Here is a 230,706-nt window from a genome sequence, read left to right on the forward strand (position 1 = left end):
CTGCTAATCACTAACACACAACCTGCTTGTTCCACAAAAGTTCTTATAAGGACTGGTAACTTGGTATAGGGTGCTACGGTACATAGGCTTGAGTGCGGTACAGTCTGCTGTTCTGTAAGGACCGCTATCGGTCCACAATAGATAGGGTTGACGTGCACCACTGCTGACCGCTGCCCTATACTGCAGCAGTCCTTCAGCGGTATAGGGACTGACGTACAGTCTGCTAAACACTAATACACAACCTGCTTGGTCCACAAAAGTTCTTATAAGGACTGGTAACTTGGTATAGGGTGCTACGGTACATAGGCTTGAGTGCGGTACAGTCTGCTGTTCTGTAAGGACCGCTATCGGTCCACAATAGATAGGGTTGACGTGCACCACTGCTGACCGCTGCCCTATACTGCAGCAGTCCTTCAGCGGTATAGGGACTGACGTACAGTCTGCTAAACACTAATACACAACCTGCTTGGTCCACAAAAGTTCTTATAAGGACTGGTAACTTGGTATAGGGTGCTACGGTACATAGGCTTGAGTGCGGTACAGTCTGCTGTTCTGTAAGGACCGCTATCGGTCCACAATAGATAGGGTTGACGTGCACCACTGCTGACCGCTGCCCTATACTGCAGCAGTCCTTCAGCGGTATAGGGACTGACGTACAGTCTGCTAAACACTAATACACAACCTGCTTGGTCCACAAAAGTTCTTATAAGGACTGGTAACTTGGTATAGGGTGCTACGGTACATAGGCTTGAGTGCGGTACAGTCTGCTGTTCTGTAAGGACCGCTATCGGTCCACAATAGATAGGGTTGACGTGCACCACTGCTGACCGCTCACCTATACTGCAGCAGTCCTTCAGCGGTATAGGGACTGACGTACAGTCTGCTAATCACTAACACACAACCTGCTTGTTCCACAAAAGTTCTTATAAGGACTGGTAACTTGGTATAGGGTGCTACGGTACATAGGCTTGAGTGCGGTACAGTCTGCTGTTCTGTAAGGACCGCTATCGGTCCACAATAGATAGGGTTGACGTGCACCACTGCTGACCGCTGCCCTATACTGCAGCAGTCCTTCAGCGGTATAGGGACTGACGTACAGTCTGCTAAACACTAATACACAACCTGCTTGGTCCACAAAAGTTCTTATAAGGACTGGTAACTTGGTATAGGGTGCTACGGTACATAGGCTTGAGTGCGGTACAGTCTGCTGTTCTGTAAGGACCGCTATCGGTCCACAATAGATAGGGTTGACGTGCACCACTGCTGACCGCTGCCCTATACTGCAGCAGTCCTTCAGCGGTATAGGGACTGACGTACAGTCTGCTAAACACTAATACACAACCTGCTTGGTCCACAAAAGTTCTTATAAGGACTGGTAACTTGGTATAGGGTGCTACGGTACATAGGCTTGAGTGCGGTACAGTCTGCTGTTCTGTAAGGACCGCTATAGGTCCACAATAGATAGGGTTGACGTGCACCACTGCTGACCGCTCACCTATACTGCAGCAGTCCTTCAGCGGTATAGGGACTAAGAGTTTTGTCACAGGGTCATTTAAAAAATGACATGCAGAGGAAGAGGCAGGCCCTTCCGCAGGGGTGGTAGGGGTAGGGCAGGAGCAACAGGCTTGAGCCAAAGTGGGAAGTTGCAGAAGGTGCGTTCAATTACTTTAAAGGATGCACCAGACTTGGTTGAGTGGCTCGCTCAGCCTTACTCTTCTGCACCCTCCTCATCCTCTCGATCTGCACCCTCTTCTTCACTCTCTGCTATGTGCACCCCCAAAGACACTACCACCAACAACACGACCACCACCACCACCACCACATACCTTCCGCTTGAGTCACTGGAATTATTTTCCGATCCATATCAAGAGGACATTTCTGATGCGCAGCCACTCTTGGTATTGGATCAGGAAGAGGAGGTAGCAACAAGCGCTACTCAGCAGTCTGACGCCAGTACCCAGATCAGCCCAAGGAGGAGGTTGGTCCCCGGTGTTGCTGCCTACTCTACTTATAGCGGTGGGGAAGGTGACGTTGATGATGACGTGTCTAGTGATGTCACGTGGGTGCCCACAAGAGAGGAAGAGGAGGGGAGTTCAGAGGGAGATATGGACCAGCAGATAGGGAGGAGAAGCAGCAATGACTTACATTGCACAGCAGGGACAAAGCAGACTGCAAATGTATCAGGAGCGAGTCATCGACCATGTACGGTCACATCTGGCGCTCCCAGGACACCGGCACATGGCTCCGCAGTGTGGGCTTTTTTTAACGTGTCCGCTGCTGACAATAGCGTTGCCATCTGCAATCTTTGCAGTCAACGCGTTAGTCGCGGTAAGCCCAATACTCACCTAGGGACGACCGCCTTAAGAAGGCACATGAGCAGCCATCACCGAGCCCAGTGGGAGCAACGGAACACACAAAGCCACACTGCAGGCTCTCACCGTCCAGCCTCGTCTTCTACTTCTCCTTCTCCTCTCTCCTCACAATTGTCCTCCACTCCACCTTCCATCACGCCAAGCTCACATTTTTCTGCAAAAAGGCAGGCTTCCGTGGGCCTAATGTTTGAGCGTAAAAAAATGATGACGCCGGATAACCCTCTTGCCCAACGGTTGGCGGCTGGCTTGTCAGAACTCATAGCCCGCCAACTACTGCCATATAAACTGGTGGACTCGGAGGCCTTTCGCAAATTTGTGGCCATTGGAACACCACAATGGAAGGTCCCAGGAAGGAAGTATTTCTCAGAGAAGGGCATCCCAGAGCTATATGGCCATGTTCAGCGGCAAGTGAATGTATCTCTGGCACACAGTGTCGGTGCCAAGATACATCTGACCACAGACACGTGGTCTAGCAAACACGGGCAGGGAAGGTATATCAGTTTTACTGCCCACTGGGTGAACCTTCTGACGGCCGTCAAGCATGTAACCCGTGGCACCCGTGTAGATTTGGTTTTACCGCCACGGATTGCATGCAGGCCTGACTCTTCTTCTCCTCCTCCTACTCCATCCTCCTCCCTCTCCTCCTCAGCTGCCTCCTCCTTTTCCGCTGCTAGCGTCTCTTCCACTGCACCGCCCAAGCTCCCCAGAACCTATTCCACATGCCAGGTGAGACGTTGCCATGCCGTGCTGCGTCTGTTGTGCCTGGAAGCAAAGAGCCACACTGGCCCGGCACTCCTTTCAGCTTTGCGTTCACAGGCAGATGAGTGGCTAACACCGCTCAATTTGACAGTTGGTAAAGTGGTGTGTGACAACGGTGCCAATCTGCTTAGCGCATTGAAACAGGGCAAAATCACGCACGTGCCGTGCATGGCACACGTCTTAAACTTGGTCGTGCAGCGATTCCTTGTCAAATACCCTGGGGTCCAGGACATCTTGCGGCAGGCAAGGAAAATCTCGGCCCATTTCAGAAGATCTTACACGGCCATGGCTCGCCTTGCTGACATTCAGCGGCGACACCATCTGCCGGTCAGACGTCTTATTTGCGATTGCCCGACGCGATGGAACTCAACCTTCTATATGCTTGATAGGCTGCTCCAGCAGAAACGTGCAGTTAACGTCTACCTGTATGAACTCTGCGAAAGAAACGGTTCTGGGGAGCTGGGTTTTTTTTCACCGCGCCAGTGGCTGCTCATGCGCGACACATGCAGACTTCTGCGGCCATTTGAGGAGATCACCAAACTGGTCAGTCGCAGCCATGGCGCCATCAGTGACATGGTACCTTATGCCTTCTTTCTGGAGCGTGCATTGCGTCGTGTCATTGATCAGGCTGTGGAGGAGCAGGAGCGGGAAGATGAGGAAGTCGCAATGCTGGATGAATTCCCAGGGGGGGCTACTCTATCTGAGACAAGTCAACAACAGGAGTCTGATGAGGAGTCAGAGGAGGATGGTGCCGGGGCGGATGAGCAGGAGCAAGAAGAGCATGCTTTAAACCTTTCTGGGATCCCTGTTGTGCGAGGATGGGGAGAGGAGAATGAAGAGGACGACATTATCCTGGATGATGAGCAGGAGCCAGGCCACCACACCGCTTCCACTTTAGTGCAAATGGGGGCCTTCATGCTCCAGTGTTTTAATAGGGACCCCCGTATAAAAAGCATGAGGGTCAAGGACCAGTACTGGGTGGCAACGTACTTAGACCCCCGGTACAAACACAAAATGGCGGAAATGTTACCGCCGTCGCAGAGGGCTGTCAGAATGCAGCACTTCCAGGCCTTGCTTCGAGAAATGCTGCATTCTGCTTTTGCGTGCGCTGGCAGAGGAGCAATTCCCACTCCCAGAGAAGGATTTGCGGGTACCAATCCAACAGCGCCTGCAAGAAGAGGCCGGTTTGAAGATGTGTTGGTGACTTCGGATATGAGGTCATTCTTTCAGCCGACCCATCGACAGGTGTCATCCGGATCCAGCATCAGGGAACGCCTAGACCGTCAGGTGTCCGACTACATTGGGTTAACGGCCGATGTGGACGCTCTGAGGAGTGATGAACCCCTAGACTACTGGGTGGGCAGGCTTGACCTCTGGCCAGAGCTTGCCCAATTTGCAATCGAACTGTTGGCTTGCCCCTCATCCAGTGTCCTGTCCGAAAGGACGTTCAGCGCAGCAGGGGGGATTGTGACCGATAAGCGTACTCGCCTAGCTCACCACAGTGTTAACTACCTCACATTTCTAAAAATGAATGAGGCATGGATCTCGGAGGAATTCAACACATGTGATCAGTAGACCATGTATATGTCTATAAACAATTTTTGGAATCAAGCACACAGACCTTCTTAATTCATTTGGCTCACTTCCCTGACCCAAAAAAGCACACCGTACTATATGCCCCTACCCTCCTCTTTGAAGAGGTTGAGCGGTGTCATATTTCTACTGGGGCTGCTTATTATGAGGGGTTCCCACCATCCCTGTGCTGTGCTGACTTCCTCCTGGGTGTTCTTATTATGAGGGGCTCCCACCATCCCTGTGCTGTGCTGACTTCCTCCTGGGGGTTCTTATTATGAGGGGATCACACCATCCCTGTGCTGTGCTGACTTCCTCCTGGGGCTGCTTACGGTGCTGCTGTCAGCGCTGTATGTCACGGAGCTGCTGTCAGCGCTGTATGTCACGGAGCTGCTGTCAGCGCTGTATGTCACGGAGCTGCTGTCAGCGCTGTATGTCACGGAGCTGCTGTCAGCGCTGTATGTCACGGAGCTGCTGTCAGCGCTGTATGTCACGGAGCTGCTGTCAGCGCTGTATGTCACGGAGCTGCTGTCAGCGCTGTATGTCACGGAGCTGCTGTCAGCGCTGTATGTCACGGAGCTGCTGTCAGCGCTGTATGTCACGGAGCTGCTGTCAGCGCTGTATGTCACGGTGCTGCTGTCAGCGCTGTATGTCACGGAGCTGCTGTCAGCGCTGTATGTCACGGAGCTGCTGTCAGTGCTGTATGTCACGGAGCTGCTGTCAGCGCTGTATGTCACGGAGCTGCTGTCAGCGCTGTATGTCACGGAGCTGCTGTCAGCGCTGTATGTCACGGTGCTGCTGTCAGCGCTGTATGTCACGGAGCTGCTGTCAGCGCTGTATGTCACGGAGCTGCTGTCAGCGCTGTATGTCACGGAGCTGCTGTCAGCGCTGTATGTCACGGAGCTGCTGTCAGCGCTGTATGTCACGGAGCTGCTGTCAGCGCTGTATGTCACGGTGCTGATGTCAGTGCTCTGTATTACGGTGCTGCTGTCAGTGCTCTGTATCTCCTGCACCCTCTTGTTTGCCTACCCTGGTCCCTGACCTTCCCTCTCCTCCATTGCCTTCATTAGCTCCATAGTCCTGAATTGTCAGAACAATTTCCCAAATAAAAAAAAAATGCTTGTAGTTATCGATCCCAAATTCACCTCATACATGTATTATGCTATTGTCCAGGTGGTGGGACTACGTGCTACCCCCTAATAATTACCCCGTGGCCGCAAATTCGACCTAAAGGTTTGCGAAATTCGCCTCCCATTGAAGTCAATGGAGCCCGCGGCGAACGGTCGTTTTCGCGAACGTTTGTGTCCGTTCGCGTTTCGCGTTCGCGAAACGTCCCGTCGGAAGTTCGTCCATCACTAGTCCGCGCCACCAGAAGGAAGACGGGCGAAGATGGATGTGACCTCCAGGCTTTGTTTGCAGGTAAGTGCCACATAATGTGCTAGTATGCGATGCATACTAGCACATTATGCCTTTTACTTTGCAGGGAAGGAAAAGGGGGGGGGGGGAGGAGATAAAGGAAGAGTTTACTTCCTCTTTAAGATAATAAAAAAAAAACCCCACCCGCACGAAGCTCGCCCCCGTTAAATACCCGATCTCGGTCCAGCAATTTTAATGTGAGCAGTGGCTCTCTGTCCTATTTGGGCAGATATGCAGCAGCGGGAACCATTGGCTCCCGCTGCTGTCCATCAAAACTAGTGAAGAGAGAGAGAGTGGGGGCAGGGCTGGGCTATGTGTCACTGGAGCGAGCAGCTTCCTGTGGGGGTACACAGCGGGGGAGGGGTCAGTAGCACCAGTGAGGGACTCCAGAATAGGAGGATGGGGGCTGCTCTGTGCAAAACCATTACACAGAGCAGGTAAGTATAACCATGTTTAAAAAATTGCATTTAGAATCACTTTAAAATGCATGAAATGTTTTGGAACCAGACGGCATCTTTCTGGTCAACCTGTTATGAGGATCGATTTAAACTGAGGTGTCGTGTATCCTTGTGGAGAATAGGGGAGGGCAGCTGTTCCCATCTCCACAAGGATACCTCCATTTACCATCTGGTTAAAGTGGTTGTAAGCCCTTCCATATACCCAGGGATGAAACAAATCCTCAGTTGTACCTGTTTATCTGCAGTCTTCTCTTTACAGCCCTTTTAAGTACAGAATTTAGACCGCATTTCTGAACTTGGGAAGGTGAGGATATAAAGTCGCACACTACAAAGTATAGAGCAGGGATCTGAGTGTAAACTTGGTCCTAACCTACTTACTGTACTGAGGTTACCACCCAGGCGCCCTTCCTAGATACAATACGTTGAGGGAGTATTGTCATCTTAGGACAGGAAATGTTACTGGCAGGATCACCAGGTGAAAATAAAACAAAAAACACTAAAAATGTTTTAAAAATCACAAAAAAAAAATGCAGCCACCACATTTAATGTGGTTGTAAACCTCAGACATGAAATGTGAACAAAGCAAATCCCCCTACAGCAGTGATGGTGAACCTTGGCACCCCAGATGTTTTGGCTCTACATTTCCCATGATGCTCATGCACTCTGAAGTGTAGTTGAGCATCATGGGAAATGCAGTTCCAAAACATCCAGGGTGCCAAGGTTCATCATCACTGCTCTATAGTGTGTACTGGTCTCAATTCAAAGCACTAAGTGTTATTTCTGTCTGTTGCCTCCTTCCTCTGCTATCTGCATGAGTCACGTCCGATAAGTTTTCCTGACACCAAGAGAAAAAGGGTGACAAGACGGACCTCCAGCTGACAGCCTCAGCTCTGTTCCTGTGAGAAAATGGGAGGGGGGACTCTTCCCTCCAATCAACTCTCCTCACTGATGTAAAATTCAGCTCCCCGCCCCCTGCTTTTCGTAGCTGGGCAATTCTGTGTAAATTTTGCACTTTGAAGGGATGTAGGGGAAAGATGACTTTGGATAAACAGGTACAACTTAGGAAGGATCATTTTGTGTACTCTCTATCACTTGAGACCAGTCACTTCACTGGGTATATGTGAGGGTTTACAACCACCTTAAGGTCTGGTAAGGTGCAATTTATGAAATTTTTGGGGTGTTTTAGATCTGAGTAACCAGATTAGGCAGCACCCAGTTCCTTTCTATGGATTGGTGGGAGTGTCCTCTCTTTCATGCATGCTGTATCAGCAGCAGGAGTCATACTTTATAGGCAAAATGTCACGTGATTGGGGACCGTGAGATATCTCTCGGTGATGCATTGCCGTCAATCACATAGTGAAAAACAAAACGGTTTCCAGAGTCTGCAGATGGTGTATTTCAGAATTTCTCACCTCAGTGCAAGAACCGGTGACAACAAAAGTCAGCCAAGTTGGCAGATGTGCCAAATCCCCAGACTAAGTAGTGAGGGTACATGAGCAGGTTGGTAGGGTGACCCGGTGTGCCGCTCAAACCTTCAGTTTTAATCCAAAAATGCAGCTCATTGTGTAATGTTAAGGCAGATGAGTGAGAAGGGCTCAGGCCAATCACAGCTCTCCTGTGACGGGTGATCAGGTAAGGGCCGGACTTCACTAAACTGGCAGCGGTTACATTTCTTCACTTTCCTGAAAGATCTCTTTATTCTTTTAATACCATACCACTATTATTAGTGTGACTGTGGACTGAATGGAGTACGATTTCTTTGCCGCCAAGTTGTATCACCCCCCGAAAATTCAACATTTGGGTTCTCTGTGCCCTTTGCTAATGTATATTGGTTGTTTGTTATATAGCTGGGAAATATGATCATTACAGGGCTACCATGTCAATATTATGTATAGAAAATAAATCTAAATTAATTCCAGATTCATGTTGTTGAGACCTGAATTGATTGAAAAGGTATTTTTTTTTCTAAATAACAAACATTCTTCTTACTTGCTTTGTGCATAGAGCGACCCCAAACCTCTATTTCAGGTGTCCCTCTGCTACACTCTTGGCTCCTCCTCCTCCCCCTTCTTTGAGTGGCCCCATAGCAAGCGTCTTGCTATGGGGGCACTCGTGCAAGCTGGATCTTTATCTGGGCTGTGTGCTTCTATAGCTGTCTGACAGCAGCAGGAGTCAATGGCTCCTCTTGGGCAACAGCGCTGGATCAAGATCGGGCTCAGGTAAGTGTTTAAGGATGGGCTGAAGAGGATCAACAGAGGTGGAAATACTCTGCTCCTGACCTCTCTATCATTCCACCAAGTGTCGCACCCCTCCATCAGATGGAAAATACTCTGCTCCTGACCTTCTACCTTTGTGAATACACTCCCCCCTGGAATATCACACCTCCAACATGACCCTCCAAAAGGTAGAAAATACTCTGCTCCTGACCTCTCTACCTTTCTGATTACTCTGCACCAGTACATCACACCTTCTAACATGACCTTCCATAAGATGGAACTACTCTGCTTCTCCCCACCTCTCCTTTTTCCACCAGCAAGATATCACACCACTCCAACATGACCCTCCATCAGGTAGAAAATACTCTGCTCCTGACCTCTCTACCTTTCTGATTACATTCACCACTGGGAGAAAACACTCTCCAACTTGACCCTCTATGAGGTGGACATTCCTCTTCTCCTGACCCTCTCTCTGCTAATTTTACTCACCAACAGGATATCACACCTCCAACATGACCCTCAATAACATAGATAATACTCTTCTCCAGACCTTCTCTCTACCTCTCCCATTCCATCAACAGGATGTCACCTTCAACATGACCCGCCATAAGGTGGAAAATTCTCTGCTCCTGACTTCTAACCTGATTATACTCATCACTGGGACTAAACTCCCTCCAAGTTGACCCTCAGTAAGGTCAAAATGCTTCCCCTGACCTTCTTCTCTCTATCTCTCTGACTACATGCACCACCAGGATATCACGCCCACCATAAGGCCGAAATACTCTTCTTCTGACCACCTCTCTACTTCCCTTATTCGACCAATAGGATGTCATCAGATGGAAAATAATCTGCTTCTGGCCACCTCTATACCTTTCTGAATACACACTCCAGCTGGATCTCACACCCTCCAGCAAGTGAAAAATATTCTTCTGACTTCTCAAACTTTCTGATTACACTCACCATCGGGACAAAACACCAACTCGATCAATAAGATCCAAAATATTTCTGACCTCCCCTGATTACACTCGTCACCAGGCTACCATACCTCCAATAGGCAGAGAATGCTCTGCTCCTGACCTCTCCCATTTTAGATTTCTTGTTCTGCCTTTCTGCTCCCACCATGATATCCCCACCCCCTTCAAGTTGCAGGATAAGGGGAGTATACAGAACATGGGGGTTCGTTCAATGGAAAGGCCTGGTTTATGGGGGGTTGGGAGGCTTTGATTGAAGTTGAAATGTAGGCAAACAAGTCCATTTACAGTTGAATTACATGATTGTGAACTGTTTAGCCTGCCAAAAATGTTGTAATTCCGTTCAGCCATTTTTCCAGTTCAGACATCCGTGTCAGACGGCTTGGCCAAGTTGTGACCTCACCTTACTCTACTGCGGTTAAAGCAATACAGCTTGCTCAGGGACCGCCCCAGGCTGTGAATGGATGGTGAAGGAGGAGCGGTGCACTGATGAGGTCATCGTGTGCTCACTGAACCCTTTAACTCTGTACAATGTACGAAGACCTGATTGGCTTACAGTGCTGCCCCTTCCTCACCCTGTCTGATTCCTGTTCTATAGGAAACAACCTTGTCAAAGCTGACAACTTCTCCGCCATTCCTTCCACATCCACCACCTTTAATCTTTGACTGGACGCTGATTATGTATCCCCTGCAAAGTGAGTAAGCTAAGCAGCTGAATCACTGGCAGGAGCAAAGTCACTGCTGGGAGGGTTAGCAGAGTGATCTGAGCTGCTGATTCACTGTTGGAAGAGGAAGCAAAGTTATCTGAGCTGCAGAGCCACATTTTTTGGGAAGGAAAAGGGAGTAATCTAAGCAGCTCACTCACTGTTGGGAGGGGGAGCAGGGTGATCTGAGCTGCAGAGTCTCTGCTGGGAGGGGAGGCAGGGTGATCTGAGCTGCTAAATCTCTGCTGAGGGGGAAGGGGGGACGGCAGGGTGATCTCACCTGCTGAGTCTACTGGGAGGGGAAGCGGGTTATCTGAGCTGCTGATTCACTGCTGGGAGGGGAAACGGGTTATCTGACCTGCTGATTCACTGCTGGGAGGGGAAGCATGGTGCAGGATGATCTGAGCTGCTGATTCACTGCTGGGAGGGTACATAGGATGATCTGAGCTGCTGATTCACTGCTGTGAGGGGAAGTAGGGTCATCTGAGCTGCTGGGAGGGGAAGCAGGGTCATCTGAGCTGCTGAGTCTCTGCTGGGAGGAGGGGGCGCAGGGTGATCTGAGCTGCTGGGAGGGGGGACACAGGGTGATCTGAGCTGCAAAGTCTCTGCTGGGAGCGGACCAGGGTGATCTGAGCTGCTATGCTATGCCTCTGCTAGGAGGGGAAGCAGGGTGATCTGAGCTGCTCTCTCTGCTGGGAGGGGAAACAGGATGATCTAAGCTGCTAAGTCTCTGCTGAGGGGGAAGGGTGGGCAGCAGGGTGATCTGAGCTGCTGAGTCTACTGGGAGGGGAAATGGGGTTATCTGAGCTGCTGATTCACTGCTGGGAGGAGAAACATGGTGCAGGGTGATCTGAGCTGCTGGGAGGGTACATAGGATGATCTGAGTTGCTGATTCACTGCTGGGAAGGGAAAGCAGGGTGATCTGAGCTACTGAGTCACTGCTGGGAGTGGAAGCAAGGTGATCTGAGCTGCTGAGGGGGAAGCAGGGTGATCTGAGCTGCTAAGCCTCTGCTAGGAGGGGTGGTGCAGGATGATCTAAGCTGCTGGGAGGGGAAGCAGGGTGATCTGAGCTGCTGGGAGGGGGGGGGGGGGGGCACAGGATGATCTGAGCTGCAAAGTCTCTGCTGGGAGCAGAAGCAGGGTGATCTGAGCTGCTGAGTCTCTGCTGCAAGGGAAAGCAGTTTGATCTGAGCTGGTAAGTCTCTGCTGGGAGGGGAAGCATGGTACAGGGTTATCTGAGCTGCTGAGTCTCTGCTAGGAGGGGAAGCAGGGTGATCTGAGCTGCTGGGAGGGGACACAGGGTGATCTGAGCTGCTAAGTCCCTGCTGGGAGGGGAAGCATGGTGTTCTGATCTGCTGATTCACTGCTGGGAGGGGAAGCAGGGTCATCTGAGCTGCTGAGTCTCTGCTGGAAGGGAAGGCAGGGTGATCTGAGCTGCTAAGTCTCTGCTGGGAGGGGAAGCAGGGTGATCTGTGCTGCTAAGGCTGCTGGGAGGAGGGGAGCGCAGGGTGATCTCGGTTTGCTGGGTGCAGGGTTATCTGAGCTGCTGATTCACTGCTGGGAGAGGGAGCAGGGTTATCTGAGCTGCTGAGTCTCTGCTGGGAGGGGAATCAGGTTGCAGGGTGATCTGAGCTGCTGAGTCGTGTCTTGTAAGGAAGAACCGAATAAGCTAAGCACCTGAGTCACTTGGAGTAGGTTGATATGAGCTGCAACATCACTCCTGGGAGCTTGCATCAGTGTTTTTTTTAACTACTGATACACTGCTGGGAGAGGGAGCAGAGTGATTTAAGCTGCTGAGTTTGCTGGGTGTTTGGATCAAGATGACCTAAGCTTCTTAGTGTTTGATGCAAGGTGATCTAAGCTTCTAAATCACTGCTGGGAGGGGAAGTAAGGTTATATGAGTTGCTGCTGGGAAGGTGAAGATGAAGAGTGATCCTGCTGGGTGGGGGAGCAGGGTGATTGAGCTGCTGGGAAGAGGGTACTGAAAGATTAAAGTGTTACTAAACTTAGGACACTGCATTCCCTATATCTGGTCTCCCACAGTAAACAAAACATGGAAATGTAATTATTTTAGTAAATATAAACTGCTAAATACCTTTTCGCATCAGCAGTATAGAGCAGTCTTGTGACTTCTATCAGTGTCTGATAAAGCTCATAGAAGGAGTTTTTTTTCTCCTTTGCTCTATGAGGTTGCAGGCCCCTGACCCTATGTTGTACAGTTCTGACTGGCCCTGTGCTGATCACATGCACCCTCCCAAAAAAATAAATTCTCTAGCAATACACCCCAAACGGAGCATGTGTGCCTTCTAGCGCTCTGTACTATTATGAGATGAATTGGGACAGCGGAAGAAGGGGAGGATCAGAGAAGACAGGATCAAACACCCTTTTCTATATTGTACATCACAGGACACAGAGCAGCATAGTAATTACGGTGATGGACACTGGCACACCCGAGACAGGAAGTTCACTTTCTATATAACCCCTACCATACTGGGAGTTCCTCAGTTTTTTCACCAGTGTCTAAGGTGTTGGTCATGGTTAAGGAAGTGCTGAGTAGAGCTCCGCTGGAAGGATCCATGCTGGATCAAACAGATTTTTGAAAACCGGATCCATTCAAAGTGCCACTGAGGCCAAAGTAGATGGTACCCGGGCCTCATGAAGGAAGAACGATGTTTTGCCTGTAACGCCTCTCTTGCAGGGCTGGATCCCAGTGCTTTGGTCATGCATCTAAATAGACAAGTTTTTTTCTGGCAGGGTGCTATACAGGTCCAAGGAAGTGGAACCCCAATAAAAAGGGACCTATTCCTTGAAGGTTATTTAAAAGGAGCTGCTGTGATGGGTGAAGATTGGGTCTGTCTGGTTACCAGCAGAATCCTGCGGCAGGGAGGGTAAGTGAAGAATCCTAAGGAACTCCATGTTCACTTTCATGGATTTCTTCTTTGAGTAAATGTTGTCATGCCTAGATTTCACCACTAGAGGGTGTTAAAGCACATACCTTGCTCAGTGTCAGCAGGAGACAGCCAGGATTCCTCCAGGAGTCAGTCTCAACCACTAGTAATATTAGAGGGGGGAATCCCTTGGTGTCCCATGAAGAGGCTTAGCTTCCCCTCTCGGGGCATTACGGCTTCCTTCTCCCTCCAGGAGGTAGGGGGATAGAGGCTTCAGTGGACAGCCGTGTCCCTCCCCCTCTCTTGAGAGGTTGCGGTGGCCTCCTCTCCAGCCCCCCTCACTTAGGATCCACTCTGTATGACAGATCCGAACGACGCCCTCGGGAATTAGCCTTTAAATTAGGGGGAGTGTCTGGGGGAGGGGCGTGGCTTAGCAGCAGCGTGTGCGTGGATCAGCATACACACTTTTTCATATGGCGCGGGGCTGCAGAGTCCATAAAAGCCGCTTGTGTAATACAGCTGACGAACGGAAGGGACACAGGAGCAGACTGGTGCATGTAAGCTGTTGTATGCAGGCATTCCCAGGACACAGTTACTCAGCATCAGGCTGAGCATTAATAGCAGCATTTATTTGCTGGACTATAGCTCAGCAGTGGGTGCATTGTTTTTATTAGTACCTCTGCTTTTGTGTTTAGGACTATGCCTTCCAAAAAAAGGGGGGTACAAACACCTCAAAAAGGAACCAGGGCATCACTTTCGGGCTCTGAGGACCCTAATCATGCCTCAACAATGCCATCCTCCACGGAAAGAACACATGGCTGGCCAGGGTGAGCCATTGGGTCTGTCAGGTGTTTCCAACATTTCAGCCCCTGTCTATGTTACTGAAGATGTTTTGTTCTCTGCACTGGTGGGGTTAGAAGAGAGGTTAGATGATTTAATCGCATCTTAGTCCAAGTATGGGAGAAAACGCGATAGGTCCCCCTCCCACGCCCTGGGCCCTTTAACAGGGGAACAGTGGGCAGAGGAGGATGAGTCAACCTCAAGGGATTGGGATGAAGGACAGACTAATGATTCCTCATCTGAGGAATCAACTGTAGAAGAACCATTTTCAGCATGTGAAAAATTGCTGGTGCGATACCTTACAGAAATGGTCCGGTCTCCAGTTAAACTGCCTCTTAACTAAGTCATCCAAAAGGCCGATTTCTTCTTTGGGTTCTCTTAAACCCCCTCAGGCTCTGCATGCCTTTCCTGTCCATCCATTGCTGGAGCAATTTATATATGCTGAGTGGGATCACCCAGATAGGCATCATCACCGTTCTAAAAAGTTTTCAGTACTTTATCCCATGGAGGAAAAATTCACCGAGAAGTGTAGCATACCTTCACTTGATGCTGCTATATCCTGTGTGAATAAAAGCCTAACTTATCCGGTGGACAATGCTCAAATGATTTGGGATCCAACTGATAAAAGGTTGAAATTCTCGTTGAAAACCTCATTTTCTTTGGCAGGTGCCTGTAGTTGCAGCAATAGGCATTTGTCAATCCATAAAAGACCAATTGAAACAGACTCAAGTTTGTTCCTGTTCAGCAAGGCCAAGACTTAGCCGAGCTGCCAAGGGCATTATGTTTTGCAATTGACGTAATTAAGGATTCTATTCATCAAGCATCACGCCTTACGTTTTTGCTGGTGCATATGCCTAGGATCCTGTGGTTGAAAAATTGGTCAGACTAAGCACCATGCAAAAAGCTTTTGGCTAGTTTTCCGTTGCACAGCAAACGGCTGTTCAGGGATGATCTGGACAAATACATCCAAAAGATTTAAAGTGGGAAAAGAACCCTATTACCAGTTAAGAGGAGTAAACATCCCTCCATTAAACAGGCTTCTTCTCCAGCGGGCAACAGCCTCTAGGCAGTCGCAACTGCCTCCGCCATCCGGTTCAAATTGTAAACCTCAAGGTCAAGCCCAGGGACAGAAGTCCTGGGGGCTGGAAGCCTACAAAACATAATTCCAAAGCCTCTTTATGGAGGGGCGCATCCGCTTGGGTGGGGGGGGGGAGACTTCTGCATTTCTCAAGAGCTTGGCAGGAAGAGATCCAAGACAGAAGGGTCCTCTCCACCATATCTCTAGGTTGCAAACTAGAATTTCAAAAGTTTCTATTGCCTCGTTTTCTGAGGTGGAACATTCCCAAAGATCCAGGGAAAAGGACATCTCTGTTCCTAGCACTAGACTGGTTGATCACCCCTTGAGACATCAATCATGGAAATCCCCAAGGAGGAACAGGGGTTGAGGTTTTATTCAAACCTCTTCACTGTACCAAAACCAAATGGAGATATCAGACCCATTCTAGATCTCAAAGATCGAAATCAGTTCCTAAATATCTGCGCCTTTCGCATGAAGTCAATCCGGTCAGTAGTTTCCATCCTACAGGGAGGGGAACTTCTAGCGTCAATCAACATCAAAGATGCATACCTGCGTGTTCCTATATTTCCCGCTAACCAGAAATTTCTGAGATTCGAGGTAGAGCGGTGCCATTTTCAGTTTGTAGCCTTGCCCTTCGGTCTAGCTAATGCACCCCAGGTAATTAAGAAGATTCTGGCCCCACCGCTGGCCAGATTAAGGGCTTCAGGGTATAACAGTTTTGGCATACCTGGACGACCTGTTGCTGGTAGACCGGTCGGTAGCCCGCTTGGACCAAAGAGTGGTCAGCACAGTCAACTACCTGGGATGCCCAGGTTGGATTCTCAACCTAGAGAAAAAGATCAGCACCATAAGCGATCTGATCCAGGTGGTAAAGACTAAGAATCCCTCCATTTGCCTTTGCATGGGGTTGTTAGGGAATATGGTGGCTTCATTCAAATCTGTCCCCTATGCCCAGTTTCATTCGAGACTGTTGTAAAACAGTGTCCTATCTGCTTGGCAAAAAAAAAGTCCAAGCCCTAGATTTTCTAATGGATTTTACCCCAAAGGTGCATCAGAGCCTCAGGTGGTGGTGGATATCCAAAAGACTGCAGAAGGGGGAATCCTTCATACTGGTTACCTGGAAGGTGGTAACAACAGATGCCAGCCTTTTGGGTAGACCTGTAAGAGGCCACTCTCCAAGGAAAATGGTCCAGAACCGAAAAGGCCTTGCGCATCAACATCCTAGAGATTTGGGCGCAACGCTTAGCTCTGAGGGCCTGGACGTTCAGGTTACGGGATCGTCCTGTCAGGATTTAATCTGACAATATCACAGCGGTGGCCTATATTAATCACCAAGGAGGCACCAGGAGTCACGCAGCCCAGAGGGAGGTGAACCATATCCTAGCTTGGGCAGAGAAGAATGTACCTTGCCTATCGGCAGTCTTCATTCCAGGAATAGAGAATTGGCAGGCAGACTTTTTGAGTTGCCAGCAGTTCACAAGAGAATGGTCTCTTCACGACATCTTCCTGGCTATATGCGAAAGATAGGGGATCCTGGACGTAGATCTATTGGTGTCCAAGTTCAACAAGAAATTGGACAACTTTGTGTCAAGGACAAGGGATCCACTTGCATGCAGGATAGATGCGTTGGTGACCCCGTGGGATCAGTTTTCACTGATTTATGCATTCCCCCCTATTCAGCTGCTACAACGGCTTCTTCGCAGAATCAAGCAGGAATGGTTCTTGTTGCCCCAGCATGGCCCCGAAGATCTTGGTATGCAGAGATCGTAAAAATTTCAGTAGGGGTCTCATGGACCCTTCCACCATGTCTAGACCTGCTCTCGCAGAGACCAATATTCCATCCTACCTTACAAACTCTAAATTTAACGGTTTGGCTATTGAAACCCACATTCCAAAGAATCGCAGGCTTTCTGGGTCTGTGTTATCTACCGTGATTATTGCAAGGAAACCGGCCTCCAGAGTCATATATTATAGAGTCTGGAGAGCATATGTTTCCTGGTGTGAATCCAAGGGTTGGCATCCTCGGAAGTATGTCATAGGTAGAATTCTTGCCTATCTGCAATTAAGGGTAGAGATGAAGTTGGCCTTGAGTACTATCAAGGGTCAGGTCTCGGCCTTATCAGTATTATTTCAAAGACCGCTTGCTTTGCATCCCTTGGTCTGGGTTTTTATGCAGGGGGGTAATGTGGCTTAATCCGCCAATTAGGTCACCCTTGGGACTAGAATTTAGTCCTGTCAGTAATAACAAAAACAGCCGCTTGAGTCGATACGGCATATATATTCCCTTGATCCCTTTGACAAGGAAGTTCATTTTTCTGGTTGCTATATCCTCTGCAAGAAGGGTATCGGAGACGCCCACTCTTTCTTGTAAAGAGCCATATTTAGTTATTCACAAGGACAAGGTGGTGTTGCATCCTCATCCAAGCTTTCTGCCTAAAGTGGTGTCAGGTTTTCATTTGAACCAAAATATTGTTCTACCTTTTTTTTCCAGAACCCTGTTCTACGGAAGAGAAGTCACTACATTTCCTTGATGTAGTGAGAGCAGTCAGTATATTTAAAGGCAACTGCTCAGTTTCGGAAAACCGGAATTCTATTTGTACTGCTAGAAGGTCCTATTAAAGGACAGGCAGCGTCAAAATCTACTATTTCTAAATAGATTCAGAAAGTTATTATTCAGGCTTATGTTTTAAAGAGGAGAATTCCACCTTTTCAAATAAAAGCACAATCTCCCAGGGCTGTTAGTGCATCCTGGGCAGTGCATCATTAAGCCTCCATGGCTCAAATGTGCAAGGCCGCAACTTGGTCTTCAGTCCATACATTCACTAGATTCTATCAGGTGGATGTGAAAAGGCATGAGGATATCACCTTTAGGTGCAGTGTGCTGCAGGCAGCAGTATAGGTCCTCAAGTCTGATGGTGCCCTTCTTGTTTGTGTCTCCCTCCCCTCAGATAGCATTTCTATGCGACATCCTACATAGTAATTACTATGCTGTGTCCCATGATGTACGATAAAAAAAAATAGGATTTTTCTAACAGCTTACCTGTAAAATCATTTTCTTGGAGTACATCACGGTGTGGTAAAAAATTCCTCGACCTATGCAGAACCTCGACCACGTCACTTCTGGTGCAGCTATGTCACAACACAGCAGATCATGGGGCTCCATTGCGCATGCGTGACTATACCACGCATGCACACTCTGTCGAGCAAAATTTTAGACTTGAGCGGGCGGGCGGAGGCAGTGCGAGTTTCTTAATTACATTATCATCAGCACCGCCTCCAGCCCTGCCCTTAATATGCCCCTAGCCTGCTCTGAAGGGGGGCGAGGCCAATGCATAGCACAGTCTATATCAATGGGACATAGTCGAGGAAAAATATAGAGTTGCACCACCTTCAGCCCCGCCCCTAGCCTGCTCTGCTGAAGGGGGGGGGGGCACGTGTGTATATCAGTGGCAGGTTCAAAAAAATAGAGCTGTGCCTGTGGGAGGGGCCAAGCCTTTGCATAGAAGACATTCCTCATTAATATGATCATCCACACTGCATGATGTACATAATGTGAAGGGCTGTGCAATCTGTTCAGGAACGAAAACAGCAGCCTGACACACGGAGACTCGGCTCACACAAATCTGTCTGTGCCCAGCCCTGCAAAATACATATACAGGAGGTCTAGGAAAATTATACGGCAGAGTCTGTGACAGTGGCGGTTGGTGCAAACAAACTGAAAAATACTGAAACCACACCCCCCCCCCCCCCCCAATCACAGCGTCACTGTGCCTGTCAAATGCAGCCATTTGTGTCCATCATATGCAGCCACTTTTGCCCGTTGTGCGCAGCCATTTGTGTTCATCATACGCAGCCATTGGTGCCTGTCATTTGCAGCCACTGTGCCCGTCAAATACAGCCACTGTGCCCACCATATGCAGCCATTTGTTCCCGTCGTACACAGCCACTTGTGCCCATCAAATGCAGCCACTGTGCCCATCAAATGCAGCCACTGCACCCATCATATGCAGCCAGGCGCGCCCCTGGCTCGGCTCACACATGCGCTCTGCCCTCGGGGGTCCTGGTACCCACTGCCCTGGGATGCCTGCCATGATGATGGTGCACAAGTCTCCAGTGTGAGGACTACAGGTAAACTCACACGCAGCTTCTTTGGCCCCTGATTGGAGGAAAAGCAGCGATCCAGCCCCCAGCAATTGACAGAGATCAAAGACCAGTGGCGGCCTGTGCATTATGGGTGCCGTCCTCCCGATTCATGTGCCTGGTGCCTTTCAGGACACCGCACACATGAATTACTATGGTGGGGATAGGCAGGGGGGTGTATTTTGAAGCACGTGATTAGAGCCAGAGGTTCTAATAGGCTTCAAAATAGGGTGGGCTCGGGGGCGCAGAGCACTGTGTCCTGATCCCACCCTGTTAGTGTGAAAATAGCGAAAATGAATTTGCTCTGCCACACAATGTTCCTCCCTGCCAATCAGCAGGCAGGTCAGTGAGACCTGTCTCCCGATTGGCCAAAGCATTAGGCGATCCTATTGGATGCCTAATGCTTTGGCGGAAGAGGAGACACGGCAGAAGAAGCCTGAGAAGCCGAGCAGATACAGGAGCCACAGCCGCCGCTACAGAAGAGGAGGAGGAAGCAGCCCCGTCACTTGGTAAGTGCCGCCAGACCAGCTACAGGGGGGGTAGTGAGGTGACAGCCATTTGATTGGCACAAGTTGCTGCATTTGATTGGTGCAAGTGGCTGTATACGACGGGCACAAGTAGCTGCATATGATGGATACAGTGGCTGCATATGACAGGCACAAATGGCTGCATATGATGGGCACAAATGGCTGCATTTGACGGGCACAGTGGCTGCATATGATGGACACAAATGAAATGGCTGCATTTGACAGGCACAGCGAGGCACAATTTTTGAGCACCAGCTGCCACTGTCAGACTGTATAGTTTTCCTTGACCTCCTGTATATGTAATTTGTAGGGCTGGGCACAGACAGATTTGTGTAAGTGGAGTCTCCATGTGTCAGGCTGCTGTTTTCGTTCCTGGACAGATTGCACAGCCCTTAACATTATGTACATCATGCAGTGTGGATGATCATATTGATGAGGAATGTCTTCTATGCAAAGGCTTGGCCCCTCCCACAGGCACGGCTCTATATATTTTTTTTCTTGACCTGCCATTGATATATGCACGGGGGCCCGCCCTCCTTCAGCAGAGCAGGCTAGGGACAGGGGCGGGGCTGAAGGCGGTGCAGCTCTATATTTTTCCTCAACTTTGTCCCTTTGATATAGACTGTTCTATCCAAGGGGCCCGCCTCCCTTCTCCATAGCAGGCTAGGGGCATATTAGGGGTGGAGCTGGAGGCGGTGCTGACAATGTAATTAAGGAGGTCGCACCGCCTCCGCCCGCCTGCTCAAGTCTAAAATTTTGCTTGACTGAAAGGAGAGCCTGCGCATGCGCAGTATAGCCGCGGTGAAGTCATGCATGCGCGCAGTGGAGCCCAGCGATCAGCTGTGACGTAGCTGCACCGGAAGTGACGTGGACGAGGTTCAGCATAGGTCAAGGAATTTTTTACCACAATGGGACACAGAGGTCCCTCCCCTCTTTTGGGATTTATGTATATTGCTTTTCTACAAAAATTGGGGTACTCCCGGTATGGGAGGGGTTATATAGGGAGTGAATTTCCTGTCTTGGGTGTGCCAGTGTCCATCACCTGAAGGTAGCCTATAACCCACATAGTAATTACTATGGCTGCTTTGTGTCCCGTGATGTACTCCAAGAAAAGGATTTTACAATCCTATTTTTACATGCAGAGAATTAACCCCTTAGGTTCCACCGTGAGTATAACAAGCATACTTTACTGTATATACAGACTGAATTATCTGTTGTTTAGTAACACTTTTAGGTGTCCGTTTAGTATATTTTGATATTTTACATCTCTGGAGTTCTCTGCTCTTCTCAGAGATATTTGTTCTCACCCATGTGGCAGTTTAGTATATCATGTAGATCACTTCTCCCACTGAGAATAGAAGTGATCTACAAACGCTCTGAGAACCCTGAACGGCTTCTGTTTCTGTAATCTCACAATAGCTCAGGAGATTTCAGTATCAGAATCCCAAAGTGAAATACGAAGCACTCCACATACACTGCACATATTAAGTTAATAATAAAGATATAATCCCCCTACCCAATAAACAGACACCCCATAACTGTAAAACATTCTAATTAATACATAACATATGTGCATATTTATGCGAATGGTGTATTCTGAAATGATAGTACCCTATTTGTCATGCAGATATGCACCATTCATATAAAAACAATAAATATATATATTAAATAGTTCAAAGTAATTTTAAAAAAGCATAACAATAAAAATATGAATTAATTAATATTATATAATTAATTTATATTAATATTAGTTAATATTAAAAATATTAAATTAACAATTAAAATAATAATAAATAAATACATAATAATAATAAATATAAAAAATAAATAATACCGGCGTATTAACATATACACTTATGCAAACGCAGTGTGTACTGGACTCATCTGATGCTCTGAATTTTTTTGCGTTATCAGCGATGCATCATCTGCGCAGCTGTCAAAATTACAGCATCAGTTGTACTTCTGTAGCCACAACACTGCCTTTATATATATGCCTATATATATGTGTATATCTGTGTGAGTGTATGTGTGTGTGTGTATGTATATATATATATATATATATTAGGGGTGCAACAGATCGTCACTGATCTGTGATTCGAATTGGTCACCCTGTTCGGATCGGCACACGCAGCGATGCGCGGTCTCGGCCTTAGGAAAGGTCGTGGCTTCGGCCTAGCTCTGGAGCGGCAGCTATCTTGGTGCACCCATCAGCCGTTTACGATTCGATCACTCTGTCAAATGATGGAGCGATCACTTGTAAACAAACGTCGGTTCCTCTCTCCCTTCTGTAAAGTGGAGGGGAGAGATCGGATAGAAGCAGCACTGTGGGCTGGATCTGTAGTGTCCACAGCGCTGCTCTGTAACAATTGCAGTCACAGTCATCCCTCCATACTCTGCCAATACTCTGCAATTCCCTGCCAATACCGTGCCAATAGTCTGCCATACCCTGTCAATACTCTGCCATACCCTGCCAATAGTGCTATACCGTGCCAATACCCTGCCAATACTCTGCAATGCCCTGCCATGCCCTGCCAATAACGTGCCAATACTATGCCAATACCGTGCCAATACTCTGCCAATACTCTGCCAATACCGTGCCAATACTCTGCCAATACCGTGCCAATACTACGCCAATACCGTGCCAATACTCTGCCATACCCTGCCAATACTGCCATACCCTGCCAATACCCTCCCAATAACGTGCCAATACTCTGCCAATACCGTGCCAATACTCCGCCAATACCGTGCCAATACTCTGCCAATCCTCTGCCATACCCTGCCAATACTGCCATACCGTGCCAATACCCTGCCATACCCTGCCAATACTCTGCAATACTCTGCCAATACTCTGCCATACCCAGCCAATACTTGCCAATACCCAGCCATACTCGGTAATACCCAGACATACTCAGCGATACCCAGTCATGCTCAGCCAATTATTATTTGCTGATCCGAAAAATGATCCAATCCGTGACTCTGGTCCCAGGAACGATCCGTTCCGTGAGTTTTTTGAAAATATATATACACACACAAATATAAATATATACACACACAGATATATATATATATATATATATACACATATAAATGTGTGTGTGTGTGTGTGTGTGTGTGTGTATATATATATATACATATATATATATAATCTCTGTGTGTAATTGTATAGTTATTGTATTTGTAACCTGCTGTTGGTGTATTTTTCACTGCAGTTAAGAAAGTTTTTACTTTCATTTTTGGCCACGGGAGAAGGAAGAAGCTATTCTCTGGCAGAGATCTCCTGCTATCTCCACCTCTGGGCTGGAGAAGCCAGAAAGGAGAACTTGAAAGAGAAGTACAGAGATAAAGTGGCATCTCTGTATACTAAACATGCCGTTTCTGTTGCAGTCAATGCAGCCGTTGTGTGTTCTGAGATGAGAAGAGAAAAAAATAGTTCTCCAGCACTCATCTCGGTATATTAAACCTGCAATGCTCTGAGATAAGCAGAGATCATCCTGATCTCAGCTTATCAAAGTTTACTAAACGGACACCTTAAGTTGGAGGACTTCTCTTCGTCTGCTCTGAACTTTGAGGATAATTTGCTCCACAGCGTTTGCAGCTGCAGGGGTCAGAGTCTTTTACATCTGCTGTGGTCCCTGTTATTCCAGTCTCCCGTTTTATTATGCATTTGTAATGGTTTATGGGGCCTGTAGAAATGTAGGTTTTGTCATTTTAGTAATTACAGCAATTATTATACCATCTAATAAATCACATGCTAATTGCACAAACGTGGCCTAACAAAGCACATAATCTCAAAAGCACGCGGGGGGGGGATGGGGGACTCTAAGTGGAAGATTTACCAGCAGAGCACAGAGATTCATTTACACCAGGTATTATGGCCTCTGTGTAGAGTTAGGTCACTTTCACATGGGCATGACCACCATTCAGGTCCACCTGTCAGTTTTTTAAACGGATGGATGCTCCATACAGGTCTATGGAGTGACGGACATGTCCGCTGACATCCAACCCGATCCGATCTGTGACGGATGGAAACCCTATTTTTCCATCCGTCTATTGGATCGGATGTAAACAGACTCTACGGTCCGTCTTCATCCGATCCCCCATAGAGGAGAGCGGCGCTCTGCCAGGTCGGTCCCTGCACAGTGTGCAGAGAATGACCTGTCACCTGCCTGCTCAGCGCGGATGGACGGAGCGATCCCTTTGCTAAGCAAAGCGGAGCCCGTACACAGACACGTCCGCGTGAAAGGCTTAATATACCGTATTTTTCGGACTATAAGGCGCACGTAAAAGCCTAAATTTTCTCCCAAAAACGACCGTGCGCCTTATAGTCCGGTGCGCCTTATATATGACCTGTTGACATCGCTGGAGTTCTTTGTTAACAGTATCTGTCATCTTGACGTAAACCTTCGGACTATAAGGCGCACGTAAAAGCCTAAATTTTCTCACAAAATCGACCGTGCGCCTTATAGTCCGATGCGCTTTATATATATGGAAATATCCATTTTATCAGCCGGTCGTTGCTAGTGCGCCTTATAATCCGGTGCGCCTTATAGTCCGAAAAATACGGTACACGGGACATTTTTACAACCTCTCCTGAACGATTTAACTTGACAGATAGTAACCCACGTTTGCCGTGTTTACACGCCACGTTTAGTTACGTTTGTGTTTAGAAGTGTTTGAAAAAAAAATATTTTTTTTTCAAAATAGGCATAAATGAAAAAACGCCTTTAAACAAAATGCGAGTTACCGCGGTTTGCATCTGAAACGTCAGAAACTTTGGCGTCTGAATTCATTTTTTTTTTTGCCTTCAAAGAAAAGCCTATAAATGCAACTGCCTAAAAAGTACATTGACCACTTGACCCCTTAATAACCAGACCAATTTTCAGCTTTCGGTGCTCTAACATTTTGAATGACAATTACTCAGTCATGCAACCCCCATATGAAATTGTTGTAATTTTTTTCACACAAATAGAGCTTTCTTTTGGTGGTATTTAATCACCGCTGGGTTTTTTATTTTTTGTGCTATAAAAGAAAAAAGACCGAAAATTCTGTAAAAAAATTCTGTTATAAAATTTAGCAGATTAATAATTTTTCTTCATAAATTTTGGCCAAAATGTATATCACTACATATCTTTGGTAAAAATAAGTACAACTTGGTGGATATTATTTGGTCTTTGTGAAAGTTATAGAGTCCACAAGCTGTGGTGCCAATATCTGAAAATTGATCATATCTGAAGTACTGACGGCCTATTTCAATTCTTGAGACCCTAACATGCCAGGAAAGTACAAATACCCCCCAAATGACCCCTTTTTGGAAAGAAGACATTCCAAGGTATTTAGAAAGAGGCATGATGAGTTTTTTGAAGTTGTCATTTTTTCCCACAATTCTTTGCAATATCAAGATTTTTTTTTCTTCCTTTTTTTTTTTTTCACAAAATTGTCATATTGTCAGGTTATTTTTCACACACAACATGTGCATACCACAAATTACACCCCAAAACACATTCTGCCATAACTCCTGAGTATGGCGATATCACACGTGTGAGACTTTTACACAGCGTGGCCACATACAGAGGCCCAACATGCAGGGAGCGCCATCAGGCGTTCTGGAGCACCCAGGACAATTCTGACATTTCTCTCCTACATGTAAAAATCATAATTTATTTGCTAGAAAATTACATAGAACCCCAAAACATTATATATGTTTTTTTTTAGCAAAGACCCTGGAGAATACAATGGTGGTCGTTGGAACTTTTTACCTCGCACAGTATTTGCGCAGCAATTTTTCGAACGCGAAAACAGTTTTGTGCTTTAAAAAAAGCAAAACGGTAAAGTTAGCCTAATGTTTTTGCATAATGTTAAAGATGAAGTTATGCCGCGTAAATAGATACCTAACATGTCACCCTTCAAAATTGCACATGCTCGTGGAATAGCGCCAAACATCGCTACTTAAACATCCCCATAGGCGACGTTTTAACTTTTTTTTTACTGGTTACATGTTTTGAGTTACAGAGGAGGTCTAGGGCCAGAATTATTGCTCTCGCTCTAACGTTTGCAGCGATACCTCACATGTGTGGTTTGAACACCGTCTTCATATGTGGGCGGGACTTGCGTATGTGTTCGCTTCTGCATGCGAGCTCACGGGGACAGGGGCACTTTAAAAAAAAACTTTTTTTTTTTTTATTCATTTTACTTTATTTTAGTTTGACACTTTTTTCCCCCAAAAATAAATGTTTTGATCCATTTTATTCCTATTACAAGGATCCTTGTAATAGGAATATGGCATGACAGGTCCTCTTTACAGTGAGATATGGGGTCAATAAGTTCCCACATCTCACCTCTAGGCTGGGATGCCTGAAATAAAAAAATAAAAAAACAATTCTGGCTTTGATCCTATTGGCGAGTCAGTAGAAGCACTGGAGGGTGGTGGGAGGGGGGTGTCCCCTCTCCCCTCCTGTAAGAACGATCAAGCAGCGGAACCGCTGCTATGATCATTCTTATGGTGTAGGGAATCGCCGGTTGAAAAAGCTGATATCTGAATGATGCCTGTAGCTACAGGCATCGTTCAGATATCCCCGCACAAAGTCAAGGACGTCATATGACGGCCGGCGGGCAGGAAGTGGTTAAAATGCATTTTTTTTTTTTTTTTTTTTAGCATGTACATACCAAAAGTTAGAACCCAAAATAGATTCTCCTACTCCTCCTGAGTACAGAGATAACACATGTGTGAGACTTCCACAGCCTGGCAGCATACAGAGGCCGAGTACAGCCAAGCATGGCCGAGCATGGCTGGGTATCACCGAATATTGCAGGTTATCACCGGGTATGGCTGGGTATTGAAGGGTATCACCAAGTATGGCTGGGTATTTCAGGGCATCACAGAGTATGGCTGGGTTTGGCAATTTATGGCAGAGTGTTGGCAGGGTATTGCAGGCTATTGCAGAGTATTGCTGGGTATTGCAGATTATTGCTGGGTATTGCAGAGTAGTGATGGACGAACTTCCGACGGGACGTTTCGCGAACGCGAAACGCGAACGGACACAAACGTTCGCGAAAACGACCGTTCGCCGCGGGCTCCATTGACTTCAATGGGAGGCGAATTTCGCAAACCTTTAGGTCGAATTTGCGGCCACGGGGTAATTATTAGGGGGTAGCACGTAGTCCCACCACCTGGACAATAGCATAATACATGTATGAGGTGAATTTGGGATCGATAACTACAAGCATTTTTTTTTTATTTGGGAAATTGTTCTGACAATTCAGGACTATGGAGCTAATGAAGGCAATGGAGGAGAGGGAAGGTCAGGGACCAGGGTAGGCAAACAAGAGGGTGCAGGAGATACAGAGCACTGACAGCAGCACCGTAATACAGAGCACTGACATCAGCACCGTGACATACAGCGCTGACAGCAGCTCCGTGACATACAGCGCTGACAGCAGCTCCGTGACATACAGCGCTGACAGCAGCTCCGTGACATACAGCGCTGACAGCAGCTCCGTGACATACAGCGCTGACAGCAGCTCCGTGACATACAGCGCTGACAGCAGCACCGTGACATACAGCGCTGACAGCAGCTCCGTGACATACAGCGCTGACAGCAGCTCCGTGACATACAGCGCTGACAGCAGCTCCGTGACATACAGCACTGACAGCAGCTCCGTGACATACAGCGCTGACAGCAGCTCCGTGACATACAGCGCTGACAGCAGCACCGTGACATACAGCGCTGACAGCAGCTCCGTGACATACAGCGCTGACAGCAGCTCCGTGACATACAGCGCTGACAGCAGCTCCGTGACATACAGCGCTGACAGCAGCTCCGTGACATACAGCGCTGACAGCAGCTCCGTGACATACAGCGCTGACAGCAGCTCCGTGACATACAGCGCTGACAGCAGCTCCGTGACATACAGCGCTGACAGCAGCTCCGTGACATACAGCGCTGACAGCAGCTCCGTGACATACAGCGCTGACAGCAGCTCCGTGACATACAGCGCTGACAGCAGCACCGTAAGCAGCCCCAGGAGGAAGTCAGCACAGCACAGGGATGGTGTGATCCCCTCATAATAAGAACCCCCAGGAGGAAGTCAGCACAGCACAGGGATGGTGGGAGCCCCTCATAATAAGAACACCCAGGAGGAAGTCAGCACAGCACAGGGATGGTGGGAACCCCTCATAATAAGCAGCCCCAGTAGAAATATGACACCGCTCAACCTCTTCAAAGAGGAGGGTAGGGGCATATAGTACGGTGTGCTTTTTTGGGTCAGGGAAGTGAGCCAAATGAATTAAGAAGGTCTGTGTGCTTGATTCCAAAAATTGTTTATAGACATATACATGGTCTACTGATCACATGTGTTGAATTCCTCCGAGATCCATGCCTCATTCATTTTTAGAAATGTGAGGTAGTTAACACTGTGGTGAGCTAGGCGAGTACGCTTATCGGTCACAATCCCCCCTGCTGCGCTGAACGTCCTTTCGGACAGGACACTGGATGAGGGGCAAGCCAACAGTTCGATTGCAAATTGGGCAAGCTCTGGCCAGAGGTCAAGCCTGCCCACCCAGTAGTCTAGGGGTTCATCACTCCTCAGAGCGTCCACATCGGCCGTTAACCCAATGTAGTCGGACACCTGACGGTCTAGGCGTTCCCTGATGCTGGATCCGGATGACACCTGTCGATGGGTCGGCTGAAAGAATGACCTCATATCCGAAGTCACCAACACATCTTCAAACCGGCCTCTTCTTGCAGGCGCTGTTGGATTGGTACCCGCAAATCCTTCTCTGGGAGTGGGAATTGCTCCTCTGCCAGCGCACGCAAAAGCAGAATGCAGCATTTCTCGAAGCAAGGCCTGGAAGTGCTGCATTCTGACAGCCCTCTGCGACGGCGGTAACATTTCCGCCATTTTGTGTTTGTACCGGGGGTCTAAGTACGTTGCCACCCAGTACTGGTCCTTGACCCTCATGCTTTTTATACGGGGGTCCCTATTAAAACACTGGAGCATGAAGGCCCCCATTTGCACTAAAGTGGAAGCGGTGTGGTGGCCTGGCTCCTGCTCATCATCCAGGATAATGTCGTCCTCTTCATTCTCCTCTCCCCATCCTCGCACAACAGGGATCCCAGAAAGGTTTAAAGCATGCTCTTCTTGCTCCTGCTCATCCGCCCCGGCACCATCCTCCTCTGACTCCTCATCAGACTCCTGTTGTTGACTTGTCTCAGATAGAGTAGCCCCCCCTGGGAATTCATCCAGCATTGCGACTTCCTCATCTTCCCGCTCCTGCTCCTCCACAGCCTGATCAATGACACGACGCAATGCACGCTCCAGAAAGAAGGCATAAGGTACCATGTCACTGATGGCGCCATGGCTGCGACTGACCAGTTTGGTGATCTCCTCAAATGGCCGCAGAAGTCTGCATGTGTCGCGCATGAGCAGCCACTGGCGCGGTGAAAAAAAACCCAGCTCCCCAGAACCGTTTCTTTCGCAGAGTTCATACAGGTAGACGTTAACTGCACGTTTCTGCTGGAGCAGCCTATCAAGCATATAGAAGGTTGAGTTCCATCGCGTCGGGCAATCGCAAATAAGACGTCTGACCGGCAGATGGTGTCGCCGCTGAATGTCAGCAAGGCGAGCCATGGCCGTGTAAGATCTTCTGAAATGGGCCGAGATTTTCCTTGCCTGCCGCAAGATGTCCTGGACCCCAGGGTATTTGACAAGGAATCGCTGCACGACCAAGTTTAAGACGTGTGCCATGCACGGCACGTGCGTGATTTTGCCCTGTTTCAATGCGCTAAGCAGATTGGCACCGTTGTCACACACCACTTTACCAACTGTCAAATTGAGCGGTGTTAGCCACTCATCTGCCTGTGAACGCAAAGCTGAAAGGAGTGCCGGGCCAGTGTGGCTCTTTGCTTCCAGGCACAACAGACGCAGCACGGCATGGCAACGTCTCACCTGGCATGTGGAATAGGTTCTGGGGAGCTTGGGCGGTGCAGTGGAAGAGACGCTAGCAGCGGAAAAGGAGGAGGCAGCTGAGGAGGAGAGGGAGGAGGATGGAGTAGGAGGAGGAGAAGAAGAGTCAGGCCTGCATGCAATCCGTGGCGGTAAAACCAAATCTACACGGGTGCCACGGGTTACATGCTTGACGGCCGTCAGAAGGTTCACCCAGTGGGCAGTAAAACTGATATACCTTCCCTGCCCGTGTTTGCTAGACCACGTGTCTGTGGTCAGATGTATCTTGGCACCGACACTGTGTGCCAGAGATACATTCACTTGCCGCTGAACATGGCCATATAGCTCTGGGATGCCCTTCTCTGAGAAATACTTCCTTCCTGGGACCTTCCATTGTGGTGTTCCAATGGCCACAAATTTGCGAAAGGCCTCCGAGTCCACCAGTTTATATGGCAGTAGTTGGCGGGCTATGAGTTCTGACAAGCCAGCCGCCAACCGTTGGGCAAGAGGGTTATCCGGCGTCATCATTTTTTTACGCTCAAACATTAGGCCCACGGAAGCCTGCCTTTTTGCAGAAAAATGTGAGCTTGGCGTGATGGAAGGTGGAGTGGAGGACAATTGTGAGGAGAGAGGAGAAGGAGAAGTAGAAGACGAGGCTGGACGGTGAGAGCCTGCAGTGTGGCTTTGTGTGTTCCGTTGCTCCCACTGGGCTCGGTGATGGCTGCTCATGTGCCTTCTTAAGGCGGTCGTCCCTAGGTGAGTATTGGGCTTACCGCGACTAACGCGTTGACTGCAAAGATTGCAGATGGCAACGCTATTGTCAGCAGCGGACACGTTAAAAAAAGCCCACACTGCGGAGCCATGTGCCGGTGTCCTGGGAGCGCCAGATGTGACCGTACATGGTCGATGACTCGCTCCTGATACATTTGCAGTCTGCTTTGTCCCTGCTGTGCAATGTAAGTCATTGCTGCTTCTCCTCCCTATCTGCTGGTCCATATCTCCCTCTGAACTCCCCTCCTCTTCCTCTCTTGTGGGCACCCACGTGACATCACTAGACACGTCATCATCAACGTCACCTTCCCCACCGCTATAAGTAGAGTAGGCAGCAACACCGGGGACCAACCTCCTCCTTGGGCTGATCTGGGTACTGGCGTCAGACTGCTGAGTAGCGCTTGTTGCTACCTCCTCTTCCTGATCCAATACCAAGAGTGGCTGCGCATCAGAAATGTCCTCTTGATATGGATCGGAAAATAATTCCAGTGACTCAAGCGGAAGGTATGTGGTGGTGGTGGTGGTGGTCGTGTTGTTGGTGGTAGTGTCTTTGGGGGTGCACATAGCAGAGAGTGAAGAAGAGGGTGCAGATCGAGAGGATGAGGAGGGTGCAGAAGAGTAAGGCTGAGCGAGCCACTCAACCAAGTCTGGTGCATCCTTTAAAGTAATTGAACGCACCTTCTGCAACTTCCCACTTTGGCTCAAGCCTGTTGCTCCTGCCCTACCCCTACCACCCCTGCGGAAGGGCCTGCCTCTTCCTCTGCATGTCATTTTTTAAATGACCCTGTGACAAAACTCTTAGTCCCTATACCGCTGAAGGACTGCTGCAGTATAGGTGAGCGGTCAGCAGTGGTGCACGTCAACCCTATCTATTGTGGACCTATAGCGGTCCTTACAGAACAGCAGACTGTACCGCACTCAAGCCTATGTACCGTAGCACCCTATACCAAGTTACCAGTCCTTATAAGAACTTTTGTGGACCAAGCAGGTTGTGTATTAGTGTTTAGCAGACTGTACGTCAGTCCCTATACCGCTGAAGGACTGCTGCAGTATAGGGCAGCGGTCAGCAGTGGTGCACGTCAACCCTATCTATTGTGGACCGATAGCGGTCCTTACAGAACAGCAGACTGTACCGCACTCAAGCCTATGTACCGTAGCACCCTATACCAAGTTACCAGTCCTTATAAGAACTTTTGTGGACCAAGCAGGTTGTGTATTAGTGTTTAGCAGACTGTACGTCAGTCCCTATACCGCTGAAGGACTGCTGCAGTATAGGGCAGCGGTCAGCAGTGGTGCACGTCAACCCTATCTATTGTGGACCGATAGCGGTCCTTACAGAACAGCAGACTGTACCGCACTCAAGCCTATGTACCGTAGCACCCTATACCAAGTTACCAGTCCTTATAAGAACTTTTGTGGAACAAGCAGGTTGTGTGTTAGTGATTAGCAGACTGTACGTCAGTCCCTATACCGCTGAAGGACTGCTGCAGTATAGGTGAGCGGTCAGCAGTGGTGCACGTCAACCCTATCTATTGTGGACCGATAGCGGTCCTTACAGAACAGCAGACTGTACCGCACTCAAGCCTATGTACCGTAGCACCCTATACCAAGTTACCAGTCCTTATAAGAACTTTTGTGGACCAAGCAGGTTGTGTATTAGTGTTTAGCAGACTGTACGTCAGTCCCTATACCGCTGAAGGACTGCTGCAGTATAGGGCAGCGGTCAGCAGTGGTGCACGTCAACCCTATCTATTGTGGACCGATAGCGGTCCTTACAGAACAGCAGACTGTACCGCACTCAAGCCTATGTACCGTAGCACCCTATACCAAGTTACCAGTCCTTATAAGAACTTTTGTGGACCAAGCAGGTTGTGTATTAGTGTTTAGCAGACTGTACGTCAGTCCCTATACCGCTGAAGGACTGCTGCAGTATAGGGCAGCGGTCAGCAGTGGTGCACGTCAACCCTATCTATTGTGGACCGATAGCGGTCCTTACAGAACAGCAGACTGTACCGCACTCAAGCCTATGTACCGTAGCACCCTATACCAAGTTACCAGTCCTTATAAGAACTTTTGTGGACCAAGCAGGTTGTGTATTAGTGTTTAGCAGACTGTACGTCAGTCCCTATACCGCTGAAGGACTGCTGCAGTATAGGGCAGCGGTCAGCAGTGGTGCACGTCAACCCTATCTATTGTGGACCGATAGCGGTCCTTACAGAACAGCAGACTGTACCGCACTCAAGCCTATGTACCGTAGCACCCTATACCAAGTTACCAGTCCTTATAAGAACTTTTGTGGAACAAGCAGGTTGTGTGTTAGTGATTAGCAGACTGTACGTCAGTCCCTATACCGCTGAAGGACTGCTGCAGTATAGGTGAGCGGTCAGCAGTGGTGCACGTCAACCCTATCTATTGTGGACCGATAGCGGTCCTTACAGAACAGCAGACTGTACCGCACTCAAGCCTATGTACCGTAGCACCCTATACCAAGTTACCAGTCCTTATAAGAACTTTTGTGGACCAAGCAGGTTGTGTATTAGTGTTTAGCAGACTGTACGTCAGTCCCTATACCGCTGAAGGACTGCTGCAGTATAGGGCAGCGGTCAGCAGTGGTGCACGTCAACCCTATCTATTGTGGACCGATAGCGGTCCTTACAGAACAGCAGACTGTACCGCACTCAAGCCTATGTACCGTAGCACCCTATACCAAGTTACCAGTCCTTATAAGAACTTTTGTGGACCAAGCAGGTTGTGTATTAGTGTTTAGCAGACTGTACGTCAGTCCCTATACCGCTGAAGGACTGCTGCAGTATAGGGCAGCGGTCAGCAGTGGTGCACGTCAACCCTATCTATTGTGGACCGATAGCGGTCCTTACAGAACAGCAGACTGTACCGCACTCAAGCCTATGTACCGTAGCACCCTATACCAAGTTACCAGTCCTTATAAGAACTTTTGTGGACCAAGCAGGTTGTGTATTAGTGTTTAGCAGACTGTACGTCAGTCCCTATACCGCTGAAGGACTGCTGCAGTATAGGGCAGCGGTCAGCAGTGGTGCACGTCAACCCTATCTATTGTGGACCGATAGCGGTCCTTACAGAACAGCAGACTGTACCGCACTCAAGCCTATGTACCGTAGCACCCTATACCAAGTTACCAGTCCTTATAAGAACTTTTGTGGAACAAGCAGGTTGTGTGTTAGTGATTAGCAGACTGTACGTCAGTCCCTATACCGCTGAAGGACTGCTGCAGTATAGGTGAGCGGTCAGCAGTGGTGCACGTCAACCCTATCTATTGTGGACCGATAGCGGTCCTTACAGAACAGCAGACTGTACCGCACTCAAGCCTATGTACCGTAGCACCCTATACCAAGTTACCAGTCCTTATAAGAACTTTTGTGGACCAAGCAGGTTGTGTATTAGTGTTTAGCAGACTGTACGTCAGTCCCTATACCGCTGAAGGACTGCTGCAGTATAGGGCAGCGGTCAGCAGTGGTGCACGTCAACCCTATCTATTGTGGACCGATAGCGGTCCTTACAGAACAGCAGACTGTACCGCACTCAAGCCTATGTACCGTAGCACCCTATACCAAGTTACCAGTCCTTATAAGAACTTTTGTGGACCAAGCAGGTTGTGTATTAGTGTTTAGCAGACTGTACGTCAGTCCCTATACCGCTGAAGGACTGCTGCAGTATAGGGCAGCGGTCAGCAGTGGTGCACGTCAACCCTATCTATTGTGGACCGATAGCGGTCCTTACAGAACAGCAGACTGTACCGCACTCAAGCCTATGTACCGTAGCACCCTATACCAAGTTACCAGTCCTTATAAGAACTTTTGTGGACCAAGCAGGTTGTGTATTAGTGTTTAGCAGACTGTACGTCAGTCCCTATACCGCTGAAGGACTGCTGCAGTATAGGGCAGCGGTCAGCAGTGGTGCACGTCAACCCTATCTATTGTGGACCGATAGCGGTCCTTACAGAACAGCAGACTGTACCGCACTCAAGCCTATGTACCGTAGCACCCTATACCAAGTTACCAGTCCTTATAAGAACTTTTGTGGAACAAGCAGGTTGTGTGTTAGTGATTAGCAGACTGTACGTCAGTCCCTATACCGCTGAAGGACTGCTGCAGTATAGGTGAGCGGTCAGCAGTGGTGCACGTCAACCCTATCTATTGTGGACCGATAGCGGTCCTTACAGAACAGCAGACTGTACCGCACTCAAGCCTATGTACCGTAGCACCCTATACCAAGTTACCAGTCCTTATAAGAACTTTTGTGGACCAAGCAGGTTGTGTATTAGTGTTTAGCAGACTGTACGTCAGTCCCTATACCGCTGAAGGACTGCTGCAGTATAGGGCAGCGGTCAGCAGTGGTGCACGTCAACCCTATCTATTGTGGACCGATAGCGGTCCTTACAGAACAGCAGACTGTACCGCACTCAAGCCTATGTACCGTAGCACCCTATACCAAGTTACCAGTCCTTATAAGAACTTTTGTGGACCAAGCAGGTTGTGTATTAGTGTTTAGCAGACTGTACGTCAGTCCCTATACCGCTGAAGGACTGCTGCAGTATAGGGCAGCGGTCAGCAGTGGTGCACGTCAACCCTATCTATTGTGGACCGATAGCGGTCCTTACAGAACAGCAGACTGTACCGCACTCAAGCCTATGTACCGTAGCACCCTATACCAAGTTACCAGTCCTTATAAGAACTTTTGTGGACCAAGCAGGTTGTGTATTAGTGTTTAGCAGACTGTACGTCAGTCCCTATACCGCTGAAGGACTGCTGCAGTATAGGGCAGCGGTCAGCAGTGGTGCACGTCAACCCTATCTATTGTGGACCGATAGCGGTCCTTACAGAACAGCAGACTGTACCGCACTCAAGCCTATGTACCGTAGCACCCTATACCAAGTTACCAGTCCTTATAAGAACTTTTGTGGAACAAGCAGGTTGTGTGTTAGTGATTAGCAGACTGTACGTCAGTCCCTATACCAATGAAGGACTGCTGCAGTATAGGGCAGCGGTCAGCAGTAGTGCACGGCAACCCTATGTATTGTGGACCGATAGCGGTCCTTACAGAACAGCAGACTGTAACGCACTCAGGCCTATGTACCGTAGCACCCTATACCAAGTTACCAGTCCTTATAAGAACTTTTGTGGACCAAGCAGGTTGTGTGTTAGTGATTAGCAGACTGTACGTCAGTCCCTATACCAATGAAGGACTGCTGCAGTATAGGGCAGCGGTCAGCAGTAGTGCACGGCAACCCTATGTATTGTGGACCGATAGCGGTCCTTACAGAACAGCAGACTGTAACGCACTCAGGCCTATGTACCGTAGCACCCTATACCAAGTTACCAGTCCTTATAAGAACTTTTGTGGACCAAGCAGGTTGTGTGTTAGTGATTAGCAGACTGTACGTCAGTCCCTATACCAATGAAGGACTGCTGCAGTATAGGGCAGCGGTCAGCAGTAGTGCACGGCAACCCTATGTATTGTGGACCGATAGCGGTCCTTACAGAACAGCAGACTGTACTGCACTCAGGCCTATGTACCGTAGCACCCTATACCAAGTTACCAGTCCTTATAAAAACTTTTGTGGACCAAGCAGGTTGTGTGTTAGTGTTTAGCAGACTGTGCGTCAGTCCCTATACCGCTGAAGGACTGCTGCAGTATAGGGCAGCGGTCAGCAGTAGTGCACGGCAACCCTATGTATTGTGGACCGATAGCGGTCCTTACAGAACAGCAGACTGTAACGCACTCAGGCCTATGTACCGTAGCACCCTATACCAAGTTACCAGTCCTTATAAGAACTTTTGTGGACCAAGCAGGTTGTGTGTTAGTGATTAGCAGACTGTACGTCAGTCCCTATACCAATGAAGGACTGCTGCAGTATAGGGCAGCGGTCAGCAGTAGTGCACGGCAACCCTATGTATTGTGGACCGATAGCGGTCCTTACAGAACAGCAGACTGTAACGCACTCAGGCCTATGTACCGTAGCACCCTATACCAAGTTACCAGTCCTTATAAAAACTTTTGTGGACCAAGCAGGTTGTGTGTTAGTGTTTAGCAGACTGTGCGTCAGTCCCTATACCGCTGAAGGACTGCTGCAGTATAGGGCAGCGGTCAGCAGTAGTGCACGGCAACCCTATGTATTGTGGACCGATAGCGGTCCTTACAGAACAGCAGACTGTAACGCACTCAGGCCTATGTACCGTAGCACCCTATACCAAGTTACCAGTCCTTATAAGAACTTTTGTGGACCAAGCAGGTTGTGTGTTAGTGATTAGCAGACTGTACGTCAGTCCCTATACCAATGAAGGACTGCTGCAGTATAGGGCAGCGGTCAGCAGTAGTGCACGGCAACCCTATGTATTGTGGACCGATAGCGGTCCTTACAGAACAGCAGACTGTAACGCACTCAGGCCTATGTACCGTAGCACCCTATACCAAGTTACCAGTCCTTATAAGAACTTTTGTGGACCAAGCAGGTTGTGTGTTAGTGATTAGCAGACTGTACGTCAGTCCCTATACCAATGAAGGACTGCTGCAGTATAGGGCAGCGGTCAGCAGTAGTGCACGGCAACCCTATGTATTGTGGACCGATAGCGGTCCTTACAGAACAGCAGACTGTAACGCACTCAGGCCTATGTACCGTAGCACCCTATACCAAGTTACCAGTCCTTATAAGAACTTTTGTGGACCAAGCAGGTTGTGTGTTAGTGATTAGCAGACTGTACGTCAGTCCCTATACCAATGAAGGACTGCTGCAGTATAGGGCAGCGGTCAGCAGTAGTGCACGGCAACCCTATGTATTGTGGACCGATAGCGGTCCTTACAGAACAGCAGACTGTACTGCACTCAGGCCTATGTACCGTAGCACCCTATACCAAGTTACCAGTCCTTATAAAAACTTTTGTGGACCAAGCAGGTTGTGTGTTAGTGTTTAGCAGACTGTGCGTCAGTCCCTATACCGCTGAAGGACTGCTGCAGTATAGGGCAGCGGTCAGCAGTAGTGCACGGCAACCCTATGTATTGTGGACCGATAGCGGTCCTTACAGAACAGCAGACTGTAACGCACTCAGGCCTATGTACCGTAGCACCCTATACCAAGTTACCAGTCCTTATAAGAACTTTTGTGGACCAAGCAGGTTGTGTGTTAGTGATTAGCAGACTGTACGTCAGTCCCTATACCAATGAAGGACTGCTGCAGTATAGGGCAGCGGTCAGCAGTAGTGCACGGCAACCCTATGTATTGTGGACCGATAGCGGTCCTTACAGAACAGCAGACTGTACTGCACTCAGGCCTATGTACCGTAGCACCCTATACCAAGTTACCAGTCCTTATAAGAACTTTTGTGGACCAAGCAGGTTGTGTGTTAGTGATTAGCAGACTGTACGTCAGTCCCTATACCAATGAAGGACTGCTGCAGTATAGGGCAGCGGTCAGCAGTAGTGCACGGCAACCCTATGTATTGTGGACCGATAGCGGTCCTTACAGAACAGCAGACTGTACTGCACTCAGGCCTATGTACCGTAGCACCCTATACCAAGTTACCAGTCCTTATAAGAACTTTTGTGGACCAAGCAGGTTGTGTATTAGTGTTTAGCAGACTGTGCGTCAGTCCCTATACCGCTGAAGGACTGCTGCAGTATAGGGCAGCGGTCAGCAGTAGTGCACGGCAACCCTATGTATTGTGGACCGATAGCGGTCCTTACAGAACAGCAGACTGTACCGCACCCAAGCCTATGTACCGTAGCACCCTAGACAGACCAAGTTACCAGTCCTGATAAAGAGCTTTGTGGAACAAGTGAGTTGTGAATGATTAGCAGACTGCAGCAGAAGGGCAGCAGTCAAGTATAATATTCTTTCTATATTTGGAAGAAAGAATATTATACGTGTACAAGCCTATTACCGTACCACTGATACCAGTCCTGAAAAGAACCTTTGTGGAACTAATAGTAACAGCAAGTCTTTAAAATTATCCTCACTGCCTGACACACTGCTTCCTGCCTGTCCCTATACAAATTGGCAAAAAAGAGTAGGCTGGAACGATTAGCTGGAACAGCTCTTTTGTGGACCTGATAGTAACAGCTAATGATGATGATGATGATGATGATGAAGAAAGACTAATCTGGCTGAGCTGTCCCTAAAATAGCAGCATACAGCGCTCTGTCCCTTTATCTAAACTGACAAAAGAAACTCAGGCTGCTGACCTAACACCTATACCAGTCCTGAAAAGAACTTTTGTGTACCAAATAGCTAGCGTTTTCTCTGTCCCTACTCCACACAGGATCCTTTCCCTACAGTGACAGAAGAAAGAATGTAAAATGGCCACCGGATCGGGTGTATTTATAGGTTAGGGGGAATGTCCAAGTGTCCATGAGCTGTCATGTCTCAATTGGTTGTCCTGTAACACATGATAAACGTGTCACGAAAGGTTAAAGTTCTTGTATACATTAAACACGTAAGTCCGCCGGGGCGAACGACGGAAAAAGGCGTTCGAACCCGCGGACGGCGAAAGTCGGAAATTCGCCGCGAAACGACCGCCGGGCGAACCGTTCGGCCATCACTATTGCAGAGTATTGACAGGGCATTGCTTGGCATTGCAGAGTATTGGCAGGGCATTGCTGGCTATTGCAGTGTATTGGCAGGGAATTGCGGGGTTAATTGTCGGCGAACAGTGCTGTGGGCACTGCAGATCCAGCCCACAGTGCTGCTGACACTGATCTCTCCCCTCTCACTGTACTGATCGGTACCGAGAGGGGAGGGAGGAACCGGCGTCATAACATGATGCTGGTTTGTTTACAAGTGATTGCTCCGTCATTTGACGGAGCGATCACGTGGCAAGCGGCCACGGATGCTCTTGAGTGCGTGCCCCAGGGGGCGCACGAGAGCGGAATTCTGGGAGGACGTTATAGTATGTCCTCCCAGAGTTAAGCAACCGCCCTGTAGCCGTCATTCGGCCATGGAACAATTGTTAAGTGGTTAAATGAACCTGTGTATATGTACACATAAGATAACATTGGATGATTTCAGGGGCAGCAGAAAAAAGAACACAGTGACATACAACACGTACGACGGGACTAGAAATACACATGATCGGAATTTCTGATAGAAAGTTTTTCTGTCTGAAAAATTGAGAACATGCTCTCAAATTTTTGCTGGCGGGAATTCGGCCAGCTAAATTCCGATCTTACACAAGGTCGCATTTTCCGATGAAAAGCTCTCATCTGTCTTTTGCTGGTCGAAATTCTGATCGCGTGTATGCGGCATTAGAAAATAAATAGTCAATGCACATTTTGTTTCTGCACATATATGTGCATTTATTATATTTTTGCTAATGAGCCTGCAAAGCATTACAACTGCCATCAGTGGATGACTGGTGCAATGCCCAGACTCCTGCAAACTCTTTCTGCAGCTCTGTCTATACTTGAGGCACAGGCTTTCCATTAGAGCAGGGATCTTCATACTTTCTAAACAAAGGACCAGTTTACTGACTGTCCTTCAAATTTTAGGGGGGCTGGACTGTGGGAGTAAACAATGCCCCATGATTGGTATTACGGGGACGAATAGTGCCCCACTATTGGTGCCAGTGGGAGGAATAGTGTCCCATGGTTTGGTTTCAGTAGGAGGAATAGTGCTCTGTTGTGGGTATCAACGGGTAAAATGGTGCCCCATCGTTAGTATCAACGAGAGGAATAGTGCCCCATCATTGGTGTCAGTTGGAGGAATAGTACTCCATTGTTGGTGTCAATGGGCGGAATAGTGCTCCACTGTTGGTGTCAGTGGGAGGAATAGATAGTGGCCCATCGTGGGTGTCAGTGGGAGGAATAGTGCTCTATCATTGGTATAAATGGGAGGAATGGTGTGCCATAGTTGGTGTCGGTGACAGAACTAGTGCTCCATGGTTGGTGTCAGTGGGATGGATAGTGTCCCATCATTGGGTGCCAGTGGGAGGAATAGTGTCCCATCATTGCGTGTCAGTGGGAACAATAGTGCCCCATCGTTGGGTGTCAGTGGGAGGACTAGTGCACCATTGTGGTTATCAATGGGCGAAATAGTGCCCCATCGTTGTTATTAATGAGAGGAATAGTGCCCTATTGTTGGTGTCAGTGGTGGGAGGAATAGTGCTCCACTGTTGGTGTCAGTGGGAGAAATAGATAGTGCCCCATCCTGGGTGTCAGTGGGAGGAATAGTGCTCTATCATTGGTATAAATGGGAGGAATGGTGTGCCATAGTTGGTGTCAGTGACAGGAACTAGTGCAGCATGGTTGGTGTCAGTGGGATGGATAGTGTCCCATCGTTGGGTGCCAGTGGGAGGAATAGTGTCCCATCATTGCGTGTCAGTGGGAACAATAGTGTCCCATCATTGGGTGTCAGTGGGAGGAATAGTGCACCATTGTGGTTATCAATGGGCGAAATAGTGCCCCATCGTTAGTATCAATGAGAGGAATAGTGCCCTATTGTGGGTGTCAGTGGTGGGAGGAATCGTGCTGCATAATTGGTATAAATGGGAGGAATGATGTGCCATAGTTAGTGTCAGTGACAGAGATAGTGCCCCATCTTTGATGTCAGTGAGGGAAATGGTGCCCCATTGTTGGTATCAATGGAAGGGATAGTGTGTTGGTTTCAGTGAATGGCATTGAAAGCCAAGACACCAGCTGAAATCTTTCAGTAATTAGAAAGCAATCCTGCCCCTTGTTTGTACAAATTAATGTCAGCTGGTTCAGTCTCAAAAGCCTATAAAAAGGTGTCTCATTACCAAGGTGTAACAAAAGAAGCATCTAATGATGGCTAAAAGCAAAGAGCTCTCTTGAGACCTTTGAAACCCTATTGTTGCAAAGCATACTGACGGCATTGGTTCCAGAAGGATTTCTAAACTTCTGAATGTTCCAGTGAGCACTGTTGGGGCCATAATCCGGAAGTGGAAAGAACATAATTTCACCATAAACCACCAGTGATATGCTCCTCGCAAGATTTCTGTCAGAGGACAAAAAATAATTCTCAGAAGAGTTGTCCAAGAGCCAAGGACTTCTTGTGGAGAGCTTCAAAAAGACCTGAAATTATCAGGTACAATTGTCCCGCCCATGGCCTGTATGAACGCTCACCACACAAGACTCTATTGCTTTAGAAAAAACATGGTGAAGCTCATTTAAAGTTTGCGGCACAACATTTAGACAAGCCTGTGAAATACGGGGAGAATACAGTGTGGTCAGATGAGACCAAAACAGAACTCTTTGGATGCCATAATACACACCATGTTTGGAGGTCAAATGGCACATCACCCCAAAAACACCCCCCATACCAACAGTGACGTTTGGAGGTGGGAACATGGTGTGGGCGGGGCTGTTTTTCCACATACGCTACCGGCAAACTTCATATTATTGAAAGAAGGATGAATGGAAAAATGTACCAAGACATTCTTTATAAAAATCTGGTGCCATCTATCTGGATGATGAAGATGAAACGAGGGAGGACATTTCAGCAAGACAATCATCCCAAACACAAAGCCAATGGAACTCTCCATTGGTTTCAAGGAAAGAAAATAAAAGCTGCTAGAATGGCTCAGCCAATCACCTGACTTGAATCCAATAGAAAATCTATGGAAAGAACTAGAGATCAGAGTTCATAGAAGACGCCCACACAGCTTTCAAGATTTGAAAAAAAAAAGGGAAGAATACGGCGCTCTTAACAGAAAAGATGACTGAATGAATGAGAACTAACTCTAAAGAAGCAACTAATATATGGGATACACATATAACAGAAACAAAAAAGGAAGTTAGTTGTGCTAACAGTGAAACAACTGCCTTTCAACCAGTGTGAGCATAGACGTGAATATTGCAACAAAGTAAATAAACATTACCAACAAAGTGAAAAAAACTGTGATGATCATACATATACTATTAAGACAGTAATGAAACAAATAACTTAAAACATGTGAGACAAAGTGGATGGCCTAATAAATAAAGTCCACAAATGAACTCGCCAAAGAGTGGGTGACTAAGATATCTGATGCGAGTGTAATCTTCCACCACCAAGTGCTGAACACCATAAAAATTATCCCTTACCAAAGGGCAGGCAATGAGAGCCTGCGGCTATAAACCCAGCATGGGTCTTTATCCAGGAGGATCCAGAGTCTCAGACAAGGGAACAACCTGCAGCCGGTAAATCGGTGTAGGGATAATCCACGGACTCACAGTGGTAAAATAGTTATCACTCAGAAACTCGGAGTAACGCGATGACGTCAGCGCGTCCTGTCCACCCGACGCGCGTTTAGTCATTAAATTGTGGCTTTGGTGAAATATCGGGGGCCTAAACAGACTAATATCTCACTCTCCTGATATCTCACTTTTGAGACCAAGAAAGGGATTGAGGACACAGGTTCCCCAGAATTTTTCTCTGCAGCCAGGCAGCAGGGGGAATCTGCCCAGCACAGGGTTATTAGGGTGGGCTCAGGCACACCTGGCACCCCCTGTGCGCACGCCTATGGGGGTTCTTCTGGGGTAAAAAGGAAAGGCTGCCCTATTTTATTTTCCTATTTATCGGCATATAACACGCACATTCATTTCAAGAGGGAAGTTTCAAGAAAAAAACTTTTAAATAAGGAACTTTGAAGCAAAATAAGGGTCAGTGCCCATCTGCAGCCTCACCATTGCCTTCAATGCAGCAGCCTCACCATTGCCATCAGTGCAGCCTGATCGATGCCCATGTGCAGTCTAGAGGGGACAGGGAGGGGGGCGGGACGAGCGCCGACAGATTACATACAGTGAGAATCGCCTATGATAGACAGAACAGTTGTCCAATGGTGGCCCAGGAGACGGGACTTCCTATTACAGAGGCCGCCAAGTAAACAGGAGATTATAACTGTATGCAATCTGACAGCGCTCGTCCTGCCCCCTCCCTGTCCCCTCCGAGGCAGCTAAAATTGAAGTATTGGCATATAACACGCACATGCTATTTGCACCCAATTTTCACGGTGAAAAAGTGAGCGTTATACACCAATAAATACAGTATATACCAAAAGTCTGTTAGAAAATGTCATATCTAAGACGTTTCTCTTAACCACCATTCTGACATAAACATTCTATGGACGTTAGAATGTAAATGGTGGAATATTAGTCACATACAGTATATCAATATATTAAGTTGAAGCGTTTGTTACCCCAACACTTCATATTTTGGATATGTGCCTCCTGTACCATGTGCTCTTTGTTACATAGTTACATAGTTAGTAAGGTTGAATAAAGACACCAGTCCATCCAGTTCAACCTGAGTGAGTGTCTACAATTGTCCCTATCCCTGTACACTGCACACTCACATCAGTCCCTACCCTCAAGGAGCCCACAATCCAAGGTCCCCATTCATATACTAGGGCCAATGACTTCCTTTGTGTGAAATCCCTGCGTGTTCCTGCTAGTCCCTCTGCTTTCCTATTATAAACTGACCCCACTAAGCAGGAGAGCACAATGTCGTCAGTTCTCAAGCTATGCTGGAAACTCCGCCTACTCTCCTCCAGCGATCAGATGTGTCCTGACACGCCCCCCGCTGCACAGCCATCCACTGGTGTGCTGTTGCTTTTCCTCCCCTCCCCACCTCTTATGCATCTCCTAGATTGTAAGCTCTAACGAGCAGGGCCCTCTGATTCCCCTTGTCTTGAATTGTATTGTTTTGTACTGTCTACCCCAATGTTGTAAAGCGCTGCGTAAACTGTCGGCGCTATATAAATCCTGTATAATAATAATAATAATCTGAGAAGAGAAGGAATGTGGTAAAAAACTGTATAAATACCTTTTTTTCTATAGCTATACAAAAATGTTTTAGCTTTCGTTTCTATTTAAACTGAATGGGTTGTTTTACAGGGTGATTGTTTACAATCACTTTGACCACTTTACAGGCGCTACGGCGCTAAAAATAGCACCTGTAAAGAGCCGTTCCTGTCTCTCCAGTGTGAAAGCCCAAGTGCACCCACCACCCCAGTGTCTGTCAAAGGGGCCTTAAAAAGGAAGTAAAAGTCCTTTACTGACTTTTACCTATAGGTAGGGTAAATTTCTCCTAAACGTGCGCCGTTTAGGAGATTCACATTACATGCAGCCAGTGAAATCACTGGTGCCTGCACTCTGAAGGAATGGCCACCCGTGCGTGCCATTCCTTCAAAACCTTGTGCCGTAAATGGCGGCTCCCATGCACAAATGCGTCATTGCAGCTCCATCCATCCAGTCACAGAGCCGGAGCCCGCGAACCCGGAAGCAAGACGGGTGAAGATGGGAGCCCCTGCAGCAATGATATTGCGGCGCTGGAACAGCTTTGTTTTAAGGCAAGTTTCACGTAATGTGCTAGTATACGATGCATACTAGCACATTATGACTTTACCTTGCAAGGGGACAAAAAAAATGTCCAGTGGTATACAACCGCTTTAATGAAGGGAAAATAAAGTAAATTTATTTTGTCATATTAGTTATGTTACAATTATTTGTTTTCGGAATTTGGTATATTCGGGATTGTTTGGTATATTTGTTGTTCCGAATCGATCTGTATTTTCAGGAGTGGCTTTATTAATTTTAACATGTTAACTTGTTATTTCGTGAGATTACTTATGTACTCTGAGTCATCCCTACTAGTCCAACCCACAAAGACAAATGGAATGAGCTGATTGGACAATATCACAAGTTGTGTCCATCCAAATGTAACAAATAGAATGAAAGTAATTCCGGATTCTTTCGTTGTATTATGATTTGGATCCACCTCCATCCAATGCAAACACAATAGGTAGGAACTGCTGTATGGTCTTGGCCACCATGCTGCAGCTCAGTTTCAGGGTCTTGGCAATCTTCTTATAGCCTAGGCCAACGATGGTGAACCTTGGCACTCCGGATGTTTTGGAACTACATTTCCCATGATGCTCATGCACTCTGCAGTGTAGGTGAAGCATCATGGGAAATGTAGTTCCAAAACATCTGGGGTGCCAAGGTTCGCCATCACTGGCCTAGGTCATCTATATGTAGAACAACAATTCTTTTTTTTCAGATCCTCAGAGAGTTCTTTGCCATGAGGTGCCATGTTGAACTTCCAGTGACCAGTATGAGAGAGTGAGAGCGATAACACCAAATTTAACACACCGGCTCCCCATTCACACCTGATACCTTGTAACACGAACGAGTCACATGACACCAGGGAGGGAAAATGGCTAATTTGGACATTTTCACTTAGACCCCTTTCACACTGGGGTGCTTTGCAGGCGATACAGCGCTAAAAATAGCGGCTGCAAAGCACCCTGAGTGAGCCATTGTCGTGTCCCCAGGCTTTCACACTGGAGCGGTGCGCTGGCAGGACAGTAAAAAAAAAGTCCTGCTAGCAGCATCTTTGGAGTGGTGTATACACCGCTCCTGTCCATTGAAATCAGTGGGGCAGTGCGGCTATACCGCCGGCATAGCACTGCTGCAGCAGCGCTTTGCAGTGGTTTTAACCTTTTCTCGGCCGCTAGCGGGGGGTAAAAGCGCTCCGCTAGCGGCCGAATAGCAGCAACATTTTACCGCTGACGCCACCCGAGTGTGAAAGGGGTCTTAGGGGTGTACTCACTTTTGTTGCCAGCGGTTTAGACATTAATGGCTGTGTGTTGAGTTATCTTGTGGGGACAGCAAATTTACACTGTTATACAAGCTGTACACTCACTACTTTACATTGTAGCAAAGTGTCATTTCTTCAGTGTTGTCACATGAAAAGATAGAAGAAAATATTTACAAAAATGTGAGGGGTGTACTAACTTTTGTGAGATACTGTATGCGGTCAATGTGACATGGGATGGGGTCAGCAGGTCAGAGTATAAGGCCGCACTTATGAAGGTGCACTGATAGGTGGCGCTGATTTGCAGCACTGATTGCCACTCATGGGCACTGTTGGGACTGCACTCATCATCAGGACACTGATGATCAGTGGACATGTCCCCTTTTACACTTGCTGGTTACTGACTCTCTCCTCATGCTGCAACAAGATGAGAAAAGATAGCCAACAAGTGTGTTTAGATGGTGATCAGCTGTGATTGGACACAGCTGATCACATGGTAAATAACCGCTGTCCTTTGATCCAAAGGGCACAGTGATCACAGATCACACCGGGTGCGCACCGCCGCAGGTGTGCGGAGGGTGCAGTTCTGGGAGGGCGACAATAGACACCCTCCCAGAACTAGATGGCCACGCAATAGCCGGCATTCAGCTATGCCGTGATCGCCTTGTTTGCCTTGCAACAGATATGCCCCTCGTCCATGTTATTGGGTTGAATTATTTTCCCCATTCCCAACTGACTTTGGGCGGCACACATACACATTAAACTAATGGTCTCTCAAGTAGACATGTGCAATTAGTTTAGTTCTGAGTTCGTTTTTTTAATGAATTTTGACAAATTTTTTCATTCCAAAATTTCTGCATTTTTCAATTTCGGAAATTTGAAAATCCGAAAATAAGAATGAAAATCTAAAAATACCAAAGAATGATAATCCAAAAAAACCAAAAATCTGAAATAACTAATAACTATTAAATTATAGATATTAGAATTTCCTTTCAAATTTGTCTGTTAGTGAACGTAACGAGTACAAATTTATCTGAAGTTACGAATTATCTGAAATAATGAATGTCACAAACCTTTTTATTATTTATTATTAACCACTTCAATACCGGGCACTTAAACACCTTCCTGCCCAGACCAATTTTGAGCTTTCAGCACTGTCGCACTTTGAATGACAATTGCGCGGTCATGCTACACTGTACCCAAATGAAATTTTTATCATTTTTTTCCCACAAATAGAGCTTTCTTTTGGTGGTATTTGATCACCTCTGCGGTTTTTATTTTTTGCGCTACAAATAAAAAAATACCGAAAATTTTGAAAAAAAAATTTTTTTTTTTTGTTTCAAAACTTTGTAAATAAGTACGTTTTCTCCTTCACTGATGGGCACTGATGGGGCTACACTCATGGGCACTGATAAGGCGGCACTGATGGGCACCAATGTGGCACCAATGAAGTGGCACTGATAGGCGGCACTGATGGGCGACACGGATGGGCGACACGGACGGACACTGATAGGTGGCACAATTTGGCACTGATAGCTGGCACGGATGGGCGGCACAGATGGGCGGCACGGATGGGCACGGATAGGCGGCACAGGTGGGCATGGATAGGCGGCACAGGTGGGCATAGATAGGCGGCACAGGTGGGCATGGATAGGTGGCACAGGTGGGCATGGATAGACAGGACAGGTGGGCACGGATAGGTAGCACAGGTAGGCACTCAGGCGGCACAGGTGGGCACTCATAGGCGGCACAGGTGGGCACTCATAGGCGGCATCGGTGTTATACTATAGTAATGGATGCCAATCAATGCCAAACAATAATGCATGCCAATCAGTGATGCCCATTGTGGGCACTGATTGGCATCCATTATGGGCACTGATTGGCACCCATTGTGCTGACTGGCATCCCTGGTGGTCTAGGGAGGATTATGACCTTTATTACCTTTTCCCTGGTGGTCTGGTGGCGTCCCTGGTGGTCCAGTGTGGGCATCCTCGGGGGGGCTGTGCTGATAATCGATCAGCACAGACCCCCCCTGTCAGAGGAGCAGCCGATCGGCTCTCCTCTACTCGCATCTGACAGACGCGAGTGAGGGAAAGCCGATCACCGGCTCTTCCCATTTACACTGTGATCAGCCGTGATTGGGCACGGCTGATCACATGGTAAAGAGTCTCCGTCGGAGACTCTTTACCGAGATCGTAGTTGCCGGGTGTCAGACTGACACCCCGCAACAACGATCGCCGCGATGCGCGCCCCCGGGGGCGCGCAGCGGCTCATAATCCTGATCACGTCATATGACGTCCGGTCAGGATTATGAAACCACTTTGCCGCCGTCAATTGCCTATAGGGCGGGCGGCAAGTGGTTAATTTGTTCCATCCCAATTTTTTGGATGCGGCATTCGTTATTTTGGATAATTCGTAACTTCAGATAAAAATTTGTATTAGTTACGTTCACAAACAGCCAAATTTGAAAGGAGATTCCAATACCTATAATTTAATAGTTGTTATTAGTTATTTCGAATTATACTGATTTTCTTTTTTTCAGATTTTCGAATTTCTGAATTTTCAAATTCCAGAAATTCGGAATCCGAATTCCTGAATTTTCGGATAATTCGAAAATTGAAAATGTAAAAATCCGAATTTTCGGATTTCCCAAAAAAACTAAATGAAAACGAACACATTTTTTGTCGGTGCACATGTCTACTCTCAAGTTCAACCCCAATAGAAAAGGCCCAAAAAAAACAAAAAACACTAGTAGTGTGTTGCATGCTTTACACACAGCTTTTTCCTTCAGTTTGACTGCAACACCTTATACATCGATCAGCCATAACATTACACCACTAATAGGTAAAGTGAATAACATTGATTATCTCGTTACAATGGCATCTGAGAATGGGTGGAATATATTAGGTAGCAAGTGAACATGTCCCTGAAGTTGCTACATTCAAAGCAGAAAAAAATGGGCAAGTGTAAGAATTTGAGTGACTTTGACAAGGGCCAAATTGTAATGTGTAGATGTCTGGGTCAGAGCAACTCCAAACTCTTGTGGGATGTTCCCATTCTACAGTGGTCAGGACCGACCAAAAGTGGTCCAAGGAAGGAAAAACTGGCGACAGGGTCATTGGCAGCCATAGCTCATTGATGGAGGTGGGGAAGGAAGACTCGTTGGTGGAGCTGGGGAGGGAAGACTCGTTGGTGGAGCTGGGGAGGGAAGACTCGTTGGTGGAGCTGGGGAGGGAAGACTCGTTGGTGGAGCTGGGGAGGGAAGACTCGTTGGTGGAGCTGGGGAGGGAAGACTCGTTGAAGGAGGTGGGGAGGGAAGACTCGTTGGTGGAGCTGGGGAGGGAAGACTCGTTGGTGGAGCTGGGGAGGGAAGACTCGTTGGTGGAGCTGGGGAGGGAAGACTCGTTGGTGGAGCTGGGGAGGGAAGACTCGTTGGTGGAGCTGGGGAGGGAAGACTCGTTGGTGGAGCTGGGGAGGGAAGACTCGTTGAAGGAGGTGGGGAGTGAAGGCTGGCCCTTGTAGTCTGATCCAGTAGAAGAACTAATGGAGCACAAATTGCTGAAAAAAGTTCATGCCTATTCTGATAGAAAGGTGTCGGAACACATAGAGCATTGCAGTTTGTTGTGTATGGAGCTGTGTAGCTGCAGAGACTGGTCAGGGTGCCCATGTTGACCCGTGTCCACAGCCAAAAGTGCCTACAATGGGCACATGAGCATCAGAACTGGACCACGGAGCAAAGGAAGAAGGTTGCCTGCTCTGATGAATTCAACAATGGTTTGAGGAGCACAATGAGTTTGAGGTGTTGACTTGGCCTCTAAATTCTGCAGCTCTCAATCCAAACGAGCATCTGTGGGATGTACTGGGGGAAAAAAATTGGATCCATAGAGGACTAACCTCGCAATTTACAGGACTTAAAGGATCTGCTACTAACAGCTTGGTGCCAGATACCACAGCTTACCTTCAGAGGTCTAGTGGAGTACTTGTCTTCATGGTTTATGGTGGGTGGTCATAAAATGATGGCTGATGTATTCCTCAATAGTCACAAGATACAAATACTGAATACGGAGTAGGGCTCCTGGAGGAGACTGTTGCAGCCAGGGCCGGTGCTTCTCCTCCGAGCCGGACAGGATGCGGGTCCTGGAACCCGTTTGGCTAGGCATCCTAAGACTCCCTGGCCAATCGGGTCTCAGGATCCGCTTCCCAAATGGCCAGGAGGAAAACATGTCACACAAGTGGGTGGGCTTGGGGCACATCGCTCTGCCCCCCGAGACCACCCTTTTTTTTACACCAATTAGAGCCTCCAGCTCTAATCACATGCTTCAAAAATAAAATAAAATAAAAAAACCCACACTGAAATCCGTGCTGGAGTTGGTGACTTTTCACTTACATTACTAGCCAGGGTCAACCCCCATCAACAGCAACTGTCAGCCCAGCAACAATATTGATATATCAAGTAGCAGCCACAGACTCTGATTTTAAATTATAAAATTATATCTCCAGCAGTATATCTGGGCTGGTGTGCACAAGGGACGTGGAAGGAAGAGCTTACTGCTTAGGGAGAGGGGGAACTTTGTGGGGTGGGGGTTCAGGTAAAGCTACTAAAAACCAATGCTGGGGGTCATTATCTGGTCCTGGGAGGTCATTATTATTAAGTCCGGGGGGGTCATTATCAAGTGCTGGGGGGGTAATTATCATTATTATCTAGTGTTTGGGGGGGGTCATTTGTATCTAGTGCTGTGAGTGGGGGTTAATATTATCTAGTGCTGCGGGGGGGGGGGGGGGGTCATTATTATCTAGTGTTATTTTCTGGTGCTGGGGGTTGTTATTATCTGGTGTTGGTAGTCATCATTATCTGGTGTTTGGGGGGGGGGTGGGGGTTGTAATTATTTGTGCTGAAAGTTATAGTCTGGTGCTGAGGGTTGTTATTATCTGGTGTTGGTGGTCATTATTATCTGATGTTAGGGCTTGTTATTTATCTGGTGCTGGGGTTTATTATTATTTGGTAGTGGGGATTGTTGTTATCTGGTGCGTGGGGGGTCATTATTTTCTGGTGCTGGGTTTGTTATCTGGTGTTGGGGTTTATTATCGTTTGGTAGTGGGGATTGTTATTATCTGGTGCTGGGGCTTATTATTATTTGGTAGTGGGAATTGTTATTATGTGGTGCGTGGGGGGTCATTATTTTCTGGTGCTGGGTTTGTTATCTGGTGTTGGGGGTTGTTATTATTTGGTGCTGAGAGTTATAGTCTGGTGCCGGGGATTGTTATCATCTGGTGTTAGGGGTTGTTATCGTGTGCTGGGTTGTTATTATTTGGTGCTGGGGGTTATTATCTGGTGTTGGGAATTGTTATTATCTGGTGCTTGGGGGGTCATTATAATCTGGTGCTGGAAAATTATCGTAGGGTGCTGGGGCCATAATTATCTAGTGCTGGGAGGGGGTCATTATTTAGTGCTGGGGGGGCGGTCATTATTATCTAGTGCTGGGGGGGGGGGGGCATTATTTTCTGGTGCTGAGGTTATTATCTGGTGTTGGTGGTCATTGTTATCTAGTGCTGAGAGTTTTTAATCTTGTTCTGGGGTTTATTATGATCTGGTGCTTGGGGGGGGGGGCATTATAATCTGGTGCTGGAAGGTTATCGTATGGTGCTGGGGATCGTTTTTATCTGGTGTTGGGGATCATTATTTTCTGATGCTGGGAATTATTGTCTGGTGTCTTGGGGTTATTTTTATCGTCTGGTGCTGGTAGGGTTATTATCTGGTGCTGTGGGTTATTGCTGGGGGTTACTGGGAACTCCTCCACCTCTTGCCCACTTCCAAAGGTTCAGCTTGTCCCTTGGCTCATTTGTGCTTCTCCCTCTCCAAATCTGAGCTCTACTGTACAGGCACTACAAGAGGCTCATACCAAGTATTATCCAGGTACTTACCCTTTGCATTTTACTGGTGCAGTTATTTGTCTTTTATCATTTTATAACTGCTTGGAGTTGAACTTAAAAAAAATAAATAAAAATCTTTAAAATGGGTGCATGTTCTCTTCTTCATGTTCGGTCTTCCCTCTCCCCGTACACTTCTGGTGCTGCTGCAGCCACAGGAGATGGGTAACTTGCAGTTAATGGGTTAAGTCGTTGAGCTCCCCCCCTTCTCCGCTTGGCAGTCACCCCAAGATTGTTGTGAGGAGTCTGGCCAGTGGGTGAACTGGCTAATCACAACCATCTGTGAGGCCCCTATTTTGCATTGTTTAGCATACTCTGAAAATGCTCATATTTTGCATTCCTCTTGCAGTTGGTCTGATGCAGAGTTCCAGTGAGAGGCTAAGCTGAACCAGGTGCCTCCTCAGCCTCCAGTCCAGTGTGCTCAGCCCCAGTGGAAGCTTCTCCTCCCTTCTGACACCAGCTTTTCCTATACAAGACTGATCCTCAGCTGCCTCTCCTCCTCCTCCAGCCTGGGAGCCCGGAGCACAAAATGCTGAAATTCAGGTACCATTTATGCTTCTCCTTTATATGTCCTCCATGGCCAACACTCAGGGATTGTTTTTTTTTCCCTTTGCAGAGACGATAAACTAGCTGTTGCCTCAATGCAGTTTTCTCATTCTAGAACAGTGGAGAATTTGTAACTTTTTTTTTTTTTTTTGCCATTTTTAGTTCCTCCTTAACTTTGCGATTCGTAGAATTTTTATAGCAGGACTTGATCGCCACTGCCTCGATATTATTATTATTATACAGGATTTATATAGCGCCGACAGTTTACGCAGTGCTTTACAACATTAGGGCATCTTCAACATCTTCGCTTTATTATCCTTTTTATTTCACAAAAATAAAAATATTGCACTTAAGCAGTGGGAGGGGCAGTTGGATAGTATCAAAGCACTTCAAAAGTTGCTAAACTTTTTTTAAATTTTTTTTTGCATTATCTATATATAGTGATTGGTATTTGGTGAAACCACATTCACTGCACCTACGTCCAGTGAATGTGGCTTCAACAAATACCAATCATTGACTTTTTAAGCACATGCATGTCGTACACTTTTGGTTTTCTTATCTGCAGCCTTGAATCTGTCCACTTTTTCCCCTTAGTTATAAAGCTGTAAACATTATTTGCATGTCGGTTATAAGGACTCCCTTGTTCTGGGTGGTGAGGTGCTTTTTACTGCATGGGGCAATGAAGGAAGGAAAGACACTGACCTGCCCACTGACATTCGGGTAAGGTGAACCCCTTAAGGCCCTTGACCTCTGGGCTGTCCAGCTGCAGCGCGTCCTTCCCAGCGCTTTAGTGCACCAGGGAGAGACAGGTGCAGCGTCCAGCGGCGTTTGGTGGCCCCTGTATATTTAGGGACCCTCATCCCTCAACACATAGGGCTCCAAAGCCATTAATACTCCAGTAGAATGTTCAGCCTTGTCTATCTGCAGCCTGCCGTAGACTTTAACAAACTTCTTTTGGCAGGGCTGGATGCTGCACCTGTCCCTGGCCAGGCGCACTAAAATGCTGAGAGGGATGCACTGCAACCGGGCGGGAATAGGCTTCTTCAAATTTTTAATTTTTATTTATTGAATTATTTTTTTTTATTTAATTTTAAGAGGTTTGCTTAGTAAAACTACAGATAATGTACAATGCTAAATTTCTGGCAGGGAAGGCCGGGGGGGGGGGGGGGCACTTTTTAAATAGCATTTCTGGTCTGGCTGGTTTGTACTGGCTCTTGAAGTCTCTGGGGGTTATTTACTAAAGGATTTTGCACTGCAAGTGCACTTGGAAGTAAAGGGGGACATGCAAGGAAAATGTGCACGCTTGCAGATGATTGGATGATAAAATCAGCAGAGCTTCCACTCATTTCAGGTCTACCCCTTAGATGTAGATCGACTGCACTTCCAAGTGCACTTAAAGTGCAAAGTCGATTTGCGTAACCCCCTCTGTGTTGCACGGGAGGAATTAAATGGATTTATCACACCGCCACTGGGGGGGAACTATGATCACATGGAATTTTGTGTCTATATGAGCTTTTCATAGACAGCTGGCGATAAGTGTAGACCAGTGGTTCTCAACTCCTGTCCTCAGGACCCCGCTATCAGGCCAGGTTTTACGTATTTATTACCTTGGGGAGATGCAGACTGGAATACTGCATTTACTGAGGAGCAAATGATATCACCTGTGACGTATTTCAGTTATCTTGCAAACCTGGCCTGTTAAGCCGCGTACACACGACCGGACTTTTCGACGAACTGGGTCCGATGGAATGAATCCGTCGGATATTACGATCTTGTATGAGCTCCTTTTTCCCCGAAAAGTCCAACGGACCTAGAAATAAAACATGTTTCCAATCTTTCCACAGACTCGAGTGCTAGGGCAGCTATTGGCTACTGGCTATGAACTTCCTTATTCTAGTCCGGTCGTACGTCATCGCATTCGAATCCATTGGACTTTGGTGTGCTTGTGGGTGGCCAAGTCTGTTCCTTTGGACCTAGTCCGTCAAAGTACGGTCGTGTGTACGTGGCATTAGGCTTAATGTACATGGGACATTTGTACAACCTCTCCTGAATGTTTTAACTTGACAGATAGTAACCCATGTTTAAAACATTTTTTTTTCAAACTAGCCAAAAATGAAAGACGCCTGTAAACGAAACATGGCTAAATGTGAGTTGTCACGTTTAGAAGCGCTTGGCGCTTGAAATGCCTCTAAACTCAGCGTCTGAACTAATTTTTTTGCTTTCCAAAAAAAGCCTCTAAACTCAACTGCCTAAAAAAATGACATTAAACAAACCTGTATACATATACACATAAGATAACATTGGATGAGTTCAGGGGCAGCTGAAAAAAAACAGCCAACTGCCTCTGAACGTCCGTTTACCAGGAGCCGTGTACATGAGGCCTTAGTGGGTCCTGAGTACAGGCGTTGAGAACCACTGGTGTAGACAGACCTCTGCTGTGCAGTGGTATCAGTAGAGGGATCAACAGGTTGGACAGGCAGAATAAGACGAGTAAAAAACAAGGAAGCCCACATTCGCTCATGTCAGGCACCAATCAATCGCTCATGTTATGCTGCGGCCATTCGCTCATGTCATGCAGCGGCCATTCGCTCATGTCAGGCGCCGGCCATTCGCTCATGTCAGGCGCCGGCCATTCGCTCATATCAGGCGCCGGCCATTCGCTCATGTCAGGCGCCGGCCATTCGCTCATGTCAGGCGCCGGCCATTCGCTCATGTCAGGCGCCGGCCATTCGCTCATGTCAAGCGCCGGCCATTCGCTCATGTCATGCTGCTGCGGCCATTCGCTCATGTCATGCTGCTGCGGCCATTCGCTCATGTCATGCTGCTGCGGCCATTCGCTCATGTCATGCTGCTGCGGCCATTCGCTCATGTCATGCTGCTGGGGCCATTCGCTCATGTCAGGCGCCAGCCATTCACTCATGTCAGGCACCAATCATTCGCTCATGTCATGCTGCGGCCATTCGCTCATGTCAGGCGCCGGCCATTCGCTCATGTCATGCTGCTGCGGCCATTCGCTCATGTCATGCTGCTGCGGCCATTCGCTCATGTCATGCTGCTGCGGCCATTCGCTCATGTCATGATGCTGCGGCCATTCGCTCATGTCATGATGCTGCGGCCATTCGCTCATGTCATGCTGCTGCGGCCATTCGCTCATGTCATGCTGCTGCGGCCATTCGCTCATGTCAGGCGCCGGCAATTCGCTCATGTCAGGCGCCGGCCATTCGCTCATTTCAGGCGCCGGCCATTCGCTCATTTCAGGCGCCGGCCATTCGCTCATGTCAGGCAGTGATTAATGTATTGCACTTACAGACGTCATCATCCAGTTCAGAAACTACAATGCCCGCAGTGCTGTTTGGACTATGGTGGAGTCAGTTGTGTTGGCCACATCAGGCTCAGTCCAAGATTCAGGCTCCCAGTGATGACAGAACAAGCGGGCACAGACAACAAATGACTCAGGGGGGTGGAGATTGTGTGCCCGCACATCTGAACACTGAACAAACATTGTCTAATTGAGATATTAACATCAAAGAGAAATGTATCTGACCATCTACTTCTCCATCATAAAATCATTTATCTATCTCTAATCCTTATCATATCGATGCTAATTTTATCTGTTTATACATCTTTTCTTATCTACCTAGATTGTGTGTTTGCTTTTATTTTATATCTATTTATTTTTTATTCAAATCACTTTCCATAAATGTATCTATTTTTAATGGATGTTAAAAAAAAATCTCTTTATCAGTTTTTTGTTGTGCATGCAATTGCTGTGTTGTTATATCCAAACTATAATCAAATTTGTTGTTGCCAAAAATTTTTTTTAATAAAATAAAATTCAACTGATTTTTTTCCGCATGCTCTAAAAATTTTGAATTGAAAGCAAATAAGTTGATCTCCCCTTATTGAATGAAATACCATGCAGTGTACATCAATCAGACAGAAGGGGAAACATGTAAACCCCCCCATTAGGGTTAAAAGCACATGAATTACACAGGTTCTGTGGCTGATTAAGGTGGTAATTAAACTCTGTGCCTCATCTGCATTAAATTAGCTTTAGAACCTGTGAAATCCATATGTGTTCGGGTTTAAAAGGATGAGCTGGCAACCCTATCCCCAGTTCAGTGCACTTCTTGCTGGGTTCTCCTCTGTAAAAATCTAAAATTATTTATTCAGCTCAGCAGGAAATAATACTATGCTAATTGCAGACTTTCTTTTTGCAGCCAATTACAAATCCTCTCTGCGGTTATTTGAAATGTCATTGGCTGCCCTGAGTTACAGATCTTCCCCATCATCCTTGCTGTGTGCTCTGCCTCCAATGAGAATATCCTCCCCCTTGTGGTGGATTAGGGTACAGCTAGGAGTACCATTTGCCATTGCGTAATCCGCTCGTGGAAAACAAAAATGTTGTTTTGTGTCAAACGGCTTCCTCTGTGACTTGTAACCCAAGAGAATGTTATACTTCGTAATACAAACATCCCCTGCAGATACTCCAAACCACACAAACCTCACAACCTCTCAGAGACTAAATCATTCTTGATTTATTCCATGATCAGTTTTACCTTCCAAGATTAACGATCGTTCTACAGCTGGGAGGTTTTATTTGTGGCTGCAGATTATGTAGAGAATGCGGCTGTGTGTGATTGTTAAAGGGGGATTCCTCTGCAAATGTAGCGGAGAGCTCCACAAAACCATCACAGCCATCACAGGGGGGTGGGTGGGCTCTCAGACCCGCCACTGGATTTTGTATTTTATTACATGTGGCCTCCTTCGGTCTAATGAGAACCTCCAGAGCCAGGGATAGCCGACATCCTGTATGTAATGGTTTGCAAGGCATAGTGGGTGCAAAGAAGGTGAAACTCATTGGGCGCCAGACACTTTTTGAATACAAAAGAAAGTTTACTTCCTTTTTGACCATTTATTTTCAGGTAGTTGCAAGATCAATTGGCAGACTCTGAGACTTCGACAGGACAGCCATACAGGGAAAGGCCTCCAGCAAGATGCCACATCTGCATGTGCGGGAATGCTGTCTCCTATGGCAACAGTCTTTAACAGTTGTTAACTTGAAGTTCAACAGTTCCTTTATCTTCCACTACAATCCCTTCTTGTAGTCCTTCAGCACACTGAGCTCACTCATTCACCATCACTGATTACCTTGAGCTCCTTCAATCTTCACAGTGGTATCTTCCTCAAGCGTCACCCCCGCCTCTCTGCTGGGTCCCTAGCTTGGCACTCTAGATGCCTCTCAAGCTTCAGCCCCCGCTGGCCCGCTCGGTCCCTGGCTTGACACACAAGGCTGCTCTGCAAGCGTCGCCTCCACTGGCTGGGTCCCTGGCTTGATACCCACTGAAGTGTTCGATTCTTCACCGTCCCCTGTTAGTGAGAATACTGCTCCAGTACTGGCTTCAGTTACTCACTGTGGTCCCTGGTAATAAGGTGGATTGTCCCTTAGTGGTGACAGCTTCCCCTCTACCTCCGACCACGACAAGTTCTCTGACTGGCAGAATCTTTGCTTCTGGTTGGATTGCAAGCCGCAATCTCAACCCTACGCTGATCTCTTGCTTCTGGGTAGACCCTCAGACAGCCTAGCAGCCAGATGTGCCCGGGATAGGTCCCAATCTCCGGCCTAGCAGCCCGGGCAATACAACACACGTCCACCCAAACAGCCCTCCCGGTGGCACAGACTATAGATCACCTGACTCCACCCAAATATATAGGTTCTCTCAGCAGGTCAAGGGATCCAAGAAAACCCTGTATACCCACCTTGGGTTGCCCTTCTTGCATCTTGAAACACCAAGTACCAGACCACTTAGTGGTAGAAGAGAAAAGTGCAACAAGGTCAAATTTAGAGAGAAATCAATAGATCTCTAATAATCAACCAGGATAATTATTCCTGGCAAGTAAATTTGTGAGGAGCAACCCTGCCTTAACTCCAGGGGGCTACATGCACATAACCAAATTTAAAATAAAAGGAGTTGTTGTAACTTTCAGGGATCCACCCATAAGTGAAATACATTTTGGGCATCCAAATCCTTAAAAACCCCCAAAAACTTTCCAAATATTTCAAGTTTTTGGTTATGTGCATGTAGCACCCTCTTTATTTTTCACATATTTTTTATTTTTTATTCTCCTCACCCTTTCACAGCCGATTTTTATCGAGGTGAATTGTATGTCCATAAAAGCCCTTAAAGGATATGTAAATGTTCTATCTTAAAAAAACAAACGTCATACTTACCACCTCTGTGCAGTTGGTTTTGCATAGAGTGGCCCCGATCATCCTCTTCTGGGGTCCTTCAGCAGTGCTCCTGGCTCCTCCTCTTCTCAAGTGCCCCATCGGAAAAACGCTCTTCCCTCAGGGGGGACACCTGTGCGGGCGCACTGCCGTGTCCTGCTGCCGCGTCATTTGACATAGACAGCAGGAATCGGCTTCGCCCCTCGGCTCCCAAATCATTGGATTTGATTGACAGCAGCGGGAGCCAATGGCTGCACTGCTATCAATCTATCCAATCAGGACATGAGACACCTGCTGGAGCGGGTCTGCTTGTCCCCAGCGCAGGTACTATCGGGCTCAGGTAAGTAGAAGGGGGACTGGCGCACCACTAGAGGTCAACTCAATGCATACATTTTTTCCTATTCAATGGGGAAAAAAGCACTTCTGGGCTTCTCAACAAGGAAGGAATGACATTTTTTGCAGATGCAGGAGATGGTCAGAGACTGCAGACCTGCTGCAGGAGATGGTCAGAGACTGAGATGGTCAGAGACTGCAGACCTGCTGCAGGAGATGGTCAGAGACTGAGATGGTCAGAGACTGCAGACCTGCTGCAGGAGATGGTCAGAGACTGCAGACCTGCTGCAGGAGATGGTCAGAGACTGCAGACCTGCTGCAGGAGATGGTCAGAGACTGCAGACCTGCTGCAGGAGATGGTCAGAGACTGCAGACCTGCTGCAGGAGATGGTCATAGACTGCAGACCTGCTGCAGGAGATGGTCAGAGACTGCAGACCTGCTGCAGGAGATGGTCAGAGACTGCAGACCTGCTGCAGGCGATGGTCAGAGACTGCAGACCTGCTGCAGGAGATGGTCAGAGACTGCAGACCTGCTGCAGGCGATGGTCAGAGACTGCAGACCTGCTGCAGGCGATGGTCAGAGACTGCAGACCTGCTGCAGGCGATGGTCAGAGACTGCAGACCTGCTGCAGGCGATGGTCAGAGACTGCAGACCTGCTGCAGGCGATGGTCAGAGACTGCAGACCTGCTGCAGGCGATGGTCAGAGACTGCAGACCTGCTGCAGGCGATGGTCAGAGACTGCAGACCTGCTGCAGGCGATGGTCAGAGACTGCAGACCTGCTGCAGGCGATGGTCAGAGACTGCAGACCTGCTGCAGGCGATGGTCAGAGACTGCAGACCTGCTGCAGGCGATGGTCAGAGACTGCAGACCTGCTGCAGGCGATGGTCAGAGACTGCAGACCTGCTGCAGGCGATGGTCAGAGACTGCAGACCTGCTGCAGGCGATGGTCAGAGACTGCAGACCTGCTGCAGGCGATGGTCAGAGACTGCAGACCTACTGCAGGCGATGGTCAGAGACTGCAGACACGCTGCAGGAGATGGTCAGAGACTGCAGACACAAAAGATTCACCCTTATGGGACTTTAAATGAGGAGGGCCCCATTTGTCCAAAAAGCATCATACCAGTAATTGAAGTATAAGGTATATGCATTTATTCAGGTAAAAGTCGTGCATACATTGGTATCATCAGCAATGACCAGTTGTAAAATAGACAATGGTACATAAATGGATGATAGGGTATGCCAATGCCCAAGTTTTACATGCTTAAGAGTAGAAAACATGTGATACACAAGCATCTAGTGTACCAACGTGTTTCGTGAGACCCAGCTCACTCTTCAGGGGTTGATGCGTGTACAGACACGCTACAGGAGATGGTCAGAGACTGCAGACACACTGCAGGAGATGCTCAGAAACTGCAGACAAGCTACAGGAGATGGTCATAGACTGCAGACATACTACAGGAGTTCTTAGAGACTTGGGTATAGACTGGAGATGCATTACATGAGACTTCTAGAGATGACTGATGTATCATTTTTACAAATCGATGCGTCCACATTTTTGCTCTATACAAATCCCTAAAAAATATTGTGCCACATTTGATGTTTCTTAGCATGGTCCCTTATAAAAGAGCACAGCCAGAGACAGGAGTGTATGCAGTATGTTCTGTGTGAGATATTTGGGAGATTTGGGGACACGGTGGGAAGTGAGTATCTAAAAGGAAAGCATCTCTCCTGCTTAGATACTTGTTTTTGCCTTCCAGAGCCGGAGGTCCTGGGCTTCGTTGGCTTGCAGAGCCGGAGGTCCTGGGCTTCGTTGCCTTGCAGAGCCGGAGGTCCTGGGCTTCGTTGCCTTGCAGAGCCGGGGGTCCTGGGCTTCGTTGCCTTGCAGAGCCGGGGGTCCTGGGCTTCGTTGCCTTGCAGAGCCGGGGGTCCTGGGCTTCGTTGCCTTGCAGAGCCGGGGGTCCTGGGCTTCGTTGCCTTGCAGAGCCGGGGGTCCTGGGCTTCGTTGCCTTGCAGAGCCGGGGGTCCTGGGCTTCGTTGCCTTGCAGAGCCGGGGGTCCTGGGCTTCGTTGCCTTGCAGAGCCGGGGGTCCTGGGCTTCGTTGCCTTGCAGAGCCGGGGGTCCTGGGCTTCGTTGCCTTGCAGAGCCGGGGGTCCTGGGCTTCGTTGCCTTGCAGAGCCGGGGGTCCTGGGCTTCGTTGCCTTGCAGAGCCGGGGGTCCTGGGCTTCGTTGCCTTGCAGAGCCGGGGGTCCTGGGCTTCGTTGCCTTGCAGATCCGTGGTCCTGAGCTTCGTTGCCTTGCAGAGCCGGTGTCCTGGGCTAACTTTGCATGACGGGGTGACAATACAGGAGAACAATCAGAGATGGACAAAGCGTTATCACCCTATAACAGGCAGTGCCTAAATAAAGGACCAACCTGGCAGAATCACAGGAGGTTATTTTAACAAAAACGGCAAGGTTCAAAATATTGAAAAAGATTCAGCTCCAGCTGCTGTCTTGGGTTCTGATTGGATAGATTGATAGCAGCGCAGCCATTGGCTCCCACTGCTGTCAATCAAATCCAGTGACACGGGAGCCTAGGGGGCAGGGCCGAGTCCCGCTGTCTGTGTCAATGGACGCAGCAGCAGGATTCAGTAGCGTGCCCGCACGGATTCCCCCATGGAATGCGGCTCTCCGTTGGGCACTCGATGCAGAGGAGGAGCCAGGAGAGCCACTGAGGGACTCCAGAAGGATATGCGCTGCTCTGTGCAAAACCCTTGCACAGAGGAGGTAGGTATAACATGTTTGTTATTTTAAATGAAAAAAGAACAAAAAAAACAAACCTTTACAACCCCTTTAAGGCTCCATTCACACTTGTATGACGCAACTTGAACGCGACTTTGGCTTTGACCAATGATAACGGACAACTGTTGAACAACTGTTGCATTGTATTACATTCAGGTGCGACTTTCATGCAACCTTTGAGGGTTTACATTGCAGTCTATGGCCTTCAAGGACCAAAGTCGTGCAGGAACCTTTTTAAAGTTGCTGTGACTTTAAGTCGCACATATATTTGAATGGTTGTCATTGAAAAATATGGGGTCTGTCACAGAAGTGTCAGCGGAGCCTAAAGCAGAACTCCGGCCTCCCCTTCAGTTTTGCACAGGTGAACGGGCTCCTCTCCTGGACTGAAATTGCTTCGTCTGATTTCACTGCTCACTGAGCTTCTCACAATGAGATCAAACTCCTCATTTCCTGGATGGATAAAAGTCCAGCACCATCTAGCCCTTTCCACCCCCTGCCCGATTATCCCTGGCATTCCCCTTTTCATTCATTGGGTATCTGTTCTTTCAATCATGGAGGCTCAGCATCGCATATGGGAATTGCCTAGGGTGGTCGGCATTCTTTTAGTGGTATTTGATCATCTCTGCGGTTTTTATTTTTTGCGCTATAGACAAAAAAAAGACGACAATTTTGAAAATAAAATACAATATTTTGTACTTTTTGCTATAATAAATATCCCCATTTTTTTAAAGTAATTTTTTTCTCAGTTTAGGCCGATATGCATTTTTCTACATAGTTACATATACATATAGTTAAGTTGAATAAAGACACCAGTCCTTCCAGTTCAACCTGAGTGCGCATGGGTGCGTGTCCACAATTGCCCCTATCCCTGCACATTGCGTCACATCAAGATGCTCCTCCTTTATATACTATTTATTTTTTAAGATGCCCATATAGCACCATCAATTTTTCGCAGCACACCACACACACATTGGTCCCCACATCCAAGGAGCCCACAATCCAAGGTCCCCAACTCCCATTTTTATACTAGGGCCAATTTTGGACAGAAGCCAATTAACCTACCAGCATGTCTTTGGCGTGTGGGGGGAAACCGGAGTACCGGAGGAAACCTACGCACGCACAGGGAAAACATGCAAACTCCAGACAGGTAGTGTCATGGTTGGGATTTTAACCAGCGACCCTTTTTACTGTTAGGAGAGAGTGCTAACCACTACACCACTGTGCCGCCCAATATATTTTTTGGTAATATAAATCACAATAAGCATATATTGATTGTTTTGCGCAAAAGTTTTATAGCGTCTACAAAATAGGGGATAGATTTAAAGCATTTTTACTATAATTTTTTTTTTTTTACTAGTAATGGTGGCGATCTGCGATTTTTATCATGACTGCGACATTATGGCGGACACATCGGACAATTTTGACACATTTTTGGGACCATTGGCATTTATACAGCGATCAATGCTATAAAAATGCATTGATTATTGTATAAATGTCACTGGCAGTGCAGGGGTTAACACCAGGGGGTGATCAAGGGGGGATAACTGTGCTCCCTGGTATGTGTTCTAACTGAAGGGGGGAGGGGACTTGCTATAGGAAGAGATAAATCGGTGTTCATACTTTGTTACTCTTTCTTGTCGTGGCACGAGCGATTGCGGGAACCCGGCAGTCATTGCGACCGCCGGGCACTCGCATCGGCTTCCGAGGGAGAGCTGCGCACGCCCCTGGTGGCCACATAAAGAAGCGACGTAACATGGCGGTGATTCACATAGCCAACCCATGTTGCCGCAGTGCAACTGCCAGGGTTGGTCGGCAAGCGGTTAAAAATTTCTATAGCATGATGATGAGGGGGGAGGAACCAGAGAATGCAAAATATAAACCAATTAAACCTCCAGCGTGTTAAACCTTCAATGAGATTTTAGACATTGACTTCACATCCACGTTACAGATGAGGTCATTTCTGGAATATTTGAAGCGACTAAACCTCATACAAGAATCAAAGTGTGCTGACTGCAAATGGAGTGCGAGGCGTGGTGAGCGATGTCCTCCGCACACCCAGTAAATGTCTGATCACGATGATATCGGGAGTCGCTGAGTTCTCATTCCGCAGATCCCAGCTCCGGACTGTCCAAATGATCATCAGTGAGATGAAATGTTTGGATTATGGGGCTCTCTTTCAAAGACAAGTTTATTGAACTCATCCCATCAGTCAGTGATGATGAATTACACACGGAGTCTCTGTGTATAGCTTACAGTGAGATGTATATATGAGGGCAGACGTGTGATTAGGACATAGACATACTGAGCTTCCTACTACTAGGACTGAATGAACCTCCGGGCCAAACGTAAAAAAATCACTGCTGATGTTGCACCTATACATTTTTGTTTTTTGTTTTTTTTAGCATGAGTGTAGCAAAGTCCCTGGGCTCTGGAGACAGCTGACATCCTTCTGTGTAGAGTGGGTTGCAAGGCATGGTAGGTGTAATACAAGATGAAAAGGTGGGCGCCAGACACTTTTTTTAGAATGCAAAAAGAGGTTTATTGTCTCTTAAACAGAACTGTGAGAGAGAGGGTTAGGGCCAGGACACCCTTAGGTAGATGCAATGTTAATTGGCAGACTTCGAGACTTCTATAGGCAGGCAGCTATACACAGGTGAAGGCCTCCAGCCAGACACCACTTCTGTATAGGTAGGACATTGTCTCCTATGGCAACATTCTTAGAAAAGTTACTAACTGTAATTATATCCAACTATTTGCAACTCGAACAGCGCTCCGCTTACCCCACAATCGCTCACTGTGGTTCTTCACTCAATGAAAGCTCCCATTCTCTCTCACTAAACTTCAGATCCACCAGCCACTGGACCCCCTGAGCTCTTCCACTGTTAGCACTCAGTATCTTCCTCAAGCATCACCCCCAGTTCCCTGCTGGGTCCCTGGCTTGGCACTCACAGATACTCTTCAAGCGTCACCCCTGCGGACACGCTAGGTCCCTGGCTTGGCACTCACTGATGCTCCACAAGCGTCACCTCTGCTGTCCCGATGGGTCCCTGACTTGGCACTTGCTGAAGTTTTCCCACTTCTTCACCATCCCCGGTTGGCCAGAAGTCTGCTCTGGTACTGGCCTCCGCTTACTCACAGTAGTCTCCAGTAACAAGGTGGTTGGTTCCTTAGTGGCAACAGCTTCCCCTCTACCTCTGACCACAACTGGTTAGCCAGCCGGCAGAACTGCTACTTCTGGTCGGACTACAAGCCCGCAAGTCCCAACCTTACGCTGCTCTCCTGCTTTTGGATAGGCCCCAGACAGCCTAGCAGCCAGGTGTCCCTGGGATAGGCCTTAGGTTTCTGGCCTAGCAGCCCGGGGCAATACAACACATGTCCACCCAGACAGCTGTCCAGGTGGCACAGAACCCCGCGATCACCTGATTCCACCCAAATAGGCTCTCCCACCAGGGCAAGGGACCAAAGAAAATCCCTGCCCATACCCCATTCATCCATAATCTGTGTTTGCTATGCCCTTGTCTTATCCAATGCCACCTAGTGACAGAAGAGAGAAGTGCAACAGTTCCAGAATTTAGGGGGAAATCAATTGATCTATTAATTGGCCAAGGCAACTATCGCCTGGCAACTAAATTTAATAGCAGCCCTGCCTAAACATCAGGGTGCTACATGAGCACACATACTTTCGGTCAAGTACTCATGGATACCGAGTACCGATACTTTGCAGTGCGACTTGCATTAATACAATAAAAATAGACGCAAATCTCACTGCAAAGAATCAAATGTGATTTGAACAGGAATGCAGTGCAATTCCTGCCGGAATTGCATGCAAAATAATCTACATAGGTGTCACGGTACGCCGATGATAGAAAACTAGGCCCGCTGAGAGGAGAAGTTCCAGTACCCTGTGGGTATAGGGCGGAAGTGATGTCATCTTGGGGGCAGACCGCCTATACATTGCAACTGTGCCCTGTACCCACCTCCAGCAGTGAGTTCTAAAATTTTTTTAAATTGCCCACTAGATTCGCTTTAAACCCTTTCTATATACAAACTCAGAGGAGCGATGGGGGGTAATTGCACCACAATGCTGGTAAAATTGCATACGATTCTTTGCAGTGCGTTTTGGGCCCATACATTTTCTATTGAATCGCACCACAAAGTATCAGGAGCATTTGGGCGAGTGCCGATACTTGCCCAAATACTTGGTATCGGTGCATCCCTACTTGATAGTGAAGCTTTGTCCATGCAAAATGTTTCCGCTTGCACAGTGTGAATTCACAGAGAATGCAGCCTATTCATTCACTAGAGATCATGACATTAATAAAGAATCCATTCACTAGAGATCAGTGACATCACTGAGGATGCAGCCTATCCAGTCACTAGAGACCGGTAACATCACTGAGAATGCAGCCTATCCATTCACTAGACACCGGAGACATCGCTAAGAATGCAGCCTATCTATTCACTAGAGACTAGTGATATCACCAAGAATGCAGCCTATTCATTCACTAGAGATCAAGACATTACTAAGCATCCATTCACTAGAGACCAGTGATATCGCTGAGAATGCAGCCTATCCATTCACTAGACTACGGAGACATCACTGAGAATGCAGCCTATCCATTCACTAGACTACGGAGACATCACTGAGAATGCAGCCTATCCATTCACTAGACTACGGAGACATCACTGAGAATGCAGCCTATCCATTCACTAGACTACGGAGACATCACTGAGAATGCAGCCTATCCATTCACTAGAGACCAGTGATATCACTAAGAATGCAGCCTATCCATTCACTAGAGACTAGTGATATCACAGAGAATGCAGCCTATTCACTCACTAGAGATCATGACATTACTAAGCATCCATTCACTAGAGACCGGTGATATCACTGAGAATGCAGCCTATCCATTCACTAGACTACGGAGACATCACTTAGATTGCAGCCTATCCATTGACTAGACACCGGAGACATTACTTAGAATGCAGCCTATCCAATCACTAGAGACATCACTGTGAATGCAGCCTATCCATTCACTAAATAACGGAGACATCACTGAGAAAGCAGCCTATCCATTCACTAGAGACCAGAGACATTACTTAGAATGCAGCCTATCCATTCACTAGAGACCAGAGACATTACTTAGAATGCAGCCTATCCATTCACTAGAGACCGGAGACATCACTGAGAATGCAGCCTATCCATTCACTAGATAACGGAGACATCACTGAGAATGCAGCCTATCCATTCACTAGATAACGGAGACATCACTGAGAAAGCAGCCTATCCATTCACTAGATAACGGAGACATCACTTAGAATGCAGCCTATCCATTCACTAGAGACCGGTGATATCACTGAGAATGCAGCCTATCCATTCACTAGAGACCGGTGATATCACTGAGAATGCAGCCTATCCATTCACTAGAGACAAGTGAGCCCTGTAGCATTTGGCTCAGTCATATAAAATGAATACTGGGTTGGAACTCGGAGGCTCTGAATAGGTAGATTTTGTCCCGGCACACTGATCCCGCTCGCACAAAGTGTTCCTTTAAGGCTGCTAAACACATTAGAAAGGGTTCACCTATAGGTGGGCGGGGAAGACTAATATGTGAAATGAATTGAAAGGGAAATCGGTACGTTATTTTCCTGAGGTTTTTCCACCAATTAATGAATCATTACGGCAGACCGTTCCTTTCCCAGAGACCCCGGCACTGAGAGCCAAGAATAATGTTTCATTAAGCCTGAACTGGCAGAACAATCCACACAGCACTTTTCTGGCCCTGGGTCCCCGGCACGGCCCACGGAGAGGTCTTCTGATCGCCAGATAGAGCGGGAGAAGGGTTAATAGACACATCTCTTTGGATGCCATATAACAAGAGAAAATGTTTTTTGTTTTTAATCTTGACAACCATCCCAAAGACACATTTATCTCCGGCTCAAGAAACATTCTTTCATTGCCTCGGCGTGTTTTTTCATCATCATCATCATCTTCTTCTTCTTGAATACGTCGAAACAAAAATTTTAAATACTTGTCTTTTTCTTGGCCTCCATGTTGATGAGGATTAATATAAAGTCTGCAAGCTATCAGACTGGGCAAATAAAAAGAAACTTGTTTATACCATGAATCACTGAAATAATATTTTTATATTTTCCAAAGAATTTAAATTATGTAGTCCCTACTGAGTAAAGCCTATCCATTCACTAGAGAGCAATGACATCACTGAGAATGCAGCCTATCCTTTCACTAGAGAGCAATGACATCACTGAGAATGCAGCCTATCCATTCACTAGAGAGCAATGACATCACTGAGAATGCAGCCTATCCATTCACTAGAGAGCAATGACATCACTGAGAATGCAGCCTATCCATTCACTAGAGAGCAATGACATGACTGAGAATGCAGCCTATCCATTCACTAGAGAGCAATGACATGACTGAGAATGCAGCCTATCCATTCACTAGAGAGCAATGACATCACTGAGAATGCAGCCTATCCATTCACTAGAGAGCAATGACATCACTGAGAATGCAGCTTATCCATTCACTAGAGAGCAATGACATCACTGAGAATGCAGCTTATCCATTCACTAGAGAGCAATGACATCACTGAGAATGCAGCCTATCCATTCACTAGAGAGCAATGGCATCACTGAGAATGCAGCTTATCCATTCACTAGAGAGCAATGACATCACTGAGAATGCAGCCTATCCATTCACTAGAGAGCAATGACATCACTGAGAATGCAGCCTATCCATTCACTAGAGAGCAATGACATCACTGAGAATGCAGCCTATCCATTCACTAGAGAGCAATGGCATCACTGAGAATGCAGCCTATCCATTCACTAGAGAGCAATGACATCACTGAGAATGCAGCTTATCCATTCACTAGAGAGCAATGACATCACTGAGAATGCAGCCTATCCATTCACTAGAGAGCAATGACATCACTGAGAATGCAGCCTATCCATTCACTAGAGAGCAATGACATCACTTAGAATGCAGCCTATCCACTACAAAGGGATGACGTCATTTTATCAGCACTATAATGTGTAGGCTCATTGTATTTTAAATGTAATCATTCATTTAAATGTAATCATTCAAGTTGGGTCTCATGTTATAGAGTCAGGGATGGAAACCTCCCACGCATTTCCTTTTAATTTGGTTTTTCAACCAATCAATGAGCAGATCATCAGAGAAATTAATTTGTGGTGTTCTGAAGATCTTTTGAGGTCACTAAAACTGGTTTCTGTGTTTTTGTTTTTGTTTTTTTGCAGACTCGTGGCCCTATTCACACTCTCCCTCTGCCTCACAGATCCCGGACATGCCCAGGTAAGTACCAGGCAATTTATAATCTTCAGAAAATCATTTTGTCCTCAAAATAAATAGTTAAAAAATAATTCAAATATCAGCCTCTGTTCCTGATTTTTTTTCTGTAAAGCATTGCAAAGGACAATAATGATGTGTATATCATAATATGGGGGTATGATCTCTCTCCTGTAAACTTCAATAAAATGTTAGTCTGCCTGAGAATTGTCAGAGGTCTAATAAGGGGCGTAAAAATACCTTCAAAGGTGGATGCATTTCCAGACTCAGATGGTGCTTTGAAAAGGAAAGGATCAGCCAGCTGGAATTCTGATGCTCCGCTGTATCACAGATCACATGATCGAATTTGCGCGGCACTGGAGGGAGCATGAAGCAGCACTTTCCCCAGTAAATGTAGCTATCATTTCCTTTCTCCTTCAATCACTCTTTATTTGTGAATCCCTGGCTGTACAGGTTCTTGAAGAATTATTCATACCCCTTGAAATTTTCCACATTTTGTCATGATAGACCAACACAGTGGCACATAATTGTGAAGTGGAAGGAAAATGATAAATGATTTTCAATTTCCTTTTTACAAATAAATATGTGAAAGTGTAGTTGCATTTGTATGGCACCCCCCTGAGTCAATACTTTGTAGAACCCCCTTTCTCTGCAATTACAGCTGCAAGTCTTTTTGGGGATGTCTACCAGCTTTGCACATCTAGAGAGGGACATTTTTGCCCACTCTTCTTTGCAAAATATCTCAAGCTCTGTCAGATCTAGTCAAGTCTTACATAGTTACATAGTAGGTGAGGTTGAAAAAAGACACAAGTCCATCAAGTCCAACCTATGTGTGATTATATGTCAGTATTACATTGTATATCCCTGTATGTTGCAGTCGTTCAGGTGCTTATCTAATAGTTTCTTGACACTATTGATGCTCCCCGCTGAGACCACTGCCTGTGGAAGGGGATTCCACATCCATGCCGACGTTGCAGTAAAGAACCCTCTACATAGTTTAAGGTTAAACCTCTTTTCTAATTTTAATGAATGGCCACGAGTCTTATTAAACTCCCTTCTGCAAAAAAGTTTTATCCCTATTGTATGGTCATCAGTACGGTATTTGTATATTGAAATCATATATTGTATTGTATATTGTCTCAAGCGTCTCTTCTCCAGAGAGAATAAGTTCAGTGCTCGCAACCTTTCCTCATAACCAATATCCTCCAGACCCTTTATTAGCTTTGTTGCCCTTCTTTGTACTCGCTCCATTTCCAGTACATCCTTCCTGAGGACTGGTGCCCAGAACTGGACAGCATATTCCAGGTGAGGCTGGACCAGAGTCTTGTAGAGCGGGAGAATTATTGTTTTATCTCTGGAGTTGATCCCCTTTTTAATGCCAATATTATGTTTGCTTTGTTAGCAGCAGCTTGGCATTGCATGCCATTGCTGAGCCTATCATCTACTAGGACCTCCAGGTCCTTTTCCATCCTAGATTCCCCCAGAGGTTCTCCCCCCAGTGTATAGATTGCATTCATATTTTTGCCACCCAAATGCATTATTTTACATATTTCTACATTGAACCTCATTTGCCATGTAGTTGCCCACCCCATTCATTTGTTCAGATCTTTTTGCAAGGTTTTCATATCCTGCAGAGAAGTTATTGCCCTGCTTAGCTTAGTATTGTCTGCAAATACAGAGATTGATCTGTTTACCCCATCCTCCAGGTCTATTATGATCTGACCATTCCGAGCACTCCTCATTTATCACCACCCTCTGAACTCGCCCTTGTAGCCAGTTTTCAATCCATGTACTCACCCTAGGGTCCATGCCAATGGACCTTATTTTGTACAGTGAACGTTTATCTGATACCAGATATCCAGATACACCATGTCCACAGGCCTTCCTTTATCTAGATGGAAACCCACCTTCTCATAGAAAGTTAATAGATTGGTTTGGTAAGAATGATTCTTCATGAATTCATGCTGATTGCTGCTAATGATACCATTCTCATTACTAAAATCTTGTATATAGTCCCTTATCGTCCCCTCCAAGAGTTTACATACTATTGATGTTAGGCTAACTGGTCTGTAATTCCCAGGGATCTATTTTAGGGCCTTTTTAATTGGCCTATATTCTATATTGGTGCTACATTGGCTTTTCTCCAATCAGCTGGTACCATTGCATTCAGTAGACTGTCAGTATAGATTAGGAACAATGGTCTGGCATTTACTTGACTGAGTTCCCTTGGGTGCAAGCCATCTGCTCCCGGTGATTTATTAATGTCAAGCTTCCCAAGTCTAATTTTAATTCTGTCCTCTGTTAACCATGGAGGTGCTTCCTGTGAGTTGTCATGTGGATAAACACTGCAGTTTTGGCCCCCTGATTCCCTCGTGAAGACTGAGGAAGAGAAGAATAAATTAAATACCTTTGCAATCTCCCCATCCTTTGTAACCTCATTCTTTATGGGCCAATATGGTTTGTCCTCTTTTTTACTGTTTACATACTTAAAGAATTTCTTTGTATTTTTTTTTTTGCTCTCCTCCGCTATGTGTCTGTTATGTTCTGTCTTAGCCGTCCTTATTGCACCCTTACATTTCTTGTTGCATTCTTTATAATGTCTAAATGCTGATGATGATCCCTCAATCCTGTATTTTTTGGAGGCCTTCTCCTTTGCTTTTGTATGCATTTTTACATTGAAGTTAAGCCATCCAGGACTTTTGTTTGCACTTTTAAATTTATTACCCAATGGGATGCATTGGCTAATGCCCTTATTTAATATGTTCTTAAAGCAAACCCATCTCTCCTCTGTGTTCTTTGTTCCTAAGATTTTATCCCAATTTATGCCTTCTAGCAAGTTGGCTCTTTTGACATTCAGTGTCCTTTTTATTCCCCTTTATGTTTCCTATTTGTGTGATTTATACTGAAGCCAACTGGCCTGTGATCGCTGTTACCTAAATTGCCCAATATTTCCACATCCGTGATCAGGTCTGTATTGCTGGTAATCAGTAGATCCAGTAACTCTTTATTTCTAGTTGGTGCATCTACCATCTGACCCATAAAATTGTCCTGTAAGACATTTAGGAACTGGCGAGCCTTAGCTGAATGCACGGTTCCCTCCGCCCAGTCTATGTTTGCATAATTAAAATCCACCATTATGATAACACTTCCCGTCCTTACTGCTAATCCAAATTGTAATAGGAGATCTGTCTCCCCTTCCTCCTTCAGATTAGGGGGCCTATAGCATACTCCCAGTATTATTTTCCCCTTAGCGTCATCCCTTTGGAGCTCTACCCATAAGGATTCCTCCTCCTGCCTAGCCCCCTTAGTGATGTTGCCTAGTTTAAAAACCCCTCTTTTTGGCCATCTTCATTCCCAGCTGATCTGCACCTTCCTCATTTAGGTGCAGTCCGTCATTTCTATAGTACCGGTTATCAACTGAGAAGTCGGCCCAGTCCTCCAGGAACCCAAACCCCTCTTTACTACACCAGCTCTTGAGCCACTTGTTTACTTCCGTAATCTCCCTCTGCCTTTCTGCTGTGGCTCAATGTACCAGTAGTATTCCTGAGAATACTACCTTGGAGGTCCTTTTCCTCAATTTAGTTCCTAAGTCCCTAAAATTGTTCTTTAGGACACCCCATCTGCCTCTTTTTCATTGGTGCCAACCTGCACCATGACAGCTGGGTCTTCCCAAGCCCCTCCCAGTAATCTGTCTACCAGATCCGTGGTGTGCCAAGTCTCGCCATGGATTCTCAATTGGATTTAGGTCTGATTTTTGAATAGGCCATTCTAACACATGAATATGCTTTGATATAAACCAGGGGTCTCAAACTGACGGCCCTCCAGCTGTTGCAAAACTGCAAGTCCATTCATGCCTCTACCTGTGGGAGTCATGCTTGTAACTGCCAGCCTTGCAATGCCCCATGGGGATTGTAGTTTTGCAACAGCTGGAGGGCCGCTAGTTTGAGAGCTTGGCTCTAAACCATTCCATTGTAGCTCTGGCTGTATGTTTAGGGTCGTTGTCCTGCTGGAAGGTGAACCTCCACCCCGGTCTCAAGTCTTTTGCAGACTCTAACAGGTTTTCTTCTAAGATTGCCCTGTATTTGGCTCCATCCATCTTTCCATCAACTCTGACCAGCTTCCCTGTCCCTGCTGAAGAAAAGCATCCCCGCCACCATGTTTCACGGTGGGGATGGTGTGTTCAGGGTGATGTGCAGGGTTAGTTTTCCCCCACATATAGCGTTTTGGGCCAAAAAGTTCAATTTTGGTCTCATCGGACCAGAGCACCTTCTTCCACAAGTTTGCTGTGTCCCCCACATGGCTTCTCAGAAACTGCAAACGGGACTTCTTATGGCTTTCTTTTAACAATGTCTTTCTTCTTGACACTCTTCCAAAAAGGGCAGATTTGCGCAGAACACGACTAATAGTTGTCCTGTAGACAGATTCTCCTACCTGAGCTGTGGATCTCTGCAGCTCCTCCAGAGTTACCATGGGCCTCTTGGCTGCTTCTCTGATTTAATGCTCTCCTTTCCCAGCCTGTCAATTTAACCCTGCTTTAAACTTCTCCACAACTTTATCCCTAACCTGTCTGGTGTGTTCCTTGGCCTTCATGATACTCTTTGTTCATTAAGGTTCTCTAACAAACCTCTGAGGGCTTCACAGAGCAGCTGTATATATACTGAGATTAAATTACACACAGGTGGACTCTATTTACTAATTAGGAGACTTTTGAAGGCAATTGGTTCCACTCCATTTTAGTTACAGGTATCAGAGTAAAGGGGCGGAATACAAATGTCCACCACGCCCCCCCCCCACACTTTTCCCATATTTGTTTGTAAAAAAATTCTGAAAACCATATATAATTTTCCTTCCGCTTCACAATTATGTATCACTTTGTGCTGGTCTATCACATTAAATCCCAATAAAATAATTTTACGTTTTTGGTTGTAACATGACAAAATGTGAAAAATTTCAAGGGGTATGAATACTTTTTCAAGGCACTGTATGTTAAGATTTTAGTACAGCTCGGCTCCAGAAAAAAAGTTGGTTTTGCATTTATCCATTGATAATAGAATGCAGACCAGGGAGGGCAGGATTGGGGTAGGGAAGTATCTGGAGTCTGTAATGACTGTGCAAGCTACCGTATTGCATGCCAAATGAATATAGCAGATACGCCAAATAATAAAAGCAGATGTATTATAATGAAATGCAGAGAGATGGATAGTTTACTAGTCGCAGAGCTAACCCATGCAGGTCATACTAATAATACACATCGAAATCTGCTAACCGCAAATTGCAGGCACCAGGGAAGGCCTCCAAATTATTATTATACAGGATTTATATAGCGCCAACAGTTTACAAATGCATACTTACCGACAGTGTGTTCCCAATCCCCCACCCACAATTCCATTTCATCCACCTAGTTTACGATCCCCACTTTGTGGGCTGGTCCTGCCCAGACTCCTCCTCTAAATATGCAAGGACTGCCCATTATGGTCACTTTTACAAGTTGGTCTTGCGCAGACACCGCCTTTAAAAACGCGGGAACTGCCCAATTGTGACCCAATCCCTGCAAGTAACTCAAATAAGGTTGATGCTGTAATCCCAAGACAGCTCTGGACACAGCATCAGGGGACAGAATGCCAAGAGATTATCCCAGCAAATCCAGGACCGTTGGCATCTATATCAGTGGTCCAGCCCCCAAAACCAGTGGTCCCCAACCTTTCAAGACCTCATGGACCAGGGCTGGACTGGGAAAGAAATTTGGCCCTGGACTTCATCCAGACCGGCCCACTTACATTTTGAGTGTCCCATCAGCAGCCCCTTACATCAGAGTGTCTCATCGGCACCCCCTTACATCAGAGTGTCCCCTGAGCAGCCCCCTTACATCAGAGTGTCCCATCAGCACCCCTTACATCAGAGTGTCTCATCAGCGCCCCCTTACATCAGAGTGTCCCATCAGCGCCCTTACATCAGAGTGTCCCATCAGCACCCCTTACATCAGAGTGTCCCATCAGCGCCCTTACATCAGAGTGTCCCATCAGCGCCCTTACATCAGAGTGTCCCATCAGCGCCCCCTTACATCAGAGTGTCCCATCAGCGCCCCCTTACATCAGAGTGTCCCATCAGCGCCCCCTTACATCAGAGTGTCCCATCAGCGCCCCCTTACATCAGAGTGTCCCATCAGCGCCCCCTTACATCAGAGTGTCCCATCAGCGCCCCCTTACATCAGAGTGTCCCATCAGCGCCCCCTTACATCAGAGTGTCCCATCAGCGCCCCCTTACATCAGAGTGTCCCATCAGCGCCCCCTTACATCAGAGTGTCCCATCAGCGCCCCCTTACATCAGAGTGTCCCATCAGCGCCCCCTTACATCAGAGTGTCCCATCAGCGCCCCCTTACATCAGAGTGTCCCATCAGCGCCCCCTTACATCAGAGTGTCCCATCAGCGCCCCCTTACATCAGAGTGTCCCATCAGCGCCCCCTTACATCAGAGTGTCCCATCAGCGCCCCCTTACATCAGAGTGTCCCATCAGCGCCCCCTTACATCAGAGTGTCCCATCAGCGCCCCCTTACATCAGAGTGTCCCATCAGCGCCCCCTTACATCAGAGTGTCCCATCAGCGCCCCCTTACATAAGAGTGTCCCATCAGCGCCCCCTTACATCAGAGTGTCCCATCAGCGCCCCCTTACATCAGAGTGTCCCATCAGCGCCCCCTTACATCAGAGTGTCCCATCAGCGCCCTTACATCAGAGTGTCCCATCAGCGCCCTTACATCAGAGTGTCCCATCAGCGCCCTTACATCAGAGTGTCCCATCAGCGCCCTTGCATAAGAGTGTCCCATCAGCGCCCCATTACATAAGAGTGTCCCATCAGCGCCCCCTTACATCAGAGAGTCCCATCAGCACCCCCTTACATCAGAGTGTCTCATTAGCAGCCCCTTTACATCAGAGTGTCTCATTAGCAGCCCCCTTACATCAGAGTGTGCCATCACCAGCCCCCTTGCATCAGAGTGGCCCACTGAGCCATCGGCCCACCGGGAAACTCCCTGTAGTCCCAATGGCCAGTACATGCCTGTCATGGACTACTAACTTCACAAATTTTGAATCCCGTGGACCACTAACAGGAATTTTACAGGCCTTGTACACACAAGGTTGTGGCTCTCTGCCCCCCTCCCCCTGGATCACACTGCTGCCTTATACACACACAATGCTCCGGGCCCTCTGTCCCCTCCCCCTTGATCATACTGCTGCCTTATACACACACAATGCTCCGGGCCCTCTGTCCCCCCTCCCCCTTGATCATATTTCTGCCTTATACACACAATGTTCCGGCTCTCTGCCCCTCCTCCCCCTGGATTACACTGCTGCCTTATAGACACATAATGCTCTGGGCCCTCTGCCCGTTCCCCCTGGATCACACTGCTGCCTTATACACACACAATACTCTGGGTTCTCTGCCCCCTCCCCCTGGATCACACTGCTGCCTTATACACACAATGTTCCAGCCCCCTACCCCTCTCCCCCTGAATCGCGCTGCTGCCTTATACATACAATGCTCCAGCTCTCTGCCCCCCCCCCCCACATCACACTGCTGCCTTACAGAGACTTATCATTGGATCTCACCTCCTTATGCATCCATGTGCTCAAGCCCTGTGCTTCCTCCCACCGTCTGTGATCAGTGCCGCCATTGGAAGGTCCCCTCCTTCACCTTCTGCTCTCTGAACTACTCTCGGGCCTCCCTCTGAGTTCACAGGAACCAGAACTACAGACCACTGGTTGGCGACCAGATCAAAAGCATTTATTGGTCTGTTAAAGGGTCTTTAAAAATAAGATATAAACCATAACTGAAAAGCATTTAGTTTGCTAAAGTACTGTACATGAGAAACTGTGTTCCTGCAAAGTAGGGACTAAAATCCATCTCTTCTCTTAGTAAAAGCAGCACACATAGTAAACACAAATACTGGCTAGGCACAAAGTTAACCTTTTGATCACCCTAGATGTTTACAACTCCTTCCCTGCCAGTATCAGTAGTACAGTGACAGTGTATATTTTTAGCACCAATCACTTTATTAGTGTCACTTAGTGTCCAATTGGCCATCCCAATATTGCAGTCTTGCTATAAGTCACTGATCACTGCCATTACTAGTAGAAAAATAAATACAAATTCCAGTATATATTCCTTATTTTGTAGACGCTATAACATTTGCATAAACCAAGCAATATACGTTTATTGGGATTTCTGTTTACCAAAAACATGTAGCAGAATACATATTGGCCTAAATTCATGAAGAAATTTGATTTTTTTTTTTAAATTGGACATGTTTTATAGCAGAAAGTTAAAAAATCTTGTGTTTTTTTTTTTTTTTAATTGTCGCTTATTTTTTGTTTATAGTGCAAAAAATGAAAAACCGCAGAGGGGATCAAATACCATCAAAAGAAAGCTCTATTTGTGGGGAAAAAATGGCATCAATTTTATTTGGGTACAGCGTCGCACGACCGCGCAATTGTCAGTTAAAGTAACGCAGTGCCGTATCACAAAAAAAATTGCCTGGTTAGGAATAATTGTTACAGATTGAAAAAAACAAAAAAAAAAAAGGACTGAAAATGACTTTGGAAAAGAACGTTTGATCGTTCAGGTCGTTGTTTGCAGGCCACTTGTAGTTTTCCACCCTCTGCTAGATAAATGGATCCGCACACAGGGGAGGTCACTGCTGGAGCTCTGCTCTGATTTGTGTTGCAAAACGCACATTTTGGTCTGTGATTATCTGAGCAGCGAGTATCCGATGACAAATCCCAAACCGCCGCGCGCTGCGGCCAAGGAGCACAGCTGGCCGAGGCAGAGATTGTGTTGGTCGGCTGACTGGTTGTTCTGGGGAAAGACGTCCTGACACTGGAATGCTGCAGACAAGGACTGGAGCTTTCTAAAAGATTGTTTTTTTTTTTTTTTTATTACTAACTAATATAGCGCCAACATCTGCCACAACGCTGTTCATAGTGAGCACATGCAGTGGTTCTAAGAAGCAACATTGTAACTCTTTAAATAATAGGAATGTGTGCTCAGCTCAAGGGTTACAGTGGAGATCAGAATTGAGAGATACTGGAGGTGAATGAGACTTGGCAGAATCTGTGATGAGAGGCGTCAGGGAAACCAGATGGCGTAAATGGTGTTTTGTCCAATTTCCTATTTATTATGTATGTGTAAGCATCTGCCATGTATACAGCATCTCTCGAAAGTGAGTACACCCCTCACATTTTTGTAAATATTTTCTTCTATCTTTTCATGTGACAACACTGAAGAAATGACACTTGTCTACAATGTAAAGTAGTGAGTGTACAGCTTGTATAACAGTGTATATTTGCTGTCCCCTCAAAATAACTCAAAACACAGCCATTAATGTCTAAACCGCTGGCAACAAAAATGAGTACACCCCTAAGTGAAAATGTCCAAATTGGGCCCAATTCGCCATTTTCCCTCCACGGTGTCATGTGACTCATTAGGGTTACATGGTTTCAGGTATGAATGGGGAGCAGATTTGTTAAATTTGGTGTTATCGCTCTCACTCTGTCATACTGGTCACTGGAAGTTCAACATGGCACCTCATGGCAAAGAACTCTCTGAGGATCTGAAAAAAAAATATTTTTGCTTTCCATAAAGATGGCCTAGGCCAGTGATGGCGAACCTTAGCACCCCAGATGTTTTGGAAATACATTTCCCATGATACTCCACTACACTGCAGAGTGCATGAGCATCATGGGAAATGTAGTTCCAAAACATCTGGGGTGCCAAGGTTCGCCATCACTGGCCTAGGCGATAAGAATATTGCCAAGCCCCTGAAACTGAGCTGCAGCATGGTGGCCAAAACCATACAGCAGTTTAACAGGACAGGTTCCACTCAGAACAGGCCTTACCATGGTTGACCAAAGAAGTTGAGTGCACGTGCTCAGCGTCATATCCAGAGGTTGTCTTTGGGAAATAGACGTATGAGTGCTGCCAGCTCAGTTTCAGTCAGCCAGTCTGCTGCAGAGGTTGAAGGAGTTGGGGGTCAGCCTGTCAGTGCTCAAACATACACCATCAAATTGGTCTGCATGGGTGTCATCCCAGAAGGAAGCCTCTTCTAAAGATGATGCACAAGAAAGCCCTTAAACAGGTTGCTGAAGACAGACTAAGGACATGGATTACTGGAACCATGTCCTGTGGTCTGATGAGATCAAGATAAACTTATTTGGTTCAGATGATGTGTGTGTGGTGGCAACCAGGTGAGGACAAAGACAAGTGTGTCTTGCCTACAGTCAAGCATGGTGTTGGGAGTGTCATGGTCTGGGGCTGCATGAGTGCTGCCGGCACTGGGGAGCTACAGTTCATGTGAGGGAACCATGAATGCCAACATGTACTGTGACATACTGAAGCAGAGCGTGATCCCCTCCCTTTGGAGACTGGGCCACAGGGCAGTACTCCAACATAATGACCCCAAGCACACCTCCAAGACCACCACTGCCTTTCTAAAGAAGCTGAGGGTAAAGGTGATGGACTGGCCAAGTATGTCTCCAGACCTAAACCCTATTGAGCATCTGTGGGGAATCCTCAAATGCAACGTGGAAGAGTGCAAGGTCTCTAACATCCACCAGCTCCGTGATGTCGTCATGGAGGCGTGGAAGAGGACTCCAGTGGCAACCTGTGAATCTCTGGTGAACTCCATGCCCAAGAGGGTCAAGGCAGTGCTGGAAAATAATGATGGGCAAACAAAATATTGACACTTTGGACCTAATCTGGACATTTTCACTTAGGGGTGTCCTCACTTTTGCTGGCAGCGGTTTAGACATCAATGGCTGTGTGTTGAAGTATTTTGAGGGGCCAGCAAATTTACACTGCTGTACACTCACTACTTTTACATTGTAGCAAAGTGTAATTTCTTCAGTGTTGTCACATGAAAATATATCATAAAATATTTACAAAAATGGGGTTTAGTCACTTTTGTGACATACTGTATATAGACTGACAATAGAACTCTAATGTCTACATATTTTATCCCTTAGGGTTCATGCACATGTGCTTTAGTCTCTGTCACTTCAGAATTCTCTTGCTTATAGGCTCCTGAGATGTAAATCCGGCCCTGAATGCTTACCCATGTTATGGCCACTGGTTTGCCTCCAGGATCTTTCCCCAAGTTTGTGCAACGGCAGCCAGGCACACAGCAACAGTCACTCTTCTGGTTCAATAAACAGTCTAAGCCTGGGGTTGCCTTTTTCCAATTTACAGTATTGCTGGGTAGGAAGTAGGAAACTGGGATGCTCCATGAACACTGAACAGCGTTGGGGGACATTTTCTTCTTGATCACTTTTTAGGACAGTCCCTCCAGCCAAGGCCCAGCGATAATGGACAGCACTTGAGACACAATTGGTGCTGTCCCACACCAGGCAAGCAACTAGTTTGGATGCGTTAAGGAGGAGGGCTGCAACAGTCACTAGGATTCTACACTCACAATTTCCCTGGATACTCGGAAGCCTCCTTCCTTTATCAGCCAGACATTTCTCTCCTGAACCCTCCAGACAGGATCCTCAGTGAAATCCCTTTTTAGCTGCAGGGGTTTTCAGCAAGTAGGCCCCTTATTTTAGCAAGTCGTGGACCTTAATGAGCTCAAGTAGAACTTTAGCTGGGCTGCCCAGAAGGTCAGCAGCCTGGGAACTTCTCCTCCTGGACAAGACTCTGCTGCCCCAGGCCTCAGACTATTTATGCACACCCCTAGCCACCTACTGGGCTTCATTGCTCAGAGATTGTCTGAGACCACATAAATATTCAAGCTGTGAGTCTGCCCCTTCCCTCCCATTACATGAGGAAGCAGATGAAACCTAGAACAGGCCAAAATAATCACGCTGTTCCACTGGTTACAGGAGAGACAAAATAACTAAATTTACCTAGCCTATCCGAGACATTTGCAGAACGAAAAATTTGTTTTGTTTTGTTTCAATTTGTTGTTTACATAAATTTTAGTTAAATTCATTTCATTTGTTTTCCTAATTTGTTTTGTCTATGGGAATATCAATCGAAAAAAACAAGAGACACCAAAAAATAAGGAATATATGATATCTGAAAATAATAATAAAAAAATACAAAAAAAATAATGAAAAACGGAAGTAAAAATAAAGGTGGAAAAATGAAAAAAATATATATAAATAATAATAATTGGAAATATAGTGAAAATAATGAAAAAAATATATAGAAAATGGGAATAATAAAAAATAGTAATAAAGAATAATATTAATGAAATAATAAAAAAAAAGAATGAATATGAAATAATATAAATGAAATTAATTAATTAATAAATCAAAAAGTGAGGGGAAAAGCGGGCTATTCATTATTAACACAAAAAGAAAAATTCATTTGAAAATTTTTTTTGTGTGTGTGTGTATATATATATATATATATATATATATATATATATATATATTTGAAAATATAGTATATAGATGAATTATAAAATATAAAAATTATAAATATATATTATATAAGAAGTAATTAAAATATATCATATATAGTAAATGATAATATAAGTAAATAAAAAGTGTAAATGAATAAAAAATCATAAAAATTTAGAAAAAATTATACAATTGATGAAAAATTATATATAACGACTGGTGAAATAGAAATAAAAAAGTTATATATTGTTATTATGTGGGACCAAAGAAGGTATATAGATAGAAAGTTTATTTTAAAAATATATATAGATAAGGATTTTTTAATATATTCACGTATTATAGATGTTTTCATTGTTTGTGTATTTATGTTCTATAGATAATACTCAAAAACTGTGGTACTAAAGCCTATAATATATGAAATGTATTCTGTTTGCTCAATTATGGGCAAAACAGATATATACATTTGTCTCACATAAGAAAAAAAAAAAAAAATATATATATATATATATATATATATATATATATATATATATATATATATATATAAAATGATATACATCAACTGGCGAAAGAATAATAAAAAATCCATTAATATACTAAAAAAAGGGAAAAAATCCACTAATATACAAAGACACAAAAAATACAAAAGAGAGCTCCATTGTTACACTAAAAATGATTAAATAGTTAAGGGTAGTGAAGAAAGTTTTTTTTCATAACCCTAGTAGTATCAATGCAAGGAAGGAGAATCCTAAAAAGAAACCTGTGTTCACCATGCGATTTGCACGGTGTGATTTTTAGAAAACGCACCGGAATTAGTAAAAATATATCTATAAAATAATGATGGGGAGCCCGTATTAAAAACCAAAACAGTATGCTATCATAATTCAAAGGATAGTTCAGACTTCCAATCCCTCATTCATACCTCCCAGGTGCTAGAATGTCTAATGTGGAAATCCAGAATGTTTCTCTGGAGCAGTTTTTTTAAAACGTTATGCTGCCGGGAGTGATTTAGAAATTTGTTCAATGACCCAAACTTCAAGTTTTTCAGTGGACTGCTGGTGGGCTTCCAAAAAATGCCTTGGTACACTGTGTCTAGGCCCACTAGGTGGATCCTTAGAACTTTCAATGGATCTCCTATGCTCGCCGAACCTGGTTCGGAGTGTCCTAATGGTCCGTCCCGCATAAATCAAGCCACAAGGGCAAGTCAACCCATAAATTACATATTCTGAAGAGCAGTTGTAAAAGTCTCTGAGTATATGTAGTTCCTTTTGTTGAAAAATACTTTTTCCCGTGTTCCACATATTTACAAGTTTTACACTGGCATTTGTGACACCAAAACATCCCTAGTAATGATATCAGTATGGGTTTTTCAAGTGGGGTATAACTCGATCTAATTTTGCTTGGTGCAATTTTTGACTTTAGATTGGGTGCTTTATGGTATGTGACTCTGGGGCATTGTGGGATCAACGGTTTTAAAAGAGGATCCTGTAGTAAAATGCCCCAGTGATTGTTGAGGATTTGCTCCATTTTCTTGAATTCAGTATTAAAAGTCGTGGTGAAACCTAAATCGTGATTGGTGGGTGGTGTATTTAACGTTTTCAGGTTTTCCTTTAAAAAAAAAGTTTGCGTGCATGATCAACAGAGGCAAGGGGATAGCCTTTGTCTTTAAATTTTTCTTTTAGTAGGGCACTTTGTTCCAAATAATCACTTTCCCTCGTGCAATTTTGACGAAGTCTGCAAAATTGACCTTTGGCAATATTATCAATCCACCTTGGAAGATGGCAACTCTTAAGATGGAGATATGAGTTGCCTGCAGTTGGTTTGATATCGTTTTTAGAGAAAATTTTTGCTGAGGCTTCATCATGGCCAAGCTCCAAATCAAGAAATGGTAGTGAGTCTGAATTCGTCTCTGACGTAAAAGACAAGTCATATGGATTCTGATTACAATATTGTACAAACTGATTGATTATGTCAAGGGGACCATCCAAAACTATAATGATATCATCAATATAACGCCAAAAAAATACGATATTGCTTGCAAATGGGTTGTTGTGATGAATGTAAACGTTCTCCCAATAACCCATTGCCAAATTTGCATAAGAGGGAGCACAATTTGCTCCCATAGCTGTACCCTGTTTCTGCACATAAAAATCCCCATCAAAAATAAAATAATTATGTGTTAGGCAAAAGCCCACGGCATCTAGGATAAATGTGGCCTGGCACGGATTGATCAGAGGTCCTTTTCTCAAAAAATATTCCAATGCCATAAGGCCAAAGGAATGGGGGATCGATGTATAAAGGGAGTTGACATCAAGTGAGAGCCAATGGTAAGTTGGCGCCCATTGGTAGGCAGAGAGGAATGCTGTCCCTAATGTATGATTGAAGCTGATGAACAATCGGCTGAAGGAAGTGATCAATGTACAAACTCAATCCAGTCATGACTATGGTTCTATGGAACACGGTTTAATTTCCAACTGACGGCTGCCTTGTCTGCATATCCTTGGATTTTAGTTCAGATCGGACTAATTTACATATTATTTGAAGTCGGACTGTTATCATTAGAGACTTCTATTCCTATCCGATTAGTTAAATGTATTGGATGATTTTACAGTGCTGATTCAGAATTGTGCGCCTATACTTGCTGTATTCTTTTCTATTGAAATGTATTCTGTTCCAATTTTGGAAGATGATTAGATTGTTATATTCTATTGCATTGTATAGTTTATTTTCTATTCTATTCTTTTCTATTCTGTTCAAATTTATTCTATTTGAATTCAAATTTATTCTATTTGAATTCAAATTTATTCTATTTGAATTCAAATTTATTCTATTTGAATTCAAATTTATTCTATTCGAAATTCAGAATTTCAGAAGATGGTTATATTCTATTTTATTCTTATATACTGATTTTTTTCTATTATAACCTATTCTATTTGAATTTTGGGAAATGTTTAAATTCTTTCTATTCTATTATTTTTTTATATATTCTATTCAGTTTTATTTCTGTTCTATTCTTTTCTAGCCTATTAATTTCTATGCCAATTCAAATTTATTCTATTCGAATTTTGGAAGAAGGCTATATTTTTCTATTCTTTATTATATTCAAAGTTATTCTACTTGAAATTTGAACTTCAGAAGATGGTTATATTCCATTCTATTGCTTTCCTATTCTATTGTATTCCTTTATTTTCTATTATATTTTATCCTGTTTTACTCTATTCTTTTATTTTGTATTCTAATCCTTTATTTTCTATTCTACTTTATTATCTCCAGAAATTCAAATTCTATTGGAAAACTATTTGAATTTTGGTCTGAAATTTAGTTTTGTTATTTCAGATCCATTTAAATTCCTTACTATTGCAATTCAGATGTATCTGACGTATATGAAAATTTGCCCGAAATTTCGAATCGGAACAAAACGAACTGCACAGCCTATCCACTAACATACCTAGGAGGGTGCTACAAATATATGAAAACCTATAAAATTTGCTTGTGTGTATTGGAAGGATTTCAAAAATTGTTCATTGACTTGCTGATGTGTAAAGCCTGAAAACCGTGCACACAGCTTCATAATTCTTCCAACACGTTTCCTGGGGTAATGGCAACCTACACGTTTCTCTCTCTAAAGTTCCCCATTAACTACTTGCCAGCTAGCCGCTGTCATACTGTGGCAGGTCGGCTCATTCCCATGAACTTGTTATAGCTGTAAGTCAGTCAATTTTTACAGCTACAGCAAGCGCCTGCTGCACCCGTGATCGCGCCACAGTGAGCAAGAACGGGAGTCAAGCAAGAAAGGGAATCTGTCAATGTAAACAGATAAATCCCAGTTCTGTCAGGGGAGGAGAGAGAGAGATCTGCTATTCCTAGTGATCAGGAACAGCGATCTCTCTCCTCCTCCAGTCAGTCCCCTCCACACCCACAGTTAGAAACACACATTAAAACCCCTTGATTACCACTAGTGTTAATCCCTTCCCTGCCAGTGTCATTTATGCAGCAATCCGTGCATTTTTATAGCACGGATTGCTGTATAAATGTCACTGGTCCAAAGAAAGTGTAACAAATATGCTGCAATGTCGCAGTCCCACTAAAAATCGATGATCACCGCTATTACTAGTAAAAAAAAAAAAAAAAGGCATAAATATATATGCCCTAAATTTTGTGGACGCTATAACTTTTGTGCAAACAAATCGATATATGCTTTTTTAGAATTTTTTTTACCAAAGATATGTAGATGAACACATATTGGTCTAAACTGATGAAGATTTTTTATTTTTTTGTTTTTGTTTTTTCCGGTAATTTATTTTAGCAAAATGTAAAAAAAAATATATATATATATATATATATATATATATATATATATATATATATATATATATATATATATATATATATATATATATATAATTTATTTTTTTAAAGGTGATTGAATACTCCCAAAAGAAAGCTCTATTTGTGAGGGGGGAAAAAAGGACATCAATTTTGTTTGGGTACAACGTCGCACGACCGCACAATTGTTAAAGAGACACAGTGCCGTATCGCAAAAAAATGGCCTGGTCCTTGAGAGGAAAAATCTTCCGGTCTTTAAGTGGTTAATCACATTCAAATTTGTTTTGAGGAAGCAACTTCATAAAAGATTGTAGATTCTCTTTAGATAAAGAGGACGTCTGATGTTTGACAAGTACATGGATATTTGTTAGAAGAATTATTTCAGCACATAAGAATATAACCAAACATAAAAATAAACATCCAAGTCTGTTCCCTCAGTATAGAATAATCTTTTCTTATTTCTCTATAGGAACAGTGCTCAAATGGCTTCCAGATAGACAGAGCGACCGGGGAATGTTTAGGTAAGAGAATCTGTTAAAGTTCTGGAAATTTATGAAGATATTTGTTATTGTTAAATTTATTAACAGCTGAAATATTAAAGTGGACCTGTCAATAAATTTCACACCTACTTACCGAATCACATTCAAGTTTTAGTTAAAGCCAAACTCTGGGCACGAAAAACTTTTATGTATGTTTCTTAACTCCTTGGCGTCGAGCGGCCACATATTTGCACGCATTAGTGCACACAGCGCTGTGCTGAGAGCACGTGCCCTGCGAGCTCCTGCCACAGTTACTGGCGACAGACGGAAAACTCCAGATTTGCTGCTTGCGATCAGAAGATTTCTGATTGTGTGACCAACACAACAGGCAAACACATGTTAAGCGCCACCACCAGGCATATAAATCCCCTTAGTGGCCAGTTCACACTTGTGCGATGCGAGAACCCTGCGAATCCACTGCGGGTTCCCGCATAGCACCCGACATGCATGGCAGTTCACACTGCCATATGCGAACTGCTGGGGAGTGTCATTATATGTTAACGACACTCCCATTTCAGCTCACATATCGCACTGCGAACTGACAGTTCGGACATGAATCGGATTGCATATGTGTGAACACACATGCGATCCGATTCTGGTCCGAACAGAAAAAAGGGTCCTGTGCGTGTTTGGACTGAATGCAGTGTGATATCAGCCATGCTATGTATGGCTGATATCGCACAGCACAGACATGGTATGTAATGTGAACAGCAGTGCGCTGCAAATTACATGCGATGTCTGGCATCGCACAAGTGTGAACTGGCCCTATCAGTTTGTGCCTTCCGTCAAAAAGTGCTCATGCATGTGCAGAACGGAAGGGCACTCAAGCTGATTCCCCGATCAGCTGGCGTGATGTCACCATAGCGCATGCGCACATCGTAGGAGGCTTTTTTTTCGACCGGAGATACCATTTCACGGGCACGATTTAAAGCTACGCAAAGAGCGGAGGGACACCGTAGTTGTCGGATTGATCCTCGCTGTAGCAGGGGCGGGTTGTTGGTTGTGTTGAAGGGCAGGTTTTGTCTGTGTTGCAACCCGCCCTTAGATGCAGGCAAAACGCGCCGTTCAACACATCAAACCCGCCATGCAACACAGACAAAACCGGACCTTGAGCAAACTGTAAACCCGTGCTGCAACAGCGAGGCATAATATGACAAATACGGGTGTCCCTCCGCTGTTTGCATAGCATTCAGTTGTGCCCGTCAAATGGTATCTCCCATAGAAAAAAAAAGCCTCCTACGATGTGCGCATGCACTATGGTGACGTCACGCCAGCTGATCAGGAAATCAGCTGAAGTGCCCTTCCGTTCTGCACATGCGCAGGCATTTTTCGACGGAGGGCACAAATCAACAGAACACCGGCTCCAAGGGGTTAATAACCACAATAACCAAAAAAGGATTTCACTTTATGTGCGCCAAATGCCTTTGCAAACCTAGATATTTGCTTGTAATAGAAACAGTGACTAAGGATAAGCTCAAGATCCAGACCAAACTTTGGCTGTTCAGGCATTTGTACCAACACTAGATTGTCGGTCCATTTGCAGGGCCGTCTTTAGCGCAGGGCAAACGGGGCCCCTGCTCTGGGCCCAATGTTTGTAGGGGGGCCCGCATTGCTACCCGCGAATTGGGACCCCAAGGAAGGTTTTGCAGAGTGCGCAGAGGACAGGGGATGGGAGGCTGTATTCCCGTGCTAGCCAGCTGAGAGGGGGCGGGGCCGGGAGCTCCACTGACGATCTGACCCGCCCGTGCAGTCTGTATGCTCGGAACAGAGCGGCTGTAGTGAGAGCCAGTGATCGGAGTGGGAGCGTCAGTGGAGCTCCCGGCCCCGCCCCCTCTCAGCTGGCTAGCACCTCTGTATTCCCCATCCAGTATAGAGGGGGCGGGGCCGGGAGCTCCACTGATGCTCCCACTCCGATCACTGGCTCTCACTACACCCGCTCTGTTCCCAGCATACAGGCTGCACGGGCGGGGTCAGAGCGTCAGTGGAGCTCCCGGCCTTGCCCCAGCTCAGCTGGCTAGCGCGGGAATACAGCCTCCCGTGTCCTCTGTGCACTCTGCAAAACCTTCATTGGGGCCCCAATTCACGGGTAACGGGGCCCCCCTACAAAGCATCAGTGGAGCGCCTGGCTGTTGTAGGGAGATCAGAGAATGGAAGCCCCGCCCACATACCTCTAAATGTATGTAGTGTGTTTGGCTGCCCAGGTATGTCCTTGCACCCATAAAATGCCTAACTGCTTAAGCTGTCTTAACCCTGAGCTGTGTTATTCAACTGTCAAGCTGTGGGTTGCTGAAAGTTCTCTGACCATCCCCTGTAACATGTACGCAGTCTCTTATTGTCTCTTGCAATATGTCCGCAGTCTCTGATTGTCTCCTGCAGTATGTCCGCAGTCTCTGATTGTCTCCTGCAGTATGTCCGCAGTCTCTGATTGTCCGCAGTCTCTGATTGTCTCCTGCAGTATGTCCGCAGTCTCTGATTGTCTCCTGCAGGATGTCCGCAGTCTCTGATTGTCTCCTGCAGGATGTCCGCAGTCTCTGATTGTCTCCTGCAGGATGTCCGCAGTCTCTGATTGTCTCCTGCAGGATGTCCGCAGTCTCTGATTGTCTCCTGCAGGATGTCCGCAGTCTCTGATTGTCTCCTGCAGGATGTCCGCAGTCTCTGATTGTCTCCTGCAGGATGTCCGCAGTCTCTGATTGTCTCCTGCAGGATGTCCGCAGTCTCTGATTGTCTCCTGCAGGATGTCCGCAGTCTCTGATTGTCTCCTGCAGGATGTCCGCAGTCTCTGATTGTCTCCTGCAGGATGTCCGCAGTCTCTGATTGTCTCCTGCAGTATGTCCGCAGTCTCTGATTGTCTCCTGCAGTATGTCCGCAGTCTCCGATTGTCTCCTGCAGTATGTCTGCAGTCTCTGATTGTCTCCTGCCATATGTCCGCAGTCTCTGATTGTCTCCTGTAGTATGTACCCAGTCTCTGTCTCCTGCAGTATGTCGCCAGTCTCTGATTGTCTCCTGTAGTATGTCTGCACTCTCTGAAACTCTCCTGTAGTATGTCTGCACTCTCTGACACTCTCCTGTAGTATGTGTATTAATGTGCCCCTTTACTTACTCAATTATTTAGGATTGCTCTACTGCTCAGTGAGAGGTAATGATGTGCATTAACCTGTAGCAACCAATCAGCGAACAGTAGTGATCTTGCAGCCAATCAGTAAGTGGTAATGATGTGCATCAACCTTTAGCAACCAATCGGCAAGCAGAAATTATGTGTTGTAACCTCTAGCAACCAGCCAGCGAGCAGTAAGGATAGGCTGTAACCTCTGGCAAACAATTGCAATCATTGCGTGATCTGCTGCAGTAAACTGATTTTGAGTCTACCTGCTATTTTTTGTATGTCTCAGAATGGAGGGGGGGGCCCCCAAGAAAATGTTTGCCCAGGGCCCAATCAAAATTAAAGACGGCCCTGTCCATTTGTCAGGAGCCAAATATCATATATAGTATCTGTATTTCTACTGCTGCTCTCTATGACAGCTTCCTAAGTGTCAATGGATGCTAAGGCAGCGGTGGGTGCGTTCCTCACCACCATTGACAGCACCCGTTCCTATTTATTTACTGGCTGGGAATCCCTGACCATGTTCACAAAGGGGAGGGGGGATAATATAACATCACTGACCAAATATAGCCATAGGACCATATTTGTTCAATGATGTCACCCAGGAGACTCCATCCCTGGGAGATATTCAGTGCTAGTCGGTGATGAGACCAACGCGACTGTCCATCGGTAAGTAGGTTTTTTTTCTTTTCGAGGTTTTCATGCACCTCCCAGCAACATAATCCCCCCCCCCCCATGTTGAGAGAATGGGACCTGATATGCTTTAGGAGAGGGGAATGCATACTGCCCCCTCCCCATACCACACTCAAAGCTAAAGTTTAATCTGATGCTTTTCTATGCAATGCAGGAAGATCATGGCTGATTGGAGGGGGCGGCAGGGTGCTGTTCATACTTTCCTGAAAACATCACAGCACCCTGTCTCAGTACTCCCCTCAGCCCTAATGTGACATGGTTAAAACAACTAATAATATCCAATCATTGAAAGGCGCTGGCCAGGGACAGTCAGGCTGGGGAGAGGGGGGTGCTGGATGATGCTGGACAACCTTCAGCCAGGAAATGATGTGGGCTCTGTCTGACTTGCTGCAGCTTCTAATGCGCATAGTGAGATGCTCACAGTGTGCAGTTAAATCTAAATAAGCCGTTTCAGTAGAGGAGAGGAGCTGGTACAACTGTGCAAGACTGAAGGGAAGGTCGGAGGTCAGTTTTAATTATTCTGATTGCCCTAATGAACTCGAACTGGTTGCTGCATGTTGCAGTTGAACACCATTCACGTCAGTTCCTTATTGTGCATAGAGAAAACAATGCCTTTTGTTCACTTGAATGGAGTTGTTAAACTGTATCCAAATCTGAATTGATTGCGATATTCTGAAATGTGACACTCCCTGAGCCTGTGCCGAGTTCCCAGGCGGATATCGGGCTGCCAAAACTCTGCCGGCTTTTATGTGAATGTTTCACTTCATTGTTCTGTGTTATCAGAACAATACACCGCTGTGTTTTTTCTTTTTGCCGTTTCTTGAAAATATAAGAAATTTCCGTGAGGTTTACTCCTCTATCAGGTCCCTTCAGAGCTTTGAGTCCCCTCCCTGAACTGAGTACGAAGGCAGAACATACAAGTCCCATGGTGCCCGGCAGAAGAGCCGGGGGCCCAGAGGGAGATTCTTTAACCTGTTACAAAGCCATATGTGCTGACAGGTCTGCCCTCTGGTGGGTCACAGCTGTATCACTTCATGGGATGTGATGGGTAAGGTCTGGCCCAGGCTCTGAAGATATATCTTTACACCTTGCTATAAGAGGTCAACCAGGAGAAGGGAAGGCCTTCTCTAAACTGGCCATACACTATACCAGAATCTCCAAATGTTTCAGTACTATTCAGTATTTGTGGGCCGAAAAAATCAGTTGTATTAATGATTGAATACAATTTAAATTAATGAATACATTATAATTGGAACTTTGTTTTTAATCAGCATGAAATGATTCAGAACAGAGAAAGCGCTTACATCACTGTCCCCCCTTACATCAGTCCTTGTCACAGTTCCACCTTACATAAGAGTACCCTTCAGGAACCCCCTTACCTGAGGGTCTACAGAGTCCACCTTACATGAGTACCCATCAGAATCCACCCTTTTATTAGCGTACCCTTCAGAAACCTTACATAAGGGTCTATAGAGTCCCCCCTTAAATGAGAGTCCCCATCAGCATTGATCCTTACTTGAGAGTACCCATTACATGAGGGTCCTGACCAGGGTCCTGACCAGGGTCCGCCCTCACGTCGGGGTCCTGACCAGGGTCCGCCCTCACGTCGGGGTCCTGACCAGGGTCCGCCCTCACGTCGGGGTCCTGACCAGGGTCCACCCTTACATCGGGGTCCTCACCAGGGTCCACCCTCACGTCGGGGTCCTCACCAGTCTGCCCTTGTCCTGTATGTTGAGTGATATTCTCTGTATCTGTTCTTATTTTGTATGTATGGACTCTGCACAGTACCACTTCTCCTGTCTTGTATGCTAGATGTAATTCTTGGAATCTCTTCTTATTCTCTATGTATGTACTTTGCACAGTGCCACTTCTCTTGTTCTATAAACCTGTATTTTTCCCATTTATAGACATAGATGAATGTCGTATCATCGCCGATGCTTGCCGCGGAGACATGGTCTGTGTCAATCAGAATGGCGGTTATCTCTGCATCCCCCGGTCCAGCACATACAGAGCACCGTACCGCACCCCTTACCTCCCCGCTGTCTCGCCACTTGCTCCTCCTCTCTCTGCTCCCAACTTCCCATCACCAGCCCGACCTATCATATGTCGCTTCGGCTACCAGATGGATGAAAACAGCCAATGTGTCGGTAAGATACTCTTATCATTACTATGGCTTTCCGTAAAGGATAGAAGTCTACCTGTCATACATGCACAGAACCTGCCATTCTTGATGTATTGGATGTGGCTGCAAGGGATTGCAGAGATCTGGGATAAAGTTAATTTAGTGATCGTTCTGACTTAAAGTGTTACTAAACCCACAACAGTAAAATCAGTCTGTATATGCAGTAAAGCATGCTTGTTATACTCACAAGGGGTTAGTCCTCTGCATTGTGCTGTTTGACCCTGCCTTCTCTGATCCTCCCCTTCTTCCAATGTCTCCAATCCATCTCCTGGTAGAACAGAGGATAAGGGGATAAGCTGTACATGCTCAATTTGGTGTGTATTTTTTTTTTTTCTTGGGAGGGTGCATGTGATTGGCGCAGGGCCAATCGGCACTCTTCAGACAGAGAATTAGGGGTCATGCACAATCATAGGACAGTCTGAGGAGAAGAAAACTCCTTCTACAAGCTTTACCCAGACAGTGATACAAGTCACAAAACTGCTATCTACTGCTGATAAGAAAAGGTATTTAGCAGTTTATATTAGCTAAAATACAGTGGAACCTTGGATTACTAGCATAATCCGTTCCAGGAGAATGCTTATAATCCAAAGCACTCACATATCAAAGCGAGTTTCCCCATAGAAGTCAGTGGAAACAAAGATAATTAGTTCCGCATTGACTTCTATTGCATGCAATATTGCATGTGGCCAGAGGTGGGGGGGTGTCGGAGAGCCTCGGAAATACTAGAGGACAGCTCGGCTGAACTTGGAAGCCCTCAGGCTCGCAAACACTTGGAAACGGAGTGTTTGAGTATTTCGGAGTGATTCTGAGTATTTCCAAATGGCTCCGAACCTTTCCAAGTGTCACTGGCGCCCCCGCACCTCTGGCCAAATGCGGTACTGCAAACTCCATTGGCTTGAATCCTGCTCGTTTTGCGAGACTACACTCGCAAACCGAGTCAGGATTTAAAAAAAATAAGTTGCTCGTCTTTCAAAACGCTCTTTAACCACGTTGCTCGTAAACCGTGGTTCCACTGTAATTGAATTTCCGTGTCCTGTGGGAGACCAGATATAGTGAATGCAGGTTCCTGGGTTTAGTAATGCTTTTACACATCTCCCCTTCTGCTCATAGACACACAATATTAGACCAATACATCCATGAACAAAACTTTATGTGCATTTATTACAATGCATGTCCTGGACAATAAAAAGTCCTTTGCAGCATGCAGTTACAGTGTATCCTTTGCGTCTTCCTAAAATGTCAATCCCTGCTGTTAATCTCCTGCAAAGCACTTTGTGTTCCTGAAACTGATGTTCTCCCAAATCTTTCGCCGGAGAAACTTCCAGTGGCTGATCATGGAGAGCGCCGGTGTGGGAAACACAAGTGATGTACAATTTGCCCTATTAAGAATATATGATGCAGTCTGTCCCTGTCATTAATAGAGTTGGCCTTGGGGTTCGCCCGGAAGTCGGTTTGCGGCGAACTTTGCTTGTTTGCGATTCGCCAAAACTGCGGACTTCTGGCGCTGTTCGCGGCGGACATATTCATTTACATTGTGAAGAACTTTGACCTATGACACATCCATCATGAGGTACAGGACAGCCAATTGAGACATTTCAGCACATGGACATACATTATAAATATACCTGATCTGGCGGCCATTTTACATTCTGTCTTTTGTCAATGTAGGGAAAGGACGCTGTGTGGAGCAGGGACAGTCAGTTTAATCACTAGCTATTACTATTAGGTCCACACAAGTCCTTTTAAGGACTGGTATAGGTGTACAGTATATAGGGTTGTAATACACGTAAAATATGCTTTCTTTCAAATATAGAAAGCATATTATAGTGCACTGCATGCAGTGCTGACCGATTCTGCAGCTGTCGTTTCTCAGTGTAGGGAGGGACAGTTTGGTGTTTGGAGCAGGGACAGTCTGCAATTCACTAGCTACTAGCTAGCTACTATTAGGTCCACAAAGGTCCTTTTCAGGACTGGTATAGGTGTACAGTATATAGGGTTGTAATACACATATAATATACTTTCTTTCAAATATAGAAAGCATATTATAGTGCACTGCATGCAGTGCTGCTGACCGATTCTGCAGCTGTCGTTTCTCAGTGTAGGGACAGTTTGGTGTTTGGAGCAGGGACAGTCTGCAATTCTCTAGCTACTATTAGGTCCACAAAGCTCCTTTTAAGGACTGGTATAGGTGTACTATTTGGTGTGCAGTATATAGGGGTGTAATACACATATAAAATACTTGCAAATATAGAAAGCATAGTATAGTGCATTTCCACTGTGCAGCATTGTGACTGCTGAGCGGTTCTGCAGAGATAATACAAAGAGTGACAAACGCAATAAAAAAAAAAAGTATTATAACTGGTGTGATAAACCAGTGGCCCCCCAAAACGACAAATTGAAGCACGGTGTTATATACCTTCTTCCACATATATTGCACTTCTCTAGAGACTTTTGTCACAGGGTCATTTAAAAAATGACAGGCAGAGGAAGAGGCAGGCCCTTCCACAGGGGTGGTAGGGGGAGGGCAGGAGCAACAGGCTTGAGCCAAAGTGGCAAATTGCAGAAGGTGCGTTCGATTACATCAAAGGACGCACCAGACTTGGTTGAGTGGCTTACTCAGCCTTACTCTTCTGCACTCTCCTCATCCTCTCGATCTGCACCCTCTTCACTCTCTGCTGTGTGCATCCCCAAAGACACTACCACCAACACCACCATATACCCTCCGCTTGAGTCACAGGAATTATTTTCCGATCCATCACAAGACATTGCCAATGCGCAGCCTTTCTTGGCATTGGATCAGGAAGAGGAGGTAGCAACAACCACCACTCAGCAGTCTGACGACAGTACCCAGATCAGCCCAAGGAGGTTGGCCCCCGGTGTTGCTGCCTGCTCCGAGATGTGTGACAACGGTGCCAATCTGCTTAGCGCATTGAAACAGGGCAAAATTACAAAATTACACACGTGCCATGCATGGCATGCGTCTTAAACTTGGTCGTGCAGCGATTCATTGTCAAATACCCTGGGGTCCAGGACATCTTGCGGCAGGCAAGGAAAATATCGGCCCATTTCAGAAGATATTACATGGCCATGGCTCGCCTTGCTGACATTCAGCGGTGACACAATCTGCCGGTCAGACGTCTTATTTGCGATTGCCTCGACGTGATGGAACTCAACCTTCTATATGCTTGTTAGGCTGCTCCAGCAGAAATGTGCAGTTAACGACTACCTGTATGAACTCTGCGGCAGAACAGGTTTTGGGAGCTTGGTTTTTTTTCACCGCGCCAGTGGCTGCTCATGCGCAACACATGCAGACTTCTGCGGCCATTTGTTGAGATCACCAAACTGGTCAGTCGCAGCCATGGCTCCATCAGTGACATCGTACCTTATGCCTTCTTTATGGAGCTTGCAGGAGGAGCAGGAGCAGGAAGATGAGGCAGTCGCAATGCAGGATGAATTCCCAGGGGGGGGGCTACTCTATCTGAGACAAGTCAACAACAGGAGTCTGAAGAGGAGTCAGAGGAGGATGGTGCCGGGGCTGATGAGGAGGAGCAAGAAGAGCATGCTTTAAACCTTTCTGGGATGCCTGTTGTTGTCTGTGGATGGGGAGAGGAGAACGAGGAGGACGACATTATCCTGGATGATGAGCAGGAGCCAGGCCACCACACCACTTCCAGTTTAGTGCAAATGGGGGCCTTCATGTTCCAGTGTTTTAACAGTGACCCGTATAAAAAGCATAAAGGTCAAGGACCAGTACTGGGTGGCAACGTACTTAGACCCCCGATACAAACACAAAATGGCGGAAATGTTACCACCATCACAGAGGGCTGTCAGAATGGAGCACTTACAGGCCATGCTTAGAGAAATTATGCATTCTGCTTTTGCGTGCGCTGGCAGAGGAATTCCCACTCGCAGAGAAAGAGTTGCAGGTACCAATCCAACAGCGCCTGCAAGAAGAGGCCGGTTTGAAGAATTGTTGGTCACTTCTGATATGAGATCATTCTTTCAGCTGACCCATTGACAGGTGTCATCCGGATCCAGCATCAGGGAACGCCTAGACCGACAGGTGTCCGACTACATCGGGTTAACGGCCAATGTGGACGCTCTGAGGAGTGATGAACCCCTGGACTACTGGGTGGGCAGGCTTGACCTCTGGCCAGAGCTTGCCCAATTTGCAATTGAACTGTTGGCTTGCCCTTCGTCCAGTGTCCTGTCCGAAAGGACGTTCAGAGCAGCAGGGGGGATCGTGACCGATAAGCGCACTCGCCTAGCTCACGACAGTGTTGACTACCTCACATTTATAAAAATGAATGAGGCATGGATCTTGGAGGAATTCATGTGACCAGTAGACCATGTATATGCATAACTCTATGAACGATTTATATAATCTAGCACACGGACATTTTTTCTACCTTTGACTCACTTCCTTGTACAAAAAAAGCACACCGTACTATATGCCCGTACCCTCCCGTTTGAAGAGGTTGAGCGGTGTCACATTTTTGGGTCCCACAGCGAGTTGCTGGTGTCAGTACTCTCTATCTCAGTGCTGGTGCGATGTCAGTGCTCTCTATCACGGTGCTGGTGTGGTGTCAGTGCTCTCTATCACTGTGCTGGTGTAGTGACAGTGCTCTCTATCACGGTGCTGGTGTAGTGTCAGTGCTCTCTATCTCGGTGCTGGTGTCAGTGCTCTATCTCGGTGCTGGTGTCAGTGCTCTCTATCTCGGTGCTGGCGTCCGTGCTCTCTATCACGATTAAACGATTTATATAATCTAGCACATGGACCTTTTTTCTACCTTTGGCTCACTTCCTTGTACAAAAAAAGCACACCGTACTATATGCCCGTACCCTCCTGTTTGAAGAGGTTGAGCGGTGTCATATTTTTGGGTCCCGCAGCGAGTTGCTGGTGTCAGTGCTCTCTATCACGGTGCTGGTGTGGTGTCAGTGCTCTCTATCTCTGTGCTGGTGTCAGTGCTCTCTCTCGGTGCTGGTGTTAGTGCTCTCTATTTGTAAACAAAGATACTAGTGCGCTCCACCTGACTATTAGCCCTAATAAAATAATCAATTAAGGGAAGCAGCCAGCATAAAAAGTGATCTCTACACCAGTAAGGAATTGTTAAAAGAAATATTCGGCGCTACCCCACTTAACCATAAACTACAAATAATCCTAAAAAAATGAGACAAGGGGGGCGGGGGGCTCCCATGTGTAGAGCGTAAAATACAATATTATAAAATATTGTATTTTACGTTCTACACATGGAAGCCCCCCCCCCCCCCCTTGTCTCTTTTTCATCCTATATATGGTTGGTGAATTATCTATACTGACGGGCTGTAAAAACGAGGAGAGAAGGAAGAGTCAGTGGGTCACCTTTACAACGCTTGATTTGGCCATTGATGGTCTGTATTGGAGGTGAGAGGCTGGGGGAAACAGGCGGTGCACAAGTTAAGCACTGAATTTATGGTGGACTGTCACACTATTTGGAGCAGTTATAGCTTCCATTTCACTGCATGGATTTGGCATACGATCACAGTCCTCTATTGGAGCCTACACTGATCGTTTGTGTGTTTTATGAACAGTTTGCACTTGTTGCATTTTCTATGAACACTGCTGCTGATCGCTGATCGATGGAGTTCGCACTGCACTGATCATCTGTGTGTTATATGGACTTTTTTGCACTTTATTTTATGTTAGATCCATATTGTATTTGCACTTTATTGATTGCACTTTATTGCACAGGTTTATTTTATGTGTGTTTATTTTGTATATTGTTTTACGGATTTGCACATTTATTTTTGACACATAGGTATATTTTTATTTCGATTTTTATTATTTTTTAGGATTATTTGTAGTTTATGGTTAAGCGGGGTAGCGCCACATACTTCTTTTAACAAGTGCTCTCTATTTCGATGCTGGTGTCGGTGCTCTCTATCACGGTGCTGGTGTGGTGTCAGTGCTCTCTATCATGGTGCTAGTGTCAGTGCTCACTCTCTATCTCGGTGCTGGTGTCAGTGCTCTCTATCACGGTGCTGGTGTCAGTTCTCTCTCTCTCTCTCTCTCTCGGTGCTGGTGTGGTGTCAGTGCTCTCTATCTCAGTGCTGGTCTCAATGCTCTCTATCTCAATGCTGGTGTGGTCTCAGTGCTCTCTATCATGGTGCTGGTGTCAGTGCTCTCTCTCTATCACGTGCTGGTGTCAGTGCTCTCTCTCTATCTCGGTGCTGGTGTCAGTGCTCTCTCGCTATCTCGGTGCTGGTGTGGTGTCAGTGCTCTCTATCTCATTGCTGGTGTGGTCTCAGAGCTCTCTAGCAGGGTGCTGGTGTCAGAGCTCTCTAGCAGGGTGCTGGTGTCAGAGCTCTCTAGCAGGGTGCTGGTGTCAGAGCTCTCTAGCAGGGTGCTGGTGTCAGAGCTCTCTATCAGGGTGCTGGTGTCAGAGCTCTCTATCAGGGTGCTGGTGTCAGAGCTCTCTATCAGGGTGCTGGTGTCAGAGCTCTCTATCAGGGTGCTGGTGTCAGAGCTCTCTATCAGGGTGCTGGTGTCAGAGCTCTCTATCAGGGTGCTGGTGTCAGAGCTCTCTATCAGGGTGCTGGTGTCAGAGCTCTCTATCAGGGTGCTGGTGTCAGAGCTCTCTATCAGGGTGCTGGTGTCAGAGCTCTCTATCAGGGTGCTGGTGTCAGAGCTCTCTATCAGGGTGCTGGTGTCAGAGCTCTCTATCAGGGTGCTGGTGTCAGAGCTCTCTATCAGGGTGCTGGTGTCAGAGCTCTCTATCAGGGTGCTGGTGTCAGTGCTCTCTCTCTATCTCGGTGCTGGTGTCAGTGCTCTCTCTCTATCTCGGTGCTGGTGTCAGTGCTCTCTCTCTATCTCGGTGCTGGTGTCAGTGCTCTCTCCCTATCTTGGTGCTGGTGTGGTGTCAGTGCTCTCTATCTCGGTGCTGGTGTGGTCTCAGTGCTCTCTATCACGGTGCTGGTGTCAGTGCTCTCTATCTCGGTGCTGGTTTCAGTGCTCAGTCTCTATCGTAGTGCTGGTTTCAGACAGTGAGGGAGATAGCAACGGAGAAGCCAATCAGCAGGCAGTACCAGCACCATGGCTGAGGATCAGCACTGGACTGGCACCTCCGGACCACTGCAGTGGAGCCCTGCATAGGTGGGGGTAAGGGCCGGGCTGAGGGAGGGGCTCAAGCACAGGTTGGCACACTGGGACACTGGCACAGAACTGTGCTGCCCTGGCTGTGGCACTGATCATCTTCTGCACCCCTTTCATAGCCTACCCTGACCTTGCCCCTCCTCCATGGCCTTCATGCGCTCCTGAATTGTCAAAATTTCACAGATAAATAAAGAATGCTTGTCGTTGTCGATCCCAGATTAACTTAATACTTTTGTTATGTCAGTGTCCATGTGGTGGCACTATGTGTGCACAGCTAGTAAGTATTTTGTGGCTGAAAATATGACCTGGAGGTTTTTAAGGTTCGCCTGCCATTAAAGTGAATGGGGTCCACCGCAAAGCTTGCAGTTCGCAAACTTTTGGCCACGTTCACAGGTTGGCGTTCGCGAAACGTCCAGCCGGAAGTTCGTCCATCACTAGTCATTAACACGGAAATTCAGTTTGTGGAGTCTGCCCGACCCCCCCCCCCCCCCTTAACCTTTTAGATATGTTGGTTTTTCCACTTCCTGCAACAGGGTGACAACACTGTTTGTTATGCAGCAAAGTCACACAGCAACGTTTTGACCCTTAGCTGTTCCTTTGATGAACATGCAGTTGCAGATGGACTTTCAGTAACGCTGGCCAGAGTGTAGTCTTTCTCAATCTTTTCAACACAGAGAAACCCTTTAAATATCTTTGTGGTGTCTGGGATACCCTGCTAAAAATGACTATATCTACAACTCCTGGTACATTAGTGTTATGGTCAGTGGTGTAGGTGTGCACAGCCTATTACATTAAGGTGTGCACCCTAAAGCTCAAACACATGTGTGTGTGTCTATATATATATATGACCACACATTGATCTCTTTTCCAGTGAAAGAGAAGAGCATAAACACGTCTCTTATGGCATAGCCGGCACGAAGGAGATGTTTCCCATCTTCCTGCCACCACGCAGAGCAATGATACTAATGTGCATGGGCTGATTAGGGTGTGCCCAGGCACATCCAACACACCCCATGCGCATGCCTATGGTCAGTGGGAAGAATGCTCCTTACACTTGTGGTCATTGGGAAGAATTACTCCCTTACAGAAAGCTAAAAAGATCAATGGTGTCAGTGGAAACGTATCTGAGAGGCAGAAATTGCTCAATGAACCCCTAGTAATGTCTGGAGGAACCCTGCCATAGTGGGTTGAACAGAAAAAAAAAATGAACAGATTCCTCCTCCCACCTTGTTTGTGTGCATGGAGGGGACATTGTATTCTGAAAGCTGGGACGCTCCTCTGTCGGAATACACTGATCATCAGCTGCAGCCACTGATCGACAAACATTTTCATGCTTGTCCGTTTGACAGAAGTCGCTCTAATGATTGACTTCTGTCAAACGGGAATGGGAGGATGTGAACACTGCAGTCTGACACACAAACAGCCAATGTGACAGTCTGTGACAGCTCCCGGTCTCTCTTTGCCATCAGGAGCCGGAGGGACAGGCTCCTTGTCATGTGACAGCCAATAACCTGGCATTGTAATCCCTCAAGGTTTTTCACCTTAATGCATTGTATGCATTAAGATGGAAAAACATTTGTAGTGCAGCAGCCCGCAGAGCCCCCCTTTTACCTGTTCGTTCCAGAGACGGGGACGAGCAGAGCTGCTCCAGCCACTGTCTTGGGTCCTCATTGGCTGGACTGATAGCAGCAGGAGCTTCGGCTCCCGCTGCTGTCAAACCCAGTGACCCAGGATCCGGGGGCGGGGCCGAGTCCTGCTGTCTGTGTCGATGGATGCTGCAGAAGGACTCGGGAGCGCGCCCGCACGAGTGCCCCAGGGAATGTGGGTCTCTGTGTGGGCACTCAAGGAGAGGAGGAGCCAGGAGCGCTGCTGGGGGACTCCAGAAGAGGAGGATCGGGGGGCCCCTCTGTGCAAAACCCTTGCACAGAGGAGGCAAGTATGACATGTTTGTTATTTAAAGAAAAAGAACCCTAAACCTTTACAACCCCTTTAACACACACTAACCGCTTCAGCCCTGGAAGATTTAGCTGCTGAATGACCACTCCGTGTTTTGTGATTTGGCACTGCATCACTTTTATTGACAATTGCGCAGTCGCGCAACGCTGTACCCAAACATAATTGACGTCCTTTTTTTCCACAAATAGAGCTTTCTTTTGGTGGTATTTGATCGCCTCTATAAACCCCTATAAACCAAAAAATAAAAAATAGCGACAATTTTGATTAAAAAAACACAATATTTTGTACTTTTTGCTATAATAAATATCCCGTTTTTATTTTAAAAAAAAGCAAAATTCCTCAGTTTAGGCCGATATGTATTCTTCTACCAATTTTTGGTAATAAAAATCGCAATAAGCGTATATTGATTGGTTTGGGTAAAAGTTATAGCGTCTACAAAATAGGGGATAGATTTATAGCATTTTTATTATTGTTTTTTTTTATCGGGACTGCGACATTATGGCGGACAATTTTGACACATTTTTGGGACCATTGGCATTTATATAGCGATCAGTGCTATAAAAATGCATTGGTTACTGTAAAAATGTCACTGAAGGGGTTAACACAAGGGGTTAATTGTGTTCCCTAGTGTATGTTCTAACTGAAGGGGGGATGGGATTGACTAGGGCAGATGACAGATCACTGTTCATACTTTTTATCAACAGACGATCTGTCACTTCTCCCCTCAGAGAACTGGGATCTCTGTGTTTACACACAGAGATCCTGGTTCTCGCCGTTTCACAAGTGATTGCGGGAGCCCGGTGGTCATCGAGGCTGCCAGGGCACTCGCACTGGCTCCGGGGGCGAGCAGCATGTGCCCCTAGTGGCCACCAGAAGAAGCGACGTAACTTAACGGCGATTCCCGCAGCCGAGCCATGTTGCTGCAGTACAACTGCGGCGGCTGGTCGGGAAGCGATTAAAGTTTAAAGGGTCACCAGGAAGCCGCAGCATGGAGTTAAAGTGATCGTACAGGCAGAAGGTTTTTTTTTATCTTATAGCATTCTAGGCATGAAGATAAAAAGCCTTCTGTGTGTAGCAGCCTACCTCACCCCCCCCCCCAATACTTACCTGAGCCCCATCTAGTTCCAGTGATGTTGCAGGAGTGTCTCGGCTGCCTGGGACTCCCTTCCTCATTGGCTGAGACAGCAGCGTGGTGCCATTGGCTCCCGCTGCTGTCAATCAAAGTCAGTCAGCCAATGCAAAGAGAAAGGGGGCCAGGCCGCAGCTCTGTGAGTGAATGGACACGGGAGCTGTGACTCAGCTGGGGTGCCCCCATAGCAAGCTGGTTGCTGTAGGGGCACTCAACTGGAGGGAGGGGCCAGCAGTACAGAAGAGGGACCCGAGAAGAGGGTATGGGCTGCTCTGTGCAAATCCACTGCAACAAAGCAAGTAATTATTACACAAAAAATAAAATAAAAGCTAGTCCTTAGTATCACTCAAAGACCAAATGTATGTGAGCCATGAAAGTCAAACAAGTAGTAGTAAAAGTTATATGAAAAGTCACATCCAGGTTATGATAATTTAGGAAGTGTATGACACACTGTAGTTCCCCTTTTTAAAGCTTTTGGAAAATTGTGCTCATTCCTTTCCTTTACTATTGAAGATAAGGCAATAAGACTATTTTCGTCAGGGCACTGCTAGCACCTACTGGCGGATCCCAGAGATCCGACTCCCTTCCTCCACTCGTTCTGTACTTATGATTTGAAGGGGGCCAGTAAAAAAAAGAGACTGTTGAGCAATGTTTTTACCATTTCCCCTTAAGACCCTTTCACACTGGTGCGATTCAAATTGCAGTATGCGTTTTTGAAAATTGCATATCACGTTTTTTATTTAGTCTCTAATGTGTTTCTCATGTGTTTTTCTAAATGCCTGACTCCCAGCATGCACCTGTCAAACATGGACATGCGACTCCAAAAGTGCAGCAAAAACGCAACTGCGGTGCATTTTTTATGTGTTTTTTTTTTGTTTTTTTATGCCTTTCACATTGATTTCATTGGGAGGTGCACGTTTAAAACCAGACACCAAAGATGCAGCATGCTGGCCTTTTGAAAAACGCACCAAAACCGCAACACACCACATGTGAAGAGTCCTATAGGATTTAAAAGAAAATATTTTTACTGCGTATTTGGGGCACTTAAAGCTGCACAAAAGCACATCTGTGTGAAAAGGCTCTTAAAGCGGCCCTTCACCTAATAAAGCAACTTATTTGCATCTGGCTAGTTCTCCCTCCCTCTTCCCCAACTGGATTCATTTCCTTTTTGATACTGAATAAAGCAACTTATTTGCATTTAGAGCCTCCCCTTCCCCAATTGGATTAATTTGTTTTCTGACACTTTTTATGCTGCTCTACAGCACTTCCCTCTTTCTTGCCAAGGCAAGAATTCGTTATATTTTTTAACCTGCAGTGGTGCGCAAAAACGAAACACCTAAGACCCCTTTCACACCACACCGCCCATAGCGTAGTCGGTAAAACAACGCTATTTTTAGCGGCGTTTTACCTCCACATTTGCAGCGCATTTCGGCCGCTAGCGGGGCATTTTTACCCCCTGCTAGCAGACAAGAAAGGGTTAAAACTGCCGGCAATACGCCGCAATAGCGTTGTTACAGCGCTGCCCCATTGATTTCAATGGAGAGCAGCGGTGGAGGAGCGGTAAACACACCGCTCCTTCACCGCTCCAAAGAAGCTGCTGGCAGGACTTTTCCCTGACGTCCTGCCAGCGCACCGCTGCAGTGTGAAAGCCCTCGGGGCTTTCACACTACACACAATGGTGCAGCTTCTTTAGGGCGGATTGCAGGTGCTATTTTTATGCTATAACGCCTGCAAAACGCCCTGGTGTGAAAGGGGTCTTAGTGAACAGAAAAAGTGCATGTAAAAAAAATATGCACAAAAAAGTGCCCTTTAGGGTGTGTCTCTAGTCCAGTGTTTCTCAACCCCAGTCCTCAAGGCGCACTAACAGGTCATGTTTTCAGGTTTTCAATTATTTTGCACAGGTAATTTGATCAGTTTCACTGCCTTCGTAATGACCACAGCCATTTCATCTGCGAGAAATCCTGAAAATGTGACCTATTGGGGACTGGAGTTGAGAAACATTGCTCCAGTCCACCTCCCGAAGAAGTAGAATGCTACCCTGACCCCCCCCCCTGGCGGGACACAAGGCTCCTGAGAGGGGCAAGACTCAACATGGCCCGCCTAGCCAAAAAGCCTGGTGGACCCCTCTCCTTATGGTCAGCCGACCACGGAGTACCAGTTTAGGGGCTCTCCTGAAGACAGACCCCCCCCCCCCCTTCCCAGTTCAGGGGCAGGAAGGAACCTGATGTCCACACCCAGGCCATAGGGCACACTCTTTGCTGGTCTGGGGCCGTCTCTTTGCTGGTCTGGGGATGTCTCTCAGGATGAATATCTGGTCACAACCCACCCCCTGTGAACGCCCACCCCACATCTCTGCCCTACTCTCCCCCAGGGATTGGGCAGCCCAGTTTAAAATTCCTGGGCCTATTTATTTGTCCCAGTCCAGGCCTGGCCACATCTCCTCCTATTAGACTTTAGGGTAGGCCCTAGGACCCACACCCTCCACCCAAGTGAGAAGAAGAAACCTAGACAAAATTGCAAGTGAGAAAAATAAATAGTGGCTAGGCCCTGGAGCCCTGGTAGCAAAAATTACCTCGGACTTAGCCAAAAGACCTAACCCAAAGAGCAGCTGTGCAGAAAAAAGCATTTGGTGACGTGGCCTTGTGCTCATGCTCACAGTGGGTTTCCCCAGGCCCATGTGATACTAAGAGCACCCATGGGGCACTGACACCGCAGTCTCTCTGCCTTTTCAGCCCATGGCCAGATCAGGTAGACCCTGGGTTCCTCCAGCCTTCCTGGTGGTAATTACTCCCATGCCACACATCAGGTGGATGCCCTGGTTTCTGTTCTAGTGATGGCCGAACGGTTCGCCCGGCGGTCGTTTCGCGGCGAATTTCCGACTTTCGCCGTCCGCGGGTTCGAACGCCTTTTTCCGTCGTTCGCCCCGGCGGACTTACGTGTTTAATGTATACAAGAACTTTAACCTTTCGTGACACGTTTATCATGTGTTACAGGACAACCAATTGAGACATGACAGCTCATGGACACTTGGACATTCCCCCTAACCTATAAATACACCCGATCCGGTGGCCATTTTACATTCTTTCTTCTGTCACTGTAGGGAAAGGATCCTGTGTGGAGTAGGGACAGAGAAAACGCTAGCTATTTGGTACACAAAAGTTCTTTTCAGGACTGGTATAGGTGTTAGGTCAGCAGCCTGAGTTTCTTTTGTCAGTTTAGATAAAGGGACAGAGCGCTGTATGCTGCTATTTTAGGGACAGCTCAGCCAGATTAGTCTTTCTTCATCATCATCATCATCATCATCATTAGCTGTTACTATCAGGTCCACAAAAGAGCTGTTCCAGCTAATCGTTCCAGCCTACTCTTTTTTGCCAATTTGTATAGGGACAGGCAGGAAGCAGTGTGTCAGGCAGTGAGGATAATTTTAAAGACTTGCTGTTACTATTAGTTCCACAAAGGTTCTTTTCAGGACTGGTATCAGTGGTACGGTAATAGGCTTGTACACGTATAATATTCTTTCTTCCAAATATAGAAAGAATATTATACTTGACTGCTGCCCTTCTGCTGCAGTCTGCTAATCATTCACAACTCACTTGTTCCACAAAGCTCTTTATCAGGACTGGTAACTTGGTCTGTCTAGGGTGCTACGGTACATAGGCTTGGGTGCGGTACAGTCTGCTGTTCTGTAAGGACCGCTATCGGTCCACAATACATAGGGTTGCCGTGCACTACTGCTGACCGCTGCCCTATACTGCAGCAGTCCTTCATTGGTATAGGGACTGACGTACAGTCTGCTAATCACTAACACACAACCTGCTTGGTCCACAAAAGTTCTTATAAGGACTGGTAACTTGGTATAGGGTGCTACGGTACATAGGCCTGAGTGCGTTACAGTCTGCTGTTCTGTAAGGACCGCTATCGGTCCACAATACATAGGGTTGCCGTGCACTACTGCTGACCGCTGCCCTATACTGCAGCAGTCCTTCAGCGGTATAGGGACTGACGCACAGTCTGCTAAACACTAACACACAACCTGCTTGGTCCACAAAAGTTTTTATAAGGACTGGTAACTTGGTATAGGGTGCTACGGTACATAGGCCTGAGTGCAGTACAGTCTGCTGTTCTGTAAGGACCGCTATCGGTCCACAATACATAGGGTTGCCGTGCACTACTGCTGACCGCTGCCCTATACTGCAGCAGTCCTTCATTGGTATAGGGACTGACGTACAGTCTGCTAATCACTAACACACAACCTGCTTGGTCCACAAAAGTTCTTATAAGGACTGGTAACTTGGTATAGGGTGCTACGGTACATAGGCCTGAGTGCGTTACAGTCTGCTGTTCTGTAAGGACCGCTATCGGTCCACAATACATAGGGTTGACGTGCACCACTGCTGACCGCTGCCCTATACTGCAGCAGTCCTTCAGCGGTATAGGGACTGACGTACAGTCTGCTAAACACTAATACACAACCTGCTTGGTCCACAAAAGTTCTTATAAGGACTGGTAACTTGGTATAGGGTGCTACGGTACATAGGCTTGAGTGCGGTACAGTCTGCTGTTCTGTAAGGACCGCTATCGGTCCACAATAGATAGGGTTGACGTGCACCACTGCTGACCGCTGCCCTATACTGCAGCAGTCCTTCAGCGGTATAGGGACTGACGCACAGTCTGCTAAACACTAACACACAACCTGCTTGGTCCACAAAAGTTTTTATAAGGACTGGTAACTTGGTATAGGGTGCTACGGTACATAGGCCTGAGTGCGTTACAGTCTGCTGTTCTGTAAGGACCGCTATCGGTCCACAATACATAGGGTTGCCGTGCACTACTGCTGACCGCTGCCCTATACTGCAGCAGTCCTTCATTGGTATAGGGACTGACGTACAGTCTGCTAATCACTAACACACAACCTGCTTGGTCCACAAAAGTTCTTATAAGGACTGGTAACTTGGTATAGGGTGCTACGGTACATAGGCCTGAGTGCGTTACAGTCTGCTGTTCTGTAAGGACCGCTATCGGTCCACAATACATAGGGTTGACGTGCACCACTGCTGACCGCTGCCCTATACTGCAGCAGTCCTTCAGCGGTATAGGGACTGACGTACAGTCTGCTAAACACTAATACACAACCTGCTTGGTCCACAAAAGTTCTTATAAGGACTGGTAACTTGGTATAGGGTGCTACGGTACATAGGCTTGAGTGCGGTACAGTCTGCTGTTCTGTAAGGACCGCTATCGGTCCACAATACATAGGGTTGCCGTGCACTACTGCTGACCGCTGCCCTATACTGCAGCAGTCCTTCATTGGTATAGGGACTGACGTACAGTCTGCTAATCACTAACACACAACCTGCTTGTTCCACAAAAGTTCTTATAAGGACTGGTAACTTGGTATAGGGTGCTACGGTACATAGGCTTGAGTGCGGTACAGTCTGCTGTTCTGTAAGGACCGCTATCGGTCCACAATAGATAGGGTTGACGTGCACCACTGCTGACCGCTGCCCTATACTGCAGCAGTCCTTCAGCGGTATAGGGACTGACGTACAGTCTGCTAAACACTAATACACAACCTGCTTGGTCCACAAAAGTTCTTATAAGGACTGGTAACTTGGTATAGGGTGCTACGGTACATAGGCTTGAGTGCGGTACAGTCTGCTGTTCTGTAAGGACCGCTATCGGTCCACAATAGATAGGGTTGACGTGCACCACTGCTGACCGCTGCCCTATACTGCAGCAGTCCTTCAGCGGTATAGGGACTGACGTACAGTCTGCTAAACACTAATACACAACCTGCTTGGTCCACAAAAGTTCTTATAAGGACTGGTAACTTGGTATAGGGTGCTACGGTACATAGGCTTGAGTGCGGTACAGTCTGCTGTTCTGTAAGGACCGCTATCGGTCCACAATAGATAGGGTTGACGTGCACCACTGCTGACCGCTGCCCTATACTGCAGCAGTCCTTCAGCGGTATAGGGACTGACGCACAGTCTGCTAAACACTAACACACAACCTGCTTGGTCCACAAAAGTTTTTATAAGGACTGGTAACTTGGTATAGGGTGCTACGGTACATAGGCCTGAGTGCGTTACAGTCTGCTGTTCTGTAAGGACCGCTATCGGTCCACAATACATAGGGTTGCCGTGCACTACTGCTGACCGCTGCCCTATACTGCAGCAGTCCTTCATTGGTATAGGGACTGACGTACAGTCTGCTAATCACTAACACACAACCTGCTTGGTCCACAAAAGTTCTTATAAGGACTGGTAACTTGGTATAGGGTGCTACGGTACATAGGCCTGAGTGCGTTACAGTCTGCTGTTCTGTAAGGACCGCTATCGGTCCACAATACATAGGGTTGACGTGCACCACTGCTGACCGCTGCCCTATACTGCAGCAGTCCTTCAGCGGTATAGGGACTGACGTACAGTCTGCTAAACACTAATACACAACCTGCTTGGTCCACAAAAGTTCTTATAAGGACTGGTAACTTGGTATAGGGTGCTACGGTACATAGGCTTGAGTGCGGTACAGTCTGCTGTTCTGTAAGGACCGCTATCGGTCCACAATACATAGGGTTGCCGTGCACTACTGCTGACCGCTGCCCTATACTGCAGCAGTCCTTCATTGGTATAGGGACTGACGTACAGTCTGCTAATCACTAACACACAACCTGCTTGTTCCACAAAAGTTCTTATAAGGACTGGTAACTTGGTATAGGGTGCTACGGTACATAGGCTTGAGTGCGGTACAGTCTGCTGTTCTGTAAGGACCGCTATCGGTCCACAATAGATAGGGTTGACGTGCACCACTGCTGACCGCTGCCCTATACTGCAGCAGTCCTTCAGCGGTATAGGGACTGACGTACAGTCTGCTAAACACTAATACACAACCTGCTTGGTCCACAAAAGTTCTTATAAGGACTGGTAACTTGGTATAGGGTGCTACGGTACATAGGCTTGAGTGCGGTACAGTCTGCTGTTCTGTAAGGACCGCTATCGGTCCACAATAGATAGGGTTGACGTGCACCACTGCTGACCGCTGCCCTATACTGCAGCAGTCCTTCAGCGGTATAGGGACTGACGTACAGTCTGCTAAACACTAATACACAACCTGCTTGGTCCACAAAAGTTCTTATAAGGACTGGTAACTTGGTATAGGGTGCTACGGTACATAGGCTTGAGTGCGGTACAGTCTGCTGTTCTGTAAGGACCGCTATCGGTCCACAATACATAGGGTTGCCGTGCACTACTGCTGACCGCTGCCCTATACTGCAGCAGTCCTTCATTGGTATAGGGACTGACGTACAGTCTGCTAATCACTAACACACAACCTGCTTGTTCCACAAAAGTTCTTATAAGGACTGGTAACTTGGTATAGGGTGCTACGGTACATAGGCTTGAGTGCGGTACAGTCTGCTGTTCTGTAAGGACCGCTATCGGTCCACAATAGATAGGGTTGACGTGCACCACTGCTGACCGCTGCCCTATACTGCAGCAGTCCTTCAGCGGTATAGGGACTGACGTACAGTCTGCTAAACACTAATACACAACCTGCTTGGTCCACAAAAGTTCTTATAAGGACTGGTAACTTGGTATAGGGTGCTACGGTACATAGGCTTGAGTGCGGTACAGTCTGCTGTTCTGTAAGGACCGCTATCGGTCCACAATAGATAGGGTTGACGTGCACCACTGCTGACCGCTGCCCTATACTGCAGCAGTCCTTCAGCGGTATAGGGACTGACGTACAGTCTGCTAAACACTAATACACAACCTGCTTGGTCCACAAAAGTTCTTATAAGGACTGGTAACTTGGTATAGGGTGCTACGGTACATAGGCTTGAGTGCGGTACAGTCTGCTGTTCTGTAAGGACCGCTATAGGTCCACAATAGATAGGGTTGACGTGCACCACTGCTGACCGCTCACCTATACTGCAGCAGTCCTTCAGCGGTATAGGGACTAAGAGTTTTGTCACAGGGTCATTTAAAAAATGACATGCAGAGGAAGAGGCAGGCCCTTCCGCAGGGGTGGTAGGGGTAGGGCAGGAGCAACAGGCTTGAGCCAAAGTGGGAAGTTGCAGAAGGTGCGTTCAATTACTTTAAAGGATGCACCAGACTTGGTTGAGTGGCTCGCTCAGCCTTACTCTTCTGCACCCTCCTCATCCTCTCGATCTGCACCCTCTTCTTCACTCTCTGCTATGTGCACCCCCAAAGACACTACCACCAACAACACGACCACCACCACCACCACCACATACCTTCCGCTTGAGTCACTGGAATTATTTTCCGATCCATATCAAGAGGACATTTCTGATGCGCAGCCACTCTTGGTATTGGATCAGGAAGAGGAGGTAGCAACAAGCGCTACTCAGCAGTCTGACGCCAGTACCCAGATCAGCCCAAGGAGGAGGTTGGTCCCCGGTGTTGCTGCCTACTCTACTTATAGCGGTGGGGAAGGTGACGTTGATGATGACGTGTCTAGTGATGTCACGTGGGTGCCCACAAGAGAGGAAGAGGAGGGGAGTTCAGAGGGAGATATGGACCAGCAGATAGGGAGGAGAAGCAGCAATGACTTACATTGCACAGCAGGGACAAAGCAGACTGCAAATGTATCAGGAGCGAGTCATCGACCATGTACGGTCACATCTGGCGCTCCCAGGACACCGGCACATGGCTCCGCAGTGTGGGCTTTTTTTAACGTGTCCGCTGCTGACAATAGCGTTGCCATCTGCAATCTTTGCAGTCAACGCGTTAGTCGCGGTAAGCCCAATACTCACCTAGGGACGACCGCCTTAAGAAGGCACATGAGCAGCCATCACCGAGCCCAGTGGGAGCAACGGAACACACAAAGCCACACTGCAGGCTCTCACCGTCCAGCCTCGTCTTCTACTTCTCCTTCTCCTCTCTCCTCACAATTGTCCTCCACTCCACCTTCCATCACGCCAAGCTCACATTTTTCTGCAAAAAGGCAGGCTTCCGTGGGCCTAATGTTTGAGCGTAAAAAAATGATGACGCCGGATAACCCTCTTGCCCAACGGTTGGCGGCTGGCTTGTCAGAACTCATAGCCCGCCAACTACTGCCATATAAACTGGTGGACTCGGAGGCCTTTCGCAAATTTGTGGCCATTGGAACACCACAATGGAAGGTCCCAGGAAGGAAGTATTTCTCAGAGAAGGGCATCCCAGAGCTATATGGCCATGTTCAGCGGCAAGTGAATGTATCTCTGGCACACAGTGTCGGTGCCAAGATACATCTGACCACAGACACGTGGTCTAGCAAACACGGGCAGGGAAGGTATATCAGTTTTACTGCCCACTGGGTGAACCTTCTGACGGCCGTCAAGCATGTAACCCGTGGCACCCGTGTAGATTTGGTTTTACCGCCACGGATTGCATGCAGGCCTGACTCTTCTTCTCCTCCTCCTACTCCATCCTCCTCCCTCTCCTCCTCAGCTGCCTCCTCCTTTTCCGCTGCTAGCGTCTCTTCCACTGCACCGCCCAAGCTCCCCAGAACCTATTCCACATGCCAGGTGAGACGTTGCCATGCCGTGCTGCGTCTGTTGTGCCTGGAAGCAAAGAGCCACACTGGCCCGGCACTCCTTTCAGCTTTGCGTTCACAGGCAGATGAGTGGCTAACACCGCTCAATTTGACAGTTGGTAAAGTGGTGTGTGACAACGGTGCCAATCTGCTTAGCGCATTGAAACAGGGCAAAATCACGCACGTGCCGTGCATGGCACACGTCTTAAACTTGGTCGTGCAGCGATTCCTTGTCAAATACCCTGGGGTCCAGGACATCTTGCGGCAGGCAAGGAAAATCTCGGCCCATTTCAGAAGATCTTACACGGCCATGGCTCGCCTTGCTGACATTCAGCGGCGACACCATCTGCCGGTCAGACGTCTTATTTGCGATTGCCCGACGCGATGGAACTCAACCTTCTATATGCTTGATAGGCTGCTCCAGCAGAAACGTGCAGTTAACGTCTACCTGTATGAACTCTGCGAAAGAAACGGTTCTGGGGAGCTGGGTTTTTTTTCACCGCGCCAGTGGCTGCTCATGCGCGACACATGCAGACTTCTGCGGCCATTTGAGGAGATCACCAAACTGGTCAGTCGCAGCCATGGCGCCATCAGTGACATGGTACCTTATGCCTTCTTTCTGGAGCGTGCATTGCGTCGTGTCATTGATCAGGCTGTGGAGGAGCAGGAGCGGGAAGATGAGGAAGTCGCAATGCTGGATGAATTCCCAGGGGGGGCTACTCTATCTGAGACAAGTCAACAACAGGAGTCTGATGAGGAGTCAGAGGAGGATGGTGCCGGGGCGGATGAGCAGGAGCAAGAAGAGCATGCTTTAAACCTTTCTGGGATCCCTGTTGTGCGAGGATGGGGAGAGGAGAATGAAGAGGACGACATTATCCTGGATGATGAGCAGGAGCCAGGCCACCACACCGCTTCCACTTTAGTGCAAATGGGGGCCTTCATGCTCCAGTGTTTTAATAGGGACCCCCGTATAAAAAGCATGAGGGTCAAGGACCAGTACTGGGTGGCAACGTACTTAGACCCCCGGTACAAACACAAAATGGCGGAAATGTTACCGCCGTCGCAGAGGGCTGTCAGAATGCAGCACTTCCAGGCCTTGCTTCGAGAAATGCTGCATTCTGCTTTTGCGTGCGCTGGCAGAGGAGCAATTCCCACTCCCAGAGAAGGATTTGCGGGTACCAATCCAACAGCGCCTGCAAGAAGAGGCCGGTTTGAAGATGTGTTGGTGACTTCGGATATGAGGTCATTCTTTCAGCCGACCCATCGACAGGTGTCATCCGGATCCAGCATCAGGGAACGCCTAGACCGTCAGGTGTCCGACTACATTGGGTTAACGGCCGATGTGGACGCTCTGAGGAGTGATGAACCCCTAGACTACTGGGTGGGCAGGCTTGACCTCTGGCCAGAGCTTGCCCAATTTGCAATCGAACTGTTGGCTTGCCCCTCATCCAGTGTCCTGTCCGAAAGGACGTTCAGCGCAGCAGGGGGGATTGTGACCGATAAGCGTACTCGCCTAGCTCACCACAGTGTTAACTACCTCACATTTCTAAAAATGAATGAGGCATGGATCTCGGAGGAATTCAACACATGTGATCAGTAGACCATGTATATGTCTATAAACAATTTTTGGAATCAAGCACACAGACCTTCTTAATTCATTTGGCTCACTTCCCTGACCCAAAAAAGCACACCGTACTATATGCCCCTACCCTCCTCTTTGAAGAGGTTGAGCGGTGTCATATTTCTACTGGGGCTGCTTATTATGAGGGGTTCCCACCATCCCTGTGCTGTGCTGACTTCCTCCTGGGTGTTCTTATTATGAGGGGCTCCCACCATCCCTGTGCTGTGCTGACTTCCTCCTGGGGGTTCTTATTATGAGGGGATCACACCATCCCTGTGCTGTGCTGACTTCCTCCTGGGGCTGCTTACGGTGCTGCTGTCAGCGCTGTATGTCACGGAGCTGCTGTCAGCGCTGTATGTCACGGAGCTGCTGTCAGCGCTGTATGTCACGGAGCTGCTGTCAGCGCTGTATGTCACGGAGCTGCTGTCAGCGCTGTATGTCACGGAGCTGCTGTCAGCGCTGTATGTCACGGAGCTGCTGTCAGCGCTGTATGTCACGGAGCTGCTGTCAGCGCTGTATGTCACGGAGCTGCTGTCAGCGCTGTATGTCACGGAGCTGCTGTCAGCGCTGTATGTCACGGAGCTGCTGTCAGCGCTGTATGTCACGGAGCTGCTGTCAGCGCTGTATGTCACGGAGCTGCTGTCAGCGCTGTATGTCACGGTGCTGCTGTCAGCGCTGTATGTCACGGAGCTGCTGTCAGCGCTGTATGTCACGGAGCTGCTGTCAGTGCTGTATGTCACGGAGCTGCTGTCAGCGCTGTATGTCACGGAGCTGCTGTCAGCGCTGTATGTCACGGAGCTGCTGTCAGCGCTGTATGTCACGGTGCTGCTGTCAGCGCTGTATGTCACGGAGCTGCTGTCAGCGCTGTATGTCACGGAGCTGCTGTCAGCGCTGTATGTCACGGAGCTGCTGTCAGCGCTGTATGTCACGGAGCTGCTGTCAGCGCTGTATGTCACGGAGCTGCTGTCAGCGCTGTATGTCACGGTGCTGCTGTCAGCGCTGTATGTCACGGAGCTGCTGTCAGCGCTGTATGTCACGGAGCTGCTGTCAGTGCTGTATGTCACGGAGCTGCTGTCAGCGCTGTATGTCACGGAGCTGCTGTCAGCGCTGTATGTCACGGAGCTGCTGTCAGCGCTGTATGTCACGGTGCTGCTGTCAGCGCTGTATGTCACGGAGCTGCTGTCAGCGCTGTATGTCACGGAGCTGCTGTCAGCGCTGTATGTCACGGAGCTGCTGTCAGCGCTGTATGTCACGGAGCTGCTGTCAGCGCTGTATGTCACGGAGCTGCTGTCAGCGCTGTATGTCACGGTGCTGATGTCAGTGCTCTGTATTACGGTGCTGCTGTCAGTGCTCTGTATCTCCTGCACCCTCTTGTTTGCCTACCCTGGTCCCTGACCTTCCCTCTCCTCCATTGCCTTCATTAGCTCCATAGTCCTGAATTGTCAGAACAATTTCCCAAATAAAAAAAAAATGCTTGTAGTTATCGATCCCAAATTCACCTCATACATGTATTATGCTATTGTCCAGGTGGTGGGACTACGTGCTACCCCCTAATAATTACCCCGTGGCCGCAAATTCGACCTAAAGGTTTGCGAAATTCGCCTCCCATTGAAGTCAATGGAGCCCGCGGCGAACGGTCGTTTTCGCGAACGTTTGTGTCCGTTCGCGTTTCGCGTTCGCGAAACGTCCCGTCGGAAGTTCGTCCATCACTATTCTGTTCCAGCTGATCCAACCTTCAGAGCCGCATTCATACCAGCAGAGATACCATACAACCACCATTCCAAGCAAAATGCCAGAATGGTCGCATAGCACCCCTACTGGACACTGATTAAGAACAGATATTACACTTTATCTTAGCCAAAGGGCCAACAAAAAGTGATGTTGCATTTCCTGGTTACTCTAAGGGAGGTGCATGTATAAATGTACCGTGGGGCTCCGTGACCCGCAAGAGACTTTCAACACATTTCCACACCTATGGTGTTTCCTTGCGCATGCACAAAAACAACACAGGTATGAGGCATTGGCTGTCGGGGAGTCTGTGCATCTACAAACCCCCCCCCCCCCCGCATGTGTGCAAATGTGCCAAACATCTTTGCCGGATCTCTTTTGGCACATCTGCATACCCTCCGGATTTTTAAAGATGGTGGTGCCAGAGAGGGGGATGGGACCAATATTACGGGGGAACTGCATTTCTTCTTTAGACCCCATTCACACCTGAGCGTTTTGTAGCTTGACGCCTGAAGCTACAAAACGCTGGAGGGGAAAAAAATCCATTATTCTCAATGGAGATGGTTCACATCTCCACTCCAAGTCGCCTGAAGCTCAAACAAGTTCCGGACCCTTTTTTGACACGCGAATCGGGCTGATTTGGGCGTTTTTCTTCTTTTAAAATTGGTGACCTTTTGCCCTGCGTGGGCACTCAAGGAGAGGAGGAGCCAGGAGCACTGCTGGGGGACTCCAGAAGAGGAGGATCGGGGGCCCCTCTGTGCAAAACCCTTGGACAGAGGAGGTAAGTATGACATGTTTGTTACTTAAAGAAAAAGAAACCTAAACCTTTACAACCCCTTTAACACACACTAACCGCTTCAGCCCTGGAAGATTTAGCTGCTGAATGACCGCTCCATGTTTTGTGATTTGGCACTGCATCACTTTTATTGACAAATCGCGGTAAAAACCGCTGCAAATCGCGGTAAAAAACGTCGCAAAAAACGCTTGAAAACGCTAAGCTCAGGTGTGAATGCGGCCTAAGGCTGCAAAGGGGGTGGACAGGGGGTGTACACAGGTGGCAAAATTTCTCTCCCCCTGTCGTGTCTGGCAGGTTGTAACATTTAACTTAACGCAATGCACGTGATTGCGGCATGGTGGTGCAAATTTTTAGGAGTTAAAACAGGCAGCGAGGAAGCATACATAGCTCCTCACTGCTTGTCAAATGCCCTCTGAAACGTGATCCACCACAGATTGCTCCTCCAGAGGACAATGCCAGTGTAGACAAGTCTTTATTAAAACATCTGTCTACGACCAGCTGACCACCCATTTGGCTTGGTGGTAGTGGAACAAATTCCAGACAGACATTAATGGGAGGACCCCCCCAGGTCTCTCAGCATTTCCTGAATGATTTCCTGTATTTCTGGAACGCTGTGTTCCCAAAGACAGCTCTGTGGTTGGTTGTGTTGGCCCTCTGTTTACTGTAGTATACAATGAGCCTAATTCAAATGAATTTCGGCTGTCACTTTGTAGCAGAGAAGTCTTCATATAAAGTTGGAAAATTAGAACTTGTTAAAGCCAATTGGCACAGCTTGTGTCGGCGCGCCATAAGCTTACAGAATATCCAAAGTATGACGATTAACCCAACAAGTTTTAGAAACATTAACCACTTGCAGACCGGACCATTTTGCTGGTCAAAGACCAGACCACTTTTTGCGATTCGGCACTGCGTCGCTTTAACTGACAATTGCGCGGTCGTGCGACGTGGCTCCCAAACAAAATTGACGTCCTTTTTTCCCCCCACAAATAGAGCTTTCTTTTGGTGGTATTTGATCACCCCTGCGGTTTTTATTTTTTGCGCTATAAACAAAAATAGAGCGACAATTTTGAAAAAAACACATTATTTTTTACTTTTTGTTATAATAAATATCCCCCAAAAATATATAAAAAAACATTTTTTTCCCACAGTTTAGGCCGATACGTATTCTTCTACATATTTTTGGTAAAAAAAAATTACAATAAGCGTTTATTGATTGGTTTGCGCAAAAGTTATAGCGTTTACAAAATAGGGATAGTTTTATAGCATTTTTATTAATAATTTTTTATTATTTTTTTTTTTACTAGTAATGGCGGCGATCAGCGATTTTTATTGTGACTGCGACATTGTGGGGGACCCATCGGACATTTTTGACACATTTTTGGGACCATTGTCATTTATACAGTAATCACTGCTATATAAATGCAGTGATTCCTGTGTAAATGACACTGGCAGTGAAAGGGTTAACCAGTGGGTGGCAGTGTAGGGGTTAAGTGTTCCTAGGGGTGTGTTACTAACTGTGGGGGGGTTGGGCTTTCATTTAGCGAACACTGATCTCTGCTCCAATCACATGGAGCAGAGATCAGCGTCACTAGTTGCTAGGCAGAATGGAGAAATGCTGTTTACTCGGCATTTCCTCCATTCGGCCGCTCCGTGAGATGATCGCGGGGATACCCGCGGCAATCGAGTCCGCGGGTCCCGCGACCGGACTCACGGGGGTCCCGACCAGCGTGGGAGCAGGGCGGCATTGAATATTGGACGTACCTGTACATCGTCGTGCGCTGGTCGGGAAGTGGTTAAAAAACCACATGACCGTTTGTCAGGAGTTACCGGGACCCATTCTGTCACCGAAGGGTAAAGTCTGACTTCAGACGGGATCAGGGTTTAGAGTCACGAAATTGGTAGACATGTCCGGTTTGCTTTTTTTCTGAATTAAAATTCGGACGAATTATAATAGTACCGAATTTAAACAAATCCAAAATAACGAAAAAAAAAAAAAATTCAAATAGTTTTCAAATTCTAATTTGAAAAGTTTTCGAATTCGAAAAGTTTTGCAGATTCCAAAGAGAATAAAATAGAAAATAAAGGAATAGAATATAAAAAAATTGACTAGAAAAGAATATAACAGAAAATAAAGAATATCAATGAGTAAAACAGAACAAAATAGAATGCAAAAAAAAAAACCAGAATAGACTAATATAAACAAATAGAATATAACCATCTTCTGAAATTTGAATTTCAAATAGAATACATTTGAATACATAAGAATAGAATAGACTATAATAGAATAGAATAAAAAAAATATAACCATTTCCCCAAATTCAAATAGAATCAATTCAAATTTGAATAGAAAAGAATAGAATATAAAATAACAGAATAGTATAGAAAAAAAACAATAGACTAGAGAGAATATAACCATCTTCTGAAATTCGAGTTTCAAATAGAATAGACTTGAATTTGAATAGAAAATAAAGGAATAGAAAATAAAATAGAATAGAATAGAAAAGAATAAAAATAGAATATAATAAAAAAAAGAATAGAATAAAAAAAAGAATAGACTAGATTGGAATGGAAAGAATATAACCATTTCCCAAAATTCAAATGGAATCAATTTGAATTTAAATAGAATAGAAAAGTATAGATTAGAATAGGAAGATGTTTATATTCATTCTATTCTGTTGTCTTTTCTATACTATTGTGTTTTTCTATTCCACTCTATTCTATTCAAATTGATTCTATTTGAATTTTGGAAAATGGTTATATTCTATTTTTTTTTTTTTTTGTATTCTATTCTTTCCTATTCTATTCAAATTGCAGAAGATGATTATAATCTTTTGATTCTAATCTACTTTTTTATTCTATTTCTTTCTATTCCCTTCTATTTTTTTATTTTGTTTTTCTATCCTATTGTTTTGTTTTACTCATTATATTTTATTTTCTGTTATATTCTTTTCTATGCCATTCAATCTTTTTCTATTCTATGCCTTTATTTTCTATTCTATTTTATTCTCTTTGGAAATTGGAAAACTGTTTGGATTGGAAAAATGATTCGAGTTTGATTAGAGAACTTTTCGTATCGATCCAAAAACGAATAAATGAAACAAATACCGGAAACAGATTAAACTAATTTAACTATACAAATTTATGTAAATAAGGAATCAAAACAAATTTTCTCTGTAATTCACTGACCGACACAGCTCCTCTCTGTAACTAAATGGGTTTGTTAGCCTGCCACTAGGAGAACTAGGCAAAATTGTAACACAATACACAGAATTGTCAGTACCGCCCAGGGGGCGGACCCTGTGCTAAAAACCCTCCCTGCTGCCCCAGCAGCTTCAGTTTTATTTTGCCTAGTGAAGGAGAATGACCTAGGAACCCTGCAGGCCCTTCGGTCCATTTTTTTGATGTAGGACTTATGCTTTTGCGCAAGAATGATCCTGTGGGGGCCACCTCACCTCCTTCTCTTCTCTCCCACGTCCCTATCTTCCCTTCTCCCCCCCCCCCTGGGGGGGGATGGCTGCATGTGTCTGCTGGCGGTGTGATCGCTTGGTCTCTCATCTGCATGGGGTCTGTGCGGGTAGCGATGGTCCTGGTTCCGGTGTGGGGGGTCCCAAAGAGGTGCCTGTGGAGGTATTTTGCTGGTTGGGATAGCACTGTTCTGTGGGTGACTTTCACTTGTCACCGCATGGCGCTGTCTGGCGGCCATTTTGGATGGGGGCAGAGCAAGTTCCCCTTGTGAGCTTCAGCGGCCATTTTCTGGAAGATTTTCTTATTCAGATCATTGGTGGCCATTTTCTTGAGGCCCGATCGCTCTTTTTCACCGCAACTCTCTAGTGACAGCATGCCATGTGCTATCACATGCTGTTTCCTGTGTATACAGGACGCTGGGCGGCCATTCCCTGAACGCTGATGCAAGCTCTGCAGATCGTTTCACCGCTCTTCTCTACTGCTGCTGCCGACACAGCTTCTTTACTCTGCACTTGGGTAACCTCCTGGGGACTACAGGCACGGCTAGTAACCTTCACAGAATGCCTCAGGGTGGTGAGTCTTGTGCTAGGAGCCCCTCCCAGCCAGCGGCAGCAGGAGGGTGGGACCTTCACTGTCCTAAGTCCCCTTTCAGGTGGCAGACAGGGTAGGGTCAGTATGGCTTCAGAAACTGGTGTTTCTTCCCCCGAAATCCAGGCTATTGCAACCGGGTCACCTGCGGATAGCGCTGTGTCCATGGACACCCTGACGGCGGTCCTTCACTCATTTGTTGCAAAAATAGAGGCGGTGCGTGGAAGTAAAGATGCGCAAAAAAGGCCCCTGCCCCCCCGTCCTCTGGGGAGAGCTCTGATGCAGACTCGGGCCCTGCTGCGGCTGGTGACCCCTGCTCTGACCTATCGGACGAGGCTGACCAGGACCATTCGGACAGCGAGGATGATTCCCCATCCGGGTCCGGGCGCGACAAGGCGCTGGTTGGAGCACTTATCACAGCTGTGCGTGATACCCTGAAGATCCAGGAACCAGCGGATCCCTCTGCTGATGTATCGGTCCCCTTTGGGTCCCGCAAGCCAGCACGTTCCCCTAAGGTGTTCCCGTATTTGACTTAAGGAGCCACGCCGCAGGCAAGGGCCCTCCTTTTCCGCTCACAAAGGGCTTTTTCGTCTGACCGGGCTTCAGCGAAGCGTCCCCAGCCCAACAGGATGGCTACGGACGGACACATGCGCCCCTGGCATCGCAAGCCTGCGACAAAAATTGCTACCGCATGAAGGTATGGGTGGGGGGTCGCCTTCGGGAGTTTGCAGCCCGGTGGTCCTCGAGGTTAACCGACCAATGGGTCTGCGATCTGATTTCCACTGGCTACAAGATAGAATTTCTCTATTGGCTGCCAAACAGATTCTTCCCCTCCAGCATACCTGTGTCGCCGATTCGCCGGGAGGCCCTAATGGGGCCGGTAGGGGACTTGCTGAGTCAAGGGGTGATTGTACCAGTTCCAAAATCGGAACGCTTCCAGAGATTATACTCAAATCTGTTTGTGGTCCCCAAGAAGGAAGGGGTACGTCCGATTTGGGACTAAAAAGCCCTCAATCACTTTGTAAAAGTGCAGAGGTTCAGACTAGAATTAGTTCGTTCGGTAGTCGCTGCACTCCATCAAGGGGACTCCCTGGCGTCCTTGGACATCCAGGATGCGTACCTGCACATACCCATATGTCTGCGACATCAAAGGTTTCTGCGTTTTGCAGTTGGGGAAGCCCATTATCAGTTTGTGGCACTACCATTTGGCCTGGCATCAGCCCCCTGAGTCTTTACCAAGATATTGGCTCCTGTTTTGGCGTTGCTGCGACAAGAAGTTGGTGGTTGTACCGACCCAGCATCTGGAATACCTAGGCTTGCTGCTGGACTCCAAGGAAGTGAGAGTCTTTCTCCCTTCAGACAAAGTGCAGACCCTCAGAGCCACGATAAAACTACTGTGGAATCGCAAGCGGTCACCACTTCGCTTTTGCATGCGAGTCCTGGGACTCATGGTGGCCGCCTTCGAGGCAGTGCCGTATGCCCAGTTTCACACCAGGGTCTTGCAGAAAGAGATTTTGTCAAAATGGGACAAATCTCCATTGCGTTTGGATCGCTCAATTCAGGTGAGCCAGTCAGTCAGAGACTCCCTGCTATGGTGGCTGAGATCCCCGGTGATTCGGTCAGGAAAGTCGTTCCTACCTCTCCAATGGACGGTGATCACAACGGACGCAGCCTGGGGTGGAGTGATGGGCGTTCAGTCGGCTCAGGGCCTCTGGTCGACGGAAGAATCCAAGTTGCCGATCAATCTGCTCGAATTGAGAGCGATCAGGTTGTGCCTCCACACATGGTCGCTGAGTCTTCAAGAACGTCCAATCAGGATACAGTCGGACAACGCCACGGCTGTGTCGTACATAAATCACCAAGGGGGAACAAGAAGCTCAGCCACTGCTCAGGAGGTCGCTCACATACTTCGGTGGGCAGAGCGACACATTCCGGCCCGGTCAGCCATTTACATCCCGGAGGTGGAAAATTGGCAGGTGGACTATCTGAGTCGACAGATGCTGGATCCAGGAGAATGGGCATTGCATCCGGAGATATTCAGGCTGCTGTGCCTGAAATGGGGCACACCAGATGTGGATCTGTTGGCCTCCTGTCTCAATCGGAAGGTGCCAAGATTCGTGTCCAGGACAAGAGATCCACGTGCGGACGCGCCAGATGCGCTGGTGGCTTCGTGGGATCAGTACCGGCTGATCTATGCCTTCCTCCACTAAAGCTGTTGCCACGTCTGCTTCGCAGAGTGGAAGCAGAGGGGATTCCAGTAATCCTGGTTGCCTCAGATTGGCCTCAGTGGCCCTGGTACGCAGACCTGGTGCATCTGGTGGCAGACGCTCCCTGGCGACTGCCGTTGCGAGAGGCCCTCCTATCTCAAGGTCTAATCTTTCACCCTGCTTTACCATCGATGGCTTTAACGGCATGGCTATTGAGAGCCAGGTGCTGAGGAACCGCGGTCTGTCGGACTCTGTGATTCCAATTATGTTGAGGGCGCGTAAATCTTCTTCACGGAAGATATACCATCGTACCTGGAAGGCCTACATATCCATGTGTGAGGAGAAAGGGTGGCATCCGCGTTTTTTTTTTCTATATCCAGGATCCTGCTGTTTCTTCAGCAAGGTGTAGACCAGAAATTGCCATTGAGCACCATTAAGGGGCAAATTTCAGCCCTGGCTGTCTTTTTTTCAGCGACTCCTGGCGTCTCACTCATTAGTGAGTACCTTTGTTCAGGGGGTACGACATGTAGTCCCTCTTTTGCATCCACCGGTACTCCCATGGGATTTGAACCTGGTGTTGTCGTCGCTTCAGAAGCTGCCGTTTGAGAATATCAGGGAGATTCCTCTGTTGACCCTTTCACAGAAAGTGGTCTTTCTAGTCACCATCACATCGGCCAGGAGGGTTTCGGAAATTGGCAGCCTTGTCTTGCAAATCGCCTTATCTGGTCATCCACAGGGATAAGGTGGTGTTGCGTTCCGCAACCGTCCTTTCTACCGAAGGTGGTCTTGGCTTTTCATATCAATGAGGACATTGTATTACCATCAGTGTGTCCTAAGCCGAAGCACCCCAAAGAGGTGGCCCTTCATGCTCTCGACGTGGTCAGGGCTCTAAAAGTGTATTTGTCTGCCACAGCTCCCTTTTGGAAGTCAGACTCGCTGTTTGTTTCGGTGGCTGGCCCAAAGAAGGGTATAGCGGTCTCGTCGGCCACTATTTCCAGGTGGATCAGACAGATTGTAGTACAAGCCTACGCCTTGAAGGGGCAGGTGCCCCCCTTTCCGGTCACGGCCCACTCTACAAGGGCAATTGGAACGTCTTGGGCCTTCCGACACCAAGCGTCGGTCTCTCAGGTGTGCAAGACGGCGACCTGGTCGTCTGTCCATACGTTTACCAAGTTCTACAAGGTAGACGTAAGTGCATTATTTTGCAGGCGGCCATGTAGTTGCAATTGAGTTTTTTTCCTGGTCTTCAATAAAAACGCAGTACTGTTTTGTTAATGCACTGTTGCATTACTTCCGCAAAAGGTTGCGATGTTGAGGTTCTCTCCTGTTGAGAATACCCGGTTATGTGGCGGTGTGTTTTCTGTACACTGCTGTTTTTTTGTGGGCTTAGTTTCACTAGTTCCCACTTGCCATGGTGGATGAAGTTGTAATGCTGTTTTTCCCACCCCTTGTTTGGCACTACTTGGGGACGCCCCATTCAGTTACAAGGAGGAGCTGTGTCGGTCGGTGAATATAAGAGAAAATAAGATTTTTGTACTCACCGTAAAATCCTTTTCTCTGTAATTCACCGGCCGTCACAGCACCAGCCCCTCCTTTTTTCTATGTTATACTGCTTGTTGACGTACTGAAGCTGCTGGGGCAGCAGGGAGGGTTGTTAGCACAGGGTCCGCCCCCTGGGCGGTACTGACAATTCTGTGTATTGTGTTACAATTTTACCTAGTTCTCCTAGTGGCAGGCTAACAGACCCATTTAGTTACAGAGAGGAGCTGTGTCGGTCGGTGAATTACAGAGAAAAGGATTTTACGGTGAGTACAAAAATCCTATTTTTCCGCATATGTCTAGAAAAGGGCACCACACGTCAGGCCTTCCTTAGAGGAGCTAAATACTGCAAAGTTCCCACCATAACTGCACAATTGGAGAGGTTTGGTCAGAAAGCAAATTGCATAGTCAACAGCTGCAGCTCCCACATTTACATTCTGGCAGGTTGCCTTTGATGCAGTTTGGCCTTGCTCTGCTACCATTAATGGTGGTGATCCCATAGACTAGGGTTCCTCCAGAAGTTTCTAGGGGTTTCTGGATCAATGAGCATTTTCTGCTTCTCCGATAAGTTCCCACTGACACCATTGATCTTTTTAGCAATCTGTAAGGGGTTATTTCGTCCCAATGACCACAAGTGTAAGGAGCATTCTTCCTGCAATTTCTCCCTATATGCCCTTATGGAGAAATCCTCAGTTACATTAATTCTACGCCTATTTAGATCCCATGATTTGGACTAAGTATGGGATGAAAATGGTAGGATCTGTGGTGTGGAATGGAACATTGCTTGCATTTGACACCCTAAAAGCTCAATTTAAATTAGTTGTAAATCTTCGTTTTTTTTTTTTTTTTTTTAATAACGTCATACTTACCTCCACTGTGCAGTTCATTTTGCACAGAGTGGCCCCGATCTAGCTCTTCTGGGGTCCCCCGGCGGCGCTGGTAACTTCTCCCCGCATCGGGTTGTCCACGTCGGAGAAGCTCACTCCTTGGTGGACACCCATGCAGGCTCGTTCCCGAGTCCTGCTTTTGCGTGTATTCACACAGAAAGCAGGACTTGGCCCCGCGTCATTGGATTCGATTGACAGCAGCGGGAGCCAATGGCTGCGCTGTTATCAGTCTATCTGATCAGGACACAAGACACCAGCTAGAGCTGGTGTGCTCATTCCCAGCTGAAGAAAGACAGCATACAGAACTACAGAAGCACTACAGCATACAGGAAAAGAGAAGAAGAAGGGGGCGCCTCTGGGTGTAGATTTTTAAAAGGCAATTTATTCACAGGTAAAACAAACAGATGATGCACTCACATTTTCCAAGGCATAAAAAGGCATGTAGAATACAAGGGGGGCGGTTTTTTCATCTGATTCGTCCGTCACATGGGATCCGGTCCGCGGGTGTCATGTTGTCCTCTCCTGGCGTTACCACGAGTTTGTTGTTAAGAAATGCCGGCTTGGTGGACGCAGAGGATGTGTTTCCAAAGCGAGGCTTGGTTAGCGGTGACACGCGGGTCGCGGGGTTGTGACGTCACGAACAAACTCGTGGTAACGCCAGGAGAGGACAACATGACACCTGCGGACCGGATCCCATGTGACGGACGAATCAGATGAAAAAACCGCCCCCCTTGTATTCTACATGCCTTTTTATGCCTTGGAAAATGTGAGTGCATCATCTGTTTGTTTTACCTGTGAATAAATTGCCTTTTAAAAATCTACACCCAGAGGCGCCCCCTTCTTCTTCTCTTTTCCTGCAACAGTCTAGGAGCCTGGTTTCAGCTCCCTGTGGTGGCAGCCCTGCATTCCAAAGTCCCACTCAAAGAACGAAAGACACTTTCACGGGACTTGAGAACAAAAAGTTCTCATTCATATTATCGTCCAATATAACTTTATACAGACAGCCCTTTGGAGTATATTATTTTCTGATCTTTTGCGCCTCTACTTGTCGTGTACTACAGCATACAGCACTACTTAATGCATAGAACCCCCGTTATACTTACCCAAGTTTCCCACAACGGGAACGAGCACACCATCTCCGGCCGGTGTCTCAGGTCCTGATTGGATAGATTGATAGCAGCACAGCCATTGGCTGTCAATCAAATCCAATGGCGCTGGGGGGCGGGGCTGAGTCCTGCTGTGTGTGTGTGTGTGTGTGTGTGTGTGTGTGTGTGTGTGTGTATACACGCAAAAGCAGGACACGGGAGCGTAACCGCATGGGTATCCACGAAGGAGAGAGCTTCTCCCACGGGTCATTGAAAAAGAGGAGGAGCCAGGAGCGCCACGGAGGGACCCCCGAAGAAGGAGGATCAGGGCCATTCTGTGCAAAGCCAGCTGCACAGAGGAGGTAATGACTAAGGCCTTATAGCCTAAAACGCGTCACTGACTTAATCTGTCTTTCTTCACCGTGGCTATTTAATAAAATGAAGAAATTTTCAGAGCAACAACCAGAGTGCGGATCATTTTTTCTACAGAGGAGGTAAGTATGATATGTTTACTTTTTTTTGTTTTGTTTTTTAAAACCCCCAAACCTTTACAACCACTTACCTCTTCTGCTACATGCAGTTCAGACACGCCTTTCAGACTCCATTTGGCTCCTCAGGTTTAGTAGTGTATGTGGGGGTATGTAGAGGCCTTACTTAGTGATGGCAACTATCATAGTTCAGATGTGAACTATTATCCACATATAAGTTCTGCCCCCCCCCCCCCCCCCAAAAATAAAAGTAATTAAAAGTCAGCAGCTACTAATACTGTAGCTGCTAACTTTTTTATTAGTTTACTATTAGGGTACTTATCTCTGACCCCGGAAAGTTATTTCAAGGGTTCCATCGTGTTGAAAAGGTTGCGAAAGGCTGCTTAAATCACCATCGACAAATACAGGCGAGTCCACAGTGTAGCCATCCACTCCTTGTGAAACTATCACATGGTTCTCTGCAGGATGCAGTCACTAGGGATATTGCATAGAGCTTTGCGCCAGGATATTTTCGGAATGTGTTGGGTCCAGCGAGCCAAAATGTTCAGATCTGATTTATAATGGTTGCCTGAGAAGTGCATCTTGCTCCTGCTACATGTATTGGCTGGGATTAGAGGAATGCAGGCACTTAGTACATGTATATCATCTCCAGTGTGGTGTAATGACTTGTTTTATTCCTGAATTAACATTTAACATCTGGGGGAAGAACACTGAGCATCAAGGCGGCCATGGCTGGGACATGAAGACAATTCTATAATGTCTCAGACTCTTGTCAGTAATTGGTTAGTCAGTAACCTGAATATTGCACTGATGTGAAGTGCAACTAGTGTGTATCTTGCACTTCACGTCTGTATAGGTGGTGATGCTATAGGGGTTATTTACGAAAGGAAAATCCACTTTGCACTACAAGTGCAAAGTGCACTTGAAATTGCACTGAAAGGGCACTTGGAAGTGCAGTCGCTGTAGATCCGAGGGGGACATGCAAGGAAAATAAAAAACAGAATTTTAGCTTGCACATGAATGGATGATAAAATCAGCAGAGCTTCCACTCATTTCAGATTTACCCCTCAGATTTACAGCGACTGCACTTCCAAGTGCAATTTCAAGTGCAGTTTGCACTTGTGGTGCAAAGTGGATTTGCCTTTCGTAAATAACATCCTATGTGTCTTGTCAGATAGTGGAGGAACCAGTGCTGGATCAGTAAACTGTATATAAGGTGATAATGGGGGTTATTTATGAAAGGCAAATCCACTTTGCACTACAAGTGCAGTCGCTGTAAATCTGAGGGGTAGATCTGAAATGACGGGAAGCTCTGCTGATTTTATTATGCAATCATGTGCAAGCTAAAATGCTGTTTTGGATTTCCCTTGCATGTCCCCGTCGGATCTACAGCAACTGCACTTCCAAGTGCACGTTAGTGCAATTTCAAGTGCAGTTTGCACTTATAGTACAAAGTGGATTGCCTTTAGTAAATAACCCCCACTGTGTGTCTTGTCAGATAGTGGAGGAGAAAACAGTTATGGGTCAGTATTCTATATATAACCTGACAGTGTACTCTTTGTCAGATAGTGGATGAAGCTATGCTGGAAAATAAGCTTTATATAAGGTTATTGTGCGTCTTGCTACATATTCAAGAAGAAGCAGTGCTGGATCAGTATGCATCAGAAATATATATGCATATAAGGTGCAGTGTGTGCCTTGACAGATAGACAAGGCGGAATCAGCGCAGGATCAGCGCAGGATCAGTACAGGCATACCCCACTTTTAAGTACACAATGGGGGTTTATTTACTAAAGCCGGAAAGTGCAAAATCAGGCTCACTTCTGCATAGAAACCAATCAGCTTCCAGGTTTTATTACCAAAGCTTAATTGAACAAGCTGGGGTTAGAAGCTCATTGGTTTCTATGCAGAAGCGAGCCTGATTTTGCACTTTACAGCTTTAGTAAATAAACCCCATTGTGTACTTAAAGCGGGAGTCCGCCGGGACTCCGCGTTTTTTTTTTTTAAAGCCAGCAGCTACAAATACTGCAGCTGCTGACTTTTAAAATAGTGACACTTACCTGTCCAGCGCGCCCGCGATGTCGGCACCCGAAGCCGATCTCTCGATCGTCTCTCGGGTGCTGCCGCCGCCATCTTGGGTATGGGAATCAGGAAGTGGAGCCTTTCGGCTTCATTTCCCGGTTCCCTACTGCGCATGCGCAAGTCGCGCTGCGCAATAAGGACGGTCCCCGCTGCCTCTGGGATCTGTGTGTTTCCCAGCAGGCAGCGGGGGACTTTCGGAAAGGGGCGTAATCTACGCCCCTTTCAGCAGAGAGCTATTCCGGAAGTGGGTGCAGATACCTGTGCTGTACAGGTACCTGCACCCCCCTCCCCCCTGAAAGGTGCCAATTGTGGCGCCGGAGGGGGGGAGGGTTCCGATGAGCGGAAGGTCCACTTTAGGGTGGACCTCCGCTTTAAAAGTGGGGTATTACTTAGAACCCCCAAACTTTATATATATATATATATATATATATATATATATATATATATATATATATATATATATATATATATACATTTTTGTTTTTAGCAAAGAATCTAGAGAATAAAATGGCGATTGTTGCAATATTTTATGTCACACGGTATTTGTGCAGCAGTGTTTTAAACGCAACTTTTTGGGAAAAGGGACACTTTCATGAATTTAAAAAAAAAAACAGTATAGTTTTCCCAATTTTTTTGCATAATGTGAAAGATGATGTTATGCTGAGTAAATAGATACCAAACGTGTCACGCTTTATAATTACACACACTCGTGGAATAGCTAAAAACTTTGGTACCTAAAAATCGCCATAGGCATAATTTTTTTTACGGTTACCAGGTTAGAGTAACAGAGGAGGTCTAATGCTAGAATTATTGCTCATGCTCTGACGGTCGCGGTTTTCGTTTGCATTTTCTTTGCTGTGTGAGCTCGCAGTGACAGGGGTGCTTTATAAAATCTTTTTTTTTTTTCTTATTTTATCTTATTCTGAGATTCTGAATACTGTATATAGCGCCGGGTTCCTGAAGAGCACGCACTATGTTTTGTAAATTTCGTTTTTTCCTAAGACCATGGTTGGGTTTTAGGGTTAATTTCAGTAAATTATGGTTAGACACATTGGGTACCAATCTCTCTGTCTGAGCCAATCAGCGAGTGCGTTGTCTCACTGTGTATTCTGGGAGAGGGTACTTAAGGTGCTGAGATCACGTGGTTCTGGGTTTCCGGTCCAGAAGTATGCTCTGACTCCTTGGCCCTGGTCCTCCTGACCAGCCCCCAGAGGCCCTCATGGCCTGGGGTGCGGATCCATCCATTTCCGAGTCTCGGGGCTGGCTAGACCGAGGCGCAGTAACTGGAAGGAGGGTTCCGAGGTGGTCCGGTGCCATCTCAGGTTTTGAGAGCCCCAGCAACTGAAAACGCAGCCAGGGGAGGACCCTTCAGAAGAGGGCCATGCATGAGGCTGGCTGCTCGGTAAGAGCCTGGAAGCCAAGCTGAAAGGACACCAAGTGAATCCGCATTCTTACGGTATCGCCGGCCCGGCTGCAAGATACTGGTACTGTAAGAGAGTTCTTAATTTCATCCTTGAGATACAACCAAGTTCTGTGAGAGACTTTCTGATCTGTTCTAAAGTTCTATGACCAAGTCTGTGGCAGAGACTTCGCTAAACTTAAATCACCTTTCAGCTGCTAAATTCACTATAAGGGGATTTATCCAATAGTTATAATATCCAGTTGGAGACATTTCAAGTGTCAGCAGTTCCAAGAGTACCTGAGCTTTCCTACCCATACCCTCTATTCCCGACTGAGTTCTGTTTAACGTTTTCTGCAAAAAAAATTCCTAAAGGGATTCAAGTGTTGGTCTCTGCAGTTTATTGGGCCATCAACCTCAGGAAACCCCTAGATGAGCATGAGGTGGAGAAGGTAACGGTAAGCCCAAACAAAACCAGCCGATCCTTCGGGGGTCAGTGCTACATGTATATTTTTTAAAAACTGCTGCCATTGGCAGCCGAGTAAACAGGAAGTGACGTTGTGACTTTGCTTCCATGTTTACATCCAGGAGACTGGAATGAAGCTGGAAACTTTGATCGGGCCTTTCGGTGGGACAGGAGGCTCGGAAAGAGCGGGGAGGTAGCGGGAGGGGGGATGTCCCCTCCTGCTCCTCCGGGATAACAATTGAGTGGCTTTTAGCTGCATTGGTTTACCTCGGAAAGCCGATCGCCCGCTATAAACAATGGTACCCGGATGATGCCTGCAGCTGCAGGCATCACCCCTGTATAACCCCCGAAAGCCGAGTACACACATCTGTGTACGCTCGTTAGGAAGGGGTTAAGAGCTGGGGTATGTAAACTTTTGATCAGGGTCATTTGGGTAGTTTCTGTTGTGATTATGATTTAAAAAGAGTAAACACAGATTGATTGATAATAAATGGCTTCAGCCAAACACTAACCATGCGTTTAAAGAAACGTTTTTTTGTTTTATCATTCATATTCTCTGAAAAATGGCCAAGAAGTCATAAATTCTGCCTGGGTGTGTAAACTTATGAGCACAACTGTAAGGTGACGCCGTGGGAGGTTACTGACTAAAACTGCATGGTGTAAAATCTAGAGCAGGTTTGTAATGTGACCAATCAGCTTCCAAGTTTTAGTTACAAAGCTTAATTAAACAAGCTGAAGTTAGAAGTGGATTGGTTACCATGCACAACCACACCATATTCTGAGTGCTCCAGTTTTAGTAAATCTCCCGGGGTGTCTTGTCAGATAGTGGAGAAGGAAGCAGTGCTGGATCAGTAAGTTATATATAAAGTAACATTGCATGTTCTATATGTGCAGATCAGCAACCGACTCCTCTGGGTGTTTCTTATTTTCATCACATAAACATCTGGAGGTGATGCTGGAGGTGTAGAGTAGAGGACCAGCAATATCAGTTCTAATATGTGGTCATTGTCTGCTCTCCCAGTCCCTGGCTTCTGATTGGTTGGTCTGGGGTGTCTAACAGTCTTTATTCATTTTTTGCAGATATTGATGAGTGTGCAAGTGAATCCCATCACTGTAACCCCACCCAGGTGTGTATAAACACAGAGGGAGGATATACATGTTCCTGTACGGAGGGGTACTGGCTCCTCGAAGGACAGTGCTTAGGTGAGCCTTTTTATCCTTTTTTATTTTTTTCTATTTCTGTCTTACATGTATGGATGAGATCAAAGCTTCCATAGACTTGAAAGCAGTGCCAGGAAAGGTCCTTTGGCACCCAAGCATGGCAAACTGCACATGCTTGGGTGACCCCACACACACACACTCTACAAAAATAGTGAAAAAAAAAACGCTATTGATGGCGGATATCCATTCCTGGAGCGTTGGGGGTGATGCCCTCAACCACTTTCTTGCTACCTGTAATCTGGCCGTGAATAAGGATTCATGCAGAAAGGTGTTGTGGAATTTATCAGAGTCTGGGAACACTCCTAGTAAGCATTGCTTGGGGCAAAGTGTCAAGGGGGATCCCATCTTGTCATGTATAAATTTCACGATTTGGGACCAATAGTCCTGTACTAGGGGACATGACCATATAAGATGGTAAAAGGTACTATCGGGGCTGTCACATCTAGGACAAAGCGGGTTATGGTCTGGTTTATATTTGGCCAAGCGTCGGGGGGTAATATAGACTATATGGACAATATAAATTTGTGTGAGACGGTCAGAGAGCTTGGTTTTTTTACAGGTGTTCAATGCATCCCTCCCATTCCTCGTCCTCCATCACCCCCACGTCCCCAGCCCATCTATCCCTCAAACCATATGCTAGCGTTACAGCTGTAGGTCGGGTGAGGTTGTTGTAGAACAAGGAGATAAGCTTTGAGGGGTCCTGTCCCAGCAGAACACCCACAATGTCCATGCACTCTATATTTGGAGATTGGCCAGAGAATTGAGTCTGGACGGCATGGCGGAGCTGGAAGTAATGAAAGAACATGGAATTGGGAAGCTTAAAGTCGTCTTTGAGTTGTTGGAAAGATTTTAAAGTATTGTCACGATATGAGATATATGATATGCCCCGAGACATCCAAAGGTTGTGGTCAGGTACAGATAATTCCCTCAGGCCTGGGTTGTCCCATAGCGGTGTGTGTGAATGTGTGGGAGGTGCCCTAAATCTGCGTCTCACTATCTCCCATATTTTACAATGGCTGTAGAGCAATCCCTTACGACCGCTTCTCTTATCGGCCAATTGGGCCTTAAGACCCTACTTATTGTCTGGCCGGGAGGAGAATCGGGAAGACAGCGGATTTTAATTTGCCATTGTCACATAACTAGAGTGGGCACAGGGCGCATTGCTCTGTGCCCCGAGCCCTCCCTTTTTTAAAGTCAATTAGAGCCTCAGGCTCTCATCATGCTTCCAAAAAAAAGAATTTATATTGAAATCCATGCGTCCGGTGCCCTGCATGTAGATTAGGGGTCGGCGCCCCTGCGCCTCGTATGGACAGACCACCAGTGCCATACATTATACAACTACTTTACTTTAGCTTCCCATAGATTTAAGGCTAGTACACATGGGGCTGAATGTCGGACCGTTCAATAGAAACTGGCCAACATTCGGCATATGTACTGCCGCAGGTCGGACAGAAGCTCATCATTCGGCCAGCTTCTGTCGAAGGGGCATGACTGAAAAAGGTCTGCCAAATGTCTCCCGGCGTGTTCTGGCAGGGGGACCGTCACCTTGTCAGATCACAATAGCTCAGCAAGGAGTATAAAAAGTACTAACATCAGATTTTTATTACAGCGGCTCCAACCTGAGCTGTAGTGCAAGGGCCTGCCTGATTGCATACAAATTAAAAGTGTTTTGGTAAAGCTAAAGGAAAATTGTACAAGAACATTGTATAACGTTCAGCCAGCCTTAATTAAGAGCAGCCTATACTCCATTTTTTATGTTTAGTTTGTGCTTGCACCACTTTTAAGTGTAAATGACTCCGGGCTTTAAACTCATCACTGTTCTTGCCCATGTGATTGAACTCCGCCATGTCTTAGAATGTTTTGTATTATAATAAAAGTGGCTGATTCCAATTATCACATTGTATTTGTACAGCTGGATCCAATGTATTATAACACACAGTAATACTGTTATAGCAGTTGGATAATATATTGCCCCGCTGTAATTTAATACACCACAATCCCAGCTGTGCAACAATCGCCGCATGTGCCAGAGTGTAAAAACATCAGCGGCAGATATTGGACCTCATTCATCCAAACGTCCAAAGCAAGAACTCCTAGCCATGGTACTTAATCCAGGAAACCGTTCCTAAGCTATCACTTGGTTTCCTTTTTAATAACGCCACCCAGTCTCCATAATGCTGCTTTAAGCAACGGGGAGGAGGAGATGACATTTTGGTGGTTTGGATGAATAATGCACACATCTTTAAAGCGGGAGTCCGCCGGGACTCCGCGTTTTTTTTTTTTTTTTTTTAAAAGCCAGCAGCTACAAATACTGCAGCTGCTGACTTTTAAAATAGTGACACTTACCTGTCCAGCGCGCCCGCGATGTCGTCACCCGAAGCCGATCTGTAGATCGTTTCTCGGGTGCTGCCGCCGCCATCTTGGGTATGGGAATCAGGAAATGGAGCCTTTCGGCTTCATTTCCCGGGTTCCCTACTGCGCATGCGCGAGCCGCGCTGCGCAATAAGGATGGTCCCCGCTGCCTCTGGGATCTGTGTGTTTCCCAGCAGGCAGCGGGGCACTTGCGGAAAGGGGCGGGACTTGCGGAAAGGGGCGTAATATACGCCCCTTTCCGCAGAGAGCTATCCCGGAAGTGGGTGCAGATACCTGTACTACTGTACAGGTATCTGTACCCCCCTCCCCCCTGAAAGGTGGCAGTTGTGGCGCCGGAGGGGGGGGAGGGTTCCGATGAGCGGAAGGTCCACTTTAGGGTGGACCTCCGCATTAAGAAGGATGCAAGGTTATTGGGGCCTAACATTGGACAATGGAGCCCACAGAGCCGTACTCACTCCGGGGCTCCAAGAAGCTTGTGCAGCGGGCCAGAAACACACAGGGTGCGATTTCAGCAGTGACGTTGTATTGCAGAACAGCTCAGCAAAGCAACAGGTCCAGCGGGGGGCCAACCCTGACCGGTGCCACTTACAACTGAGACAGCGGTGGACCCACAATATGCATGTAGCACTGCCCTCCTAAGGGACTGCTTGGAATTACCTGCTCATCTGCACTGCCATGACCTGCTGAACATTCCAACCCACCTGGCACTCTGGGTTCAGACATCATGATACCGCTGCAAAGTAATGAATCGGACAACTCTGGGTATTTAGATTCTGATAGTATTTACTTGAATCAACTGTAAAAGGGTAGTACACAGCAAAGAGGCGATAAATCTGCTGAGCTTTAGGGCTTACAGTGCCAGCTCAGCAAAATAATTCCTCTGAAAGTCAAGAAACAAAGTAGTAACAAATATGCAGCAAGTTATAAACGCTTCCTTTAAAAGGTGATACTTTCTTTCCCCCTAGAGATGGATTCAACTAAACAGACTAGACTGACTCACTATAAGATGTGACCTGGCATGACTACAACTGCTATAGTGATGAGAGCTAAAGCCTAGAGGTGATAGTACAAGGGCCCTTGTGTAACTCTAACATTAATGTCCTCGTTGCAGATCTGATGTTCTTCACCAGTACGTTGGAGCTTGTTAAAGAGGAAATAAACCCTAATGGGTTTTACTTCCTCTTTGGCTCCCTGCAAATTAAAAGCATAATGGGCTAATGTATCGTATACTAGACCATTATGTGACACTTACCTGCAAACAAATCCATCGCTGTCCCCTGTGCAGGCTGTGTCCATCTTCGTCACTCTTCCTTTCCGGGGGCTGCGGACTCCGGCTCTGTGACTGGCCGGAGTAATGCGACATCACTCCCACGCATGCGCGCAGGAGCCTTCAATGACGGCACACTCTGGGGGAAGAAACGGCACGGAGGTCTGTTTCTTCACAGCACATGCGCCGATTACATCATCGGCGCACTATATGTGAAATATCTCCTAAACAGTGCACATTTAGGCAATATTTCCACTACCTATAGGTAAGGTTTACAACCACTTTAACTGTAAACAGTTTAGGTGTAATGGGGTGTATTAAGTTCCCTGTAGAGAGTGAAGTTGAAGCACTATAGCACTGCGTTACGCTAAATTCAAGAAAGTGTTCATAGAGTGGAGGTGTCTGATGCAAAGTTTTCCAGTGATGCTGAACGGTTGGGTCTCTGGTTTCTTTTAGGGCTCCTCCCAGAAATCTGATGGTAGCAAAGATCTCTGGCATATGTGGTCCAGATGCATAGGCAGCCAAAACAGTTATCAGTCTGATAAACTACCCCTCCCACAGTTCCTTTAACCGGACTCAACAATATGATGTAATTTAATAGCCCTGGGCACTAAGGGACATGCAAGACACCAGAAGATTACCGTATCTTGCAATTGCAGGCTACATGCAGAATGGAAGATTACGACTGGCTGTCCCAGAGGAGCAGAATGAGGCCTGGCTGGTCCACCGCAGCCAAATAGGAAAGGCTTACTGGAAGATAAGAAGGGTAGTCCCTGTACTGTCCTTTCTCCTCTGGAACCTGTCTCTATCTCTAGTACTGCCCCAGACAGACGGGGTTCCTTTCTCAAAACTAGCCACTCGCATAAAGTGTACCAAGCCTGAGAGCCAGGGTTGTAAATATGCTCTCCCCTACCCAGGATGGTTGCTCGGATAGTCCAATAGGATAGCTGTCTCCCTGTGACCAAGGAAATCATAAAGGAACGGAGTTGTTCACAACACCCTCCCCTATCTGCATTGTCGCAGTGGTCAAGTGCCACCTGCAGAGAATATACAGACTGCCCTGCCTACACACACGTCTGGTGATGCACTAAGCCAGAGCACTACATAGCGCACTTGAGTTAAATTTGCTGTCTCCGTTCAGTTCAGTCCACCTAGGAAAGCCATTGGCTGCTGCTCTTCTGTTTAGTTCAGTAACTCTACAAACTGCCCAAAAAATTCCTAATAACGTCATAACATACAGCAACAGTATAATCTTTAGGCCGGGTTCACATATGTGTGGTCCGGCTTTGACACACATATTTCAGCCCCCTTCGGTGCGACTTTGTTCAGTGGTTCAGATGCGATATGTCAAAGTGTATGACAATGGAAATCACACCTGAACCATGCTCAAAACTGTACCGCACTCTTTCTAACCACTTGCCTACTGGGCACTTTTACCCCCTTCTTGCCAAGGCCAATTTACAGTTTTCAGCGCTGTCACACTTTAAATGATAATTGTGCGGTCATGCAACACTGTACCCAGTGTGGGAGCTGCTGTTTTTTTTTTGAGGGGGGGGGCGCATCAGACAACAACCCCCCCCCCCCCACTCCGACGGCACCTCAAACACCCCATCCCCCCACCTGCTGTCTTGCCCCGGGCAACGGCAGCAGTCATCTCCTCCATTCATCCATCTCAGCGGCCATGTGCCCCCCCCCCCCCCCCCCCCTCCTAGTTGTCAAATAGGATCAGCCAATTGGGTGATGGGTCTCAAAATCTGCTTCCTGATTGGCCGGGAGGAGGATCATTGTTACAACAGCGAATATTCATTTGCTGTTGTAACACACCTGGGTGGGCTCCACTCCCATTCTATGCGCCCCGAGCCCACCCTATTATGAAGCCTATTCGAGCCTCTGGTTCTTAATCAGGAGCTTCAAATAAACCCCCCCCCCCTCCCGCATTGGAATCCATGTGCCTGGCGTCCTGAAAGGGCCTGGACGCATGTATGGGGGGTGGTGGCGCCCATGCACCCTTAATCACTTGCTTACCGGGCACTTCATCCCCCCTCCTGTCCAGACCAATTTTCAGCTGATGCACTTAGAATGACAATTGCGCGGTCATACAACGCTGTACCCAAATGATATTTTTTATTATTTTGTTCTTACAAATAGAGCTTTATTTTGGTGGTATTTGATCACCTCTGCGGTATTATAACATTTTGCAAACAGGTGATTTTTCTCCTTCATTAATGTACGGTGATGAGGCAGCACTGATGGGTGGCATTGATGGGTTACACTGATAGGCAGCACTGATAGGTGGCACTCATTAGCATTGATAGGTGGCACTGGCAGGGGGTGCTGGTGGGCACAGATGAGGCATAATTGCCTCTTCCTCTTCGGGACAGATGTCCCTGGCAGATAAGCCGGTGACTGGCTCTTTTTTATCCTCACGCTGTTAGCGTGAGGAGAAAAAAAAACGAAAAAAAAAAACATTATTTGAGCTTTTGTTTACATGATGTGATCAGATGTCATTGGCTGACAGCTGATCATGTGGTAAGGGGTCGGGACTCAGATCTCTGATCACCCGAGTCTCAGTGAATCGGTGATCAAGGTGCGTGCAAAGGGGAGACCGTCATGACGGCATCCCGGAAATTCAGGTCCGTGCTGTGGCCATTCGGCTATAGCGCGGACATCAAGTGATTAATGGACGGGCCGCCCCTGACTGTACCCATATGAAGTTTTTATAATTTGTTTCATACAAATAGAGCTTTATTTTGGTGGTATTTAATCACCACTGGGCTTTTATTGTTTGATAAACAAATGAAAGAAAAAAAAACATTTTTCATAGTTTGTTATAAACGCATTCAATTCGTATATACACTATATTGCCAAAAGTATTGGAACACCTGCCTTTATGAGCACGTAAAGGCGTCTTAGTCCGTAGAGTTCAATATGGCGTTTTCCCACACTTTGCAGCTATAACAGCTTCCACTCTTCTGGGAAGGCCATCCACAAGGGTTAGGAGTGTGCCTATGGGAATGTTTGACCATTCTTCCAGAAGCACATTTGTGTGGTCAGGCACTGATGTTGGATGAGAAGGCCTGGCTTGCAGTCTCCACTCTAATTCATCCCAAAGGTGTTCTGTCGGGTTGCGGTCAGGACTCTGTGCAGGCCAGTCAAGTTCCTCCACCCCATCCATGTCTTTATGGACTTTTCTTTGTGCACTGGTCCAAATCATTTGGTGGAGGGGGATTATGGTGTGGGGTTGTTTTTCGGGGGGGGGGGGGGGGTTGGGTTTGGCCCCTTAGTTTTCCAGTGAAGGGAACTCTTAAGGCCTCAGCCTACCAAGACATTTTGGACAATTTCATGCTCCCAACTTTGTGGGAACAGTTTGGGGATGACAAACAAGATATTTGGGGGGCACACCCTAAAAAAAATGCATAAAGATGGTGCTGCCATAAGACCATACAACAGAACAAAAATATTACAGCGCACACACGCAAAACTAACATTTATCTCCAGCAAGGCTTTTTAAAAACACCTAGACATTTTCAAAAAACATTATCAAAAAATATGGGGATTTGGTCACACCATATTGTTATATGGTGCTTAAGCCCACTTACTGCGACAAAGTACCCCATGATTAGTGGGTCCTACACTATCCATAGACTAGGAGAGCAGTTTGGGGATGGCCCCTTCCTGTTCCAACATGACTGCGCACCAGTGTACAAAGCAAGGTCCTCCTGCAGACAAGAGGTAGCAATTCTCCTCTCCCACAGCATTTAGACTGCTATATTTTAACTTTGTAGCAAGGCAAGAGGTTGCTGCAGGAGTTGATCTGTGGATTTACATGGAAGTGGATGGCTACCATGGACAATGGCCATAAAAAGATGGCGCTATCATTATAGAGAGAAAAGATCAAGGCATTGCCCGGGGGAGCACTGTTCTCTTTGGGCAGGTAATAAATACCTGTAAGTGTTACAATGACACATTACTGAGCATGCTGAACTTAAAGCGGGAGTTCCGCCGTTTTTTTTTTTTTTTTTTTTTTTAAAGCCAGCAGCTACAAATACTGCAGCTGCTGACTTTTAAAATAAGGACACTTACCCGCCCAGCGCGCCCGCGATTTCGGCACCCGAAGCCGATCTCTCGATCGTCTCTCGGGTGCTGCCGCCGCCATCTTGGGTATGGGAATCAGGAAGTGGAGCCTTTGGGCTTCACTTCATTCCCTACAGAGAGCTATCCCGGAAGTGGGTGAAGATACCTGTACTGTACAGGTACCTGCACCCCCTCCCCCCTGAAAGGTGCCAATTGTGGCGCCGGAGGGGGGAGGATTCCAATGAGCGGAAGGTCCACTTTAGGGTGGACCTCCGCTTTATTGTGAGAAAATATAAAGTGACTGTTAATTCCAAAAAAGGCTGCCAGCAGCAGATATATAATGTGGCTCATATCTGTAGCCGTTTTAATTGTTACCTGCTGACTGCTGGGCAGTTCTGAATACTCTGACACCACTCGGTTCCAGGTTTCATTCCAGAAGGCCTGTACAAGTGTTGTCCACCAGTTAAAATAAAGGGAACACCAATATGGAGGCTCACAGAATACAACATAATATTCCCAGGGAAACATAAGATGCAAGTTAAATCCACAACAGGCTCATGAAAACTGAAAGAGCTGGGAGGGAGGTTGCTGAAGAGCTAGCAATAATTATTGCATTATTGCTGCAAGTGACAAGTTCATTGATTGATACATAATGCTGTTTTCTAGTTTTCACACTAGGGGGAGCTATTCTCAGCCAGTGTTCCGTCAGATTAGCTGCCATCTTGCTACACCCCACACCTGTCGACACTATAAAGATGCAGTGAGAAGTGGGCAAGTGGACATCTTGTTACACCAACCGGAGTTTTGCATTTTACACTTATAGCAGTAAACTGAGGTTATATTGTGAATGTGTGATACAGTACTCAGAACTCTGTCTGAATGTTTAGATGTTGAATTTTAAAAGCAGCCAACTTCTGTCAGATTAGCAAACCTGTGAGATCAGCAGGCTTGCCACTGCTTTTAAAAACTGAATTTGAAGAATATGTCGCTAAGAAAAGTTTAGAATGCATTCATTGAGGCTGATCTGAACAATATCTGAGATATACGCATTGGGGCTGGTCTGAGGTCTGAGATGCACGCATTGGGGCTGGTCTGAGATGCACGCATTGGGGCTGGTCTGAGATGCACGCATTGGGGCTGGTCTGAGGTCTGCGATGCATGCATTGGGGCTGGTCTGAGGTCTGCAATGCACGCACTGGGGCTGGTCTGAGATGCACGCATTGGTGCTGGTCTGAGGTCTGAGATGCACGCATTGGCGCTGGTCTGAGATGCACGCATTGGGGCTGGTCTGAGATGCACGCATTGGTGCTGGTCTGAGGTCTGAGATGCACGCATTGGCGCTGGTCTGAGATGCACGCATTGGGGCTGGTCTGAGATGCACGCATTGGTGCTGGTCTGAGGTCTGAGATGCAAGCATTGGGGCTGATCTGAGATGCACGCATTGGCACTGGTGTGAGGTCTGAGATGCACGCATTGGCACTGGTGTGAGGTCTGAGATGCAAGCATTGGGGCTGATCTGAGATGCACGCATTGGCGCTGGTGTGAGGTCTGAGATGCACGCATTGGGGCTGATCTGAGATGCACACATTGGCGCTGGTGTGAGGTCAGAGATGCAAGCATTGGGGCTGATCTGAGGTCCGAGATGCACGCATTGGTGCTGGTCTGAGATGCGCACATTGGCGCTGGTCTGAGATGCGCACATTGGTGCTGGTCTGAGGTCTGAAATGCACGCATTGGCGCTGTTCTGAGGTCTGAAATGCACGCATTGGCGCTGGTCTGAGGTTTGAAATGCACGCATTGGTGCTGGTCTGAGATGTACGCATTGGCGCTCATCTGAGATGCACGCATTGGCGCTCATCTGAGATGCACGCATTGGCGCTGGTCTGAAGTCTGAGATGCACGCATTGGTGCTGGTCTGAGGTTTGAGATGCACACATTGGCGCTCGTCTGAGATCTGAAATGCACGTATTGGCGCTGGTCTGAGATGCACGCATAAACGCTCGTCTGAGATGCACGCATAAACGCTCGTCTGAGATGCACGCATTGGCGCTGGTCTGAGGTCTCAAATGCACGCATTGGGGCTGGTCTGAGGTCTGAGATGCACGCATTGGGGCTGGTCTGAGGTCTGAGATGCAGGCATTGGGGCTGATCTAAAGTCTGAGATGCAGGCATTGCCACTGATCTGAGGTCTGAGATGTACACATTGGCGCTGGTCTGAGGTGCACGCATTGGGGCTGATCTGAGGTCTGAGATGCATGCATATGCAAGTATTATGGCGCTCATAAAAACACGTACCCGCCTATCACTATTTTTCAAGAAATGAAAAACACTTAACCCCCCTGACGGTATTCCCGAGTCTGACTCGGGGTGGATTTTTCATACCAAAAGCGGTATCCCCGAGTCAGACTCGGGACAGCGTCGCTGGATCCAGGAGGAGGTTTCCTTACCTTCTCCTTCGAATCCAGCGATGTCTCCTCGCTGTACGAGCGAGCCGTGCCTCGCTCGATCTATCACATCGGCGATCTCCGTGCCCTGCGAGCGTTGCGACGCACGGGCACGGAGATCGGCGCCAAATTCAAAAAGTGAAATAAACAGTATACATACAGTATAATGTAATCTTACAGATTACATTGCTGTATGTAAATATTTCACATCCCCGTTGTCCCTAGTGGTCTGCCCAGTGTCCTGCATGCAGTTTTATATTGTAAAAACTGTTCTTTATGCCTGGAAACTGGAGATTGTCCATAGCAACCAAAACTGTCCTTTTACATCAAAAATGATTTTAGACCAGCTAGAAAACAGCGATAATAAATTAGAATGACTCGCAGAATTGAGCGATAGCGATTTGTGGGGAGATCCGTCATCAAATACTGAAAAGTAATGACAGTGACAATTCTGCAACTCGGCAAATTTCAGTGTTTTTGATTAGATTACATTATTGAATAATTTTTATTATTGTTATATTATTATTTGGTACAATTATTTATAATTATTTATTATATTATAATTTATGATTTAATTTTTCAAACTTTATCATACCTGGGATGTCTGCTAGACTCTGGTTTGGACAGATTTAAGAGAGTTATTCCTAAGAATTGCAGGACTACAATATAAAACGCCAAATTTTCATGCAAAATAATGGTACCGCTTTTAGCACCTAAAATCCGAAATAATGGTACCGCCAGGGAGGTTAATAAACACTTTTTTAAAAACATATTTAAAAGGCATAATAATAATGCTGCAAATAATAATGTTGTAGGTGCAATCAGCACAAGGGGGGGAATGGAGTGGGACGGGGGGAATGGGAGTGAAAGGGGCGTAAGTAAATCCGACAGGGAAGGGGTTAATCACTCTCAGGGGGGTAAAAACTACAGTCCAAACATGGCAGCCATCCAGTGGAAACTGAAACAGGTTCCCAATTAGTACTGTAAAGACAAGAGAAAGAGGCGCCTCTGAGTGTAGACTGTAAAATTCTTATTTAACCACTTGACCACTGGGCACTTAAACACCCTTAATAACCAGACCAATTTTCAGCTTTTGGTGCTCTCACAATTTGAATGACAGTTACTCAGTCATGCAACACTGTACCCATATGAAATTTTCGTCCCTTTTTTCACACAAATAGAGCTTTATTTTGGTGGTATTTGATCGCCTCTGGGTTTTTTATTTTTTGTGCTATAAATGAAAAAATACCGAAAATTTCGTAAAAAAATGCTTTTTTCTTCATTTCTATAAAAAAATTTTGTAAATAAGTAATTTTTCTTCATAATTTTGGCCAAAAATGTATACTGCTAAATATCTTTAGTAAAAATAACCCAAATTAGTGGAAATTTTTTATTCTCTGTGAAAGTTATAGGGTGTACAAGCTATGGTGCCAATCGCTGAAAATGTATCAATTTGATCACACCTGATGTACTGACAGCCTATCTCATTTCTTGAGACCCTAACAAGCCAGTAAAGTACAAAAAAACCCCAAATGACCCCATTTTGGAAAATAGACATTCCAAGGTATTTAGTACGTGGCACAGTTTTTTGAACTTGTCATTTTTTCCCACAATTCTTTGCAAAATGAAGATTTTTTTAAATTTAATTTTTTTTCACACCAAATTGTCATTATAACAGGTTATTTCTCTCACACAGCATGTACATTCAACAAATGAAACCCCAAAATAAATTCTGCTGCTCCTCCTGAGTACGGCAATACCACATGTGTGAGACTTTTACACAGCCTGGCCACATACACACACCCAACATTGAAGTAGCAACTTCAGGCGTTCGAGGAGCATAAATTACCCATCTAATCTCTCAACCACCTATTACACTTCTGAAGGCCCTGGAGCACCAGGACAATGGAAATGCCCACAAAGTGACCCCATTTTGGAAAGCAAACACCCCAACGTATAATCTATGAGGCATAATGAGTCCTTTGAATGGTTCATTTTTTTCCCAAAGTTTTTGGAAAATGTGGAAAAAAAATGAAAATGCATTTTTTTTACAAAAAGTTGTCCATTTATAAGATATTTCCAACACATAGCATGTACATAGCAAAAATGACACCCCAAAATTGATTCTGCTACTCCTCCTGAGTATGGCGATACCACATGTGATAGACTTTTACACAGCCTGGCCACATAGAGGCCCAACATCTTAGAAGCATCATCAGGTGTTCTAGGAACATAACTTGTGCATCCAATTTCCTTACAATCTATCACATTTTTGAAGGCCCTTCATATTTCTAACATAGCACGTACATACCAAGTAAGGGGTAAACAAAAAATTACCTGTGGTTTTAGTAGTCCAATTGTCCACAGGAGAGCCCTGATCCAGGCAGCAGGCAGGGACGTGGTTAGCGACAGTGAATGGAATTGTCCAGGCAGCAGGCAGGAATATTGTCCATCCTGGTAGTAAGCAGGAACATGGTCCAAGTAGCAGGCTATGAAATAATGGGGAAAGGGGTAGAGACTTCTCCCGCCCAAATCTCTTTGAAGCCTCTGAGTCTCCAGTCCCTAATTCGGGAATAAGAAAACTAAAAAATTAGTTTTCTTCATCCAGAAAAACAATTCTGGAGCCCCTCACATATGTGAGACCCCTTTTGTTCCCACTAGCATAGCAGGGTAAAAGATCAATCCAAGAGGCAGGCAAAAAACGTGGTCAAACAGTCCATGGTCAGTTCCAGAGAAGGCAGAGGCAGGTACAGTTTAGCGTTAGGCAGAAGCGTGGTCGTATAACAGGCCAGGGTCAGTTCCGGAGAAGGCAGAGGTTTGTTTAGCGTTAGGCAAAAGCTTGGTCGTATAACAGGCCAGGGTCGGTGTCGGAGAAGGCAGAGGTATGTACAGTTCAGTGCAGTGGCATAAGGGGTGTGGAGGAAAATGACAGGAAATGAGAATTACGTTTACCATACTTCCCTAATAATGTAGAGAAGTATGGTAACGGCGGAAGCATTCACCTATACAGAGGCCTGGTTGGGAAGGACAATCGGGACAATAAAATGTGGTGTCTCTTCTAATTCCTCCTCTGGAGCACACCCGGCATTTTTTCTGACGTCTGCAGCCTGTTTCATGGGGGGGGGATTTTGTCAGGAAAGTGGCGCTCGTGGAGTCTGCTCACACAATCAGAGCGAATAGTTTCTGGTGGGCCTTCAGGGTACAAAAGGGCGGAAATAACTTCTTCTTGGTAGTACAAATAGGATACGGGGTTCTCTGTAGATTTTTGGTAAAGAACATAAGTGTTATACATGGCCAAACTGAAAAGATAAATGGACACTTTTTTATACCAGTGGCGGGATTTTCTTGTGGGAAGGTATGGTTCAATCATCTGATCATTAAAGTCCACTCCTCCCATAAACAAATTGTAATCATAGATGCAGGCTGGTTTCTGGATTGGGCCGTTTCTTCTGGAGACTTCTATGTAGGTGTCATTATGGATTGTCGTCAGCATGTGGACGTTTCGTTTGTCCCTCCACTTGACAGCCAATAGCTCCTGGTTCCGCAAAGATGCCGTCTCCCCTCGTTGTAGCCTTTCATTGACGAGTTTTTGCAGGAAGCCCTTTCTATTGGCTCTCACTGTACCACATGCTGGGGTGTCTCTCCGGTGAAGATTGCGGAAGAGGGGCAAGCTCGTATAAAAATGATCCACATAAAGATGGTATCCCATTCCAAGGAGTGGATAGACAAGATGCCAGACCACTCTTCCGCTGGCTCCAATGTACTCTGGGCATTCAGGGGGGTGCAGTTGGGAGTCCTTCCCTTCGTACACAAGGAAGGAGTAGATGTATCCCGTGGCTCGGTCACAAAGTTTGTACATTTTAACCCCATATCGGGCCCTTTTGCTGGGGATAAACTGTTTGATGCCAAGCCTGCCTGAGAATTTTACAAGGGACTCATCCACGGAAATATTCTGTTCGGGGGTATATAATTGGGGAAATTTTTCAGAGAAATAATTTAGGAGTGGCCGAATTTTAAATAGTTTGTCAAAAGCTGGGTCATTTCGGGGAAGGCACTGGGTGTTGTCATTGTAGTGGAGGAACCGCATAATCATTAGGTATCGTGATCTTGGCATAAGGGATGAGAAGAGTGGCATGTGGTGGACAGGTTTGGTAGACCAATAGGAGTACAATTGTTTGTTTTTTTGAAAGTCCCATAGAAAAAGTTAGGCCTAAGAAAATTTTGAATTCCTCTACAGTTAGTTCTCTCCACTGAAAGGGACGGGCATAACTAGAGCCAGGGTTGCTTACTATGTGCTGCTGTGCGTAGAGGTTGCACTGGGCCACAATGGACGATAGTAAGTCTTCGGTGAAAGCCAAATGAAAAAAATCTAGCATTGAAAAATCATCGGTGTTCACCTGGACACCTGGCTGGGTGGTGAAGGGGGGGATATTTGCTTCTCCGGAATTAGAGGGCAGCCACAGGGGGTGTTGAAGGGCATAGGGAAGGCTGGCATGGCCCCTATTCGAGGTGGACGGCACTGCTCTCGGGGTGGACGGCACTGCTCTCGGGGTGGACGGCACTGCTCTCGGGGTGGACGGCACTGCTCTCGAGGTGGACGGCTCTGCGCTGCTGGTAGTAGGCTGCTGCTCCACGCCAGAACGCATTCTTTTCACGGGCACATATTCCTCTTCTGATTCAGTATCAGACCCGCTGCTTGTAACGGGTTTATAGGCAGAATCCGAATCGGACAGAGAATCAGAGAGCTCCGCGCTGCTCTCATCGGTTATACTTAGAAGCTGGTAGGCCTCCTCGCTAGTAAAATATTTTTTTGCCATACTGGTGGCTGGTGAGGCTGCACTGGTGGGCACAGGTGGCACTGGTGGACACAGGCGGCACTGGGCACTATAGTGGCTTTGTTTGCACTGGTGTGGCTCTGGTGGCACTGATTAGCACACAGATGGCACTGGTGGGCACACAGATGGCACTGGTGGGCACAGGCGGCACTGGTGGGCACAGGCGGCACTGATGTCACTATAGTGGCTTTGGTTGCACTGGTGTGGCTCTGGTGGCACTGACTAGCACACAGATGGCACTGGCGGGCACAGGCGGCACTGGCGGGCACAGGGGGCACAGGCGGCACTGGCGGGGCACAGGCGGCACTGGCGGGGCACAGGCGGCACTGGTGGGGCACAGGCGGCACTGGTGGGGCACAGGCGGCACTGGTGTGGCACAGGTGGCACTGGTGTGGCACAGGTGGCACTGGTGTGCACTGGTGTGGCACTGGTGTGGATCGGGTGGCACAGGGGTGGCACAGGTGTGGCACAGAGGTGACAGATGGCACAGAGGTGACAGATGGCACTGTTGTGGCACTGCTGATCACTGTTGTGGCACTGCTGATCACTGTTGTGGCACTGCTGATCACTGTTGTGGCACTGCTGGGCACTGTTGTAGCACTGCTGGGCACTGTTGTAGCACTGCTGGGCACTGTTTTAAACACTCACGCTTCACTCTATAGCTCTCCTCTCCTCTCACGCTGCATCGGTGTGAGGAGAGGAGAGAGATGAACTTTTCATGACCCCATGACGTTTTTGTTTACATTTTGTGATCGCTCCGTCATTGGACGGAGCGATCACGTGGTAAAGGACCGCTGCTATTGGCCCTTTACCGCGATCCGTGTTGCGCCGGGTCCCGTCCTCCCAGAGATAACAAACCGACCTGTAGCCGTCATTTGGCTATAGGCCGGTTATTAAGTGGTTAATGCACAGGTGGTTAAAAACACTCACATTAAGTAGTAAGTTAACAGGCAATGTAAAGATTCCAAACTGGAGGGAGACCCTCTGTGTCATCTGTGTCCCTTGCGATGGGGGAGTCCTGTCGGTGTGTGTCCGCTCCTGGGGGCAGTGTTAGATGTGCAGAGCCGGCCGATGTAGAGCAGCGAGCGTTAGTCTGAGGCGTGGAACGCACGAGGAACTCCGGGCGACAGGAGATGATGTCACAGGGGATGCAACGTGTTTCCTGAGCTGGCAAGACGGTCTGAGATGCGCGCATTGGCGCTGGTCTGAGATGCACGCATTGGCGCTGGTCTGAGATGCACGCATTGGCACTGGTCTGAGATGCACGCATTGGCACTGGTCTGAGATGCGCACGTTGGCGCTGGTCTGAGGTTTGAAATGCATGCATTGGCGCTGGTCTGAGATGCACGCATTGGCGCTGCTCTGAGATGCGCACATTGGTGCTGGTCTGAGGTCTGAAATGCACGCATTGGCGCTGCTCTGAGGTTTGAAATGCATGCATTGGCGCTGGTCTGAGGTCTGAGATGCACGCATTGGTGCTGGTCTGAGATGCACGCATTGGGGCTGATCTGAGGTCTGAGATGCACGCATTGGGGCTGATCTGAGGTCTGAGATGCACGCATTGGGGCTGGTCTGAGATGCACGCATTGGTGCTGGTCTGAGATGCACGCATTGGGGCTGATCTGAGGTCTGAGATGCACGCATTGGGGCTGATCTGAGGTCTGAGATGCACGCATTGGGGCTGATCTGAGGTGCACGCATTGGGGCTGATCTGAGGTGCACGCATTGGGGCTGATCTGAGGTGCACGCATTGGTGCTGGTCTGAGATGCACGCATTGGGGCTGATCTGAGGTCTGAGATGCACGCATTGGGGCTGATCTGAGGTCTGAGATGCACGCATTGGGGCTGGTCTGAGATGCACGCATTGGTGCTGGTCTGAGATGCACGCATTGGGGCTGATCTGAGGTCTGAGATGCACGCATTGGGGCTGATCTGAGGTCTGAGATGCACGCATTGGGGCTGATCTGAGGTCTGAGATGCACGCATTGGGGCTGATCTGAGGTCTGAGATGCACGCATTGGGGCTGATCTGAGGTGCACGCATTGGGGCTGATCTGAGGTGCACGCATTGGGGCTGATCTGAGGTGCACGCATTGGGGCTGATCTGAGGTGCACACATTGGGGCTGATCTGAGGTCTGAGGTGCACGCATTGGGGCTGATCTGAGGTGCACGCATTGGGGCTGATCTGAGGTCTGAGATGCAAGCATTGGCACTGGTCTAAAGTCCATTTATTGGGGCTGAGCATGCATTACGTATGCACAAGTTTCAATTTTAAGCTCATAGTTGTAAAAACACCCCACCCACCCCAGCCAAAAACAGTTGATAAGAGCCTGTGTGTGCGCGCATGGACACATAGGATGCTGGAGAGTGACTGTAGAAAAAGTGTGTCTGAAGCTAAAAACAGCAGCTGTAAAAACTTCCAGTGTGCATGAGGCCTAAATACTGATAAGAAACAAAGACTACAATGCACTATTTTTTACTGGCGCACCAGTTGTCTAATGCTTGTAAGCATGAAACTCAAAGTATAACTAAAGGCAAGCTTGGGTGCTCAACCTGTGGCCCTCCAGCTGTTGCAGAACTATGAGTCCCATCATGCCTCTGCTCTTCGGTTTCATGCTTTAGCATATTTTAGCAGTGAGAGAGACAACAACAACCAAAAAATCCAAAAAAGCATTTCAAAAAAGTTATAAATTGATTTGCATTTTAATGAGTGAAATAAGTATTTGACCCCTTCACACAATATTTGTTAGTACTTGTTGGCAATCACAGAGGTCAGACGTTTCTTGTAGTTGACCACCAGGTTCTCACACATCTCAGGAGGGATTTTGTCTCACTTCTCTTTGCAGAGCCTCTCCAAGTCATTAAGGTTTTGAGGCTGACATTTGGTAACTCAAACCTTTAGCTCCCTCCGCATATTTTCTATGGGATTAAGGTCTGGAGACTGGCTAGGCCACTCCAGGACCTTAATGTGCTGCTTCTTGAGCCATACCTTTGTTGCCATGGCTGTGTGTTTTGGGTCATTGTCATGCTGGAGTACCATCAACCACCCATTCTCAATGCCCTGGCAGAGGGAATGAGGTTCTTCCCCAAGATTTGACGGTACATGGCCCCATCCATCGTCCCTTTTGATGCTGTGAAGTTGTCTTGTCCCCTTAGCAGAAAAACATCCCCAAAGTATAATGTTTCCACCTCCATGTTTGATGGTGGGGATGGTGTTCCTGCAGTCATGGACAGCATTCATCCCAAAGAGCTCAATTTTGGTCTCATCTGACCACAACACTTTCACCCAGTTCTCCTCTGAATCATTCAGATGTTCATTAGCATACTTCAGATGGGCCTGTACATGAGCTTTCTTGAGCAGGGGGACCTTGCGGGTGCTGCAGTATTTCAGTCCTTCATGGCATAGTGTGTTACCAATTGTTTTCTTCTTGACTATGGTCCCAGCTGCTTTGAGATCATTGACAAGATTTTCCCATGTAGTTCTGGGCTGATTCCTCACCGTTCTCATGATCCTTGAAACTTCACGAGGTGAGATCTTGCATGGAGCCCCAGATCGAGGGAGATTGACAGTTATTTTGTGTTTCTTCCACGTGCGAATAATCGCACCAACTGTTGTCATCCTCTCACCAAGCTGCTTGGCGATGGTCTTGTAGCCCATTCCAGCCTTGTGTAGGTCTACAATCTTGTCCCTGACATCTTTGGACAGCTCTTTGGTCTTGTTCATGGTGGAGAGATTGGTATCTGATTGATTCTGTAGAAAGGTGTTGTAGTGCTGGCTCCTGAAGAGCACACGCTATATGTTTTGCAATTTAATTTTACCCTCAAAACCGTAGTTTGGTTTGGGTCTAATTGTTCTAAATTTTTGACCTCCGCATCAGTCTGACTGAACTACAGGGTGTTCTGCCTGGCCATAGGTGGTGCTGTCACCTTTGGCAGGCATTGAAACACAGCCTAGTTGGGTGCATTAAGGTTACTTTTTTTGGGAACCTGCCCAGTGGGAGTGTCGCTCTTGCTGTGCATTCTGGGAGGGGGTACTTAAGGTGCGGTTGTCACGTGCTTTTGGGTTCCGGTTCAGAAGTATGTTCTGACTGCATGGTCCTGGTACTCCTGACCAGCCCCCAGGACATCCATGGCCTGGGGTGTGGATCCACCCTATTTTACATCTCGGGGCTGGCTAGCCCGAGACGAGGAAACTGAAAGGAGGATTCATAGGTTGTCCGGTGCTGTCTCGGTTAGTGAAGAGGCCCAGCAACTGTGAAGTTATCCAAGGGAGGCCTCTCAACAAGAGCCTGGACAAGCTGAAGGACCTAAGTGAATCCAATCGCATGCGGTATCGCCAGACTGGCTGCAAGATACTGGTACCACACGAGTGTTCTACAAGCTTTCCAGTTTCCCTCACGTTTTCTATAGCAAAGTCTGTGGCAGAGACCTATTCCTGACTCAAGCACCCTGTTGGCTGCTAGGCCTGGTGGGAGAAGGACTATCCAATTAGGGTCAGGATCCAGTTGAGAATGGCTATTCTCTGGATTTATTCAAATTGAGAAACTGTTTCATACTGAATTTGTCGATAAGAGTACCTGGACTTTTCATCTAAACTCATCCGATCCTATGTTGAGAGACTGTGTTGTTAACTGTTGTTTTTGCAAATAAAAATCCCTTTAAGTGGATCTGTCAGTCTCTGCAGTTTTTGGGCCATCTACCTAGGGAAACCCCTAGACGCATACGAGGTGAAGAAGGTAACGGTAAGCCCAATAAATTCAGCCGCTCCTTCGGGGGTAAGTGCTACAGTGTCTTTTATACAGGTAACAAGCGGAGATTAGGAGCACTCCCTTTAAGAGAGTGCTCTTAATCTCAGCTTGTTAACTTTATAGAAGACACTTGGGATCCAGAAATCTTTCTGATAGGGGATCAAATACGTATTTCACTCATTAAAATGCAAATCAATTTATTACTCTTTTGAAATGAAATTTTCTGGATCTTTTTGTTGCTCTTCTGTCTCTCACTGTTAAAATAAACCTACCATTAAAATGATAGACTGATCATTTTTTTGTCAGTCTACAAACAAAATCAGCAGGGGATCCTTTTTTCCCCTCACTGTAGCTCACACAGGACCTTACAAGGAGGCAGAAATACACAGTGTGATAAAGGTGTAGGTGGCACAAAACACGCACAAGGGAGTAGGAGCACCCACAAAGCTTTTATTGAACGGTAGAGAGGTTGGCACACAGCCAGGTAGCAGGAATTACAGACAGGCAAATGCAAGAGTCAGCAACGTAGGGGCACATGCACAGCAGGGTTAACAGAGTTCCAGCTGGTAAAGGGTAATCTGCAACAGGCTTGACAAACAGGATGAATACCAGAGTTCTGGCAGGTAGGGGTAGTCCGTACACAGACCAGGGCACACTGCAGGGTTGGTAGAGTTCTGACATATAAAGGGTAATCTGTACACTGTTCTGGGCACACAATGGCAGAGTTCTGATAAGCAAAGAGTCACTCTACTCACAACACTCGCAGGCACAGGGTTAATCCGCTCGCAGGATGGAGTATGCAGGGTTGGCAGGCACAGGGTTAATCCGCTCACATAATGGCACACCGCAGGGTTGGCAGGCACAGGGTTAATCCTCACACAGGGTGGAGTCTGCAGGGGAGGACAGTGGGGGGTGATCTGGAGTCTCTGGCTGTAGCCCAGGACCGCACAGGCTGGCAGGGAAGAGAGGGAGAGAGCAGAAGCCGGGATGGGGTCTCTGATCTCTGGAGCCCCACTCCGGTATTAATCTCCAGAGCTGGGGCATGTGCTGTTGTCTAGGCAACCTCCCTATCTGGCGTTGGGTTGCCACAGTAACAAGCCCCCCTCCTTCGCTCTTGACCCACACAGGTAGCGCAATCTTTGTCCCCCTAGCGGGCGCGAGAAGAGCGGGACTGTGCTGTACCCGCGGCGACAGGCAGGTAGCCTGCATGTGGCAACAAATCCACATGCAGGTGTGTTGGGGAGGCAGACTTCCCAGCACCTAGCCATTTAGAAGAGGATGCTGACACAGCAGGGGGCAGCTCCCTGGCGCCCAGCACTGAGTTCTACATGTGGGCACCGGGGAAGGCAATGGGGTGAGTGGCTAGTGTGGAATCCCATGCTGGGGAAGCAAGGAGGGGGCGGCAGAGACCGTTACAGCCCCTTCACTTTTATTTTACAAGTGCTGTTAAGGGGACCTCAGAAGGTCTCCTTGGAGGCACTTGTGGGAAGTATTCTCACCTACCGGGGGTCCTGCTGTCGGGATAACCCATGAGCATTTTGGTGTTGGCTCCCATACAGATATTGAATGGTAAAGTTGTAAGCCAGTTTATCATCCTAGGGCTGTTATTCCGGGTGACGTTGGTCAGAGGTTTCGCCCACTGTGCTGAAATAGGGGACAAATTTGCAATAATAACTTGCTGTGCCAAGAAAATTATTTGTTTTTTGGTCTGATGGGGTAGGCCAGTCATGGATGGCTTGAACTTTTGCAGGTTTGGGTTTCACCCCCCCCCCCGCCCCCCCCCACTCTGTGACCCAAGTACTGCACCTCAGCCATTCCCACCTGACATTTGTCTGGTGTTACGGCCAGCCCTGCCCTGCAGATGCGGTCCAAGATGGTCCCTACGATAACTTAGCCTGAGACAGGCCACTAGAGAGGGAGTCCTGTGCTGATGTGGATGGGCCAGGAAAGGAAAATTACAGTAAGTATTTGATAATTCTTTTTTTGTTTTCCTGGCCCACCTCATGTCAGCACACAACGGGATATACCAAAGCTAATATAGGGCGGTAGAGAATAAATGAAAAGAGACACTGTTAGTAATTCGATCATGTATAAGAAAACTGAAGTCGCCCTGCTGTGCACTTAGTGACTCTCGTGTGAAAACTCAGAGGGACTACTTCCCAGTTTTTCTGGAAATTGGATACCACTTTAACATTGAACTTTGGGGATAGATGTGGTATCCCCAGGGCTCAAAATTTTAAGTCCTGAGCTACTAGCCAGGCCTCAAGGGTTACTCGCCACCAGTTGCCCCGTCCAACCCCTACCCTGCCCCCGCCCCTAAACCTGCTCTCATAAATTATCTCATGAAATGACACATTAATGTTTTATGCAATTAAGTTATAAAAATATTAACAACTATATACATGCTCGCAAATGCAGCCTGTGCCCACCGTGCAGCCTGTGTCCCCCATGTAACAAAAAACAGGGGTTTGTAGCGCTGTTGCTGAATGAGATAAAAACTCAGAATGTCCATTTTAAATCAGTCTATGGGCTATATTGATTGGAAACAATATTTATAGGTTAAAAGTAAAAAAAAACTTTGTGTAAGCAAACCGACAATCCATGCTCCAGGGCCAGCTTTTCCAGGGGAAGCCAGAAGCCAGCTCCAAATATATGTAAAAACAAACAGAAAGAAGCGCCACAGGTCAGGATAGATCAGGTTTTATTAATACACAAAAGTATATGTTCACTTACATTGTGGTTAAAATAAGTTCAGCACTATAGATCCTCCGTTAGTGGCATCTCCCAGCGTGGTGCTAGCTCTGTGTTATATACGTCCAGCAGGAAGTTATAATGCAGACCACTGGAGCTGAGAGTGAAGCTCGACTCTCAGTCAGCTGTAAGCAGCAGAAGCCCAGCTCAGTGAGGTCACTGATGATGCAACGATGTTTCGGCGCATGCGCTCTGTAAGCCACAGGCGCGCACCTTCCTCAAACATAGAGAACCAAGGCTACTACAGGCCTTATAAGTGCTGACGTTAGGCGTCATCCGGTGGGGACAATGTATAGCACTCTCACATACATACACACTGGATGGACGCCTGAATAGGGGAAAATGTAATTTCATATAAAAACAAATTAGACTTAAGACGGCCACAGTTGACTGACTGGATAGGCGCCAGCGCACAGACCCACCGCACTATTCTCAAACTCTCCATAGGGAAAGATGAGATAGTGATCTGATGAAACAAAGTAAAATAAACAGATCAATTAATGAAATCAATCGACCAGCAACCACCCCGCCAGACCCCAGCAGCCATCGCAAACCCACACATTTATGTAAAAAAACTATAAAAATAATCATATTTATTTGATTTAAAAACATGTGAAAAAAAAATCAGAAAGGAAGATTTTGTGTATGTGTATATATGTATGTATATATATGTATATATATATATATATATGTGTGTGTGTGTGTGTGTGTGTATGTATATATATATATATATATATATAATGTGTGTGTGTGTGTGTGTGTGTGTGTGTGTGTTTATATATATATATATATATATATATATAAATGTATACATATTTTGATATGTATGCACACGAGAACCGTCTCATACAGACCGCTACCATTATTACTCTACATGGCTAAATATTTTATAAAATCATGGAAAGCTCAAGAATCTCATTAATTCCCCCAGGCGACAAGGTCTCAAGGGAATATATCCAAAAGGTTTCATGCGAACAGAGATTATAAAACTTCTCTGCATCAGACAGGTGTAGCACTGACCCCCGAAGGGGCTGCTGATTTTATTGGGCTTACCGTTACCTTCTTCACCTTGTATATGTCTAGGGGTTTCCCGAGGTTGATGGCCCAAAGGATTGCAGAAGCTGACACTGGATCCAATTCAAGGATTTTTATTATGCAAAAAAGAGTAGACAACACACAGTCTCTCAATGAGGGTTGGAGGGTTTTAGGTACAAAGCTCAGGTACTCTTGAAACTTAGTCAAATAGGAAGTCTCTTTAGAAATCCAGAGAATAGCCATTCACAACTGGATTCTCACTGCTACCGGGTAGACCTTCTCTCACTAGGCCTAGCAGCCGATAGAGTACTCAGACAAAGCAAAGTCTCTGCCACAGACTTGTTGTAGAACACTTGAATAAACTGAAGGAGGTAGACAAACTTAGAGAACCCTCATATGGTACCAGTATCTTGCAGCCGGTTCCACGATACGGTATGAGTGTAGATTCGCTTGGTCTCTTTCACCTAAGCCTTCAGGCTCGTTCTGAGAAGCCAGCCTTCCGCATGGCCTTCTCCCGAAGAGTCCTCCCTGGGTTGCTTCTTCAGTTGCTGGGCCTCTCCACAGAAGATGGCACCGGACCACCTCCGAATCCTCCTAATTACATTTCCTTGGGCTAGCCAGCCCCTAGACTCGGAATTGGATGGATCCGCACCCCAGGCAATGAGAGCCCTGGGGGCTGGTCAGGAGGACCAGGACCAAACAGGCAGAAAGCATTTCTGGACCGGAACCCCGAAGCACGTGATGTCAGTACCTTAAGTACCCTCTCCCAGAATGCACAGCAGGATGACACGGCCACTGAGTTGGTTCCGAGAAGAATGGCACTCAATGCACTCAGCTGAACTGCATTCTCACACCTGCCAGTGATGACAGCGCCACCTATAGCCAAGTAGAACACAGTGCAATCCAGCTAGACTGGTACTGAGACCATAATTTGGTGTAATTAAACCTAAAACCAAACTGTGGTTCCAGGAATGTTAAATGAAAAAAAAACACATAGCGCGTGCACTTCAGGAGCTGGCGCTACACAGGTTTTTGGGCATTTGTTCTAAAACCCATACTTTTAGACCCTCAGTGGAACCTTTTTGACACTTAGAGAATTGGCGAGGAACCCTATGTTTGTCCTTGCCTTCCTCAATCTTTCTGCGATGTTCTCCAAACCTTTGTCTAAGTGGGCGAATTGTACGGCCCACATAGAGTTGATGGCAGGGAATACAGGCAATAGACTACGAAGTCAGAAGAGCAGTTGTAAAACTCACTGATATCATAAGTCTTACCTTTATTCGCTTGTGTAGAAGTTCTGCCTGCCCTCCAGTGGCCGTAACCACAATGCTCTCATAGCAGTAACCTGAGTGCGCCAGCGCTTGTACTAGGTCTATCAAACACATCAACCAACAGTCAGTTGCTAGGTTCCACTCTTTTCAGAAACTGTCAAATCTTATAGTTTCCAGTGATGAATAGAATGCCATCAACTCTATTGCTGATTGGCAGGCAAAATCTGTCACTGTATAGATTCTGTGCAAGCCTGATGGCCAGATCACATGCCACATTCTACTTTTGTTGATTGCACTAGAATGGGCTGTACTGGTGTGAACTAGGTAATTGGAATCAAAGTTAGACACTGTCCATGCGTTCTTGATGCAGAATAAAAACGCACTGGACTGCCTCTGATGTGAACAAGCCCACTTTCTAATACATATGATCTCTAAAGTTAACCCAGTTATAAAAAAAAAAAAAAGGCAAACACACTTGCTGCCCCAGTCACTAGAGGGCAGCATCCAACCCTGGAAGTGCAGTGCATAAACATACATCAGCCATCCTATTTGGATAACGCTTAGACAACCTGTTACTGTAAATTGGTCTTCTGACGAGGTCTCTGTCATCCTTCATCAATGAGCGCTTTATGCTCTATCATTATGGATGTTGCTTGTGGCAAGGATATTTGCAGCATACTTTCTGCTATAGCCGCCTTCATAGGGCTTAGAATTTTTGCACAACCACATCGTTGTGAGGTAACCTGTGCAATTTCATTGCTCTGCTACTGCAGACTGCATGCAGGCCGAACATGCACCCTGAGCTTGGTGAGGCATTTTCTATTATGCTGGCATAAACACATATGCCAATTTGCTGGATCCTGTCCCTTCACAGGGTAAGTGGAAACAACTCCTTTAGAGTGTATTAAGCACATGCTTAACCACTTCAATACAGGGCATTTGCACCCCCTTCCTGCCCAGGCCAATTCTCAGTTTTCAGCGCTGTCACAATTTGCATGACAATTGTGTGGTCATGCAACACTGTACCCAAATAGAGCTTTATTTTGGTGGTATTTGATTGCCTCTGTGGTTTTTATTTTTTGTGCTATAAACCAAAGAAGAGCAACAAGTTTGAAAAAAAAAAAACACTATTTTTTAATTTTTGCTATAATAAATATCCCAATTTTATTTTTAAAAACAATTTTTTTCCTCCGTTTAGGCAGATGTGTATTCTTCTACATATTTTTGGTAAAAAATAAACAAAAAATCCCAATAAGCGTATATTGATTGGTTTGCGCAAAAGTTATAGGGTCTACAAAATAGGGGATAGTTTTATGGCGTTTATTATTATTTTTCTTTTTTACTAGTAATGTTAAGTATTTTTATTTATCGTGACTGTGAAGGACATATCGAACACTTTTGACACTATTTTGGGACCATTCACATTTATACAGAGACCAGTGCTATACAAATGCATTGATTACTGTATAAATGTCACTGGCAGAGAAGGGGTTAACACTAGGGAACCGATCATGGGGTTAATTGTGTTACCTAGGAAGTGATTCTAACTGTAGGGGGAGGGGACTCACAAGGGGAGGAGACCGATTGGTGTTCCTCTGTACTGGGAACACATGATCGGTCTCCTCTCACCTGACAGGATGTGGATCTGTATGTTTACACACATAGATCCACGGTCCTGCTCTGTTAACGGGCAATTGCGGACATCGAGGCTGCCGGGCACGCGCATCAGCTCCCAAATGACACGGCGGGGCAAGCGTGCGCCACAGACGGCCGAGATGCCCAGTACATCATATGACGGCCACCCAGTATGAGAGATCCCTCCTGCAGATCTCATATCACTATGGCTGGGATGGGAAGTGGTTAATGAATGTGAAAACCCGTTCGGTGTCGCCATCCTTTGATCGTTGGCGGGTGTTATGTTTTTTGGAGCGTTCAGGGTTTCTGCTCCTAAAATAATGCAAAACGCCTTAATTTGCATAATTTTCTTGGGCACTCTTTTAAGAACCATGACCCACGTCGCCCCCTCCTACCTTTGCTAATCTTCTGTGCCATAAACAGGTGTGGCAAGCTCATATTTGCACAAAGCATATGGAGAAAAGCATATTACCTCTCACCAAAAAATAGGTACACTGTTTCTTTAAGAGCCATCTGCCTTCATCTACTCACTTTAGAAGCATCCGCAGGTGAGCCCAGAGAGCACTTCCCAATGGCAGAGAGCAGACACAGTTAGGCCTCATTCACATGAGGTAGATCCGCTCAGTGGAGTCTGCCAGCTCACCAGGAGATTTCTCCGCTGATCTCTGGTGAGCCGGCGGATGATAGGTCCGTCTCTGATCACTGAGCGGGGAGGGGCCTGTCAGAGCAGCGCTTATTCCTATGGAGGGATCGGACGAAAACCAACAGCATGTCCGTTTTCATCAGATCTCATCCGATCCACCCAGACGGATGGCGATGGTATCGCCATATGTCTGATTTTAGCGGATCAGATGGCAGAAGGGTGTCAGCGGACAAATCTCAGCTGACATCCATCTCCCCATAAGAGTCAATGGATGGCCCGCTCGGATCCGCCTGAAAAACGGACAGGCGGATCCGAGCAGGGTTGCCGTGTGAAAGGGGCCTTAGAGTCTGAGACAAAAAACAGTCAGACTGTCAAACCCACATTAGTACACAGCATAGCAAGGGAGCCAGGACAGCACAGCCAGAGACAGACAGGCGACTCAGTCAGAATCTGAGGTAAGTCCTTTATGTGGCAGGACTGCAGAGAGAGAGGGAGAAAATCCCTCCCAACTGCAGACCTCCAAGACCATTTATACTATTTATACCATATTGCATGGCATCTGGCCCATCCTGTGCTGCCCATCTCCCTGCGCCCTGTGACACCATTCACAGACACTCTTACTGACAATAAAGCCAGGAGAGCAGTGCGGTGCACTGCATATAAAAAGACAGGAAAAAACCCAAAGGAGAGTCAATGATGACATTGCAGACCTCTTATAATACCACAATTGTACAATGTCAGTGCTGTTTAAGCATCATTTTGCCCGCAGCCTTGGCACAAAAAGGCACCCAGTTTTTAGAAGGATTTACCTTCAACATTCAGGGTCTTCCAACTCCATGAGAGGCTGAACATGGAGGGTTAGGTTCGGTGGGGGGGGGGGGGGGGGGATGCAGCAAATTACCAACTCCAATCAACAGAAGAACATCTTAGTTGGGGGAGGGGCTGTCTTTTATTCAGCTAGGTACAGGTGGTCATGTGGGGTTCCGGAGGAGGTGTTAACCCATTGTGTGCTGACGTGAGGTGGGCCAGGAATGTAAGGTGCCCAATGAGTATAAAACAAGTGGAATTTGGGTGATCCAAGATGGTTTTCATATAGGAATAGCTTGGCTTCTTATTCAAAATTTCCCATTGAAATGCATGGCTGTCGTGGTGCCACCATTGGTGCCATATTTTATGATTTATATAACTTGGCTCGGGCCAAATTTAACTTGCCTATATATAGTAGGATGCCCAATGAATATAAAACAAGTGGAATTTGGATGAGCCAAGATGGTTTTGGCTTCTTATTCAAAATTTCCCATTGAAATGCATGGCTGTCATGGTGCTACAATTGGTGCCATATTTTATGATTTATATAACTTGGCTCGGGCCAAATTGAACTTTCCTATATAGTAGGATGCCCAATGAGTATAAAACAAGTGGAATTTGGGTGAGCCAAGATGGTTTTCATATAGGAATAGCTTGAGTTCTTTTTCAAAATCTTCCAGTGAAATGTATGGCTGTCAGGCTTAGGCTTTATATCACTTGGCTCAGGCCAAATTGCTATATAGTAGGATGCCCAATGAGTAAAAAAAAAAGGGGGGAGGGGGAGTTGAGTGAGCCAAGATGGAATTTCTCATTGAATTGCAAGGCTGTCAGGGTGATCTTTTTTATGATTTACATCACTTGGCTCAGGCCAAATTGAGCTTTCGTATATAGTAGGATGCCCAATGAGTATAAAACAAGTGGAATTTGGGTGAGCCAAGATGGTTTTCATATAGGAATAGCTTGGCTTCTTATTCAAAATTTCCCATTGAAATGCTTGGCTGTTAGGGTGACAACTGTTATGATTTATATCACTTGGGCTGGGCCAAATTTAACTTTTCTATATAGTAGGATGCCCAATGAGTAGAAAACAAGTGGAATTTGGGTGAGCCAAGATGGTTTTCATATAGGAATAGCTTGGCTTCTTCTTTGGAATTTCCCATTGAATTGCATGGCTGTCAGGGTGACAACTGTTATGATTTATATCACTTGGCTCGGGCCAAATTTAACTTTCCTATATAGTAGGATGCCCAATGAGTAGAAAACAAGTGGAATTTGGGTGAGCCAAGATGGTTTTCATATAGGAATAGCTTGGCTTCTTATTCAGAATTTCCCTTTGAAATGTATGGCTGCCTTATTTTAGGATTTATATCACTTGGCTCTGGCCAAATTGATGCCCAATGAGTATAAAACAAGTGGAATTTGGGTGAGCCGAGATGGTTTTCATAATAGAAATAGCTTGGCTTCTTATTCAAAATTTCCCATTGAACTGCATGGCTGTCACGGTGTAGTGTCATATTTTGCTCCCCATCGTAGAATGCTCTGGAAGTGACGTTGCGGCCAGAAATTTCACATTGCTCATGCGCTATGCGTTCCAAATACTTGTTCCATGCGTTCCAAAGGATTTGCGACAATGCCGACCAGTGAAACCATCAGATAATGTCACGGAAGGGAGGGGAGGTAATCCCCTACCCGATCCACGGTTAGCCGCTCTGTCTCAAGTTAATGTCACTCTGTGTAAAGTTAACATCACGATTATCTCCCCTCACTTCCGTGACATTATCTGACGGTTTCACTGAACTGCATTGTCTCAAATCCTCTGGAACGTATGGCGCAGGTGTTTGGAACGCATCGCGCATGTGCAGTGCGAAATTTCTGCTCGTAACGTCACTTCAGCATGCCACGATGGAGAGCAAAATATGACACTACACCTCGTTTGGTGCCAAATTTTATGATTTATATCACTTGGCTCGGGCCAAATTGAACTTTCCTATATAGCAGGATGCCCACTGAGTATAAAACAAGTGGAATATGGGTGAGCCAAGATGGTTTTCATATAGAAAAAAAATATTTGTTCAGAATTACCCCTTTAAATACATAGCAGTTAGGGAGAGAGAATTGTTGTTAAAGTTCAAAATTTTATTATAAACGTTGCAGATGATTGTTTAGTAGATAATTTTTGTGAATAAAGATCCAACCTGAATAAGAAGCTGGCCGAATAAGGAGCCAACTTCTGCATTTGAATAAGAAGCTGGCCGAATAAGGAGCTAACATCAGGTTCATACAGGTTCTTATTTATTGCTGTCTGTGTCTGTGGGGGGACATTCGCCCTCCTAAATAAAGTTTTATTTTTATTTTTAGACATTGATGAATGCCGCTACGGGTATTGCCAGCAGCTCTGTGCCAATGTGCCTGGTTCTTACTCCTGCACGTGTAACCCAGGATTTTTGCTGAACTCAGATGGAAGGTCCTGCCAAGGTATGTGGAGCATTAATACAAACCAGATGGGGGCTTACAATGAGCAGCACATGAGAAATTCAGTATATTTATTGTTCCCTAATGGATAAACTGCATTGGTCCCTTGTGAATGGATAGGCTGCATTCTCAGTGATGCCACCGCTCTCTATTGAATCTGTAGGCTGTGATGTCACCGGTCTCTAGTGAATAGATAGAATGCATTCTCAGTGATCTCTCTAGTGATTAAAAAGGCTGCATTCTGAGTGATGTCACCAGTCTCTAGTGAATGGATAGGCTGCATTCTCGGTGATGTCACCCATCTCTAGTGAATGGATAGGCTGCATTCTGAGTGATGTCACCAGTCTCTAGTGAATGGATAGGCTGCATTCTCGGTGATGTCACTGTTGTTAATGTCATTGATTTGTGAAGGGATGTTTAGGTTTCATTCTTGTAACCAATGCTATTTTTTAATCAGGTGATTTTTTTTTTTCTTTTTTCCAACTGATACCTTCCTGTTTATTTTGTTCATCTAGACGTTGATGAATGTACCACACAGAATCCATGTGTCCAAAGCTGTGTTAACACGTATGGTTCATATTTGTGTCGATGTGAACCAGGCTATGAGCTGGATGAAGACGGCATCAACTGCACTGGTAAATCCGTTTAACTGATATAAACTCCTCAGTGTACTGCCTCTTATACACTTTACAATATTCCTAAGTAATGCAGTGGATGTTACGTAGCCACAAAGATTTTTTATTTTCAATGCTGGCAAAAGGTTTTTGTGCCTACAAGTGTCTCTGCCTTCACAGTGTGACTTTTCTGCCTATTAGATTTGTGCATTGACTGCGATTGTGCATACCTTCTCTTTATTCCAGATATGGATGAATGCAGCATTTCAGAGTTCCTGTGTCAGCACCAGTGTGTCAATGAGCCCGGATCCTACTACTGCAGCTGTCCGAATGGCTATGTGCTGCTTGATGACAGCCGGACATGTCAGGGTGAGTGACCGTCAAATATAACGTTATAGGTCAGTGGTCTCCAAACTGCAGCCCTTTGCTTGCCTTTTATCCGGCCCTTGGGGGCAGTGTTCCTCCCACTGACACCAATGATGATGCAGATTTCCTCCCACTGACACCATCGATGGGTTAATATTCCTCCCACTACCAATAACACCTATGATAGGCTACTATTCTACCCACTGACACCAACGATTGAGCATTATTCCTCCCTTTGACACCAATGACCACCCCCTTAAAGTCTGAAGGAGCAGTAAACTGGCCCTTAGAATGTTTGGAGACCCCTGTTCCATTTTTTTTTATCACATTTTTTTTATCACATTTTTTTTTTTAAAGATAGTCTCTGGTATTCTGTACTTGTACAGAAAAGCAAACTGTCACACAGAATAAAAACTAAAAATAGAAAAAAAACATTTAACAAGTAGCGACAAAAAATTCAGCACTAAGCCCACTGAATAACACCATAGTTGCCAACTGTCCCAAATTTCCCGGGACATTCCCGGGATAAGGACATTTGTCCCGATTAAATTTTGTCCCGGGAAATGTCCTGGGAAATTCGGTTTGTCCCGTTTTTCGCCACCACCGCCCGCTAGAGGTCCGCGGCTGGCAGAGACGATGTCTCCGCTGGCCGCCATTTTAAAGAAGATCAGAAGCTGGTTTTCAATAGAGATCAGATGCTGCGGTGCCACCCACCCCCGCTGCCAGTGTCTGTGAAGTCATTCCGCGTGGCAACGACGGCGCGCCGCGTCTGGAGGAGATGTCGGGGGCCAGTCTGGAGATGTGGGGGCCAGTCTGTGGATGTAGGGGGGGGCGGTCTGTGGATGTCGGGGGAGGCCGGTCTGTGGATGTCGGGGGAGGCCGGTCTGTGGATGTCGGGGGAGGCCGGTCTGTGGATGTCGGGGGAGGCCGGTCTGTGGATGTCGGGGGAGGCCGGTCTGTGGATGTCGGGGGAGGCCGGTCTGTGGATGTCGGGGGGACCGGTCTGTGGATGTCGGGGGACCGGTCTGTGGATGTCGGGGGGGGGGGGCGGTCTGCGGATGTCAGAGGGCGCAGTCTGGATGTCAGAGGGGCCCCAAATGTAAGGAGGGGCTCCGCTGATGGACACAGATGTGAGGAAGGTACCTCTGATGGGGCACCTGATGTAAGGAGGGACTCTGCTGGTGGCACCTGATGGCAGGCAACGTGGCTAGTGACGCACTCATGGCTCCCACTGATTCAGCATTATGGTGAGTTGAATGATTTCATTTCATATTACAATGTAATAATAGAAATAATGCGCTTCAATCATCCTGACACCATAACAATCATGGCGCCAGGATGATTGAAGCGCTAACACCAGGTATTTGGAGTATCTTTATCTGCTGATTGTCAAACTCTGGTAAACACATATTGCTATTGTGGTGTAGGATCGGGAGCTACTGTCCCTCCATCCCTCTCCCCCCTCCTTTCCCTTTCCCCCTCCTGTCCCTCTCCATCCCGCATTAATCTCAGACTATAACCACACCCCTTTGAGCCACGCCCACTATTTTACGTAAACCACGTGCCGCATTTTCACCTTTTTCTATGCCACACCTATAACCGCATGCCACGCCCCCTAATTATAACACAACTCCGCCCACTGCCAAAAAAGTGTCCCAAAATTTTTTTTTTATAATGTTGGCAACTATGTAACACCTGTACCCCTCTATGATACTTGCCAAACTAATAATTACCCCACAAGTAACAATAAGAACAACATTCTCAACAAAAGGTAATAGACAGGCCCATCGTGTCTATCCAACTAGGCCATATTGCAGCAAACCTATGTATAGCAATACGAGAGGTACGCATGTTTCTCTTATATTCACCGACCGACACAGCTCCTCTCTGTAACTAAATGGGTTGTATAGCCTGCCATTAGGAGAACTAGGCAACATTTTTACATAATACACAGAACTTTAATCCCACCCCAGGGGGGTGGACCCTGTGCTATCAACCCTCCTCACTGCTCCCAGCAGCTTCAGCTCCAGTTTTTATTTTGCCTAGTAAGGAGAATGACCTAGGAACCCTGCGGGCCTCTCGGTCCATGTTTTTGCTGCAGGTTTGCTGTTTTTTGCGCAAGATGAAAGATCCTGAGATCATCTATCAACTGCCGGCTGGGTGACAGGCTTGTTAATGATATCCTTGTAGTCTCCCCAGTCCGGCCATCGAGCGTGAGCAGGCCGCAGCTAAGGCTCGGCAGGCCACGACATGCCTCAGCTCCAGAGGTGGTCAATGAGCTTCAATGCTCCAGGGTATACATATGACCTGGGCTACTGCTGTCTGGATCACGGTATACCGGGCCAACAGCTACCCTGTAACTGAGCAGGAGTAAGTCTCTGATGGAATGTCTCCCAGCTCTTCAGGACTGGCAAGTACGGCTCTCCCTGCCTCGGTGGGGTGAGCGGCTGGGCATTCCCTGGGGGGTTGATTTGGGGGCCACCTCACCTCCCTATCTTCTCTCCCAAGTCCCTATCACCCCTCCTTCCCCCCTCTGAGGGGGGTGGCCGCATTTGCTGCAGGTGTGTGTGTGTGTGTGTGTGTGTGTGCGTGTGTGTGTGTGTTCGCTGTTTTCTCACCTGTGGGGGCTCTCTGCGGCTGGCGTTGGTCCTGTTCCCAGTCTAGGGGGTCCCAAAAGGTGTTTGTGGAGGTTGTTCTGGCTGTAGGCAAGCAGCACGTTTTTATTTTTTGTTCTGTCACCGCATGGCGCTGTCCAGCAGCCATCTTAGATGTGGGAAAGCTGGTATTCCTATGGTGAGCTTCAGCAGCCATCTTCTTTAGGATCTCCTATTAGTTACATTGGCGGCCATTTTCTTGAAGCCTGAGCGCTTTTTTTTCGCCGCTGTTCTCTTGTGGCAGCATTACATGTGCTCTCACTTGCTGTTTCCTGTGTCCACTGTGTGTACAGGACGCTGGATGGCTTTTTGCTGAACACTGAAGTTAGCTCTGCAGAACGTTTCACCGCTGTTTATAGCTGCTGCTGCTGACACAGTTTTCTCCTTTCTGCAACTGGGAACCTCCTAGGGACTAAAGGCACTGCTAGTGGCATTTACAGAACACCCCAGGGTGGTGAGTCTAGCGCTAAGTACCCCCCCCCCCCATGCGGCAACAGCAGGAGAGTGGGACCTTCACTGTCCTAAGTCCCCTCGCAGGTGGCAGACAGGCTAGGTCAGCATGGCTTCAGAAACTGGTGTTTCTTCCCCCGAACTCCAGGCTATAGCAACCGGGTTAGCTCGGTGCGCATGGACACCCTGATGGAGGTCCTTGACTCCTATGTTGCTAAGATAGAGGCAGCACGTGGAAGGAAAGGTGCACGTAAGAGGCCCCTGCCCCCCCCCCCCCCTGTCCTCTGGGGAGAGCTCTGATGCAGACTCGGGCCCTGCTGCGGCTGGTGACCCCTGCTCTGACCTATCAGACGTGGCTGACCAGGACTATTCGGACAGTGAGGATGATTCCCCGTCCGGGCGCGACAAAGCGCTTGTTGGAGCACTTATCACAGCTTTGTGTGATACCCTGAAGATTCAGGAGCTAGCGGATCCCTCTGCTGATGTACCGGTCCCTTTTGGGTCCCGCAAGCCAGCACGTTCACCTAAGGTGTTCCTGTATTTTACTTATTTTGACAAATTCATCTACAGAGAATGGGGTCGCCCACAACGGACATTTTCGGTCCCCAAAAACTTGGCGGTGCATTACCCATTTGAGGAAAGCCTTCTCAAAAAGTGGTCGGCTCCTCCGGTTGTGGACCCCCCAGTATCTAGGTTAAATAAAGTAACCACGATCCCGGTTGAGGGGACTCCTGCATTCAAGGATCCCACGGACAGGAAGGCTGAGGCCGTGGCTCATTCCTTGTTTACGGTTGTGGGGTCAGGCGTGCGACCTGTACTGGCATCCTCACTGGTGTCACAGACACTGACTGAGTGGGCAAAACTTTTGCACCGCGAATTGGGAGAGCAGAACGCCTCCCCTGTCTGCGTGGAACTAGCAGACCAACTAGTGCAAGGCCTTTAGTATGTTTGTGACGTGGCCCTGGATACTCTCCCTCTGTTATCAAAGGCTTCAGTGTCAGCTGTGGTTTTGAGGCGCCTCATTTGGCTGAAATGCTGGTCTGCTGACCAGGCATCCAAGAAAGCCCCGACGGATCTTCCCTTCCTTGGCGAGCGGCTCTTTGGAGCCTCGTTGGATGACATTATTAAGAATGCCACTGGTGGTAAGAATGCACTACTCCCACAGGCCAGGAAGGCTAAGGAGCCTGGCCGCAGGCAAGGGCCCTCTTTTTCCACTCACAAGCGGCTTTTTCGTCCGCCCGGTGCTTCGGCAAAATGCCCTCAGCCCATCAGGACGCCCACAGGCGGTCAGAAGCGTCCATGGAGCCACAAGCCTGCGAACAAAAGTGCTACCGAATGACGGTTTGCCCCACCCACTTGTCGGGTGGGGGGGGTCATCTTCGGGAGTTTGCAGCCCGGTGGACCTCCCGGTTATCCGACCAATGGGTCTACGATCTGATTTCCACAAGCTACAAGATAGAGTTTCTCTCTTGGCCGCCAAACAGATTCTTCCCCTCCAGCATACCCATGTCCTCGGTTCACCGGGAGGCCCTGTTAGGGGTGGTAAGGGACTTGCTGAATCAGGGGGTGATTGTTCTGGAATTGAAACGCTTCCAGGGGTTCTACTCAAATCTGTTTGTGGTTCCCAAGAAGGGGTACGTTCAATCTTGGACTTGAAGGCCCTCACTTTGTAAAAGTGCAGAGGTTCAGAATGGAATTGGTTCGCTCAGTAGTCGCTGCACTCCATCAAGGGGACTTCCTGGCGTCCTTGGACATCCAGGATGCTTGCCTGCACATACCCATTTGCCTTCAGCATCAAACATTTCTGCGTTTGGCAGTCGGGGAAGCCCACTACCAGTTTGTGACTCTTCCTTTTGGCCTGGCATCACCCCCCCGAGTCTTTACCAAAGTACTGCCTCCAGTATTGGTGTTACTGAGGCAACGCGGGATCGCGATCGTGGGTTACTTAGACGATCTCCTCCTGAGAGCATCTTCCACCTCAGAATTAGAGGAGGATGTGGTGATCACCTTGCGGACCCTGCAAGAATTTGGGTGGCTGTTGAACCTAAGGAAGTAGGTGGTTGTACCGACCCAGCGTCTGGAGTAACTGGGGTTACTATTGGACTCCAGGGAAGCGAGGGTTTTTCTCCCCTCAGACAAATTGATGACTCCCAGATCAGCGGTCAGTCTACTGATGAGCTGCAAGTGGTCGTCGCTCCGCTTTTGCATGTGAGTGCTGGGGCTCATGGTAGCCTCCTTCGAGGCGGTACCTTATGCCCAGTTCCACACCAGAGTCCTGCAGAAGGAGATTTTGACGAAGTGGGACAAATCTCCGTTGTCCCTGGATCGGCAGATCCAGGTGAGTCAACCAGTCAGGGACTCCATGATCTGGTGATTGAGGTCCCCAGTGATTCAGTCCAGAAAATCGTTCCGTTCCTGACATGGACGGTGATCACTACGGACGCCAGTCTGTCCGGCTGGGGTGGAGTGATGGGGATTCAGTCAGCTCAGGGCCTCTGGTCGGTGGAGGAATCCAAGTTGCCGATCAATCTGCTCGAATTGAGAACGATCAGGCTGTGCCTCCACGCGTGGTCGATGAGTCTTCAAGGGCGTCCGATCAGGATACAGTCAGACAACGCCACGGCTGTGGCGTACATAAATCACCAAGGGGGAACAAGAAGCTCAGCCGCTGCTCAGGAGGTTGCTCATATACTTCGGTGGACAGAGCGACACGTACCGGCCCTGTCGGCCATTTACATCCCATGTGCGGAAAATTGTCAGGCGGACTATCTGAGTCGACAGATGCTGGACCCAGGAGAATGGGCATTGCATCCGGAAATATTCAGACTGCTGTGCCTGCGGTGGGGCACACCAGATGTGTATCTATTGGCCTCCCGTCTCAATCGGAAGGTACCAAGATTCGTGTCCAGGACCAGAGATCTGTGGGCAGACGCGCTGGTGGCTCCGTGGGATCAGTACCAGCTGATCTAAGTCTTTCCTCCACTAAAACTGTTGCCACGCCTGCTGCGCAGAGTGGAAGCCAAGGGGTTCCCAGTAATCCTGGTTGCCCCAGATTGGCCTCAGCGGCCCTGGTACGCAGACCTGGTGCGTCTGGTGGCAGACGCTCCCTGGCGACTGCCGTTGTGAGAGGACCTCCTATCTCAAGGTCTAATCTTTCACCCTGCTTTACCATCGTTGGCTTTAATGGCATGGCTGTTGAAAGCCAGGTGTTGAGGAACCGGGGTCTGTCGGACTCAGTGATTCCAACTATGTTGAGGGCGTGGAAATCTTCTTCCAGGAAGATATACTATCGTACTTGGAAGGCCTATATCTTCATGTGTGAGGAGAAAGGGTGGCATCCAAGCTCTTTCTCTATATCCAGGATCCTGCTGTTTCTTCAGCAAGGTGTAGACCAGAAGTTGGCATTGAGCACCATCAAGGGTCAAATTTCAGCTCTGGCTGTCTTTTTCCAGTGACCCCTGGCGTCTCACTCATTAGTGAGTACCTTTGTTCAGGGGGTGTGACATGTAGTCCTTCCGGTGCGTCCTCCGTTACCTCCGTGGGATTTGAACCTGGTGTTGTAGGCACTTCAGAAACCACCGTTTCAGAATATCAGGGAGATTCCCTTGTTGACCCTTTCTAGTGGCCATCACATCGGCCAGGAGGGTTTCGGAATTGGCTGCCTTGTCATGCAAATCGCCTTATCTGGTCATCCACAGGGATAACGTGGTTGTTGTGTCCGCAACCGTACTTTCTACCAAAGGTGGTTTTGGCTTTTCATATCAATGAGGACATTGTATTACCATCGTTGTGTCCTAAACCGAAGCACCCCAAGGAGGTGGCCCTTCATGCTCTCGATGTGGTTAGGGCTCTGAAGGTGTACTTTTCTGCCACAGCCCCCTTTCGGAAGTCAGACTCACTGTTGGTTTCAGTGGCTGGTCCTAAGAAAGGCATGTCGGTCTCGTCGGCCACCATTTCCAGGTGGATCAGACAGATTGTAGTACAAGCCTATGCCTTGCAGGGGCAGGTGCCCCACTTTCCAGTAACGGCCCACTCTACAAGAGCAATCGGAACGTCTTGGGCCTTCTGACACCAAGCGTCTGTCGCTCAGGTGTGTGAGGCCGCGACCTGGTCGTCTGTCCACACGTTTACCAAGTTCTACAAGGTAGACGTCAGTGCATCGGCTGATGCCTGTTTTGGCTGCAAAGTTTTGCAGGTGGCCGTGTAGTTGCAATTGAGTTTTTTTCCCTTGGTCGATAAAAACACAGTACTGTTTTGTTAATGCACTGTTGCATTACGTCCGCAATGTTGCGGTCTTGGGGATCACTCATGTGGAGGATGCCCGGGTTATATGGTGGAGTTTTTCCACACACTGCTGTTTTTTTGTGGGTTTAGTTTTCACTAGTTCCCACTTGCCATGGTGGATGAAGTTTTTATGCTGTTTTTTCCCACCCTTTGTTTGGCACTGCTTGGGGACGTCCCATTTAGTTATAGAGAGGAGCTGTGTCGGTAGTTGAATATAAGAGAAAATAGGATTTTTGTACGCACCGTAAAATCCTTTTCTCTGTAATTCACAGACCGACAGCACCCACCCCTCCTTTTTTCTACATTATACTGCTTGTTGACGTACTGAAGCTGCTGGGAGCAGTGGGGAGGGTTGATAGCACAGGGTCCACCCCCCCAGGGGCGGCATTAAAGTTCTGTGTATTGTGTAACAATTTTGCCTAGTTCTCCTAATGGCAGGCTATACAACCCATTTAGTTACAGAGAAGAGCTGTGTCGGTCGGTAAATTACAGAGAAAAGGATTTTACGGCGAGTATAAAAATCCTATTTTCTCGCTCATCTAGTGATGGCGGAGTAGAGGATACCCATAATGAAGTAATCAGTTTTCATGCAAGAAAAAGATCTTAACCAATTGCCGACCATCGCACACAGAGGTACGTCAGCAGAATAGCACAGCCAGGCAAATGACGTACAGGTTAAAATTTGTTAAAATTAAGTTTTAAATTTGCTGCCTTTTGGGCACACCCGCCACAGGAGCGTGCCCGCGGGTCCCGGGAACTCGACATTCTCTGGCAGCCCGCGATTGCAGTGTGGAGAGGTGAAACGGGGAGCTGCCTTTTGTAAACAAAGCATTTTCCCCTTTCTGCCTTGTGTCATGACAGAGATCTACTGCTTCTTGTGATCAGGAGCAGTGATCACTGTCATGTTCTAGGTAGCCCCTCTCCCCCCACAGTTAGAATCACTCCCTAGGACACGCTTAACCCCTTGATCGCCCCCTAGTGTTTAACTCATTCCCTGCCAGTGCCATTTACACAGTAATCAGTGCATTTTTATAGCACTGATTGCTGAATAAATGACAATGGTCCCAAAATGGTGTCAAAAGTGTCTGATGTGTCCGCCGTAATGTCGCAGTCATGATAAAAAAAATAAAAATCGTAGATTGCCACCATTACTAATATAAAAAAAAAGAATTAATAATAAAAATGCCATAAATATATCCCCTATTTTGTAGACACTATAACTTTTGCTCAAACCAATCAATATACGCTTATTGCGATTTTTTCTTTTTTTTTTCACCAAAAATATGTAAAAGAATACATATCAGCCTAAACTGAGGAAAAAAAATGTTTTATACATTTTTGGGGGATGTTTATTATAGCAGAAAGTAAAAAATAATGTGTTTTCTTTCAAAATCGTCTCAAATTTTTTTGCTTATAAAGCAAAAAATAAAAACCACAAAGGCGATCAAATACCACTAAAAGAAAGCTCTATTTGAGGGAAAAAATTCATCAATTTTGTTTGGGTACAACGTCGCACGGCCACGCAATTGTCCATTAAATCGACGCAGTGCTGAATCGCAAAAAATGCTCTGGTCAGGGAAGGGGTAAAACGTTCGAGCGGGGCTGAAGCGGTTAAAAAGTTATCTTATATTCATGCTGCTCGGGCATTCCCATCTTACTTGTGGGCAGGCAAAGCCCACAAGCATAACTTCCGGGATACAGTGCTGCTGTATAACCGGCATGCACTGCCCAGTCTCACTCATGCTCAGTTATAATATATATATATATATATATATATATATATATATATATATATATATAGAGGCTGTGATCCGCCTTAAATCGCATTTTTTCCTGACAGGAAATAAAGCGATTTTTTTGACAGACTCCTGCCCACTGACTCCTGGGTAATGATGACTAACGTTTCCCAGGAGCACAGGCGAGGGAGGAAGTGATGTGGGGCGCCGCGGAGCCAGAAGTGGCAGATTAGGAGCCAGCATCTAGCAACAGGGCACTTCTGGTAAGTTAAAAAAAATAAAAAATTCACTCCAAATATTTTTTAGTATTAATAAAGGACTGGGAAAATGTAAAAATATTTTTCAGGTTGGAACTACGCTTTAAGAAGAAATACAACAAATGTGTGCATGCCAATGAGATAAGCCCCTTAGTAGTCTCAGGTCCGGACAAGTATATATCAAGCAAAGGCAGTGGATGGAATCGAGCCCTGTGCATGAAGTGCATGACGCATTTGTAAATATTGATAGAACCAATGCTGTTCCAAGTTAAACTCTGAACTCAGTTGTTGAAAAGATTTTAAAAGTTCCATCAAAATAAGACAAAGCTGTGATGCCTGCTTTCTCCCACCTTAAGAAGCCCTCCATCTGAGAATGTTCCATCAATGTATCATTGGGCCAAAGTTGGCCCCTGTTATATATTATACCATTCTTTCTTCTATCATATCTAACAATACCTGTGCAAGGAGGCTGGTGAAGGCTTTTTATTTCTTCCCCTCCTGTCACAGCTCTCTGTCAATTCCTAGATAGCAGCTATAAATATTCAATTTACTTTTTCATACTTTGGCATCCTTCATCTGTCCTGTCCTTTTTCCCCATTGGCTGAATTTTTTTAGAAAGAAATGAAGGTTCTATATTTTTTTTTATCATAGGTGTACTTTAAATGATAGAGACAGAATATCAACCAAAAATCCAGAATAAAATAAATGTTCGGTCAGTAAAATAAATATTTGATCCCCAAACAAAAAACATGACTTAAAGGAGGTAAGACGTTTCTTGTAGTTGGTGATCAGGTTTGCACACATCTCCGGAAGGATTTTGGTTCACTCTTCTTTACAGATCTTCTCTAAATCCTGAAGGTTTCTTGGCTGTCTCTTGGAAGACCCATCCATGACCCATCTTCAGTGTTCTGGCTGAGGGAAGAAGGTTCTCATCCAAGATTTTGCAGTACATCCCCCCGTCCATTGGACCCTCAATGTGGCAAAGTTGACCTGCACCTTTAGCAGAGAAACAGACCCAAAGAATCATGTTGCTGCCTCCATGCTTGACTGTAGGGATGGTGTTCTTAGGGTCATAGTCAGCATTTTTCTTCCTCCAAACACGGCAAGTCGAGATAATGCCAAAGAGCTCAATTTTGGTGTCATCTGACCACAGCATTTTATCCCAATCCTTCTCTGAATCACTTAGACGTTCATTGACATGACTACATCTGCTTTCTTGAGGAGGGGGATTTGCCATGTTTGGAGGAAGAAAATGCAGACTATGACCCTAAAAACACCATCACTACAGTCAAGCATGGTGGTGGAAACATTATTCTTTGGGGCGGTGTCTCTGCTAAAGGTACAGACTGACTTTGCCGCATTGAGGGGCCAATGGAAGGGGCCATGTATTGTAAAATCTTAAATGAGAACACCGAAGATGGGTCATGGATGGGTCTTTCAGCCTAAGATTGACCCAAAACATACCACCAAGGCAACAAAGAAGAAGCACATTGTGTGGCCTAGCAAGTCCCCAGACCTTAATGCTATAGAAAATTTATGGAGGGAGCTGAAACTTTGAGTTGCTAAGTGACAGCCAAGAGACCGTAAGGATTTAGATAAGATCTGTAAAGAAGAGTGGACCAAAATCCTTCCCGAGATGTGTGCTAACCTGGTAACCAACTATAAGAAAAGTCTTACCTCTGTGCTTGCTTGGGGATCAAATACTTATTTCTTGATCATACATCACGGGACACAGAGCCTTTATTACATAGTGGATTAGATAGGCACCTTCAGTGATTGGACACTGGCTAACCCCAATTAAGGAGAATTCCTCCCCCTATATAACCCCTCCTATATGGGAGGTACCTCAGTTTTTTCGCTAGTGTCTAAAGTGGTTGGTGACATAAAACATGTGCTATGAAGAAGGCTCTATGCAGGTCCCTGCGGGGGTCAAAGGGCTATACTAACCAGATCCATATCTCGGGCCGATATTTTGACTCCCAAGATATGGTACCCGGGCCTCGTCATCGAGGTTTTGCCTGTAAGTCCTCTCCTTTGAAAGACTGGGCTCTGGGAAAACCAGACTTGGTGTACTATTAAAATAGCGTCACGAAAGCTCTGGTAGAGTCTTTTACAGGTCCAGGTAAGAGGTTCCTCTGAGAAGGAACCCAAAAAATCCTGAAGGTTGGCACAACGCTACCTGCCGTGATGGGTGAAGATGGCAAACTGTCTGTTTTCAGCAGTTCCTGCGGCGTGAACAGGTAAAAGAAGTTAATTCTATATATATATATATATATATATATATATATATATATATATATATATATATATATATATATATTATGGATTTCTTCACAAGAGTAGTTGCAGCTCAATTTAGAACATTTGTATCATGTGTTTGTTTTTTTTCGGGATTTTTGGTTGATATTCTGTTTCTATCATTTAAAATATACCTATGATAAAAATTATAAACTCTTCATTTCTTTGGAAGTGGGCAAACTTACAAAATATGCAGGGGATCAAATACCGTAATTATTTTTCCCACTATAGGAAAGGAAAGATGATGCCGTTGTATCCAGAAAGACTGTCAGTTTTTGACTTTGCCTTCAAAAGTCTGATTTCTAGTCTAGAGTCTTCATAGCTGCTATCTAGGGACAGCTAGAAAATTACTTACCCAGAGAACAAAAGTAACAGATGTGTGATTAAACACACTCTTTTTGTCTGCTTCATTAGAGAACTGAAGGATAAACTTGACTTCATAGAGATTTTACAAAATGTTCAACAATATCTGTGGTAACGAGCAATCCCAAGTATTCCCAAGTTCATATTTCCCAAGTTACTGCCATTAAAAAAAAAAAAAAAAAAAAAAAATGTATATTACAGGATGTTGCCTTAGCCCCTGTACACACGGTCGGAGATTTAGACAGCCAAATCTGTCGGATTTTGTCCGTCGGATCTTGTCCGAAACTGTTGCATACACACGGTCGGACTAAGTTGTCGAAAAATCCGATCATTCAGAACGCGATGACGTAATTTCATTACGATGGGACTACGTTCAGGCGAGTAGCCAATAGCTTTGATGTAGGAATTTGATCTGAGCATGCGTGGCACTTGGTCCGATCAAAATTCTCTACACATGATCGGAGTATGTCCGATCTAACCAGTTGGTCGGGAAATATTTCCAACATGTTGGAAAATTGGGTCTGACGGGTATTCCGACGGAATCAGTCCGATGCATACCACACACAGTTGGATTATCCGACGACACGGTCCGATAGGACACATTCCGACGGATTCTCCGACCGTGTGTACAAGGGCCTAGAATTGCATTGCCCCATTGGATATGAGCAAGATGGGACACATCAATGGGATTCCTTTGCTTATAATAAGGTGTTAATGCCTGCGAAATCCAACATGTGCAAATATTCACTCTTGCTGGCCAATGGAGTGGAATTTTGACTACGCTTTGCCCCAGTATAGGGTAATATTACAGATTTTTGCCCATTATAATTCCATTTTCTATATCGGCGAAGGGTCCCCTGTAACATTACCTTGCAAAAGATGAGTGTGTTTGTATATTTGGCAGGCTGGAAAGCTTGACTGTGTATTATCAAATTTTGAACCCTGCCCGTCAAGATTGGCTCTACATAATGTGCTTCGGCTGCAAGACTCCCTCCGCTGAACTATGTTGTTCTATTTCAATAAACATTAAAGTGTTAAAGTGGTATTCAATCATTCAATCCAAAACCAAAGATGTAATATATTGCAGCTTACCAATGATTCGATGCGGTGGCTGCTTTCGCTTCCTTTTTTAGGCTCCCCCCCCCCCAATTTGTTTTCACCTGGTGATCTGGCCAGTAACACACCTCCTGTATTAGCGTGCCCCCCACTCTGAATAAAGGAGGCACCTTTGGCGAGCAGCATTGTCAGTCGGGGGGGGGGGGGGGCAGGGTGTTAGATGTACTAGCAGATTCAGATACACTAACAAATTGAAGCCAAACTCCAGCCAGGCATGTACTGGCCATTGGGACTACCGGGAGTTTCCCGGTGGGCCGATGGCTCAGTGGGCCACTCTGATGTAAGGGGGCTGCTGATGGGACACTGTGATGTAAGGGGGCTGCTGATGGGACACTGTGATGTAAGGGGGTGCTGATGGGACACTCTGATGTAAGGGGGCTGCTGATGGGACACTCTGATGTAAGGGGGCTGCTGATGGGACACTCTGATGTATGGGGGCTGCTCATGGGACACTCTGATGTATGGGGGCTGCTCATGGGACACTCTGAGGTAAGGGGGTGCTGATGGGACACTCTGATGTAAGGAGGTGCTGATGGGACACTCTGATGTAAGGAGGTGCTGATGGGACACTCTGATGTAAGGGGGCTGCTCATGGGACACTCTGATGTAAGGGGGCTGCTGATGGGACACTCTGATGTAAGGGGGCTGCTGATGGGACACTCTGATGTAAGGGGCTGGTGATGGGACACTCTGATGTAAAGGGGATGCTGATGGGACACTCTGATGTAAGATGGATGCTGATGGGACACTCTGATGTAAGAGGGATGCTGATAGGACACTCTGATGTAAGGGGGCTGCTGATGGGACACTCTGATGTAAGGGGGCTGGTGATGGGACACTCTTATGTAAGGGGGCTGGTGATGGGACACTCTGATGTAAGGGGGCTGGTGATGGGACACTCTGATGTAAGGGGGCTGCTGATGGGACACTCTGATGTAAGGGGGCTGCTGATGGGACACTCTGATGTAAGGGGGCTGCTGATGGGACACTCTGATGTAAGGGGGCTGCTGATGGGACACTCTGATGTAAGGGGGCTGCTGATGGGACACTCTGATGTAAGGGGGCTGCTGATGGGACACTCTGATGTAAGGGGGCTGCTGATGGGACACTCTGATGTAAGGGGGCTGCTGATGGGACACTCTGATGTAAGGGGGCTGCTGATGGGACACTCTGATGTAAGGGGGCTGCTGATGGGACACTCTGATGTAAGGGGCTGCTGATGGGACACTCTGATGTAAGGGGCTGCTGATGGGACACTCTGATGTAAGGGGCTGCTGATGGGACACTCTGATGTAAGGGGGCTGGTGATGGGACACTCTGATGTAAGGGGGCTGGTGATAGGACACTCTGATGTAAGAGGGATGCTGATGGGACACTCTGTTGTAAGGGGGCTGGTGATGTGACACTCTGATGTAAGGGGGCTGGTGATAGGACACTCTGATGTAAGAGGGATGCTGATGGGACACTCTGTTGTAAGGGGGCTGGTGATGTGACACTCTGATGTAAGGGGGTGCTGATGGGACACTCAAAATGTAAGTGGGCCGGTCTGGATGAATTCCAGGGCCAAATTTCTGTTCCAGTCCAGCCCTGACTCCAGCTCACACTTTATATAGCAGTTACAGCAAATCTTTTTTTTTCTCCTATTGGGATGAAAGTTTTACATAACTAAAGCTGACCATTGTAAGTTATAAGCAGCCTTGTCTGTGATAAATGGTCCCCCCTGTAATGGATACATCTGCAAGGGAACTTGTTCTTTTGAAAAGCAACAGACTTACTGGCTAAATCACTAGGTAAAACTAAGAGAAAGAAAGCCTGAAAAAAAAAATTCAGTCATCACATCTAAGAATTGGTAAACTGCAGTTTAATAAATGTTTTTGCTTTTGGGTTCATTACCACTTTAAGTAAAATAAATATTCAGTCTTGGGATGCGATTTTGTAAATTGTGGTTTTCCAGATGTCGATGAATGTGACACGCGGAATAATACCTGCACCGCTCAGCAGACGTGCCTCAACATCCCTGGAACCTACAAGTGTTTAGATCCCATGCGATGTGAGGAGCCGTACATCCAGTTCAATGATAAGTGAGTACAGGCGAGTATGGAGGATGTCTATAAAAAGTTATGACTGTAGAGTGCTGTGAAAAATACAGAGTAACAAAATAAGGGTTCAGTCATACTTGGCACTTTACTGCAGGCCTCGTGCAGGTGGGCATGTGTTGTGTGTATGCCCATGCTGACATCCCATTCATCTCTATTGGGACATACGGCTGCACAGACACTGCTGCCATGTCCTAATATTACATGCGGTTGAGGGTCCCTGAATGCACCCCGTATGTGTTTTGGGACCCGCATTCACCTACATGTCATATTAGGACATATCATTAATATTGATTGGACCCTGGGCAAACATTTTCTCGGGGCTTCTTGAATCCACTTAACTTATTTTTGGGCAGTGCAGACTCAAGGGGCAGCTGCTTTGGGCCCCACAAGGACAGGGCCCCGGTCAGCTGCCCCTTCTGCCCTGCATTAAGGACGGCCCTGCATATGTCCCAATAGAAATAAATGGGATGCCAACATCCGGGGGCCTGCAGCAAAGCGCCCATGTAAATAACGCCAGCAGAGTTACATACTGTTAATTAGGTTTAGATTTCTTTTCTTGTGTACTATATTAGACATGTGCAATTCGTTTCAGTCTGAATACAAATTCAGACAAATTTTGGGTTATTCGGGCATTCCGATTTATCCAAATCTCCGAGTGAAATGGTAACGAATTTAGTTTAATTTAATTTTGTTTATTTTCTAACGAATTCCAAGTTTTCAGATCTAAATTGAATTCAGATCGGTCTAAAAATTATTGACCGATTTGAATTCTGTGTGAAGAATAGCTAGTTGGTAAGGAGCAGGCCGGGAAGCCGGCAGTCGTGTCCCAAAAGTGGAAGTTCCGCTTTAAGTACTCCTCACCCCCTTACATGCCATGTTTGATGTCTTTTTTTATTTTTTTTTGAGGGGGGGGGGGTGGGGAGTGGGTACCTAGTTTTGACAGGTACCCAGCTCCCACTTCCTCTCTGGCCATCTAGGTGACTCGAGCGGAAGTTCCCTCTCCCGGCAATCTTCTGGGACACGTCGTAGGTCCCAGAAGATTGTCTGGCCATCGAGGAAGCGCAGCTTTTACAGCAGGGTGCCCACATTTGTGATGCCGAGGCAGGGAAGAGAACCAAAGGTTTGGGTGGCCACATCGCTGGATCCTGGGACAGGTGAGTGTGTGTTTTTTAAAAGTCAGCAGATACACTTTTTGTAGCTTCTGACTTTTAATAAACAGAAAAATGCCTGGGACTCTGTTTTAACGACTGATCAGCTGTCAGCGGGCTTCCCCACTGACAGCTGAAATGTAACGAAAAGAATGCTGGCAATAAAAAAAAGGGAAGGACGAGTGAGTGCCCGCCTCCCCAAACCATACCAGGCCATATGCCATCAACGTTGGGGGGTATGCACCCCTGCCCATAGCACCTTTTCCCGATGTTCCCCTTAAAATCCATACCAGGCACTTCAGGGGCTTTTCTTTTTCCCTGAATTTTTCATTGCCGGAATTCTTTTATGCACATTTCAGCTTTCAGTGTGGAAGCCGCTGACAGATTACGAGTCATCAGTCATTAAGGACGCAGAGGCTGGATTCCTGACCCGCTCCTTAAAGTGGAGTTCCATCCAAAAATGGAACTTGCGCTTTAAGGGAAGGTGACCCCCTGACATGCCACATTTGGCATGTCATTTTTTTTGGGGGGGGGGGGGGGGGGAGTGGAAACCCTAATTTTAGGTTCCTCCCGGGGCACTGCAAGGGAGATCACCTCTTCCTCCACCCTCTCGGCAATCATCTGGGACATGTCACAGCTCCCAGCCGATTGCCCGGCCAGTCACGGCTTGCACAAGCGCAGTGCGTAATCGGCTGTGAAGCCACAGCCGGGGCACCCACAGTGACAGTTTTTTTTTATTGGATATCCGCTTTAACAACCAGCTATTCTTCACACAGAATTCAAATTGTTTCATTTTTCAACCATTCTGAATTTGAATTGTTCCCAAAAATTTGGAATTCATTAGAAAACGAACAAAATTAAAATTTCACAAACTAAACGAATCAACGTAACTAAATTATTAACATAACAAACCAAACATTTCCGTTCTGCACATGTCTGTGCTATATATTTCATCAAGTTAAAACTACCAACAATTTTTTTGTATTTAGATTATGCCAGTTTAGAAGGATCCCCCCCCCCCCCCCCTGTTTTTTTTATAACAATTTTTCTAATTTATACCACTCTATACCTGGTATAATCCACTATAATAGAGTTTGGTGAAGGAGCTTTTTTTTATGGTGGAAACCTTTCCAGTTTTTCTGCATTGCACCCATGGTTTCAGCTTGTTACCATTTGCAGTATGGTGCTTTTTTTTACAATGCAAACTGAGAAATGGGGAAAAAAATTGGTTAAAGTTTGCTGTCCCTCTCTGGAGTCATTTAGGTTTACTTCTTGCACAACAGATGTAAAAAGAATCTACAGAGAATTTGCCCAGAGCTCGCTTATGCTACCTGGAAAGAGTGAATGTAATTGGTAAGAAAGGAATATTGAGAGTGCAGATGCTAGAAAGTACATTCCCAGCAACCTTGTGAAGAGCTGCAGGATGACTGCCTTCAGGAGATTACAGAAAACTCAGGTTAGCTAAACTGAGTAGACTTTGGGACTTTAGTACACTGGCAATATTTGGCTCGTGTATTAAACCTCATCCAACCTGTGACATGCGAATATAACCTCTGACTGACCCTGGACGCACACTGGCTTTTCTGCAGAGTAGGGATGAGCTGAACACCCCCCCCCCCCTCGGTTTGCACCAGAACCTGAGAACGGACCGAAAATTCGCGCAAACTTTAGAACCCCAGTAATGGGGTTCTAAAATCAAAAGTGCTAATTTTAAAGGCTAATATGAAAGTTATTGTGCTAAAAAGGGTTTGGGGACCCGGCTCTTGCCCCAGAGGACATGTATCGATGCAAAAAAAAAAGTTTTAAAAATGACTGTTTTTTTCAGGAGCACTGATTTTAATGATGCTTAAAGTGAAAAAAAAAAAAAAAAAGAGAAATATTCCTTTAAATAATGTGCCTGGGGGGTGTCTCTAGTATGCCTATGAAGTGGCACATGTTTCCCGTGTTTAGAACAGTCCCTGCACAAAATTACATTTCTAACGGAAAAAAAGTCATTTAAAATTGCTTGTGGTTTTAATGTAATGTCTGGTTACAGCAATATGGATGAAAATCATTGAGAAAAATGGCATGGGAAGCCCCCCCTGCCCATTACCAGTCCCTTTGGGTCTTGTATGGATATTAAGGGGAACCCCCAGGCAGTGCAAACAAGACAGGGACTGTGTAGGTTTGTTAAGTAGAATCTGTTTGTAATTTTGAACTGGTACATTTTTAAAGTATAGCTCCAGTCAAAAAATCTATTTTTAAGCTTTTTGGAAAACATAGAGAAGGATTATCACCCCTGTAACATTTTTTTTTCCGTCCGTCTTTTTTCATCTTACTTCCTGTTGTCTCCTTCCGTTTGCAAGTAGGAGACGTTTGTAAGTTGGATGTTTGAAAGTAGGGGCCTGCGCTATATGCTCTGCAGAAATTTGGGCCTAAGGTGTTGGTGTTGCCACAACACTGTAAGCCCTCAAAGTGACTCTTGGTGGGCACTGGAGCGCCCTGCTGTGAACTATTATATCAAGAATTTTAATTACATGCCATTGTTGAACAGTGGTAGAAAAATTGGGTCTTTATTGGTTATGGTGGTGGTGCCATAACACTGTAAGTCCTCACAGTTACTCTTGGTGGGCGCTGGAATGGGCCCTACTGTGAAATATATGAAGAATTGTAATTACATGCACCTGTTGAAAAGCGGCAAAAAAATTGGGCCGTAGGCACTGGTGCCACAACACCTCACAGAAACTCTAGTTGGAGAGCAGGAATGAGCCCTGCTGCAAAGTATTGAATCAAAAATTGTAATTACATGGCCCTGTTAAACAGGGGCTGAAAAATTGGGGCTTAGCCACTGGCGGCGCCCAGAACCAAAAACGTTCCAAGCTATCAGCAGGATCATTGAGGAGGAAGAGGGGATAGTCAGTCAGCATAACAGAATAGTCACTCAGCATAGGCGATCTTGAAGGGATGTGATATTTAAAAAAAAAATATTCGGTTGCATCAGCGTCAGATGCTTGGTAGCTGGTGGTGATCCAAGACTGATTCATCTTTATGAAGGTCAGTCGATCAACGGAGTCGGTGGACAGGTGCACCCTGTGATCGGTTACAAAGCCTCCAGCAGTGTTCCCGAAAGAACGCTGGGTGCAGGACAGGCCAGTAGCTCAATTGCATACTGTGCAAGCTCTGGCCAGTGGTCCAGTAACCCAGAGGATTTTTGGTGGGAAAGGTGTCCAAGTCTGATCTTACCCCTAGGTATTCCTGCACCATGTAAATCTGGCGATGGTTGCTGGAACCGATCATACCTTGGGGCTGCGGACTAAAAAATTGTCTGAACGCATTGGTCAGACGGCCAGCTTCTCCACCGCTCCTTCTGTGACTGACTAAAACCTCAGCAACACGTTGTCCAGGACCAAGAATTTGTAAACTCCTAGTCCCTGGGAACGCGTTGCACAGACCTTTGTGCAAGGCCTCCCGAAGATGTCCCATCCTCTGCTCCCTCTGCTATGGCAAGATAAGGTCCGCAACCTTGTACCGTGGATAAAAGAGAGTTGCCAGCCAGTAATGATCCCTCTCCTTGATCCGCTGAATACGAGGATCCTTCCGCAGGTTTTGCAGGATCAGGGAGGCCATGCAGCATAGGCTAGTTATGTTAGTTGAGGCATTCGGTCCGGAGTCCTCAGGACGACATCATCTGCAGCCACGTAAAAGTCCACGGGTTTCTTGGGACTGTAAATCATCCCTAAAAGACTGCTGCTGATGCTGAGTGCCAGGCACAATCCTCCTCCTCCTCTTCCTGTGTGATCGGCGGGCCAGCAGGAACACTGTCTGGATAAAGGGGACCTTGAGAGGCAAGGAAGTCCTCCTCTTCCTGCCTCTGTTCGGCCTCAAGTGCCCTGTCCATGTCCATTATTCCACGCAGCGTGTGCTCCAACAGGTGGACAAGTGGTACAGTGTCACTGATGCATGCACTGTCACTGCTCACCATCCTCTTAGCCTCCTCAAATGGTGACAGGACAGTGCATGCATCCCTGATCATAGCACACTGGCAAGGGGAAAAAAATGCTCCCCTGACCCTGTCTTTGTGCTGTAGTCACACAGGAACTCATTGATGGCCCTCTGCTCCATGTGCAGCCGCTGCAGCATGGCCAACTTTGAGTTCCACCTGGTGGGCATGTCACAGATTAGGCAATTCTTGGGAAGGTTCAATTCCTTTTGGAGGTCAGCCGGCCGAGCACTGGCATTATATGACCGGCGTAAATGCACACAGACTTTTCTGGCCTGCCTCAGGACATCCTGTAAGCCCGGGTACCTGCCCAAGAACCGCTGCACCACCAAGTTAAGGACGTGAGCCACACAGGGCACATGGGTCAGTTGTCCCTGTCGGAGGGCAGAGAGGAGGTTGGTGCCAATGTTGCAAACCACCATTCCTGGCTTAAGCTGGCGTGGCGTCAACCAGCTCTCAGCCTGCCCCTGCAGAGCTGACAGAATATCTGCCCCAGTGTGGTTCCTGTCCCCCAAACACACCAGCGCAATCACGGCATGGCATCTTTTTGCCTGCGTACTTGCGTAGCCCCTTGAATGCCTACGGAGCACTGCTGGTTCCGAGGACAAAGCACAGGAAGGGGCCATGGAGGAAGAGGAGGGGGTGGGGGAGAGAGGTGTGTCCCAATCACTAGTAGTAGCATTTTGGAGGCGTGGTGGCGGAACAACCTCCAACACTACTGTACCTTGTCCTGCATCCTTCCCAGCTGCCAGAAGAGTCACCCAAAAAACCCATGAAAGATAGGTAATGTCCCTGTCCATGCCTGCTAGACCATGAGTCAGCAGTAATATGCACCTTACCACTGACCGCCCTGTACAGCGAGGCATTGACATTGCCTTCAACATGCCGGTAGAGAGCCGGAATCGCCTTCCGTGAGAAAAAGCGGCGTTTGGGAACCTGCCACTGAGGAACCGCACACTGCATAAACTCACGGAAGGGGGCCGAGTCTACCAACTGAAAAGGCAGCAGTTGAAGTGCTAGCAATTTAGCCAAGCTAGCATTCAACCACTGGGCATGTGGATGGCTGGGAGTAAACTTCTTTCGATGGTCCAGCAGCTGGGGCAGGGAAATTTGCCTGGTACAATCGGACGTCGGTGTACCGCTAGCAGATTGCCCACAAGTACTTGGCTGTAACTAATTCTACACCTTCATTCCTCTCAGTGCAGGTTTCAGAGAGGACTGAAGGTATAGTGGGGTTGGAGATCCCAGCTGATGAGGAGCAAAGAAGAGGTCTGATTTGTTCTTTGGTGTGGGTCTTTTAGGTACATTTGCCAATGAACTGCATGGCAGGTCGACATATGTCTGGTCAAGCATGTGGTGCCCAAGCGGCTGATGTCTTGGCCACGCGAGATACGCTTGAGACATATGTTGCAAATAGCGGTGCAATCTGATGCACTCATCTCAAAAAAGGCCCACACCAAAGAACTTTTGGAATAGCACGCAGAGGCAGTGCCCTGCACAGGCGGAGCTTTGCGTTGTGATTCAGTCTGTGTGCTGCCCTTAAGCTGGCCCCTGGAGGGCATCCTGCCTCGTTGGAGATGTGCCTCCTCCTCCTCTTCTATTAGGCACCCACGTGGAGTCAGTGACCTCATCATCCCCTCCCTCCTCATCACTGGAGCAAACCTGGCAGTATGCTGCAGCTGGTGGAACATGACTGCCAGATCACTGTCCTTCTTGGGAATCCCCTCTCTCTGGACTCACGTTACTGCCTTCCTCTAGCTGGATATAATCATCAGAGCCTTCAAAATGCTGGGCATCCTCCTGGAGCATGTACCCAACACTGTGCTCAAACAGTTCGGGGGGCTCCTCAGGAGGAGGACAAGGTGGGGATAGGGAAGGAGTGACTGATGCCGGTGAGACAAGGGAAGAGGCCGAGTTGGCTGCTGCTTTGCCAGTACCCTGAGCCTGGGTGAGAGAGGATGAGGAGGGCTTGGTCATCCACTCTACCAAGTCTACGGCATGTTGCAGCTCAACACGTCCAGCTGCCAAAAATAAGGACAAGCGTGTCCCATGGCCACGTGCTAATGAGGATACACCACATCCATGACCAGCACTGTTGCCTCTAGACACAGAGCCTGCTTGCCCTCTTTTATTGGCTTGTGACTGTCTGCCTCTCCTTGTTGGCCTTCCAAACATACTAATGGCCTGCAGGGAAATGTAGCTGCCTGTGGATAGAATCAGCAGAACACCAGCAATTGGGGTAGCTTTAGGTGCAAACTGTGCAGATGACACAGTACACCGACTGTAATTGCTACAGCTGCCTGCGGATAGAATCAGCAGAACACCAGCAATTGGGGTAGCTTTAGGTGTACACTGTGCAGGTGGCACAATACACCGACTGTAACTGCTACAGCTGCCTGTGGTATAGGACCAGAAGAACACCAACAATTGGGGTAGCTTCAGGTTTACAATGTGCAGGTGGCACAATATGCCGACTGTGATTGCAATAGCGTAAAAAGGAAATTCAGAGACTGTCTCTCCGTCTATCTCTCTCTCTGTTAGCGACGCAACACACTACGCAAGGCCGCCGCGCAGGCGGCCTTATATAGTGTGGGGCGTGTACTAAACCCCCTGAGCCCTAATTGGCCACAGGCATCCTGCCTGTGGCTAATTATGTCTCTCTTTGCTGACGGCGCTGGGATTGGCCAAGCATGCGGGTCATAGTGCATGCTTGGCCAATTATCAGCCAGAAATGCACTCCGATGCCGCAGTGAATTCATGCCATGAGCGCCACTTGAATTTGGTGCGAACGGCGCATAATGTTCTGATTTCGCCAAACGGGCGAACAGACAATGTTTGAGTCGAACATGGGTTCAACTCGAACACTCAGCTCATCCCTACTGCAGAGTATTGGCCACAGATAATTGGCCAGTTTGTAGGCGGCCATAGCACATAGAGCATTGCTTCCCCCAGAGGCGGCAATTAGCCATCACTAAATGCACAAAACCAGCCATGGTTATTGGGCTGTCTGAATTTAGACTTAGTAGCCCATTGACTGGCTTCGCTTGTTGCTTGGAATAGTTCAAGTACTATAGGGCCACATATTAACTAAATGACTATGCCACCAGCATCACAGCATTTTTTTAACTTTTCTTTCTTGTCGTAGCCGCTGTATGTGCGCTGTGGAGAACCCTGCCTGCCGGGACCAGCCATTCACCATTGTCCACAGACACATGGACATCATCTCCAACAGCCGGGTTCCTTTAGATATCTTCCAGATGCAAGCCACCAGCCGCTACCCTGGAGTCTACTACATCTTTCAGATCAAATCTGGAAATGAGGGGAGAGAATTCTACATGAGGGTAAGAGAAGGATAGAAGATTACACATGAAAACAGCTAAATGTCTCCATACTCATCACATCCTTGACGTGACCGACCACTGGACATGGTCATATTACAATTCTATTACACTCTATATATAAAACACTACAACCCTCAACATAACCGACCACTGGACACCATCGTAATACAATTCTATTATACTCTATACATAGAACACGACATGTCCAACAGGGCCAACCACTGGACACCATCATGGTACAATTCTATTACACTGTGTACATAGAACACTACACTCCCCAACGTGACCCACCACTGGACATGACCATAATACCATTCTATTACACCTATATAAATAGAACACTACACTCCCTACATGACAGACCACTGGACATGACCATAATACCATTCTATTACACCTATATACATAGAACACTACACTCCCTACGTGACCGACCACTGGACATCATAATAACATTCTACACACTCTATACATAAAACACAACATGTCCAACATGGCCGACCACTGCACATGACCATAATACCATTCTATTACACTCTATACATAGAACATGACATGTCCAATGTGGCTGACCATTGGACACCATCATAATACTATTCTATTACACTCTCTATATGGAACACTACACCCTCCAACATAACCCACCATTGGACATGATTAGTATATGACAGTATTACTCTGAAAGTGAATGCTGCCACCTTCTGGTTGAAAAAAAAAAAAAGCTAGCAGCTAGATAGAAGATAGCAGTGTTTGCATTCAGACCATTGCAGATGTGCCAAATTGAACCTTTAATGAGAGGAGATATGGGTGGGCTATCATTGGTGTTTCCCTTCAGAAAACGGGGGTTGTCCGGCTGTTATGCTGACCCCCTGTGGCTTCGATGCTCAGAGTCACTATCCTGCACCAAGCGTGTAGATCAAGAAAGTTGCAGGACAGTCAAAAGTCTTTATCTGCACACTTGTTTTGGGTCTGTGATTCAAAATATTGAAGCAAGAGGTGTAGAATTATAGCGCCTCGGAACTTGCATTTTTGGATAGTGAGGTACGCCATTTCAGTCTCCAGTCTTCATGTCTTTCTTGTGACATGTTTACTTTGAGGGCCGTTCACACCAATCGCATTGTGGTAAAGCACAATAAAAGTGCATGTTACCGCAATGGGTCGCAATGAACCTTACCTGCATTGGTGTACCGAGGTGCAATTTATTGTGAGTGGCACCCCAGCACACCTCTAAAATGCACGTGTACTGGCATGCAGTGCAGCACAGTGGGCTTAATTCATGAAATGCTGTCACATGCGGCATTTGCCAGCACCCACCACAACCAGTGAATAGATGATTAAGGAGCCAGAACCTTCCGCGTCCTTAACAATCATGATTCATCTGCTGTCAGTGCGGATTCCCCTTTCACAGCAGAATTTAAACAAAAGAAGAGCCGACATTAAAACAAAAAAAAGCAAGCAATATGAATTTTTTAGGGGGACCCCACACCAGAAAAAAGAAAGATTAAATATTGGTAACCCCTCAAAATCGATACCAGACTATTATCTCTCTTTTGGTGGTATTTGATCACCTCTGCATTTTTTATCTTTTGCACAAAAAAAAAAAGCAACAATTTTGAATAATAATATTTTTTACTTTCGGCTATAAAACATTCCCAATACAAAAACGTAAAAAATCTATTTTCTTTATCAATTTAGGCCAATATGTAGTCTGCTACATATTTTTGGTAAAATAAAACCCCAATAATCGTATATCGACTGGTTTGAGTGAAAATTATAGCGTCCAAAAACTATAGGATATATTTAGGGACTTTTTAAAATTGTTTTTACTAGTAATGGCAGTGATCAGCAATTTTTAGCAGGACTGCGACATGGCGGGTGGACAAATTGGACACTAAGTGATACTTTTTGGGGACCAGTGACACCAATACAATGATCAGTGCTAAAATGCTTAATGCACTCATCACTGTATAAATGACACTGGCAGGGAAGGGGTTAGCACCAGGGTCAATCAAGGGGTTAAGTGTGTGCCCAGGAGATGATTTCTAACTGTGGGGGGACTGTTACACTGAAGGAAGTTTCAGCTTGGCTGAAACACAAAGATCTCTACTTTGCTCCCTGAGAGATCAGTGGTTTGCCTTGTTTACATAGGCACACCGCTGATCTGTCTCTCCACAGAACGATCGGTGGGTTCGAGACGGCCATTGTGGCCGCTGGACCCGCTGATTGGCTCCCGCTGTGTCCAGCAGGAGTCGCATTCCCCCTACACCACATGCACAAAATTGTGTACAGGTATGTGATTTTGCGCACCACATCATATGTACATGGGATGGTCTGGAAGTGGTTAAAGTGGTTGTAAAAGGCAGAAGGTTTTTTTTTCAAATATAAATTTTATTCAACTCCAAACAAAGGGAAAAAATGTCCCCACATTACAGACAGAGTATTCATACTGTCACAGCTTAGGTTAAGTAAAATTACAACAAAAAAGGGCATATCTCACATATCACAGTATATCCAGACATAAACAAAGAGCAACGTCCCAAATTTGTATAACGTCCAGAGCTATCTCCGCAGCAATTCAGCAAGGAGCCTAGGACAATAGGAGGCGGTAGCCTACACTGGAGTAGACAAAGGAGTTCCATTTGTCCCAAGTTTTTTTTTAAAACTTCTAGTTTATTTTGTGACGGGAGGACAAGATCCTCCATCCGCTTTATCTCCTCAACTTTTCTAATCCAGTGTGCGATGGAAGGGGGCAGGCATGTACTGGCCATTTGGACTACAGGGAGTTTCCCGGTAGGCCGATGGCTCAGTGGGCCGGTTTCAGTGACAAAGTAATGGGTGCGCGGCTCGCCCTCAACTTCACGCAGTGATGTATGAAAGATGAGAAAAATACAGAGGAGAATAAGTGAAATAATAAAAGAGTTTAGTGAGGACTCCTTATGTTATACTACTTATGTTTTTTTTTTTTTTTTGCACAATTGCGTATAGTTTTATAAACTGTTTTTGTGCTGGTTTGCAAAATTAAAGTGGGCTGATCTGGATGAAGTCCAGGGCCATTTTTTTGTCCCAGTCCAGCCCTGGAATTGGGAGAACCTTGCTTCCAATACAAAGGGATGCATGATTTTGCTGCATTTAATAGGTGTCTCAATAAAGACTTTTTGTAAGTCTTAATAGGGATTCGGAAATGGTGTAGGAGGAAGAATGCAGCCTCCTCTGGGATAGGCATTTCTGTGAACTCCTGTGAGATACAACAGACTTCACTCCAGAAGTCCGATAGTCCAGGGCATGATCAAAAAATGTGAATCAGTGTGCCCTCCTCCTTCTCCACAATGCCAGCACCGGTCAGAGGAGGAGGGGAAACACCTGTAAAGTCTGGAAGGTGTCAGGTACCAGCGGGTGAGGAGTTTGAAATTCAATTCTTGTATTTTAGTGCAGATGGAGGTTTTAAGTGCTAAAGTAATAATACGCTCACTCTGTGCCAGGGAGAACTTGCAACCTAGATCCTTTTCCCATCTGGAGAGGCAGGGCAACTGCTGTTGAACTGGAGGAGTATTCAGGAGGGAGTATGTTTGGGAGAGGGTATGTGCCAATTGGTCTGTGCCCGTACAAAGATCCTCAAACATCGTCTTTTGTCGCGAATAGTCCTGGGGGTTGGGAATAGAATGTAGGAAGTGGTGCAACTGCACTGCTCTCCAAAAGGGCAACCAAAGGGTCCCCGTTAAGTCTGTCAAAGCTATTATGGAAGGCCAACTCCCCTCAGTTACAAACCCTGTTGCATGTTCCCTATTAGAGTCTCTGAGAGAAGTATATTCTGAAGGGAGCAACCCTGGTTGGCAGAAGTTTTTTTTTTTATCTTAATGTATTCTATGTATTAAGATTTAAAAAAAAAACTACCGTATGTGCAGCAGCAGTCCCCCTAATACTTACCTGAGCCCCATCTCAATCCAGCGATGTGCACAAGTGCCTTGGCCATCCGGAACTCTACCTACTGATTGACTGAGACATAGCAGCGGCGCCATTGGCTCTCACTGCTGTCCATCAAAGTCAGTTAGCCAATTGGGAGAGAGGACGGCGGGGCCGAACTGGGGCTCCGCATCTGAATGGGCACACAGTACTGCGGCTCGGCTGCCGCCATAGCAAGCTGCTTACTGTGGGGGCACTCAAAAGGAGGGAGGGGCCAGGAGCTTTAGCAAGGGACTCGAGAAGAAGAGGATCTGGGCTGCTTTGTGCAAAACCATCACCCAGAGCAGGTACAGTGCCTTGAAAAAGTATTCATACCCCTTGAAATTTTCCACATTTTGTCATGTTACAACCAAAAAATGTAAATGTATTTTATGTGATAGACCAACACAAAGTGGAAGGAAAATTATAAATGGTTTTAATTTTTTTTTACAAATAAATATGTGAAAAGTGTGGAGTTTATTTGTATTCAGACCCCTTTACTCTGATACCCCTAACTAAAATCTAGTGGAACCAATTGCCTTCACTGGTCACCTAATTACTAAAGAGACTGCTCCTGTGTGTAATTTAATCTCAGTATAGATACAGCTGTTCTGTAAAACCCTCAGAGTTTTGTTAGAGAGCCTTGGTGAACAAGCGGCATCATGACGGCCAAGGAACACACCAGACCGGTTAAGGATAAAGTTGTGGAGAAATATAAACCTGGGTTAGGTTTTAAACAAATATCCCAAGCTTTGAAAATCTCACGGAGCACTATTCAATCCATCATCCGAAAATGGAAAGAGTATGGCACAACTGCAAACCTACCAAGACATGGCCGTCCACCTAAACTGACCGGGCCGGGCAAGGAGAGCATTCATCAGAGATGCAGCCAAGAGGTCCATGGTAACTCTGGAGGAGCTGCAGAGATCCACAGCTCAGGTGGGAGAATCTGTCCACAGGACAACTATTAGTTGTGCTCTCCACAAATGTGCCTTTTATGGAAGCATGACAAGAAGAAAGACATTGTTGAAAGAAAACCATAAGAAGTCCTGTTTGCATTTTGTGAGAAGCCATGTGGAAGAAGGTGCTCTGGTCAGATGAGACCAACATTTAACTTTTTGGCTTAAAAAGCAAAATGCTATGTGTGGTGGAAAACTAACACTGCACATCACCCTGAACACACCATCCCCACCCTGAAACATGGTGATGGCAGCATCATGTTGTCGGATGCTTTTCTTCAGCAGGGACAGGGAAGTTGGTCAGAGTTGATGGGAAGATGGATGGAGCCAAATAAAGGACAATATTAGAAGAAAACCTGTTAAGAGTCTGCAAAAGACTTGAGACCGGGGCGGAGGTTCACCTTCCGGCAGGACAACGACCCTAAACATACAGCCAGAGCTACAATGGAATGGTTTAGATCAAAGCATATTCATGTGTTAGAATGGCCTAGTCACAGTCCAGACCTAAATCCAATTGAAAATCTGTGGCTAGACTTGAAAATTGCTTTTCACAGATGTTCTCCATCCAATCTGGCAGAGCTTGAGATATTTTTCATAGAAGAATGGGCAAAAATGTCCTTCTCTATATGTGCAAAGCTGGTAGAGACATCCCCCAAAAAGACTTGAAGCTGTAATTGCAGTGAAAGGGGGTTCTACAAAGTATTGACTCACATTTATCATTTTTTCCTTCCACTTCACAATTACGTGCCACTTTGTGTTGGTCCATCACATAAGATCCCAATAAAATACATTTATGTTTTTTGGTTGTAACATGACAAAATGTGGAATATTTCAAGGCACTGCAAGTCATTCATTTTGAAGGGGCTGCCTAATGCAGTCTGCTGCAATGCATGAAAATATGTGTGCTGCAGATCACCATTTTGTGGTGCAAATGGCATCCTAGATATACATTTTCCAATCTGGCAACAAGGTAACGCCTACCATGACCTCCTTATTATCAGCCCTCTTTTCTGTAAACTTGTAAGCTGTCCGTATAACTAATGGATTTTCCATGCACTCGGAGTTTACTATATTAGTGTGAGCACACAGTGCGTGACAGGCAGAGAAGCGGATTTTTATAGATCGGTAAATAAATGCTGTTTGGACGGCAACTGTTCACAGCCTGATATGCCGCAGTATGTGGGCGATAAACCACCTTGACATCCTATACTGTGTGTGTATATATAGAGATTTTGTGTATGCAGAGTATGATATATAGAGTTATTTACAGGAGAATGGAGACCTCGGGGAAAAAACATGTTTTGTTGTTTTTCTTGGTTAACTAGACCTCCGGAAGATTTACCCCTCTTTCTAACTAGGCCATTTTTGCTATACGGCACTGCATTACTTTAACTGACAACATTTGTCCTTTTTTTTTTTTTTTTTTTTGCCATTTGATCACCTCTGTGTTTTTTTTTGCGCTATAAACAAAATAGATATATCTATATATATCTCTTTCTCTCAGATATATATCTCTATCTCAATATATATATATAAATAAATCTCTCTTTATATAGATATATATCCATATATCTCCATCTATATAATATATATATATATAAAATAGCTTTCTGCTATAAAACATATCCAATAAAATTGTAAAAAATTGAATTATTGTAGAAATTTGAAAAGGTATATGGGATTTTTAAGGTGCTAAATTAGAACAAAATCATTTTTTATAAAAAGTAGAAATTTATTCAAACAGTTAAAAACAGATATACAAAGTAAATATTGATATTACAGTACTAATACATGTGCTGACTGATTTCATCTCTACGTGTTTCGCCTTGATAATTGGCTTCTTCAGGAAATATAATTGATATCAGGCACTAACTTGTGCCTGATATCAATTATAGTTCATATAACCTTTTCAAATTTCTAAAATATTTTCTAAGGGATGTGGTGCTTTCCTTTCTAGACGATAGGCAAAATACCTTCTCTCCTTAAAATATTGATTGGTTTACGCAAAAGTTATAGCGTTTAGAAACTATGGGATATATTTATGGAACTTTAAAATTTTTTTTTTTTTTTTACTAGTAGTGGTGGCAATCAGCGACTTATAGCGGGACTGCAATATTGCGGCAGACAAATCGCACACCTAAAAACGAATACAGTGATCAGTGCTAAAAAGAATATGCGCTGTTACTGTACTAATGACACTGGCTGGGAAAGGGTTAACAGCAGGGGCGATCAAAGGGTTAACTGCGTGCCTGCACTGTGTTTCAGTGTAGTGGGGGGGGAGTTGCTTTTACTAGGGCAAGACATGGATCTGTGTTCCTGCTTTATAGGAACACAGGATCCACTTCCGTATTGACAGAACGGCACTCTGCTTTGTTTACATAGGCTGACTGGCATTCTGTCAGTGTACCGAACGATCAGGTGTAAGGGACCCACTGATCAGCTCCTGCTGTGTAGAATCACAGCTGGAATGAGCCACATGTAGGATCACGTGTATATATACACGTAATCCCGCGCTGCTGCCCTGTAGCAGTAAATGTGCTATAGGGCAGTCGGCAAGGGGGTTAAAGAGAATAAATAAAATTAACATATTAAAGAGGGAGTCCCCTGGAAAAAAAATAAAAATGAATAGCCAGTAGCTATAAATACTACAGCTGCTGACTTTTTTTTTTTCCTTCACAAATGCTCCGACACACCGTCCAGACTCAATTCTCTGGCCAATCTCAAAATATAGAGCGCATGGGCATTCTGCTGGGACAGGACCCCTCAAAGCTTATCTCCTTGTTCTACAACGACCTCACCCGACCTACAGCTGTAACGCTAGCATGTGGTTTGAGGGATAGATGGGCGGGGGACGTGGTGATGGTACTTTGTACCATCTTATATGGACATGACCATAGTACTTTTTACCATCTTGTATCGGGGCTGTCGCATCTAGGACAAAGCGGGTTATGGTCTGGTTTATATTTGGCTAAGCGTCGGGGGGGGGGGGGCAATATATATAGACAATATAAATTTGTGTGAGACGGTCAGAGGGCTTGGTGGACACTTTTTACAGGTGTTCAATGCATCCTCCCATTCCTCATCCTACATCATCCCCATGTCCCCCGCCCATCTATCCCTCAAACCATATGCTAGCGTTACAGCTGTAGGTCGGGTGAGGTTGTTGTAGAACAAGGAGATAAGCTTTGAGGGGTCCTGTCCCAGCAGAACACCCACAATGCCTATTCGCTCTATATTTGGAGATTGGCCAGAGAATTGAGTCTGGACGGTGTGTCGGAGCTGGAAGTAACGAAAGAACATGGAATTGGGAAGCTTAAAGTCGTCTTTGAGTTGTTGGAAAGATTTTAAAGTATTGTCACGATAAACATCAGAAAGATATGATATGCCCCGGGACATCCAAAGGTTGTGGTCAGGTACTGATAATAATTCCCTCAGGCCTGGGTTGTTCCATAGCGGTGTGTGTGAATGTGTGGTAGGTGCCCTAAATCTGCGTCTCACTATCTCCCATATTTTACAATGGCTGTAGAGCAATCCCTTACGACTACCCAGCACCCAAGGGTCAACCGGGTCCCTAAATATTAATTGAAAAGGGTGGGTGCATGCACGGACATGGGGGGTGCACACCGGCGCCAAGTAGCAATCCTTATCCTGTTTGTCTAAGTAGTAGAGGTGGGACAATTGCGCTGCTATGTAATAAGTATTAAAATCAGGTAGTGCCATCGCCCCCCAGGTCCGTGGGGGTTTTTTAGTGCTTGCCATGACAATTTATGTCTACTGGTTCCCCACACAAAGGAGTTCAGAATGGCTTCTATGTTTTTAAATATTCTAAGGGGCAAGTAAAGCGGGACATGCCATAATACCTATAAAAATTGGGGGAGCAACACCATTTTTTATCAGGTTTATGAGGCCCATTACGCCTAGGGGTAATTTAGCCCACGTTTGTGTTTTGGTTTTAAGGGTGGCCATCAGAGGCTCTAAGTTGAGCTTGAGATAATCTTTGGGACAGCAGGTAATGACAATGCCTAGTTATTTTATAGAACTAACCCGGAGAAGGGGTGAGGAGGCTTGAATTTCTGTGGGGGGGGGGGCGGGGGCTATGTCTATAGGGAGAATCTGGGATTTGCCCCAGTTTATCCATAAACCCGAATAATTACCAAAGGTTTGTATTGTGTCTAATGCCGTCAGAAGGGAGGGGCCAGAGTCCGCGAGGTACAAGAGCATATCGTCGGCGTATAGACTTATTGTTTCAACCAGGCTTCCACATTGTAGTCCCCTGATCCCTTGGTGTGCCCGCAGGGAAGACACAAGAGGTTCTACCGCCAGGGCATACAGCAAAGGCGATAGGGCACAGCCTGGAGAGGGGGAAGGCGCCAGAGACCCTCCCGTTGACCAGCACTTTGGCACTGGGGCCTTGGTAGAGGAGTCGGATCCATCTAATAAAGTTGGGCCCGAAACCAAACCGTGCCAGGCATTCCCAGAGGTAGTCCCACTAAACTGAGTCAAACGCCTTTTCGGCGTCCAAGGACACCACAACCCTGAATCCCATCTGGTCATGCCAAGCTTGTAAATTCATGTTTAATCTGCGTAGATTGTAAGCCGTATTCTTTGCTGGCATAAACCCCGTCTGGTCCGGGTGGATCAGAGTCAGTATCACATCATTTAAACGCAGTGCCAGAATTTTAGCTAGGATTTTAATATCCAGTTGGAGAAGGGATATTGAGCGGTACGATTCAGGGGGGTAATCGGATCCCCGTTAGAGCTACGGAGGGTAACCACCATCGGCGGCTTGTGGTCTAGGTGGGCCAGATATGCCAGGAGACGTCCCGCCCATTCTCCGCTTTCGTACAGCCCCTGCTTAGTATAGAATATTTTCTTCTCAGCCTTTTCAAAGTCCAGTCCCCCTAATACTAATAAGTCCAGTGTAAGCTCAGCCCAGTAGAGGGCGTGGTCAGAGAGTATGCAGTGACAGAAGCCTACCTCCCCAAGCCTTGGAAGGAGTGAGTGTGAAATCAATATAAGGTCTATTCGTGACATAGTGCTATGTGATGCTGAAAAGCATGAATATACCCTGTCTTGGGGCTGACGGTGTCTCCATGTATCCACCAGAGTAATTTCTGTGAGGAATTTGACAAATCTTGTGCGTGGATGGGAAGGACCATCAGGGGAGGGTCATAGTCAGCCTGTCCAGCTCTCTGTATTACATTATTGAAATCCCCTAACCAGAAACAGCAGGACACTGGGCCATAAAAGAGAAGCCACCCATGAGGACATTAAATTTGGAAGGGGGGAGGTATGTACACCGCCAATAACAGCAGCTCCAGGCCATTCATTTTCGCATGCAGGAATAGATATCTACCCTGCGGGTCAGATCTGAGAGTGAGTAACGTAAAATGTACAGTTTTGGCCACCAATATTGCGACTCCTCCGGAATTGGCAGTATGGGGGGGCCTGATCGAACCAACCCACCCACGGTTTTTTGATTGACAATAGCAATTGGCCCGTAAGGTGCATCTCCACTAGGACCACAATATCGGCCCGCTGTGCCTTGAGGTACGACAGGGCTGCATTCCTCTTGGGCCTGGCTCTAATACCCTGCACATTCCATGTAATACATTTTAGGGTAGGCATGCGGGGGCCCAGGATAGTGAGGACCCAGTAGTGCTTCGCAATCCACCCGAGCCCAGCCGGTGCTCGGATGCTACATCATCTAGTAATTAGCATTGAATAACGTTTTTTCCAGCATATACAAAGTGTGAACCAACAAACCAGAAGTAAAACCATGTTGACTTATACATTAACACACTGTCCTGTCCGGGCCAGCAGCACCTTGGGAACCTTCCCCGGGATATTCTGCAGGGACCGGACAGTTCAGGGAAACGATACTTGTGCTAAGTAGCAAACATTATCGTTTAAATTTAAAACAGCAGGGCCCGTTAGGGGTCCTGCGACTAGGGGAGTGATTATCCGCTGCAGAGTGAGCAGCAGCGCAAGGGGTAAAACCCTCGGCTTCAGATCTCCAGGATAACTTGGGTGGGCGAGGTAAAAGAATACGAAGATTTAAGTCTGTAATCCGGGCGTCATAGTGGGCAGTAGCTTGCCAAAAAAAAAGTCTAATGTGAGGCTGTTCATACCTGTTGTCCCCGAGTGGTAGCGGGAGTCCAGGGAAGGAGTGACGGGAACAAAGAGGCGGACAGTTGGTCAGAGGGGGGGGGGGGGGGTGGAACAGTTCGGTTTAGCAGGAGAAGCAATGTCACAAGGGAGGTGGTGTACAGGGGATTGTGGGGCACATTACCTTAAAATAGCTCCTTTTTAAGACTTGCTAGAATGAGTGTTCTGCGCGGGGTTCAGTACATCAGGATCTGGGCGTAAGTTGGTAACATCAGGCTTCATCTTTAGGCTTGGTCTTGGGCCGGATCCGCTCTGGCATCCAGCCCAGCAAAAACGGCATCCGGTGTATCAAAGAAATGGGCTTTAGCCTCACCTACTACATGGAGCCTAGCAGTGAAAAGCATAGCATAGGCATAATGGCAAATCCTCAGTTGCCGCTTTGCTTCCGTAAATTGCGCTCTTCTCTTCTGCACTTTTGTGGAAAAATCTGGAAAGACTCTGATCTCATCGTTCTTGAAGGGGATGTCGCCTTTTAGTCTGGTAAGATGGAGGATCGCATCCCGGTCTCGGAAATTCAGCAGCTTTGCAATAAATGTCCGGGGAGGTGCGCCCTGTGGCGGGGGTCTACCGGCAAGTCTGTGGGCCCTCTCCACCACAGACAAGGCAGAGAACTCAGCCCTCCCGAACCTGGTAGTGAGCAGATTTTCCAGAAATGATGTGGGATCGGATCCCTCCGCGCCCTCCGGTAGCCCCACAAATCGCAGGTTGCAGCGTCTGAGCCGATTTTCCATGTCATCCTGTTTGGTCAGGACTGTACTGAGTTGGTGTTGTAGATGCTCTGTAGTAGTTTGTAATGGCGGGATCTCATCCTCCGCCCAACTTATGCAAACTTCTGTCTCGGCTACGCGGTCCCTGAGCTTCTGCATGTCGTGTCAGGGACACGTCTATCTTCACCTCCTGCGAGCGGTGTCCTCCGCGGCCTTCCCCCGGGGTTCCCCTCTCTTGATGCTGGTATTTAGCCAGTTTAGAACCGGTATCAGTCACCCTTTTTGGAGGAGACATACTTCCCACTGGTACAGGGTGATAGTTGACCCAATGAGTAAGCGTAGAAGGTAAGGTTAGCCTCAGGCCGCGTACACACGGGCGGATTGTCTGCCCAACTAAGTTCGTCAGACAATCCGACAGACAGTCCGTTCAAAATTTGCATGAACGGACTTGACCACACACGATGAGCAGACAGTCCGCTGAAAGCGTGCGCGATGACGTGTACAGCACGTACGACGGGACTAGAAAAACTGCGTCCTATACACTGCAATGCAACCTTCGGCCGTGTAAATCCTTTCTGAGCATGCGCCATACTTAGTCCGTCCAAATTGCCTACACACGAGCGGACTGTCCGCTGAAACCAAGTTTGGACGGACAAAACCAAGTTTGAACGGACAAAATTTCGGAAATTCCGTAAGACTTTGTTCGTCAGACAGTCCGCTGAAGCCCACACACGAGCGGATTGTCCGCTGAAACACGGTTCAGCGGACTAAGTTGGACAGACAATCCGCCCGTGTGTACGCGGCCTCAGGCTATGCAGTGACGGATTTTAGGCAAGCGGAGCTTTCGATCAGAACTCCTCACACCATGCTGGTCCAGGCCACGCCCCAATACCACAGCTGCTGACTTTTAATAAATGGATACTCGCCTGTCCCAGAATCCAGCGATGTCGGCAGCCAAGGCCGATCGATCGCTCGGCTCTCGGGTGCTGCCGCCACCATTCTCAGTGAGGGAATCAGGAAGCGAAGCATTGCGGCTTCACTTCCCGGTTCCTTACTGCGCATGCGTGAGTCGCGCAGCGCAATCGGAATGGTCCGCGCTGTCTCTGGGACATGTGTGTGTCCCAGCAGACAGCGCGGCAGGACAGGAAGAAGCATAGACTCCCGTGGGAGTCTATACCCGGAAGTGGGTGCAAATACCTGTCTTAGACAGGTATCTGCACCCCCCTCCCCCCTGAACGGTGCCAACTGTGACACCGGAGGGGGGGGAGGGTTTCCGATCAGCGGAAGTTCCACTTTAGGGTGATACAAGAGGAAAATTTAAACAAAACCACAGCCTCTAAAAAATAAGATCAAGATGTGCCTGGATTACTGTCCGGGTCAAGGTCATCATATTTTGGGTAGAATTAACCACTTGCGGACCAGCCGCCGTAGTTTTACTGCAGCAGGTTGGCTCCGCTGCGCAAAATTACCTGATCTCGCGAGGCTTGCATAGCAAGCACATGCCCGCCGCAAGCTCCACGAGTCCGACCACGGGTCACATGGTCTCTATGTCCGCGGGGATACCTACGATCCTCTCACGGAGAGGAAGAATGGGGAGATGCTAATGTAAACAAGTATTTCCCCATTCTGCCTAATGACAGTACTCTGATCACAGCTCCCTGTAAGCGGGAGCGGTGATCAGTGTCATGTCACACACAGCCCCTACAGTTAGAATCTCTCCCTAAGACACACTTAACCCCTGCAGCGCCCACTCCTACCCACTTCAATGCTAGTGACATTTTTATAGTAATCAATGCAATTTTATAGCATTGATAGCTGTATTAACACCAATGGTCCCACAAATGTGTCAAAATTGTCCGATGTGTCCGCCCTAATGTTGCAGTCACATTCAAAATCGCTTATCTCCACCATTACTAGTAAAAAAATGAATAAAAATGCCATAAAACGATCCCCTATTGTAGCGCCGGCTCCTGAAGAGCACATGCTATGTTTTTGAAATGTAATGTTACACCTGAACTGCAGTTTGGTTTGGGTATAATTCCAAATTTTGACCTCCGCATCAGGCTGACTGGACTATAGTGTGTTCAGCCTGGCCACCGGGGGCACTGTCTCTTCTGGCAGGCATGGAACCACAGTCTGGTTGGGTGCTTTAAGGTTACTTTCTCTCGGAGCCCGCCCAGTGGGAGTGTCACTCTTGCTGTGCTTTCTGGGAGAGGGTACTTAAAGCGGAGGTCCACCCTAAAGTGGACCTTCGGCTTATTGGAATCCTCCCCCCCTCCGGCGCCACAATTGGCACCTTTCAAGGGGGAGGGGGGTGCAGGTACCTGTACAGTACAGGTATCTGCACCCACTTCCGGGATAGCTCTCTGCGGAAAGGGGCGTAGATTACGCCCCTTTCCGCAAGTCCCCCGCTGCCTGCTGGGAAACACACAGATCCCAGAGGCAGCGGGTCCATCCTTATTGCGCAGCGCGACTCGTGCATGCGCAGTAGGGAACCGGGAAATGAAGCCGAAAGGCTCCACTTCCTGATTCCCATACCCAAGATGGTGGCGGCAGCACCCGAGAGACGATCGCGAGATCGGCTTCGGGTGCCGACATCTCGGGCGCGCTGGACAGGTAAGTGTCACTATTTTAAAAGTCAGCAGCTGCAGTGTTTGTAGCTGCTGGCTTTAAAAAAAAAACGCGGACTCCCGCTTTAAGATGCGGATGTCACGTGGTTCGGTATTCCGGTCCAGAAGTATGTTCTAACTCCATGGTCCTGGTCCTCCTGACCAGCCCCCAGGAAGGCTATGGCCTGGGGTGCGGATCCACCTGACTTTATGTCTCGGGCTGGCTAGCCTGAGACAAGGAAACTAAAGAAAGGATTCCGAGGTTATCCGGCACCGTCTCCGGTTGTGGAGATGCCCAGCAACGTTGTAGCTATACAGGGGAGGAGGACTCTTCAGAAGAAGGCCACGTATGGGTTGGCTTCTTAGCAAGAGCCTGGGGAAGCTGAGGGACCTAAGTGAATCCAATCTCGTGGGTATCGCCAAACCGGCTGAAAGATCCAGGTGTTCTACAAGTTCTAGTTTCCTACATGTTCTACAACAACGTCTGTGGCAAAGACTTGTTCCTGATTTAAGCACCTTGTTGGTTGCTAGGTCTTGTGGGAGAAGGACTATCCAACTTGAGTGAACATCCAGCTGTGAATAGCTATTCTCTGGATTTAGTCAAAGTAAGAGTTCTTTATTATTGACTTTGACACTAAGAGTATCTGAACCTTTTCCTCCTAACCCTCTGATCCTATACTAAGAGACTGTTCGTTAACTACGTTTTTTGCAAATAAAAATCCCTTTTAAGCGGATCTGTTGTCAGTCTCTAAAGTTTCTGGGCCATCTACCACGGGAACCCCTAGACGCAAATCGAGGTGAAGAAGGTAACGGCCCAATCAAACCAGCAGCTCCTTCGGGGGTTAGTGCTACACTATTTTGTAGACGCTATAACCTTTGCGCAAACCAATCAATAAATGCTTATTGATATCTTTTTTTTTTTACCAAAAATATGTAGAAGAATACGTATCGGCCTAAACTGAGGAAAAAAATGTTTTATTTATATATTTTTGGGGCATATTTATTATAGCAAAAATTAAAAAATATTGCTTTTTTTTTTTCTATTTAGAGCGCAAAAAATGAAAACCGCAGAGGTGATCAAATACCACCAAAAGAAAGCTCCATTTGTGGTAAAAAAAAAAAAAAGGATATCAATTTTGTTTGGGAGCCACGTCGCATGACCGCACAATTGTCAGTTAAAGCAACACAGTGTCGAATTCGCAAAAAGTGCTCTGGTCTTTGGCCAGCCAAATCCTCCGGGGCTGAAGTGGTTAAATGTTTTTTTTTTTTTTAATTAGTATCGGTGTGTTTTATGGAGGATAAGAAAAAAAAAATGCAAAATGCGCACTATTGTTTCTAGGCTGTACTACGGGTACAAACAACTGACATACACATATGTGGTATCCTTGCGATCGTCAGGAGCAGGAGAAATTATTTTGGCTTGTTCTCTGGTGGTAAATTATGATGATAGCATGAAATATACAGCTACAGTTAAAAAAACTCCCTTTTTTTTTTGGACAGTTTTTCTTTGATATTAAAAAATCAGGAGATATCGGTTACCATTTACCACCAAAAAAAAGCCCAATTTGTCCTGGGGAAAAAAAAATGGGGTATAATGCACCAGGCTACACTAAGTAGTTTTGATGATATGTACAGTTTTACTGACACATGGCAAAGTTGCAAATGTGCTTAGGCATTACATTTGTTTTACCCTTTGGCTTCTTTCTTGAAATCGCAACAAATCGCGGGATGCTTGTGCAATTACTGCCATTTCTTAATGGCACCCCAATCACGGCGTGATTTTGCCGCGATAAATCGCGCTGCAATCGTGGCAAATCGCAACGTGCTTCTCGGCGACAGCATTGTGCGTTGCGATTTGCCACTATTGCAGCACGATTTATCGAGACTCTGCCATGATTGCCATTAAGAAGTAATGGCATCGCACAAGCACCCTGCGATTTGCCACAATTTTGAAAACGTGGGCAGAATTACTGCGATTACATCTGCAATTTGGAACTCAGGTGTGAACGAAGCCTTAGGCGCAGAGAGGTTAAAGCGGGAGTCCGCCGGGACTCCGCTTTTTTTTTTTTTTTTTAAAAGCCAGCAGCTACAAATACTGCAGCTGCTGACTTTTAAAATAGTGACACTTACCCGCCCAGCGCGCCCGCGATGTCGGCACCCGAGATCGTTTCTCGGGTGCTGCCGCCGCCATCTTGGGTATGGGAATCAGGAAATGGAGCCTTTCAGCTTCATTTCCCGGTTCCCTACTGCGCATGCGCGAGCCGCGCTGCGCAATAAGGACGGTCCCCGCTGCCTCTGGGATCTGTGTGTTTTCCCAGCAGGCAGCGGGGCACTTGCGGAAAGGGGCGGGACTTGCGGAAAGGGGCGTAATATACGCCCCTTTCCGCAGAGAGCTATCCCGGAAGTGGGTGCAGATACCTGTACTGTACAGTTATCTGCACCCCCCTCCCCCCTGAAAGGTGCCAATTGTGGCGCCGGAGGGGGGGAGGGTTCCGATGAGCGGAAGGTCCACTTTAGGGTGGACCTCCGCTTTAAGGGGATCATTTGTGTACCCGTCATTGTTTTTATTTGACATTTAGACAATTGTGAGAGATGTATTAAGTTTGGGGTTTTTTTTTTTTTTTTTTTTTTTTTTTTTTTTAGAAGTTTTCTTTCAACTAGATATTTTGGCTCTGCCTGGGGGGGGATTCTGGGCATCTGTTATCCTGATTGGTATCATATAATCTGACCAAGTAGCAAAGTAAATATATTTTAATCTTTGTGTTTTATTTGTCCTAAACTGACCTATTTCTTTTTTTTTTTTTTTCCTTACAGCAAACAGGCCCCATCAGTGCCACTCTGGTGTTGACGCGACCAATCAAAGGGCCGCGTGATATAATGTTGGACCTGGAAATGGTCTCTGTGAACACCGTGGTTAACTTCCGAGGCAGCTCCATTATCCGCTTAAGGATATTTGTGTCTCCGCATCCGTTCTGAGCCAGGTCTTATTAATGTGATGACATCACCCCTTTCCTGGTGCGCAGTCTTGATGCGTTGCACACCTAGAGGACACCACAGGAAAAAAATAAAAAAATAAATTCCAAGCACCCTCAGGTGACCTAAAGCCTAGGCAGCCCAAATCACATGGTCTACCATGAGCACTGTGTTTCATAACATTCGATTTAAAAAAATATCTATTGATTTCAAATCAGACAGATCCGGTTTGGGAGGCTTGCAAGCAGAAGTCAGGCTCCTTAAAATACAGGAAGGGAATTCAATAAAGTACTTTCACATTGGTAAAGTCCCAGGTTCAAAAAAAGCCCTGCCGCCATTTGCAAGTAGCTTTACCAACATGTGTGTCAGAGTCAGGTAGTTCTTCATAGCGGCACTTTTACAAAGTGTTTTTGGCTCCACTCAATTCAACAATAAAATAACCTCCAGCTCGTAAATAACAAGACTGGATGAACTTCAAGCGATACTAAAGTCTTATATATATATATCTTTTTTTTTTTTTTGTTTAAAAATAAAACCTGTTATACTTACCTGCTCTGTTTAATGGTTTTGCACAGAGGGGCCCAGATCCTGGCCCCCTCCCTCCGGTCGAGTGCCCCCACAGCAAGCAGCTTGCTATGGGGGCACCCAAGCCGCTGCTCTGTGTGTCCATTCAGACACGAAGCAGAGACTTGGCCCCGCCCCTCTCTCTCTTTATTGACTCACTGACTTTGACAGCACCGGGAGCCAATGACGCGGTGTGTCTCAGCCAATCAGGAGGGAGAGCCGAGTCTCTCGTGAAAAACATTGATGGATCGAGGTGGGGCTTCAGCAAGTATTAGGGGGCCTGCTGCACAAAATTTTTTGTTTTTTTATCTTAACGCATAAAATGCACCTTTCTGCCTTTAGAACCACTTTAACCTCTTCAGTCCTGGAAGATTTTACCCCCTTTCTGACCAGAGCACGTTTTATAATTTGGCATTGCGTCGCTTTAACTGACAAATGCGTGGTCATTCAACGCTGTATCCAAACAAAATTTGCATCCTTTTTTTCCCCACAAATAGAGCTTTCTTTTGGTGCTATTTGATCAATTTTATTTTTTGCGCTGTAAACAAAAAAAAGAAAAAATATTTTTTACTTTTTGCTATAATAAATACCCCCCAAATTAAAAAAAAAAAACATTTCTTTATCAGTTTAGGCCAATATATATTCTTCTACATACATATACACAATAAGCGTATATTGATTGTTTTGCGCAAAAGTTATAGTGTCTATAAAATAGGGGATAGATTTATGGCATTTTAATTATTATTTTTCTTCTAGTATTGGCGGTGTTGTGCCATTTTTATTGGGACTGCAATATTGCAGCGGACAAATTGGACACTTGACACATTTTTGGGACCATTGACAACTATACAGCGATCAGTGCTATAAAAATGCACCGATTACTGTAAACATTTCACTGGCAGGGAAGGGGTTAACACTAGGGGGCAATCAAGGAGTTAACTGTGTTCCCTCTCTGTGTTCTAACTAAGGGGGAGGGGACTTTCTAGGGGAAGAGAGATGTTGTTCATACTTTGTATGAACACATGATCCCCTCAGAGAACAGGGATCTGTGTGTTTACACACATAGATCCCTGTTCTTGCTGTGTCACGAGCGATCACGGGAGCCTGCCGGTCATCGCGCCTGCTGGGCACTTGCATTGGCTCTGGGGGCAAGCAGTGGGCACGCCTCTTGCAGTGGGCACACGCCCCTAGTGGCCACAGGGCGAAGCGTCATAACATAATGTTGTTTCGCCCAGCCGTGCCATTTTACCGCAGTAAAACTGTGGCGGCTGGTCGGCAAGGGGTCAAAGTGGAAGGAAGTAAACCCTCTTATTTTCAGCCAAGGAAGCTGCCATCTTGCCCTCTGTTTAATCTACAACTGCCATGATACTGCCCATGTGATCAGATTATGACACCAGCCATTGGATGGTTTGGTTGACAGCACAACCAATGGGAGGGTTACATTCCCGGCCCGTGCTGGAAATGTAACTTATTTAAAACGATTAAATGGATGGGTTTACTTCCGCTTTAAGATCAGTGCTAGCTTAGTGTGCAGAGTGCCTGTCTCTGTATGCTGTGTAGCAGAGCCGCAATGACATTGTCTGCATCACAGTCAACAGTCTTATAGCAATCAGTAACTGACAGAAAGCGGAACGTGGTGGGGAAGCTGAGGCACTTGTTTTTCCTTAGGTCTGTCTGCACTGTCCTTGTGATTGACAGTAAGCAGGTCCAAGTGCAGGCTGTCTATTGGCTATGGATCATTTATTTGAATGAGCTGCAAAATGCACTGGACCATGAAAATAGTTAACTTTTAAGAAAAATGGACTGCACCATAAAGCATAGTACTGGCGTACCATGGGATTTTGCACCCACAAGCACACTGCATTTGCAATCTGCTTTGTTTCATAGTTGCGCCCACAAGCACACTGCATTTGCAATCTGCTTTGTGGTGCCGCAAACAATACATTGGCACCTGCATGCAAAATTGCAAGGGCAGGGCATTCAAGCGATGCACAGGAAATGCGTACAGAATGCGTTTTTTCCCGGGCCAGGTTCTGGTGTGAACCGGCCCTGAGTTCGGAGTGTCGGTATGGAGTAGTCCCTAGTGCTCCTCTGCACATGATGCTTGCCCCAAATTCCACATACCTGTTTATAACAACAGGTACACAAATCTGCCACTTGCACCGATATTTGTCACATGGAAGGACGATGGAATTTTAAAGAGTATCATAGACACAGACTATCATAGACCTGCTTTATAAATTTCACTGACTGCGCAGTGCTAAAAAAATATATATATTACTAACTGTGCAATACAAGTATTTTTTTACATTTCTTGTAGCTAGACATTAAAGCGGAGTTCCACCCAGAAATGGAACGTCCGCTTTAAGCACTCCTTGCCTCCTTACATGCCACATTTGGCATGTAATTTTTTTTCGGGGGTGGGGGGAGTGGGGGCTTCGTTAGGAGGGGGACTTCTTGTCCCACTTCCTGCTTGCGCCCAGGGACCGCCAAGGCGACTCCTCCTTTCTCCTTAGGCAGCCCCTCCCTCTAGGCGATCTCCTGGGACACACGACAGGTCCCAGGAGATTGCCTGTCCACTCCGGGAGCGCAGCGTGATTCGTGCATGCGCTGTGCGTGCTCGGTCGTGAAGTCTGCTGGGGGGGGGGGGGGCGGCTCGCTCCAACTGTGATTACACACAGCGGGAGCTGATCGGCCATAACCACAGACTCAATGTCCACCAGCACCCACTGATCATCAGCCACAGAGACAGAACGGCGATCTGCCTCTGTAAAAAAGGCAGATCGATGTTCTGGCAGGAGGGAAGGCATGGATCCTGTGTTCTTGCAAAGCAGGGACAAGGATCTATGTCTTCCTCTAGTAAAAGCACCCCCCACAGTGCACTAAAAACACAGGCTAGGCACACTTTTAACCCTTTGATCACCCCTGATGTAAAACCATTTCCCAGCCAGTATCATTAGTACAGTAACCGTACATATTTTAAGCACTGATCACTGTATTAGTGTCACTGATCCCCAAAAAGTGTCAGTGTCAAAAAGTCCACCGCAATATCGCAGTCGCTGATTGCCGCAATTACAAATAAAAAAATAACAATATTCCATAGTCTGTAGATGCTATCATTTTTGCACAAACCAATAAATATACTCTTATTGGGATTTTTTTTTTTACCAAAAATATGTAGCAGAATACATATTGGTCTAAATTTATGAAGAAATTTTAAATTTTTCATTTTTTTTTCCCGGATATGTTTTATAGCAGAAAGTAAAAAAATTTACTTTTTTTGTTTATAGTGGGGAAAAAAAAAAAAAAAAACAAACAGAGCAAATCAAACCCCACAAAATGAAAGCTCTATTTGTGGGGGAAAAAAAAAGGATATAAATACAGTGTTGCACAAATGTGCAAGTGTCAGTTAAAGTAGCGCAGTGCCATATCGCAAAAAATGGCCTGGTTGGGAAAGAGGAGTAAATCTTCCGGAGGTCAAGTGGTAAAGAGTGATAAACATAAATATTTTATTTCAAAAATCACTTCAAATAACTGGTTAAAGTTGCATCTAACCATCTAAGGAAATTCTACCATTTAAAAAAAAAAAAAAAAACATTATTAGAACTGACTGATATCAGTACAGTTATTTCCCAGTCCAGAGATTGTCTATACTTATCTGATACATACTGTGAGCTGTATAATATATACCAAGATAAATATATATATAGATCATTGTCTCTCCTGTCCCCGTGAATTCTTTTGCACCAGGAAAGGGGTCTTATTTAAGCAATATACTTTTTTAAGTGTTTTTGTTTCCTTTCAAAATTGAAAAATTAAAAGTTTAAAGAGTGCTTTTTTTTTTGATGAAGAATTTCAGAAAATAAAATGTTTTGGAAATACATCTGCATCACGAGTAGTTCATTTTTCATGTTTAAATAACAGACAAAAAGTGAAAAAAAGAAAGAAAAAAAAGTTACTGTGTTGGTAATTGTTAAAGTTGTAAAGTCTCAGGGTTTTTCACCTTAATGCATTCTATGCATTAGGGTGAAAAACCTTCGGTCCTGCAGCTGCCCCACAGAAACCCGCCCCCCCCCCCCATCTTACCTGAACGCAATCATTCCAGCGATGAGCACAGCAGCTATCTCGTGTCCTCATTGTATAAATTGATAGCAGCAGGAGCCATTTGCCCCCCACTGCTGTCAATCAAATCTAGTGACACGGAGCCGGGGCCGTGTCCTGCTGTCTGTGTCAATAGACGCAGCAGCAGGACTCAGGCGCACAGCTGCACGAGTGCCCCCTTCAAAATCAGCTCTCCGTGGGGGCACTCACCGAAGAGGAAGAGCCAGGAGCGCTGTGGAGGGACCCCTGAAGAGGAGGATCGGGGGCCACTCTGTGCAAAACCAACTGCACAGAGGAGGAAAGTATAACCTCTACAATCACTTTAAAATTCTCCCAGGACCCCTTTACATTTGTGGGTGCTTTTGGTACATGTGAAAGGCTTCAATGAAGCGAGTCTGGATATACTGGATATTAAAGTAGAACAAAAAAAATGTTTCTTTTTTTTCTAAGGTATTATTTTTTTTTTTTTGCCCTCTGTCCCCCCATTGGTGAGACTTCCCTTCACTTCCTGTCCTAAAGCCACAACAGGGGGTGAGAGGAAATACCTTCAAAGTGAGAGAAAGTCCTGGTTATCACCAGAAATAATGGAGAAGACTCATACTTAGCGGGCTTTTAGTGGCTCAAGTAATGAAATCTATAACACACAGAATCTAACAAAAGAAGTATATACAATTATACAAATTTATTTAACAATAAGTTAAAAAAATGGAATTGGCAGGGAAGGGGGGAGGGACAGTTAGAATATATGGGACTTTATATGAAGTATGCAGTCTAAGGGACAACCAACTATCAATAATATATTAGCTTATAATCGTATAGTAGGACCAAAATTGCCAAATTAGGATCGATATGATAGTGGTAGTAAACCTGGATATCATCTATATGCATCTAAATATGTATGCGGTCTCTGGGATGACCAACTATCAATAGTAAAAATATAGATCTGTTTATTAGGATACAATGGGGCCATGATTGATAAAGTAGAAGCAATAATTAATAGTGGTATTATAAACCATGGTAACATCTATGTGCACATACATGTTAATTGTAAGCATAACAAAACAGTTAATACAATAAAGAAAAAAACCTCCAATCTCGCTGTTCTGCCAGGTATAGCAGGAAGGAGACCCTGGGTAAGGAGTCTCGATCCTGTACCAATTTTGGATATAAATTGTAAAAAAATTGTAAGAGTTTAAAGAATTTTATAGTAAAGGTCCAAACACGGCTTATAACTGACACATTTTGTGGTTTGGTATTTACCATTCATCAGGAGCAAGCACGTGATAGTAACCTGAAACAAGATAGATAATTGTTTAATAGTTAGCATGTAACAGAAGAAGTGATAAACATACTGGGAGCACAACTAGTCCCATAGTAGTGCTTATAGAGAGGGTTTGCTGTGCATGGAAGGTATAAGGTATGATGGACATTAGAGGCCCGCCGGTAGTGTCAGGCATGGGAACTGAGGGAGCGTGTAAAGGAGGTGACCAAAACACACCCAAGGTCATCCATGTGAAACAAATCCATTCAGAACTAGGAATGAGTGTAAATAAACACTCATGTCGATTTGAGGGCAATATAAGTAGTAATAAAAGCAATATAAAAGCCTCCATAATAACCAAGAGTGTGTCGTATTAGTGTTGGGGATGAGGGGTGGTGATATGGATACAAAATGTAATAAAGCCTTCATAGCAGAGGGTTAAGGAGTAACTAAATGAAGTTAATACTTCAATAACTGTGTAGGAGGAAGGGAAGAGGAACAAAGGAATTATACCATATAAATCGTGAAAATTAGCCCAAAATAAGTAATAATACCTCCAGTGGAATAACAAATCCAGGTCCACTAAGTTGTATTGTGTATAGATGGATCCGAACAGGACAAGAAGCCAGTGGGGAGAGGGGGTTATATATAGGTACATCCCAGACGCCCCCAACGTCACGCGACGCACATATGGGGGAGGGAGGAGTCACCACCCGGGCGCCAAAACAGATGCATATAGATCATATCCAGGTTTACTACCACTATCATATATCGATCCTAATTTGGCCCTACTATACGAGTATAAGCGAATACATTATTGATAGTTGGTTGTCCCTTAGACTGCATACTTCATATAAAGTCCCATATATTCTAACTGTCCCTTCCCTGCCAATTCCAATAGATAGGGATGGAGATACGTGACCTAGCTGGTCTCTATCTCATACAAAGTCCCAAACAATTGCCTTCTTTTCAATCGAGTTAAAAAAATGAGCAACAATAGTGGCCAATACCCATGAGTATCAACTCAAACACATATGGAAAACAGAAAGCAATTGAAGTTCTAGAAAGGTCACTGGACTACCGTGATGAGATCACCATGGCAGGTACCATGGACAACACAGACTTGTTTCAGAAACAACTTCTTTCTTTAGGGGTGTATACATTACTAGAGCCGATTACTTCTATAATAAAATGAACAAAGAATGAATAAATCAAAAAATGCATACAACCACTCTTTGTTTTCCGATGTCCTTTTAGACAGATTTAGACTTACAGATTGACAAAATCTGTGCAGACAGATGCAAAAGCCACAAAATAGTTTAAACCAAGCAGCAATGTCTATCCAAGGATCCAAAAAAGAACTGATACTCACAAAGATGGTCCTAGCCCAGTGGGGGCGTTCAATATTGCCTGGTCTCGCTGGTCTTCATTGGGCTAGTACCATCTTTGTGAGTATCAGTTCTTTTTTGGATCCTTGGATAGACATTGCTGCTTGGTTTTAAACTATTTTGTGGCTTTTGCATCTGTCTGCACAGATTTTGTCAATATGCAAGTCTAAATGGACATCGGAACAAAGAGTGGTTTGTATGTATTTTGTGATTTCTTCATGCTTTGTTCATTTTGTTATAGAAGTAATGGATGTAGTAGTGGATGTTGTCCATGGTACCTGCCATGGAGATTTCATCACTGTAGACCAGGGACCTTTCTAGAACTTCAATTGCTTTCTGTTTTCCATATATGCGTTTGTGTTGACACTCATGTGTATTGGTCACTATTGTTAAATACATTTGTAAAATTTGATATACTTCTTTTGTTGGATTCTGTATGTTATAATTTCATTACTTGAGCAGCTAAGGGGGAGTTTTCTCCTTATCTCTACTATTTGGGATGTGGGCGCACTCCATTGCTCAACCATACCACACCTCTTTTTGAATGGTTGTCACCAGAACAACAGTGTCCCCAATACAAGATTTACTATCAAAAACTATAAAAAGGTTAGTTATAATATTATTATTTAAGGTACTTATATAATTTACGCAGCGCTTTACATATACAGTGTAATAAAAATAGTATAGGGATAGAGGAAGGGGATTAAGACGGTGCCAATGGACTAATAAATCTTAGAAAATTACATTAAAAAAATTAATTTATTATTTTATACAAGAATAAAAATATTGACATTGATTACATTGACAAACATGGGTGTGCAGACAAAAACAAACCACAAGAGTATAGCAAGAACAGTGGCCTAGTTTTATTGAAGGCCAATATGTAGTACAGGTAATCGCATTCCTACATGTTTCGCCAAAAACATTGGCTTCCTCAGGGAAATGATATGAACCTACCCAAACTTGTAGACCCTACACTCAAGGAGCTTACAATCTAAGGTCCCTAACTAACATTCATATACTAGGGACAATTTAGACAGAAGGCAATTAACCTACCAGCATGTCTTTGGAGTGTGGGGGGAAACCAACACAGGCACAGGGAGAACATGCAAACTCCAGGCAGGTAGTGTCCTGGTTGGGATTCGAACCAGCAACCTTTTTTTTTACTGCTAGGCAAGAGTGCTTCCCACTATACCCATTATATGAGATGTAGCACCACTTATGCACAAAACTCAGGCAACAAATACTTGATTAGGGTTCTAACCCCTTCCAGCTCTATCAAAAAAAAAAAAAAAAAAAAAAGAAGATTGGCCTTAGAAATATTTTACCAAACAATAAGGAGAAGATGTTAATTGCCAAATCATCTCCACACGAGACAATAAAAATAAAGACAAGCGCCAGACCAAATATAATCTTAACTGTCCTTTAAAGTGGTTGTAAACCCTTACAAACCACTTTGACCTACAGGTAAGCCTAGATTAAGGCTTACCTGTAGGTCCAAGAAATATCTCCCAAACCTATACGGTTTAGGAGATATTTGCCCGAAGACGGGCACCGCTAGGCGCACTGAGTGGGGCATCGTCGATGGCGGCAATGCCGCGATTCTCGGCTCCCGTGCACATGCGCAGGAGTGACGTCATCGCTGCTCCGGCGAATCACAGCGCCAGAGCAGCGAGACCCACCAAGAAGATGGACGCTCGGAACTACAGGGGACAGCGGTGACATCGCTGGCTTCTGTGTCAGGTAAGTGACACATAATGGACTACTATGTGATGCGATGCGATGCGATGCATAGTAGTCCATTATGCTTTGCCTTTACAGGGAATGAAAGAGTAAGTAAACTCATCAGGGTTTACTTCCTCTTTAAATAAAAGTCGTATTAAAACACCTAAGGCATTTCAGGTTGGGGAACACCACTTCCTCTTCAGCAGGGTCTAAAACTTGGATGGACTGTCGATGCGTTTCAGGGACACCACTCCCCTTTCATCAGATATAGATTAGAATCAGTATTAAACTCTCCTCATGGACTAAACTTGACAGCAGTTGCTGAACAGCAATGAAGGAAGCAACTGTCGTCAAGTTTCTACTCTATATGGAGAGCTCAAAACTGGTTCTAATATAGCCATGATGAAGGGGGAGTGGTGTCCTTTAAATGTGCTAATGGTTTTTGTATGACTTTTTTTTTTTTCTTTTATGGGCCCCTTACACAGCTTTAGGCCTGGGTCCCCCCGAGCCTGTTCACATACATTCCACAGGGCTTGCCCATGGGCCATCCCATATGTCAGCCCCACCTGTAATAAATATATATATATATATATATATATATATGTCTGCCCCACGCATACACAAATCTGTAAACACACAAGCCTCTGGCCCCCTCCCTGTACACAAACAGCCCACCCTCCCTTCCCTTCACAGCCCCTACTTGTAAAGGAAATATTCCTACCTAGTCGCAGCTCGTTTTCACAAAGCTGACAATGCTGCTGACAAAGAAGAGCACAGTACAGGCAGCTCAAACGAGGGGTGCACATGCACATAGTAGCCAGAGATGGCAGTAAAGAGCAAGATGTCTAAGCTCAATGACACAGAGCAGCAGAAGCTGCAAGATCTTTTCTATAGTGCACAACACGGCTCCCCTTCACCCGTCCTGCCTTCTTCTGGCCCCTTACAGTTGTATCGGCTGTACCCCCTGAGGACGACACATGCCCAGTTGTTGGTGTCAGTGGATGGAACAGTGCTCTAGATAAAAACAAGCAAAGGGCCACATCTGGCCCCCAGGCCGCAGCTTGGAGACCACTGTTCTATGGCTTGAGCTACTCTACTGTTGGGTACCCATTGAAGGAAGTCTTGCTGAGCGGTTGTTTGAAGTTTCCTTCATCTGATGATAAAATGCAAGTCTAAAAGTTCCCCAGCCCCCTTTTGAGCATGTTGTCCCGGAGTCCTTACATAAGACATTGATGGGAAGTGACATCTCTTTGCGGAGATCGTAGAAGCGTTTGCTTTGTTAGATATTGTTCTACGGCCAGGTCTTTTCAGAGCAGAAGCAAATAGTGATTGTTAAAGGATTGCCTGTCTTCTGTGCAAATAATCAAAGCTTTAATTAAAAAAGCAAAGGGATTGGGCTGCGGGGGGTTCCAGAGATGGGCCGGATGTGTACTGAGCAGCCATGGAGAAAAGTGTCACCAACAGCCCCTTCCATAAATTCCTGGCTGGAGGTATCTGGGACCGGCTGCTGGTTACTATATATCAGAGTGCAGGAATGACGGAAGTAACAGAGGGAGGCACAAGAACAATGGGACAAGATGTGACCAGATTAAAACAGACTGTTACCGGCTATATCTTGTCTTTATTTAGTGGGTGATGTGACAAAAGCTTTAAGACCCTCAAATGATCTATTGGGGGGACGTATTCAGGCGGACGTGAGACCGGCTCCCTGCCGCTCGGCAAAAATACGATTTTAACTAGAAAGGGATGGAAAGTTTAATTACAATGAAATTCTTGATTCATTTGAGAGAAAAACAACTTGGAGATGATGACTGTATGAGATCAGGGGACACTAGGTGAAGGAAAGATGACTTTGTCCATGAAATAGTTCAACAGTAGGTGTGTGGGTAGAGCACTGAACCCAAAACTGAATTTCAGGTATGGCAATTTTTACATAGTCCCATTAGGAACATAGTTATACACTAACTGGTGACTTTGAGGTACACTTTGCTAGTAGAAGGACCCCCTTTAACCTTCATGCTTTGTGGCATAGATACAACAAGGTGTTGGAAACGTTCCTCAGAGATTTTGCTCCATAGTGACATGATAACATCACTCAGTTGCTGCAGATTTGTTACCTCCACATCCATGATGCAAATCTGTTCCAAAGGTGCTCTATTGGATGAGATGTGGTGAGTGTGGAGGCCATTGGAGGACAGGGACCTCATTGTCCAGTGGTGAGATGATTGGAGCTTTGTGACATGGGGCATTATCCTGCTGGAAGGAGCCATCAGAAGATGGACACACTGTAGTCATAAAGGGATGGACATGGTCAGTAACAATACTCAGGTAGGCCGTGTGGCAGCTGAAATCCAGACTCATCAGACCAGGCAGTGTTTTTCAAATCTTCTATTGTCCAATTTTACCTGTGTGAATTGTAGCCTCAGTTTCCCGTTCTTAGCTGATAGGAGTGGCATCCGGCATGGTCTTCTGCTGCTGTAGCCCATCTGCTTCAAGGTATTGTGCGTTCAGCGATGGTATTCTGCATACCTTGGGCATAATGAGTGGTTATTTGCGTTACTGTTGCCTTTCTATCATCTGGAACCAGTCTGCCCATTCTCCTCTGACATCAACAAGGCATTTTCCTCCACACAATTGCCCCTCGCTGTATATTTTCTCTTTTTCCCACCATTCTCTGTAAACCCGAGAGATGGTTGTCCTGGAAAATCCCAGTAGATCAGTAACTTTTGAAATACCCAGACCAGCCTGTCTGGCACCAACAACCATGCCACGTTCAAAGTCACTTAAATCCCCTTTCTTCCCCATTCCGATGCTTGGCTTTGAACTTCAGAAGTCCTCGTCATGCCATGTAATTGGCTTATTAGCAAGCAATTAAACAGGTGTACCTAAGTGGCTGATGAGTGTATAGTTTTGGGTTCAGATACAATTTAAAGTGGAGGGCCACGCTGAAAAAAAAAAAAAAAAAAAGCATTAATATTATTAAAAAAATGTAAAAAAAAAAACATTTGAAAAAAAATATTTTTTTACCTGGTCAGAAATCGCTGTTGCTAGGCAGTCTTCCTAATCTGCCTTCTTCCTGCTCCTCGGTGATCTTCGGTCTTCTGGGCAATGGGGCGCGCTGTGTTCTGGGAACTGCGTGTTCCATAACACAGCGCGTCCCATTCACAATGCGCCGCGCGACTCGCGCATGCGCAGTAGGATACGGGCAGTGAAGCCGCAAGGCTCCACTGCCTGTTCCCCTTAGTACGAATGGCGGTGCTGGGAACCGAGAGCCGAGGGACATGTCGGCCTCGGTGGCCGACATCACGAGCACCCTGGAAATGTAAGTCTCCTTATTAAAAGTCAGCAGCTACTTTTTTTTTTTTTTAGCTGCTGACTTTAGAAAAAATTTTTACACAGCTGAAACACCGCTTTAAGAGAAGGTTCACATGTGCGGTTGATGCATTGTTGCTGAGAAGAGGCGTTTGCTGTCAAAAGCACACAAAAAAAAAAACATGTACATGCCTTGTTCTATTTACTTAACCGGTTCCCGACCAGCGCACGACGATGTACGTCGACAGAATGGCACGGGCAGGCATATTGGCGTACAGGTACGTCCAATCTTCAATGCCGCCTTGCCATCGGGAGCGCGCCGCCAGCGGCGCGCTCCCGCGCTGGTCGGGACCCCCGTGAGTCCGGTCGCGGGACCCGCGGACTCGATCGCCGCGGGCATCCCCGCGATCGTCTCACGGAGCGGCTGAATGGAGGAAATACCGTGTAAACAGCATTTCTCCATTCTGCCTAGCAACTAGTGACGCTGATCTCTGCTCCATGTGATTGGAGCAGAGATCAGTGTTCACTAAATGAAAGCCCAACCCCCCCCCCACACAGTTAGTAACACACCCCTAGGAACACTTAACCCCTACACTGCCACCCACTGGTTAACCCCTTCACTGCCAGTGTCATTTACACAGGAATCACTGCATTTATATAGCAGTGATTACTGTATAAATGACAATGGTCCCAAAAATGTGTCAAAAATGTCCGATGGGTCCCCCACAATGTCGCAGTCACAATAAAAATCGCTGATCGAAACCAATCAATAATCGCTTATTGCGATTTTTTTTTACCAAAAATATGTAGAAGAATACGTATCGGCCTAAACTGAGGGAAAAAATGTTTTTTTATATATTTTTGGGGGATATTTATTATAACAAAAAGTAAAAAATAATGCGTTTTTTTCAAAATTGTCGCTCTATTTTTGTTTATAGCGCAAAAAATAAAAACCACAGGGGTGATCAAATACCACCAAAAGAAAGATCTATTTGTGGGGAAAAAAAGGACGTCAATTTTGTTTGGGAGCTACGCTGCGTTTAATTGTCAGTTAAAGCGACGCAGTGCCGAATCGCAAAAAGTGGTCTGGTCTGTAAGTGGTTAAAGCGGGAGTTCCGCCGTTTTTTTTTTTTTTTTAAAGCCAGCAGCTACAAATACTGCAGCTGCTGAATTTTAAAATAGGGACACTTACCCGCCCAGCGCGCCCGCGATGTCGGCACCCAAAGCCGATCTCTCGATCGTCTCTCTCGGGTGCTGCCGCCTCCATCTTGGGTATGGGAATCAGGAAGTGGAGCCTTGCGGCTTCATTTCCAGGTTCCCTACTGCGCATGCGCGAGTCGCGCTGCGCAATAAGGATGGTCCCCGCTGTCTCTGGGATCCATGTGTTTCCCAGCAGACAGCGGGGGACCTACGGAAAGGGGCGTAGATTCTGCGGAAAGGGGCGTATATTCTGCAGATAGCTATGCCGGAAGTGGGTGCAGATACCTGTACTGTACAGGTACCTGCACCCCGCTCCCCCCCTGAAAGGTGCCAATTGTGGTGCCGGAGGGGGGGGGGGGGGGTTCCAATGAGCAGAAGCTCCACTTTAGGGTGGAGCTCCGCTTTAATCTTTTGGACCCTGTTACAAGTTCCACCTGTATTTAGGGTGGAACTTGTAACACGTTCCAGCAGCTGCAGCTTCTCTCCCGCTCCCCTGTTAGCAGGCACCTTCTCCGTGCATCTGCTCTCACTGCCCGCCTGGCTCTGTGAATGGCAAACTACCAACATTCGCTTGTAGTTTCAATGAACTACCATGGAGCTGTTGAGCGCTTTGGTAATTTTCTCTTCCTGTCAGTGTGCATCTACTTCTTGGTATGAGGTACTTCATAAAAAAAAAAAAATTCTCAAACTTCTCTTTTAAAACTATGGACCCATAAAAACACCATGCTGTGTGCAAAAAAAAAAAAAAAAGTCCCTGCACCTTCTAATAAGATGTGAATGGGACCCAGAGTCAATAAAGTTACAGTGCCTTGCAAAAGTATTCACCCCCCTTGGCTTTTTACCTATTTTGTTACTTTACAGCCTTTTGTTGATTTTTTTTTATTTTTTATCTGAATTATATGGGATGGATCAGAACACAATAGTCTAAATTGGTGAAGTAAAATATATACATAAAAAAACTTTTTCAGAAATAAAAAAAAAACTGATAACTGGCATGTGCGTATGTATTCACCCCCTTTGTAATGAAGCCCATAATAATCTCTGGTGCAACCAATTACCTTCAGAAGTCACATAATTAGTGAAATGACGTCCACCTGTGTGCAATCTAAATATCACATGATCTGTCATTACATATACACACACATTTTTGAAAGGCCCCAGAGGCGGCAACACCTAAGCAAGAGGCACCACTAACCAAACACTGCCATGAAGACCAAGGAACTCTCCAAACAAGGAAGGGGCAATGTTGTTGAGAAGTACAAGTCAGGGTTAGGTTATAAAAAAAAAAAAATGCAAATCTTTGATAATCCCTAGGAGCATCATCAAATCTATCATAACCAAATGGAAAGAACATGGCACAACAGCAAACCTGCCAAGAGACGGCTGCACACCAAAACTCATGGACCGGGCAAGGAGGGCATTAATCAGAGAGGCAGCACAGAGACCTAAGGTAACCCTGGAGGAGCTGTAGAGTTCCACAGCACAGACTGGAGTATCTGTACATACCCTGTTTCCCCGAAAATAAGACCTAGCGTGATTGTCGGTGATGGCTGCAATATAAGCCCTACCCCCCAAAAAAGCCCTAGTTAAAGTCCATGTAGGTCTTATTTTCAGGGAAACGGGGTAGGGCTTATATTGCAGCCATCACTAACAATCACGCTAGGTCTTATTTTCGGGGAAACGGTAGGACGACAATAAGCCGTACGCTCCATAGAGTTGGGCTTTATGGCAGAGTGGCCAGAAGAAAGACATTACAAAAACAAAATGGGACGTTTTGAGTTTGGGAAAAGGCATGTGGGAGACTCCCAAAATGTATGGAGGAAGGTGCTCTGGTCTGATGAGACTAAAATTTTACTTTTTGGCCATCAAAGAAAATGCTATGTCTGGCGCAAACCCAACATATCACATCACCCAAAGAACACCATCCCCATTGTGAAGAGTTGTTTACACACACAGATCCTGGTTCTCTGTGTGTCAGCAGCGATCGCAGGAGCCCAGTGGTGATCCGACTATCATCGGCTATGGGGGCGAGCAGCGGGCATGCGCTCCCCTAGTGGCCACAGGGCGAAGCGATGTAGCGTCGTTTTGGCCAGCCGTGCCATTTTGCCGCAGTACAACTGCAGTGGCTGGTCGGCAAGTGGTTAAAGAATGCAAAATATTTTCTGACTGGGCAAGGTGGAGACTGTGACATCATTGTCCTGCCTCTCCACTTCGTCCAATCAGACAATGGTGTGCATTCATTGAGAAAATGCAAGGTGTTCCCTAAATGGCTCCCATACCGAGTAAGTGTTCATAATGCAGCTTACCGGGTTCTAGAGGGCTCCCACAGGTATGGAGCATATATACTTATATTGGTCCATGCTGATCCAATGTAACAATGTAAAAATTGCCAATTCATCTTTAAAATCTAAATTTTCCAGACAGCTCTCTGTCAACTGGGGTATCCTTGGGGGTCCATGAAGTGTGGAAGAAGTGAGAGCGCCATAGATGTGGTGTAAGTCCAGTAAATGTTAAAGTGTATCTAACACAAATTAAAAATGTAATATATTGCAGCTTTTTAGTTCTTAGATGTGATGGGAAAGGTTGCGAGCACTGAACTTATTCTCTCTGGAGAAGAGATGCTTAAGAGGGGATATGATTTCAATATACAAATACCGTACTGGTGACCCCACAATAGGGATAAAACTTTTTCGCAAAAGGGTGTTTAACAAGACACGTGGCCACTCATTAAAATTAGAAGAAAAGAGGATTAACCTTAAACTACATAGAGGGTTCTTTACTGTAAGAGCGGTAAGTATGTGGAATTCCTTTCCATAGGTGGTGGTCTCAGCGGGGAGCATCGATAGTTTCAAGAAACTATTAGATAAGCACCTGAATGACCGCAACATACAGGGATATACAATGTAATAATGACATATAATAACACACATAGGTTGGACTTGATAGTAGGTGAGATTGAAAAAAGACACAAGTCTATCTAACTATGAAGCTTCTGCCTGTTCACTTCCTGGATTTACACAGACACACAGAGGCAGACCGCAAGCTATGCAGCTCTCATTGGCCCTCTTTCAACTCATACCCCCTCCCTTCCTTCCTGGCAAACTCTCACGAGAGTGAGAGAGAGAGCTGTTCATGATGTCATAAGCCTAAGGCTAATGACCAGACAAGAAACAGAAAGTGGGCTGTATAAGGGATTTACTGGCAGAAAAAATTATGTTTAATGATCCAAAGTTAAAACAACAACAAGTGCAGAAGATTTAACTACTATGTACATATACGGCCGGGTGGGAGCTCTCTACTTCTGAGTGGACGTTCCTGAACGTCCATCAGAAGCAGGGGGATCGCGCGTGGCCGCGCAGCAGCGCCATCCTGATGTGCCCGTGTCACCCGGACACGGCGCATCTCTGATCGGCAGGAGGGCTCTGTGATTGGCCCTCCTGATCACATGATGGCCGTGTCCAATCACGGCCCTCATGTGATGTAAACAAACAGCCGGTTGCTAGGTAATCGGCTCCTCCTCTCCTCACACGGAAGTCATCGCTGAGAGGAGAGCAGATCGCTGCAGCCGGCTGATGATCAGCGAGTATGAGCTGTTTTTTTACATCTTTTTACTCACTGATCACCAGTCTAGTTTAATACACACATCACCACACAGTATAAACACAATGTCCCCACATATGTCCCCAAAACATACATGTCCCCAAATAATAAAAACACATGTCCCTAATAATAAAAACATGTCCCCCACATATGTCCCACTAAAATCACATGTCCCAATGATTATGTGCACACATATGTCCGTGATCACCTGCACACATATGTAAATGATCATTTGTATACATATGTCCATGATCACACAAACCAATTATTATACACTTAACCAAATTTTTTTTTACCAAAGACATGTAGCAGAATAGATTTTGGCTTAAATTTATGACAAAATTCGATTTTATTGGATTTCTTTTAAAATAGAAAGAAGAAAATCGTTTTTTTTCCCAAATTTCCGCTCTTTTTTCGCTTATATCACAAAAAATAAAAAACGGAGTCGTTAATAAATAACACCAAAATAAAGCTCTATTTGTGCAAACAAAATGATAACAATTTAATCTGGGTACAGCGTAGCCTGACCGCGCAATTGTCATTGAAATTGCGAGAACGCTGAAATCTGAAAATTGGGCTGGGAAGGAAGGGGGGCGAAAGTGCCCAGTATTGTAGTGGTTAATAGATGGAAAGATGAAAAAAAAAAAATCAATGAAGTCCCGCTTTAAAGTAGATGGACACTAGGGATACATTTTTTTTTTTGCAACGAGTACGAGTACCAATACTTTTTTTTTTTAGTACCCTCCGATACCAATTACCAATACCTACTGCAACTGTTTTGTTTTCACTTCAGCTGTCCGCAATGGTACAAAGCATTGAAAAGTTATTTACAAATTAAATAGATTTTTTATTTTTTTTTGTGCTTTTTCAATGTGAAATGTGTAAATATATGTTAATATATATGTGTAAAATATTCACTAACAAAGCAAACAAAATTGTTTATCATTTATAAAATAGACATGAACAAAAAAAGCAGGAAAATAATTAAATGGAGGAGAATAGGGAGTTAATTAAGGCTGATTAGAGTAAATTAAAGTGGATGTAAACCCACTCTCATCCTTTCTAAACTACTACAATATTGGTTATCTAGAAGGATATAGATGCCTCCTGCATGTATACTTATCTGTCAAATGTCTCCCCTCTGTCTGCTATGAGACCCGAAAAACTGCAGATTCTGTGAGTGGGTCTGTTTTCCAGGGCTCAGCTGGTGGAGTCTTGATGTCAGGAGACTCCCCGCCCACCTCTACACTCCCCTTATAAAAATACATTTTCTCCTGTGTATTTCTTACACTGAACTTCTGCTATGATCACTAACATCCAGTCAAAACCCAGAAAAGTCCCCACATGACTTCAGCATGCCAAATCATGCTGAGGTATGGAACAGCCAATCCTTGCAGAGCTGCTGAAGAAAGGAGTGGGGGTGGGAATTAAAAAATAATGCATGTTTTAGGCTAGTGCCGGAGATATGTAAACCACATGTCAATCACAGCAAGGGGGAAGAACAGACAAAGATTTCACAGTTTGTCTGTGTTATTTCACTGAAAAAAGATATGAGGATTGCTCAGAGCTGGAATAACTCTTTCTGGCAAGACTGGGCACAGCTGGTCTGAAATACCATACTGTATATTGTGCCAGACAAAAAAAAAAAACATTTCGGGTTTGCATCCACTTTAAGGGTTAGTAAGGGGTTAAAGCCAAGTTTTTTTTTTTTTTAAAGTCAGCAGCTGCAGTATTTGTAGCTGCTGACTTTAAAAAAAAAAAAAAAAAAATTAAAATATGGACACTTACATGTCCAGGGTGCCCGTGATGTCGGCACATGAAGCAGATCTTTCGCTTGGCTCTTGGGTACAGCCACCGCCATCTTCGGTAAGGGAATTGAACTGAAGCCTTGCTGCTTCACTTCCCGGTTCCCTGCTGCGCATGTGCGAGTCACGCTGCGCAATCCGGATGGTCCCTGCTGTCTCTGGAACCCGTGTGCGTCTCAGCAGACAGCAGGGGGGGGGGGGGGAGAGGCATAGACTCTCACCCGTGGGAGTCCTATGTCCAGCAGTGGGTGCAAATACCTGTATTATACAGGTATCTGCACCTCCCTCCCCCCTGAAAAGGTGCCAACTGTGACACCGGAGGGGGGGGTGGGTTCTGAAAAGCAGAGGTTCCATTTTTGTGTGAACCTCTGTTTTAAACAGAGGAACATTTGTTCATCTATCTGATCTGCAGATGAAGAAACAGAAAGATTAAAAAAGAAACGATGTTTCTTTTTATTTTAGTGTTTCAGCGGCTGAGCAATGTTGTTAATAAATATTGCCAGTGTTCTGACTAGAAGTGTCCCCCCATCGGATAGTATCCGCCCTGTACTGCGTCAAAAGTCTCCCTAGAAGAACAGCTGATCATGAAGTATACACGGTGCCTGTGCAATTAATAATACATTCTGTCACACGCTCCCACATGCTCCTGATGCTCGAGGGGGTGGATTTCTGAAATGGGCGGATGTTTCCGGGGCATTTACTGAACTGAAGGGTGGGTTTTGTGAAGGGGCAAGATATATTGTAACATTGAAGTACCCGCCCTCATCACCGCCCCAGCTGTGTGCATTCTGTAGGCACACCGCCCCTTGCAAAGTTGTACGGGCATCGGGAGCGTGTGACAGAATGTGGTATTAAGTGCGCATGACCCGTGTAGAGCTCATGATCAGCTGTTAATGTTCGGAGAATTTCGGAGTCTCCTATGTCCTCTGTGCTGCGCAGGCGCTGCACAACAGGGCGGACACTATCCGATGGGGTACTATTTTCGATAGGACACAGGCTATTTTTTTTTTTGACAGCTCCAATTACCGGACTTCTTTAAACACTTCAGCTGTCAACAGGGGAGACCCACTAACAGCTCAAAGAACCAAAGTATCGGTTCTAGGTATCGGTGCATTTGCACGAGTACCAATACTTGTGCAATTACTGGGTATCAGCACCGATACCGATACTAGTATCAGTGCAACCCTAATGGACACCCTAAGTTGGTGACATTTTGTTTGCTAAAGCACTGTGTATCATAAACAGTCGGGATGCATGGATGGTAGGGGAGTTCTCTCTTCTATACACAGTGCTACAATCACAGAGAAATCTATGAATTGTAGCCTGTGCTCTTCTCTATTCCCAAATGATCTATCTGATAATTGCATTCCAAATCCAATAATTCTTCTGCAGTCATCTGTCTAATCCTTGTCTGGGTGGAGCTGTGTCACCGCTGACCTGGGAGAGTCTCTGCACTGCCTTCAACATATCTACAGCTACAGCCCTCCATAGCCTGAAAGCTTGAAGGCGTCTACTCGCCAGCATTCGCCCCGCAAACTGAAACTGTAGGCTACAGAAAACTCTCTCGAACTCTACAACATAAAGGAAGCCTTGAAATAACTTTCCAGGTCTCATGAAACTCCTACTAATGACTAAGGCTGCAGTCCTCACTGGAAAAGGGTCCTGTGCATCTTTGGTTTCCTATTCAGGTGCAAATACAGGAAAAAAATGCAGACCTGAAAAATCTGTGAACAGGGATGCACTGGACCCGCTGCGGTGCCCTGCGGCCGCATCAGTGTGGAGCCAGGCTTAACCACTTCAGCCCCGGAGGATTTGGCTACTGAATGACATGGCCATTTTTTCAGATTCTGCACTGCGTCACTTTAACTGACAATTGCGCGGTCATTCAGCGTTGCTCCAGTCCCAAACAAAATTGGCGTCCTTTTTTCCCCACAAATAGAGATTTCTTTTGGTGGTATTTGATCACCTCTACAGTTTTTATTTTTTGCGCTATAAACAAAAAAACAGAGTCAATTTAAAAAAAAAATATTTTGTACTTTTTGCTATAATAAATATCCCCCCCTTTTTTTTTTTAAAAGCCAATTTTTTCTCAGTTCAGGCCATTAAAAGCCTGAAGTCATCCCTTCTCTCGCTGCAACTGACTATGCAGTGCCAGCCTGTCATAGCTGTCGGTCAGGCCTTAAGCAGTGATGGCAAACCTTGGCACCCCAGTGTAGTTGAGCATCATGGGAAATGTAATTCCAAAACATCTGGGGGTGCCAAAGTATCCCATCACTACCTTATGGGATCTCCTGTACTCCTCCCTCCCCTTCTCATGTTTTTTTTTTTCTTTGTAGGTCTCCCCCTTACCCTACTGTATCCCCTCCTCTTAACCCCCTCCATCCGTTTCCCCATCTTGTCTTCTCCATTTCAGCAATACACCAGCCTGCCAACTCCCATCTATATCACACTAAGTACCAGCGGTTGGCTCAGTCGAACAGAAATTCTCATGCGACTTTACACTTTCAGCTTCTGCAACCACCCTTGTAATCTCTCTAGTTTTACATGTTGATTAAAGTGTCACTAAACTCACATCATAAAACATCTATTAATAAATGGTGTATGACATTGTCACGTACCTGAAAGGAGACTGAATTGGCAAGGTCGGCCTCTCTTATATCCCCCGCCCTGGCCCCACCGAGGATGAGACAGAGGGTTCCGAGTACGCATGCGCAATTTGTTTCCGAATTCGTTTTTTGTCTCAATTCAGCATATACTTTAATTTGGAAACAGCCAAAATAAAGAGGAAGTAAACCCTGATGAGTTTACTTCCTCTTTTTTTCCCTGCAAAGGTAAAGCATAATGAACTACTATGCATCGCATAGTAGCCCATTATGTGTCACTTACCTGACACAGGAGCCAGCGAAGTCGCGCTGTCCCCTGTAGTCCGCCGCATCCATCTTGCTGGTGGCGTCTCGCAGCTCCGCCGCTGTCATTCGGCGAAGCCGCGATGACGTCACTCCCACGCATGCGCACGGGAGTCGACAAATGCGGCAGCTCCATTTTTGGAACTGCCGCGTTCAGTGCGCCTGCGCGCCGCTAGCACCGTAGACAGCGGTGCCCGTTTTCAGGCAAATATCTCCTAAACCATATAGGTTTAGGAGATATTGCTTGGACCTACAGGTAAGCCTTAATCTAGGCTTACCTGTAGGTCAAAGTGGTTTGTAAGGGTTTACAACCACTTTAATGAAAAACCCATTAAATTTAATTTTCCAAAAACAAATTTTAGAAAAGAACGAAAATCCGAAATTCGTAAAAGAATGAAAATCCCATAATTGAAAGAACGAAAATCCGAAAAAGAACAAAAAATCTACAAGAAACAAAAAAACATTTGGATAATTTTTTGGATCAAGGGGCTGGCTGTTCATACTCATTCAGTCACTATGAGATTCATTTTCTGTATTCTGCACAAATCCAGGTTGATCCTGCTGCCCCATGTCCCCAGTGCAGCTAGGGATTTTGCAGCTGTGGTGGCAAGTCTGCACATGCTCAGTTTTCAGTGAGTTTCTATGCTGATTATGTCCTTTCCATCACATCTGAGCAGCCCATGTGACTATAGAGTCACATACACAACGGTAAATGACAGCCCACCCCCTCTCTCCTCCTCCATGTCAACACAATGGGGGCAGGATATTACATGTAGATTGATGGAGGCTTCACCTTCCTCTAATTCTAAGACACATGCTGGAGGGGCGTGACACAGCCTGTGACTGGCAGAAATCCGCCAACACCATGTTATTGCCAAAAAATAATAAAGATTAGATTTCAAAACAGTTTATTGGTATTACTTATTTTTACTCTGTATTCCAAGGGCTGTTTTTTTTTTTTTTGCTTGTTTTGTTTTTTAACATGTAACCAGCAGCAGAGGACTAGAAGCTCTTCCTGCTTATGTTTCCCTGCAGACAAGCGAGCTGGGTCATGTGACAGCAGGTGATCCATTAGCAAAAAGGTGTTTAGATGTTTATTTAACCACTTCCTGTCCAGGCCATTTTTTTGCGATACGGTACTGCGTCGCTTTAACTTAACTATTGCACAGTCGCGTGAAATTGATGTCCTTTTTTTCCCACAAATAGTGATTTCTTTTGGTGGTATTTGATCACCTCTGCGGTTTTTATTTTTTGCGATATAAACAAAAAAATAGTGACAATTTTGAAAAAAAATATATATATATATATTTTTTTTACTATAATAAATATCAACGAAAAAAAAATTAAAAATAAAATTATGTCTTCATCAGTTTAGGCCAATATGTATTCTTCTACATATATTTGGTTAAAAAAATAAAAATAAAAAAATTGCAAGTAGCGTATATTGATTGGTTTGCGCAAAAGTTATAGCGTCTACAAAATAAGGGATAGATTTATGGCATTTTTTTTACCAGTAATGGTGGTGATGCCGGACTGCAACATTGCGGCAGACAGATCAGACACTTTTGACACTTTTTTGGGACCATTGACATGTATAATAGCCACTGATTACTGTGTAAATGTCACTGGCAGGGAAGGGATTAACAATAGGGGGCGATCAAGGGGTTAAATGTGTTCCCTGGGAGGTGTTTCTAACTGTGGGGGGATGGGACCGACTGGAAAAGGAGAGAGATCACTGTTCCTAATCACTAGGAACAGCATATCTCTCTCTCTCTCTCTCTCTCCTCCCCTGTCAGAACGGGGATCTGTTGGTTTACATTGATCCCCGTTCTGGCTCTGTGTGGAGTGATCGCGGGGTGACCGGTGGTCATGGCGGCTGTCACCCACGGGTATAGGCTCCAGCGGCACACGTGCCTGCCTCCCACAGCTCATAAAGCGGCCGGTGTACACCTATGGTGGTTTGCGCATTCCATGCCAACTTGCCACCGTATAATGATGGCGGCTGGTTGGCAACAGGTTAATTAAAATGATTGCAGTGGCATCATCTGTATACAGAAATAGAAGGAACAATGTAAATTAAACAGTGTGTGCTTAGTATCATTTTAAGGATTTTTATATGTCGGGTGTTTCCTCCCCGCCCCCCTCCCACGTCTCAGACGAGTTCATTGTATGATGCTAACGAAAGTTTAATATATGTTTTTTATGAAATAAAACCTGAAGTCAGCCTGGCAAAGCAACAATGAAGAGAATGAAGGACATACTTGGGTATGTGTATGTACATAGCTCCCAACTGTCCTGGATTTCGAGGGACTGTCCCTGATTTGGAGCAAAGTCCCTCTTTGCTACTCATTTGTGTCTGATCCAGGGCTTTTTTTCAGCAGGAACACGGAAAAACGCAGTTCTGGCAACTACAGCACTGAATATACGTAATGGCAAAGGGTTCAGGGTCTATTGTTGCTGGTGGAGGGGGGGGGGGGGGGTCTTGTGTTGTCGGGGGTCATTTGTTGCTGGGAGGGATATAGTGATGCTAGCTGTGGCAAAATCTGTTGTTGCTGCTGGGGGTCCATTGTTGCAGGTGATTCATTGTTACTGGGGGGTCTATTGTTGCTAGCTGCTGGAGAGTCTATTGATGCTGGCTGCAGGGAGATCTGTAATTGCTGCTGGGGATCTTTTGTTGCTAAGGGGAGAAGGTATTTTGTTGCGGGTGGTCCATTGTTGCTGGGGGGAGGGGGGATCTATTGTTGCTGGCTGCATGGGATTTTTTTTTTACTGCTTTTCTTGTTATCATTAACAAATTCAATACAAATTACTTAGTACCACGATTGTTACTTGATTCTGTATTCTCTAAAAAGGGCAGTATTGGGAGGTTGGTAGGGGGTGGAGCCAAAGAATGGTGCAGGAGGTAGGTAGGGGGTGGAGACAGAGGCTGAAAGGAAGAGTTCCTGCATCCATTGTCAAAGAAAAAAAAGCCCTGGTCTGATCTATATAGTTATTACTATTTATCTTTCAAAAAGTGTTTCTCAGTGCTAAACCTTTCACCCAATTTCTAAATTGCTACATTTGTAAATTCCAAAAGACAATATAAAAGGAACAGTAGTGGTAAAAAAAATAACAAATGTTAACATTTTACACACAAAAAAAAAAAAAAAAAAGATTGGTTAAACCCACTAATGCTTTTTTACCACTACTTTTCTTTTAATTTTAAAATTGACAAATGCATCAATTTAGAAATTGGATGAAAGGTTTCGCACTGGGGACACTTTTTGAAAGATAAATAGTGCATTTTATATACAGAAAGTGATGGGTGTCCCGGGAGCCGCACATCAAGTCAAAGCCTGCTGTGTGATAGTGAATGGCAGTCTCAGCCTGGATCCCCACCAGGGCACACTTCCGACGCATTGCACTTTGCCCATCGGCACTTACTCATAGGCAGTGGTGGCTTGTGCAGGGGTGGAATGACAACTCATATGGCCCCCAGGCAATCTGAGATTATGGGGCCACACAGTATACACACACATAGTATACAATCACAGTATACACAGACATGTTTCTATTGGCTGAGAAGGTACTGGAGAGGTGGGGCAGCTATAATCTCTGGATTTTTAAACTAAAAGGATGTCGGTAAGGGACATTTCAGAGACAGATGTAAAAAAAAAAAAAAAAAAAAAAAATTTTTACATACTCCCTGGTTAAATTACTGAGGCTGGCAAACCTGATGGGGCCCCCTAGTGGCTTGGGGCCCTCGGGCAGTGCCGGAGTGGCCGAATGGTCAGTCCGCCCCTGGGCTTGTGTTTTTTTTGGGGGGGGGGTGCAGCAGCACAATCTCATACAGCAAACCCCCCCCCTCAGGGCCAGCGGCATGGACTTCTCCAGCACACCCCCCCCCCCTCGGACATCCCCCACCCACTGTATGCCTGCCTTTTACCCCATCTTAGTGGTGGGTCAGGCAATGGGTGAAGGGCCGCAAGCTGTGTCCCAGGAAGTGGCTCCGGTTTCCTCTTATAGAGACGCTGCGCGTCTCTTCTCTCCTTCCTAGGCGTCCAACAGGATCGCCTGTCCTTTCAGCCAATTGGGTGATGGGTCTCAGACCCGCTTCTGGATTGGCCAGGAGGAGGATCAGTGTTGCAACAGCAAATATTCATTCACTGTTGCAGCACACCTGGGTGGGCTCCGGATGCAATGCTCTGTGCCCCGAGCCCACCCTTTTTTGAAGCCTATTAGAGCCTTTGGTTGTCTGCGAGCTGCTGGTAAGTAGGCTTTGTTTTTTTTCCTGGGCATTCCCCAGACATTGACTTTGGCTCTGATAAGTGCTTAAAAAAACAACCCCCCCCCCCCCCGCCATAGGAATTCATGAGTCCGGCTTCGTGAAAGGGGCCGGACACATGGATAGGGGGGAGGTGGCGCCCATGTGCCCACAATGGACACCACTGCTCATGGGGATCATTTTAGATCAGACCAAAATGGGGGACAAACGAGGAGGAAATGAGGGATAGAGGGACTTTGTT

The 230,706-nt window shown here is 46.4% G+C and overlaps 1 protein-coding gene across 1 annotated transcript; it reads left to right on the plus strand.

Annotated features, from left to right (window-relative positions):
• Positions 1–52,450: 52,450 nt before the first annotated feature.
• Positions 52,451–208,784, plus strand: FBLN5 (fibulin 5). Its single transcript, XM_077466752.1, has 11 exons — positions 52,451–52,687; positions 69,316–69,370; positions 86,554–86,605; positions 92,324–92,563; positions 131,784–131,906; positions 162,166–162,282; positions 162,795–162,914; positions 163,140–163,262; positions 178,372–178,498; positions 186,789–186,984; positions 204,181–208,784. Exons 1-11 carry the CDS (start codon positions 52,674–52,676, stop codon positions 204,340–204,342), a joined length of 1,329 nt encoding a protein of 442 aa, XP_077322878.1. The 5' UTR covers positions 52,451–52,673; the 3' UTR covers positions 204,343–208,784.
• The last annotated feature ends 21,922 nt before the right edge of the window (positions 208,785–230,706 follow it).

This window comes from Lithobates pipiens, unplaced genomic scaffold (assembly GCF_037356315.1).
Source record: "Lithobates pipiens isolate NorthernLeopardFrog02 unplaced genomic scaffold, aLitPip1_a1.2 Scaffold_37, whole genome shotgun sequence".
Classification (NCBI taxonomy): Eukaryota; Metazoa; Chordata; class Amphibia; order Anura; family Ranidae; genus Lithobates; species Lithobates pipiens.

What these genes read in the sequence shown, in the direction of transcription:
- FBLN5 (XM_077466752.1), top strand. An exon ending in TGACAGCCGGACATGTCAGG is followed by an intron (nt 163,263 to 178,371) that starts GTGAGTGACCGT and finishes GTGGTTTTCCAG; the next exon opens with ATGTCGATGAATGTGACACG. An exon ending in TACATCCAGTTCAATGATAA is followed by an intron (nt 178,499 to 186,788) that starts GTGAGTACAGGC and finishes TTCTTGTCGTAG; the next exon opens with CCGCTGTATGTGCGCTGTGG.